The sequence below is a fragment of the Chenopodium album genome, chromosome 26 (assembly GCF_948465745.1).
Source record: "Chenopodium album chromosome 26, dcCheAlbu1.1, whole genome shotgun sequence".
NCBI lineage: Eukaryota > Viridiplantae > Streptophyta > Magnoliopsida > Caryophyllales > Amaranthaceae > Chenopodium > Chenopodium album.
The window spans coordinates 5965276-6172456 of NC_137859.1; the positions used below are offsets into that span (position 1 = coordinate 5965276).

Here is a 207181-nt window from a genome sequence, read left to right on the forward strand (position 1 = left end):
AACGTATTATTATATTAATTGCTTTGATAATCCACTATTACATTGTGGAAATCAAGTCACCCAAGTGCCATGTATATGGAAATCGATGATGTAGTAAATAAATAAATTGTGATAGGTGCTTTGTTCAGAGGTTTACTTCTGTTCCAATAGCATTTTATTGCATATATAGCTACTAGCTAGTACCATGATTTTTGGAAGATTACGTACTTAACATCCAAGCTAAGCTATGCTGATTAGTATTTCATTCCAAGATGATATGGACTAATCAAGCTAGCTCTTTTGTATGATACTACTTATTGGTATATACACGTTACGAGTACTAGCTATATATACTAGTATATATTGTAGAAAATACTTCTTTTTAACTGGAATTAGTTGTCACGTTAATACGTTATCGTAACGGCTCCTATTTAAATTTTTGCTCTAGGCCCTAATAAAATTGTCTGAGACGGCACTACATGTTATTTTAACTTCACATGACCAATTAAGGATATGACATGCATTATGACATATAATCGATTTTATTTTACCAACATATCTTATATGGTAGTTGTGTTTTATCATAATATCATGTACTTTGTCTCTATCATCATTTCTCCATCGCTAATTTCTTTAACTTAGATCACTTGGCAATTACAACTTTGGGAGATCAAAAGTGACAACAAGTATAGATAATCACTATTAACATAACTACGTACATACGGGCGTAGAAAATAGTTTAGGGTGGCATGTTCAGAAAGCTAGTTGTTGTACATGTAGTAAATAATAGCTAGCTGTGTGAGTAGATGTTATATGTAACTAGTAATATTTAGAGAAACAAATACTTTATGGGGTGGTAAATTTGAATAAGGGAAAGTACGCAATTTCAACAAACACAACTCCAATTAGCTTTTGTGAAACATAACTTCAAAAGTTATAGTATCATGCACCTCTACTTTGACATACACTATTACATGAATAAGTAGTGATCTGTATTAATTAAAATACTAAACGGTCTAAACGTTATTCCAAAAGTTGTTGTTAAACATGCCGTTAGAGATGAGGTGTGGCAAAATGGTCTTACATAGACCTAAGCATTGGATATGACTACAACGTCTACAAGTAGTAATAGTGTCGGTAAGGTTGGCTCTATACTTCATAAGCCTAAATGCCTGATTACCCGATTGGAATATATATAAATTATTCGAACAATAATTTATGTTTAGCAAGCTAAGGTGTAATATTCACCTACTACTACTAATATAGGAAATCATTCTATTAATGACTAGAAACGTTTCTACTTATAACAAATAAATCCGTACTACTTTATATTAACAGAAAATAGCCCTTGCTGACCATATTATATATATTCCAAAATTATATCCACAAATAATTCAAGTATGTATGTCAAAACTATAATCCACCAAGAAACTGAAACCAAAAAAATTATAATATATAGTAGAATGAGAATATGATGAATTGGAAGAGCACCTTAATTAGCTTAAATTGTAACTAAATTAGGCATAAAAATTAATTATATAAAGATACTATAGCATTATCTTAAATTTATATATAGTTTGGATAAGAGGAGACTTTAATTAAGAAATTGCTAAGGAATCCATTCATGCAATAAACTAAGCATGACCAAACAATAACTTTAACTTGTAATCAATCTTCTAGCAAATTCGACAATACAAGTATTTTATGTTTAATCTCCAAAGTAGATGCATGCTAGTTAAGTTGACAAGCATACATGATCAATACACGTGCAATACTATTAGTGAGTAGTGACACTATGACAGGTAGTTTTATTGATCTAAGATAATAATTAAGGGCACTAATTAAACAATTAGTATGACATATCTTGGGGTAGATCAGATCAATTGATATTTAAAGAACATAGGGTGGATAGATGTATGCATGAGAGTGGACAAAGAATCCACTTTTAAAGGCTTTTTTAACTTATAAAAATGTATTTGATGTACATTAATACATGGAAGGAAGCAAAATATGTATTGGATATGGTAATTGAACTCTCACATAACCTTTTAAAATTAATCCGAAATATACTCATGTAAGACAGTGGTAGTTATTTCATTAACAATCTATCTGAAACTCGATCTTTTATGAATTTTTTATATAAAATTAATCATATTAAAACTAAGAAGTATGCATAGATCGTAAAACAGTGGTGACATCGGTTGCGTGGATGTGGGCTTGGTTTTAGCCTCCGGTCTATCTGATCTGCTACCTTGTGGACATTGCACGAACCATTTGAAATTCTTGTTGGCTTGCTTGATTTTCGAGATGTCCATATTAATTGTAACTCTCTTAAGAATGCGGAGTATTAACTATGAAATAATATTTAATCTTTGGAGTTTAAATAGTGATACTTAATACTAATATCAACTGAAACTTGTAGAAGATCGAACAAGTAGCTACTAAACTAAACAAAACTACGTGCAAGAAGTACAATAACATTATCATTCTAACTACTTTACTACTTGCTTTATTTGGATAAGAGATCAAGTAGGAGTAATTAATAACAATTGCGATTAACATTGGCTAAACACAACTAAATGACCTAACATTTGAATTTTGTAACAATTTTTGAGCTACTTTTTAGTGTTAAAGAACATGGTTAAGACTTAAGATATTAATGGGATGTGAGCATTACATTTTCTAATGATGTCTAAACCATAAAAGACAAAATATTGGACTAAAAATAATAAGCAAAGTGGTGCATGTATTATGTACTATTGTACTAATTAAAATGAAACTTTCTACGTTGTACGTCATGATTTTGGCTAACTATATACCTCTATCGATGTGTAAAGGGCAATACGTAATATAATTCCTTGAATTACTTATTAAATGTGCCTTTGCTTGCTCATTTTATATGTAAAGGGCAAACTTATTTCCTTTAAGCAAAGGGGAAAGGGAATATTTACGAAGTAGTTCTTGAGTTATTGTTGTTAACTTCTCACCTGTTTATGAGTGAGCACAGCGTCAACAAATTACATTTAAACTCATATATACATGAACGTATGAGTTGTTTTCCAATAATAAAAATAGGTGATTGTAAACTATCGCTTTGTAATATTAAATTATTCTATTCTGAATTGAAATTGACGCTATTGATGTTATGATAATATATTAGATTGAGTACGGGAGAAATTTTAGATATTTGTGTGTGTGTATATATATATATATATATATATATATATATATATATATATATTTTAGTATTTTTTAGAAGGAAGTAATATACTAAAACTAATTTAAATGAATCTTGCTACGTCACAATTTTGATGAAATTTCAACCATTTGTGATAGTCTTGTATGCCATTGATCATAGAGTTTGCAAACTTCAATCTTGTGTATATTACCAGTACTCTTTTGTTTTTCTTTTTTAAGTTTGACTTTTGCCCCTGGCTTCCCAATGGACAAATTTATGACCTTTAAATATCTCTTATTTTGCATAAAAAAAATTATAACAAGTTGATCAATAATTCTAAATTAAAGCATGTATTGAGACGATTTTAGCAAAATCTCACTTGAATATATTGTCATATGTATAAAAAAAAATTATGGTCAAATTGAAAGTGTGTGGTAATGCCATAAATTAAAGTGAATTAACTTAAAGGAAAAAGGGTGGGAGTACTTCATATAGCAATGTCTAGTTTGTGGTAATGGTTGCACATCCAAACATTCATTTTAATATAATATTGATATTGATTATTGAGCTAAAAAAATAGTTAGGAATTAAATATATAAACAAAGATGTATAACTTATTATATTTGTGTAAAAAAAAAAAAAAAAAACCTGGCCGTCTCCTCTCTATTTTTTCTCTATAGGGCTTTTCAAAATAAACGTTTTATAAGTCGAAAATAGCCAAATTTTGACCCTTTTCCTCTAGTTTCTTTATGTTTTTGTTATTAAATTCAATAAAACTACAATATTTGAAGGTAGTAAGTACCTGATAGTGGGTTTGAGTATAGTAAGTGCCCTATGGTGGGCTTTGTTCCAATTTTGTTTTTTGAGTTTAGTATGATACAAGTTGTTTTATGGGTAAAGTTTTGTGCGAGATAAAAAAGAGGTTAATCCTTCAATTACAATCAGATGTATCTGACATAAATTAATCCTTCGAATACAACAGATCGATAGACCCCCTCGTCAAAGAAGGCTGTAAATCACAACGATATAAAAAGAGTAGAACAATGTATGATTTGCAATAATGATCGTAGCTCTGCCGAAAGGATTTTTTTTTTATTTGATTTAATTGTAAAAAAGACATTTAATAAAGAAATTTCATAAATTAATGTGTGATTTATTTTTCAAACTTTATTGTTATAAAAATTATGAAGGGCAAGTAGATTAAGGGCCCGTTCTCTTCAGATTATATTTTCAGTTCAGTTCAGTTCATTTATTAATTGGGAATTTCCTTCTCTCATAAATTATTCAGTTCAGTTCAATCAGAACCGGCACTGAAGGGGTTCAAAACTTCAAAGAGTTCAAACCTCTAAAATCTCTCACTGTCATGAAAACGCTAATTTCTAAATAGATTATAGAGGTTTGGGAGGGTCATGCAGAAAAGGCCCAATAAAATATATAGGCCCATAACACGCACTGAGTAGCAAAAGGCCCATTTTTCTGGAGTTGTCATCCATCTAGCAATCAATCAAAAACCCTAAAACACAAAATTTCACACTTGATTAAAACCCTACCATTTCATTTGGGCGAAATTCATGTTTGAAATGAAATTGGTCAGTTTTGAATTCGCAATTATCTACAATTTGCTTATTACAATCGTTAATTTCTAATTGTTATGTATAATTGTTGATTTTTAATTGCTATCTGTAATCGTTAATTTATGATTGCTGTTTGTAATTTTTGCATTTTGATTTTACTGAAAATTGGGTTTTATTTTAATTCAAATTGTAAAAAATTTGATTAGCAGCTGGCCGAGCTAATTGGCTTAAGAACTGCCAAAATTAGTAAGTTATACAGCTGCTTAAATTGAAATTTGGGGCATAAACCAGCTCTTGCTTGTGATAGTTTCAACTTGACAAGATTGATGTTGCTCTATATTTTTTTTTATTGGAATGATTAATTTAACCCCTTTTTTAAAAAAAACAAATAAAATGAAAATTCCAGTTTAGAATTTCTGATGAATTCTGGGTTTGATGATTAACAGAGTGGGTTATGTGATTTTGAGCTTGAAAACCTGAATTATTACCATTTTTTATGGACTTAATTTGTGCTCGAAAACCCGAGTTTGATCTGGTGATGTTATTGGGTTGGACATGTTTCATGTTTGCTGGATTTGTATTTGTATTTCAGCTGCAAGTATTTTTAAAAGATTGTTCTTGTTTGCTCTGTTGAAACATGAATGTAGCATTGTAGTGGTAATATGATAAGGAGGGAAGGGGAAACTGGGAGAGACTGCATTGCTCGCTCGCACAGTAGTTGTACCGTTGTTTGTCTGGTGTTTAGCTTTGAAGTTTGATTATGGTGCTGTTTTTATGTAATATTGTTATACTGAGCTACTGAGCTGAAAATGTGTTCTGCTTATGTGAGATTGCAGTACCCGACTGCTAGTAGTTTCGAAGTTTTATTATGGTATAGCTTTATGTAATTGTGTTATAATGAACTGTTAATTATGTGATTTGCATTTGCCACTTTAATGATTAAGGTCGAAATTTATTGGAATTAAGAGGTTCCTGGTCTAAAATATGTGCAAATACATTCTTGCTAAACTCTGTTGGAGATGTGAAAAGAATTCATGTTTAGGCAGATACTTTAATGGTCTCTCTTTATTATTCCTTATGTGTTAGTCTTGTTGGAGGCATTTGGCCAATGCTAATGGTGATGATGACAAAGTGTGAATTTCATAATTCTGCTGCACTATTTTTTACTCTTTTGGTTCTGTTATGTTCTCGTCTTAAAGCACCTAGATTTGCAGTTCCAACACATGAACCATGGATATGTGAAAATTTACGTCTTGGTACCTCAGTACTGGGTTTTAGCCTCACACCGAGACGTAATTATGTAAACAAGGTTGTTGCATTTTTTTACCCATGTGAAGTTGCATGCTGAATATGTGTTTTGCTTATACGAGATTGTGGTGCTTGACTGCTTTAGTGAGTTAGTTCTGGTGTTTAATTCTGAAGTTATACTATGGGGTTGTTTTAAGGAGTTATGTTCTATATTTCTACTTGCTGTTTGAAGGATTAAGTTTGCAAAGTGGGATTAAGACATTTCATATCTAGAATTACGTGAAATACCTTCTGAAACCTGTCAGAGATGTGAAAGGAGCCCAAACTTAGGCAGATAAGTTCCAAGTATTAAGGTAGCTACTCTGTGGTTGCGAGGGAAACGAATGCAAACATAGTACATTACACATATTTCCTCATTAAAGGGATTAAGGCAATGACAATGGTAATGGTGGTCAGCTGTGAGTCCCATAGTTCTGCTGAACAATCTTGTGCTCTCTCAATTCGTTCTTGTAGATTTTGAGTCTGCTATTGTTAGGTTCCAAGTCTTGTTGCCTTAGTTTACTCAGGTTCAATCCTCACACCGAAATGTAAATAAGCTAGATGCATGTTATGAGACTTATGACCCCTTGCCAGGCTGCATGCTGTTGGATAGCCTCTTGCTCCGGGCATCTCCTCTGGTTTATCGATCCTCTTGTGACGATGCTTCCAAAACTTTGAATATGCCCTTCTGAATGTTGGTTGGTTTGTATGCAGATTGCAGAACCTTAGTACTACCTTGTTTTGCAGTACTCTGATGAGTCGGAAATTTGAGTCTTTGTGAGTTACTGATGTAGGAATCCGATTTTGTACGATGGGGAAATCTTAGCTGATTAGAGTCAATTAATTTAATATTACTTGTAGCAAATAGAAGGGATGATTAGAGATGCTTCTAACATAAAACATAATGTTCTTGCATGTGGTTTATAGCTGAATCTAGATCTAAGTCTTTTGTTTATATTTTATCTGGTTTATGATTGGCTGGCTGTTGCATTAGAAGATGACAGGAACCATATAGATGATCGGATATTCACATGCATTTTAATGATGTATTTGTGCTTTTAGTTAGTTCTCTCTCCTTCCCTTTGGATTATACCATAACTTTCTTAAATTTTTAGACTTATAGTATGTGTTTTTATATTAATCATTGCTCTGTGGTTTATATTGAATAGCCTTTATTTTAGATAGATTATCTTGTGAATCAATGTTGCTGAAGTGATGCATTCTGAAGATGGGATCGATTTCGAGGAACATGGTTGAATAAGCTATGACTCTGTTTGTATTAGATGACACGGCGGGCGAATTGTATTAGTTAACTTGACTAGCGGGTTGATTTAGATTGTCAACTATTGTTCATTGACTTTGATTTATACTTATAAGAGCTTTTAGCAGGCTTCATGCTGTCTTTTTTCATAGTCAAAGATTATGTGGTTAGTAGTTAATGAATTTGATGTGGAATATTACACTTTTTACAAGATCTAATTCTCGTGCATCTTTAGAGCATCTAGTTATCACTGTCTAGAACATTACTATGAGCTCAAAGTATAGGAGGAATGTTGAATAGTGTGGTTTTATAATTTATACGCATTTCATTTCCTTTTTCTTAATAGCTTAACTATAATACGAGTATTTTTTTTGACATACAGTATAAACTCAGGGAAATTATTCTAGGTTCCCAACTACGGAGTATTAATTTACGAAGTATGTATTATGGTATTTCTGAAACATGATGTACTGCACTCATAATTCGTTTTACACCTTTTTACCTCAAAACATTTGTGTCTGTTATTCTTCTCCTTACAAAAAAGATCTAAGCATCTAATCCATCCCCTTTGCATAAGCTTCAGTTAATTAACACAATGTGTAGTTTGACAAATGGAGACAAGTCTAAGCAACAAAATTCATGCGTTACCCAAAAATATATGATAGGCGTTGATGCTCCACAGCGTGTAAGTTGTATGGTTCAAATTCGATATACGTTGATGTTCTACAAGTTGGTTTTATTTTGAAACAAACATTATTGCGCTCCTTGGAAACAAATTTGCTCCGAACAATACAAAATTCTTTCCGCGCAAACAACTAATCATCATACAGTCATACTATGTACATTGTTTTAGGTCCATATTACAATTGAGATTTGAGAGTATGACGAATTCATGTCACACAACTACACAAGTTTATGTGCCCATTGAACTTGGTTATATTAATTGTATTATTTTTTTTACAATTAATCCCTCCACCTACCCTTTCTGCCCTTTAAAACTAGAAAGCTTAAACTTGGTATACAATGATTAAAAATTTTCCATTAATAAACTAATCTCAATTTTGTTGTAATAAATGTTTTGGCAAGTTTACTAAGTTAATCCTAAAAGTAATTTAGGTTGAATGTAAATCAATTTAATTGTTCAGAAAGTTTGGCCAATGTAATTTTTGACAAGGTTAGTTTGGTAACGGATAAGAAAGATACCGTTTTAAAATACACGTTTGAAAGTAGAAAACTCCTAAATATTGCTATTTGCACCCTCTTTTCATTTGCTGTCACGCTCCCTCAAATTCTCTTTCTTTTAACAGAAAAAAAAAAAAACGAAAAAAATTGAAAAAAAAAATAAAAAAAAATAAAAACTGTAATCCATCGAACAGAAGATGAAAGAAGAGGGAAAGCCAAACATTTATAAAATCAGGTTTTTTTTGTAATTAAATTACAAGTAAATAGTTAAATAAATACTCATTATTAATCTCGAATTTCATCCGAAAATTACGTAATGGGTGAAATTGAATTTGCTAATTCACAGCTGGCCGTCAAATTCCTTGAAATTCACACCTTCTTATAATTTTTATTTTCTTTAAATAATTAAGTGGGCTGATCATGCATTTTGAGGAGAAGAAATTGAGATAATTTGGGAAGGCGGCGATCATTTTTTACATCTTAATCAAGGTATACATAATTTTATGAATAACCCATTTTTTAATTCTTTATTTTATTCTGTAATTATACATTTTTGAATTTTATATTGAAGAAAGGTCAAATTTTGTGTGTTTGTATTTGATTGATGACGTGAATTTTAATTTGTTAGGCAATTATTTGAGAAATATTAAATCAATTATTATTTGCGTGAATGTTTTTTTATTTAATTTTTTTAAAAGTTGGGATTTTTATTTTATGAATTCCGTGTTAAGAAGTGATTGATGACAGATTGGAGTTTTGATTGCATGTTGTAAGTAAGCGTGTTTCTATGAACTTATATTTTCTGGGTATGTGGGTGTTTTTTTTATAAGCTCTAATTTCTGCATGTTTGAGAATTTTAGGGGTTTTGTGTTCAATTTGATTGTGGGTAGTGCTTATTAATGAGTTTGATTATATAGCTGCATTGTTTTAGCATCTGGGTACATATTTGGGAGATTGAGATTGAAAGAGCACAAGAAGAAAAAAGAGATCAAGGATTTGGGGAGTTTTTTTTTTTTTTTTTTTTTTTGATGTGTTAGTAAATTGAAGTTTGGGACTCTAATTGTGTTCACAGGTTGTAGAAGTTTGAACTGATACTGTTAAAGAATCTGCATTCGAGTTTGTTCTGATTCGGGTTTTACTTTGGTTCACGACCTTGGGAGGAGATAACAGTGTTGGCTTGGTGGTGCATTCTAGACCTACTTCTGTAATTGGGATTTTGGCATTTGTGTCTTTCGATAGCATGGTTCGGGCATTGCTTGATGTTGGCATTGTTGCTTGTGTATGGGATGTTTGAATTGTTTCCTGGACTATTTTGTTGTTGGATTAACTAGATTTTAGGCGAATTGGAGTTCATTCCTCCAACCCCACTTGAAGGCGTTGCCCTTTTGATGTGAGGTGACCATTTGGTCATTTTGCATTCAAATGAGCATTGCACAATGAGTGGGGAAGGAGGATTGTCAGTAGATGGAGGAATCAAACAAGAAAGACTTTGATCTATTTGGTATTCTGAAGGCATGGCTCCCGTGGCAGAGCAACTCTGCTAATGTATCGAGGTCCTTTTGGATGCCTGATCATAGCTGTAGGGTATGCTATGATTGTGATGCCCAGTTTACAATATTCAATCGTAGACACCATTGTCGGCTTTGTGGTCGAATCTTTTGTGGAAAATGTACAGAAAATTCAGTTCCAGCTCGTAGTGCTGATCCCAGTAATTTGTTGGGTGAATGGGAGAAGGTTCGGGCGTGCAATTATTGTTTCAGGCAAGAGGAGCAGCGTTTAGCTAATATTGGTCGTGGCCCTCATGGGTCTCACGATATAGATCATTCACTCTCAGCAGCTAGTGATGCCAGTTCAACTTCTAGTGAATCTGCTTATGGTAGCAATGTTTCTATTTGTTCAATGTCAGTTGGTTGTGAACAGTCTTCTGAGTGCTTTTCTCACAGTCCATATCAATCAGCTTTGATGGATCTGTCTGTAGATGTCCTGGGCACTGAGGGATCAGGAAGGAGCACTTTTACTGCCCCCTATGCAGATGATTCATCTGTTAATCAATGTGGATCGGGTACAAACAGGTTCAATCCCTTCTCCTTTCTGGCTGAAGAACTTCCATAATGTTTGCTGTTGATTAGTTTATTCAATTTGTCATCTTGAACCCTTTTTTCTTCGTCTCATTGCTGGTATTGCCTATTAATTTTTTTGTCCACTTTCCTTTTCTCCTTATTGCTCTTTATAAAGGATTGGCTCCTTCTGTAATAGTAGTATCTGTAAGCGCTGCTGTTTTCAGGTTCTACTATGCATGCTGTTTTTTTTTTTTTTTTTTGAGGAAATTGTATTCTGTTATTAGCTTCATTTCTTTCAAGCAACTTTTGCCTGCCTCTATAAGATTGACTTTCCCATTCCCTTCCCCCTCCCCCCCCCCCCCACCCCCCCCAAAAAAAAAAGAAAAAAAAAGATCAATTGCTTACTCATTCTTGCCTGTGATTTGAGATGTCATATATCAGTATTTTAACTTGCTTTTCAGATTTACAGGGCTCTAAATTAATCATTAGGACCTTTAAAAGTATTAATAGAGCTATACTACATACTACTCATTTCTCATTTCTGAAAAGAAACTTGATGTTCTCTCTCTCTCTCTCTCTCTCTCTCTCTCTCATATTTATTTATTCATTTTTATGCTGCTAGTGCTTCTTCCCTATGAATGATGATTTTCTTACTCTGTTGCATTGCTTAACACTATCAACATTATGATGCAAAACCTTGGAGATATAGTGGTTGATGTGTTGATTAATTTGTGGTTAATAGGAGTGATGATGATGATGATGATGTCTTTGGTGTTTATGATATGGATTCCAAATCAACTAGTTGTTCACAGGCTAATGGCTACTATGGTACATTGGAAATCAATGCGATGCAAAATGCTTATGAGTCACATGATCAGGTTCCTGAAATGGGTTATTGTGACACCAAAGGCTTGAGTTGTTCGGCTTTTCAGGGCAGCTATGATGTGCAAGATGATGGTGTACACCAACTTAAAAAGAAAGAAGATAATGATTTTGGTGATGAATGTGAAGCATCTTCATCTCTTTGTGCTGTTGAGGATGTTAATACTGAGCCTGTTGATTTTGAGAACAACGGACTTCTTTGGCTTCCGCCTGAACCTGAGAATGAAGAGGATGATAGAATTGTTGGTTTATTTGATGATGATGATGATGCAGATGCTTCTGGAGGGTGGAGACATCTGCACACGTCTAGCAGTTTCGGTAGTGATGAGTATCATGAAAAGGAAAGCTCTGTTGAAGAGCAGAGTAATGTTATGAAGAATGTAGTTGATGGACATTTTAGGGCTCTGGTATCTCAACTTCTTCAGGTTGAGAACATTCCAGTTACTGATGATGACAACAAAGAGAGTTGGCTAGAAATTATTACTGGTCTTTCCTGGGAGGCTGCTACACTACTGAAACCTGACACGAGCAGAGGTGGGGGGATGGATCCTGGAGGTTATGTAAAGGTGAAATGCATAGCCAGCGGACGTCGCTCAGAGAGGTAAGCACTTTTATCAGCTTAATGAAAGAAGATGCATATCTTTGTGGAATATACCTCCTTAAGATTGTCGCACTTCTGGCATTTTTCTATCCTTCTTTTTCTTGTTGATCACTTCTTGATGCAGAATTTTGGTATTGTTGCTCTTAGTATGGTTGTCAAAGGAATTGTGTGTAAAAAGAATGTTGCACATCGTCGGATGGCAACAAGAATCGAGAAGCCTCGTCTCATGATCCTATGTGGAGCTCTGGAATATCAGCGGGTTTCCAACTTATTCTCAAGTATTGATACTCTTCTGCAGCAGGTTTTGAAAATCTTTTCTACTTCTGTGTCATGGGAACCTGAAATGTGTTACGTAAATGGCAAATGAGATACTTTGATTGCTGATTTTCGCCAACCACCTTTTAATTTTTTTTTTCATCAGGAAATGGATCATTTGAAGATGGCAGTTGCCAAGATTGAAGCTCAGCACATTAACGTCTTGTTGGTAGAGAAGTCAGTTTCTCGACAAGCACAAGAATACATTCTTGAAAAGGACATTTCTCTTGCTCTCAATATTAAGAAACCACTTCTTGAGCGTATAGCACGCTGCACAGGAGCTCAAATTGTTCCCTCAATTGACCATCTTTCTGGACAAAAGATGGGATATTGCGACCTGTTTCATGTAGAGAAGTGTTTTGAAGATTATGGCTCTGCTGGTCAAGCTGGAAAAAAATTGATGAAGACATTGATGTACTTTGAAGATTGTCCAAAGCCACTTGGTTTCACAGTAAGTCCTGATATATGGCTGCTATACTATACCTTTTCACTTATCTCAAGTATGCTGGAATAGCAGCCCAAAACATTTTTTTTGTTAGCATGAAACTTTGAGCCTTGGATTATAGCATTTTCACCTTGGAGTTGTCTTGCTTGCAATGACAAAGGTTTAATTTTTTGTTTGTTGAAAAACTGATGCAATGACCTACCAATTGTTTGGAGACTAGAAAGTCTCTTAAACTCCAATGTATTTTAGTATTCAGTGTGGGTCCAATTGTTGATGGGGGTACAGAACTGTCCAATGAAGGTACACCAGCTTCCTTTTTAATTATATTTATTAGAAATTAGTGAGGACTATAGCTCTGAATTAGATGAATACAGCTAAAAAGGAAGTAGCACTACCATCTTGTTACCCTTTATCATTGTCCGTGAACAAGGAATTTTCTCTTGGGCTACATGTCGATTTTGTAGCTAAACCCACTGACTTTTAGTGTATTTGTTGGTGGTGGCTGTGGTATAACGGTGTCCCTAATCCGATTTCATCTTCATACATGATTTGGACTGAGAGACAGCTAAATTCTCTTATACTATGATTAGTATGGCCTATTCTTCTAAGCCTTCCCATATGATTCTTGAATCAGAGAACCTTTTTATTTAACGTTAATACACTATAGTAGTATTCCATTTGTTAATGTAAAAGCTATGAAAATTTATTCTCTTAATATCTCAAGAAGTCTGTCCCAAGTTTCATTATAGAAGTGTACAGATGGAAATTTTGGTGAACTTGTGCTGTACATGGAACTTTTGCCCTGTTGATCTGTCTGCTTTATGTTGATATGACTATAGGTTGGAAGACATTTTAACTTGCTTGTGGCTAATTTTTTTTACCAATATATTCTTTATTTATTTTCTTTTGCAGAAACCAAAGTAGATGATTTTTGGAATATCATTTACTTAAATATTTTTATTGGTTTATGTTTTAGATTTTACTTAGAGGTGCAAATAGAGATGAACTGAAAAAGGTGAAGCATGTAGTGCAATATGGAGTTTTTGCTGCATATCACTTGGCTCTGGAGACATCTTTTCTTGCAGATGAAGGAGCTTCCTTGCCTGAGCATTTGTTTAACGAATCATTAAATGTAGCACTTCCAAATAAATCCTTAAGTATCGACCGGTCTATCTCAATGGTACCTGGTTTTGCAATTCCTGTACATGAGAAGCAAGAAAACTTTGGAGATCCCCAAATAATGAATGCTATTACCACTGCCTTTCTTGGTGGGACTACCGTGCAAAATACAGAATTGACAAAATCATTGTCTTTACCTTTAAACACCACTGTTCAAAATTCTGGATCCTCTCTTATCTGTGGCAGTGCCACTAATCTCACTTGTAAGCCTTCAATCAATGTCTCGGGCTCAGAGCTTTGGTGTGGTGAGGTTGCTTCTCTATCAGCATCTGTCAAGGAAAAGCATGCAGGAGACTTTATGGATCAAGATGCTTCGGCAGTTAATTGTGGTGAAGTGTCACATGTTCACCCTAAAGAAGTGAATTCTGACTCTCTAGGGTCAAATGAGATTAAATTTGTGGCTGAGGATGCCTGTAATTCGAACAATATGACTGGCTTAAGTGAAACATCAGGTTCCGAGTCTGTCTCTGGCCAACAAGATGCTATAAGTATTTCCCAGACTGAGCCTGGTTCTTTGAAACAGGAGTTCCCTCCGACATCATCTGACGTTCAGAGCATCTTAGTTTCCTTATCATCACGATGTGTGTGGAAGGGAACTGTGTGTGAAAGGTCTCACCTGTTTAGGATCAAATACTATGGTAGTTTCGATAAACCTTTAGGCCGGTTTTTGCAAGATCACTTATTTGATCAGGTAATATTGCATATGTTTGCATGCACATATATCTTTGTTGGTGACTTGATAGGAAATTTGATATTACTTTCTCCTGATTACATCAGAACTACAGGTGCCGCTCCTGTGATATGCCTGCTGATGCACATGTTCATTGTTACACCCATCGGCAAGGCACACTCACAATATCAGTTAAAAAGTTGTCAGAGATTCTTTTGACTGGAGAAGGGGAAGGGAAGATATGGATGTGGCACAGGTGTCTGCGCTGTCCAAGGATTGATGGTTTCCCTCCTGCAACTCGAAGAGTTGTGATGTCAGATGCTGCATGGGGGTTATCCTTTGGGAAATTTTTGGAACTAAGCTTTTCAAATCATGCTGCAGCAAGTAGGGTTGCTAGTTGTGGTCACTCTTTACACAGGGATTGTCTTCGATTTTATGGGTATGTTATTAATGCAACAACTAATAGCTTTCTACTTGTCTCTTTCTTGTATGAGATGCTGCTTATATAGAGTTGTCCATACCAGCTTATTATATGTCATATATATTTGATCATCGTGCTATTGGATTGAAGAGACCTAGCGCATAGGTTAGTCAAATTGGGTGTAGCTGGTGTTAATTTAGTTTGGGTTAGAATGAGTCAATGAACTGTTGATTTGGGTTGGGTTTTGTTCGGCTATTTTTAATCTTCAGATCATATTTTGGTCTATTGCTGAGTAACTTTATGAAGATGCAAATCCAATCACCATAAACCTGATTGATTTTGGTTGACTTAGTTTGGATAGGGCTCATTCAAGTTTGGGTTGTTTGAGGGGTTTTTTTTTTTTTTTTTTTTTTTTTTTTTTTTTTTTTTTTTTTTTGGCATTTGTGTGACTCCTGTCTGGTTCAGGTTTGAAAATTTTTTAATTTCATGGAGGATCATAGCATGATATTGGTTGCATTTTGCCTCCTAGAAACTTAGCTCCAATTTCATGTGTTGCTGAGAATGCGAGGTTAGAAAGCCTGGGCCGGAATGGAAAGAGAGGAGGGTTGGGGGGGAGGGGGGTGGCGGCTGGTTGAACCATGGAATCCCCCATCTGTATTGCCTAGCTATATTCTAAGTCGCCTCCCAGATAAATAGATTAAGGACAACACCTGCCATCTAGTCAGAATGGCAATACTTTGAGTTCCACGTGCAGTCGCGCACACTGGCAGGTCCCAGGATCGAATCCTGGTACCTATCTGTTTATTTTTCCCTCTTATCATCTTTCATTTCAGTAACTGTGAAAATTTATTTGCTTCCCATTCTTTCTTCTAGCAATCTTTCTCATTCTTATTGACATTATGTTCCTTTAGCAAATTAACAATTCAACCTACATTCTTTTATTCTGCGTAGGTGTGGGAAAATGGTTGCTTGTTTCCGTTATGCATCAATTGATGTTTATTCTGTATACGTTCCACCTGCCAAAGTTGATTTTAACTATGAGATTCAGGACTGGATACAGAAAGAAGCAGATGAGGTATGGCTGTTGATGATATTTCAAAGATTCTGTCCCACAATTTCATTTTTCATTGTGCATTGAAGTGTCTTTGCTTTAGGTTCTTGAACAAGCAGATCTCTTGTTTTATGAGGTTCGCAATGCCATTAGGCAAATAGCAGAGAAAACATATGGTGGATTGGGTGCTGGTATAGATTGCTCTGAATCAAGAATTGCAACACTTGAAGGACTTCTGCAAAATGAGATGACCGGATTTGAGGTATTATATCCAGAATTATTTGCCTTTGCTCTTTTTGTGGAATTATTTGCAGATTCCTCTGAAATGTCACCAAAATCGTATGTCAGGCTCTTTTCTGTTATAAAGCTCTCATGTGATTGACAATTAAAGAGTGACAAAGGAAATAATAAAAACTTAATTTAAGGAACCTCATCATCTATTTGTCAACACTCTTTGAGTTTATAATCTTGCATTCATACAATGAGTAGATGAGATATCTTTTGCGTAGACTGCGTGCTTGTGTTTTGCTCTATTGTTACCATCGTATTGTGGTTAATTGTACCACATTAGTATCTAAGGATGTGTTTTGATAATAGCTAAACTCCAATGCGTTTATGTTTATGTGGTGGAATATATAACAATAGTAATAATAATAACAATAGTAATAATAATAACAATAATAATAACAATAACAATAACAATAACAATAACAACTACAATAACAACTACAATAAATAACAATAACAACTAACAATAACAATAAGTCAGATGATTATTTTATTTTTTGCAGGAAATGCATCAGAGATTGTCTAACAGGGAGGTGAAAAAGGGTCATCCTTCTCATGATATCCTGGAAATTAATAGATTAAGGATGCAGCTGCTCTTCCGGTCTTACATATGGGATCAGCGCCTTGTTAATGCTGCCAGTGGTAAAGCCCTTCCTGCAGACCAAAAAGTTATTAGGAGTTCCAATCTGGAAGATGGAACTGTGGATATTGTGAAATCACTGGAGACTGCTTCTCACTCTAAAGCTAGTCCAGATCGTACTCGCGACTTTGTAGAACAAGATGTCCTCTCTGCTAGCTCTGGAAATTTTGAACCGCTTGATCCTTTGGAGTGTGGATCAACTGTTAGAAGGGCAGCATCTGACAGTCAGTTTATAGATACCCTTAACCGGCTTGATGCTGCTTGGACGGGTAAAACTCATCCAGGGGTTGGGATTAAAGAAAACAGCTTGCCATTGATGGGGTCGACTTCGGTGGATTCTTCATTGGCTGTTGTGGCGGAGAGGTTGGCACTGGAGAGTCGAGTTGAAGAGAAGGGTGTTGCCAAGGCAATATCATCTCCTTCACCAGTGGCATCTACGAACTCAAAAGGCTCAGATATTGCGGAAGACACCATAAGCTGGTTGGGAATGCCTTTTCTCAATATTTATCGATCTGTAAATAAGAACTTTCTTGGAAATACTCAAAAGTTAAGTAATTCCATATACATATCATCAGCTCGGGAGTTGGGGCTGCAAGGTGGGGCTAAGTGGCTTCTGCCTGAAGGTTCAAATGACCCTGTTATTCCAATTTATGATGATGAGCCAACCAGCATAATTTCTTATGCATTGATCTCAAAGGATTATCAAACTCAATTATCTGATGATGGGGAAAAACCGAAAGATATTGAGTCTGCAACTTCAATGCCAGCGGCAGAATCAGCCAGCTTTCATCAATCTGTTTCACCTAACGACTCTTTGAACGAATCAAATAGAAGTCTTTCAATAGATGATAGTATCTTATCTACATCGGGTGCACGCAACTCCTTCATGTCAGATCCGCTTTTGTACACAAAGTCATTGCACATAAGAGTTGCTTTTACTGTTGATGGCCCTGCTGATAAAGTGAAATATACTGTTACTTGTTACTATGCAAAGCACTTTGATGCCTTGAGGAAAATTTGCTGTCCATCTGAGCTTGATTATGTTAGATCACTAAGTCGCTGTAAAAAATGGGGGGCCCAGGGTGGTAAAAGCAATGTCTTTTTCGCTAAATCTTTGGATGACAGGTTTATCATCAAACAGGTTACAAAAACAGAGCTTGAATCATTTATCACATTTGCTCCCGAGTACTTTAAGTATCTTATGGAAGCTATAGACACAAAGAGCCCAACATGCCTAGCTAAAATTTTGGGCATCTATCAGGTATTTTTGATTCTTTAAGTTTGCTGATTACATTATATATGTTTGAGCAGACCTTATAGTAGTTGGGAATAATGTATCTAATAGTCTCCTGCATCTGCTCTGATTTGACACTTTTTCTTTCTCTATACAGATTTTTAATTAATATTGATAATTCATAAGATCTTGTTCTTGTTAGATGAAATAGATCAATGATTAGCCTCTGCTTTGGTTGCTTAGTATATTGTTCTAAGTGTAACCGGATTATCTTTTCTAAGCTGTAATGAGCTTGGCATTGTTCGTTTCTGTATGATTCAATTTTTTCCTTTAATACATAGAGGAGGCCCACAATTGTTCTTGTATATTTATTGGCTTATTGCTGTGCGTATGCATGGTTTAAGCTGTAAAGCTACATTGTATGTTACTTATTCATCTGTTGGCTAACTATTGCAGGTTACCACAAAGAATCTTAAAGGAGGTAAGGAATCAAAGATGGATGTTTTGGTCATGGAGAATCTTTTGTATAGAAGAAATGTCACAAAGCTTTATGACCTGAAAGGCTCCTCAAGATCACGATACAATCCAGATTCCAGTGGGAGTAATAAGGTCCTCTTAGATCAAAACCTTATTGAAGCAATGCCTACCTCCCCAATTTTTGTTGGGAACAAGGCAAAGCGCTTATTGGAGAGGGCAGTGTGGAATGATACATCTTTTCTTGCTGTAAGTTAACAGATTTCTTTCTTTAACATAATGTTCTTACAGGCATAACACTTGATTATAGATGCAAAGTTAGTTGATGGCTTCCCATTCAAAGTTCTGATCTTTTAGTGCATTCATATTTTTTAGATAGAACTAATACTACTTACGAGTTAATACTAAGGAGGTTTTAAGTGCAGAGAAAGCTAGGAAATAAGATATGTGCCAAATAATACTGTGAATTTTTTGTTATTATACCTTAAAATTCTCTGCAAACCTGTCCTGTTTTGCTTTAAATAAAAACTTTCCTGTGCTACATTTATACCTTTCTGTCCGTCTTACTTGGATTCCTCATTTTGCACCTTGATTCATTAATGTGATTGGGTATTTGATCCTATATTTGGGTTAAACAATTCAGAGTCGTGTAACACAGGAGTTTGAAACTTGAATGCTCTGGCACTTGTCAAGTCGCAAAGTCACAATAGCTGAATAGCATAATTACAAACTAGGTTTAAGTCTTATTTGTATTGATGAAAAAGAAAGAATTTCAAGCTTCACAAAGGAAGAATATTCTACTATGTTTGAATTTTTTATGATGCATGAAGCTCCCTATGTAACTGAGTTCCTATATAAACCATGGATTTTTTTTTGTGTGTGTGTGTGTGTGTGTGTTGGGGGGGGGGGGGGTGTGGAGGAGAAAGAGTGTGCTAGTGAACGGTTCCTTGTTGACTTGCCCAATGATTAGTTTGTTTGTACTAGTGTGGGATGGTAATCTTTGTCATTGTTACTTCCTTCGGACTTGGTATGTGAACCAAATGAAGGCTACTTTGGTTAATCATTGAAATTTGCATTTACGCAGTATATGTTATTCACTATTTTGTTGCTGCTGATGCAGTCTGTTGACGTAATGGATTATTCCTTGCTGGTTGGAGTTGACAAAGAGAAGCATGAACTAGTTCTTGGGATCATTGATTTCATGAGACAATATACCTGGGATAAACATTTGGAAACATGGGTGAAGGCTTCTGGCATCCTCGGCGGTCCCAAGAATGTATCTCCAACAGTAATTTCGCCCAAGCAGTACAAGAAAAGGTTCCGTAAAGCCATGACTACATATTTTCTCATGGTTCCTGATACTTGGTCCCCTCCAACTATTATACCAAATCATTCGCAAAGCAACCTTTCTGATGAAAATGCTCAAGGTGGGTCGTAAGTCATGACTCGTGAATATATTGAAGTCTGTGAATCGGAATGTTCTAGGTTTAAACAGGTAACTTCAAGGCTAAATGTCTTCCATACCTTTTGGTTTACAATGATCCACCTATTTTTCCGGAGTCTCATTTTTTGGTTAGTGAAATTTGATTAGTCGTCATGGATCTTAGAAAACATGAGATCATATCATTAATGAAAAAAAGATGCATGAAGAAGGCAGGTAAACTGAAGGTTTTGAATGTCTAATGTGGGGGTATATATTTGTAGCTAATCCAATGTCGTGAATGCTGTATATGGTTATTTTTTCGCCCCCTTTTTTCGGGTGCCTTAGCAATACAAGCTGTAATTGAACTGCTACATTTTTTGGTACAGTGTATAGAAGAGTTTCATAAGATCAATTTTTTGAATGTATTCCTGAGTGTATACGCACTTTTATTTGTTGCACATTGTGGCCCACACAGCCTACAAATTGGTCTAAAAGGGATTCTGAAGATGCTTATATTCCATCTTTTTGTGCCATTGATGATTTCTTTTCCAATCCCTTTTGGAAGGGAGTTAGTAGATACAGATAGAATTAACTAAATGCAGAAACCCAAATAATTGAACTACCCGTAAAATTGTCCGACTACTTTCACAAAAACACCTGCCCCTTCTTTTTCAATGAAAGATGGGCTAACTTTGAAATTCGCAACATCAACCTTTCGGAAGGGAGTTCACTGGACCCTAATACAAAATTCTGGATCTTGCGGTCATTCAGGTGGAAGATGAGAATAGTGCCAGTCTTAATACTTGTACATGCTATGTCGGAATATCTAACAAAAGAAACTCACAGGAGGTAAAGTCGAACAATGTTGTTGGGTTGAACTCTAAACATGATATTGAACATAAATAGATAATCCAGATTACCAAATGAAATGGATCATGTAAATGTGATTGATTAGAACTTTCTAAGGTAGAGTGGTAGCAATTAGGGAAGCTTGTATTCTTGGTTCAAGCATACACATGCAGGAACTACAGCTTGTTATAAAGCTCTGAAATGGCAAAGAGGACTGATTCATTACTTCATCAGTATAATGTAGGAAAAAATATAAGGTATCAACTGTCAAAGATACTCTATCTTCTTCAGATCCTTGGTTTGACCATACCCTAGGAAAGTTCTGTTTAGTTTATTTTACCATATTTTATTCCTAAATTAGAAAACAAAGACATACAGAAGTGACAGACCCTGTTGAAGATTGGATCTGGAGATGTCTGAATAATTTCTGATCTGAAAATGTTATTAAAGCAATGATCCATTTTAACGATCACATTTATCGAATTACATGGTGTGGGAGTCTTCATTTACATCCTGTAAAAGTAGGAATTACATGACCAAGTCCTTTCAACTTAACATAAGGTCTAGTAAAAGAGAGAAAACTAACAGGTCTTAATTAAGAAAACATTTATACAAAGTGATCATTTAGTGTTGTTTTGCATTTTTTCAATGCAGTGTATTGAATCCATTGCAAGACTTTTTAAGCATGTCGCTAGAGTTTGCAGTTTCTCCATCCATGATCTGAAGCCATCTCTGCTGAAGACGATCTAAGATACTGTCATCATCCCTGTATAATTTCATCTGTCAGACCAGATAACAAAGCAAACACGAAATTTTCACGGGATTGCTAAGAAAGATGAACTAACCTTACTGGTACAAGTGTTGGAGGATACTGCAAATGTAGACGAGGACCCTCATCGAAACCTTCGCATATAATCTCCCCTCTGTCATCTTTATAGCAAATTATACCTGTTGAATGATCTTCAAAAACCTGTAGTACCAGTCAAATAATGTATCAAATCATTATATGCTATAAACCGTGGATCAAGTAGTGAAAGGAATGAGAGAAGAGAGAGAAATGCAAACCGAACCTGGTCTTTTATGGAGGCTCTGATCTGAAGCTTGGTTGCTTTCTTGACAGGAAGCAGAGATTTCCTAAACCTCACCATTCCAAAAGCAGGCTGTTTAAGAGAAGCAGATTGGTGAATTACGATATGGGGTGAAAAGGAGCCATTTATGACTGCCATTGATTCTTTACTAGATCAGAAAAGAGAAGCACAACAGCAAGATGAAACAGTAGAGGTAGAAGCAGCAGAAATGGAAGTATAAGAATGTTACTCAGAAGTGGGGTCTTTTATATTAGAAAACAAGGAACATTAGAAGTTCTAAGTTGAGGCAAATGCAATTCTTAAACTAATTTAATATAAGGTATAATCTTATATTAAGAACGCATTATGATGAAGGAATCATTAATATAATGTCTAATCATAGTCCATTATGTAGAGTAAGAGGGCCCCACATAGCTTATCTTCTAACTGTTGCTGTTTGTGCAGACGAAGTCATTTCATTAGTTGGAGAAACCACATATTGTCTTTAATCAATTGGCCTAAGCTCCTCTCAAATATGTTTGAAAATAGATGCACTGCTGGTAGCTTTACAGTTTATCTTATCTGATCTGTATATTCTATTCATGTCAACTATTGGACACATCCCTAACTCTCTATAAACAAAAAAACAGAAACCCACAATCATCGTCACAACCACCACCCAAATGAACATCCACCACAAGCAAAGTCAAAGGAGAGGGAAAATTACTACATGGACTCAGGAGTACCTAAACGATGTTCCCATTGGTGCATATCGCGCATGTCATGCACGTGCCTGGCAAGGGGCACTGGATGTGTACAGATTCAACTAATCTCTTATATTAAACTGATCATAGTGTTGTAAAATAATGGAAAAAGAGAAAATAAATATTAAGTTCACCAACTAGTTACAAGATGAAGCTGGAACAACTTGACACATATTAAACATAGCTTATCATCAATAATTGAATGAAATCTCCCCCTTAGCAAATTGGCATCACGATAGTTATGAAAAGTCATTCATCATTTCATCTTAAATTGATAATCAGATTCATAAGTGAATGATCCTGGAAATATGTTAGCTACAACGTGTTACTAATAAATTAGTAGTACGATAAGGTATGTGTTGGGGTTGATGAAACAGCAATCAGATTTAATACCAATATATAATGGTAAACAAGGGAATTCTGGTATCTAATCTTTTGAGACAAAGCCAATAAATGGTTTTGTTTCTTCCCCTAAAAATCAAATTAGTGCGGGGACCATAACAAAGGAAAGGTTTTTGATTGTAAGATATTGATTTCTAGTCTCAGTATGCTTTAATTTTAGGTGTTTAAAATTACTGATTATAGAAATAATAAGATAATATGATTAGTATCGTAACTATCGTTACTAAAATCGTCAACGTATGACATATTATCCCTATCAAAACTAGACACATAGAAAAATAGCATTATTTGAAATTAATATATGGAAAATTATAATTGAACCACATCACAAGATAATTGACAACAAGAAATATCAGTCTTTTAGAGCAAAAATGGTGAAATTCTCTCTTTTTTTGTTTTGTTTGTTTGGGAGAAGGGGAGGGATTGGGATCATGATTTTTGAGGGTTTGATCTTCAGTCTTTGAGTTACCGTTAAATCTAATCAGTAGGATGATGTTGTGTAATAGTACAGCAACAGATTTGACAATTGACAAATGAATCAACTTCAATGTGTGGCATATTTTCATTCAATCTCATTTATTATAACTACGTCAACCATCCAATCCTTATCATTCACTACATCTACAATTACTTTATCTTAGATTTCCTTATCATGCTTATTCAGGACTATATTTGTATAGAATAAGTCTAATATTTTAAAGGAACCAATTATAAAGACTATATGTGTATAAAACTAAGATAGAAATCAAGGTCAAATTTGGCCTCATAAAACTCTTATATAGAATTTAATTTTTTTTTTTTTTTTTTTTTTTGGGGGGGGGGGGGGGGGGGACACAAAATCTTACATAGTTATACATTAATTAGTATAGCACAAAAGCTTATTTGAGACCAGTCTCACAAGTACTAGTCTTGGGTTGCCTTGTTATGGCTGAAGGGTGACTTATTATATCACGTAAGATTGACTTTTTTATGTCGCTGAAAGGATGACAGATTGTTAAGGGACTTTTTTATATTATTGAGGGAGATCTGTTATTTTTATTGAGGGGTGACTTGCTGCGCCCAAGAGGCCATCAAGCCAAGACATCTAATAATAAGGAACAAATATGAGACTTATTTGAGTCACAAGACACAAGTTGATAATCTGGGTGGTCAAAGATGCTGATAAAATAGGTTAGGGCTAGATTTCTTTGTTTTTTAATCACCATTAAGCTGATAAGCAGCAAGTCTAAATATTCAAGGTGAAGAAGAGGAAATAGTAGATTAGCCTATCTAAGTGTCTTTAACAATAAGCTGAAAATCTTAGACAAAATGTGGAGGAGTGCAACACAGAATGACCAGCATTCTCAATTCCTCGTCACCAGACCCAAAAGAGCTACTAGATGATTGGCACATTCATAAAAGCAGGTTAAGGGAGGAGTAGCAAACCCCATCATACTGTAACTGCAATCTCAGTAGACGCATTTGCAAAATCAAGACATAAATCTTCTTTTCTTATAGTTCAGTGCCAATAGTTACCTTGGCTGTCTTTTCTGCTACTAATCCACCAGACCACCAAGTAGTGCCAGACAGATTCAGGGAAACTACAAGCTTCCAAGTCTCCAAGCACCAAGAACTTCCTGCAACAAGCACACTTTTATGAGATCATGGTAAAGTTCAGGGCATCAACCTCTGATTATTCACGACTCCAAAGATGGGTGAAGGTATGGACACCAGACTTCGTGCACAATGGGTCACTACTCATGTAATATTCTAAGTTTAAAATTTCTGAAGGTGTCAAGACTCTCTGCTGTTTTGTTTTTTACCATATTCAGTTGCATTGTTGCATAAATAAACTTTATGCACTACATAAATTTCTTGCAAGTTCCAAAGCAAACAAAGATTCTTCTGGGGGGAAAAAAATGAAAATTTAGTAACCATCAAGGAATAGTGATCTCAGAAAGCAACAATCATTCACAGATACACAACACTGTTCTTAACAGACCATTGCCACCACACACACACACACACACCAAAAAAAAAAAACCCTACTGAAAGACTGCATATTCATATTACATCCACATTTTATTAAATGAAATCCCAGTGACATTAGCTACTCATAATGATTCCTCGTAACAAAGTTAGATGGCAACCTAGCAATCTAGCATGATAGCAGAACACAGTATATAATCTCTGTTCAATGTTACATCAAGGCACATAACAAAATCTGAAAATTTAACCAACATAAAAATGAAAAATTAGAGGAAGAAAAAGAAGGCAAACACCACAATTGGATTAAATTTCCCAAACTGAGATAAGCAATTAGTATGCATTTTGCCAGTTCCAGCCACAGGCCATATTATTAAATCACTATCACAACCAACTGAAGATGAAGTCACACCTTGGAGCTTTCCTCAAGGCTACTGTGTTTGTTCTAGCCAAATCATTTCTCTCCAATGTTCACCTCATCTTGTCGAAACCTGGATGAATCTTTGAAATTCATGAGTGTATCCATATGTATATATCCACAGAAGTAAAAAAACGATGAGATGAACAAGATGGCCACTAGCCAATCGTGATATTTGTTCACCTTCATGTTTATTTGCATACACATACTCTCAAACAAGTATCATCACATGTGCAGAGAATGACAGCGGCAAGAATTTATCTATTACTCCGTAATTAAATTCAGTGAGGTATACACAAGCTTCCAGCATAGTATACCTGCCACTGCTGCTGCTAAGTTACATCAATTTATAGTTAACTAATTCTAACAATCAAATATTTCTATATTCCTGTAAAACATATATATTCGTCCAAAGCTCTAAGATGCCTGTGAAACTAGTCAGTAACTAAGTTGTATCTCAATCAAGGGGTCAATAGAGGCAGTTGATAACACTTACATATGACTTTATTCAGGCACATCACCAACTAATGCCGGGAATCTTTTCAGTGCATCTAGTCCTCATTATATTTCTAACTTTTGTCGATCCATCCCAGTCACCTGAAGTAGCAAATATTCCAGATAATTGCACATAAGCACTTGAATTTTCAGGATCAAGATGAGTCATTAGCTCTGCAACCTCTCTGCCCAGATTCTTGTTACCATGTGCCACACACCCTCTCAGAATTGAAGACAGCATACTAGCATCTGCCTTAAATGGCATTTGTCTAATTAGAGCTGTTGCCTCTTCAAGACAACCGGCTCGAGCCAATAGATCAACCATGCATGTGTAATGCTCATATTCAAGTTCTATGTTATATTCAGATTTCATCAAATAAAACCACTTCCTGGCCTCCTCAATCAATCCACAGTGACTGCAAGCAGATAGAAGTACAGTAAAGGTAACAACATTTGGCTGAACTCCAGCATGTCTCATGGAAGCAAACAAATCTAAAACCTCCATTCCTAGACCATTTGTAGCATACCCCGATAACATTGAATTCCAAGAAGCTTCATCAAATTTGACCATTTCGTCAAATAACTTCCGACCCAAGTTAATGAAACCACACTTGCAATAGAAATCAATGAGTGAGGTACAGACAATCAAGTCAGCTTCTAAGCCAACAACAGTAGCTCTTGCAAAAACCTGCTCACCAAATCTAAGTGAACTGATGCTAGCACAGGAGCTGATCACACTTGCAAAACTGTATTTGTCCATTCGAACTTCAAGCGTATTCATCTTACAGAAAAGATCTAAAGCTGAAAGGGGACAACTATTTTGACTAAAAGCTGCTAACATTGAATTCCAAGAGATCAAAGATTTATCTTGCATACTGTCAAAGATCTGCTTGGCATCTTGCAATCTTCCACAGTTACAGTAGACATTGATCATAGAATTAAGAAGGACAGTATCATAAAGTTCAAGCTCATCAAAGAATTTACAAGCATTACTTGGATTTCCGCACTTGGAATACATATCAATAAGGGAACAAGCAACAACAACATCCGTAGAGACCCCAACTTTGCAAGCATGATTGTGTAATTGTCTACCATATTCATGAGCACCACCAATACTCGAGCAAGCATTCATAACATTAGCAAAAGTAGAGCAGTCTGGCTTATAGTCCTTATTCCTCATCATGTTGAATAAAGCCAAGGCCTCTAAAGGTTGATCATTAGCAACATAACCAGAAATCAACGAATTCCAAACCACTACACAAGGATTAGCTATGCTGTCAAAAGTTCTTCTAGCATCATCCATTTTACCTAGATCTGCATATCCTGTAATTAAAGCAGAAAGTGAAAAGTCATCAGCTTCATTTGTCAACTTGAAGAAATGTTTAGCATTGTCTAATTCCCCACACTTGCTATACAAATTAACAATAGAGCTTCCTAAAACCGTGTCGAATTCCACTCCATCAATAATGATCCTAGCATGAATTTGCTTCCCACAACCAAGAGCCATCATATCAGTACAAGCACCAACCATTGTTGCCAAAACAAAAGGATCTCTCTTCCCTGATTCAGCACCATCAAAGTTCATATCTTTAAACAACCTCAAAGCTTCTGTAGGACACCCACGACGAGCATACCCATGAAGCATCGAATTCCAAGCAATACCATTCTTTCTAGGCATCTCATTAAACACCATCCTAGCTAAACCCAATTCGCCCGATTTCACACACCCAGAAATAACAACATTCCATGAAAAATCATCCCTAAAAGGCATAGAATTGAAAATCTCCAATGATTTATTTATCTCCCCTGACTTCATAAACCCCTCAATAAGTGTATTCCATGAGAAGCAGTTTCTTTGGGGCATTTCATCGAACACCTTAGCTGCATCCCTCATAATTCCACATTTTGCATAAACCTGAATTAGACGATTTCCGATGCTTAAAACGGAATTAAGAATACCCCTTTTGAGGAATAAGAGATGAATCTGCTTAACTTGATTAATGGAGTTTTGGCGGCCATTGTAGGATTGTAATAGCTGTGTATAATAGCGCAGGTCATAGTCCATTATTATGCATCAAAACACTTAAAACCCAGAAAATTCTCTCTCTTTCTTCCTCCCTCTTTCTCTTACTCTGTCAGATTGTTGAGAGTTGATAATGAAGAAAAAGCTTCTTCGATTATTTGGCGCCCATTTTCAACAAGTTCTCTACATTAACAGTAAAGCATCTACAGACTACAGTATAGAAAAAATGAAAATCTTAATGTCGTTAAGAGCTACTACTGGGCCGACCAAGTCCACATGCCGTGTCAGCAGGCCATGCTTGAAACGAGCTATTTGTATCAATCTTCCATATAAAAAGCCCATGATTAACTTATTTTGACTATGCACATTTCACGCCACTAAACTTTAAGATGCATTAAGTCGTATATACTAATATATTTAAAAGCGTTTATTACTGTTATGTCACACACTCAATTCCAGGCTATTCATTAGTTAAAGTATTAAATTATTGCTCTCGAGAATGCTATCTAGTATAGTTGGTTAAAATTTTGAAATCTGGTATCCAAAACCCGAGATTGAATTCGGTCTAATAGTGTTGGAGTGTAAACTTTCTAAATAATACATGTAAGTGTTTCACATTGAAAGAGACTAGAGAGTTGAATACTTTAAAGGTACTCAGACTCGTATTTGACAAATATTGGCCTTGTGACTTCCTTTACACTAAATTACTACCCTCTCCATTTCATAATGTTAGTCCCATTCCCATATACTATTTTGGGCGTTTTAAAAAGAACTACCCATATTGAACATAATTAATTGGTTGTATATTGATGACATGACTCTAAGTAATGAAATTTATACCTTAAATTATGCAATTATAACTTGTGCTTTCCTAATAAAAAATGAAAAAAGTTAAATAAGGTAAACTAATTTATGTAATTGATTGGGACTAACATTATAAAACGGAGGGAGTATTATTCTCTTTCTAATTAAAGCTGAGTCGTATAACACTACTTCATACCTTAAATTTGAACCTTATAATTAAAGCTGAGTCGTATAACACTCCTAATTTTAGTCTCATATTTGATGCAATTAATTTGAGCCAATAGCTACTCTTTTCGCATCCATTTGTTTGTCTTTTATTTATTTTGAATCATCCCTTATAAATACTTCATACCTTATATTATTATATATTTCATAATTACATGTTCTCTTGTAAAAATTTGGTTCAAACCTTAATAATACACCTTTTATCTATAAAGCAAGCAAATAGATAGAGGCAAAGGAAGTAATTTCTCTCAATTAAGTTCAATCCTAGATATGCTTACCTTTGTAAGCATTTTAAATTTCCAAAACATCATTATCTCAATATTTTATCTTAAAAATATTAGTGAGAATCAACAAGGCAAAATGCCAAAAAAAATTATTCGAGACTCGAGATTAATAGGTGCATAAGTGTGAATTGAAAATTTCAGCAATTTACAATGAAACCATCAACCACCTTAAGCAGAGAGTAAACATTGAATCCATCAAAATTTGCCAATCAAATTCCATCCAAATTCACCAAATCACTACTTCCCATTTCTCTAATACCACATAATTCACCAATACACCATGCTCTAAAGGTGTTTGTCAAAATGCCCAAGAGAACATATGCACTGGTAAAGTGGTAAGCCCTAAAAACTTAGTACACGAATCTATATACAGTAGGAGTATTTGTTGAACATGTCACCTACGTCTGTGTAACACTGTAATTTATATTTTGCATTACAAATTCCATAGGAGAAAATACATGTTAATATGCCATATAAACTTTGCGCGTTTATATGGGGGCATATTGGACAATTGACGCTGTTTAGTAAGGGTATGCACGTCAAACTGACCAAATATAGTTAACAGCTAACTAACGACGTCAATTCAGGTGTTTTTCGTCCCGTTCCCCAAATTGTTGTTGACCCCGTTACAATTGATCTTTACCTTTGTTGGGAATTAGAACTGAGGTTTGGCGGCGAACGAACATCAAAGTCGGAGGAACGAACTGAGGTTTGGGTCTGCAATTCTGGGCGACCATAGTTGGTGTCGCGTTGGCGGGTCTTCAATTCTGGGGGAACATATTTCGCGGCGCAACATATTCTCGGCAATTTTAAGATAAGGTATGCATTACTGGATTTAGGGATTGAATTACTCGATTGAATATTTTTTTTGTCCATGTATGTTGCCGATTGCCGATTTTATCTTTGTTCCGTGATTTATGGATATTACATTGCAGTTTATTTGAATTATTTTTTACCTATTATTGGTTATTGATATCTGTTCTAGGGTTTGTAGATTGCAGTTATTTGATTTGGTGCACGCAATCGCGCATCGATTGCGTTGTTTTGTATTGACTTTCCAGTGAACTGCAAACTTAGTAATTGGTATAGATTGAGTGTTGTTGCCATTAGGTTGAGGTTGTTTTATTGAGGTGGTGCTAGAACTTCTGCAATTGCTATGAAGTCAGTTGTGTTGTGATTGTATTTAACTATGGTCTTCTATGTTCAATGGGTATAGTAGTAATTAGTGTTACAGAAATTCGAAGTGTGGATTGGATTTGGTTTGGTTTGGATTAGTACATAACACTATAGTAATTGGGATGATGGTGTACAGGGGTAGGTAATACATTGCACATTGCAGGTGTTTGGCAAGAAGATGGAATCATTTGGGAGTTCGAACCGGAAGCGCAAAATCTCCAGCCATGGAAATGCGTTTGAGGTAATGTATGGTAGAATTAGTCATTATATGTTTACAGTGATTTGTGGAAGTAATAAAATCATTTTCAATATGTCATATAAGGCTGGTGTTGTACCTCCATTGAAGAAGCTGTCTCCGGAGTTATTCAAGGTAATCTGAACATTTATCGAAATTCTTAAATGAGAAATTAAAACAACATAGGGGCTTATGTATTGGAATGAATTAGGATGATTCGTTAAGCGTTGGAGGGGTTGTGAAAAGGAAAGGGGAGGTGTTGCTACGCCATGTGAATGCTAGATGTAGGGTAAGTTTTAATAGTTGAACTATTGATTTATTGTTGTTTTTATAAGACTAATTTGCTATTAATTTGGCTAAGTAAAAGGTAAATGTGTTGGTTAATTTTTATTAATTTTAACTTATGTGGAAAATTTCAGCCAGCGAATACAAGTTGTCGGATAGAGTCATTTGGAAAAATATGCCATACTTTCGATGAGCGACGTAAGAGGTGGGTTGGGGAAATGGGGTTTGGTGGTCTTTTGAAAATTGGATCTTTTTTGAATCTCCCAAGGCAGTTGTCGTACTGGCTTATGACTCGCATCGATCCTTTCAATTGTACGCTTACCTGTCGAGATGGTAGAGTTTTTAGGCTTTCACAAAATTAGGTTCACTGGGTACTTGGAATTCCAAACGGTGGAATTCCTGTTCCCACTTACAATACTTTGGGGAGTGATATGTTGAAGGAGCTAAAAGGGCTAATGGCTAGTTATGGTAAATCATGGAATACGAAGTCCGTGAAAACTGGTAGAGAGTACGTATTTGAGGGTATTCCAGTTAATGGGGAACTCATTGCTCGGGTGGAGGGAAATTGGGAAGAACATCAGGAGGTAGAGTTCAAGACTTTGTTCTTATTGTTGTCGCTACAAATGTTGTTATGCCCTACCCAGTCATCCAGATTGGCTGCGGATATAGTGCCGGCTTTAACTTGTGCTCGGAAAGCTGCTGAATATGATTGGTGTAGCCTTGTTCTGAAGAAGCTCATGGACAGTGTTGCGATGTTTGCAAGGCGGTTTTATTCAACAGGATTTGCTAGTGGGTGTGGTGGCTGTCTTATATTTTTGGTGGTAGGGGAGTCTAATTTTTTACTCATTAATGCGTTTGTTATGAAGCGTGCAATTGAATCAAAAGTGTGTTTTGTGTTATAGGTCATATATTTAGATCGACTAGATAGAAATCCAGTGCAATGGGGCTATTACCCAAGGCTGGAGGTTTGGAACGTGGAGGAGATACGTATGGCTGTTAGAGAAGACCGTATCCCGGGGGGAGACTTTGGTCAACTTGGGGTAAGTACATGTTTTATTGTATTGGTATTATTCTTTGTTTTCCTTGTTTAAATGAATTTGGTTGTTATGTTGTAGATGTTGGATGTGGCTTATGGTGAAAAACATCCTACCGAAGCACGGGACACAAATGGGCCACATGGGTCACAACAGGTTCATAGAACTGGCAGTGTGAGTGTTTGTTATAGGGGCAGGGAAGCACGAAGAAAGACCCCTAAAAATAGGGAAAAAACAACTATGAAGAAAACCAATGTGGTGGATAAATCAAAGGAGTTAACTAGTCAAGGGCTCGTTACTATGCGCAAGAAGTTCAATTTTGAATGCACAGACAATACTCTCTGGATGAACAATGAAGATGTAACATCTTTTAGACTTTGGATGCTGAAGAGGTATCTGAATTGTAGATAGAAATTCCATTATAAGTACTGTAGGAAGTTCGACTATTCCTTTTCTTTTGATGAATAATCTATGGTTTTATTAGGTGGATATCGGCTGAAGCTCTTTTCAAACTACAATCAATAACTGTTGGTGTAAGTATCCCATTGATATGCTTTCTTGATACCTGCATTGTTACAAAACTAAGGGAAATTTGTGTATATGCCATAGGTTTTGACGATGATGCATGGATTGGTTTTGCCGTGTTCAGGAGGTCCATCTATTTGTACTTCACTGCTGGTAAGTGTGGTTTTGTTGTTGTTAAAACCTTATGAAACCTGGTCAATGACAGGTCTTTAATGATACAGGGTGATGTGGTATTATTTGCTGGTGGCTGTGGTTCGGTATCTATGGCAAGAGGTTCTATTAATCGGTTGTTACGTAGTCAGTGTTGTTCTTACTTGGCCATAGTGTCTGAGGTTCACGGACCTTCAGTGTTCGACTCTCCTGTACTGTCATCCGTTTGTGTTGTGGCCAAATCTGGACATGTATCAGAGCTGTGTTTCATTCACGCTGATTCTAGCACGCCAAACGTTAAGGTCATAAAGCGGGTAAGTCGTAAACATTTCTTTTTCCTATACTCTTCCGAAGTAGTTGCCACTAATATGTCATAAAAATGCTTGTTAGTTTATAATATGACTTCCAGTTAGCAGACTTAATGTGTGTCATGAAGTTGTGGCCTGCACTAGGGGACTTAATGTGTTAGTTTATTAATATGTCTTGCATTTTATGTGCGAGATGTAATAAAGCTTTCCTGTTATTTTAGATTGCATTTTATGAAGGAGAAATTCTTAGTTCGAGGCTTAAAGTTATCTGTTTTGGAATAGTATGAGTTGTGCTCACTTTAGAATCCTGTGTTATAGGTTTTCAACGCGGATGAAGTCTACCATGAAATTGAGTTACTATTTGGGTACGGGCTATTGTTCCCTTACAACACGAGGAATGTGTTTATTAATAATGATGTCAAATGCATCAAATGCGATGGAGAAACAGACATCAAAGTTATACCAATTTGATGTTGTGCATTAGAAATAGAATTTGTTGCCTATATCATGTCTTCTTAGAAATTGACTGTGGAATGTAATGGGCCATGTAATAACGACCATGTAAATGGGATTTGTGTGGGCTTTCTGTTTATTGTGCTTTATTATGGGCTCAATACCCATAATGGACTTATAAAATCTGTAATTTGCTTTTCGAAGAAAAAGGGACCACTTTCAATTTGGTCTCCCTGTTAAAAAGGTGTTGGATTAATGTGTTAGTAATGGGCTTTCAATTTCATATTTGAATTAGACAGTAACAATGGGCTTTCAATTTCATATTTGAATTAGACAGTAACAATGGGCTTTCAATTTCATATTTGAATTAGACAGTAACAAAGGACTTTCAATTTCATTAGGCCAACAATACTGCAACAAGATACATATCATAATACTTAAGACTTCTTAACATTTTAGATTATAGGAAAACATCAACTACTAGAAATAGTGTTTGTTACTTCAAACTTGAACATCTATGGCCCAACAATATTCGGTGCTAAAAGAGCTACTCAATTTCATGGAGACTTGACTGGTGAAAGAAAGAATGGCGTAACCACCATCGGACTCTGTTTTGGAAACTCCATACACAACATATGGCTTCAAAAACGCACAAATATGTCGAGCCTTGTGAATGGACACTCTTGACTCGGTTAGGATAACCAAATGAGGCATATGCATTTGTATGGCAGACCTCAGCAACGGCAAGAACGTCTCCCTACCCATATCACGACAATTCCACAGCATGTACCTTAACCCTTTTAAGCTACTCCCACTCCAGCACAATCCGTGTTCATTCGCCACTACTTTCACCTCAACCTCCATTTCTCTCCCATCTAAAGTGGATGAAGACATGGTAGTGCTGCGTATGTATATATTAGACACTAACAACGGATAGTGTGTAGTGAAAAGCTTACAATCATTTCTGTAACTTGGAATTTTCAATTGATGATCCCCTATAGACAACTCACAACACTCGACAATTGTGGGTAAATCGGAAGGTGGATCAACTACATTGATTACAGACTTCGGTATGACATGTTGTAATCCACATCCTTCTTTACCACCTTGGGTAGAGATGACCCATTGGACAAAGAACTTCATGGCTTTTGGCAGTAAGGCCAAATCAGATAAGTCGGGCAAATTGACAAGCCTAACCTTGTTTGTTTGAGTGATTATTACGAGGTCTCCTCCCAACCTCGCATTACCTGCAATTACTTGAGCCAGAGTGTAAGCATCAAGCCTTGAAATTGTTATTTTTCCATCGGAGGACAGCACCGGGCTTTTGATCACACCAAGCACACCTTTCCGGAGCAATTTGTGCGAGGCTAGTTTGGGAATACATGGATTGACAACTTTTAAACCCTTAGTTTTAACAAGGTGTGAACATGGTAGTAGTAAAAAGTCTCTCGTGGATCTCTTTCGGTTGTATGGCTTAACCAACCTTACAGGGATTGAAATTTTTCGCTTTGCCATTGTTTTTCTTTAGGGTTTTGATGAGGGTAGCACCATATATATACCAGGATAAAGTAATGATTGATTTTAGCGGGCTCATTTGGGAGGGTAAGTTGAATGTGTAAAATAAAATTAGGCGGGCTCATTTGGGAGGGTATTCATCCATTTTGGCGGGGTCATTTTAGTGGCGAAAACAAGCCGTCCAATATCCATTGGACAGTAGATATCCTAATAACGACAAAAACGCCTCCTAAATAGTATGGATATTCACGGATCGGATATGATTAGAATATGATTAGAATATGATTAGAATAAGTTAATAAGTTTTAAAAAAAAATTTAACAGAAAAACTAGTAATTGCATAATTTTATTTATAATTCATTATTTTAGGCTTTAGTTTTCGGACTTATTTTAGATTCCGAAATTGTAAAAATTAATATCTGCATCCGACATCCGCTTTTTTACATTTTTAATAGCACTATATTATCTCCACAAGAATACGTGATTTTATAATAATTAAAACTGACTACTAACGATTAAGTGTGCATGAATATATTAACTTTTCTATATTTTAATGTAAGTAGTAATATTTATTACAAAATGATAGTTCATTTAGTGATAAAGAAATTATAATGTGAGTAATTTTGTCCACGTTAATGAACCAAATGATTTGAACTTATGACCAGCGCAATCTGAATTGTAGTAGTGTACAACTACAAACGGAGCACTACTACAAATGATTTCAAATTACTATTTATCTAAGTTGCAATATGACCAGCAAAGGAATTCATGCGCATATATACCAGCATTTTCAATTTATTTTCAACTGAATAAAACAATATGGTGAAGGAGATATAGACTAACATATACCTACCAACGACATTAAGGTAGACAATATAGATTAACATATGTGTTAATTAGTAACTATGTATCACGCATAAACCTACATGATCGTGCTGTCATCAAGTGCACACAACACAAACGCTTCATTAATTAGACATACCAGAGTTCTATTACTAGATAATAGTCATTAAACATCACAAACCATAGTTCCACAACGACACAAGATACATACTAGAGTACTAATACAGATATTGTAATAACTAATAAACCCTTTAACAATCCTCAATACCCTCAGCCACACATCTTAAACCTGCGAACCAACAGCAAATTAACAGCATGGTCAGTGATATACGAATAGCAACCCGAACATAAATTAAATGAACATGGATTGAGTGCAACCTGAACTGCATTGAATGTTCCCATAATACGGTTATCATTATCGTCATCGGCCGCAATTAGCATGGTTGAATCCACCCTTTTAGCATCCCAGAACACGACTGTCCCCCCAAGAATTCCTCCACCTGCATCAAAGCGCCAGGACATGGTAGTTTCTAGTTTAGACAAAATCCTCTCACAATTAATGGCAGTAGCTCCAACTTCTGTCACTATCATAAGAAAGGGGTTATGGGTTGCAACAATTTGTTTAAAGTGGTCCACAAAGGAAGGACGGGTGATCCTACGACCGTTCCAAAGCACAACTGATGCTCCAATGTCGATTTCCCTCTTATGAGGTTCGACTTCCGGTCGTAATGCAACAGATTGGTACCGGCTGGTGAGGTTGTCTTCTATAAATTGATCCCTAAAAACAGAGTAATTGATCTCTGTCATAGGAGATCTCACCTGCACAAACAATTGACCATTGTATGAACGGCAATATTTGTGCATTAATCTTCTTAATCATACAATTACACGATTAAAGGAATTACAAATCACAATTAATGGATTTTACCAAACAAATGAATTTTAAAGCAGGGACATTCGCAACAACATGATATTAATTAATTAACAGGAATTATAGATTGACCTTAATATAATAGAGATTGACCTTAATATAGAGATTGACCTTAATATAATAGAGATTGACCTTAAAAAAGATATCATTCATAATTTATGGTCGCAATTGAACAATAATAAGCACAAACATGATAAGTATAGTAATCTAAACTCAATTGAATAACAGGTCATTAAATTAAGCAAAAATAAAGAAAAAAGGAAACATCCTTCACCTGGAGGAAGATAACATCATCTGTGTAGCTACCAAAGTCGGTGGTGAAGCCGCTCAAGCATAGGGAATATACCGGGCCACTTGTGGGTATAATGGGCTTAGCATCAATCCTATCAGCCAGTAAGGTCGGGATGATTTTGGTTTTCCCCTCATACTTGACAGATTCACCCTTTTCTATCTCAGAAATTGCTGACTGAACTTCCGGTTTGTTAACGACATCAGCCATGTTTGGTAAGTGTGCAGGGAAAATCTGACCTTCTTCATTAACCATCATCATTTTGTCCATCATGTGTTGCTCTTCTTTGGGGTTAGCCACAATCTTCCTTAAAATATCGAACTCAACAACATGAAGGGTCAATTTGCCGTTTTGGCTATGAAAGTAAACGAAATCATTGAAGCTCATCTCTTGTTCTGGATTGTTATTGTATCCAAAACAGTGCTTCACATTCTCAACGGCTTCAGCCGTGTAGAATCCAGGAGGGCATGTGGCTTCTTGGTTAGTTTCCATGGATTGGATTTCAGAAAGTAGTATGGAAAAAATTTGGATGAGGATGGAAGGTTAGAAGCTCAATGTTTGGAGAAGTAGTGTGTGGTACACCTAATTACATAAGTGTAACTGGTACATGGTCAAAAAGCACCATGTCTGATACTGTACAAAGCTCAGCACTTTTGGAATAGATTTTATGTGTATTTGTCGTTTTCAATTCATATAGGGGTAAAAGGAGCAAAGTACTACTCTGAAAAGGTTACAACCTAAGATTTGTTGTTATATAAAATTTTGATTATGATAATGTGATTGTCATGGAATTTTTAATAATATGAAGTAAGGGTTAAATAGTAATAACTTAGTTGAAGTTTGAACTGAAAATAATTTGTAGGAATCCAATAACAAGTAATTACAAACATATGGACTACACCTCCGTCGCAAAATTAAAAATTAAATAATTTTTGTCATGACGGTGGTTCGTATTGTCGCGTTTGTACTTTGTATTGTCTATAAAGACTAAATTGCAATATATATTTTGAGGACCGACGGTAGTATAAATTTAGCCTAAACCCTAAAACCCTATAATACTAAAGCCCAAGCCCTAAACCGTTAACCGTTAACCCTTAACCCTAAACCCTAAAGCCAAAGCCTAAAGCCTAAAGCCTAAACCATTAACCATAAACACCACAACCTCAACCTAAACCCTTAATCAACCGTAAACCCACAACCATTGACCCGTTAATCCTTAATCCTTAATCGTAAACCCTAAACATTAAACCCTTAACCCTTGTAAATTATTTTATTGTTGAAACTATAATATGGAAATGTTACGTTAGACCACCTTTTAGAAGACTTTAATTGAGAGAAACCACGTCATATAAATATATTTTCGCAAAAACACACCTTTTTTTTGCAATCACGTCATATTGGTTATCCATCTCTCCTAAAGTAGCGAAAAACTCTATTTCGTGCTCCATTTCTTTCTAAAGTTAACTTTAGCAATATTATAATTCTTTATACAGTGATGTGATCATGTTTTTTATTTTTTTTGTAATTAACATCGGATTCTCTCTTTTGTAAGATATCGTTTAGTAAATCCATTTCCTCTATATTTTATAACAATTTCCCTTCTATAATTTATTGTTTAAATATCAACTTCTTTTAAAAGATATTAGTAACACAATGGTAAGATTTAATATGGATGGAGAGAGTTAAAGGTAAAAAAAAAAATAGATTATGTGCAACAATTAGACATTTTGACTGAACACGGTTGCCGATGCACTTGTTTGACCGTTAGTTTCTTTTATTATATGATTATATAAGGTACAAAATTTTATATTAATAAACTATACATTAAAATAAACCTAACAACATATTACATGATTACATTTGCTTTTATATAGTTAAAGTCAAAAAGTCAAAAATTTTGTTTAGGTTGCGAGTAATTTGGGACGGAGGGAGTATTTACTACTTCAGTGATTATTAATAAGTTAACTATTACTCGTCAATATATCACTAGCTCGGTCTCACTTATATAGGTATGATAAGTTATTGATAAGTATTCAATCTCAATTTTACATAACTTGATCAAATTCAAAAACTAAAACTTCGCGCTTGTTAATGAACCAATAATTAGGTTAAAACTCAACCATATCTGTAGATTAAAAGTAACCTCTTATGTGGAAATGAATTTGGTCAGCTCTACCAAGATTCAGCCAAACTCATAAAGCAATTGAATTGGAACTGACCATTTAATGATTGTCAACGGATCACCTTTATATTTTTCAAATTGAAATGACCGAACCGTAACCATCCGAACCGAAATTAACCCGACCCAAATTAAATACAATCCGAAATAATTTTGTTGATAAACGTTTTAAACCAGACCCAAATTGATCCGAGCCGAAAGTGAACGAACTGGAGTTCCCCCGACCCTAATCCAACGACCCGGACTCGATATACCTAGATGCGAAACTGTCCCGACCCGAATTTGAACCGATCGGACCCGATCCGATATAAATCATTAATTTTTACCCGAATAGACCCGTCCCGAACAGACCCGACCCAAACTCCTTCCGAATTGACACCTCGGCTTACAACAACTTTTCATCTACAATACCCCACCCCCTAACCAACCATTTCCATTTTGTAATTCCATATTAAGCCAAAATAAATATTCAAATTAATTGTTGTTCAATTTTATTTCAATTATGGTTTTTTTGGTTTTTAATTTTATTTCAAATTAAATAAATATCCATTTGAATTTTGGTTTTTTTTTTTTTTTAATTTCCCTTTTCTTTTTGTTTGGTTTGATGATCAGCACGTGATACCCATTTGCATCGTCGTAGGTCAACCAGATGAGTTGTACATACGTGTACTAGTTTATTTAAAATGGATTACATTTAAGGGAAATTTATGTATTAGTGTTTTTGTTGTTTTGAAACTCTATTTTATTGGCGGAAATTAGTGTTTGTTTGACTAAAAATATGGAGAAGAGCTGTTGGGAATCTGTTTTGTAACTTCTGAGGAAAACCAAATGGGAATTGTATGACTTAATTATGAATTTACTGTGTGATTCAAGTCTAGATGTTATAAGCTAGTACCGTTTGCATCAAACATAATTGTGAAACTTGTTGTTGTAATTAAGTGTGTGTTTGACTTAATTTTAGAATTAGTAACTTAAGTTGAATACCTGCCTATACATTAAATCACGGAAGGAGATATTCTTATGGTGTTACTGAGTTTGATACATATGGCAAGTGTAGATAGTAATCTTCGTAAGAAGCGTGGTCGAAAGCCTTTGATTGAAGGCTGTTCAACAACGATGGTGGAAGCAAATTCTTGGGCAAATACAATTTCCGCAAGATTAGGAGGGCGTAATTTTCAATTTGTATTCTTTGAATCGTATCATTCACAGGGAGTCATAGTATGTTTATTTATGTTGATTTATTAACATCAGAAATATTTATATTTTTCTGGATTATATTTTTGCTTTTGTGTATTATATATTGTTGGTTTTGAATAAACTTTTTTTTTAATAAAATCTTTCTTTTTGGATGTAGAATGTCCCGATAGAGTTTGCCCGAAAGCATTTTCAGAATCTAGCAGAAACGACTAGGGTTCTTCTGCGTCTGTATGATACAAATTTTGAGGCTGAGCTTAAGGTTCATATGTCTGAAAATAAAATTGGGAAGTGTTTCATCAGGAAAGGCGTTGATAAATTGATCGAGAATTATGAAGTGCAAATTGATGAAGGAGCCGTGCTGAAGCTTAGGAAGGGGAAGGTTATTATATTTGATGTTTATCTCCAACTTAATAATGATTCTTGATTTACTTGTTTAAAATAATTAATCCGTGTGTTTCTATAGCTTGTTGTTTGTAGCTCTAGAAACAAATGATTAAGCTTAAGCAATTAATGTATTAGCAACATGATATCATCGAAGTACATTACTTTCTGTCCAAATTTAAATACTACATTTCTTAAAATTTATAATTAAGCAAATGAAACTAATTGACACTAATTGCTAAAAGTTAAAATTAAGCAAATGAAACTAATTGGTAAAAGTTGCAAGATTACACTCGAAATAACAAACCATGAAACGAATTCCACACAAAGAGACTAATATAGCACGTGCCCATATTTTTTTTTACTTAATCTAAGTTGGATAAAACCGTGCTACCTCTAGTATGTTACATTGGACATTTCAAGAACTCCCCAACGTCGATTTCAAGACCTCGTCCAGTTGTCAATTTTGGATGTCCTCATCGTACTCATTGGCAGGATAAAACACTTCTTGAGGGGTAACATCGTCAAAGCGGGTAGGAACAATTGAAGGTCCAGGCTGTAAGCAAATTGGTAAAAACAAACAACATTCAGGAGTAGTGTAGTCTCTCGTGGCGTGTACAAAAAATCTAGTGACATGTGATATCTACATAATGTAAATTACAAAACCTTAAATTGCAAAGGCCCTACATCATATTTAGAGAATAAACAGTATTATCTATATTTTATTCAATTTAAATCTAATTGATAATGCACCTATTTATGATTAATAAATTCAATTTAAATCTAATTGATAATGCACCAATTTATGATTAATAAAGTCTATTTAAATCTAATTGATAGTGCACCAATTTATGATTAACAAAGTCAATTTAAATCTAATTGAGAATGCACCAATTTATGATTAACAAAGTCAATTTAAATCTAATTGAGAATGCACCAATTTATGATTAACAAAGTCAAATTAAATCTAATTGATAATGCACCAATTTATGATTAACAAAGTCAAATTAAATCTAATTGATAATGCACCAATTTATGATTAATAAAGTCAAATTAAATCTAATTGATAATGCACCAATTTATGATTAACAAAGTCAATTTAAATCTAATTGAGAATGCACCAATTTATGATTAACAAAGTCAAATTAAATCTAATTGATAATGCACCAATTTATGATTAATAAAGTCAAATTAAATCTAATTGATAATGCACCAATTTATGATTAATAAAGTCAAATAACTGAAATATGATTCTGTGATTATTAAACTTAAACATTTAACTTTCTTAAATTTAAATGTCTTGTGATAAAATAAGTATGTAAATTACCTCCACTTCGACTCCCATGAGATGTCCAGTCAAGCAGGAGCTCCTTCTGCTGAAGTACGGTTCTGCAAGCTTGTTCCAAAGCAGCATAACACCACCTACAGCGCCATACCCACTAAAGCTTCCCTGATATGGTCCTGGAAGCGATGCAACAAGCTTCCAAAGTATGATGTCATGTGGCCGTGCTTCAGTGATTATGAATAGCATCGGTGTATAGCAATCATAAAGATTGCGGAAATTGTGCATAAACGATGGTCTTGAAATGTCCTTTGCATTCCAGCACATCACAAATTCCCCTACTGGGAAAACAGGCTTATCAACATCGGAAGGCACCTTACCGCAAACAGAAACACGGTGGTAATGAACACCATTTACTTTTGTGACACCACTAAAGACGTTGATTTTTAAGATTGACATTCTATCCTCAATCTTCAGAACGTGGATTGAATTAGTCTTCGCACCAATGAAAACATGCTTCTCAGTAAGTGGAAAAGCAAATGTTATGGTTGACTCGGCGTCGAATGTCGGAACAAGGTCAAATATTGGGACGACATCTCGAGGTACAATCTCCCCTTCCGCAAAGACGTGATGGTTGAAAAGCCATTGCACAAAAACAGGCACACCTCCATGATGAAAGTAACCTTTTAAGTCCAACAGCAGTGGTAGGTATGCAGGCTTAGCTTCGCCACTAGGACCAACCATCATCCTCTGCACGGTTGTGTTAGCAAATCTCTCCACATCATCCATAGCAAGCTCATTCCTAATGATTTGGGGATCAATCTTATTGCCTTTGTCCAGCTCTAGCTGATATTTGTAATAATTAGTGTGATTAAATTGAAGCTCAGGGTGGGGGGTTGGAACGAATTTATCGAAGTACATAATCGGTTCACTAGGAAGAAGGTACGACGTGTCTCGACGTCGTCGACCATAAGTAGTGGCGGCTTTAACCAAAATATACGGTTGTCCAGGGTATTCCATTAGGCAGTGGTTCAATGAAGCTTTGAGGGAGGAGTTGTAAAATGTGGTCACAATCTTGTTATTATGTTATTCTTATTTAATTTTGAAGGACATGTTTTGTAACTGTACTACTAGCAATCAGCTTTAGTGTCAGAAGGTTGTTTTAAAAATTTAAAATATTTAGCTATGAAATAACTGTACCAGGAAAAATGAATTGGAGGAGAGGGTAAAATGCCAAAATTTATTTACCTCATAAAAAAACCCTAGGTATGCAAAATTAAGGAACATATTAATATTAACATATTTTCTTGTGTTGATATACTAAAATTGATCCACTTAGTTAACAATGGTCAAATGACGAAAATTTGACAAATTAAGAAATTCGTAAACAGTTTGACATTTATAAAGATTTAAGCACCTACCTAACAACTTCTAGTCTTTGTTATAAATTGGGATTACAATGGTTACCTAAATCAAACCCTAGATTGATGACTCGGGGCTAATTCCTATTTTAAATACCAATATAGGCAATTAACATTCTAAATACCAATAAAGGCATCTTCTAATCGACATGGATACTATCTTGATAAAAAAATATAAATCCTTAAAGCCTTAAACCCATAAAGCCAAACAATAAATATCGAGTATCCCTAAGACCCATTGTCTTTCTTTTGTTTGGTGTTAATATTTATTAACTACAACTTAATGAACTACCTGATTATTATTTATAAAATATGAATTATAGTACTTATTAGTGTCGGTGAAAATTCAAGGTTATCAATTTGTCAAACTTAATTTGTTTATCAAGTGAATTGAGTGTTTATGGTTAAGATGGGTCATACAAGGCTCGAATTTAGAGTGATGTTCGAGTTAAGTCAATTGCAATGCAGGTTATTATCGGTTTAAGGGTAGGAATTAAGTTGAAAATACATTAGATATAAAATATTACTATATTTATATGGTAAAATCCAAAATACATTTCCGAATTCATCCTTGGTTTGTCTCTGCGGTAAACCTTTACAATTAATTATGCAACAATAAATTAACCGTTAACAATCTATACTTAAAAAATTAACGCCAATAGTAGCATTATAATCTTTCCACAATCCATCCATTTTTTATGAAAGAAAAAAATCACTAAAGTGTAAGAGATAATTAAATTACAAAGGAAACTACTTCCCAAAAAAAAGAAGGAGCAAATTTTGTGATAGGTTGGCAGACTAGTTTCACATTTTCAGCTTGCTGTTTGTTGAAAGCAATTTATGCAGGTATACCACACTTTATGTCTTACAGCTAGCAATTTCTACACAACCAGACAAACTAGCCGTACCTTAAATCCTACTTTTCTAATGTTCGATATGATTCCTTAAGTAATGATAATTAGTAGTTGTTGCTTGTCACCGGTTACTTTTTGTTTTGTAGATAACCGAAGTTAGATAACCGAGATTAAAGTGACCTGCCATGAAGATTTGTTGCAGAGATTCATCCGCAAAATGTGTAAAGTATGGTAGCTTCAGAATAAGAGTGACAACTCACAAACACCCAATGGTTATAGCAAATTATAGCAAATTATACATGTGACTAGCTAAAATATTATTTTATGAGGTACGTTTGTTGTGTTAGACGGCAGTTTGAACCCTGCTGCTGTGACAGGAGTTAGAGTTCTCAGTGAGTTGTTGTCAAGAAATGGACAGGCTTTGATAAGGATTTGATCTGCTTGTTGCTCTATTTCAATCAGATGTCGTGTTTATCCAATGGTAAGGGTGGTCATTCAAATACATTGTACCTTTAGCTATTTCGTAGGAGAAAGTATATGTGTTAATGATCAATTTGTTATGGTGGTGCAGTTTGGAAATATCCGAGATAAATTTTATTTTACAAATATCAAATCTAGTCCGATATGAATTGGTCTCTATCCATTCCGCGAATACAAATACGTGGCTGATTGAGTTGTTATATGATTATAAAAACGTAATTACAATTACCAAATTTATATCAAAATTATATTATACTAAGGAGCATAGATTACTTGGGTACCGTTAACTAAATCAAATCACCTTAAAATTAACGCTAATAGGTTAACTTTGGTTATCTGGAGTCGAACTAACTCAATCCATTCCGGTCCTAAAATATCTCTGATGATTCAATATTAGATTATTCCTTTTTTTTAATTGATATTAGGTTACACCTCATGCTTCGAACAATTTTTAAATATTTATAATCACAAAAAAAGTAATTTAAACTAAATAAGCATAGTGCCCGTAGCATAGTGGCCGTAGGATGCACGATTTATAAATCTAATAATTAATCCCGTAAAAAAAAATTGATACTAATTAAAGAGCTCTTTTACACTAACCGATTAGTTATTATAATTTTACCTAGATACACATTGAACCCTAAACCCTAAACCCTAAAACCCTAACCCTAAACCCTAAACCCTAAACCCTAAACCCTAAAGACTAAATCTTAAACCCTAAACCCTAAAGACTAAAACCCTAACCCCTAAACCCTAAACCCTAAACCCTAAAGACTAAACCCTTAACCCTAAACCCTAAACCCTTAACCCTAAACCCTAAAACCTAAACCCTAAACCCTTTGTTCAATTCTTCTTTCCTTATTGACCAACCCTTGGACCCTTGTTCAAATTGCAACCAAGCAAATGATTTACTAAACCCTGAACCCTATTCACTACTACTTTATACGGGTTTATGCTCAAATCCGAATTTCAATCTTAATCAAATATGAATTAAAATTTGGTTCATCTTACAATACATTATTTACTAAGCAACTAATACGGTAATAAAAGAAAATCTTTTAACGTAAATACTATTCTTAAAGATGTTGATTACATAAAATATTTCAAGATCAACCCTTCAATTTATTATTACAAAGTCTCCGACATTTATTTTATGTAGAACTTAGTATTTGACATAAACCTCGTAAATCATATATAAACCCTGTTAAGGATTCCATTTCGTTTTTAGGATGGAGTGGATCCATTAAAGGTCAATCCAATATTGTCCTGAATTCCGAATATCCTGGAAAAAGTTATCCGATCCGGTCCGAAGTAAAACCTATACTCTTTAAAATTAACATTAAAATCAAATGTATGAGGGAATGAACTTATTAAGGAAAAATTATTTAAATACGCCTTGATATTTTGAAACTATAAGCGCCTTTAATATGTCCGTCTCTGACGAATGCTCCGTCGTGTATATTTTTCTACCTAAATTGTAGACCAGGGTCCATGTTCTTAAAAAAAAGCTATTTCAAATAAGATAAGAGGTATTTTTTACAAAACCGACACAGACCACAATTTTAATAAACTCTAAAACGGAACAATACACATTGGTTGTCTACATGTATCCGGTTAATTTTCTTAACTAAGAAAAAACCATATTAACCTAGGAGCGAATTTTTATTAGTAGTTTGAAAGTATTTTTTGGTGGACTAATTAATTGTATCCTCATAGTCGAACACGCCTTTATTGTGGAAAAATTAAGAATTACACCGAATTATACAATTTATTAGTCGGACGCAATCTTTTATTCACAATTTAATCTCAATTCCAGTAGTCAATCTTGGAAACAAAGTGAGTAAACAATGCAGGACTTTTGAATATAATCAACCCATACAAGGTAAAAACAGATTTTGAATATAATCAACCCATACAGTAATATCAATGCAACCTATGCACCAAGTAAATTGCAGATTTTATGGAATCAATTAGGGAAGGAATTGGTAATGAACAGGGCTATGAAACCTATATATAGTGAGAAAAAATGTGTAGACCGCTTGATTCATGAAATAGGTACACTAGTATCTGAGAAAAGGAATGGGGCTCTCCTTAAATTAAGGGGCATGCGTGACATGCTGTAGAAGATGTCATACGTAAGGAAGAAACAACAACTTGTGCAGTCAAACGATGTTACCCATCCAGTCTAAACACGAAAACAACCCAATATTATTTTTTAATGTACTTATATTTTGTACGAACAACTTCAATAAAAAAAAGATCTTCAATAAAAGTACTTCTGGATTAGTCCTCTGTCGATTTTGGGAACGGTTATTGCCATTTAATTTGCGTATTAAGTTTAAATATGGATATTAAAACCAAACTAATTAATGACCAAACTTATTAATGCAAATTTTGATTACTAATAATGTTGTATTTTATTTTTCCGGTATGTGACTTATTAGCGTGTTCAACATTTAGGTAATGGTAATTTTGATTAGTAATAATGTGATTATTAATAAAGAAACCGAATTCTATAATGTTTAATAATGTGACTTATTACCATTTCACAGTATTTACCAAAAGTTGATAATGGTAATTGATCTTACATTAAGTGAAAAATAGACCTGACATAACGGGTCTTAAATTGAGTAGTATTAGCTTGTCCCTAAACAATCATAAACAACACTTGAAAGTAGTAGTATACGAAGGAGGTTATCAAAATTCTCTTATTTACCCTTATTTGTGTTATGTAATTCTCTTTTCATATAAAGTGAGTAGTATTTATAATAATAATAATAATAATAATAATAATAATAATAATAATAATAATAATAATAATAATAAACGTAATAATTATCTTATTTAGCCTGACCATGTGTTATTTAAATGTTCATTTCATAATGGTAATGATTATAATAATGGTTAATAACAATAATAATAATAACAAAAACAATAACAATAGTAATAATGATAATGATTATAATAATAATAATAATTAAAGAAATAACAATCATGAGTACAAGACCTTGTCTAGTAAAGTTTAGTCAAGCTTTACTCCAAAATACTAACCACATCAGATTAAGGGGACTTTTTCGAAAGGCTAATTTAAAACCTTATTCATTTAGATCATTATTCATTTACATCATTAGGGAAGTCACTTAAATGTACACTACACTTTACAAATACATTTATACGCCTACGTGGAAGATACGGTTGTTACTATAAAAAGGACCTATCACCCTCATTTTCTCATGCAAATAAGCCCTAAACACTTTCACTTTTAAATATGTCAACCTCCAATGGAAGTGGTGTTGGGAATGCTGGTGACGGCGATGATGAAAATGGCCGTCGTCGTAGGCCTGGTATTCCTCAACCCCGTCCCAAAAAACCACTGTCCAAAGGTGATCGTCGAAAAGCCTTCATCGCTAAGCTACTTGCAGACCTGAAATACCCACCCTACCGTCTTGAGCACATAAGACTCGCTTCCTCTAGCTCTACTGCTGCCTCTGAAAACCCTTTACCCAACCATCCACCTGTTGAGCAGCAGCTTCCTACTGTGGCTGACATGATGGTTGCACCTGCTCCTGTTTCGCCGCAGCTACCAACTATGGCTGACATGATGGTTGAGCCACCACCATCACCAGTCACACCTGTGCCTGTTCTCAATCATGGCGACACTCCTGCAGTTTCACCTTCAACCAATTCTTGGGTGAAGGTTGAAAAAGATGTTGTGCAGCAACTTATTGCAACTGGGAACTCTGGTGCTTCTGCCTCGGCTCCACCAGAAAAGGCAAACGTTGAGGGAGGAGATATGGTAGATGTCGATATCGACCTCAATGAAGCAATTCCAGCTGGGAATGGCGCAGCAGTGGTCCTCTCAATCATTCTCCGGGGCTACCAGCTCGGTGATATAGGAGTGATGTACAACATTCGGACAGATGAGACCTTTGAGGCTGTATACAAGGACTATGCGGAGCGCATTGACGTGCAACCAAAGGATATCAAGGTGTTCAATGGAATGACATATGTTCCGTCAACTGCTCTTCCTCTCCAAGTGGGTGTTGAATCGGGGAGTGTGCTGTACGTCCAAGGCTTGGTAACTCCTTTCTACTTGAAGCTTAATACCTTTTGATTCGTTATATTTGCTTGGTTATTGATAATAAGTTTGATTATTAGCTTAATTTTCACATTAGGTAGTATATACTGTTCGAATAAGTTTGATAATAAGTTCGAATAACAATTAAAAACTTCATCGTATTAGTTGCTGGAGTCTTGGTAATTCAATGAATAGTAGAGCTTATATATAAATCGTGATAATTATAAAATTTGGTAATTATACTAACACACTCATGAATAGATTTCTACTATGTAATTGAATATTCGTAGTTAGGTAATTAAGTTAGAGGAAAATTAGCATGTGCGTATCTTCACATGTATTTTTCTCAATTAAGTTAGAGTATGCAGTAGTATGTTGTTACTTATAGTTTTAGTCTGCTTCTAATTGTAAGTCTTGCCCAATTTGTCAAGGCTGGAGTTGTCAACACTGACACTAGGATCAAGAGGTTCTACTTGAAGAACACGGGACACCGGAAGAAGATGAAGCTCCGCGTTCAGGGCAAGCTTGATAGTCCTTTGTGCCGCCTTTTCCACGTGTGGGGCGATAATATGGAGGTGGATCCCAATGACTTGGTGTTCTACCACGAGGATATCACGTTGTGCACTCTGAACACCATAAGAGAAGCTGTTATTAGGAATGGGGACAAGGTGGTCGTCGCGCCAAACATTCTTGAGTGATGTGGATCATGTCTAGGATCACTGCTTTTGGAAGGTCATTTCGTATTGCTATCAAGGATGGGTCATGTAGGGATGTCTAAGGGAATGTCTAGGATCACCTTTTGATCTTAGTTTGTTAAGGATGATATGATGCTACTTATGATGTATGCAGTGTTTCGGTTGGTAAATTGCCACACCTTTTGTTGTAAAAATTGTGGCTTAGGCTGTAAGTAGGTTGTAGTTTAATGAAATGGCCCATGTTAATCTCTTTTGTAAACTTGTTATGTTCGAATTATTGTTTGAATGTAATATATGATGTGGCTTAATTAAGAGTGGCTTAATTATTGTAAACTTGATATGTGGCTTAATTAATGTGAAGGATATTTCCAAATTCAATCCACAATAATGTAGTTGGACTGTTTTACGATCCGAAACAAGAGTGGCCTGGGCTTTTAGTCCAACAAGCTAAGATACTGAGACCCAAATTCAAAAATAGGACTTCTATTTTTATGAATAAAGTTAGCACATAATGTTGGCTGAACCTGAGGATTATATTTGGGCCGTCCAGAAACCTTAGTCATCTGTTGTGGACTAGGGCCCATGTTAATAAGAGGCCAAATCATATGTCCCATGTAGGTTACAGTAAGCAAATCATAGTTGACACGAGTTAAGTTAATAAAAGATTTCATAGTCTAAAACGTATAAAGTCCATGTTATTTGCAAGTTAAACATTTGATCTAATACTCCAAGAACATAGTTGACCACTAAATTGGAATAGGTTGTAAGGTTGAATAAAATTATGAACACCAAACACAACAGATGCAATACAAGAGCTAATACTCCAAGACTAAACATACAATACAAGAGCTACTACTCCAAGACCTGAACAGTAAATACAAAAACAGGAAACAGACCATACACAAGCAGGAAGTGTAATTCATTCCAGAGTAAATCCTTTAAAGCCCAAAATAAACGTGAAATAAGCTAGGTGATCACGTACAGGCAAAATGAATTGCATCAATTCACAAAACAAGCTAGGTTATCTCAGGATGCCAAATATAAACAAAAGGCTCAATGTTTTCCAACTAAGTTTACATGGATGTTTGTTCGGGAAGTGATAAGAGTGCAATACATTCAGGATGTCATAAGAGTGAAGTACTTTCAGAACGTCTCCGAAGGACCAGACCATCCAACTCCATTTCGTTGAAGAATGTCATCGGCCCCCTCTTCAAAATCCTCAACATACTCATAGTAGTCCTCAATCGTGTTTTGATGTTGCACAGGTAGTGTTTTTTTCCTCTTCGTCTGTCAGGATTAAGACAGAGAGAATTCGTAAAATTGATAATAGTAATAAAAAAAAATATGAAAACAAAATTTACAAGTAATATAACACTTACAGGAAGCTTTCCTTGGCTAGGAAGGTCAGAACACATTTCACCTTTCCTTACATAGGTCTTCTTGTATCCCATTTCTGCAAGGCTTTTTGTCCTGGATCCTTTTGGCCTTCCTCGCGGCTTCTTGCGTGAAATTGGATCCTTCACTGCGGGGCAGACAACGGATGGGTTGCCATCTGCTCCCACTGGCTTGGAAACTGAACCAGGGGTATGGCAATGCTGAGGGTAATTGGAACCAATCTCAGAGGGAGGCAGAAGATTCCTTGGCAAGGGTGGCAATGATGGTTGCTTTTCAAGAAACTTGTCTCTGCTTCTCTGCACTTCTAAGCGTAGCGTTTGTAGAGACGAAATTACTAAATCAAATGTTACCTTGTCCTGAACACAGGAGGATGCTACTTCGCAAATTGGCTCAAACTCAGCCATAATTTTGTTAAACATTTGAAAAGCCACGTTATCTGTAGGATCATGGTAGGCAACCTTAACCCGGGTGTGCTTCCTAGGTACATCCTTGCGCCACCTTTGGAGAACATACTTGGAAGGAATATCCTTAACCAGATTCTGATCGTATACTCAGATGATATGCCTACATAGAATACCAAAGGTTTCAAACTTCCTACAATCACAGGACACATCCTTTGTAACAGTGTTAAAAAGAACACTGTAAAAACGCCTCCGATCAGTTATGACTTCTTCACTCTGCCCTTCCGGTATTATCCAAACCCTATCTTCAAGTAGGTACTGAATTATGTTGCCTTCCAGCACCCTCTCTTCCCGACTAGAACAATGGATAAGTCGACAACACTCGATCTGTATCTCTTGGAACTTAATGTCAGTATAAATCTGTTGGAAGAATTTTTCCACGTGGAACCCACTAACAAGATGCCTAACATATTTACCACACCTAGCATCAGCATCCATTTCCGCTGAAACGCGCCGCTCCATTGCCCTAGTGTATTTCTCCGGGAATTCATATAACTTTGTTTTCCGGTTTACAAAACCATCAAAAAAACTGTTGATGCTTTCGACCCTCTGTGTCGTCTTCATCCCGGCCCAGAAGTGATCTTTCATAAAAGCTGGGACCCACATATGTCTTTCCTCAAAAAGATTGCTTAACCACTCATTATCCTCGAGCTCGTACATGGTAATTAGCTCTGACCATCTACGCTCAAATTCAGCAACTGTAAAACTCTCATATATAAGAGTCTTCAGCGGACTCTTAAAATCCCGATAGCTAAACCAAATATATAACATTATGTGGTCATCAGAAATTACGGTTTACAAATAATGGAATATGCTAACAAACTATAGAAATGCTATGTAATAGTATGACCCGACTGATTAATAATGCAGTCATTCAAATCCAAATACCAAATGCAAAAAATGAAGGAAATTGGCAAGAATTGTTAAAGTGCACAGATCATTATCATTATATACATGCAGACTGCAGCATTATATTACTACTGACTGCAGCATTATAGAATCACAACCAAGTACCATGCTCTGATCACACCACATACTCATTTATCTAATCAAACACATCGATTTAACAAACTAGACTGTCCATACGAAATTTCCAACTTCAGTATCACACAGCAAACTAATGATGTACTGATCACAACATAGAATCACTACCAAATATCATTCTCTCATCTCACAAAACATAGCATAGAATCACTACCAAATATCATTCTCTCATCTCACAGAACATAGCATAGAATCACTACCAAATATCATTCTCTCATCTCACAGAACATACTAATTATTCTAATCACACACATCAATATGTCAAACTACACTATCCTTACCAAATTTCCAAGTTCAGTGTCCCACAGCAAACTAAAACAACAGAATATCACAGCAGAATATCAGGAAAATTACCATGTTCTGTAGCTAATGTGTCTGAAACATCATGTGACACATATTCTCATTATTCTGACCAGCTAACAGCAATTATTTGACCAAATTGACCAAATTATCTCAACATAAATCAGAATATATCACATATTCAGAAATTGTCACATAATCAGAATATATCACATAATCAGAATATATCAGAACATGGAACATGATATATATATTAAGAGCAAATTACTTAAACTTAACAAAAACCCTTACTATTCACATTTTCCAAGCTTGTCTGGGATTTTCTTGAGTATGTGCCAAATACACCACCGATGGCGCGCATTCGGCATGACTTGCTCCAACGGCTTGCGCATTGCGGTAGCTTGGTCCGTCAAAATAGCCCCGGGTTCTTTGTTACCCATACAAGAAAGCCATTGCCTAAAAACCCAACCAAACGTGTCTGAATCCTCATGTGACACAAGGGAACAACCCAACAAGATAGATTGCCCATGGTGGTTAACCCCCACAAAGTTGGCAAAGGGAAGCTCGTACGCATTAGTTAGATAAGTGGCATCAAAGCAAACCACATCGCCAAATTCTTCGTAAGCCACCCTACTACGAGCATCCACCCATAGAACATCCTTTAGACGACCCTCTTCATCAAGACGATGTGCGTGGTAAAAATTCTGATTATCCGCTTGCATTCGGTCAAAGTAAGCCATCATTGCAGCTGCATCACCTCCTTCCATCTTCAAGCGCTTTTCCTTTTCCTTCTGCACTTCATGTTCGAGATCCTTAACACTAGGAAGGTTATCCACCCCGGCCTCGGTAGCCATACACCCATGTATTTGCCTTACGCCAACCCCTTCTTCATAGTAGTTGAGCAGTTTCTTCCTAACATTTAATTCTTCATTTGATATTCCTTCACTAGCTTCGCATCGGACGGTTTAGGGCTGTGGTTATCATGTTCTTTTTGCAGTTTCCTTATAACCCACAATCCATCACAGTCAACCCCATCATATAACATGGCACCACATTCACATTTCTTCGAAGTCCTTTTCGCCCGCTGCATTACATCTTCTCCTATTTCCCCATTTACTGTACCACCTGTGCCACATATTTCCATGGCCTTAGCCCTCTTCTTGGCCTCCCTCCTTGCCCTCATATCGGGTGGACCCCAACATTCGCACCTCCATGTTACCCCTCTCCTCTCCTTATCCTTCTTTGAAAAGTTAGATGCAACTCTTGTAACGCCAAAACCTTTTTGCTCAGCATATTCTTTGTAGTAGCATTCTACATCTTCAAAGGTTTTAAAAACCATCCCAAGCTTAGGTGATTCAACATAACAGTACATGCTCACTTGGTTTGTAGATACAATGGTCTCCACGGTTTCAATCGTCTTAATTGGAGACAATGCAGCTAGTCTCTCAGCAGGGGAAGGCATAGCCAATGACATACAGTTCAGAGAGGGGACCTGTGCAGCAGACAATATAACCTCTCCCTCCTGAAGCTCATTGGAGGATTCTCCAACTATCTCCACCATTTTCCTACCACATAAGTCACAATCCACATCCATACTCCCGCTGAAACAACTCAAACAACAAGTATCACATACAGTACAAATCTAATTTACAAATCTAATTTACAAATCCAATCCAACCTACATAACTCAACAATTTAAGGGGGCATAAAAATTAAAACCAGTAATCGCCCTAAACACACTAATCCAAACCAAACTAACTAATTCAAAGTCCATAACTTCACAGTAATCCAGTACGAAACACATTAACCTACCTAAACAACTCAGCAAATATAGCACAATTTTAGAATTTACATTTTCGCTTTTAAACACTTCACAGTAGTCAAAACTTAACAATTACCATTACGAACCTACGCCGAATCGCACATAAATTGGAGCACAATTCACATAATTCATTCCAATCGAAAATTAACAAGGTTAGGGTTAACAAGCTTAAATGACATACCTGCACAGATGAGAACGAACACAGCTGGAGAGCAGTTCACCTGACGCAAATTGGGACTTCAAACATCGGATTTCCTAACGAGCTCTGTCAATTTTGGTTGGAAATGGAGAAGTTTCAGATCGCCTTCTCCAGTAAAACGGGAACAGTAGAACGGGAAAGAGAAAAAAATGACAATAGAAAATTAAACACACAACGACATTCGAGAAAACGGCTATGCCTTTCCTAATGTCCAGGTTAACAGGAGTTAAGCGCCACGTGACCAACAATTCATAAAAACATTAAAATATTGGCATATAAACGTTTTATGTTTATATGCTTTATTAACTGGGGGGAGCTCATTCCATAGTCTATGCAAATGAGCTGAGTTGGGTAATATCACTTATATGTGCCCATATGCTGCAACTCACAATTCATATTGTATATAGTCGTGTAATACTCCTCCGTTTCTTATTATTTGCAAATTAATGTTTTATGTCTCACAAATAATACCTTTTTGTTACAAATAATAAGAAATGGGGGTAGTATAGTTAATTGACCCATGGTAGGGAAATACTCTATATGATACTTTGAAAAAGATTGTCTCGCAATAATTTATTTTAATGTAAGACGATAATGATCGTCTATTTGAGCTATTGTTGTTAGGACATGCTAATTGGGTAGACTGCGTAGACATCTTGGAGTCCTCCTTAGCGCATAGCTCCTATTTGCAAAACTTGCATATAGGAGGGCAGGGTGGTAATTTATGGTGCATTAGTCACCATTAGTCAGCATATGAGTGTTTTTGCTTTTTTTTTTTTACTTGATGACATGTCAATCCCGTTTTGAATTTGAAATGTAACGGGGTGTTGGTTGAGTGAAATGAAAATTCAATTCATTTCATTTCTTCGAGAAAATTAAATTGCTTCTCTCTCTACTTTCCTTCTCTCATTCTCTCTCTGTACTGCATTCGAGTCTTCTTCTGTACTCGTCGTCTTCTTTCCTCGGTGTTTAAGCTTCTCTTCGTCTCCATCTTTTAAGTGGTCGTTTGCTGACGGTAGTGGTGGTGCGGCTGCTTCGTTCGTTCGTTGTTGTTGAGTACAATTGAGTTTAAAGGTAAGGCTTAGTTGTTTAATCAATTTTATTTTGTGTTGTGATGATGAAATGGACTACGGATTCATGATTTGATGTTGCGATTCTGATTTGTTGTTGGTTTATTTCGTTTTTTTGCATGCTGTTAAGTTTGCTAAATTTAGTGAAGTCGCGAATTGGTAACCTTCAAATTGAATTAGGGTTATCGCGTATGGAATTATGTGTTTGGTTTTATGATTTTGAGTTGTTGTTTGCTATGTTGAAGGTAAATTTTGCGGAATTGTTTGAAATTGGGTAATTAGGGTTTGTTTGTGCGGGCAATTGCATGAACAATTCTTAGGAAGTTAGATTGTTGTTTGGTTAAATGACGGCAAAAGAAACCAATAACCAATGAAATGTGGTCCTTTTGTGTGTAGTTTATAGGAAATTGCTGGTTTATTCTGGTTTGGTTGAATTGAATTTGCTGAGTTATTGCTAGAGTAAGAAGGTTATTTGTGTATTTTGGTAGAACTGAATTTGGGGAGTTGCTGTGTAATGTGTGGTTACTAGGTTAGGGGTAATTGTAGTATGACTTAAACTTGCATAATAGACATCCATAGATAGTATTGAGCAGTACATTGATTTATTTGTGTTTTATGTATGATTTTTATTGTTTACTTGGGGGTTAATTTCTAATATGTGATAAAATCGTGAGTAATAGGATTGAGCAGTGAAATAATTGGTTGTTCAGTTGTGGTTTGTTATTTGGTGGTTTGTTTGTGAAGGGAATTAGTTTATATCTATGTTCATTTATCCTATAGATTATCCTACAGAGTAATGAAGAAGAAGAGTTCTGTTAGTGGTAGTGTGAAGAGGGATGTGGTGAATGATGGTGCTAAAAGCAAAGGGAAGAAGAAATTAAAACCTACTGATCCAGTGGTGTTTGAAAGAGAGGAGTTGGAGGACACTAGTCAGGAAACCACTAATGTTTCTGATGAAGACTGTTCAGAGTATGAGGCAAGTGGAAATGAGGAGGATGAGTCAGATCCTGATGTGGAGGAGGATGAGGATGATGACGAGGAGTATGATGAGATAAAAGAAGGGTGGAAGGCACTAGCATTAAAGTTGATGCAGGAGAAGATGACATCTGGGAAGAGGAAGGGAGGTAAACAAGTGAAGAGCAAAGCAAAAAGGGCAAAGGTAATAGCTTGGAATGGGTATTTAGTTATGATTAAGTACTGTATTAATTTGTGACTAGATGATTAACATGGTTTGTACTCTGCAGGTTGGTGTTAAGAAGACACAAAGTGATAGGGTTAGGGAGAGAGGGATTGTTGTAAAGACCCAGTCCAGAACAACTCAAAAGGTAAAGTTGTCAGTGTTGGTGCTGTTGTATCTGATGATTAGCTACTACATTTCGATATTTCAATTAGAAGCTTTCCATGGTTAGATGCATGTGTTTTGGGATTATATTTGATGTTTGATATTTTGGTGTTGTGCAGGCACCAAACATGAATGGTGTGAGGGCGTTTGGTACCTTGGTTCAGAAGTTTGATGATGGCAGGAGAAATTTGGTAGAAGAAATGGGGTTTGGAGGCCTGCTTTTTTCACCACTGTCCTATCTTCCCCGGAAATTTGCTTACTGGATTATGTCTAGGGTGTTAGCTGATGGGTCCATGGTTTTTGGTGATGATTTTGTGCTACCGTTGACTGCTGTCCAGGTGGAGTATGTCCTCGGTATACCCAGGGGGTCGAAGGCAGTGCCATCATCAATACCAGAAGAGAAGCAAGCTGAGTTTAGCAGAATTAAGTCGTTGTTTGCAAAGGGTGATAACATTAACCTGGCAAATGCTGCTGGCTCATTGGTTCGAGCAGATCCAAAAGGAAAGGTGTTGCCTCTTACCACGGAGGCGGAGAAGACTGACTTCAAGATTGGGTTTTTGGTTGTTGCTTTGGGGTACATATTGTGTGCAACAACAAACTCAACTAATCTGGCAGTAGCTTTGAATGGAGCTCTTTTGACGTACGATGATGCTGCCAACTATGACTGGTGCACATTGGTGCACAACTGGATGTGTTCTGCATCAAGGAGGTTCCAAAAGAAATTAGACGATCAAGGGTATGCTGCAGGATCTTGTGGCTGTATTCTGTTTTCTTTGGTAAGTGTATATTTGTATTTTGTGTCGTTGTAAATTTTGGTTGAGGAGTTTGAACCTTTACACGATGCCTATTATTTTATATATGCAGATATTTTATCTTGATCACCTTCATCGTGTGCCTATGTCTTGGGGCTTGACACCGAGGTTGAAGGCATGGTCTCAGGATATAATAAGCAAAGTTGTTGCAGATGATAAATTTGAATCGGGTGACTATGGGCGTACTCCGGTAAGATTAATTTGCGTTTTGTGTTGGGGATAAATGTGTGAATATATTTGGGTGTTGCTTCTTCTGATTATGTTGTGTTGTTCTTTAGTTGTTGAATATCGCCTATGGTGAGGAGCATCCGTTAGGTCCCCGTGATTTAGATCAAATGGGTGGATCAAAGAATGCTGTTGTAGATAAGGTTGTAACAGAAGTGCCTGTTTCAAGGTCTGAGTCTGTGATGGATGATGAAGAAATTATGGATAAGGTAGTGATTTTTTTGTGTTAAAGGTATCGATTTATTTTGATGTATATCTCTGTTAAGGGTTATTTGATATATGTGAACGTTGTTGTTGGTAGGTGGTGGAGAAGGTGGTGGAGCGCGTGACTCCTCAGATTAGTCCTGCACCTGTAGTGGATATCGAGGGAATCATGGAAAAGGTCTGAACTTGACTCTATTTTACAAGTATGATGGTGAGTAGGCATTTGTGTGTCTTTGTCAATTGTTGTTGTAATTGTGTTTACATCTTGTGTAGGTTGTTGAGAAGGTGATGGATCGGGTGAATCCCCGTTTGAATTACCAACCCATTGTAGACGTGGAAGGAATGACTGAGAAGGTAGTACCCTTGTGAAATATAGTAGTCAGGTAGTATTTAAACTTGTATAAATTTTGTCGAGGGTATTGGTATTTATTTCAGTTGTTGTTGTAGGTGGTGCAGTCCGTAATAGATCGGGTTACCCCGCAATTGTTGACTGCTTTGGATAAAAGAACGAACTCTATTTATCTAGGGGTGACTGATTTGTTCGCACAGGGCGTCGCTACGGCGAAAAAAAATAGAGAGTTGGCTGGGAAATCTCTGCAGGAGTCAGCTGTAGTTGATGCATCTACATGTGGCAGCCAGGGTTTAGGTGTGCCTACTCCAACTGAGTCACAGTGTGAGAAGTTGGTTGTGGCTGATCCTACACCAAGTGAGTGTCTGAATCAGTGTGACACCTTGACTCCAGAAAACCCCATCCAGGCGGGGTCGTTGAACGAAGGCGATAGGTTGCAGGCTGGTTTAGATGCTGATGCTTTAGGTGAGAACCCATCAATGACAGTGACTGATTACACGGGGGGTGTGGATGTACTAGGTGACCTGGAGAAGGAGGGTTTGGTTGGTTCTGGGGCTGAGAGGGAGGAAGCAGATGTGAATGCTGCTCAGGATTTAGGTGTTGTGGATGAAGCAGATCGGAGAGGTCCTCAGGAGTTAGGTGCCAGTGGGGATGAGCTGGAGGAAGAGGATGATGAAGCCAGTAGTGGCTTTGTGCTTGGTTTGGTAGGTACCAGGGGCACGACGGTGTACGTTGATAAGGGAGTAAGTGATGATTCCTCTGATGGGGAACAGGAGGAAGGTGAAGAAGGGGTCGGTACCGCTGACAAGCGTGCGGTTAAACCGACTGAGGCCGCGTGCTCCCAGAAAGCGTCTGACACAAGAAGGCATACTACGTTTGAGAGTCGTATGCTACAGTATGTCCGTTCGTGGAAGGAGCTTAATGATCCTTTGTGGTAGACTTCTTATTTCATTTCATGATTTGGTTTTTTCCATGACTCTGTTGTTAATGCTAATTGTGGGTTTTAATGCTCATTGGTGCAGTCCTGGTCTGGTGTTAATATCCTGTGGTGACATGACAGCAACTCAGAGGGATGCTTTTACAATTGTGCACCCAAGAGCAAGGGTTGGAGATCAGTACGTAAGGATGGCTAGCAAGCTTTACACAAAGCTCTGGGCTACCACGGAGTTTTTGGACCGGAGCAAGCGCATTATGTTCGATCCGAGCTTTGCTGTGAGTATTATATTTTCACCCTGTTTAATGTTGTCTGAGTATGCAATGGTGCTTTATGAGTATGACAAGGTACATTGATTTCGCAGAGCCGACTGTTGTTGAAAGAGGACAATGAAGCGCATGTATGCGAGAAGTATGGCCAGTTGTTTCTTAGTTACAGAATGCGTCTTGTGAAAACAGTAAGTGTGGCCTTGGAGTACTGATGATTTAATGGACTGTCTTTATTTCCTGCGCAGCTGATGGTAATCTTTATGAACTTAATGCAGATCTTTGTCCCAGTGCTAATTGTTCCTCGGGAGTCGCCAGATGATGCACATTGGTTTTGCATTGCACTGGATCTGAAGGCCAGAAGGCTGTGGATGATTGACTCAGTTTACCCCGATCCTTTCCAAAAGCATGCACAAGTACTTAGGACTGTGGTATGTGAATTGAATTAGTCAGTACCTTAGAGGCTTTCTTTTTAAATGTTGTTTGTTGTTAACCTATGTAAATCATTCACTTGGTGTCCAGCTCAAAGGGATTGATGTGCTCTTTACTATGAGTGATCAGTCCTGGAAGGATGGGGAGATACATGGCTGGGAAAAGTGTATCGTTGAGCCAAAAGGCCCTAGTGACGCGTGAGTATATTTGTACAAATGTCTATCCTGTTTGAGCCTTGCCATTTATCAACTTTGACTTATTGTGTCCCTGTTATTTGTCTTTAGGTTATACTGTGGGGTGTTCATGCTTGCTGCAATCAAGTTTTGTGCAAGAAGATTCACAACAAAGTTTGGTGTGGTAAGTGTTGCCTTATCTCTGAAGGAGTTTGTTTCTCTTAGTTTGGCATTCAACCATTTTTACATGCTGACCTAACTACTCCGCCTCGATGCAAATGTAGGGCAAGATACACATGGCTAGGGCCAACTTATTTCTGGATGATGCACAGTGCGATGCAAATGATTTGAAGGACAAGCTCGAGGAAATAGTGCCAGCCGGGAGGAAGACTCGACAACATCAATAGCTTTGACCAAAACATTAGTTGGGTGGTTTCTATAAGTTGTGAGAAAACAGTAGTTCTATTATTTTTGCTAGTATTTGTGGTTTGAAACAGTGGTTTCCATGTATATAGTTGGCCTTTTTGCAATGTCTATAGTAAGTGTACATATTGAAACAGGCAGGATGCCTACACTAACGACGCTGCTTAGGTGCATATTAAAATGCAGTGGTACAATTTAACAGCTAATTTTTTTGAATATAAACTAATGGTACATTTGAACAATCACTAGTGTTTTTTTTGGGCATTCCAGAAACAAGCTACTAGTGGTACATTATAACTGCCAAACGTAATAAGTAGGCATGAGTGGCACAATGTAAGTGCCAAACAAATAATTTCGCACCACTATGAATCATGTGGTATAAACTTCATAAAACTGCAATAGCTTGATTGTTCCCAACATTTGATCTTAGTCTTAACAAAAGAAATACATGAGATTAAAATAGATGAACAACACAAGGATTAAGTTAACATATATCTGAAGAAATAAAGATCCTTCCCAATATCACAGAACCAATACAGCAACGAGGCTAAGCATCAAAGGTCCTTCCCGAACTGTTCGTGGTGTGACCCATCAAAAGCCAAGCCCGATGCGAACCAGTGGCTGTTTATGTCAGGCTCCTCGTCTGAGCTGCATGGGTCGTTGTTGAGCTGCGGTTGCTGAGGGGGTGGGATGTAAGTCCATGTAGGAGGTGGGGGCTTCAAATCAATAAAAACTTTTATTAATACACCATAAATCCACCATAAACAAAATGTTTTAAGTAAATGTAAGAAGTGGTGTAATTAATTTCATGTGTGATTAAAAGAACAGGACATACCCGAAAAACGGCATCCAAAAGCAGTCCCTCTGGCCGTGTTGATGTGTAGAAGAAATTAGCAGTAAGTGTCGTTGGCCTCCAAAAAACCAATACTCCCCCCGGGTTGCTGTCTGGACCAGTTGTCTCGACTTCATAGTCACCTGGGAGATCACCCAACAGCCCGTCCTTGTCAAAGTTATTGCCTACATGACCTTCCAAAATGATTAGTAAAATTGGGTTATAATGCTGATGCAGGGTTGTGAAGTTACGCACAAAAGAAGGCCTTGTGCATCCTCTTGCATTCCAACACAAAGCGAAGGCCCCAATCCTTATGGTAGTCTGGTTGCCGCGGCTTGAGGCCTGATACTCCCCTGTGTAACTGACACAGTGGTATCTCTTTCTGATAGGCAGAATGTGGTGAATCTTGGGCTTAATCATGCAAGCCGCTATATTGAGCCTCATGTGGGTATGTCCATCAACAATCTTCAACACATGGAGCGTATCCGTGTATGACCCAACAAATATATGACGCCACATCATAGGGAATGCATAAATTGGAGCCTCGAATATGTCAAGAACGGGCTCCAAATCAATAGCTTCAGCCAATTCAGAGGGTATCGTGCGCATCGAAGAAGAGGAATAAAATGCTTGTAGCAGCCAAAATATCAAAACAACTGCTCCTTCATTGTAGCACCCCACTAAATCCTCTATAAGGGGTAAATGGCCAAGAACAGGACTGCCATCTGCAAGCAGCATAAATTGAGTTGGGGAGGACATTCCTTGTAGAAGACGAGCCCTCAAGTTTTGGATGGGGTGGAAAGAACCAGTTACTAATTGGTTAGTGGACTTGAAAAAATACACAACATTTAAGTTTACCTCATTGTATTCCCGCTCGGATTTCTAGAAGTACATTATAGGCAACGGTGGGTGGGGTACCACACGAACATATGACACGGGTAGTGGATGAAGGTTTTCCATTGTGTTGACGAAAGCTCAAATATGGAAGAAGATTTAGAGCATGGATGATTTTAATGTAGCAATTGGAGGTGATTGAGGGTGAGCTCAGATAATAGCAAAATAGAATACAACTAGTTGGAACTAGCTAGTTGGGAGGGAAAAATTTCACTTTTGAAAATTTTCCATTTACCATGTTACAGTGTTTTACCATCACCTAGATTTTGTAACCTACCCCTACGTTGCAGTGGTTCTTTCAGCTACTATCACTAGCTCACAGAGATGTCCCGTCATAACAAACACAAGTAGATCTGAAAGGTATTTATATGTACCACTAAATAAAATTTAAGTACAACAGTTCTTTTAAAGTGCCACTGAAGGGTATGTAACATTTTACTCATACGTTTAATTTATTTTCTTCTTTACTATCCCAAGAAACTAAATATGACTTACTCCTACGTTAAACAGGAAACCATTCATCACGCTTTAGAGCATCAAAGGTTTGGATCAAGTGGTACGATACATGTTCCATTTAAACGTTTGTATACATCCATGGTATTCCTGATATACCACCGAGGAATCTGTCAAACAGACACAAACACAAAGTAGTTGGGGAGATCATTTATTAGGTGAACCAATACTTGTAGACGTGACAAATCCCTCTTAAATAACTTCATATTGCATTGTGTTCCAATTAAATTAGCCACACCCAAAATTAAAAAAAAAAAAAAAAAAAATGGCAGGCCATAGAAGCAAGAGGGTGATGGCCGGAAAGAGAGTGGTGGATGAAAACAAGGTGGTTAAAAAAAATACTCCTAGGGGAATTATGAAGCGCTTAGAGTTTATGAAGAAAAATGGTTACCATGATGTGAATGGAGTCATTCGAGACTTTTACCTCCCTAAAAGAGGTAGAGAGTTGATGTTCTCGCACCAATCAGCCACAATAGCTCGTGGGGGGGTTGAAAATCCCATAAGCGGGATTGATTTCCACCCCGACTACCCATTCCTTATGCCGTTTAAAATGGGTGGTCCCGGGCACTTTAGGAAAGAGGCATATTGTTTTATGCACTACCTTGTTGATGCTCACAAGATTGCTATTAGTGTTAACCTTCGGGAATTCCGTGAAACAATTATAGATTGTATGCGATCAGGGTGGTATTGTAGGCATTGGTTGCGTTTTTGGGAGCTTTTTATGTGCAACTATGATTTTATCGCAAGTGTGGAATACGTGCTAGAACACCAATGTAAGGATGGTGAGGAATATGCACTTTTGCTACTTGGCCATGATTTCACGTCTGACTATGACAAAGACGTGGTTCATGTGACGGTCGAGTGGATGAATCTCTCTCGAGAAGATCCTTTTGATATGATCCATTCTAGTGAGGAGCAATGCATGTATTTTAAGAGCAAGATGTTGGCGGAAAATGGGTATGACGAGATGCAACACTTGGATCTCATCACCAGGGAGCCGTTTGATTACGACGACTACCCATCATGGTATGTCAATCGCTTGAACGAGGCTAAGCAAAGGTTTGAGGATAAGTGCAATCCAGATTCCGGTGATTTTTGGGATGGGCATGAGCCCAATTATAATGACCCATACGTGGATCCGTGGGCAGGATACCATGATTTCGGTCTGGACGATGACTAAATGTCTTCGTGTATGCTCTAATCTGCTCCATATTGCTCCTACTGATTTATAATTCTGTTTCAGTTATTGATATGCCTATTATGTTTGTAACTATTAATTACTGTTCGTTAAGTAGTAACGTTAGTATTTGTTTAGGTACATAATTGTATGTACCATCCATTATGTGGTGGTACATTGTTGAACCACTCTTTGTTATATTAAGTAATTTTATCATTTTAGTGGGACTTTTTCCCTATTATATTTGTACCATTACAAATAAACCAAAAAACCTACACCAAAAGGTCATATTGGCTATAATCCTGAATATGACCCACAATAAAAACAGAATACATATTTCATAAACTGTACTAATTTGAAATTGAACACAGGGGTACTCGTTGAAGGAGTCATTTCATATATTTAGCAAGAGTTACCTAAAATTTCATAAAAAGGAACACAACAATAACGAAGATTGTAAGCCCAATCTTAACAATGTTCACGTTTTGTTTCTCTAACATGTCTACCCTTTGCACAATGGCGCCGATGTTGTTTGGTGGGCCGTCCTTGACGAGGTCTGATTCCAGTGCCCATTCACAGTACCCGCAATGTCGACATTTATAATACGACCGCTTCGGATTCATTTCGGACATGGAGATTCGAAATTCGACGAGGGTAGAATCATCCCCCAAGCAGTTGCAAATCTTGGCTGATACCAAGAGACATCCGGAGAAACATACGCACGTCGAATTAATCTACTACCAGACGAGGCGGAAGACATAGTTGACATTCCCATAAGATTGGTAAGGTGTTAGTGTTGTATGGAATACTCACTAAACACACCTTGTTAGGGTTATATATAAGGGTGAGAAACATGGTGTCCATGTGTTTGTATGGCGGGAAATTTAGTGCAGTTTACGCGCCACAATTTTCGAAGGGCCCCGTACTTGAGCAACTACATGGTAATAAACCATTTTATAAACAAATGAACCACTACATAATAATACCAACCAGCGGTACTTATAAAATACCACTATACACCAGTGGTACAATTGTTATAAGAAGGTACCACTGAATTTTGGTCACCTAATGACATGTTATAATCTATACTTTGTGGTTAACATGTTCCAATCAATTCAAGAAAATGGTTATCATGGACTAGTAATAAGTTTTATATAGTTACAATGAACCACATACACGTAAGGACATGATTTCACTACCACAACACTGTAGCAAACTCATTGCGACAAATATAAGCAGATGTAGATTGACTTATAAACACTAACACTGCACTCACTAAGTCTGTGTGGGAGAGCACAATTCTACGTTATAGCAATTCTAGCAGTCCATTACTGAATCCGAAAACCGAAATTCCTTTAAGGTACCCTATTTTACTTTTGGGACACCACAACTAGTGAAGATTGTGTAATGGTCCTTGAATACATGTCTCTTTATAGGTCATTATATTGAATATTAGATTATGCACCATAAGGCCTACAGCAGTACATAAAGTGTTATCCGTTTGTACCATCTTAAGTTTAGTGGTACTTATTAACTCAGAACGGTACATATATTGATATGGCAGGATCACTGAAGCTGTGGAGTGGTACCCTACACTAACAGTGGTACCCTAAAATGGTCAATACTAGTGCCGCAAGTTGAAACGTGGTGGATATATTTCAAGCACTTTAATTTGAATCTTGACATAATAACGTTAACATTGACAATAAAATGAAGCACAACTTAGACAAATAGGAATAAAATTAAAGGAAGCTCTTGTCATAAAACCGGTTAGTTTGAAAATAACATACAACTTAGCACAACAGGAATAAAATTAAACATGTAGGTAGCTCTTTCACCATCACGGTGCACCACCATGTGGAAGTCTTTCCTCGTTTTCCGGTGTGTAAACTTGAACATGAAACAGTCCATATCCAGCATAGTACACCTTCAACAGCTCACCAGCAACTATTTCGTTATCCGTTACAAACGTCTCCCACCCCTCATGTAGAGTGACAGTTTGACAATATGGGAGATTATGACCAAGTACGGTTACATTTCAGGTTCGACCGTGATTCCCACGCATTATCCGAACGGTGTCGGCAGTTCGCTTTAGTAACGGCCTCCATTCCGCAGGGAGATGCTGTACAATAACAACGATTAGAATTACCAAAATAATGTTATATTTCGTTTCATTGTTAAAGGAAATAATAGATCGTGAACGAATGACAATATATCTTACCAGATGCGTCCTCATATGGTTTTTGAAAGTAATAGTCGTGCAAACACAATGTTCGTATGCCATCTTCTTCAATTACGAATACTACAGTGTTGTAAGATGAAATAAGCACAACGAGTAAGCGTTAAGATCAATGTCCGAGTAATGTCCAATTTGGGATTTATATAGGCCTATTGTCTATGTTCCTGTGGTTGACTAAGACCCATGCATGCTATTTCCCACACTTGACCTTGATTGGACCCATGACTGATGTTTTTGGGGTCTCCGAAAACACACATCATTATGCTAATTTACCACCTATCTTGCAGTGGTACAATGTATTCTTAATGAATGTACCATCTACAGATTTATTGTTCAAGTTTAGAAGATATTATACCACTGTTGACGATTTGACCACTCCCCTGCACTCCACTCTAACCAAAGTGTGAACAGCGAACAGCGTAGACTAGACTTTTTTGTAGGTTAGAGTAGACCGTTCAATGCGTGTGAACATGTCATTTCAGAAATCAGTGAAACGTTTTCCCAAAAAAAAAAATTAAATAACAGGAGTCATACAAAAGGTCAAAGTACTGAAAAAGATAATGTACCGTTCAATGCATGGGAATCCTATTAAGCTATGCAATGTATTGTTCTGCACTATTATTCTTAGTAGTACAAATAAGGCAAGTAACATATACTATTGAGCTTCTAGTGGTACATTTGTGTACGTAGTTGTACATTTATTCGGAATTGCGGGTTACCAATGACTTTGGAAATCATGGTCAAACCTAGGTGTGTGCGAACAGTGTATTCCAAAAAATTATGATGCACCTTTAGAACTTCCACTGGAAACAGAACAGCATTCAGTGGTACAATATTTGACCCAATTAATGCAGACGAGACTTTGACCCACCCTTACCCTACTATAAATACACATCAAGTAGGGAGTGAACATTCACAAACTTAGAACGTATCAACAAAGAGAAACCAAACAAAAGAAAAACAAGTATCCTTTCATCCCTTCCTTTCCAAAAAAAAAAAATCAAAAAATGTCGACCTCAAGTGACTCATCTGTGTACAGCGACTCCGAGCTCGAGGAGTGCTCGGAGAAACCATACATTTCTCTTGTCCACGGCACCACCAAGCTGCATAACACCTTGGCGGGGTTCAGGTGCCCTTTCTGCTTGGGCAAGAAGATCAGGTACTACTCGTACGTGTCTCTTCTCCAACATGCACACGGCATTGCTTACGGCTCTGATAAGCGGCCAGTGAAGGTGAGGGCTGCACACTTGGCCCTGGAGAAGTTTTTGCAGGTCAACGAGAGCACCTTCAACCCCCCTCCCCCCTCTGTTTAGTGTATGGGGTGGTGTTGTTGGATGTCGTCCTTGCAGCAGTTGTTATTGGGGCCTTTTTTTTTATTAGTTTGGTTTTTTTTTTTAATTTTTTTTTTAAGTAATGTAATGGTCCTTTATGATGTTTAAATTAATAAAAATTATCGTATTATTACTCTATTATTACTGATGTTCTTATTCAAACACATTCATTCTTCAATACTTCTCAACCATGTCATCTTCACCTAGACACCACAGATGGAGAAGAAATATGGTGGAAGTTCTCTATAATACGTACCCTAGGCCCATAGAAAGATGTACCACTTAATCTTAATCCCTTCCTTTAAAAAAAAAATCAAAAAATGTCGAGCTCAAGTGACTTAATCTTAATCAGTACCATAACAACTTTGTGGTACCCTAATTTGTTAGTAATTTCCTCTACTGGTACCCTACAATAGTAATAAATTGCGCAGTGGTACCCTAGAGTATATCCAAAGCAGTGGTACGTTAGTTAATAAAGTAATATCCCATTAGATAATTAGTGGTACTTTATTTGGGAAATTAAATACCAAAGAGCCCGTTCATCAATTTCACAAGTTAGACTTTGATCAATTGCAAGTTAAGTACTTGTAGATGAGTTTTTAAGCACAAAGTTGACATGGAGTACATCCCTATAAGAAAACATCTCAATCGACATTGCGGATTAGTAATGAATCATTGCGCGCTTTACGTCTATGATGTACGACAAACGGATGAACGATATATGAGTGACTTACGCTTGTCCTTGGGGGAAGTTATTTGATTGGGTTATTATGTCATGGTCCTTTTTTTTTATTATTTTGTAAATATTTTTCTTTTTTCCCATACTGTAACAGGGTATCTTAAAATGATGTACAAAAACAACATGTAACACATAGTAATAGGGACACTTAATATGTGATTATTTTGGAAAATCAACCGTCCATTTGATGAACCACGTGAACAATGTATGTAGCCTATTTTTTTAAAAAGATTGTAGTGGTACTTAACTTACGAAATAATGTGCCATCTTGAAATTGGGTACATTAATGGTACGTATTTAATTGCCTCACATCAAATGGCGCGAAGACAGACATAGGGAAAACTGACAAAAGGAAGTTGAAGAGTCTATGACATCATCCAATAACTTCCTCATCCCACTCTATTTATAACTTCCAATTTCCCATTTCAACAATCTATTTCCCATTAGTTTTCTCTGTGTTCTTTGTCTGTCTCCCTCCTCTTCTTCAAAGGTCTTTCAAATTTCTTCTCTTCGTCTGTCAACATTTTTTTTTTAAGTGTCAAAACACTTTCTTTTCTTCTCAACAATGGTTAAGAATAACAAAGGCAAAGAACCAATGGTAGAGTCTGATCCCCCAAAATACACAGAGTTGCAATTCCTCCAACTTAAGGAGAAGTTGCTAACAGACCAATTAAACGATCATCAGTTCATATGTAGTGCATTGCAGGCTCAGTTGAACGATGTTACCACGGCCATTGCTAGCATTGAGAAGGCGAAGGCAGAGATCCCCGTCGCACAGACCGGAAGCGTCAACAAAAGCCCTCTCAGGTTGGGGGGAACAAAAAGACCCACCCAGGTTGTTAAGACAGCAGCGACAAAGAGGGTGTCTCAGCGTGGTGGTGCAGCAGGCCGTGGAAGAGGTGCAGGCCGTGGAAGAGGTGCTGGACGAGGGGCTACGGTTGTCGGACAGGGACCCACAGAGGCTGGTGGTGCAACTGGCAGAGGAGTGCAGCCACCGGTGGAGGACGTGCCACCAAACAGGCCGAGGCCAAGACAATGGCAAGTTCGCCAGAGGAGCCCCGACAGCCCCAAAGACGTCCTACCCTATGCTCCTTATCATGTGCGTGATCGTTGGTCGCCAGAGGTATCTGCCCAAGGATCTGGTGATTACGGTCACTCAACTTCCACCATAGAAAAATTCGACTGATAATCCTTAATCATCTAGTGTATATGCCTTTTGATTTATGTTGTGTTTGTTGGTAACAAGTTTGAACATTCTATTAGTTTCAGTATGGTACTGTTGAACAAGTTGTTTATGTTTTAACTCTGATGTAATCTACTCAAATTAAGTGATATTTTGATTGTTGTCAATTAATCCCATTACTCATTTTTGTTTTCTTTATTATTGGGTTTTAAATTAAATTGATACCATTCATATGGAGTAGTACAATATTGATATACATAAAGTACCACTACATACCATTCAAACTAGTATACTTGGTACTACGTATCAAAAACATTTGTGCCATTTGAGGATGAGTGGTACAATATTGATATACATAAAGTACCACTACATACCATTCAAACTAGTATACTTGGTTTTACGTATCAAAAACAATTGTGCCATTTGAGGGTGAGTGGTACAATATTGATATACATAAAGTACCACTACGTACCCCCCTTTTCTAGCAATCCCTTCAAACAACATATTAAGAAAGAGTAAATTACAAATCCTCATTCCTTATATCAGCAAAAATAGATATATCTAAATAACAGAATTCTGGGGTTCAATTACCCTGAAAAAATACGTAATCCAGTCATTATTTGAGACACAACTACAAGAGGGGATGGGAACTTGGGGTAGCCATACTGTTGTAAGGAGGACTTACTCCAAGCAGACTAGCAAAAACCCCACCAGAGTTACCACTCCTACTAGTGAAGTACCCTAATGACCCATCAACATCCCTCATTTGAATTCCTCCGGCCGATCTAATGTATTCATTTCGTGACAAAGACACAGGTGTTTGGGCAGCTGCAACAGCTGACGCCTTCTTTGCTCTTGCCCTTGCTGCATTTTTTTCTCTGGTTGCAGCCTTTTCTTTTCCCTTTTTCTCTGTGCAAGAGGGATACCTTACAGTCGTGGTTCGATGTGACTTCTTTTTCGACAAGGGTGGGTCTTTAATCACACCCGGGGGCTGAACCTTCACAGCTGCCTACATAAGCACTATCAGGTGTGCTAGTGTTTGGCAATACTGAACCTTGTACCCCTGGTCTGTGTGAGCCCTCACCTCTACTATTTTGTCCAACTGATGAGGGTGTGCGGTCAGTAGCAGCTGCTGTTTCAGTTTCAGCAGCATTAGCACTCTCCCTTGCTGCTTTTGCTGCTTCTTCACGCTTTTTGGCTACCATTGCTAAAACCTCATCAACTCTGACATCCATCAATTGCAAAAGCTCTGCCACAGCCTCAACACCTTCCTTACAAGTGGAAGCCTTGGAGCAAATGGGTTCATAAGTACCCATAAGTTTGTGATACTGTCTCACTTCATCTGTCTTCAATGGATCGTGGTATGCCACTTTAACTCGTGTGTGCTTCCGTTGCACGTCCTTCCGCCAACGACGCAAAATGTACTTCTCAGGAACAATGGTCACTCCACTTAGGTCATACACTAGGATCATGTGCCTACAAATTATCCCACGACACTCGAAGTGTTTACAATCACATACAGCTTCATATGTGATCCTGTCAAAACACACCCTATAGCATCTCCGTGCTTTCGTCACTTCCTCTTTCCTTGCATACTTAGGCTTGATCCAAATACGATCCTCAATAACAAACTCAACCATAGTAGTCCCTATTTCGATTTGATCCAAGCAACGCAAATACAAAATCTTAGTGCACTCCCGTTGCACTTCTTTGAATTTGGCGTCCGTATAACACTTTTGGAACAATAACTCCGCTGGGAAATCAGTGATTACTGGCCTGACATAACGCAGTGTGTTTGAGTCGGCTATTCTTTCAGCTTCCGCTCTAATCGACATAGCATCACAGTACCGAACAACAAACTCAGACAAGGTCGTGTGACTGTCAACATATCCTTTAAAAAAATGGTTGAAACTCTCGGATCGTTGCGTTGTTTTCATTCCTTCCCAAAAGAAATGCTTCAAGTACGCAGGGATCCACATGTGCCTCTCCTCATACAGCCCTGTTGTCACAGACAATGGTGTATCCGAGTATCAATCACATACAATCTCAAGTGGTGAATCTGACTGTGACTATGTGTGTGAGTGAGACTATGATAACGTATTATCACACAAGCTGAAACAATAACATGTAGCATACAATTTGCACCACATACCTTCAAGCCACTCATTGTCTTCCAACTCGTAGTACAAAATTGCTTCCTCCCAACGATCAACAAACTCATCAACTTCCAAACTCCCATAGATTATATTTTCCAACTCATCCTTTATTGCATCATAATCCTCAACCTTCCCTAGGTACTTCCCAAACTTGTGAAGAATGTTCCATATGCACCACCTGTGGCACGTATCAGGCATTGTCGCGCGTAAGGCTTTTCGAATAGCAGGATCCTGATCGGTAAGGATAGCCAAAGGAGCTTTACCCCCCATGCAGTGCAACCATGTTCTGAAAACCCACGCATACGTCTCTGCAGTCTCCCGAGAGATTAAGGCACACCCAAACAATATACTTTGCCCATGGTGGTTGACCCCAAGGAATACCGCAAAAGGAAGATGAAATTTATTAGTCAAGTAGGTGCTATCAAAACACACTACATCGCAAAACTCCTCATATGCTGCCCTGCTACGCGAATCTACCCATACAACATCCTGCAACGCACCATCCTTCCCAAATCTACAAAGATGAAAAAAAATTTGATTGTCTGAACTCATTTTGTTAAAGTACTCAATCATCCCATTAGCATCGCCCTCCGTAAGCTGAAGTTTCTTCTTCTCCGCCACTGCATTCTCCAAGTCCTTCTGAGTAAAACCCATCTCCTCCACTCCATTGCGTTCACGTGCAAAAGAACTATACATCTGGGATGTTTTAACCCTAGACTTGTTCGCATTTTGAACCTGCTTCACCAAGTGATTGTTCTTCTCCAGCAACTCACGCTTCCGAAACATCGATACATCCTTCGCTTTTCTAGGTGTAACAATATGACCATCATGCTCCAAATTCTGCTTTCTAATTACCCAGTTCCCATCCTCATTCACACTAGCATATATCTCAACTGGACAACCACATTTTTTGGATTTCCGCTTCACAGCTGTTTCCTCGTCATGTGCCAAACCTTCCTTTAACATATCTACTTTACGCTTCCTTGAAGGTTTCCCGTAGCACTCACATGTCCACTTTGCATTCTTTTTTTGCTTACAACACCTTCCTTCTCCCAATTCCTTCTTCACCTTCCCCCACCCAGCTGCTGCCCTAACAATACCAAACCCCCTCTGTCTACCATATCTCCAAAAATAGGTATCTACCTCTTCCCAACTTCCAAATACCATGCCCACCGCAGGGGGTGGTATTTCCTCCTCCTCCTCCCCAAAAACAGTCTGAACCATCCCCGTCCTTTTGGGAGTTGTAAACCCTAATCCACTTGCACCTACATCCCCTACAACCTCTTCTGCTTCTTCAAACTCGTCGTGGTCTAATCCCTGAGCATCTCCCTCGCTCTCAACCTCATCTACATACTCAAATACTCCTTCACCTTCTTCATCACTACTGCTCAATTCCCGCTCAACTCCTATACCAACAACACCTTCTTCTTCATAATCTTCAAAGTCAAGTCCAACACATACACCCTACATATCAATAAACCAAACTATACATAAATACACATTGACAAATCGACCACACTGATCACATATTATTGCACATACCACCATTAACAAACAAAATCACAAAATCAATTCTACAGTCTTTGATATTAAGCATATGAATCAGATTGAAACTATAACATACCAGATCATGAACCAATTCTACTGTGTTTGATATTTCAAGCCCCTATAAATACACAGAAGCAGCTCCCATATCCAATATTGACATCAAAACCAATAACTTTCAAATTACCATTATTAATCATACAAATTCATCATATTAACAGCAATTTGTTACATTAATACAGCTATATTCAACACACAATGACCACAATTATACACCCATTACTCTTTAACAACAAATCCACCAACAATATGAACACACGACAAACCCTAACGACAAATTCGTTCATTCAATTGATAAATAACAGCATATGACAAAGATAGTCAATAGCAATTACAAATACTCACATTTTCAGTATCAAACCGTAGCTCCCTCGCGCAGCCCTGACCACCTTCTTCATGCATGGCTTCAGCTAAATCGACACCCAATATATCCACTAAACGATTTCGCATCTTCTCAATTAGAGTATAAAATTAATTGATCGCCGCAAACTCAACTTCAACTTCACCAAAGAGCGAATTCAATACTCTTCCTCAATTGACTCCACCCCCTTTTCTGAATTATTCGAACAAAACCAGAAAAAAAAAAAAAAAAAAAAGAAAAAAAAAGAAAAAACACACTGAGGAAATTATTTCTTGCCTATTGTTTTTCCCGCTCAATATTTCGTTTCCCGTTCTAAGAATAGCTCCGTTATACATGTAAGCATACATGTTGGCAATATTGGGCCCACTACTTTACACCAACTTCACAATAATCACAGCATTGCCATCCTATATGTTTCTAAACATATAGGAGCTATGCGACAAGGGTTAACCCAGTAGGAGTATTTCTCAAGGGCCAAGGCTATGTAATGTGTCTGACTTGTTTACTCCTATTATTGTCCCTTAATGTTTGTCCCAATTTTCTTTTACAGTTTGTTCAATTAAGTTTGCTTCATATCCGAATAATCACTTACATATACTCCGTAAAAGATTACTCCGTACAACATATTATCACACCCACCACATTCAGTCTCACCATTTGTTGTTTCTCATATACTCCTCTCAATTAAAACTTAGAAATGTAAGAAGTAATTGCAATCTAATGGGTCAAACAAAAGAAAACAGGAAGATATGACAATGTGCTAGAGAAGGGAAAGAGGATATAGGTCATGCTAAAAGGAGAAGGCTACAACAAAAGAAAACAGACCTAGGATTTATGGCATGGTCCAACCTTACTCATGACAAGTAGATCTTGTATAGTTTCGGCCTGCTCTTGTGATGAAGTTTTATTTGTCATTTGTGTGATTAATTTTCAACCATAAAATGAAGGTGAATTTTTGCTAGATTTCTTACATAGCATTACAACCTAAGAGGTTAAGAGTTAAGACGGTATAGATCGAGGTAATTATAATTCCCAAGAGCTAATATATAAAGTACGAAGTATTCTGTATATTTTCGGAAGTGCATTTTCGAGGACATATGGAGTAGTTTAGAAGCATAAAAGAACATTTTGGGCAGATGGGAAAATGGAGAGTCCACTTTCTTGCAAAACTCTGTGCTTTTTTCACTTATGTATGATGTGTCTTCTTCTAAGGTACTCCATAGTAGAAGCAAAATTAGAGATTACAATTACATTAGTACAATCAATCATCATTCAAAATTAATACCACAGTACAAGTATAAACAATGTTCCCTCAAAAGAGTAAACAAATCATTTATACAATATAAAATCATTTACTAAGTACAATTTCAAGAAGTACACCTCTTTTCTTCATCCTTTGTCATTACTCATGGGTTACTTTTCCCTCTTTCCAAAGTACCCTATTCTTTTCACAAAACACATTTATGATATGATTAACAAGTACCTAAACTATATTTGTCTATATCTCCTAATCTTCCTTACTTTTCTCTCTCTATTGACTGTCATGCACAAACCAAAGGACTAATATTTCACTGTTACATTGTTTTGGGCAAGAGAGGCCAGAAAGAAAGAGGTGGTCCAATTATCACTACAATTGGAAAGATAAAAGCCCCATTTTATAAGAAGAAACACATCATTCTACTGCATCACTGAACTACTCTCATCAGTATTTCTTTGGGTGGTCAAATACCTCTCCCTAGTCCCCACAACAAGGACCTAGTCCGCTAAGTTGGGCCGGGTTGTTCCGTGAAAGGTTTTAATCAATCCCGTAAGACATTTCTCCTTAAGTACTCCGTAGCGAGTATAATACAAGTCCAAGAGTATTTTTCATTTGTTACTACTATTTTCATCTCCAAAGAATCACAACAAAAAAAATGGATCTCACAACACCAAAATACTATCAGCCCACACCTATATTTGCACCATCCCATATGGTAAGAAAATTCAACTTAAACTCAAATGTTTGTTCTTTTCTGGTTTACCTCATTTTTTACTATTTCTTTCAAAAATCATTTGTTTTTCACTCATGATTTTACTCAAGTTAGTCTGAAAAAGTTCAAATTTTTTCAATGCAGGAATCAGAAGGAAAAACAAAGACAAACCCATTTGCAGAAGCATTATTAAACAGTAATAGTAATGCAGTAGACCCAATTTGCAAGCTTAATCTGAAAGAAACATCAGATTTTGTAAAGTCATTACCAATGAATACTAGCAATGGGACTCAATCAGCTCAAAGAAGAAGAGATTATATTATTGGAAATTCAATGCCAAGAAAAATGGAAGCACCTTCAACACCAGGAAGACCTGTTTTTAGTTTCAGTGTTGCAAGAAAAAGTGTTCCTTCTAAGTGGGATGATGCTGAAAAATGGCTTTTCAATGGTGGTAGTGGAGGTGGTTCTTGCCATGAATCCCCTGCTCATCATGCTTTCAATCCTCATAATCATAATCATAATAATAATCATGGAAATAGTATGATTATGAAGCAAAATGAGGTGGGTTCAAATTCAAAGGCAATATTAAATGAAATAATTGCAGAAAAATTCAGGGTAATTGAGGAAGAAAAGATTACAAAAGAGACAGTGCCAAAGTTTATTAATTGTTCTGCTTCTGCTGCTGCTACTTCTATGGAGGACCACCATTATTATCAGAAGCAACAACAACAACAACAGCAGCAATTGAGTTCAGCTATCACTTTCAATGGGGTCATAATTCCTGCTGATTTGCCTCTAAAAGGTATGCCATTTTTCTTTAGTTTGGGCTTTTTGGCTACTTTTAAACTATCATGATTTCCCTCCCTATTTTTTATTTCATTTTTTGGGTTACATTATACTGAAACACCCATTTTCCAGAATTCAGAGAATTAAAAGAAATTTTTGTAGAATTGGATGATTCTGCTCAATTTCTGATGGATTGTGTTATTAATCTTGTTATTTGTTCTTGTTTTCATTCTAAGAACACAAATTTGGATAAAATGTTGTCATGAAACTGAACATGCAATTAATTTACATGAGATGAAGTTATTAATCCCAATTTTTATTGTTCATAATCCAAAAAGGTAAAAGAAAGAAGGATTTTTCTTGTAATTTGAACATTAATCTGCAATATAATTATGATTTTGTCAATATTTTAATCCTCATTTCTGATACATTGATTTTGTTGTTGGTTTTTCAATCTATTTGTTGATAATTTTGACAGCAAAAGTGTTGTAAAAAATGCAGATAAATTTACAGATGAAATGAGTCCTTATATCACCAATTTCAAATACTCAGAGCCTACACAAGAGGCATTTTTGTTCAAAAGTCACAAACTTGACAATAATAAGGCTATGACAGATGCATGTACAGAAGTGATCCCATATCAAGAGGTGAAACACAGAGATTTTGGCACTGAAATGACTCCTTTAGGCAGCTCCACAACCTCAAGGTGCCCCACACCCTTCAAGAGCACCTCGCCCATCCGGCACAATACTCCGGCTAGCCGTTCCGGTCCACTAGCATTGATGGACCAACCCACCAGCACAATTAATATGGCTCAACTACAAGAGTGTCACTTTGCCAAGCTCCAAATTGGGTCAACCCAATTCGATTCAGTTACGACTAATTGGAGTACCAAAGAAGAAGAGGAAGAGGAGATATCCAAGAGCTTAAGGCATTTTGAAATTGGGAGGAGGAGTGTTTCTGTTTCTGAATCCAGGGCATGTGCTTGGGAAGAAGAGGAAAAGACTAAATTTTGTCTTAGGTGAGTTAAACTAATTAAATTAAGGAGTAACAAGTTTTGATTTTAAATTGATTTATTACTATTGCTTATTGAAATTGGATGAATTGGGTTTTGTTAGGTACCAAAGAGAAGAGGCCAAAATTCAAGCATGGTTAAATCTTCAAAATGCCAAAGCAGAAGCTCAATCGAGGAAATTAGAGGTACTAATACTACTAATCTTAATCTTTTGTCCCTTAATCTGTGGCATTGGTTTTGTTTTAAGCTGAAACTTGAAAGGGTCCTTCTTGTACCAATAGATATTCCTATAACGCTCTTATAGCACCCCGGAATTACTAGAAGTTCGATATTTGTTGTTATGCATCTGTTATCCATAAATTAGGAAATGTGGTTATGAACCAAGGTCTTAAATAATACGGAATACAAAGTACTTTACTTTCAGTTAGTGCATATAAAAGTCTGTAAGCAGATTATCGATATGCATTCGTGCATTTTGTTAGGAGACAGGTTTATGCCTGTTACTGGAGTAATTTTCTGAAAGAAGTCGCACAGGTGACTAAAATGCGGCCGTTTAGAGTTTTTAACAAACAAATACCCATGTGAATTACAATTGCAATGCCCGGTCCTAAGTCATGGGATCGGGGAAAGAATGACAGATTATCAATAAAGCAATGGCTTGTCATCTTGTCTATTGCTTTGAGTTTGTTGTTTAGTGCCATGAATTAGGTCTTAAAACTAGCAGATTATTTAAAATACTGTAATTTTAAGTATAGCTTTGTGTGAGTGCTAATAAACAAACACCAAATCCCAAGTATTAGTTAAGTTGCTGTATTATTTTGACTGTGATTTAGTTTGAAGACTGTGTATTAAGGTGTTTTCTTTTTTTAATTTTATCGAGCATGCATTATCCATCTCGAGCCAAGCACAGCATGCAAACAATATCCTTCCTCAAAAAAAAATTCTCACTTTTTAAAACTGGTTTCTTACCTGCTTTTTCTTCCTAAGTACCTTCCAAAATCCAACTATACTTTACATTAAATTGGTCCTTCAAAAACATACTTTAAGTTTAAGCAATAGAAGAAGTCATGCAACTATGAATACTTTAACTTGAGACCTTCCATGGAAAGAGTCTTAACACAGCTGTTTTTATATTGTAAGTTGTGTACTCCCATGTGAGGTAGTTCTTATATCGATTGAATATAAATACTACTACGTGTAAGGAGGATTCTGTAATCGAAAAAAAAAAGCTCGAATTATTAAACACAAGTGTTTAAAAATAGAAATTTAGAAGACATGTTTTGACCATTTTTACTAATCTAGGAGACTAGGAGTGAAAAAGAACCTATATAACCTGCTTGTAAATCATTTGAGTTTGGCTTGATCTAAACTTGACTTTCACTCGACTAAAAAACTTGTTATTAGACTCATATGTGCAGTGACTTCAATAAAGAAAATAATTTACGACTTGTGACTTGACTATAAAATTTGAAAATACTCGTGATGAGACTCTCAAAACATTAGCCAGTGTTAGAAATCGGAATATGGTAACTTGAAAGTTTTTCTATTGATCAGAGCACATTATTTTATCTTAATTTGCTTGAGCTCAAGTTGAACTTAGCTTTATGTTTTTGTGCTCAACAAGCTTGAGTACAAGTCTAGGTTGCTTAGAGCCGAGCTGAGCTACCCCATACTTGAGCTCCTTGGCTCGCTATCACGAGTTCACGACTACTATGAATTATCTGGCCAAAACCTTATTGATTGTTTTCTAGTCAATAGTCATTCTATCCCAAAATATACTCACTTCATTACATGACAACACCTTAGTAAATTAATATTCTTTCTCTTAGCTTATGCCTGGTATTAATTCTGCTTTTACTCCTTAATTGTCTACTTTATATTCAAGTAATTGATGAAACATGTTTGAATGGCAACAAATAAACAGGTGAAAATACAGAAGATGAGGTCAGATTTAGAAGAGAAATTGATGAGAAGAATGGCAATAGTTCATCGAAAAGCCGAGGAATGGAGAGTAGCTGCCCAGGTTGAGCACTCTGAGCAAACAAGGAAAGCTAGTGAACGAGCTCAGAAGCTGCTATTGAGCCACCAGCACCATAACTCCCATCTCTCCCCTCACATTGTATCATGTGGCTGCTTCCCTTGTACTTCTAATTAATAATCATAATAATAATAACCAACATTCATGAAAAAATATGAAATTAATTAGTATATTTACATTATTAATTTGCTCCAACACTGATTCGTAATACTCCGTAGGTGTCTTTTCCTACGAGTACAAAATTTTATTTTTTTTCCTATGGTAAAGAAGATTTTAACAAGGTTACAAGGTAAATTTCTCACCAATAATACCAAACTTGACATGGTTTTTCCTACGACTAACAATTGTCACATTATTGCGAAAATCTACTCCATATATCGAAGAAAGTCAGTATTGATTAATTTTATTAATAATAGCAAATTCAGCTATTCAAGTTAGTTGATCATACTGGTAGGATTTTTGTATTTGACAAAAATAGCCAAAGTAGTAAATAAACTACTCCGTATTTTTCTAGACTTGAATAAATTAGTAATTGTCACAAATCATTTTAACATAATATCAGGTTCAAAAATTCACAACATGATTCTTACCAATTCCTAGCTTCTAGCTACTGTTTGGGGGATCTGCGAGAACCTACTTTTAGTAGTCTGATATTAAATTTTTGGGATAATATAATAGTCAAAGTTACATCAGTATTACAGACTTTGTTAGCCTAAAAATCAGCTGATATAGTACGTTACTGTTTCAGATGTCACGGAATCTAAAGAATGATCAATGTTCTTTGGAACAATTTAATTTAAGGAGTAATATGTCATGAAAAGATAGAAAAAAATGTGAAAATTGATTCATTTAAGAGATCATACGCCAAGACACGTAGATGTATTATGTTCTCGAAAGAACATACTTTACGATTTTTAAAAGTAAGAGAAGAACATAGAGAGATTTTCATTCCAAACTTTTCAAATCTTACTCGTACTAATTTCGGACTAACTAAACTAATTGACATCTATATATTACTCGTAGACGAATATCTTATCTTACCGAGTTACATTCATTTACTCAAGAAAAGAACAAGTATATACTCCAATATCAATAATTGTAGGTATAGACATGATGTGCTATAAAGGCATAGACTACATCGTTGCACAAAGGTTATTGTGAACATTGGGAATTGCAATGTCAATGAAAAGAGAAATAAGAAAGCGATGTTACAAGCAAAGTGAAAGTAGTACAACATTCAAGACTAATTTACAGAATTCACCCCATATAAATCTCAAATCTTAAAACAAGAGGTCAATATTTTATGAACCTTTTGTTGTTAAAATGAGACAATATGCAAACAATCCTATAAACCTCATCTGCTTTTCACTCGATAACTTCATCTAATTTGACTTTTACATTATTCACATACGATTTCTTACCCTTTTTTCCTATACAAATATACACGAGGAAAAACAAATTCAAATGATCATAATGGATATTGTCATTGTAATCTTATCTCATACAAGTATTGTACATAGTAATCGAAGATATTGATAATAAAATTACATTGACAAACGTGATAAGATGGAAGTAAATAAAGAACGGAGAAAATAACAAGGTAAATTGCACGGGTAAGAAAGAAATAAAGGGATTTCATAGGTCAGGTGGTGTAAGACTGTAAGATATGTGTTGCATATGCAAGAAACATAAGCAGGGAACCCAAACCAAAACAAAATAATAAGTCCAAAATACACTGACATTGATTTGATTTCTACATTGAAGAGACCTAGAGATAGTAAACTTTAAAGAGGATACATAAAAGCTAATTAAGGAAAATCATCATGTTTATATAATTACTTTCTCTCTTTATAATTACTCTATTTAGGTTGGCATGTTTAAACTTTTTACCAAGGAATCAAAACACTGAAGAAGTGAAGAGCTACTAGATTGCTAGAATCCTCCTATTCTTGTTGTCTTCTATGTAGATGGTAGACCTCATGTGCATTATTGTAATGCAACTACTATGCCTAGCTATAACTTGTCAAGTTTCTGCATAATTTATTACTTGTCTCGTGTTAGTTGCCTAACTATAACGCATTAATTTTTTTCCCGGTTCTAATTATCAAATAACACTCCGTAGGTTTATATTTTAGTAGATAAAAAGAAGATTCTACCAAAGGAAAAATATCCGTATGTTAACCTGATCCAAGTTGAGGGAGGAGAAAAGAAAAGGTAACAAATGTCAACCACAAAAGAGCAGTAGAGCACCCTAATTAAGTTTAATCCGATCACAATTTCAAAGTTATGAGATGTAAACCTTTATATAGATTAACAGGCAAAGTCTTTTCGAATATTTTTAGCTATGTAGGTACATGCAACTCCATACCAAATTTGAGAAAAGGTTTCTTACCAATTTGATTTAGGAGCATGGGGCCCATTTATAGATAACACCTGATCCTTGTGTTGTGTCACATCACATACATGATACATTTGGCTTAGAGCTCAAACAAGAAAATGTATGAGCGCCAATTATTGCCTTAAAAATTACTACTCTATATTCATCCCTAAGATAAAGGCCACATTTGAGTTTGTGGTCAAATTACATTAACTTTAACCACATTATTATACTGTAGTAATATAAGTTTTTAATACGAAGTACTTCGTATAAGAGAAACATTTCCTACAATATACGGAAGTAACTGTTTAGAATAAATCGCGAGGAAAGTAAAAGTGTGGAAATGGTAATCTCATTCTACGATTAGGATCATATAGAAAATTTATGTTGTCTCTCTAATTACGAAGGAGTGAAGCAATGATAGTTTCCCACCTGAGGATATAAAATTTGGGGCCATTGCGAATTGGTTCTGAAGTCCTGATCAATGTAAAATTTAATCTTGCAAACCTATTTGATGTCCAGCAGGCTGCTACAAGCCGATTCAGTCCTTATTAGCACTGTTACAAGAGAGTAATGGATACATCAAACCTCAAAGTCCAGAGAGTTCAAGCCTTAATACCCAAATCAGGATTCAGAGCAGAGGTTTTCTTCACCCACCTTGTCATCCTGCTGAGCACATCAGTACTGTTATACAAAGTAAAAAAGAACGATAGAAGGAAGTAAAGAGCAGCAAGAAACATGATTTATTCAAGGGAACTTTTGCTGATGATGCTCGTAAATACCTTTTCCTTACCCAACAAAGTTTATTCGAGCATGATGCTCTATTATCGTAATAGCTAACCATGATGCTAAATGTTGCTAAGGTAACCTAAAAAATAGCTTTGACTGCACAAATGCAGAATTTTTGTATGAGTAAAATCGAACTCACTATAGTTCCCAAAACAATGGTACATAAAAGTATAAAACTACATCCATGTGAGTTCACCAAACTTTTGGGTCAGGAATGACTAACAGAACAGGTTTGTTAGATATTCTCAATCACGGTACTCATCCATGAACTTCTTGTGGAACGCAGTTAAACGCTCAACAATGGCTGGAATTTTATCCTCCTGGGGAAGAATTGTGCACCTGATATGCCAAGTGCCCGGAACCTTCAAAACAAAGCACAATACAAGGTCAGCCTATCAGCCATAACCAATAAACAGAAATAAAATAAACAGGGGAGAGAATTAAGCCATCTTTCAAAGAATTATCTCCAAGTTAAATATTTTATCACCAAGTCATTCCAATTTTTTCTTTCAAAGTTGCCACACTGCATTAAGAATGACTTGTCTACCCTCTGCCAGATTACATGAGATAGTTTGGTAATTCAAAGTTTCCAACATTAGTAGAACAAAACCTTAAATGCTCACTCATAAACTAACCTGTCCAAATCCAGATCCTGGAACAACAACAATGCCAGTCTCTTCCAACAGGTGACGAGCATAGAATGCATCGGCGGCAGTGTGCTCTGCTTCAGCTGCCTTTATCGCCTTCTCGGGAAGCTGAAGGCGAGGGAATAGGTACATGGCTCCCTCAGCTTTGTTGCACGTCACGCCTTCTAAACTGTTGAATGCATCCTCAAGCGTCTGTCGATAAAATAATACTTGAGTTCATGAAAAATACAATGAAATATCAGTATTGCTAAAAGTAAGCATCTGAATTACCTTTGCACGCCTGGCCAAGGATGAAAGGATTCCCTCTTTCTCGGCAGAATAGGCTACATAAGATTCATCTCCAACCTAGATCACAGGGAATGTATATATATATTAGTATATACAAGAAAAGATGTACATCCTTGTACAAGTTACAGATTTGCATGAAAAGCATTTTCTAGAGACCAAGAAGACTGCACTAAAAGATATTAACTTTGATTTCAAAGCTAAACATAATGTTGGCATTACAGCCCTTCAAATGTCACCAAAATAGTAGTAATTAATATAGTATACTAGTAGTGTAGCTTGTATCTACTCTTCGCCCAAGTGAAAGAAAAATAAACAGAAAGACACGGAATGAGCATTATGAATAGATTGATTACCAAAGGGAACCAAAATACAAGAATAGATACCGCAAAAACCAAAGGAAAATAAATTACCTTAGGTGGGCTCATGACAAGGCTGGCGAGGATCTGACCAGTTATATTTGAGCACAGATTGACTGAAGCAACTTTGTAGATTTGTTCCCTTACATCCGCACTGAAACCTGTGACTTCCATGTAACCTCCTCTTTTCCCACACTCTCCATAATATCCTACAGCCACAATAGAAAGAGAGACAAACTAGTTTAATACAAATACAAACTAGACAATCAATCTTATTAATATGACAATAGGCACAAGAGCAAGGCACCTTTGGAAACTGACTGAAATGAAACCAAGGAAATATCCTTCTCCTCATGTCCCATAGAACGCGCAATCTTCTTAAACGAGTGAAATTCTTTGTCAGGAGCATACACATTTTCCTGGTAAACCTGTTTAAGACATCATAGCCCAATCAATGGCTAATTGGTTAGTAAATTAAACTCAAATGATATTCATCCAGCTCTATCTATTGCAGCATGATGTAATACTTGTGGCAAGAATTCCAGAAATACTTTCTAAACCTATATAGACTAAATGATGACAGATAGCAATAATTAGCTATATCACCTCATCTGCCAGAAGCACAAGACCTTCTTTCTTGCAAAAGTCAACAATTTGCTTCTGGTTTTCCTCAGCAAGAACCTGAAGGCAATTTTCAATATGTCACAAAGCTCCAGCAATTAAGTAAACCTCCTAAGTTTACCCACAAGAGGAAGATAAACTATGTTAATGTCAAATCTTTTTAAATAAAAACTTCAATTCACCTGTCCAGTTGGGTTGCCAGGGTTTATCACAACCAACGCTCGAACTGTTACACCTTTTGACCTGGCAGTTTCTAATTGACTCTTAAGGTTTGAAATTTCCAAACCCCATCCAGTTGCCTCATCAAGATAGTATGGAACCTGTTAATGCCGCAATAGATTACTTCCCATGAAACAAATTTAAACAATATGACAGCTTTAAAGTTGTGAGACTGGCGGATAGTTGATTTTGATTGTTATCATAAAAGATAGCAAAATGTAGTTAGTAATCTGAACAGAGAAACCATATAAAATGACTTCAATTGCTGGATATTTTTAGTATTAAGGTAAACATACCAAAGTTCCACCATGGAGAGCTATTGAAGCAGAGTACAAAGGATATTGTGGAATAGGACAAAGAATTCCATCTTGCTCTGACCTCAGCAACAATTGCATCATCATATGCACCTAGAGGTTTAAAAAAAGGAATTCACCATTATACTTAATAACATGGAGACACAAGTCTGAACATAGCCTATGACTCAATAAAGGCACCTTACCCCAGGGCTTGCTCCATCAGTCAAGAAAATGTCATTTGGATTGGCTGGGAAACCATCACGTGCTTCAATTCCAGCAGCAATTGTTTCACGCAATCCCTTAATACCCTATTGCATGATCAAGCCAGACAAAAATTCACTAAAGAATGGTACACAAAACTTTATTCATCTATAAAACTTCAAAACTGTGTTCCCCATAAGGGCAATGAGGCCAAAAAAATTCGGGTGGGGGTGGGTATTAAGAATCAAGAAACTACAAGCAACCAATTGGTCCATTTAATTGGGGAGAGTAATATTCTATAATTCTAGCACATTTCCCTCCATCCATCATTCAATCCTTGCTTTTCTCTGGTTTACTTTCCTTTTCTTTAACTATGAACCAATAATCACCTGACTGTGACTGTATGCACCAGTTGCTCTTCCAGGGATTTGATCCAGGATCTGCCAAGCTCTCTCTATTGAGTCAGCACTGCATTAAATGAAAGGAACAAAGAGTATAAATAATAAAGTCACAAGTTAAATTGCAATACACTTGTATAATTGTATTGATTAATTGAAGACAACTACTCAATTAGTCTACAGCAAGGCAGCAAAATTGAGCATTTGGTCTGTTAATATCAGCAACTAACCATTATAGAAAAAGCAAATTTGGATTAGGAAAAAAAAAAAAAAAGCATCAAGCAACATGTGTTCCACATTATATGCCTTGACAGTTTTGAACTAAAAAAAATGGACTACCAAGAAATTACCTGAAGAGTCCTTGTGTTTCACTTTTATCCAGAATGGTTGGATGATCACACAATGCTAGGACCTAATCCAAATCAAAATAAACATTTAGTATGATACTTAATACAGCAGTTAGTGACACTCCCAATCTTAAAGACTAACCTCTCGGAAAAATGTGATCGGCTGCTGCCCAAGAGATTGAGGATTCCCTATATTACAGAAAAGTATCTGCACAAATAAAAATATGTTGAGGCTATAATCTTGAAACAACATATATATCATTGTGAGCTTCTATTTGAAAGAAAATGCGGGAGTCAGCACAATGACATGCTTCGTCATAAAAATGGTTTGCATTTCATGTAAGTGCTGATCTATAACACAGGTTGCATTGAAAAGATCAGAGGTGAAAAAGATTCGCATAAGCACAACATAGTTTGATAAACCCTAGTAGCAAAATAATAATAGCATGATTGCTCTTATTAGTCTTATGTAGTTATATAAATCAGACATTTGCTAATATCAATGTTCTGTAAGTTTTGTCAGATCTTTATTTTTGAAAGGGAGAGAGGGTAACAAATATACCTCATCAAAAGGGAGAGTGCCAGGTTCCTTCTTCAATTGTTCATTCAATTTCTGCAAGAAGAAATATAACAGCACTATCAAAATTGAAATTGTATTGCAAAAGACACACCACCCTCTTATTCATTAATTTAATCACAATCCCTCTTTTTTCAGAACATTTAGAACAAGAGTTGTTCAAAGTTATTTAACATACATTAAGAGAATTATTGGAATCTAACATTACTAAGAAACCCCCCATGTATAGAATTCAATTAGAATATCATGCACGGAAGTTAATGATCATATTTTACATTGTAACTGTAAGACAATCCTTTCGAAACAAGAATCAGTTTTGCTTATATCGACACTTCACTAATGTGAACCAGAGGGTCAGAGAGCTACACAAGGCATTTGAAGCTGAATACAAGCAAAAACAGTATTGAATCATCTTCACAAGGACAGTAATCAATTCATTTCTTTTCTTACCTCGGCCTGGGTAACAATCGCTCCACGAACAGCATATTCACATTTCAAGACCTAGCAAGATCAATACATCATCATAAGTTAACAACCCAATCAATTACAATAAAGCTTTGACCAGTAATAAACATTATAGAGCAATAGACTAAAGGCAGCCAACAAAGATATTCTCCCAATGAAACAGTTGTCTCAATCACTCAAACAGAACAAGGCAAAGATATTTACAGTGGATTTGGAGGTGTATCATACTCTCATAAGTCTCATTACAACACAAAATCATCTTTTTCTTATACTTCCATCATACAAACAGCACAATAATATACAATTAATTAGTATATAACATTGGACCCACAGTTAAAACTAATCATAGAGTGAGATCATTTTCCACAAATTACATTAAACCCCAGATGGAAAAAACATAAAAGCCAGAACACCCATCAACAAAATGAAGCTAAAACAATGAAAAAACATAAACCCAGATTCAAATACAAAAAATCAGCAACACCCATCAACGCAAATGAATCAAATAACAAAACCCAGATGCCAAATCAATCAATTTAATCAATTAAATCATCAAAACCAAAGAAGAGGGATTAAAAATCAAACCTTGGGATTAATGTTTTGAAGAGTAACTCCAGAAGAAGACTCCATTGAAGAAGGATCAACAATTGTTGAAGAACTTGAAGAAGAAGAAAAGAAAGAAGACTGAGATGCGAGAAAACTGTGATTATTAGAAGAACTTAAAAAGTTTTTCTTGATGAGATGTTTTGTTCTCTCTGCTACGAGTCTCCGCATTACCGCTAAATTGCCAGAAAACCGACCAAAATATTTATATTAATTTACAAATAAATTCTGAAAAGAAAGAAAGAAATTTGGAAACTGTGGGTTTAATTTTGCTTAGAAAAATCAGACACGAAATCTCAGGAATTTGGGGTATTGGACAAGGTGTAGCTTTCTGAGCCGCCCACAGGAAATTACTCTAAAATAGAAGAATTTTGGTTGAATGTGTTTGTGTGTATTTCACTTTCATGCCGTTTCATGTTAAGAATAATTTGGTAAAAGGAAATCGAATGTGTGAATATTGAATTTATGCTATAATAATGTCAATCATCATCAATTATGTCACACAAGATTTTTTATGTAAGTCCCTTTTAGATAACTTTTCTTTTTGTCCAAGATATTGTATATTTGCATTATTGGGATTTTATATGCTACTTTTAAATGAAAACAAAAATAAGTGATGAATTTTTCGCTATAATTTGTAGGAAATACCGGAAATTTCCTTACAATATTTTGTTTTATAAGATATCATATTATCATCGTATATGTTATAAACTTATAACTATATTATTTGGCAAGTTATCGTTAATCAAAAACAAAAATTTGGCAAATTATCAAAAATTAGATGTTACACGAGAGTGCATAATGTATTAATGTGTCTTAGGCTTGTAACAACATTCCATTCATAATAAAGGAGTGTGAAGTTAAAGTATGAAGGACGTAGGGCCTGTTCATATTTACTTAATTTCAGTTCAGTTCAGTTCAGCTCCAATCAGTTCAGTTCAGCTCCAATCAGTTCAGTTCAGTTCAGTTCAGCTCTTAATTTCCCTCTCACATAAAATATTCATTTCAGCTCAATTCAGTTCAGTTCAGTTCAGTTCCAATCAGTTCAGTTCAGCTCCAATCAGTTCAGTTCAGTTCAGTTCAGTTCAGCTTAGTTCAGTAAATGTGAACAGTCCCGTAATCATGTTTTATGTTCTTTTAACAAAATTTAAGTTCATAAAAAAAAAAAAACATAATGCGCATCATGCTCTCGAGTGTATAATTTAAGCATTGGTAAAAATTTATATACGAGTAGTATTCAGTTAAAATGTCCCCAACATTTCTTTTTTAATTTTCTTTTTGTGATTTTCTCCTTCTCCCACTTACAAATGGTTATTCTAAATTAATGCTCGTATAGATTATCAATTTCTATAAATTATATGTATAGATTTTAACAAGTAATCATGTGATGTGACACATTCTAATAAGCATATACTCCGTACTCAATAAATTAAGAACTTTAGAAGATGAATTAAATGCTTATATACATCCAATGTCTGTATATATCATTAGTCTTAATTTAATTTCATTGTGTAGACACAAGTATTATTTTAATACTAATTGTTTTGGGCCGAACCAATCATGAGCTTAGCTTACAAGTCAAATATGCAAGATTTTGAGTTCGAATCATTTAACAATTGAACTATTTTTTGAGATCAAACTCGGCTTCTCGATCCAATATCCTGAAATATTAGCTAATGGCTCATGTCCGTCACTAGATACATGCATACACCAATTACACATGTTACAGCTAGTTCTGAAATTTATACTAGTGATCATTTAAAGTATCTTCCAACATAAGAGGTTTGTTAAAATTTTCAATCATGGAACTCATCCATGAACTTCTTGTGGAATTCCGACATATGCTTTACAATGGCCGGGATCTTAGTCTCCTGGAGCAGAATTGTGCACCTGATGTGCCAAGTGCCTGGAACCTTTGAAACACAGCACAATACATACAAAGTCAGCCATTAGACTGTAACTCAGAACATTGGAAGAAAAGTGAAGGGGGGAAAAACAAGACCATATTATTAGCCAAGTTATGATTTTCTGGCCTCTTAGATAAAAGGTTTCCAGATGAAAAGAACAAAACTCATAAACCTCGCCTTAAAACTAACCTGCCCAAAACCAGATCCTGGAATGACGACATTCCCAGTATCTTCCAGTAGGCGAAGAGCATAGAATGCATCAGGAGCAATGTGCTTTGCTTCAGCTGCTTTTATTGCCTTTTGGGGTAGATGAAGGCGAGGGAATAAGTACATGGCTCCCTCTACTTTGTTGCATGTCACACCTTCTAAGCTATTGAATGCATCCTCTAGTGTCTATCAATTCAAGAAAAATAGAGTTACCAAAAACACAATGATAATTTTGATGTATCTGAAATCAAGAATTTGAATATACCTGTGCACGCCTAGCCAAGGATGAAAGGATTCCCTCTTTCTCAGCAGAATACACCTCATAAGATTCATCTCCAACCTAGACAAGATGACCACATTACATATTAAAAAAATTAGAAATTGAAGAAAACAAGATGTCCCTTCCATAGCGGAAACTATTTTGGCATCATCAAGCATGGTTAGCATGCACAAGAAGTTATCAACTTCAACTACCAAACAAAGTTTCAAAAAAGGTCTATTACTAACATACATTGTTGGAACTTGGAAATTGACATCACGGAACACTTTGAATGCCATCATAAGAAAAGCATACTGATAACTGAGTTACATTATCAGATCATTGCCAAGCTTCTCAGAATAAAAATAAAAAATTAAAAAAAAAAAAAAAAAAAACGAAGAATGATGCCAATGCAGGTTTCATAAGGGGCAGATATTTTATGCTGTTAATACCAGCCCCTTATGTGTTTGCCAACCGGAAAAGATTAGGAACCATTTCAACTCGTGTCCCTGTACTACAAAGTGTTGCACTGATTGATTTCTTGGTTACAAAAGCCATGCATTATAATTTGGCCAGATGCAATGAATAACTAATTCTCGAAGTAGATTGAGAGTAGTGTAAGGAAAATGCTATCCAAACTGATGCAAGCGTGTATGTTATGGTCCGAGTGTTTGACACTTGACTGTGCAGTGCACACTTGGCTTCCTTTGTGCAAGTCTAATGCAGATGGAGCTTGTACACTTGTACCAAGCTTAAGCTATGTTGTAGTACTAAGAATAGAGTTCAAGTTTCAGGGGCTTGGGACTTGGGAGTGCTTAGCTAGACAAGCGGGGCAGAAAGACGAGAATGAGCATTTTGAGAGCATCAAGAACGTAGGGTAAAGGGGTGATCAACAAAAGGACAATATCAAAAAATTAATTATGTGCCGCTGAGGAAAGAATCTTTGGTTATCATTTTTCAATCATTGCTACAAATTGAGGATTAGAGGGATATATCACTAAAACAAGCAGTAACATCATGATGGAATCTAAAGCCTAGAAAACCTTAATTAAGAAAAGTACAAGAAACTAAGAAAGCATGAAAATAAAGAAAGTAAACGCAAAAGGGAGATGGATTCTAACACTATGACTTGCTCAAAATATAATATTTGACAGTAGATTAAGGGTCATTTAAACAAGTTTGCAATAGAGTTGTGGCTAATTTGCCAAAGAAAACAAGTTTGTAAATGATAGCAATAGGCTTGACAAATTAAAGTAGGCACTGAGGCGGCTTTCATAGACCAGAAGCCTTACCATAGGGATGGTTGTATGATGTACAAGGCTAAATACTTCCCAACAGATAGAAAGAATTACCTTTGGTGGGCTCATGACAAGGCTGGTGAGAATCTGACCAGTTATATTGGAATTACATGAATTGATAGAAGCAACTTTATAGATTTGTTCAGCTATGTCGGCACTAAATCCTGTAACTTCCATGTATCCACCTCTTTTCCCACATTCTCCATAATATCCTAGAGCCACAATAGAAAGAAAGGCCAAAACTTGTTTAATACTTAAGCTTGATTAATCTTTGGTTTTATTTAAATATAACATAACAGGACAGGAGCAACTGAGCAAGGCACCTTCAGAAACTGCCTGAAATGAAACCAAGGAGATATCCTTCTCCTGATACCCCATAGAACGTGCAATTTTCTTAAACGATTGAAATTTCTTGTTGGGAACATACACATTTTCCTGGTAAACCTGTTTTGGACATCATAGCACTAAAAGTGATTAGTAATTTAACTTAAATGAGATTTATCTAATCTATTAGAGCACAAAATGATGCAGAACTTTGTCACAAGGATGAGTCTTATATTCATTTTAGAAATCTTTTCTGAGCCAATATAAGCAAAATTGTGAGAGATAACTTTGAGCTAACCTCGTCTGCCAGAAGCACAATACCTTCTTTCTTGCAGAACTCAACAATTTGCTGTTGGTTTTCCTCAGAAAAAACCTGAAGGAAATTTTCAGCCAATATGTCACTAAACTCAAACATGCAAGGAATCCGCCTAAGATTTACCAGAGAGGAAGATACACATATTATATCCTAAAACCTTAACAAAAGAGGTAAAAAAATCACCAGAATCAGCCCACCTGTCCAGTTGGGTTTCCAGGGTTTATCACAACCAAGGCTCGAACTGTTACACCCTTTGACCTGGCAGCTTCTAATTGACTCTTTATCTCCGATATGTCCAAACCCCATCCAGTTGCTTCATCAAGGTAGTAAGGAACCTGGCAATGTCGCAACACACTTCTCCCCATTAAATAAATTCAGACATTACATCAGCTTCAAAATTGTTGTATGGAGACATAAAATTGCATTCAGATTAGTATCATAAACAGCTACATAAAAACAGGGCAACAGATGGAAATGGCATCGCGTTGCTGATTATATTTACATAAAATGCTAACATACAAGAGTTCCACCATGGAGAGCTATTGCAGCAGAATACAAAGGATAATGCGGAATGGGGCAAAGGATTCCATCGAGCTCGGACCTCAGCAGTAATTGCATCATAATATGCACCTATACATAAAGACAAAACATAAATCCACCATTCTAATTTCCAAGCATATATAAAATAGAGTTACCAGATAAATTTAAGCTATGACTCAATAAAAGCACCTAACCCCAGGGCTTGCACCATCAGTCAAGTAGATATCATTGGCATTGGATGGGAATCCATCACGTGCTTCAATTCCATCAGCAATTGTTTCACGAAGTTCCTTAATACCCTGTCAGATGATCCAGCCAAACAAAAAACTCGTTACAAAGTGATCCACGTATATCTATTCATCTTTTTTCCTTGTTAGAGGACAATGAGACTAAAAAAAGTTAAAAAGGCCTAATATTGAGTGAAATTGAAAATTTGTTCTAGTTGGATGAATGAAGGGAAATCAAGTTAAGAAATACAAAGTAAGAAAAGTAAATAAGCAGTAGACAAGGAATAAGAATTCTAGAAAAAATTCATTTGATGGAAGAGAGTAATATTTCCTCCATCCGTCTATTACATTAAACAAGGGAAACAACTAAAGTCTTCTCCCTCAAATTTACTTTCCTTTTTACTTCAACAACAAATCAGTGATCACCTGAGTGTGACTATATCCACCAGTTGTTCTTCCAGGTAATTGATCCAGGATCTGCCTAGCTCTCTCAATTGAATCAGCACTGCATATAATATAAAAAAATAACGAAAATGTAAATACTACAGCTAGTACAACCCCTTACTAGATTGATAATGAAAAGAGCTCCTTGTTTATTAAAATCAACAACTAACTATACAATATACTCCGTAGATACATAATAGCAAATTCCTGGCTTATGTTAAAAAAAGTGGCACATGTTTCGGTTTTTTTATCTGCCTTGATAAAGCTAAGAAATGAATATAAATGCACATGGACAGCCAAATCAAGTCAGAAAGAGAATACCTGAAGAGTTTCAGTGCTTCGCTTTTATCAAAAATACTTGGAATACCACACAGTGCAAGAACCTGATACACATGGAGAAAAAATATATCTACTAAGTATAAGGTATGATAGATATATAGTATAACTGATAGTGACACTCCTTACTTTGGCAACTAACCTCTCGGAAAAATGTAATTGGCTGCTGCCCAAGAGATTGAGGATTTCCCATATCACAGATAACTATCTGCACAGGTAATAAGAAGCTCATACCGCAAGCTTGAGACAAGACACGGAGTGCTGCAATCCTCTAATTAGTCTAAAATTACAAAAGAAATGTGGTATTCAAGCTTTGACCATAAAGGTGAAATACTCTCGTGATAATCGTTGATATTATTGCAATGCAAGATACATCTAGAACACAAGTGGCATTGAAGGGAAGATACAATAACATAGTTTAATGAACTCCCATAATAAAACAACAGCAACAAAGCTACTATCTGCATTAGCAGATTAACTACAGTAGAGGAGCAAGGAGACTAGATTATACCTCATCAAAGGGGAGAGAAGCAGGATTCTGCTTCAGTTGTTCTTTCAACCTCTACAAGAAGCAATGCAATAGCACAATCAGAAAAGCAACAACATTGTAACAGACACATCTACCAAAAGAGAAATGATCTAACTCAGTTCAAATAATCATATTCCCTCCTTTTCAGAATAAGTGTAGCTCTAAAATATTGAGCATAGATTAAGGAAGTGGGTTGAAGCCATCTCACATGTCCTCATTTGTTTAGTTTTAATATAATGAGATATCATACAAAATAATAGTGTAATCTTATTGTATAGTGTGTTTTTATAATAAGTTTTGATCAAATGTGTTGGACCTTGTAAGAAAGCTTGTCAACATTTTGCATTGTAATTGTAAAGTTAAAGTTATTTTGAAATCTAAAACCTTTTTCTCTGCTTCACTATATATTGAAGATTATGATTTGGTTTAATTGCCAGCTTGAATGCCAGCTCAGCTGTCTTCATAACAAACTTTTATTCTCATAACAAACTTTTCTTCTAGAAGTTTTGTTTTATTATTAATGCTTACAGTTGGTTGTTGTAAATATATTCTACTATTCATTTTTCCAGAAATGAAATTCTCTCTCTCTTTTCCTCTCTAAATTTCCTCTTCATTTTTCTGGGTTTTAGGTTGATGAACTCAGTTCATCAGATTTTATCATGGTATCAGAGCATTTCGATTCTGATTTTTGATTCTCTTCCGCTTTGTTTCTTCTCTGTTCTTGTTGATTGCTTGTTGATTTTGTTGAGCGATTGATTGTTCGTTTTTCGATTGCGATTTTCTGATTAGATTGAGTTTTTTGGCTCGATTTCTCGTTTTCTATACATTTTTCTGCTGATTGAAGCTTAAATCCTCTTTAATGGCGGCTCTTACTCAAGATCCTAGTAGTGTCTATTATTTGCATCCTTCGGAGAATCCTGCTTTACCTATTGTTTCAGAAAAATTTTCTGGCGAATGCTATAATGAATGGAGGCGTAGCATGATGATTGCGCTAGCTGCGAAGAACAAATTGGCGTTTATTGATGGATCTCTGCCTAAACCTCTTGCTACTGATTCCACTTTTCATGCTTGGGAGAGGTGTAATGCGATGATTATCTCTTATATTCTTCGTTCTTTGGATTCTAATTTGGCTAGAAGTGTGATCTATTTCACTACAGCTAGAGAAGTCTGGAAGGATCTCGAGGATCGTTATTCACAGAGTTCTGGACCTCAATTGTTCACATTACAGCAGTCATTACATGACTTATCTCAAGGATCGAGCAGTATTGCTGAGTTTTTTACTCGAATCAAAGGTATTTGGGATGAAATCAATGGTGTTAATCCTTTACCTGTTTGTTCATGCAGTGGTTGTACTTGTCAACTTACTCAGAAGTTGCTTAAACAACAGCAGGAAGAGCGTTTAGTTCAATTGCTTATGAAATTGGACAACAAATATGTTAATGTTAGAACTAACATTCTGATGATGCAACCCTTGCCTAGTGTTTCTATGGCTTATAAACTTCTTATTCAGGATGAGAAGCAAAGAGAGGCTTCTATCACTGATTCTATGGCTTTTTCTGCTGAGCATAGATCTATTCAGGCTAGAGCTCCTGCTTACAGGCCTCCTGTTCCTGGTTCATGGACTAGACCTTCTCAGACTAGTACCACTGGTGGTTATTCTGGTAATTTTGGTGCAGGAAGGACAGGTTCTGCTCCTGTCAGAAGGAATTCAGCTTTCTTTTGTGATCACTGTAAAATTCCAGGTCATTCAATTGATAGATGTTTCAAATTACATGGCTATCCATCTTCTCAAGGTGTTTTCAAAGGGAGAGGCAAGAAGATTGCTGCAATAGTTTACAGTGATGATCCTATTGATGAAGATCAAGAGTATGAGACTGCTCATATTTCTTCTACTGATTACAGCAAGATGATGCAGATTATGCATAATCAGGACAATCAATCTGTTCATCCTGAGTCTGTGGATACACAGAATCTTGTGTATCCAACTAACAGCTCAGCCAATGTTGCAGGTACTTGTTTGGTATCTTGTTTGAATTCTAAATGGATTGTGGATAGTGGAGCAACAGATCACATTTGTTCCAATCTACATTTGTTTCATTCTTATGAAAAATATACAAATATGCCTAATACCATAACTGTGGCTGATGGTAAGCATGTGAAGGTAGAAAATGTTGGTGTGGTCAAATTTGACAATGGCATAGAACTGAGAAATGTGTTGCATGTTCCTGGGTTGTCTTTTAACTTGATAAGCACACATAAACTCTGTAAGGATCTAAATTGTGATGTTACATTCACTCATGACACATGTTTGATCCAGGATCATTCTCAGGGGGATTCCCTAGTTCTTGGTAAATTGGAATCAGGATTGTATGCTGTTGGAGATGACAGTAGCAGGATACAGAGAAGTGTTGTTGCTGATAAGTCAGTTCTTGTGTCAAATTCTGAGGATGTCAAGCTATGGCATCTGAGATTAGGGCATTTGCCATTTAATAAGATACATCATGTTAGGGGTAGTGTGTCTTCTACTCTTCATAATGATTTCTTATGTCAAATTTGTCCACAAGCAAGACAAACTAGGATTTCTTTCCCTTTAAGTACTTCTGTCACTTCTCATATTTTTAAGCTAGTTCATATAGATACTTGGGGACCTTATAAGGTGCATACTCATGATGGTTGTAATATGTTTTTAACCATAGTTGATGATTTTTCAAGGCACACCTGGATTTTTCTCATGAAACATAAAAATGATGCTGTTTCAATCATTGAACATTTTTTTGTCATGGTTAAAACTCAGTTCTCATCTCAGATTAAGTGTATAAGATCTGACAATGCAAAGGAACTATGTGAGGGTCCCATGTTGCAATTTTTTCTGAAAAATGGGATTGTACACCAAAAGAGTTGTCCTGACACACCTCAACAAAATGGTTGAGAGAAAACATAGGCATCTCTTGGAAACAGCTAGGGCTCTTTATTTTCAGTCAAATGTTCCTATTTCTCTCTGGGGTGAGTGTTTATTGACAGCAACTCATCTAATAAACAGAATGCCACTTAGCTCTATCAATTTTTGCACACCATTTGAGAAACTCCATGGACATAAACCTTGTTTGGATTATCTCAGAGTTTTTGGGTGCCTTTGTTATGTCTCTACTTTAAAAAGTCATAGAGGCAAATTTGATCCTAGGGCTACTCAGTGTGTTTTCTTGGGTTATCCACCTGATCAGAAAGCATATAAGGTGATGGATCTTTCTACAAGGAGAATTTTTGTGTCAAGAGATGTGCAATTCTTTGAGAAACATCTTCCTTTTCTTAATCCATCTACCATTACTACACCTAAGCCTATTTTTCTTCCCCTTAATACCTCACTTGATTTTCATACATTTCCTGATTTACCTGAGCCTTTTGTTCTGCATCACATTCCTGATCCTAACCCTCATCTTAGTCCCACCTCTCAAATACAATCACCACCTCAAACACAGCCATCTTCTCAAACACAGTCACCTGTTCATACTCAAATACAATCACCACCTCAAACACCTTCCCAAACACACTCCTCTTCATCAAACACACAACCCATTTCTGCTGTCAGAAATTTTTCTAGGCCACACAAACAACCTTATTGGATGAAGGATTTTGTCACTAAGCATTGGTGTAATGTGATTATTTTCAGTGACATTCCCAGTACTTTACAGTCCTTAATTGCTTGCACTGTCAAGGTTACAGAACCTAAGAGTTACTTTGAAGCTTCACAAGATCAGGGTTGGCTTAATGCTATGCAAGCAGAAATTGCAGCATTAGAGAAGAATAATACTTGGGATTTGGTTCCTTTACCTAAGGGCAAAAAGGCTATTGGGTGCAAATGGGTTTTCAAAGTTAAACTCAAAGCAGATGGTTCTTTGGAAAGATTAAAAGCCAGGCTTGTTGCTAAGGGCTATACTCAGATTTTTGGGGTGGACTATGCTGAGACTTTTTCTCCGGTGATTAAGATGGCCACTGTAAGATGTTTACTTGCTTTAGCTGCTGGTTTTGGCTGGGAATTGTTTCAGTTAGACATTAATAATGCTTTCCTCCATGGTGAGTTGACAGAGGAGGTTTATATGAAAATGCCTGAAGGTATTCCTAATCCTAATAATCTGGTGTGTAAACTAAAGAGATCTTTGTATGGATTAAAGCAGGCATCAAGGCAATGGTTTGCCAGACTTACTGCTGAACTACAGAAGAAAAATTTTGTGCAAGCTGAGACTGATCCTTCTCTTTTCATTTTTAGGGATCAAGCTATTTTACTCATAGCTGTTGTTTATGTGGATGATATCATCCTAACTGGAACTGATATCTCTCTTATTAATGATCTGAAAACTCATTTACATAATGTGTTTAGTATCAAGGATCTTGGTCACTTGAATTACTTTCTTGGCATGGAAGTTTCACACTCTTCTTCTGGGATTATTCTCACTCAAAAGAAGTTCTCTAAGGAACTGCTTCAGGAATGTGGTATGGATCTGTCTAAGGCTGCTAAGACTCCCCTTCCTATTCATTTGAAATTAACTTCAGATCAAGGTGATCATTATCATGATCCTGTTCTTTACAGAAGTCTTGTGGGAAAATTGAATTTCCTTACTCATACAAGACCAGATCTAGCTTATTCTGTCCAAACCCTTAGTCAATTCATGAGTGAGCCTAGAATTCCTCATTTTCAGGCTTTGCATCATGTTCTAAGGTACTTAGCTGGAACTCTTGGTCAAGGCATACTTTTACAAGGGTCATCTCAGCTAACTTTACAAGGCTACTCAGATTCTGATTGGGGGTCATGTGTAGAAACCAGGAGATCTGTTTCTGGATATGTGATGTTTCTAGGCAATTCTCCTATCTCTTGGAAGTCGAAGAAACAAGGAACAGTTTCAAAATCTTCCTCTGAAGCCGAATACAGAGCTATGGCAGCAGCTTCGTCAGAGATTACTTGGCTAGTGAGGTTATTACAGGAACTTGATGTATGTATTTTGAAGCCTGTGAAGCTATGTTGTGATAATCTTTCTGCAATTCAGATTGGGAAGAATCCTGTAATGCACGAAAGAACGAAGCACATAGAAATTGACTGCCACTTCACAAGGGAAAAGGTCTTGGAAGGTTTAATCGAGCTTACTTACACTCCTTCTCAAGAGCAGCTTGCTGATCTTTTCACTAAAGCTCTGTCATTCCCTCAACATTCTTACCTGTGTTCCAAGCTAGGATTGATTGACTCTCAATCCATGCCTAGCTTGCGGGGGGGTATTGAAGATTATGATTTGGTTTAATTGCCAGCTTGAATGCCAGCTCAGCTGTCTTCATAACAAACTTTTATTCTCATAACAAACTTTTCTTCTAGAAGTTTTGTTTTATTATTAATGCTTACAGTTGGTTGTTGTAAATATATTCTACTATTCATTTTTCCAGAAATGAAATTCTCTCTCTCATTTCCTCTCTAAATTTCCTCTTCATTTTTCTGGGTTTTAGGTTGATGAACTCAGTTCATCAGATTTTATCACTATAGATGGCTTGTTTAGTTTAGGCATGTTTATCAATGCATTATTCTAACTGTTAATACATTAAATTATATATCAGGTAAGAATATACAAGGTTGATATTTCGAAAAATACATTGAGACAAATTTAATAAGATCCCACATGGTTTTGTTGTTTTTCTAGATAAATCAACAAAGATGGTCAAAAAAATTATGTAGATAGCGTAAAAAATCAAACGGGCCAACTAAAAGAAAGAGCTTTTACTCCTTACAAATATCTATGTTACTGGGACTCTTCATTTCACCTCGCATACCCGTGTCGGACCCTTGACACTCGGACATGGGTATGACACCCGGAGACTTAACTTTTAGTTCAAAATCATTGAATTTTTTCACAAAATAGCCGAGTCGGATGCTTGGAGACGTATCCGTGCTGGACAAGAGTACCCGAGTCCAAGTAACAAAGCTTACAATCACTCTAGGTTATAGTTGTATCGACATTATAAACCAAACTCAAGTACAAATTGTTATTCTCCGGTACACCAAAGCTTTTTATGAGTTATTACTTATTAGACTCAATGCCTAGCCTTAGGTCTACTCAAGATCATAATAGACATCTAATAACAAGACTAACAATAATCAAATTTATTTAAGAAAAAAAAAAAAAAAAAATGAAATTACCATAGCATGGGTAACAATCGCTCCACGAACAGCAAATTCACATTTCAAGACCTAAGAGTAAAAATGTAAAATTATCATAACTTAGAAGCATATCATATGAAAATGCACTAAATAAAACAGCATAAATAAATGAATAAAATTAAATAAAAACCCATGAACCAATTATAAATTCAAACAAAGATTAAGAAAATAATCAAACCCATAGTATGGAGATTAAAGATGAAACCTTTGGATTAATGGTTTGAAGGGTAACTTGAGGAAATAACCCAGGAGAAGATTCCAATGAAGAAGAAGAACAACTTCTTGTAATGAATTGCAAATACTTAGAATTTTTAGCAACGAATCTCCTCATTATTGTTGTGTTGCAAATTAATGTTGCAGAAATGTGTCCCTTGAATGTTTTGTTAAGTAGAGTAGCGGGGTTTATTTGTTTGAGCAAAGTCAATGGGGCCACAAACGTACTTACCCCAAGTACCAGACTACCAGGTGCTGAGTGAGCTTTCCGATGAATCGATGATTGTTGAAGTTGATGTTTTAGTCCCGTCCAAATAAAGTTTGATACCACTTATGATTTAAAATTTGAGACATAAGGTGGTACGTACACTGATACTCTCCATGTTATGAACAAGTTGCATACATTGTATACGGGTTCTTAGTAATAGAGTTATGATAAAAAGAATGTTGCAAAGCTTAGATTGGATAAGAAAAAACTTAAATCATATACAACAAAGGATGCAACTACTTATATCGATACAAAATAATCATTGTAATACAATCTTTATGATTTACTATAGGAAATTTTGACAATTACCACCTTCTGTTATGTCCATTTTAGCAATTACCACCTTCTATTTTTCTTTTTGAAAATTACCACCTTCTATTTTCAAAAACATCAAAAGTTACCACCTTCTTGCCTCCCAACTACCACGTGACATCATTTTGGGCTCATTTTTTCCCTTTCCTCCCTATTTCTCTCCCATTTCTCTTCCATAACTCGATTCTTACCTTCTCATTCACTTATTTTCCCCTAAAAATTCGAAAACTCTTCAATTCACTCCTCTAAATCAAAATTGACGGAAAATTATTGGTGGTTTGGGGGGAAAAAAGTGAAAGGGGAGATGAGAATCCAAATAGGAATGTAAAATGTGAGGGAAATAGGGAGGGAAGGGAAAGAATTGGCCTAAAATGACGTCACGTGCTAGTTAGGAGGCAAGAAGGTGGTAACTTTTGATATTTTTGAAAATAGAAGGTGGTAATTTTCAAAAAAAAAAAATAGAAGGTGGTAATTGCTAAAATGGACATAACAGAAGGTGGTAATTGTCAAAATTTCCTTTACTATATGATATACAAGAATCAATTAATATAATTAGTGATTACAATAATAATATTAGATATGATTGTAATCAAGATACAGTATTAAGAGATATTATTAATTCTTAAATAGTTGTTGCAAGTTGTATTATTGACCCTTCATTTAACTTCAAGAGTTCAAGTACTCAACAATCAACACTCCAACACTTCGTTTTGGACTATTATCATGACAAAATTTCACAATTTTGTCAATATTGACACTTGAACATATACTTGTGCCAACACTAGCCTAATTTCATATGACACACTTGACGTTTGCACTTGAAGTTGGTGAGCTTCATGTTTCATATTCATTCCTTGTAAACTTTCATGAATTTTCTGAATAGTGCTATGACTGTTATCCAACTACATATTTAGACATATATACTCATTTTTACACCAAGATTAAGCATAATAAATAAAAAGAAAGATAATGGCATGTTTACAATGTTGTCTCAAAGGCCACATCAGTGCTTGTTAACCAAGAACTCCCATCAATGAAGTTGCCCACTGTAAACTTTGAGGCCTCATCTGCTGTAATATCGGGCTTAAACCCGGCCCATTTTACTCTCTTGCTAATATCAGCTCCAGGCCCAGTGTTTTGGTACTCAGCATAATATATCGTCGAAGGTGGATCAACTCCATTGACCCATCCTATCCAGCCCAATGGGCTTAAAACAGGCCCAATAACAGATTGCATGACCAAAGTAGTGGAGTATTGCTGCCAAGGCCGGCCCAAGTAAGTTGGGGCTGTCACCTGACCCAAACCCGAGATGGTGCATTTTTGGATCGAGATCCCGGTGTTTTGGTTTACGTCCTTCTTACCTTGGGCCGTTATGGTGTTGAATTGTTTGGCCATTGGTTGCCTAGGCTGGATCTTACAATTTTGAAATACTACAGCCGCGTTACCAAATATGAAATCGATGGTTCCTGTGATGGTGCATTCTCTATAGAATTGGCGATAGGAGTGTGTATAGAGGGTGTCTTGGTATCCATCAAACAAGCAACGGTAGAAGATAGATTGGTCCGACTGAGACCGTAAGGCCACTGCTTGGTGCTTCTCAGCTCCCGCCGTATTCTTGAAGGCCATATCCTTGGCAATAAATCCTTTTCCGGCAGTAGCTATACATTAACATTAACAAAGAAAGTACTCCGTATTAGTGTTATACTAGGGGCCTAGCCGTGTTTTTGGTACATGGCAAAAAACATTACACGTAAAATATAAAATGAAAGATATAAATGAAAATTGCATTTAATTGATAATTAGTTAGCGTCCAATCAATTTATTAATTTTAAATCCGCCTCAACGTAACTTATAAAATATCCCACCAATATGGGTATTATATACTAGAGGAGGTGTCAATGACATACCCTGTTGCCGAGGCTAGTGTAAATTGAGTAATTGACGTGCTACATGTTTGGGCCACGGCCATAAATACAGAAGACATTCTGATTGCAATTGCATAATAATGTCCCAATTTTTTTTTTTTTTTTATTATTTTTTTTTTTGGTGCACTTAATGTCCAAAATTTTGACATAATGTATGCTAACCCAAACCACATGACACTCACTAATCGCCTTTAATTGCGGCCAACTTAACGTAACACTATTTGCTTTTCAACTTTCTTCTAATTTATTGAATTCAACCATAACTTGATCCAAAATTATGGTCAATTAAGTTGATAGTTTGAACTAGAGCTGTCAAAAGCTGACCCAACCCGAAATACCGATCCTAACCCGACCCTAACCCTAACCCGTCTGAACCCGAAAAAAATAGTGACCCGAACCCGACCTGAAACCAACCCTAGACCCGAGTTGACCCGGGTATTTGAGACCCAAACCCGACCATGAACTGACCTAGAGAGGACCCGAACCGAATGTGACCCGTAAATTATTGACCTAAACCGAACCCGACTCAAACCCGAGAATGACCCAAACCCGATTTAACCCGTCAAAACCCGAATTCAACCCGACCTGTTACTAACCCGACCCGAGGTCAACCCGACCCGTTCCTAACCCGACTCGAATTTAAACCCGACCTGTTACAAACCCGACCCGAAATCAACCCGACTTGTTATTGACCCGACCCAAATTCAACCCGACTTGTTATTGACTCGACCCGAATTTAAACTCGACCTATTATTAACCCGAATTTTAGGATTTAGGAGTTTTAAGGATAAAAAGAGTACTCCGTATTGACTATTAAGTTTCAGGCTTTTTTTCAATTTATTAACATGGATTCCTTGCATATGAGCTTCGTGGTGTATTGCTTGCAAGTGAATTATTGGTCTTTGCCTCTTTGGAGATTATAGTCATTATCATGCATACTCATGTCCAACTATATTTTTCTCTTTAAGTTGCTGGTTTCTCGAACTTATTGCATGTGAATTATTGGTCTTAGGAAATTATTGTCATTTTCATGCATATTCGTGTCCATATCTTTCCCTAAGCAGTAGTGATAGAAGACTTGAACAAAAATTGCAGCAAAAGATAATAACACAGAGTAATCGGACCAATATTTATCAAACTTGGAACGCATAAGATCTGCCATTTCTTTGAGTTTTGGAACATCCCCTTTAGAAGCAGCCACTAATAGTGACTCAATTCTACAAGTGCCATTTCTTGAACCGAACCCGAGAATGACCCGACTTAATTATAACCCGCAAAATATTGACTTGAATCGAACCCGACTCAAACCCGATAATGACCCAACCTGATTATAACCCGCAAATTATTGACTTGAACCGAACCCGACTCGAACCCGATAATGACCCGACCTGATTATAACCCGAAAATAATTGACTTGAACCGAACCCGACTCGAACCCGAACATGACCCTAACTCATTTAAACCCGTAAAAACCCGAATTTAACCCGACTTGTTTTTCACCCGACCCGAATGTAACCCGACCTTTTATTGACCCGACCTAAACCCGACCCGAACCCGAAAAGATGTATGACCCGACGTGACCCGACTCATGCATGACCCAACCCGAACCCGACCCACATAGGTCCTGACATTAACCTGTATTGACCCGACCTGAGATGACCCGACCCGCACAAACCCGACTCAAACCCGACCCATTTACCCGAATTGACAGCTCTAGTTTGAACCAATGAAGTAGGTTAAATTAAGGTCCTTAACTAAGTATATGGAGTCTACTACCAAAATCAACATATATAATCAAACGCAACATATTTTAAACATCTACAAAAGTACAAAGTACTCAATTATATCTACTTAAAGTTTACACAGTACAAAGTAATATTGTTGTGAGGTTTGAATTTTTATTACACATAATTCTATAATGTATGGTTGGTACACCCGGGTGTACCATGCGCATGGTGCACCCGGTTAAAAAAAAAAGGCGGAAAGAACATTAGGTGTACGAAAAAGAATATTTAGTTTCTTGAAAAAGAACATGTTTGTTTTTAACAAAGAACATGCATTACTAAAGAACATGATAAAAACTTTATTAAATTTCATGAAAAATAACACATTAATGTAAAAATTCACTACCAAAGATTTCAGTTTCCCAAAAATAGTTTTTTCTCTCTCCAAATATTTTTCTCCCTCTAAATTATTTTCAACTAAAAATAATTCAAGATTTCATTTTAAAATTACATTTCAAATTTCAAAATTTAAAATAACATAAAAGAACATAAGTTAATTTAAAGAACATACGTTAAAGAACATACGTTAAAGAATTCATTACCTTAAAAGAACATACGAGCCATCTTTTCAAAAAAAAAAAAAAAAAAAAATATGAGCCAAATTCAAAGAACATACGAACCAAAAAGAACATATTTTGTATTATTGAAAAACATGTTATCAAATACATATACTACGTATGTATGTTTGTCAAACACAAACATGTTCTTTTGCCAAACACAAGATGTTCTTTTTCAAACACTAATATGCATGCATGTTCTTTTTCAAACACTAGCATGTTCTTTTTCCAATGCTAGTATGTTCTTTTTTATTCACATGTTCTTTAAAATATACCTAATGTTCTTTCTGGGTGCACCATACTATTTTCATAATTCTAATATAAATCTTAAGTATCTAGAAAATGTATGGTACGGTACAAGTGATATTTATTAACCTCATATTGCCGATTTAATCTCCCAACTATAACTAGCTAGATTTAATATTGATTACAATTGACGTTTGACATAACAAAAATGAAATTTCAAAACCAAAATCTGAAAATTGGTAACAATAATAATGCTAATTGAATATGCAACTAGGTGATGATGTATCATTTATGTAAATGCAATCAATATTAAGAAGTTCAAAAATAGAGTTGGATCTTACATACCAAATGTAGCAGTTGAGAAGGTTGGAGTGCCATCAATGAAATTCAAATGACCAGAAACAACACTCTTATCCATTCCATCACCATACATCATCACATTCCAAACATGTTTACCCAGCACAACATTCTCCTCATACACTCCTTCCTTCACATATATCACATACCTCTTCACACTCTTCAACGGCACCGCCTTTATCGCCTCCGTTATCGTCTTATACTGCCCACTCCCGTCCTTAGCCACCACCGCGACCACTCCCCCTTTCTCCTCACCCTCTCCTAATAACAATCGTCTCTCGACGGACCCCACCCACACAGGAAACATTTGATTATTCCCATCACTTCGGAGAAGTTTCCTTAAATGGAAAGGAACCTTTATATTGGAATTATCCTTAAACTTACCCAAAATAGATCCAACTTTACTCACAATAGCCAAACTATTACTCACCAGTTCAGTAGCGTTCTTCATCTTTAACCGTAAATCCTCCATCAACGACGTCGTTCCATTGATCTCGGACACGCCTTCGACACAAGTATCAAGATCAGTCAAAACAGCACTAAGCCACGTCCTAAGATCATTCCCTCTCTTACTCGACAACGTCAACTCGGACGATTCTCGGAGTTGATCCTCAGCATCCTCAAACAACTCACCACAATCCTTCAACGCCTTAGCCAAAACGGTGTCGTTCGGGTGCTTCGGAAGGATCAAACGAAGCTCCGAAACCGAGTGTTTAGCCACTTGAAGAGAAAGATTGAAGAGTCTAGTTGGACTACTAAAAGTGGAGTTGGAGATAAGAGGTGATAAAGAGGTGAAGCAAGTGTCAGGGTACTGAGTTACGGCGCATACTGATTTTAGCGACTGAGAAGGAGAAGGGGATGATGACTTATCGCCGTCGTCCGTGCCGCCTCGGCGGGTTAGTAAGACTCCTAATACGGTGGCGATGACGATGGCGAGGAGGATGATGGCGGAGATGGAGATGATTATGATTCGTTTTTTTAGTTTTTTTTGGAATAATGCTTCTTCTGCTTCATCTACCTTGCCATATCCTTTAAAGGATTTTATGCTATCCATATTCGTTTTGATTTGTCGTTGTTTAATGAATCAGATTACTAATATATACTACCAATAATGCAATAATGTTTGGATGTGTTTTTGCTATTTTTGGCGGGTAGATACAAAGATAACAGCTAGAAGATATAGGCCCATTAAACAGATATACAGTTGCCGAGTGGAGAATTGGATGGGTAGTGATTAGTGAAGTGCATTTACGCGGAAACAAATTGGGGGTTGTCCATACTAGTGTTTGTATGTGGCCTAGCCTACTATTAGACGTGTTATATATTATTTATAAGTGCGCGTATAATTGTACAAGTAATTTAATAATCTCAAAGCTATACTTGTAGCTATGATAGTAAGCATTTCATGTTATTATCAGGCTAGATGTTGACGAACATGTCACTCTTAATATTAATTGTGTTATATGTATATGCGTATGAGTGTATGACTGTACAAGTAATTATATAATCTCAAAGCTATAATTATGGTTAAATTAATAAAATACGATGGTAAGAATTTCATGCTTTTACCAACTCATGTTAGATGTCAATGAAGACGTGAATGGTAATCCTCTTATATATCCATTGTCCCTCTCCCCCTCTCCTCTCATATTAAGGGATTAAGTATTACAACATTGGATAAAGTTTGAACAACTAATAAGACCCAATAATCAATGGTTTTACACGTAAACAATGCAAATTATATAAGATCCAATCCAATAATTCAATCAATGGTTTTACACATTGTAACAAATAATTGTAAACAAGTCATAACACAGTTCTCTTGAAGTCTTGATTGATCGAACAAACATTACTATTACATCAATAGTTTAATACATCATTTGATATGATAAACTCCTTTGACAAGTAAAAACAAAACATGCATACTCTATTTATTCCCTTAGCTTAGGCGCTTAGCCCTTGCATTCAACCAACAACACAACAACGCACAAATATGGAGTACGAGTTTCTGCTAATCAAATCAACGCGAATTCAATGGTAAAATAGCTAATTAGAGACCAAGAGAGAAGGGGAAAGAAGTGGAGGCTAACCAACTTCCTCCTGCAATGAAATTCCCCGGAGTGTATTGTTGAGCCTCGGCGACATCAGTAAGTTCTCTGACTCCCCTCCATTGTACACGTTTCGAAGTGTCGGCCCCTGGACCGGAGTTTTTATACTCTCCATAATGCAAAGTTTGAAGTGCAAAGTCACCTTCCCATTCATGCCACCCTGCTGAATGAACCACATCACTAATAGATGATTGCATGATTATTGTCCTAGAGTATTCTTTCCATGGTCTACCAAGATACGTCGGAAAGCTATTTTTCGTGGCTAGTAGGTCCGAAGTGGCTCCAATTCTACATTTTTGGATCACAATCCCGGTGTTTTGGTTAGGGTCTGTCCTTGATTGAGCCGTGATCATGTTCTTTTGGTTCGGGTTAGGTTTACGTGCGTGAATGTCACAGTCTTGGAACACAACTGCCGCGTTACCAAATATAAAGTCTACCGTGCCTGCAATTAGACACTTGACGTAGAATTGTCTACTTTTGTGGACGTATAATGTGTCTTGGTATGCTAAGATGTCACATTGGTAGAATGCTGCAAGGTCTGCTCCTACACGAAGTGCTACGGCTTGGTGCTTTGATGGACCGGCGGTGTTTTGGAAGGTCAAGTCTCGAGCCAAGAAACCTTCTCCATTAACAGCTGCAATGCAATTCAATCAAGTTAATTACTAGAGAGTCTAGATTGATAGGGACAATTATTCCATAATGTTATTTGCTTCTTTTTCAATTTGCAACTTTATTTATGGTACCAATTGATAAATTTAATTAGCATCATCAACTAGCTTATTATTAAAGTAGCGAAAAGGACTAATAATACATGAAAATCAATTAGAATCATCAATCAATCAATCAATCAATCAATCAAAGCCTTAATCCCAAAAGTGGGGTCGGCTAACATGAACCAAATTTGATTATTCCGTGTAGTCATCAACATAAATCTTTCTCCTCCATCCCTTACGATCCAAAACTTCATCCTCACGTAAATCCATGCACTTCATATCCTTCCTCACTCCTTCCAACCAAGTCATCTTTGGTCTCCCTCTTCCTCGTTTAATCCCTCCATGGTCCCACTCTTCCACTCTTCGCACCGGTGCACCCTCGGGTCTCCGTCTTACATGTCCAAACCAACGCAGACGATTTTCCCTTAATTTATCTACAATGCCCGCCACACCTACTTTCTTGCGAATAACCTCATTTCTGATTCTATCTCTTAAAGTGTTTCCACACATCCACCTTAACATGCGCATTTCCGTAACCTCCATCTTTTTAATATGCTCTTTCTTAGAAGCCCAACATTCTGTACCATAGAGCAACACTGGTCTTATGGCAGTCCTGTAGAATCATCACTTTGAAATAAATTAAATGGAGTATTACTTTTGAGATTCTCTTTTTGAAGCTAGGGTGGTAATTAACTTTTATTTCTTCATAAAATAGTAGTACAAATGATTTTTCAAGGATAATTTTACTAATTTTCTTGGTGTTTAGATTATTATAGACACAGAGATAAGAAAATTATACCATATGCATTATTATTATGATGAGATTTGTGACTTTTTTTTTTTTTTTGAAAGGATGTGATTTGTGACTTTGTGAGTTGTGATACGTACTAATTTCAACAATAATAGATGCCAAAATTCGTGATTGTACAAACACTATATTGAATAAATGTTTAGTCCATTTATATACTATTAACCGAAAATTGATTATAAGAAAGAGAGAGAAAATGAAAAGTCAAGATGTGGAAATAAATTACAATTAAAAATTAACACATGCATGTGTCATATTCACGCTAAATGGATTGAAATAACCAATTCAAAATATCGTTTATCATAAAATTGGCAATAAAGCCATTAATAGCGCACGATAATGACTCATTACTCTAGTGATTCAACCGGCCTGTACCAAACTATCAAAGTGTTTCCTTCTTTATTTTTTATTGCAATAATATACTCCACATTAATAATCTTATTGTAAAAATTATATATAAAAAAAAATGTCATGTGTCAAAGTATCAAAATGATTCTAATAAAATTTTAATAAGTGATATTTCTATTTAATATGAAAATAATGTAAAGGTGAGTACATACATTCATAGTAATATAAATATAATTGATAATAATTGAATATTGTAAAGGTTCAAATATATCTTACGATAAAATCAAATTAAATACCAATAATCAATCCCGGCCTCCATTTCATTTTAGTTGTCAAGCTAATATGTTTTCTTTCTAAAATGTCATAAAACAACCATCTATAGTTTTCTTCTAAATAATTATCTACTTCGTACTAGATTATTTGTATATGTAGAATGTGCCACCAATCTAAATGAGTTATCTAAAGTAAATGGCATTTCATTTATTTCTTTAGGGACATTATTATATTCTTCTTTAATAAAAAAAAGAAAAAGTAAGAAAAAGAAAAAACATTATATATATTCTTCTTTTTGCCATGCAAATTGCAAAATATAACATGGGAACGATGTATCATGTATAGAGTACTATATAGTTTTATGTGCTTACCAACTGTAGCAGAATCGTACGTAGTGCTGCCATCAACTACATTCTTCTTTCCAGTAATTATAGTATTAGTTCTTCCTTCTCCAATAAACATAAGATTTGTCTTCTTCTTACCAACATCCACAATTTCATGATACACTCCCGCTTTGATCCTAATCACATACCTCTTCTTGCTCTTAACCGGGGCAGCCGCCACGGCCTCGGCTATTGTCCGGTGATCACCACTCCCATCAGCCGCCACCACGGCATCCGCCTTTGTAGGACCCTCTTGGAGGATCCTTTTATCCACACTAGACATCCAATGTGGCCAACCGAACTCTTCATGACCAAGATCGCCGTTAGCATAAAGCTGCCTCGAGTTCTTCTTAGTGGTTGTCGCGGCAGCAGCCATATCGGTGTCGGTCATGTTCTTGATCATGGCTAAGGAGTTGCTACACATTTTTTCTACGTGGACTTGCCCGCTTTGGAGCGTGTCCCTCACGTGCCTATCCGCGTCATTATGGGAGAATCCGTCTAGGCACGTCTCTTGATCTGTGATGGCGGATGATATGAGTGTCTTCATATCATCCGCGTAGCCCTTTAAGGACTTACCACGTTTATTATTGTTATTGTTGTTGTTATTGTTATTATGCTGGTAGCTCAGGAGGTCCTGTAAGGTCATCCTGAGCTCATCCAGGGTTTCATCAATAGAAACCAGACAGTCGTGTAGGGCATTCCTCTCACGAATCGTAAGATTTTTACGTGTCTTGATGAGGTTTTCGACTGTGAAGTAGTTATGCTCCACGGCCCGTGTGGTGAGGTTTAAGGAGGCAGCAATGACATCCTTTTGAGTAGAGATTTTGGTAGTGGTGGTGGAAGGAGCAGAAGCTATGGCCGAGTAACAAAGGTCAGGGTATCGAGTACTACTACATGAGGATCTAAGAACCAAATGTGTTTCGGGGGAGAGTCTAGGGTTGTTATTGTCTCTTTGGTGAGATGATCTTACTCCAATGCCAACACCGACAGTGGTGGCTATGAGTAAGAGGGAAGAAAGAAGGCCTATCAAGAGTATTTTCTTGTGTTTTTTAGATAATTGTTTCATGATTATGAGTTTATGACTTTTCTCTAGCTTGAATGTTTGATGAGAAAAGGAAAAGAATGTGTGGTTGTTTTGATGGGCAAGAGTATAGATGGTGAGATATATATATTGGAGTGTTATGATCGTTTAAAGTACTTTTCAAAAGTAATATTGACATAAGATACTCAATATATATATTTGGATCGATAATTGAGTGTAATTAGATTCTCCATCCATAATATGATAACTAAATTAATATACTACATTACCTCCATTTCTTATTATTTACAACAAAAGAATTTTGTAATGGTCCCTTAAACTTTAATAATATATAAAAAAGAAAAACTACTCCGTATTACAGAATCTTATGAATGAAACAATTTCGCTTAGGACCTCCAATGAAATAATTAAAGTTACATGAAGTACAAATTATGTTATTAATTCTAATATTACTCATACTTGGTTTTATAGCCGTAATAACTAATAATAATATATCTTGCTACAATCTTAATTCTAATCCATATTCGACATGTTAATGCATGCCTGCATGGTGCCATATGGTTGACAATTTAATTAGTAGCGTTGGTAAATACTTTTATATATACATGCATGTTTAATGTTAAACTAATAAACTATAAGGATAATCCAACAAAATCTCTTGTGGACAACCAATAACGAGTCTTTTTGCTTTACCTCCTCCACTAATTCACTAAAAACTTATTTTAGTCGAAAAAGCATTTATCTTACAAATTATTAGAGTAAAAAGTTGGGAACCGACAACCTAAAGAAACTTAAATAAAACAAATCACGTTTTTAAGAATCAAAGCTTGCCCTTTTCTTTTCCTAAAGCGTCAATTTCGGAATAATAACTCAATAAAATTAGAAAGACATGGAAAATTTAAGGTTGTGTTCTTTTTATGTATGTGAAGTTTTTTGAGCTTCATATATACATAGAGCCTGTTCACATTTATTGAACTGAGCTGAACTGATTGGAAATGAAATGAACTGAACTGAGCTGAGCTGAAATGAATATTTTATGAGAAAAAGAAATTAGGAGTTGAACTGAACTAAACTGATTGGAGCTGAAACGAACGAACTGAAATTAAGCTGAAGTGAACAGGCCCGTCATACTTCATTTGATCTCCATCCCTTCTACGCCTTTGGAAATCATTTTTTTTTACTCATCAACAAAGTCTTCGAATAATTACTCACGTCATATTAACTAACCCAACGTTACCTATTCAAATAATTATCACAAACTTTTAAATAAAACGGAAACATCCGTTATAAAGTGACAATAAAATGTGCAAAAGTTACACTAAAACGCATAAAAGTTACCGTGACATATGTAAGAGTTGTTTATGCTTTATTGATAAATTTGACAAAAGTGATACTAAATTTGACAAAAGTGACACTAAATCTGACAAAAGTGTACCCGATGTACAGTAAATTACTGAAAATCGGGTGTATACAAAAGTTTTCCAATAATTATTAACACAAAGGTAGTTCAACAATATTTACACCCAGTAGAGTTCTTAATTTTTTTTCTTATTGTATACTTCCTTCATTGCAAATTACATGATACGTTCTGGCTTTTGACACTATTCACAAACTCTTTGATTAGTCTTTGTGATTTATAGATAAAATAGAAAATAGTTATGAGAAATTTTGTTGGAATAATCCTCTTACATCTATATGTGTATTTTATTTTTACTTATTGACAATTAGAGATATTTAGGGTTAATTTTTTTTAATAATTTAATTATTTTGAAACCTATGGCTGAATTTATACATTGACAAAAGCGATAAAAGAAACATGTCATTTAATTTGGAATGGAGGAAGTAATATAATCGGTGTTGAGTATAATTTGTTATATACATCCGGGTGTTCAATGAGTGAATTTCACTGGGTTTTGGTTCGGGTTGGGCTGGGCTACGGGAAGCTTATTTTTTTGTGGGCTGACGCGCACTTATGAACATAAATTCTACAATAAAATTTTCGTAAACCAAGTCCATTTCCCCCTTTGAAGCATTTCACTTGCGCTGCACTTGTCTCTTTTTTCCACTGAAACGTACTCTGAATTCGCCATTGAAGCGGCCTCTGAGCTCTTTCTCCTCCATTAAAGCAGCTTCTTAGGTATGATGTTTATTCCTCCTTTCAATCATCGAATATTAATTTCTCAATATATTGTTTAATTTTTAATTGTCAGTCTAGTCAATTTAGGGCTAAGATTTTATTATTATTACTGTAATTGTTAATTAAATTGCTAGAACGTTGTTATGTGTATTTTACGTTCAAACGAGAAGGAATTTATGTGATATTTTGGGTCTAATTTGTAAATTGAGTCAAATTTTGGTTGCTAATGTGTTGCATTTTCGAGCCTAATTGAGTACATGAGCCGAGCCGAATGCTTATTGTCTCGCCGAAATGCTCAAATGATTAAGAAATATGGTTCTGTGTGCAATTGATAACAAGAGTTAAGTTAACTAACTTAATTTATGTGCCGAAACCGGGGTTATTGACCTTATAGTATTGTTGAACACTTCTTATGGTTGTCAATTTGATAAAGTGCTTGTTGTTGATTATAGTTTTGTGGCAGCTTTGGGTTCGTATGGTTGCTGTTGGTTCGAAAGCTTTACCTCTTAGAAGGACGAAGGATCATACTGTTGCTGAGACTTGTCGATTATTTGGAGAAGACGTTGGCGGTGTTAGGCAGGGAAGAAGTAGAATTATGCGGAGAAAGGCAGATGGGAAACGAGGAAATTCTGATGGGAGTTACCAGTCTAAAGGTTCCCATGGAAGTGAAGCTGATGGGGCTTTTAAAGATAAGAAATATCAAAAGAAGCAGGATTTTTCGGAGGATGCTGAGACTTCATATATCAGGTGTCTGTTCTGTATACTTTTTCACCTTTTAACTGATGATAATATGTGTGGTACAGTATCTAGTTGTTGCCAATTTTCCATTTTGTTTGGTGTTTGAGTGATTACTTATATGCTGACATGAGTCTAATATACACATAGGCAGCAAATAGATGCTGAAACGGTGAAATACTTCTCTGAGATTGCGAATGTACTAGAAAGTGGTGAAGTAGAGTTGGAGGAGCGTCCTGTCGTATGTGGTAATGCTTTGGAGGAAAGCAGAGGGAAAGAAATGGAACTCGTGACTGACCATATTATCAGTCACACAATGCAAACATTGTTGGATGGCTGTGACGCGGACCACCTTTGTGGTTTTCTTCGTAGTTGTGCGAAGGATTTTGGTCGGATTGCTATAGATAGGTGTGGCTCTCATGTAGCAGAAACGGCTCTCAATTCTTTATCTAGTCATCTCCAAGATGAAGACTTTCACAATCTAATCAAAGATACTTTAACCTTGCTATGCCAGGTAGTCTTTTATTTCTTTTATTCTTCTCCTTTTATTTCTACTCTTATGCTGAACAAAAGAGAATTTCTAGTTTTTTCGTTTGCTATTATTTTTTTTATTGCCTTTTCTTAATGATACTTCTTTCTTAGGGATGTCAGTGGGGCGAGTCAAGTAGGAGACTGGGGCGGGGATGGGTCTCGGTTTGGCGGGTGGTGGGGCGGGGATGGGGATTAAAACCATACCCGCCATGGGTGATGGGGCGGGGGTGGATTTTAAGTTATACCCGCCCCATCCCCACCTCATACCCACATGGGCCACATCTATATATCTTTTAAAGTAAAATTACATACTTTTGTAGTATTTATAAAATAATTACGTAAAATACAATATTAATTATAATACTTTGTACGACACTTATATTATAACACAAAAATGTGCGTAGAACGTTTATCTTATAATTCGTATTAATTATGTAGAATTGTGTATTTTGAGATACGGAGATTAGGTGGATCTTGGGTGGGGATTAGGTGGGTCTTTGGTGGGGATTAGGTGGGGATGGATATCCAAGTGGGGGGTGGGGCGGGGATGGTTTTGGAGTTGTACCCGGTGGGGCGGGGATGGGGATGAAAATTAGACCCGCCGCGGGGATGGGGATGGGGATGAAAATATTAGGTGGGGATGGGGATGGGAAGGCCAACATCCGCCCCGCCCCGCCCCGCCCCGCCCCATTGACATCCCTATTCTTTCTCTTGCTGATATGCTCTCTTGACTTGTTATGGTGTGAGTTAACATGGTTGCTATCGATGCAAAGTAGATCTTGTAGTGCATAGTTAATTGTTCCTAGGTTGTAGCATAAATACTTGTCTTGGAACTTTTTTAGTTAGCATTTATTTCTCTGTTGACTGACAGGCATCATTCTACTTATTACTTGCCAGGAAATAGTTCGAAAACCTGTAGTTGTTATGTGCAACTGTCATGGATCTCATGTGATCAGAAGTCTTCTATGTTTATGCAAAGGAGTACCATTGGATTCAGAGTTCCATTCTGCAAAATCGTCTACGGTTTTATCTCGAAGGTTGAATCTTCATTCTGATAAAGAGCACAAGAATGAGACCCTGATTGTCCATCAAGGGTTTCCAGATTTACTTGAGTTTGTTGTGTCCGAAATGTTAAAGTGTAACGCAACGGATATTGCAGCCCTACAAGTGGACCAGTATAGCAGTTTGGTTCTGCAGGTATGTTCCAAGAGCCTTATAGGCATCATAATCTGAAGTACTTGTTATTCTATATTTTGTCATATCTCTTGGCCTCTTGCTCTTGTAATCTTGTTATCCAATCATCCCATTCTGTAGTGATTAAGATGGCCAGGTAGCCTGAATAAAACTGACTCTTCCATGCAAAAGGCTGGAAATCTTATACAGCTTCAATTGTTGGCTGCTTGTCACCTGTCTGTGCAAATTTGTATAGCCAGGGATTCTGTGAGAGTTATCTAGTTCAACTCTATAACTTGAATACTTGTCTACTTTCCATAATTCTGTGGATTTTGTACCGTGCAGACAGCTCTGAAGTTGTTAGCAGGACAAGAGCAAGAGCTCCTCCGTATTATTCCTGTTATTATGGGTTGCAATGTGGAGAATGCAGAACAAAGTTACTTCATAGAGACAACTGAGGTTCAGACCATCAGAGATTTGGTAAAAGAAAGTGCATTTAGCCATTTGATGGAGGTAGGATCTTTGTATATGAAATTTATTTGATTTTTGTTCATGAACAGTAATTTCTGCTACAAAATACCCTGTGATTAATTTGATTTTAATAGGATCCAGATTGAAACTGTGGTGTATTGTAGGTGGTAGATGGGAAGGATTTACGCATATTATTTCTAGGTGTATTTTTTATTTCTCCCTGCATTCTTTTCCTTTTTTTTTTTTTAATGAAATTAGCTGTCATACTTTTCAGGTCATATTGGAAGTGGCCCCAGATACTCTATATGATGAGATATTCATGAAAATCTTCAAGGGTTCGTTGTATGATATTTCATGCCATCACTATGCCAACTTTGCTGTGCAAGCCTTAATATCTTATGCAAGAAACCAAGATCAAGTATGTCACTTTCTATTGCACATGGAATCTTGGTTACAAATCTCACAATAATGCTGCATAAAATGCTTGTGCATCAATGTTAAAATCTCATCCTCTACTTTTTGACGATAACTATATCTTGTCATTTTGTGTCTTGAGTCACTCAAACATATGCCAAGTCGTGTAGCAATTCTTGTTGTATACCTTGCGTAATCCATTTATGTTATCCTCTAGGTAGGTGCAATATGTGAGGAGCTTGGACCCAGAATGAGGGATCTCCTGAAAATGGGAAGAGCAGGTGTTGTTGCATCTTTGATTGCAGCAAGTCAGAAACACCATGCTTGTGAGCACAAGGTACAAACTTCACATAGCACCTCTTGTATATCTTTACACTTACAGTAAATTTGATTATGGTTATTTTTTTGTTTTGACTGACAGTGCTCTAAGGAGCTTGCAGCTGCTGTAATTATAGCTAACGAGGATCCGAATTGCATTGTGCCTCGATTACTATTACTTGATAATTACTTATTCTCCAAGGATAAAGCAAACTGGAGCTGGACAAGTGGCTGTAGAGTACATGTTATGGGCTCTCTAATTCTGCAATCACTATTTAAGTATCCAAGTGTATGTAGCCTCGTGCTTTTTTTTTTTTTCCCCCTTAATACAATCATTTATGTATCTGAAGAAAAATAAACAGGGCATGTTAAAATGCTTCTCTCATGCTATGCATTATATGTACTTTGTATTTCTGTTCAGAAAGATTCAAGAATCTCATGCAATGTTTCCTAGACAAGAAAAACATCAGCTGCAGCACAGTATTAAGCTTAAAGCTAGGGAAAGTACGACTCGGGAGGTCTAGATACATAGTCATTATCTCTATAATGTATATATATTAGTGAGGCTATGTGCAAAAAGCCTATGAGATCCCCCTCCTGTCCCGGTTTAATTATGACAAGCATAAATTGAGTAGTAATATAACAAAGTAATGATTATCGTTAACTTCACCTTTTTATTTCTATTAACCTTTGGATTTTAATATATTATCATGCTTGTTTATTGCAGGACTATATACAACCTTACATCACAAGCATCACATCAATGGAAAGCTCTCATGTCCTGGAAGCTTTGAAAGATTCTGCAGGAGCACGTGTTATTGAAGCATTTCTGGGTTCAAAAGCTCCTGAAAAACAGAAGAAGAAGTTGATTAGCAAGTACACTCTCAGCCCTATTTCTGTTGAACTAATGTTTTGTTTTCCACTTGTTCCCTGACGTTGCATTCTATAATCAATAAACTTTGATAAAGAAGCTCTCTATTTGTCTCTATCTATTTCTATGCTGTGACAAAAGAGAAACTATAGTAGACTAAGTAATAAAGTGTATAGGAGAGTTAGCTTTTTGTTTTTTTCAGTCAGCCAGTTTTCTAATTAGCACATCATTTCTGTATATGTGATGAAGGTTGAAGGGTCATTTTGGAGAGCTTGCATTGCATCCATCGGGCTCTTTCACTGTTGAAAAGTGCTTCAATGCTAGTGATGTTCCATTAAGAGAAGTGATAGTCTCTGATATGCTCGGTGTACAGAAAGAACTTTCTAAGACAAGGCAGGGTCCTCTTCTCCTGAGGAATCTTGATGTCGATGGGTAAGCTTGCTTAGCTCTCCTCTCATTCTTTGAGAAGTATTATGTTAGGTTTATCAAGGAGCATAATTATGAAAAAAAGGTTTAAATATGTGGCAGTGGAAAGTCAGTTGCTGCAATTTATATGATCAGCTTAAGTTTCTTCATTCAAAATTGGATATGTCAATATGTAGCTTGTTGTGATCCTCATCGTTGACTTGCATAGCAATTTTGATTAAGCATGCTTGATTGCTGGACCATCTGGTTTAGAAATTTTGAATTTAAGATTAAGCTTTAACTCAAGCACTTAATAGACTCTTTTAAGACCAATGCATTTCTACCTATTTTTGATTTTTTTTTTAATTATCATCTCCTGTCCAGTTTCTCAAGACACCCCGAACAATGGAGATCTAGACAGAAGTCTAAACTCACTGTTTACAAGGACTTTTTAGCTGAATTTGTTGAGGAAGAAAGTGTCTCCTGGGAAAAAAAGAATCCTCCTACTACTGATCTTTCTAAGAAAGCAACCCAGCAAACGAATATAAAGAAGATGAGGCAAGAGATTGACACTGTCTTGGCATCATTCACTAGCTCCGATTCTTCAAAGAAGCATAAAAAACAGAAAAAATCTGGTAAAGAACAGGGTGATAATGATGTTGAACAGAAACCGTCTGCTGACAAGAAAAAGCGTAAGCATCGCCTGAAAGATGACCTGTCAAAGTCTTCTCAGAAGAAGCTCAAATCCTGAACTTGCAGATGCTGCAACAGCTATATCTGCTTACAATTTTGGAGCTCTGTATTGTAATTGTTTTAGTAGAAAATTATCTTTGTAACAATTCCCTTTTTCTGTGTAACAATAATATCTAGGAAATTTTGACATTGGAAAGTTTTATGAATTAAATTAGTTGATCTTGGCTTTGAGAATTCTAACAGCATATTCTACAATGCATGCACTCTTATCCTAGTAACTTTCTTCTGTAAAACTGGAACTCATACCCACATTTACTTTCTACAATTTTTTTTGCCTTAGTATTTGCATCATGAAGCATTTGTTAATGTACAATTGAGATGAAGACTTGGAGAGATGTATAATTTAACATCATCAGAAAATGATATCAACAGCATAAGAGATTTGAGACAGCAAAATTGTGGTATTTCACTATATTATATCAGAAAAGCTTATCATATACACAGTAAGCTAAAAGCTGTCCATTACAAACCAAAAAAAATACTACTCTACAAAACTATAGACTATGGATTGGAAACCTTCATCCTTCATCCATGAAGTGTAGGCTTCAACCTAGCAAAAAAAAAAAAAAAAAAAAAAAACAGAACAAGAAACACACTGTCTGAGACAACTAAGAAGTATGCAACTGTTCTTTCTGAAGACCTGATCAGAATTAATTAAAACCAGACTTTACTTGTTTTGAGTAGGATTCGATCTACTCGGTGGTATCCTTCGAAAACTCGAGTCTACCTTCTTGAAGGGCTTCTTCATATCGGATCGAAGATGTTTCAATGTTTGAGAGGAGACACCAAGTAACCTTGCTTGCGCCCCACTCGACCACGACAGCAACACCAGTGCAAAAACAAGAACAAGAACAAAGGTCTTACATTGGACTTTCATGTTTTTAGTAATAAGTTTGTTGAACAAAGATACACTCTCAAATCATATGAAGTGATTAGAGGTTTAGTTAAATACCAATAGTAGAATCTTAGTATACTCTCGGGGATCTGAAGAAGGTGGGATCATGTGCTACTTTGTTTGACTATATGCATGTTTGTAGTCTGACCATTGGATTAACTACTAACTAAATACTATAATCTGATTAATCTCAGAGGTAGTCATGTGATCTATCACGTGATAATGTTAGTTTAATTTTCTTGAAATTATAAAAGGGTGATAAATTAATGCATGCTTCTTTTCTTTTCTGATAATCTTAGGTTATTTTATTTTGCTAAGTTATCAGAAATCAGAATCAGAATACTGCATACATATTGCTCCTTGTACTTCTCAATCATACAGCTGTTTTAACGAACGATGTTAGCATTTTTGTCAAAGACACTTTTTTGTTGTCTCACTTCTTTAACTTGCATTTGTTAATTAGTGCCTCATCTAGTCATCTACTATAGTTTATTGTTAATGAGGGCCTTAATAAAATGATTTTCAATTCTTTTAAAAATTTAACAAAAGTGTACTTTGTGGATTGTTTTTTAAGTTTAGTGGTGTGTTGTTAATTGTTATATCTATGTATATCTGATATATAGTATGCGTGTTTGTATACAACAAGTTTAGTCGACTCAAATTACATAAGTATTGTCTTTATGCTTATAGATTACTAGTGTTATATTTGTGAGATTTGGGGTAACTAACCCTTTTGTAATTATACACGTTTACAAGTCGGATACAAGATTTTGCACTTGTCTCTTGATACTTCTTTTCTTATGTTTATATGTTAGCTTTATACATACATGATGCGTGCTTCAAATTTCTACAATATACATACACCATTATCTACCAAACATAGCTTGGTCTAGTGGTCTAGTTTGCATCCTCACAATCAAGAGGTTGTGGGATCAAACATTACTAGAGACATTTTGGGCGTGGGGATTCCCTTACCCTTCCCTCCACTTTCAAAGTGTCTAGCCCGCTAATCCGAGTCGAAAAGACTTGTGAGAGGTTCTGGCTCAATAGAGCCCTTCTCCCTTCTAAAATTAAAAAAATAATACTCTGTAATAATAAATAAAAATTACATAGAATATTAACATGCGAGAGACACCAATATATTATAATAACTTCTTTTTACCTAAAAATTAAACATCATTCCTTGTACTTAGTCTAGTGGTATTGTACTATTGTGCTAATTTGTATTGTACTCACAATCTTGTGTTTGTATTGTTTTCTTTTATTTGAGTTTCTAACTAAAACTCTTACTACAATTCAAAAAAAAAAAAAAAAAATAACTTTAACTACTAATGATATATTTACTTTTTTTTTTACTTTTTTTTTTTTTGAGGGGGACTTTTTTTTTTTTACTTTAAAATAAGGTATTTGTTTCAAATCACAATTCTCTTCAAAAACAATTTTTTTTTTTTTTTTGAGGGAACGATTGTATGTATTCTCTTCAAAAACAATTTCTTCAAAATATATAGGATTGTACGAGAATGTAATTTTTTTTATTTTTTTTTGAGGGAACGATTGTATGTATTTAATGATTTATACGTATTTATTATTTAATCTTTTGATATTTTTTATGAAATCTTTAAAACTATTCCATTTTTTTTTAAAGAAAACTATTCCATTTTTTTTTTAAAGAAAACTATTCCATTTCTCTATTTAACTAACTTTCTTCTTTTTTTTTTTTTCCCACACATCTCTATTTAACTAATTTATTTTTTATTTAACGGTCTAATATGGTATAGACTATAGACTATAGACTATAGACTATAGAGATATAAGTTAGGCGATTAAACCTCAAATTTGATAAAAATCTACTCGCAGCTAGTATAATGAAATAAAGATATTGTTATTTGTTACTCGTATAAACTAGTCATTATAATAAAGATATTGAAAACCAAAAGAGGCCCTTTTCCCAGCCACCCCCAAGAAATACTTACCAAAAAGGGGGAAGAAATAAACAGCAGCACATGAATTTCCATTTTTACGAGATTACGAGATACGATTTTTGAACTGCGATCTCTTCTTTCATTTCGCTATCTTCGTAATTAAGGTATTTTATCTTCAATATGATCCCCAATTTCTTTTTTCATTGATTCTGTAATATTCGATTTGATTCCGTAATTTTTAGGGTTTTCGATGATTTTATTCTTTTTTATTCACAAATTGTGATCCAGTTGTCGTAATTTTGTTCTTGTTGATTTGTAGACGTTCATCTGCTACTAGTTAGGGTTTTTTGTGGTTTCTGATTGGTTGGAATCGAATTTCTTGGTGAATTGATTGATAAGGTGATATTTCTTTCTTACTGTACTTTTGTTTCAATTGCAATTCTGGAAATTGTAATTGTGTATGTTTATTTGCAAATTTAGTGGAGCAAAAAAAAAAAAAAATTTAAATTTTTTTTTTTTTTAAAACAAAAAAAAAGATAAGAATTTTAGAGAAGAAAAGTGTGGAATGAAGAGTTTTACTGTAAGTTATCAGGCTCTTGTTGCAGGTTTGTATGTTTGTGAGGGTTTGGCGTAGGCACTTTTATGATTAAAATTACACTCTTTGTATTTCAGGATCTATGTGTTTGTTAATAGCAATAGAAATTGCTATGATCATTGAATCTATGTTCTCTACTTGGCATACGCGAAAACGTCAGTTTATTTATCTTGTTGGTCTAGAACACCATTTTTCTTGAGGATTCAGGGGCTTAGCAACTACTCTGACCTTTCTTTACTATTGAGGCTGTCGCTGCGCAGGGAGGGGGTAGGCTCATTGCCTGATCCCTTAGGGGCAGCAAAATTTGATTGATGTTGTGCTTGGAGATTGAGGTAGAGAGGAAGGAGAGAAGAAAGACGGAAATTGGCTGAGAGGTTTGGGAGTGAGAAATTAAAATAAAATAAAATTGAGTGAGGTGAAAATTGTTAATAACTAAATACGTGGAATAAGGTATGGGGTTTTAGGTGTATGTCCTTCTAAACCTAGGTTTGATACTGAAACACATAGTTGATATCTTTGGTTGAACCAAAGTACCAAACCGCCCCTTAAACACCTTTAGACCATTTGGATTATCATCATTCAAATCCACCTTTAGGTCCATTATTTTCTAAGCTACCACCATAATTTTGTCTCATACAGACTTGAAAAGTTACATCAAACCTATCCAACTTGCCGTAGAAAGCTCAAATTGGAAATAATGAGTTCCTTATCATAAATTGGTTACACCACAATGCAAATTGCCAATTTTAGTAATAACTTCATGAGTTTGGAATCATTAGAATATCCCGAGCATCACACACTGGAAGGCTTGGATGCTTGCCACTCAAAAGTCAAAAGTCTATCATCACAGACCTTGTTTGGGTATGAGTTGAAACCATTTATTTGTTTGGTAGAATGGTGGACCATTTCATGACATGACATCATATACATGTACTCAACTGGCTATTGACCTCGAAAGCTTATATAGATGTTTTTGGAGCATACAATGCGTCAATGTGGCCGTCAACTTCTTGTTATGGCTTGGGATTATTATTCATGGCCTTAAATGTAGTTACATGAGGCAATCCACGATTTGGGCCACTAGGAGCAAGGATTTTTTTGAGAGTTAACATGTTTACGTGGTTTAGGAAACAGATTCAAGAGAGAGGATCAGAGGAGTGAGATTAAAAAAAAAAAAATAGATATCTGACGGAGCAAGATAACTAAATGGAGCAAGGATTTTCTAGACTAGTAAACATTTTTTATTGTGTTTGGGACAAGATACAAGGGATAGGACAGAGGAGTGATTAAAAAGGTAGGAAGTTGGGTATAAATTAGGGTTTGGACGAATTATCTCCTTTAATTTCAGAAGCTAGTTGCCCGTTGAACTAATAAATGTTTTGATTAGGCGTGTTGTTATTGTTTCTAATCAATATAGCCGTTCTACTATTCTATCTACTGATATTTTTTCTATAAGGATAAATAGGTTTGTCGTACTAAAAAATAGCATGAGGCTTTAAGTTTGTGGTACAGTGGTAGTATAAAAAGGGAGCTTGAGTTGAGTTGAGTTTGGATGCATTAACTCTTTAGCAGTGATTTTTTAGAACAAGATGAATTTGGACTATTTATTAGGTGTTCTACCACATGTTATCAATTTTCATCCTTTAGCCGACGTTAATGTTAATTAGAAGTAATGACTCAATGTAAATCATAGCCAGAAATATATTTATCACAAAGAATTAAGATTGGGGTTTGAAGTTAACCTTTAATGAAATTGATATTGTTGGACTTTCAAGTTTGACAAATGGAGACTAGACTATCTCAGCTATGTGTTGTTTTAGTTATGTTTTTGGTGTCACACACGTAGACAAAAATGTCCTGTTTTGTTTTGTAACTCTTGTGTTCAGACTGCTACTCAGAACCATATTCCTTGGTGAAAATTATGATTATAAGATATTTTGGGTTGGTCTTGTGTGCAAAAGCTGGTTATATTCTCATTTTGCATGTTTGTTTCAACCTTCTTTCTATAACTTCCATGGTCCCTTTACATCTTATCTACTCCTAGTCTACTGCTAGGCACTAGCTCTAATGATGCCTTTCTGCTATAACTTGTATTCCCATTGTTTGTTGTCCCAAGAATTGATTACTGAAATGTTTCCCTCTCTTTCTTCACTTTTGGTGTTTAAGGGCAAGGTTGACTTTTGATTAGTTGTTTATCAGTGTTGCTAGCATAAATTGATTGGATTTAACACTTTTTTTTTCCCCCAAGATGTTGCATTTGATTGGGTTGTCTTGACTCTTTAACTTTGGATTTTTGTTAATGTTCTAGTTGTGGAATCAGTTTGTTCTGTAAATCCTAATTGTAATTATTTCTATGATTTTTTTACAGTTTTGTTCTGAAGTTCAAGTTAGGAGTTGCATTTGAAGATTATAGATGGCTGAAAAAGCTTGTGTCAAACGTCTTCAAAAGGAGTTTAGAGCGCTCTGTAAAGTACGTTTGATCTTTTTTTCACTCCTTTTGCTCACCAGCTGGTTTCTTACTTTCTTTTGAACTGTATTCTATATTTGATGTGTATGATGTTTTACTGGTGGATTTGTTGTATATAGCCTTATTTTCATCTCATTTGTGGATTTCCTGCAAACTGCTTTCTCTCTTCTCTCCCAAACACTTAACTGTACCATGTTTTCACCCACTTACCCTAAAATCAATAAGCTATTCCCAGTACTTTCTTTTTTTCTTTTCTTTTCTTTTCTTTTTCTTTTTCTTTTTTTTAATTTTTTGTAATTTTAATTTTATTAAATTTACTGTAAACAATAGAACCCCACTACATTCCCTCTCCTAAATTATTGTGCCCAAGTCAAATGGAGCTTTTTTAAGGGTCGGAGGAAGTATCTTTTGATTAAGTTGCTAGGCTTTTTTGAGGGGACAGAGTTTACATGCAGATGAAAGAAGAGTTTCTCATAGAAGAAAGTTAATGTTTAAGCATCCTATTGTTGTGAATTCTTTCCTCTCTATATTTCAATGAAGAATATTAGAGAATTAAATTTTTTTGCATATGACAGAGCAAGCTTACCCCTCAATTCTCTAGGAGTTATATAATCTGAGAACTCAGCTTTCTCAAATTAGGCCTTTTTTATTTTATCTGAAATAAATATTTTGGAAAAGAATGTTTTGGAAAAATATGTCATCACTCTTAAGACCCCCTCTAGGATGGATACTTTCTTTAATACTTTTGGCTTGTGTTCCTACATTATTTCTTCATCTATCAAAATACTAATTGCACTTTTTGAATTTGCAGGAGCCTGTATCTCATGTTGTTGCTCGCCCCTCTCCAAATAACATTCTTGAATGGTGTAAGTTTTATTTTAGCAGTCCTTCCCTTACTGATGACTTGAACTAATGCCCTAATTCATTTGTGAAAATATTGGAACTTTAGTGTATTTCTAGCTGTTGTATGCCATTTGGTGGAATATGGAAACTTTGACAACTTAGGTTATGCCTTAACCTGGTAAGTCCAACCCTTCCAAAGATTGTTTGCAAGATGAATAATCAAGTGACTGAATACATGGCATACCTATTCATCTAGACTTAGCTTTTATTTAACTGGACCGTAGTCTCTGTAGATCATTTTTCTCCAAATTTTTCATTGTGGGTTTGCTGGTTTGGAGTATAATTAAATTAAGAGTCTCCACAATTGCCACTAAAATAGCATGTTCAAGTTTTGGGACATTGCTTAAATGATGGGGATTATTGTTATTAAATTGTTTTAGCTTTTATAAGACATGTTCAAAATTATATGTCGTGTTAGTCTTTTTATTTGGTATGCATCCCTCTTTCTTATTTTTCTTTTGTTTTCCAATTTCAGATTATGTACTTGAGGGAAGTGAAGGAACACCTTTTGCAGGTTTGTCCTTCCTGCTGTTATTCTTTTCCCTGCATCTATTAGGCTCGAGTTTTGAACTCTTGTGGCTCAGTCATTGCTCGTGTCACTTTCAATTATGTGAGTTGATTTTCTGATTTTTACATCTTATCTTATGAAGGTGGATATTATTATGGGAGGATCACGTTTCCATCTGAATATCCATTTAAGCCACCATCAATCAGGTACCCCATTTGTTTTTTTTTGTTTTTTCTTTATTTTTGTTTGGCTAGTAATCTTCTCCCTTGAAATCATAAAAAAAATAAAAATCCTTGTGGCTTTGGCATTTTAATGTCTCCTTTTTCATAGGATGACGACTCCCAATGGGCGGTTTATGACTGATACCAAGATATGCTTGTCTATGAGTGATTGTAAGTTTTGTGCTTCATTGATGCTCTTTATCTTTTTTGTCATTGGTTATGATTTAGTCTCATAATGATTGTCTATTTTATTTATTTGCAGTTCATCCTGAAAGTTGGAATCCAATGTGGTCAGTATCCAGGTAAGATAAAGTGTGCTAACAGGTGTTATTCTCAATGCATGACTTCATAGCATGTCCCTGAATTGAGGGAAAAATGGGGTAGAATGGAATATTCTTATGAGTCATTTTAAACATTTATGGGAAAGCAAGTATCGTCTGTCATTGACTCAATGATATGGAGCAGCTTTTTCAATTTTACTTAAAAACTTATGTAATATTATTGAAGAAGTAGAGTTCTCATTGATCTTGATAACTAAAATACAGTATGTACCATCTTAAGTTGCTGTTGCTGTTGCTGGAAGAAAGCACATTCTTTTTGTGTAGTTACTTTATTGCATGTTATTGACTACTCTTTGTTTTAAAATGCAGTATTCTTACGGGTCTACTCTCATTCATGGTAAGTTCATGCCTGTGATTTTATATATATGCTTCTCCATTAGCAATGTCTGACCTATGTGCCTGAAACTTCTGTGTGTTATATACTAGTATTACTTAGCTGGTAAGATTATGCAATTCGTTTCAATTGATAAATTTGGTTTCTTGTGTCCTGCAGATGGACAAAAGCCCTACTACAGGAAGTGTTTCAACATCTGTTGAGGAAAAACAATGTTTAGCCAAGTCTTCACTTGCTTATAATTGTAAAATGTAAGCGAGTGGCAGTGTATTACTGGTGTAGTGGTCTCTCTTTTGTTTTTTCTCTGTTGTCTGACATTGCCTACTGATGAGTATTGCATGCAAAAACCCATTTTGATATTGCTCTTTAAAGCTTGGGCATATGATTCATAGATGTCTAACATTGGTTTTTCAGTTGACTGAAATTAAGGTTTTTAATTGATATTTTGCTCTTTTCACAGTCACTTAAGTTGATGTTATCTGTTTTTGGGTTTTTCGTCTGGCATTTCTGTATGAGTCATGTTTTTCTAAGATATGTCTCATACTGAAATAAAATTCATCCATAATTTTCTCAGATAACCCATATTCTCATAATGCGAATTGGAACATGAACAAATATTGTTTTCCCATGTTTTTCTCTCAGTTGCATCATATTGTCAGATGATAGTCATGATACCCATGCCAATTTTGAAATTATCCTGAAATTCAAGGAAGGTTATTTTGTGGAATTAGTCAGTTGATTTTTCTTTGAAAATAATCTGTCAGTTATTTTTGTCTATTTTGGGTTTTGAAACTTTGCTTTTAGTTCTACTTTCAGGAAATTGTTTCCCGAATACGTTGAGAAGTACAACCAGCAGCTTGCTGAGCAAGCTCGGAAAGAGGCATTGTCAGTGCCCGCACAAGAAGAATCTTCACTTCTCAATTCTGAGACAGTTAATAATAGCATGCAAGATAATGCAGCAAAAGCAGAAGATGGGAACAGAAGAAATAATCGTAAGCAATCTGTGCCGACCTGGATGCTGTTGTTGCTCTTCTCAATATTTGGTTTAGTTATGTCTTTGCCTCTTCTTGAACACTGATGTCACTCCCTAATTAGGCTCGACCTAAATGGGTAAATCTTCAAACTTAAGATTATATAGATATGCATGTGAGCTGGTCAAATTTTTCACATCCATAATTTACCTTTTGTGGTGTTTCACTGTCTTGTAATGTTACGGAGTACTACACTAACTTGTACAGTCTATGGGATGCTATCTTCTTTCAATTAAATTCTTCTAGTCTGAAAATTTTGTGGAAGTGTTTTGTCATATCATCTCAAATGAGCCTATGAGCTTTAATGGTCGAGGTTCATGTTTACAAACTTGAGAAAAAAAGGGCTTCTTTGAATAAGGTGGTGTAGGGGTGATATCAATGGAAGAATTCTTCAAAAAGATTTGTGCCTATGCGTTATACAAAGTGCGTTGCGTTTAAAATCTATGTAATGACCCGAAAACAAGACCTGTGACAAAAACTCAGTTTAACTTATCAACAGCAAAGGCGTATGGTTCTAGTATGTGTGTTTTGCTTGCAAGAAGCTCAAAGATCTTAAACGTGAGGAACAAACATTGATTCGTTCAATTTTTTCATGACCTTGCTACATTTGTAAACGGTGCTATGGTTTTTGATTCAAAGGAAAGTATACGATGGGAAACAAGAACAAGGTTTAGCTACATCTAATGTTCTAGCAATATAGTTTGTATTGTTTTCTTGTCTTAAGAACCATTAACATGTGCGATCTTTGCAATTTTTATAGGTACATATGATTAGGAACTGGGGAGCATGCAAATTTTACTTAAGTGAATTTGAAGGATCATTTTAGTTAAACACTACTGTCATATTATAGATACGGAGTAGGGTACTCAAATTTTTATCCTTTGTTTCCCGTTGCCCTACATTGATTTGATTTTGTAGAGCGAAAACATCACTTAGGGGCTGTTCTCATACGTTGAAATTCAGTTCAGCTCACTTCAGCTGAGTTCAGTCAATGAGAATAGGCCCTTAGTCGTCCTCTAAGACCGAGAGAAACCCTGTTCTATGCATTCTTGTGCTACTCGTACTTTTTATGTATTACCTCCGTTACATATTATTTGCAACGATTTGACAAAAAATAGAGAGAAAAACTGTCTAATCGTTGCAAATAATATGTAAATGATGTAATAATTGGAATTAAAGGTCATATGGAAAAGAGAGTCAATAATTATTTGAAAATCGATACTCTAGATTACGATTACATGGAAGGTAGTCTTTATGAACTAAGGACATGAAAGTGCCGGGAGAGGGGAAGGAATCCAATCCTTTTTTTTTTTTTTTGAGGGGAGATTAAAATTCATTAATAATAAGTCATACGACACTTACATAAGAAATCGTAATCGAACAATACAAAGACAATTGAACCAATTACAAGTTCGAAATAAAATAAACTACAATTACACGCGCAAATTGACTTCTTGAAATGTCACAATCTAATATATCTAATATATAAAGTGGAGTTTTTTTTATATAAAGTGGAGTTTTTTCTCGAGATTTTAAAGCACCACGTAGGATTTTTATTTTTAAAAAATTGTTAGAGCGCCACATAGGATTAATATTTTTAAAACGCTACAATAGGATTATGCCACCTAATATAAGATTAGTTAACGTGCCACGTAGGATTATAAATTATAATTATATCTAATAAATAATTCAAGTGCCACATAAGCATAATTGACCTATGAGATTTTGATGGTTACATTAATTAAATACGAAATATTATCTTATGAGATAAGGAATTTTATCAAATATTTTAAAACAAATACGGAGAAAATAATATATTACGTACAACTAATAAAATAACAAATGTAATCATATAAATATGAAAAATATTTTTTTTAATAACAGTGCCTTTTTGGTGCAGCAGGCTACATGGTGTGGCCTACTGCCAAGTCAGCAAAAATAATGGGAGTTACTGGTATTGTCAAGGTTACTTGTATTTTTCGGGTGTTACTTGTATTTTTTTTTTCAGGAGTTACTTGTATGATTACTTATTTAGGGGTTACTTATAATTTTTTTTTTCAAGAGTTATTTGTATGGATTACTTATTCAGGGGTTACTTGTTTTATTTTTTTCAGGAGTTACTGATTACTTGTATTTTTTAGGGGTTACTTGTTTTTTTTTAAGGGGTTACTTGTATGGATTACTTATTCAGGGGTTATCTGTATGAGTTAATTCAAGAGTTACTTGTATGATTAATTATTCAAGGGTTACTTATATGAGTTACTAGCTTATTTAAGGGTTACTTGTATGCATGGGTTACTTGTATGAGTTACTTATTCAAGGTTACTTGTACAAGGGTTGCTTGTACGTATGCCCTATACCAAACCAGTAACACCCTACAAGTAACCCCGACCAAAATTAGTAACACCCTACAAGTAACCCCTCACCAAAACCAGTAACATCGTACAAGTAACTCTTGAAAAAAAAAAATTGTATTCTGGGTTACTTGTTTCAATTCTGGAGTTACTTGTATTATGGGGTTACTTGTATGGAACACTTGAATGGGTTGAGTAACCTCATATCAAAATCTCGTACCAAACCAATAACACCCTACAAGTAACCCCTGACCAAAACTAGTAACACGTATACAAGTAACCCCATAATACAAGTAATACCTACAAGTAACCCCTGACCAAAACCAGTAACACCCATACAAGTAACCCCAAAATACAGGTAACACCTACAAGTAACCCCTGACAAAACCAGTAACACCCATACAAGTAACCCCAGAAACAAGTAACACCTATAGTAACACCATACAAGTAACCCCTGCCGCACCATGTGGCCAGCCATATACAAAAATTTGTGTTTTAATAAATATGAAAAATATTTTTTTAAAAAAATATAGATCGAACCGTGGATCGCACGGGCTTCATCTAGTACCATTAAACATTTATACCGGAAAAAGAAAAAAAAAGAAAAGGAAAAGGAAATTACCGCGTGAAATTAACGGAAAGAAATCATAGTACCGGAAAAAGAAAAAAAAAATAAAAAATAATACTGCGTGAAATTAACGGGAAGAAAATACCGCGTGGAAAAAAATAAAAGTAAAAATAAAAATTACAGACTGAATAAGGCCCTGTTCTTTTGAGCTTCTAGGCAAAGCAGAGCAGATTTCAGCAAAGCAGAGCAGAGCAGAGCAGATTTCAGCAAAGCAGAGCAGAGCAGAGCAGATTGAAGCAGAGTCGAGCAGATTTCATTATTATTATTATTATTATTATTTTTATTATCATTATTATTATTATTACTAATATTGTTATTATTACTATTATTATTATTATTATTATTCCAATTATTATTACTACTACTACTAATACTATAATAATAATTGTAATGCTTTATTATTGTTATTAAATATTAAATATTATTATTATTATTATTATTATTATTATTATTATTACTACTACTACTACAACTACTACTACTACTACTATTATTACTATTATTATAATCATTAAATTTTATTATTAAAAATTAATTATTATTAATAATATTAATATTATTAAATATTAATTATATTATTATTAATATATTATTATTAAATATTAATTATATTATTATTAATATTATTATTATTAAATATTAATTATATTATTATTATTATTAATATTATTATTATTAAATATTAATTATATTATTATTATTATTAATATTATTATTATTAAATATTAATTATATTATTATAAAATATTAATTATATTATTATAAAATATTAATTATTATTATTATTATTAAATATTAATTATATTATTATTATTAAATATTAATTATATACTTCCTCCGTTTTCTTTTACTTGCAACACACCTTTTAAGCACGCAGTTTTAGGAGATGATTAGTGAGGGTAAACGAGCCATTTTATCAATATAATTTTTACACGAAAATTAGAATAGAGTTAAGTATCATTTGTAAAAATTATAATGAAAAATTTGTCCATTTACATTACATAAACCAGAGCTCAAAACACGTGCCACAAGACTGTGTTGCAAGTAAAAGAAAACGGAGGAAGTATTATTATTAATAAATATTATTTATTTATTTATTATTATTAAATATTAATTATTATTATCATTAAGTATTAATTATTTATTATTATTTTTATTAAATATACATTATTATTATAATAATTCAATATTAAGTATTAATTTTAAGCAGAGTAGAGTAGAGCAGGGCAGAGCAGAGCAAATTTCAGCAGAACACAGCAGAGCAGAGCAAAACAGAGCAGATTTCAGCAGAGCAAAGCAGAGCAGAGCAGCTCTAAAGAACGGGGCCTAAGTGAATAATCCCACAAAACCTAACACCGAAAACGCGTGTGCCGTGAAATATCACCGCCATATGAAAAATAAAAACGTTCTTACCGGTAATAATTCTATTCACTCTCATTTTTCTCAATTTTGTTTCTCTTCTCATTCTCCCCTTTCTGAAAGAAGCAACATTTTCCGATCAAAAACCCAAACCCTAGATTATGTTTTTCCATTCTTCTAGATTTTTCCTCCAATTACGTGAAATCGTTGATCAAATTTCTTCAATTTGGGGAATAATTTCAGTTTATTAAGCTGTTTTTGGCAATGAATGACTGTTAATTTCGAGGCGTAATGTACCTGATTCGCCTCCTACGAAACCCTCATTTTGGGGAGAAATTCTGAAATTGGCATGTTTGAGGAAGCGGAAATATGTCAATTCGGTTTTTGTTACGAAAATGTTAGGGTTTCATCGGAGGCAAATTTGGTACGGTTATCCGATTTTTGTGGAGCAGATGATGACGAAGAAGTAGAAGTTCGATGAATTCACTAAAGGTAATTGAAGTTGATTTTTTTTTTTTTTGGTACGTTGCTGTTTAATTGATTTAATTGCGAATTCCAGAATTTTAGTTATTAGTTATTATTTGTGTTATTATGTTGTGGAATAGGCAGCTAGCTGCCTAGCTATGAAGTATCTGTATTTTTAGTGTACAATTAAATTTACTCTTTGTTATGGTAGCGATTTTTGGTACTTCTGGGTGTAATTGGGAGAGTTGTTGATTTGAGGGTGTACAATTAAGTTGCTACATTTGCACTTTTTATTGGTTTATAGCCTGCCAAATATTTGTTGTCTTTGGTGAATGAGTAATGTTGATTATTTTTTCTGTTAAGTATATAAGTAAAGGTTTTGAGGGAGTAGTTAAGTTTGAGAGCAAGGTATTTTAAGGCAAATAATATGAGTACAGTCCTTACGAAAATTAAAACTCAATTTTGACGGAAGTTCGGGTTTTAGCAGAAGCCTTTGCTTACATTTTTTTGGGTGTATAGATTTTGTGGTTATTTATGTAATGAGAGTGGATGGGGCTTTTGAGGCTCTAGTGGGCTTTACCTTGTTGATTTTTGGGTTTCTTTGATACTAAGAGGTTTCGGTTTGAGAGGAATGTGATGTTATGTTGCTTTTGAGTTTATTTATGGTGTAATAGTAGATTGGTCCTATGAGGTTCTAGTAGCTATTTTTGAATGGTTTCTTTGATTTAGAGGTTTCGGTTTGAGAGGAATGTGGTGTTATGTTGCTTTTGAGTTTATTTATGGTGTAATAGTAGATTAGTTCTTGGAGGTTCTAGTGGCTATTTTTTTATGTGTGGTTTGTGACAAATGTATTTTAGAAGCATCCTTGGAGTAATTTTGTGAAGAAATTTATAGTGGGAACATTTGAAAGGAACTGGGGTAGCCAAGTGCATAATATTTTAATGGTTATTGTGTTTTTATTTGAGAGTCTGAATGATGGCATGTGTTTACTTAAGGAGGTAATGGTATGTTGAAGTGAATTTTAACTGGGGAGTTACTGATACCTAATCAGGTTAGTTGTGAGGTCCTTTGAACCAAAAGCTCGAAATGAGTGACTATTAATTGTCAATATAGTTGCACATGTTTGAAGTTGTTTAGTTGATTGATGAGTTAATTCTGGAAGGATTTACTGGTATTAAGTGTTTTTTATAGTGTATAACATACTTTCTGTGTTTAGTATACTTATATAAGGGATTAGTGCTAACAATTTGTTGCACATCAGTGAAGTTTTGAAGGGAATTCAGGCTGCTGAGTATGTGTTGTTGAAAGTGGGGGTTGTGTTGGATCTTTTGGTTTATTCGATGAAGGGGTTTCCTTTTGAATGACGCTTGATGATATGATATAGCAAATAGCCAACTAATACTTAGTAACTGTGGAGAGCTGAATGTTTTTGTAACAAAATGTGTGGGGCTACTTGTTTTAAAGTACTTATTAGGCTCTTTCCATCATTTGCTTTACTTTGGATTATAATTCTTGTGGGAATGTGAGATGTTGAAGGCTTGTAAGTTTTAAAGAAGGCTGTATATGCCTGTTTAGTTTAATTGATTTTAGTATTGCTTGGTGGACAATAGAGTAAGAGAAGTTTTCATAATTAGATATAATATAGTTATAGTCATATATGAAGGTTTCAAATTATATATAGTGATATGTATTTCCAATTTTTCCTATAGTCTGTGGCTGTTATGTATAGAATTGTTGTCCTAATGTTCGATTAAAGCATATTGCAATGAGAAAGATTCCAAGGGTTAATGTGGGCAGGAAAGGGTTTTGTACCCTTAAGGATTAAGGATAATGATAGTAATTTTTTCTTCCATACTAGTTTAAATCTTATTATCTATGGTGAGTATTGTGCATATTAGAATGGAATGTTGTTACTTTCAAGGATTTCTTATTGTGGTGGGCAGTGGCTTTATAATCTTTGGGTTTATCTGACCAGCGGTTCTGGTTTAGAGAGCAAAATGAGATGATTTATGCGTTTGAGTTTTCAATATTGGTGTAAACGTGGATTGGACTTATGAGGTTCTTGTTGCTATTTTTATTATGTGGTTTATGAAAATTTTAGGAAAAATCCATATATTGGGGAACCTTTGAGATGAACATGGATCCTAGTCTGTTATGTTTGATGATTGCTATTATGTGCGATTTCTAAGTATGTATGAGTGGATTGAGCTTTTGGGGACCTGTTGATTATTAGCTTTCTTGTTTAATGCAAAGTTATATATAAAAATTGTACTTGTGGAGTAACCATTTGAAGAAACTTTTATTTTGGGACACATTATAGAGGACTCTTGGGAAGCCGAGTCAGTTATGTTTTGATGTTTGTTATTGTGTGTCTAAATGTTGAGCTGTGTTGACTTATGGAGGGACTGATATGTTGATTTTTGCTGACTTATGGATGAGTTGATAGGTTGAGAACAAGATTGTATTATGGAGTTTGTGAATACTTTGAAAATTTTGTGGGGAATTTTATTTCTTGAATAGTTAGGTTTTGAAAGTATACTTGGAGTAATCATGTGAGAAAAATCTTTGTATTGGGAAACCTAAGAAGACTTTTGGGATGCCAAGTTTGTTTTGTTTTTGCTTGTGGTTTTTTGAGTTTAATTGTGTTGTGCTGATTTAAGGAGAGTGACTTTTATGTTTAGTTGTGTTGACATAAGGATGGCTGATATGCCAAGTATAATTATGGAGTCTGTGAATTTGTGATACCTTAACTGCGCTTTTGATAGTTTAGCGATGGTTTATTTTTTGATTAATTGGAAGTCATATATTGGAAGTATACTTGGAGTCATGAAGAAACCTGTATATTGGGCTGTAATGTTTTGATGCTTGTTATTGTGTATTTGTGTACTTATGTGGAGTTTTGTTGATTGAAGAGGAGGGATTGATATGTTTAGCTGTGTTATTTAGGGGTGGATTGAGTTTGTAAATATTGGGATTTCTTGATTGAGTGTTGGACATTGGATTCTGAGCTGTGTAGTTTTGGTGCTCTTAGGCGGTGGATGGTAGTTTTGTGAGGATTTCTGTTTTTCTTTGATGTTTGAGATAAATGTTCTTATTTATATCTTCGTAGGCTTTTTTATTTTTATTTTTTTTATGTTGCACTTATGAGAGTAGATTGTGATTTTGAAGTTTTATTGATCTCTTTATTTATTTTGAAGTTTTAATTTCTGTATATATTTTTTGGTTTGAGGAAAGACTTATATTGTTAGCATACTTGGTAATCTTAAGAAGAACTCTTTCACTTTATTGGGTAACATATAAAGGGGACTCAAGAAGTTAAGTTTGTTATCTTTTGATGATAATTGAAAAGTGTTAAGGAGTGAATGGTATGTTGACTGTTGAGAACTAGAGCCCTTTTAATGGTAAGTGAAAAGTGTTGACTTTAAGGAGTAAATTATATGTTGAGAACTAAAGAGCTTTGATGATAAACGAAAAGTGTTGACTTTAAGGAGTATATGATATATGTTGAGAACTAAAGAGCACTTGGAGTGTTTTGCGATACCTCAATTAGGTAATTTGTGAGATCATTTGATGAAATGAGTAACTCTTATAAATAGATGCTCTAGTTGGAAGTTGTATAGTCAATTGAGTGTTTTATTTTGGAAGATTTCTTATTTGTGTTACTAAATGTGTATATCATGTTATTTACACAAAGTATTTTGCGAATTTTAAGTTATGAGTGCAAATAGATTGTTTTAATTATGAAACATCCAGGTTGTTGAGTTTCGCGAGATCTAAAACCGGAGGTTGTGTTGATGTGATCTGTTAGTGTATTTGTTTTAGGGATTTGTTGCGAAGAGGAATGTAATGCATGATCTTTGTAGAAATGTTGTCATGCTGTCTGATTATTATTTAGGTAAAGCTTATTGCAATGAGAAAAGATTTAAGAGTGTCGCACATTGGAAGTACTTCTAAAATTGTTAATGACTGGTTATTTCTTCTGTGGGCTGGAGAGAATTTTGATCTTCTTAAGGTTTAGGGTGTTGAGAGTATTTTTAATTTTTGTTATATTTTACACCATGTGATTTATGTCAAGTAGTGTGCATATTGCAATGAGGAAGATGCCAAAGGTTAATGTGGGCAAGAAAGGGTTTTGTACCTTTAAGGATTAAGGATAATGAAAGTAATTTTTTCTTCCATAATAGTTTAAATCTTATCATCTATGGCGAGTATTGTGCATATTAGAATGGAATGTTGTTACTTTCAAGGATTTCATTGTGGTGGGCAGTGGCTTTATAATCATTGGGTTTATCTGACTAGCTGTTTTGGTTTTGAGAGCAATATGATGATATATGCGATTGAGTTTATAATAATGGTGTGAGAGTGGATTGGTTTTTGAAAATTTTAGGAAAAATTCATATATGAGATGAACATGGATCCTAGTCTGTTATGTTTGATGACTGCTTTTATATATGATTTTTAAGTATGTATGAGTGGATTGAGCTTTTGAGGATCTATTGGCTATTAGCTTTCTTGTTTAATGGAAAGTTATATATTATAATTGTACTTGTGGAGTAACCATATGAAGAAACCTGTATTTTGGGATACATTAAAAAGATCTCTTGGTAAGCCAAGTCAGTTATGTTTTGATGTTTGTTATTGTATGTGTCTAATGCTGATTGGGGTGGATATCCGGATACCAAGTTGAGTTGTGTTGACTTATGGAGGGACTGATATGTTAATTTTTGCTGACATATGGATGAGGTGATATGTTGAGAACAGAATTGTAGCTATGGAGTTTGGAATACTTTGGCACCTTAGTTTGGTTTTTGAGAATCTAGTGGGGAATTTTATTTCTTGAACAGTTATGTTTTGAAAATATACTTGGAGAAATCACGTGATAAAATCTTTGTACTGGAAAACCTAAGAAGACTTTTGGGATGCCAAGTTTGTGTAATAAACTAATATTACTCGATGTAATAACAGTACAACGAAGGAGAAAAACTCAGAAATTTGATTAGACAAATTAATGGTTTTACAACGATAGTAGTAGGTTTAGCCTACAAAGCTCCAATAGTGACTTTAGGTCACAACTCTCCTAAGAAACTACTCCAAAATTCTGCCTACCTCTTCTTTCTCTCCTTTCCCTATTTATACTAAGGCTAACAACACTAACCTAATAATACTAGACTTCCCATATTGCCCATATTACATTTGATAATTACTAACATACTAAACTACCCATAATACCCTCCCCTAGTTAGTTCATTACAGTTTGTTATGTTTTTTTGCTTGAGTTTTTTTTAGTTCAAGTGTTGTGCTGATTTAAGGAGTGACTTTATGTTTAGTTGTGCTGACATAAGGGTGGACTGATATACCAAGTATAATTATGGAGTTTGTGAATATCGTGAATTTGTAATACCTCAATTGGGCTTTTGATAATCTAGTGGTTGTTTATTTTTTGGTTCATTGGAAGTAATATATATTGAAAGTCTTGAAGTCATATGAATTAACCTGTATATTGGGCTGTAATGTTTTGGTGATTGTTATTATATGTGTACCTTTTTTTTTTTGAAACCTATTATATGTGTACCTAAATGTGGAGTTTAGTTGATTGAAGGAGGGACTAATATTTAGTTGTGTTATTTAAGGGTGGATGTATGAGTTGAGAACTAAAGTGTAAATCTGAGTTTGTTAATATTGGAATTTCTTGATTGAGCGTTCTGTCTATTGGATAGATTGGAATCTGAGCGGTTTAGTTTTGAGGATCTCTGTTTTTTTATGATGTTTAAGATAAATATTATGATATATAGCTTCTTAGGCTTTGGACTTATGAGAGTAGATTGTGCTTCTAAAGATTTATTAATTTCTGTATTTATTTTAAAGTTCTAATTTCTGTATATATTTTTTTGGTTTGAGGAAAGACTTATATTGTCAGCATACATGGTAATCTCAAGACGAACTTTTGATGGTAAATGAAAAGTGTTAAGGAGTAAATGATATGTTGAGAACATATGTTGGAGGTTTAGGACTAAAGAGCTTTTGATGGAAAACGAAAAGTGTTGACTTTAAGGAGTAAATGATATGTTGAGAACTAAAGAGCACTTGGAGAGTTTTGCGATACCTTAATTAGGTAATTAGGTAATTTGTGAGATCATTTGATGACATGAGCAACTCTTAGAAATAGATATTATTGATGCACTAGTTGGAAGTTGTATAGTCAATTGGGCGTTTTATTTTGGAAGATTTATTAGTTCTTACTTGTGCAACTTAATGTGTATATCATGTTATTTATGCCAATAATTTGCGAATTTTAAGTTATGAGTGCAAATAGCTTGTTTCAGATTATTTAACTTATGAAATATCCAGGTTGTTGAGTTTTGTGTGATCTGAAACTGAAGTTGTGTTGATGTGATCTGTTAGATTATTTGTTTATGGGATTTGTTGCGAGAGGAATGTAATGATATGCATGATCTTTGTAGAAATGTTGTCATGCTGTCTGATTACTATTTAGGAAAAGCTTATTGCAACTAGGAAAGATTTAAGAGTGTTCATGTTGGAAGTGCTCCTTAAATTGCTAGCTGGTTATATCTTCTGTGGGCTGGAGAGAATTTTGATCTTCATAAGGTTTGGGATGTTGAAAGTGAAATAATTTTGTTATATATTACACCATGTGATATTTGTCAAATAGTGTGCATATTAGAATTGAATGAGTTAAGATTTGTGAGCTTTTAAGGCTGTTAATGTGATGATTTTTGGGTTTTTTTTTATTGGAGATTTTGGTTTGAAGGACGATGTTGTATTGCTTTTGAGATTGTGTTATTGTTGTGCGAGTAGATTTGGGTTTGATGTTTAGTGAAATTGAATGAGTTGTTTAGATTTGTGAGCTCTTATGGCTGTTGACTTAATGTGATGATTTTTGGGGTTTTTTACTGGAGATTTTGGTTTGAAGGACGATGTTGTATTGCTTGTGAGGTTGTATTATTGTTGTGAGAGTAGATTGGGATTTGATGTTTAGTGACTTTGTTATTCGGTTCATGAAAAAGTTATCATTTTGTTTTGCTAGTTGTTATAGTGTGTAAATTTTGGATCAAAATGTTGAGATGCGTTGATATTGGGAGGGTAAGATATATTGTGATCAAAAGTATCTATATATGGAGAATGTGATATGTTGAATGGGTAATCTGTGAGTGAGATCATTTGAACTGATTGATAATTATTGTGTTTTATGCAAGGGTCTGATGGTGGCATGGGTTGACTTAAGGAGATAATGATTTGTTGAGGAAAAAATGTTAATTAGGGAGTTTCTGATACCTTAATCGGGTTATCTGTGAGATCGTTTGAATAGAACGATTGAAATGAGTTGAATAGAGGTGCACAAGCGGAAGTTGTATAGTTGATTGAAAATTTACTTTTGATAGAATGTATTGTTTTTTAAGTATGGAGAATTTCTTATAGTGCATATTATGTTGGCTTTGCCAAGTAATGTGCTGTTTATGGTATGAGTGCAAATATTTGTCGTAATTTATCTGACATTTGAAGGGAATATAGGATACTGAGCTTGGGTGTTCTGAAAGTGAGGGTCTGTTAAGGGGATTTGTTTTGATAGTAATATTATTTTTGATTCAATTTGTGTGTGGGGTTTGGGTCTGTTGATGTGTTGATTAATTTGATGAGGGGTTTATTTTGATAATAATATTATTTTTAAAAATATGTGTGTCTTAAAGGAGGGCGTTTGTTTAATTGATGGCAGGTGTATTTTAGGTGTAGTTTGGTGGATAGAAGAGAAAGTTCTGCTATTAGAATAGTTATAGTTGTAATGAAGGATTTAGATTATAAATGTTGACATGTATTTTTAACTTTTTGGTTATCCTTTGCTGGTTGGTATAGAAATTTTCCATGATGTTTACTATAGATCATAACTATTTTTTTCAATGAGGAAAGATTTCAGTCCATCCCATATACAAAGTACTCTCATAATTGCCGATGATTGTTTATTTTATTCTTCTATAAGGGCAGGAAAGGATTCTGATAATTTTAAGGTTTAGAATATTCTTCTATATGTATTATATGTTTTTTTGAAGTGTGTGTGTTTGGGGTGGGTTGGGGGGGGGGGGGGGGTGGTCAAGTAGTAAGCTTATCTGAAGTAATGTGCGTTTTTAACGTTTTGGGTGGTCTGATGGTGCTGATATTAGCTATAATCTTTGGGTTTCTTTGGATTTAGAGTGTTTGCTTTGAGAGGAATACAATGACATTTAGATTTTGAAGTTATTTTTATGATATGAGACTATGAGAGTAGATTAGTTATAGTGGTTATGTTTATCATTGATGATTGGAATTTTATTTTGAAAGCAGACTTGGGACTAATATTGTGAAAAAATCTGTATGTTGTGGGAAATTTGATATGAACTTGTATTGCTAGGTCTATTATGTTTTGATGGTTATTGTGTGCGATTTGTGTGCCCTACACATTGGGTTTTTGAGGCTTTAGTGGGTGTTTATTATGTGGTTTGGACATCTTTATTTTTGAGAGCACATACTTGGAGATTTGGAGTGGTCTTGTGAAGAAATCTATATGTTGGGAAACGAATTAGGCGAACTAGGGAAGCCAAGTCTTATGTTAATATCCAAATGCCAAGTTGTCCTTTTGATGATTTGTATGGGGTTTTTGGGTCTAAAGGATGAGATATATAATTAAAAGAGGGAATGATATGTTGAGAACGCAACTATGGTTTTCTAGTTGGCGAAATTGAACAATTTTATCAGTCACTCGATTTAATTGATGATGTAGGTTTGCAAGTTGGAAGTTGTGTAGTTAATTGACTACTTTATTCTAGAATTATGTATTGGTATTGTGTTACATTTAGCACATGGCATGTATTTTGTGCCGAGTAATGTGGTATTTTCAGTTATGAGTGCACAAAGTTTGTAGATTCTCTAGGTTATAAAGATAGTATAGGTTGCTCTGTTTTCACCTGAGAATGGAGGTTTTATGATGAATCTATTTGTTATCTGATGAGGGGTTTTTCTTTGTGAGAGGAATATGTTACTATCTCTTAATCATAGAGCTGAATGTATTTGAAACACATTGCGAGGGGAATTGCTCTTGCCCATAGAATTACTTGCTGGGAATTGTCCAGCTTTTGCTGACTAATCAATTTTTGTGGGAATGTTGACGTTGGGAGTCTTATGTTGATTTTCAATTAGACTGTATATTTCTCCGGACAAAAGTATAAGTTTCCCTTATTAGATATAATTGTTGATGAAGGGTTCAATAGAATTGAGATCATGTGAGTACCTAGCTGAATAATAGGAATTAGGAACTAATCTCGGCCATTGATCGCACTCGTCGCTATTTTAAAACTTTTTTCCAGTTTTTTTAACTTTTAAGGCACTTTCATTTACTTTAAGACTGATTTCATTTACTTTTACTAAATTTTTATTTACTTTTGAGAAATAAAACTGGAAACTACTTTATAAAGTTAAAATATTACAAAAATGCCATTAATGACACGGGAAGCATGTGAGTCATCCGATTAACATGATCTAAGGGCCTAGATTAGTTCCTAGTTCTTATTTTAGCCTTGGCTCTCATTATAACTTGGTCCGGGTTCAATAATAGTTACTGCTATTTATTTCCAAATTATTGTTATTTTATTAAGCTATTTTATTTTTTATTTTTTGAAGAACTAAGGAAATGTTTAATCGCATCCCATATAGGAAATGTTTTTTTTATAACTGATGGCTATTCTTTTAATTATTATATATGGGCAGGAAAGGAGAAATACTTTTTTTTTTTTCTCTTTCTATTAAGGTTTAGGATACAACAACAAAGCCTCAAGTCTTTTAAGGTTTAGGATGTTGAAAGATATTTTTATACAATGCTATTAATGTCAAGAAGTGCATTTTTAGGAATTGAATACGAGTTGTTAAGTTTAGTGTGGTATGGAGGTGGACAGTAGCTGTGTAATTATCTTTGGGTTTGTTTTATTAGAGGTTTTGTTTTGAGAGAAATATAAAAATGTAGTGTTTTTCAGGGAGGATCTAGGCCTTCTAGCTGTTGTGTTTATATGGTTAAGAAATTTTTTACTATAAAATTATACTTGGAATAATCCTGTTTAGAAATCTATGTATTGGGAAACATTTGAGAGGGATATGGGAAGCCAAGTTCATTTTGTTTTTATGGTAATTGTGGGTTTAAGACCATCTCCAATGGTAAGACTCAAGTTTGAGTATTGAAATACAAAATGAGTTGATTTTTACCTCCACTGGTGAGACTCGAGCTTGAATATTGAAATACAAAATGAGTTGATTTTTACCTCCAATGATGATACCATACCTACTTCTCAATTTAACAACTCGTATGAAGTCTAATTTGTTAATGGTGAGACTCTCTAAAATATACAAATGTCACTTTTAATTTATGACCCATCAATTATTATAAGAAAAAAGGTAAAACTTAAATAAATTACAAAATATATTAGAATATTGACAAGGGCCCACACTTTTTGTCAAATGAGACTCAAAGTTGAGTATCTAAACTTAGCAACTCTAAAAGATAGATGGTCTAAGGGTCTAATTGATGATATTTGGTGACTTGAAAGAGGGAATGATATATTGAAGGAGGGAATGATATACGTTAGATGTTATTGTAGTTTTTCTCCCAGGGAATGAAAGGATTTTTATCTTTTTAAGATTAAGGATGTTGAAAATATGTACTAGTATTTTTTTCGCTATATATCGAACAATGTCAAGTAGTGTGATTATCAGAGTGGGGTGTGAGTAATTCAAGTTTGTGTTTGGTAATATTGTGATAATTGTTGGGTTTCTTTGATTGGAGCTTCTGATTGAGAATAATACTATTATATACTACTTTTTGAGGCTATAATGACGTTGTGAGAGTAGAATTTGTAGTGTGGGTTTTGAGGGCTGTGATTATTATGTGGTTTATGAAAAGTTGTATTTTGAAAGCATCCTTGGAGATTGGAGAATCTTTTGAAATAAAATTTTTGTTGGGAAACTTTTAAGAGGTTATTTGGAATTCAAGTGCATTTATTTTATTTTATTTTATTTTATTTTTTTACAGTTGTTTTACTTTGCGACTTTTATGTCATTATGATGAGAGTTGTTTAAGGAGTGAATAATATGTTGAGAACAAAGGGTAATGGGGGATTAGTGATTACTAGTTTGCGACTTTTATGTCAGTATGATTGTGATAAGTGACTACTAGTTTGATGATATATATAGATGCACAAGTTGGAAATAGTATAGTTAATTGACGGTTTTATCTTGGAAGGATTCATTGGTATTAAGTGTGACATATAGTGTATAGTATGTTATATATGCTGCTACTTTAAGTTATGAGTGCAAACAGCTGGTGTTGTAGATTATCTACTTATTTTTGGTAAGTTTTAGTATTTTATGTTCTACGAAGGTGAAATTTGGTTCAGTCTAATATGTTAATTTATTTGATGAAGGCTTATGTTTTTGGAGGGAAATGGTGAAATGTAAGAGTAAGTAATACAGTCTTAGTGTTCTTGAAACAAAATACTCATATATATTGGTGCACGTGTTGGAATTTTTATTGTTAGTTGATTATTATATTTTGGAAGAATTTATAGGTATTAATTCTTATTGTGATAGGGTGTGAAATACTTATGCCAAATGATGTGCTACTTTGAAATTATGACACTTGAAGAGTGGAAAAAGCTTGTAGATTAGCTTACTTTTGCTGGGAATTAGGTTGCTGAATATCGTGTGTTCTGAAGGTGGCTTTGTTGGTTTATATGTGGAGGGGTCTCATTTTAGAGGAATAAGATGGGCAAGTTATACGAATCAGGAAGCTGAATATTGAAATTGCCAAATTTTTGGAGTATTGAGGATTGTAGAATTACTTTCAGGGCCTTTGTCCAAGTTAAGATTATTAAGTTTTTTTTTTGTTTTTCGAGGAAAAGTTAAGATTATTAAGTTGAACTGGAAAGTCTTGCTGATAACTAAAATGAGTTTGTGGAAATATATTTATATTTTTTGCAGTTAAGTGGCTTGTTGCCTTCTTTCATATGCTTAGTATTAAGGTTGTATTTAGTGAGTGATTTCAATTGATGATAAGTTTGTACAAATTATTTCATATCTGACCCTACAGTGTACTAAATAATGGGTGGGGGGACTTATCTTATAGATGGTGCAGTGGTATATGCCCTCTGAAGTCTCTTATTCCCTTATTCATTCCCCCTAATTTCCTCTACCACCCCACTCCCCGCAAAATGTGGACTAGAGAATTTGTATACATCTCTGAACGACTGTCTTGTTGTGTGTATACATTGTATACCAAGATAGACGGTTTTTCTACACGATAGTCCATCCATTCCAGAATGATGTTTTTAATTATGTTAATCGATGTAAGTTATTGCAAATATTTGACCGCACATATTTAAGAGGAAGCCCGAGTTTCTCAATTGAGAAACGGTGGCTGTTTCTCAAATGGCAATATTGAAATTATTTAGACATTATAGTGGACCCCTTTGCTGATTGTATGTGAGAAAGTAGATGTAATTTATGCACAATTTACTAACTCCGTTAGCTTGTTGTCTCCTTCCTCTCTTCCTTCTTCCTTCCTCAACAAACAACAATGGTGGATGCTGCTAAACACCACAACAAGCACCATCTTCACCAAAACCAACAAAACCCCAATCCCAACAACACCATTTTGAAGCCGCCGATTGTAACGAAAAACCCTAAAAAAATTATACAAATTAATGGTATGGTGAACCCCAAAAGGTAGGTGTTTTATCGTTTGCTTGTTAGTACCATTGATTAGGTAAAGCTCGAACTTGGAGGAATTTGGGTAGCTTCAGACTTCAACAGAGTTAATACCATTGAGTTAACGCCATCAAAAAACATTGCAATTCAACGTTTCCATCTAGAAATCTTGATGGACAAAAATACCCCATTCTTTTCCACGCAAAATGACGCTCGTGCCCTTTTGAGAAACATACAAGTTTCTCATGTTGAGAAACTTGTATTTTCTCCATATTTAATCTCATACGAACAAAAATCGTAAAAGTTGGATATTAATTATGTACTCACCAAGATAATCAAACTAGACCTCATATGAATATATTTGTTCTTATAGATTGAGAATCTTTTTTATTTTTAAAAGTCAAAAGATTTCAAATAGGAATAATATTGTGGAACGTGTAATAGATACCAAGTATTCCCTCTATATTTAAAATAGTGACATTTTAACTTTTTGCACTGTCCATCTTATTCATTTTAATTAATGTGTGATTTATACGTAATAATAATAAATATAGCTTTATGGGTTCTTGTTGGAATCGGCACAATGAATAGTTTATTATTATTCAATTGTTATATTTTTAGTTATCGATAATTAAATATGTTATCGGTTAAAGTTTTGCATTGACGTAAGTGTACAAGAAAAATATTTCACTTGTTTAAATATGGAGGGAGTATTGACTTCTTAAATATTTAGTACTTACATAGGTTCACTCCTACAAGTTGTGGAAAAAGAATTGAATAAATCTTTGTATCCTAAGTTAGTATTTAGGTTTTTGACCTCACTAAATCCAAATACATTAACCTAAATATGTAATAATGACACTCTTCTAATCGTATTATATACTTTAGTTATTTAATTATCAAAAAATGCATGTAATAATCTAGTTAAAGGTTTGTTCTAGAGTTCTAAAGCCTCTTTTGGTGGATTAACCCTTAGCGCATAGCTCCTAGCCTCTTACTCCCTCCGTTTTTAAATACTTGCTCCACTTTTCTTTTCCGGCTGTTTTTAAATACTTGCTCCACTTTTCTTTTCCGGCTGTTTTTAAATACTTGTTCCATTTCCTTTTTTGAAAAGCTTTTACAATATTTAATTTATTTATCACACTTAGTAGACCCAACATAATACTCTCTATTCTACTATTCTTCCAGTACTTTTGTTTTATACAATCTTTTATTTACTCAACTACCCCACTACCTTCATATTTTATTTTTCTCTCCAATTTCTCCTAAAATATCGCGCATGGAGAAATGGAGCAAGTATTTAAAAACGGAGGGAGTATATGTCGTAGGAATATACAAATGAGACAAAATTATTAAATGGACCAAAAAAGTTTATCCCTCTTTTTGTGTATGACTACAAAATTATTCTACTGTAGTTTAATAAATGCGGTAGGAACCTTCCTCCATGGTGACTAGCACACTGGTAGAAGCCCTCTGAAGTTCCCTTATTGATGCCCCCAATTTTTGTGGCACTTCTCCCCATTCCCCACAAAAATATATTTGTACATATCTACCTCTGAACGACTGTATTATTGTCTGTATACATTGTATATGTATACCAAGACAGAGGGTTTTCTACATGATAATAAATTCGAATTTATCAGACTTGTAAATTAGTAGAATTCCCCTCGTATTGAATACAGCACACAAGTAAAGATGTCACTCCTTAATAACAAAATATATGTACCTACAATCCGGCATGCATAAAAAGTGCTAGTGTTAAAAAACAAAGGGAGTATTTAATTTAACCGTGTTTATCCGAAATACTTAAGTAGGACAACTCCTACAAATTGTGGAAAAAGAATTAAATAAATCCTTGTATCCCAAGGAAGTTTTTAGGTTTATGACCTTACTAAATCCATATACATTAACCCAAATATGTAATAATTAATTAATGACACTAGACTAATCATATTATATGCTTGTAGTTATTTAATGATTAAAAAAATACATATAGTAAATATACTTAAAGGCCTGTTCTAGCTACTTCTAAAGGCTCTTTTGGTGTAGGAATATACAAATGAGACAAAACTATTAAATCGACCAAGAGTACTCTAGTACATCCATCTCTATGCGTATCCGAATATAAAATAGAGATATTGGTACAAGTTAGTTTCGTTTATAATTATTTTAATAGAATAAACATGCTATACAACAATACAATAAACTGGTATCTAATCGTCTTGGCTGCGTTGTTCACTTCCCAAGTCCTATCTTTTTGATCCATTAATAATATTATACTCCACTAAATCACTAATCTACATTAAACTATTCTACTACAAATAATTTAATTAGTTTAGGTACATAAATGTTATTTTATGTTCAAGGGGAATGCACGTACGAAGTAATAAGTACTCGTAATTATGTATGCGGTTGTTGCTCTAATTTTGTAGTGGTCAACTCTGTCAACGGTTTTTTTTTTTTTCATTAGATGCTCTGTAAAACTCACTAGGTTATATTGCTAGTGAAGTACAGTCATAATCTTCATGACCGGTTTTTAAAATTTTCTATTAGTCTTACATTATATAGAGGTTTATCGAATAGCCGATTGGATAGCTAAATAAAGTAACTATGTGTACGACTATACGGAGTGCTTGTATATTTATATTTGCTAAGATAATCAATACTCGTATTGTCTTTCCTCATATTATCGTATATATTACACATTATTGAGGATGACAAATCATGCAATTAATTCTGACTAGAAAAAGGGTTACCCTGCTACATTTTTATTAACAAAGTACACCCATTACTAATAATGGATGCTCTGTATTTAGCTTGTTGGAATTATACTAAAGTACAAGATTGAGCTACTCGTAAACAGAAACGTATAGTAAAAAATGGCTCGCTATTCAAGTTCAAAACTTCAGTTGATTTTGCAATGTTTAACTTTTGCCATAATTAGCTTACAAGCTACTCCTTATATACAAATGTATTAGTTCATCTACAACTTCACCGAAAGAATTAACAGACAAGCTAACCAAACCTAGTATCGAGTCAAGTCGAGTCTAGTCATAAAAATCGACAATTATTGTCATTAACATACATTGGCCTACCCATACCTACATAATTATTTATATGGCTCCTTAATAATGAAGCAAAAACGCGTAAAATTTAAAGAGTAAGTGCATAAATAGTAGTAGTACCTTTGTTAATAGTATAGCAAGACAGTGTGAGTGGGAGGTTACATATCTTACTACCTTCCTCACGTGGATACTGATTACTAAACAACCGACCAATTTTTTTTTTAATTTTTGCAATTTAATTCCCTCATTTTTTGCACTCCGTGTTTACAATTGGTTCCAGCTGTTACTTTTATTATTTATCCTGCCCATCAACTTAAATTATTTATGTCATAAACTTTATAGTTAAATTTTATCTATATATACCCCTTTTTTGTTACACACTACACTTACATCCAAACCAAAAATTCATACTATTATATACTAGTTTGCTAAAGAAAATTTAACAAAGAAAAAAAAAATGAAGAAGTTTTCAATTCCAACTTTGGTTATAATTTCTCTTGTTATAACTTGTGTTTTCATTGAGATTGCTGATGCTGTTTCAGCTTCTCCTATATCTTCTCCTACTACTTCTCCAACTCAAGCCCCTCCTGGAGGTACTTCTAATACTAACTTTACCTTGTTTTGAGTTTTAAGTCGTGTTTACTTTAATGTCGTTTTAAATAGAGTTGATCATGGATCGGCTGACTTGAAAAGTCTGCTCATTTCGAGTCTAGGCGGGATAACTGGATAAGGTTTGGAATTAATAGTTTAAGACCTATATGGTGGTAACACTACTACAAAAATGGCCAAAGATCTGAAACCATTTAACTTCATCTTTACTTGTATATGTTTAGTCAACGTAATCACCACTTTGACTAAAATTCTTTATTTTTTAAATTGCAATTAATCATTAGTGTAAACTAATCTTAGAGTATACTTAAGTACAAACTAGTCATGATAGGTCAAGAAAACAATTTCAAAGAGTAGTCCACTTTGACTAGTTGACTCTAAACTTCAATATAAGTACACTTCATAAGCCTATGCCGCTTAATGGTTACTTTTAGAAAAATTGTTCTTTGTCTGTTCAAATTTAGTTGTCACATTAACTAACTTAGGATAAACGTATTTGCCTTTTACAGTGCCAGGATTCTGTGTAGACAAATGTGCATACAGATGCTCAAGGAATCCAAGGAACTTATGCAAGAAATTATGCATGCATTGTTGTAAAAAATGCCAATGTGTTCCCAATGGTCCTTTCGCCGACAAAAGCCAGTGCCCTTGCTACAGAGACCTCAAGAACAACGAAGGCGAATCTAAGTGCCCTTAAATTTCAATTTAGACCTACAAATCTTATGTGTCTATGCTTAATTTCTTAATTAATCCATCATTATAATCCTTTGTAATGGTTATTAGTAAGAAATAATGATAATTATATATACAGGGATTGTCATCTGCCCATAAATTATTATAGATTTAGGCCAATGTTATCATATGGTCTCATCGTCTTGTATCTGTTATTTTGATTTATTGGTTTGATGATTATCATATTGTATGTTCATTTTATAGCTATGAGAGTGTGGATGTAATTTGATGTTAATAAAGTTCGGTTATGGCTTTATATGCCTTATTCATGTTAAATTTTGAGTATTTGGTTGGATAAATTTTGTGTAACCTAGAAGTTTTGATTGTTATCATATTGTATGTTCATCTTATTGCTTTACATGTTTTAGTAGTGTGACAATAACTTTGTAATATCAAGTAATCAAAGAACGGTCAACTACGAGATTTAACTTGACATGAAATGCTCCCAAAAAATTGGACATGAGAAACCCACGAGATATATGATCGATCTGTATCACTGTATGTACGAGTTAAATAAACACATCGATTTGTGTATGTACACCCGTTTTATAGCACATCGTAATAATTTGAACATTAAAAATTAAAAAATACTCCCTCCGTCCTCTTTTATAGTCCCTTATGGGCAAATTTTAGTCCCAAAATGTTCACCCCATATGTTTTTTCCAACAACCATTAATATTAATTTTTTACCAAAATTTCCTCCAATTTGCAACAATACTTGTGCAAATTTAAATTTCTCATACAAATGTTGTTTACCCATGCACTTTTATTACTTTCTCTCTCTTCTTTTTTGCATACTCAATGTCAATTTATTTTTTCAATGTACTTTAACTATTCTTATTTGTGTTTATTAATTCCCGTGAAAAATGCCCATAAGGGACTATCAAAAGGGGACGGAAGTAGTAATTTTTAGTCAATTTTGACATTTCTTTTAACTTTACTGAGATAACATTAAAGATTTAAAGCTAATCTTGATACGATGATAAAAATAGGCAAATGAATAAGATTAAAGAAAAGTATTTTAGTTATTTACACATACTAAGATTTGATTTTGACTCAAAAAGTATTTTAACTATTTTTATTATTAAGTAAAGCAATTATAAATTTTGATGTAACCATTGATCATTTTATTAAGACAACTATACAACGAATGTTATAAATAATTTTAAAATGTGTTTTAAACCAAATCTCAAGTTCTCAACCCATCTCGTCAATTTTTATTTATTTATTTATTTATTTTTAAAAAAGAAGATCTTTAGCTACGGATTTATAGTTCCTCACTTCCTTCTCGATTTGGATAACATCAAAATTAGTACACATCTATCTTTAGTAAAAATCCAAAATGTACACGATTGGCATACATGCATAATTCTAAGGCTCACCGCTTATGACAGCCGTAACAAGTAAAGAAAATGTTAAGCTTATCTGTTTTTATATAAACCCTTTATTCAAATCACGCCAAAGAAAATTAAAGTATAAAATAACAAATTAACATTTTTAATCCCACAAAATAATTGAATCCAGGAAAAATGAATAAGTTTTCAATTCCCTCTTTACTTCTCATTTCCCTCGTCCTAACTTCTTTGGCCTTTGACATTGTTGATGCTACATCATCCCCTGCAGGTAATTTAATTATATTGTCAATCTCTTTGATTAATATACAGTACATTTTTTAATCATATCATTTGATTTGGGTAGCTAATTATAAACCTAGGGTGAAATGATCGTACGTAACATTTAAGTCGTGTTTTGTCACACGCACGCGTCATCTTAAATAATATGGAGTAATAAATAAAACCCATCATGTATGTCCCCCTGTATTTAAAAAAACATTGTCTAAAATTCGAGAATGAATAATTATTCTATGTAAGACGGAAGACATATTACATGTAAATATTGCTTATTTGTCTAGGGTATCAAGGAAAAAAAATTACCTGGGCCCTTAGCTTTAGGCACGTCTGAGCGTTCTCAAGTGCACCTAAGAATATGTAACAATATTTGGTTCGAGTAATATCAATTTATGAATAAAAAATTTACGTCTTTGTTCATGTGTTGATCCAGGGAATTATACAGCTCCGGAATTATGTCCTAGCAAATGTGCGTGGAGATGCTTTAGGAATCCAAGGAACTTGTGTAAGAAATTGTGTGTAATGTGTTGCTCAAAGTGCAAGTGTGTACCTTCAGGTCCATTAGCCGATAAAGCTGAGTGCCCTTGTTATAGAGACTGGAAGAACAAGAAGGGCACCGATAAATGCCCTTAAATTTACAATTTGGCTCACTGCTTATGTTTCTTTAATCTTGTGTGTGTAATTTTTATTTGAATGTTTAATTGTTGATTTTATACTTTTGATATAGATTTTGCATAAACAAATGTACGAATGAATAAATATTTAATGAAAGTATATTTGTGGAAACAATTAAATTGTCATTGTTTAAATTGAAGCTTACATTGTAATAATATCTTGATTTTTACACTTGTCATTTGCCAAGGTACAACTTAGTCTAAATAACACTTGAAAGTATTGGTTTAATAATATTTTTTTAAAAAGATCATAAAAGTTAATCTGATACATCTAAGTAATTGATCAGTATGTTATGAACAAAAATTTTTGTTCAACGAGAAATTTTTTTCGAGTAATTAACTCCTAATCCGATCTTGTATATTTGGCTAGATTTTTTTGTATTTAGAGAGTCATAAGAGCGGGTGATGAGAATCGATCCCAAGATCTCATGAAATCGAGAGGGGAGCTCCGATCTAACCTGTATATTTGGCTAGATGGATAGCCAAGAAATAAAATGCACACTTGAACATGCGCATTGGGCCTACAAGGCGTACCATGTATAAGCCCAAAATGTTCCTAAGTGCTTAATGTTGCTACTTAAACCATGTGATGTGCTTCAAACCTTCAAGGCATAAGATCTTCATCTGATCTACTGCTACACGTCTCGTCCCAGAGTTGTAACTCCGAGTAGGCGTGTAGCTAGTATTGGTTTCACTGTAGGACAACAGATAAATACATACTATTAGTCGAGTCGAGTAGTGCTTATAAATATTGAAGTGTTGCAATTATTTTAAAACTGGACGTTGATAACTATCTAAACTCTTGAAATATTTGTGAAGCTCTTGGAAGTTTCATTAAATTTCTCTATCTAGCCAGCTCTCAAATGGTAAGATGACAAGTTGTTTACTTACGTTGAAAGCACATGCACCCATAAAAGATGTATGATAAAATTGCTAATTACAATAACAAAATGACAAATCATACAAGCATAGCTTAATTATATAGTACACCTCTATCTTGCATCTATGCATGAGTACACTATAGAGTATTGAGTTATTGACTAATTTGGACTAAAGACCACCGACTATTTATTATGGTTACCAACTTTTCATCCTTGAAAAGTTGAAATTATTCATACTTCATAAAGTTGAACAACTTCACGCGTTTTGGTCCTATTTTTGTGTCCAAAAAAACAAAAATTGTCCCATTTTTAAATTTTTTCTTAAGAAAAACCATTTAATAGGAAACTCAATTACTACATTCATTTTATATTATTTGTAACGATTTAATATAAATTTTGGTGGCTAATCGTTGTAAATAAAAATACACTATATTATTTGATCTAATTTGATTATTTTTAAAACACTTTCTCCATCTTAAACTGAGGAATTTTAAAGGGAAGAAAGTTAGGCATTTGTAAATGCATAACGTTGATTAAAATATTTTTAAAACACATGATAGAGAGAGAAAAGAGGAGAGAGATAGGAAGGGAGAGGTATGTAGGTGGACCCCACCTATTTTTTGGTCGGATTGTATCACGTGATGGGGGACCACATGTTGATTGTTCCACTGAAAGTTTATATGGTACCATTGAATCATTAATGGTACTATTTATGCATAAATTCTGTACAACTGAATGCATATATAATACCATTATGTGCATATATAGTATCACTGTATATTCAGTGGTAAAATTTGATTATCCAATGATACCAGAATATGCATTTGTTTATACATATGTATAATTACATGTATACCCCTTATTATGCATTTGTAAATGCCTAACTTTCCTCCATTTCTAGTTCCTCATCCTAAATTAGTTGCAATATTGACAGGCACACAATTTTAGATACTTTGGTTGGCTTTATATTTTATTAGGTGGTAATTGATTGACACATAATTGTAGAGCAGGAATCCAAGTTGGCTTCCATATATAATAAAGAAAGAAAAATAGAAAAAGACTTCAATTTGCCTCATCAATAAGGAGTATATATATATGTATGTGCACTATGGCATGGACCTTCAAACTTACTATAACTTCTATTATAGCTAAAAATTCAAGTATCTTAAACTTCATCTAAGTTAAGCTTAGTTTCTATCCATCCTCTCAAAATATATAAAGATGAAGCTCTCAAATGCAGCTATTCTTGTAATTACCCTAATCCTATGCTCTACCTTGCTTGATATCACTAATGCTGATCTCTCACCTCAGCCATCTGCTGAAACACCTACTTCCTTAGCCACTGCTCCAGGTAACTTCTCCATCTAATTCAAAACTTTTAGTTTTACATTTTTATTATTTTATTTATATTTTTGCGCTCTAGTACATCAATGTGTCAATATTAAATAGTATCTCCGTTTCAAATTATTTACAACAATTTAACGTAAAGTGTGAACAGAAATGTTTAATACTAGTAAGTAAAATGAATTTGTGGAACAAAGTAGTTTTGTGACAAACTAACAATTATATTTGTATAAAAAAATCACCACCACATAGATAGTAAGTTATTGTAAGTCCGTCTCATATAAAATTTTACCATTTGCCGTATTCAACATGTCTCTATTATAAAATTGTGCATGTAGGATTTTGCAACAACAAATGTGGAGTAAGGTGCGCACTAAAGGGGATAAACTCAAGGTGTATGAAATATTGCTTGATGTGTTGTGGGAAGTGCAGCTGTGTTCCTTCTGGGACTTCTGGTCATTTGGATGAATGCCCTTGTTATAGGGACTGGAAGGCCCCAAATGGCAGGCCCAAATGCCCTTAATTTTTATGTCATTTTCCTTTAATTTAATAATTTTGCCACCTGTTATAAGCAATTTTCTCTGTATTATCTAATATATTTTCCATCTTGTGTTCCAACTTTTTTCAAGTTGAGTATTTAATCGTTATTGTTGCTATAAATGAAAATGATATGTAATACTTCTATGTATCATCTGAATAGTTGGTTCTACATTATGTTAGAAATTAAAATTTTATTTTTCACAATAATTAAAAATACGATTTATAAGTACTATCCCTATTGAAATTCGAGATTTTTACGTATGATTGTATGATAATTGTGTCCATTCAATTCAAACCACTCTTTTTGATTTAACTAAATGGCTCTATTGTTCTATAACTTCACTTTGGTAACACTAATATACATGTGTAAACATTTTTTGAACATTATAAACTATTAAGATGTGGCTATTAACTCAAGTGACAAATATACTTTTGGCAAAAGAGCACCACTACATTTGATGTCATATTTAGAATGATGGTTAATCTAGTTTCCAAAAAATCTATCTTCATAGTTTTTTTCAGATTACAATCTCCCTAGTGTAATATTGGGCCTTGTACCGGCCCAATTCATATTGGCCCAAAAAGTAACACTTGTAATAATTTATTACTTTTTTTAAATCATTAATCGATGATGTCATATTAAAATGCTAGTTAATCTAGTTTTTTTATAAGAAAGATCAATTGTTCAATACTTAGCATAGTTAGCAACAACAATGTTAGATATTGAAATTGTTTAAATGGGGTCCCTTTTATTGTAAACACAATATTATAATTATAGAGTTTTAGTTGAAGCTAAGGTTGAGATAGTGAATAATGGCATCACCCATTTTTTTTTAAAAAAAATTTGTTTAAATTTTTAAATTTTTAAATTTTTTTTTTTTAATGTTTCTGAGGTTTAGGAAGCAAACTTCATGAAATTTAAATTAAGAGATTTCATTATCTCACCCCTCAAATGTCCCTTTGATATCTATATAACAAATCTAGAGTTCTAGTCAAATAAGTTTACGAATGTTTTATAATAGAAAAACATCACAATATCCGAAAATTTGGATCGGAATTTACCATGGAAACGGACTCCAATTTGATGATATTATACCAATTTGCTACAAAATTGAGCACTATCATTTTCAAATACAGGTTTTTAATGTGACATGACTAGAGGTGGTTATTGGACAGGGTAGCCCAATGATAATAGGGTCGGGGCCAAGTTTATAGGGCTTTTAATGGACAGGGCTATTAATGGACAGGGCCCTTATTGGGTAGGGTCCATATAGGGCCAACATGTTTTTCCAATTTAGTTGATAAAGAAAATACATGATGTAAAAATAATTATATAGATTAATTTATATTCATATGTATTTAATAATGGCTTTGTCCAATATTTATTTTAATTGATATTTTGTAGGCCCGCCCATTATTGACCCGCGACCCGCATTGGCCCGACCCTATATTGACCCTATAAAATGTGACCCTCTTTGACCCTGACCCGCAACTGACCCGCACCGACCCTGACCCGACCCGCCCAATAACCAGGTCTAGACATGACATAGACCTTTTAATTTGGTCGAAAATTTTGTCTTGGATTCTCCCTAATTTAGAAACAAAGTAAAATGTACTCCATATAATATGACATACAAACAAAGCAGAAGTGTAGAAGTAGTACGAGTACCAATTTCGATCTTAGGAGTATAAAATAGTTTTCGTTTACGTAGTAATTGCTACTTCCTCCGTTTTCTTTTAGATGCAACACACACTTTTTCACGGTATTTAAGAAATATGGGGTTCACATGATATAGTACACTTTAAAATGGGATGAGTGGTTGTTAGGAGTGTAATTTAGTGGGCTATGTGCTTTAAATAAGTGAAATAGTATAGTTTTTTCCTAAAGTAACTTTCCTTTTATAGTGTGTTGCAAGTATTGTGACATTTTCTTTTTAGGGAAGTGTTGCAAGTAAAAAAAAAACGGAGGAAGTATTTGCTAATGGTACTTAGTTAACTTAGAACAAATTAGTACAATCATTGACAGAATTATAATGGACTAAGGGCAATTTTAATGGACTACGACTAATTAATATGTTAGCTATATGGTGTTTTCCAAATTATAGACCAATATTATGTAATGATTCAATTTTCTTACTTGAGTTATGAAACACCATGAAATCTTAGAATAATAACATGCAAACATTTTTAACGTTAACAATAGCTTAAGTTTATCAAACAATCGTACATTCCAATTTTATGATAATTGCTAACGACCTATCAATCCTCGTGTATTGAAAATGAAAATTCCTATTACATCAAAAATTCAAAACGACTACAATTTATATCAATGTGATTTTATGGTTGAGATTAAAGAAGTGCCATTTTCAATTATCCGCAAATTATATGTCTCAATGTCAAAGGAATTTCATGTGGCCGAATGATAAAGGAGGGGACTAGTGGTTGAAAAGGGATGAGACATTAGGTTAACAAATTCTCTCATTGTCATGATAAACCCTTTCTATTTTTGTGATCCATGTACAATTGACCTTATCTGATTTGATAGTATATCTTGAATATAAAAGAAAATTTTTCTAAGTTGCGGTAAATATGCAATGAATATATTTATTTTGTGTCTCGAGAATGAGGGATATCTCAAGTAATTAGAGTTTTATTCCCGGTTTCAGAGATCTTGGGATCTATTCTCATCATTTGCCCTTATGGCTCTTTAAATATCAAAAAATATAAAATAAAAAATGTTGTGCCTCAATTATGAAAACCGAGAGCTCCAAACTTTGGGCCTAATATACAACATTGGGCTTGTTCACTAATAAATGCCGTGTGAACACGTTTATATCTTTTCATTTTTTTTTATTTTGAGGAATGTTTATATCTTTCCATAATATAGTGATACGATCGTATCTCTATTAATGGTACAAATATCTGTCGTATCGTTAATATCTTAAGTTTCCTAAATTATACCTTTCTCTCTACTCAACAAAGACTGAGTTGTCTGGCCACAATAATTTGCCTAATATGTTGGATTCCTTAAAATGTGGGGTTAATTTGCCAATTGCTACACTCTTCACCTTCCCAAATAACCTTTAACAGTCCTTATAATTAAGTGGTACATAGCTGTTATCAAAAAATTAAAATAAAAAATTAAAAAAAATCTACCAATTTGAACAAACAAAATAAAACTTGGTAGAAAATCATCTTTCTATCTCTTTACATGGAAATATAGATTTGCTTCTGTTTTTATAATTTCTCAACTCTATTTATTGACTTTTTTTAACTCTAAGTTAAGTACATTGAGTTACACCTCAAGAAAAACAAAGAGGTTCATCAAAGGTTAGTCCTTTTACTCTATACACATCTCATTTTCTTGGTAAACTTCTTGAAATCAAACTAATCTTGCTTCTTAACCTTTTTTTTAGGCAGAGACAATGAAGGATTCCTCTGTTTTCCCTGGTTTCGAGTCTACCAACCGCGCGATCAATGCCAGGCACAGCAGTGAATATAATGCTAAAGATGATTTCAAAGAGGTCAGGAAGATTAACAATTCAATTCTCCTATGTTTGATTGATCCCGTGCATTAGCACATGATACATTCTTTGCATGATGAATAAAAATCATGACATCAATTGTGAAAGTTGTTTATTATTTAATTCGTGTTTTATATTTTATATTGAAATGCATAAAATTGTGACAAAAGTGACTCCTTTGTTTATATTTCATCGTATAAGCAATATATACATACGTACGTACACAAGGGCGAGGCTAGGATTTTCAAGTCCTAGGTGTCGGACTTGTTGATTTTATTTGCAAAAGATTTAATTTTGTTTTGTGTTAATCTGAGCAGATTTTGGAAGAGGCTAAGAAATATGCTAAAGAGAAGAACAAGAAGCAAGCAAAAGAAGAAAAGAGTGGCAAGAAACAAGCGAGTTCAAGTGGATTGAAAAAGGGTGGCAAGAAGTCATGGAAAACTGCCTTCCTTTCATTTTGGAAATCATCATCATCCAAGAAGGCTAAGAAGCAGGCTAAGGAGACTCCTAAGAACCATGGCAATGTATCGGGCCCCATTCATGGCGGCGTTGGAGGAGCTGCAACCGCGGTTGGTGCCGGGTACTGGCCCCGGCTTGCGTTCTCGGGGCCGCTCACCAACATGTTTCATCAGAGGACGAGGGAGGATGACATACCATATGTTAACCTAGAGAGGCTTAATGAGCCTGAAAATGATCCCAAAACTTATGGTCCTGTTTACTCTGTTCCTTAACTAACTTTTGGTATGTAGCAAGTGTATGGCTTGCTTGGTTGGTTAGGATAGATTTGTCCTAGGAAAATCAATAGTCAATGGACCATCTTGTCAATTTTGATATTCCGGATCAGTTACGGAGTATTATTGATGTAAGGCTTTGATTTTTATTTCGAATAAATGGTTGAGAACTTTAGAATGATTATTTTGCAATGACAGTCAATTTTTTTAAAAAAAAATTATTATTGTAGGCTTTTTCAAATTGTTTAGAGAAAATACGAGTTTATCTCCGTAATAAACGAAACGGAGATTAACTAGATGACCTCACTTTCTTATACTTTTATATGCCCTTCATAATCTATGCTTGTTAGAGGCCTTGTCATTAGTTTGTTGTTTAATCACTATACTATATGCTAATCTACACTCCCTATACCAATTTAATTTACTTTTTTTTTTTTTTACATAATTGCAAATTAAACAAGCTTCAAGCTTTCTTCCAATAATGATTGTGAGTTTTGTTACTAGTTTGACTAAGGACCAAAGCATTTATTTTGTGTGGTTTAAAAGGAGTACTTCTATAACTACTTACTAGTACTACTAATGCAATAATGCTATGGCACATTGGCACATGGTTTTTATTTTTCTTGTAAGACAATAAAAAAAAGTTACAATCGATATGAATACTGTGCTTGTCAATAAAAATTAGTTGTATATTGGCTAAGACTTGCTCTCAGACATTCCTCTAATTCTAAATACATAGTCAACATGAGAATATGAGATGTTGAACATACAATTAATTGTAGAAATTAAATGTCTAATAATATGAGACGTTTTGAACGTACAATTAATTGAAGTAATTATATGTCTAATAATATGAGACGTTTTGAACATACAATTAATTGACGTAATTATATTTCTAATAAAATGAGACGGTTTGAACATACAATTAATTAAAGTAATTAAATGTCAAATAATATGTACGAAATATCTTTTCCTAGTATCTTTTAGATAAGTAGACATGAATCGATCTCTAAGCTATGTTAGATTACTCGTATTGTAGTATTTGAGTAGAAGGCAACATAGGCGTATGCCCATTTAGAAGAGGTTGAAGGAATTATTATGAGGTGAAGGATAACTAAAAGAAGAGATGTTTATTAAAGGCAAAACGCAGAGTTAAGATTAAAATAGTAATAAGCCCGGTTTAACTATATATGCGGACATGAGTCAACCAAATAAGGTTACACGTAGTATTCGAAAGAGCAAATTTTACTTTATTTTATTTTTTCACAATTGTATTTTATTGAGAGTGAGATGGTAATTCAATTACACAGATATTTTGCTATAGAGCAGCCTTTTGACATTGATAGTCAAGTTATAAATTCAAGTAAAATACACATTCTTGACGTTGATAGTCAAGTTGGACCAAATTATTGGATACAAAATTTGAAAAAAGAAAGTCTAAACTCTTTACAAAAGTGTTGACCAGCTAAATTAAGTGAGACTAAAGTCACAAGATTGGCAAGAGCCATTCCTAAATGATACGAGTACTTATTATCCAACTACAACGATTTCTAAGAGGTAAAAATGAACTTTTTCAGAACATGAAACAGAGTTTGTAGCAAATTTGCCCTCTATAAAATAAACTAATTTTTATTTTCTTTATATTAATAATCAAGTTTTATGTTTAAATTTTACTTTTTATTTTTTATTTTTTTAATTTTTATTTCTTGGCTTTTAGCATGAACTTTACAAAATAAAATCACCATTTAAAAGTACTTCTTGCAATCATTTTCACAGTTGATGTGGATCATTATCCCCAAATTTTCATTCATTAGTCAAACCAATTCCTAATTACGAGAGATGTTACGAGACTTGCAACAAAAGAACAATGACGTCCCCTTAATTATAATTATTTTCTTATGTAAAGCAATTAAGTACTTAATTAATACATCATTATAAACTTTATAATTAGCACAACAAAAGTGACATGACTTCTCTAATTCAAATTGGATAAATATTATTAATGCATGTATTATGTATGTGCTGATGAAAGAACTATACTCCCACAAGCAAAAGCAACTAATTTTAGTTTAAGATAAAGTGTTCTTTCTCCTTTCTTGTTCGATAAGAGTAGGTCCAAAAATATGGGAGGATACTTTAGGCTTGTACTATTAAGACTCATAATAATTATTTTGAGTTAGAAAATTTCGATCTTATCAATATCATGCTAAACTAAGATAAAATATAATATGAGGTAAGGAACTTTGTGCGCTTGATTATCTTGCACATGCCTAAAATCATCCTTGAGTTTGCTCCAATTCATCCCTAGCAATACCAAAATTAAACTTTCCAAGTTGATGGAATAGAATCTATGTACTACGTATTAATTTGAATTTGATTTTTTTATTTGATTTTTTTATTTTAATACAAAAAAAGATTCTTCCTATATATATAGCCATATAGCTTGAACATGGTAAAAAACAGTCCAATAAATTAATTCGCATTGATACATTGTTTTAAAATTAAGAATGTATATGTGCGGCTTCATAAGAAATGCACGAACTATATAGTTACAATATTGAATATGAGAAGAAGATAATCGTAATTCTCAAGAGACCGAATTATGACTCTTGCATGAAGTACACAATGTATTTCTACAAACATTATAACATCTAGCTTGTAAACTAAAGTTGTACTACATTCAACAAAAGAATAAATCATTGTAAGAAACTAATTAAGAACCCTATGAGGCTATGAGGGTGCGGGGTTTTTCATCTTTTATTTAAGAAAACCACCAATCACCCATCTTATATACTAAGTAATTAAATTTGTTAAAATTGGTAATGAAAATCTATACATGATCAAATTGCAATCAACAAACTTGAATATTTTTGGTTTAAGCTTGCTGATCAACTTCACAATTAGAGGGAGCCACCTTATTCCCCTGTCCCATACTTAACAACCTCCTCAACGATCTCAACCTCGTCATCACCGGAGTTTTCGCCTCCTCCACTCGTGGTGGCGACGACAAGCAATCCTCACAAAACTCGCGACTTGGTATATCAATCACCATCTCATCTAATCTTGGCCTAGCACTAACACCAGAAGAAGATGCTGACGAAGAGGCAGCAGCATTTGCACCTTGCCCAAAGGCGCTAACTCGAGTTTCATCACCCCAAAACAGAACATTTGTAGGAAAATTAGGTGCATCTGCTGCCCTTGGAGTACCATAAGACCCATCATCAGAATCTGAATTTGAATCTGACGAATACGAACCATTATCATCTTGCACCTCAAGATCATTACTAGCATCATCATACGACGAATTACTAGTACTAGAGATCACAGGATTCCTACAAAGTGGACATGTTGAATGAGAATGAAACCACATATCAATACACTCAACATGAAACCCATGATTACACTTTGGCAAAAGCCTAGCCTTCTCCCCTTCTGACACTTCACTTAAACAAACAGCACATTCTAATCCATCCTTAAAATCCTTGGGGTTGTACACCAGAACAGGCAAAGATCGTAGCGCGGCAGGGTCTAATCCTCGGCGATGCGGAGCGACGGCTGCAGCACGGCGCTGACCGGCTAATTGGCGGCGCCATGACACAATATTAGGGTCCTCAGTGTTATTACGTGCCCAAAAACATTTGACATACATATGAAGGAAGAAACATAAGGCTACTACAAAGAAGAGGACTATTACAGTTGCAATCATAATTTGTGTTGATATTGAAGCTACATGTACAGTTGCATCATCCATTGAAGAAGGTGACATTCCATCCATATCCCCCATTTTTAACACTTTTTAGCTTGAAATAACAAATTTATAATCAATCAATCCTAGTAAAATACGCAAAATTTACGTAAAATAAGATTGACCCAGATGAGATTTTTGAGAGAAGAACAAAACCCAGAAAGGAATTGTTGAATTTTATAAAATCCAAAGCACAACCCAGATTGAAAAAATTGTGAGAATTCCAGCAAAACCCATATAAAAAATTGCTTGAACTCAAATTAAGTACAAAATAAAGTAATAATAAGGGGGTTTTATATGTGTTGAAATTTGACAAAAGTTTGGAGAGCAGGAAAATAAAAATGAAAAAACAGAGAAGGTTCCCAGCAATAATTTGCAAAATTATTCCAAGAAAAAGGAAAGTGAGAAGTAATTTAATCAGGCTTAGTTTGGAAATTGGGAACTTATATCATGTATGATGTATAAATACGTTTATGTGAAAGGGTCAAATTAACTGAATTTGGGTGGACAAAGTGGAAACTATATATGGCCAAATAGGCCAACTTTGAAATTAAAGATTGAATTAGTCTTGTATTTTGACTAGAAACATAGAGGAGAAATTAATTGTCATTTTGATGAATATAGAATGGTAAATTTAGTGGAACAAAATTAGAAGGTGCAATAAATTGAAAAGTCAACTAGAATAATCAAATTTCAATAAACAAGTTGAGAATGAGTTAAACAAGTACTATAGTATTATACGGAGCTTCTTTAGCCATCATTGATCATTGGATACATAGGCCGCCAATTTGATTAGTTGTGTTTTGTATTTTTTAGTACGTTTCTAGATTATCTTTCATACTTTTTAGTGTTTATAAATATCCTAGATTAACCTAATTACTTGAATTAATTACTCCTTAGTTGCTAACAATGAGGGCCTATTATGTAAGCGTACTAATTTAATATGAAATTATTACTTGTATAGTTAGTTGTATTTGATTGCGCCCGCACTTGCAATAGTAGCTTGAGTTACAACAACATTGTGTGTTGTAACTTTGACAAGATAAACTTAAACTGTGACCAAAATTCGATGATTAGAAATTGTCCCAACCTAAGCTACACCACCAATATTGGATAATTAAAAACTGACCCAACATAACCTGTACTCAAAATTAATACAACTTTTCTCCGAATAATTCTTAAGCAACTTGCAACTTTTCTTATCAAGATATAATCTAATTGAATGGATCCAATTAACCTATTTGTCACCTCTAGTCCTCGGGGAAATGGGGAATCCCCCACACTAATATCATAAGATAGATATTTAAAATATTGTTTGCTGATGAGCTCGATGTATTTTCATTGATAATATTGATGCACATTCTTAATTATTGGAGAACCAACCATGTAACCATTAGTACCAATTTGGTAAAAGTATAAATTAAAGCACTCACATATGGACTAGCTACTTGGTTTATATAATGCACATTGTGTTAGGCTGTTAGCCTTCACAGATCAGTTCACACCTTTATGAACCAAAATGATGAAAAGAGCATTTTATTTCTTATGGAGTTTGGAGAAACTTGACACAAATTTACAATTTCTTGTTAAGCATGTCATCTTCTTATGCATGCATGCCAAACATAGATAAGTCAAAGAAACCTACATATTCTAGAATGGAAAAAGATATTTTTTTTTAAAAAAAAAAAAATTAAATGAAATTTTTATTTAAAAAAAAAAAGAAAAAGAAAAAAGAAGTTGAACTATTTGGTAGGGGAAGACTTGGGGTGTTGATCTTGACCAGAACGGCTAAGGTGTGAGTCAACAGTTTCCTCAACTTCTTTCCGCTTCTTCTCTTTATCCTTTTTACCTTTGTTGATCTCCTTCTCCACTTCCACCTACAACGAACATTAGGGATTAATAGTTACATATACTACTCTATCAATCTGTATATTCTTATTCAAATACTGTACATATAAATTTAACTCATGACTAGTTTTTCTTATATGTCACTACTTACAATAATAAAGGACTGATAATACAAAGTATATATGAATTGGATCATACAACTTTCGTTGCCAAATAATCCTCTATCCCGCTTTTTATATATAGAAATTAAATCAGGATAGAAGAAAGTACGGAGTAATAGATTAAGGAGGTAATAACATACATTATTAATGTCATCTGTAGCAGGCAGATGAGTGCCATGGACCCCGGACCGATTGCTAGCTCTTCCCACCATCAATCTATGTTGTTGTTGTTGTTGTTGTTGAGTCCTATTTTTCACAATATCATAGCTAATCATAGTATTGTTAGTTGGTCTTTTCTCCCTTAACATAAGAGCCAACATCATTGGTGACACAACCTTCATTTTTCTTAATTTGTTCCAAGCTTTCAAAAACTAGTATATTTTTTGAGAGTTGTTGAGAGTTCAACTTAAACTAATGTGGAGTAAATAGGGATGAGGAAATAAGGTATAGATGTAAGACATGCATATAGCCATATACTATACGTGTCTTCTTTTCTTGATTATGATGTGGCTGTTTTTCCCGGCTCTCTTCTTCACCTAGTGTTAAACTACGAAGTAGTAGCACCATCTATCAGAAAATAATAGTCACGTACACTATTTCGAAAAACAACTATTGTACATTCGTATTACTATAGTGTTAGCAGCCGCAGGGAGAGCTGAGAAACCTAATATAAAACGACATAGTTATAAAAGTAATACTAGACTCTTCATCCCATTAAGATTGTCATATTTAACCCTTTTTAGTAAGAACTTTTTGACATTAAATGGGTTAATCTTAGTAAAATTAAATATAATGACAAAGTAAACATAATGCCAATTTCTTCGTGATCATAAGTTGTCGATTTGAGGTCATGTATCTAAATCTATTGACATTTTTTTTTTTTTTTTTTTTTGTTGGTGATAGGTTGTTTTTCTTTTACTTTCTTAAGTTTCAACACAACAAGTTTCACATCGAAATCCAAATCAATTTTAAAGTTAGAATACAATTGAAATCTAATTCAATCTCAAATAACCGATATCATTTCACAAAATCTAAACCATGTATCGTCTATCCATTCATGTAACAATCAATACCCAAAGTTAGAATACTTAAATCGAACATTTGATCAAAATTTAAACATTAAAGATTGATTAGCTCGTCAAGTGATATGCCGTGATTTCTTAATCTCACTAAACTTCAAAAATTGTGGTTAGCTAGATTTGTATTATTTTTTTTTTTAACTTTTCTAATATGAATTTCACAATTACTTTTAATACAAATATATAATAATCCGAATATATAATCAGATCAGACTAAATCAGATCATTTCTACAAAACTCCCTAACATAACCAAAAGCTTAGGGTTCGTTTGGCATTATTTGCAGTTTTCAGTTTTTTGTTTTTTCAAAACTGAAAACTGGTTTCAGTTTTTAATTCTTTGTTTTTAAAAACTGTTTTCATTTCTGAGTTTTGAGTTCACAATAACTCTCATACTACCAAATCATTTATAGCTTTAATCAATCTTATAAACAATCTTTTAGTTTTCGGGATGTAAACACCGTTATGGTTATCAAAGCCCCTCCTCATCAGTCTAAAGTTTTTTTTTTCTTTTTTTTTTTTTTTTTTTTTGGGTATTGAGCAGGCCATCCATCGAGTAACCTTTTGATTAAGTCTGCATGCATATGTGTTTCTCCTACCTAATAGTCGAGTTGAGGACGAGATAAGGATTGTTTAAATATAGATCCCTTTGAATATAGGAGGAACTCCCCGCCTTAGACGGGTACGAATAAAATCTCAAATATCTTTAATGATTATAATCTTCTTTGGAGAATTAAACTCTTCCTAAATGGAAGTCCTTTCTGTGAAAAGTCTCTAATGAAAGTAAATCAGTTTAGTTAGCATCGGAGAAAGATTGTTTTTTAAAATTGTGACCATTTTGGTGAGGAAGAAAAAACAATGGATCATACTATTCAGTTTTTGTAATTTGGCTAAACATGCTTGGAGTCATAGGGATTGGGGTATTCACCCATAAATAAAGACCAACTTTTCAAGGAGTGACGTACTTTAATTATATCAAACTTTTCTATAGTATTTATAGTAGGTTGTACTATTTATAGTCTCACTCTGGGAGTAATAGATGGCTAGAGACACGATTTTAAGGAAGAAACCTCTACATCGAAGATAATACATTTTAGAATTACATTTGCTCTACAACAACATTTGACCTGATCTCATATTCTGCCCACAAATTCAAGTAATTCAATTTGCAACATGATATAATTATTCAATTTATACTAACAATAAATCAACATACACTCATATTATTTTAGAAAAAAGCCCCAATTATAAACCCCAAAATAAATTATACACAAATAGACTAAAAACGATTAAAATTCAGAAAAATAAAGAACAAAGATAACCAATTTTGATGAAAGAAATTAAATACAGCCAAATTTAATAACAACAAAAACATCAATAACTTTACAAATTAACAAAGTAGAAAGAAAAACGAGGAGAAACGTGGCGATTAAATGAATTTAAAAGAAAAGAGATCAAAGAGGAGATGCTCCATACCTGTAATTGCTTGCTCCTTCAATCTTGACAATGATTAAGGTTTGAGGAAGAAAGATGAAATATCGAATTTGAAGGAGAAACCATTGATGAAACAAGCGTAGCTTTGATAGGGTTTATTTTTTAAAAAAAAACAAAAAACAAAACCCCAAAAACTGCTTTGAGGTGTTTTAGGTTTACTGTTGTAGTTTTTACAAAATAGATGTAAAGTTGTTTTTTTAAACTATTTTACCAAACACTGTTTTGTTTTATTTTAGAGGTAAAAAACAAAAAAAAAACCAAAAACAGCAATGATGCCAAACACACCCTTAGAAGCCGTACAATAATACAATGATACAGAAGTTTGTGAATATTTTGTTGAATGGGCCAGGCGCCCAGGCTGCAAGCTATCGTTAAGAAGTGTAGATTAACTGTCACCTTCTTCCTTTTGTTCCACCACCGACGAATTTCCACATGATTAATCGATTATGCTTCTTTCTTAATTCTTCAGTCCAACCAAACCAAATCAAGCTTAACCACCACACTCTCTCTCTCTTCTCTATCTGTCGAGCAGATCTTTCACTCTAAATATTACTTCCCACCTTAAATTCAATCTTAATCAATAGTTCAAAACCCGCCTTCTAATCTCCTGTATTTTCCAATTTACATTGTATTCAATCAAAAATTAAAACACCCAGAAACAATTTTTGATTCCTTGAGCTAATTCTGCAACTGGGTATGTTTAAATTTGTGAAATTTCGTTGAATTTTTGTTGGGAATTTGTTAAAAATCAATGATGAAAGAGCTTGAGAGAGAAGGTGATTCTTCAGGTGATGAGGAAGAGGATCGCCGGAACTTGATCCCTCAAAACGACGCCGTCAAACCCACCTCAAATTCACACTCATTTTCCCCTTTTCACGTTGAAGATGCTGGTTTCGTGTCGTCGATACGACGGCGTTTTAAGATGAACAAGAAGAGGTATCTTCTGGTGATTTTCATTCTTTTTTTGGTTGTGTTTCTATTTTTTTCGTTAGGTTTACATAATTCAAGTGTTTGGGATGTTAATTTGATTAAATCTCCTTCTGATCGAATGAGGGAATCGGAATTAAGGGCTTTGTATCTTTTGAAAGAGCAGCAATTAGGTTTAATTTCTTTGTTGAATAGTACATTGGGAACTTCATTAGGGTTTGGATTGAATTATAGTTCTAGTAATCATAATAATGCTTCTGGGTATTTGAATTTGAGTGAGATGCCTGTTGAGAAGTCTGTTTTTGAGGACTTGAAATCTAAAATTTTTGATGGGATTATGTTGAATAAGGAAATTCAAAAGGTGTTGTTGTCAACTCACAAAAATGGGAATGTTTCCGAATATCGTGTCGAAAATGATGATATGGTAGAGAGAGGTGTTAATATTTGTGGCAAGGTGGATCAGAAGTTGTCTGAGAGGAAAACCATTGAGTGGAATCCGAGGTCGGATAAGTACTTGTTTGCTATTTGTTTGTCGGGGCAAATGTCGAATCATTTGATTTGCCTGGAGAAGCATATGTTTTTTGCAGCGCTTTTGGATCGAATTTTGGTTGTTCCGAGTCATAAGGTGGATTATGAGTTTAATCGGGTGTTGGATATTGAGCATATAAACAAGTGTCTTGGTAAGAAGGCTGTTGTCACGTATGAAGAGTTTTTGGAGGCAAAGAAGAAGGAATTACGTATTGATAGGTTCATTTGCTACTTCTCGCAGCCTCAAAAGTGTTATGTTGATGAAGAGCATGTGAAAAAGTTGAAATCTCTGGGGTTATCCGTTCCCAAACTCGAGTCACCTTGGGAGGAAGATGTAAAGAAACCAAAGAAAAGAACAGTTGAAGACGTCAAAGCCAAATTTTCTTCTGATGAAGGGGTTATTGCAATTGGAGATGTGTTCTTTGCGGATGTGGAAAAAGACTGGGTGATGCAGCCAGGAGGTCCGATTGCCCATAATTGCAAAACTTTGATTGAACCCAGCCGACTTATAATGATCACTGCCCAGCGCTTTGTCCAAACCTTTTTAGGGAAGGACTTTGTTGCCCTTCATTTCCGGAGGCATGGCTGGTTAAAGTTTTGGTATGTTTTGTACCTTTTACTTATTAACTTTGTTTTCATCATATGTAGAAGGCAGAGGTTTTATACGTAAATTTATATGCCTCATTTTTAATCAGAGTATGCTTAGATGATAAGTGGTTACGTATTGTGTTATCTCTAAATCTTGTTGGATATGGATTAGTGTACCTGTTACCCCCTCCTTCCATTGCCAATCACCCCTTAAAAAAGTAAAACGCTTACTGTTATGAACTTGAAGCTTTGAAATTTAAGTAGCAAACTAATTCCTGTACCCTTTTCTGGTTCCAGAATCCAGGCTATACCCGACTTGGATACTTTTATTAGCTTGATTCTTACTTTCCTGCTCTGGGTTGTTTCCTTAGTGGCTGAATGACAGGCTCACTTGTTTTACCTTTATGACCAGAGATTGTTTTTATAACATTGTGCTGCATATCTTTGATTTAGAGAGTACAACTGCTTGAACATGTATGAATTGTTTTTAATTTGTCCGTGTAAGCAATAACAGTAAAAAATTGGTTGTAACAGAGGTTTTGTGGTGAAGTGCCACTGTTCATGTTGTTCTTTATCATGCAAACATGAATAAACACTAAAAGTAACACCCTTGAAAAGCCGTGGCTGATGCTTGTTGGGTTTTATTTTAACTTGTGATGGCATGCTTGGATAGATAGATAGTAACGAATTAAGGGTGTAATAAGAGATAATTATGAGCAGAAAAGAGAGTGGAACTGGTGGTATTTGAGGTAGGATCAAGGCAGTGATAAATTTATTTCTTCAATTAAGATAATAGCTCCCACCACTCCCTATTAATGCACCCATTCCTCCTGCTTCAACCACCATAACTGTCCACTTAAGTTTTTTTTTTTTTTTCTTTCTCCCTTTGAAGTTATGTACTCAATTCTAAACACTTGAAGGCAAGTCGATTATCTTAAATGTCATCAGGTTAAGAGAGCACCGCAAGTGTTGAGAAATGATTGCTGAAGGCCAACAGGTCTGAAATAAAGCTCTTGTGGGATTGAAGGGATCTTTGTCTAAATGCACTCATATTTGATTTTCTATATAGAACTCACTCATTGATGGCCATTAGCCTTTGGTACTTTGGTTTTGCATGCAATATACTTGATTATATTGTCTTTACTACATCTGATCTACTATTGCAACATGTGTGAACTTTTGGGTCTAGTATGTCTGGTTCTATCCAATTTCTGATAATGTACAGCCAGTATTCGGCATCGCTCAGCCTCTAACCTAATGTTTACTTGGGTTTTCAGCAATGCTAAGAATCCAAGCTGTTTTTTTTCTATTCCTCAAGCTGCAAGCTGTGTTGCACGGGTGGTAGCAAGGGCCAATACACCAGTCATATATCTTTCCACAGATGCGGCAGATAGTGAAACAGGATTGCTTCAATCTCTGGTTGTGATTGATGGTAAGCCTGTACCTCTTGTTCAGCGGCCAGCTCGTAATTCAGCGGAAAAATGGGATGCCTTGCTGTACAGACACGGTCTTGCGGATGATTCCCAGGTGAGTTTATTTGTTCTGACCTGATTGTTATATTAAGGAATCCATATGGTATCTTTAACCTGCTAATATCCTTATCATTAGTTAAGTGTATTTTTTTTCCCCCTGTAATTAAACCAGTGTTTAAGGGCTTATAGGCATTTTCAAGTTTTGGGGATTTACATGTTGGCTGTGTCTAATTGCCTATTTTCATCTGCTACCATTTTTGTGGTAAATTAACAAAGTTCTGACTTCTGAGTAAGGGGAGAAAATGGAATTAAAATGTGTGTGCTCAACTAAGGTTCTGCAAGTTTTCAGTGCTGTCAACTTGTTTCTGCTACCACCCATGCTTTGATCCTTTTTCCCATTCAATTGGGTGTGTATATATATATATATAGGTAATGCATTCTGTGAGTTTACCCATTTCTGCTACCAACTTTTGCATTTTTTGGACTATGAAGGTGGAAGCCATGCTGGATAAAACGATATGTGCAATGTCTAGTGTTTTCATTGGATCATCGGGATCTACATTCACTGAAGATATACTGCGGCTAAGAAAGGGTTGGGGGACGTTGTCGGTTTGTGATGAGTACATCTGCCAAGGTGAAGCTCCAAACTTCATAGCAGAGGATGAATGAAACTGGAAGCAGGGTGCCCATTAGTTACTAGATAATAGGATTGTGATGTTGGTTTTGAGTCTTTTGACAAGCCATTGAAATGTAAGTGGTGTATGATAAAATAATGTAATTTGCTCGTCTCTTTATTCATTGATTCTATTTGTTCCACATTCTCTTACATTTAATATTTTTCCTTTTTCTATTTCAAAATGTTACATATAAGCCTGTATATTCAGAATCGAAGCTCATAATTTGTAGCAACATATCTTCTACTTCCTTTGTTTATTTACTGCACCATATACTCATACAGGTTGAGTAATAATTTTTCAGTGGGAAAAAGGAATATAGAGAAAGGTAAAATACAAAATTGCTCATGTGATGTTTTCATTGTGAATAGAGATGTTTTTTTGTTCTAAGATGAATTTTCATGACTAATTGCTAGGGACAACTTTGATTAACAGACGATATTCTATATTTTAAAATAGTGCATTATTTGTAAGACTTCTCTAAGAGGCAAGTTGTACAATATTAAAAGAACGAAGGAAGTATAACATGACAAGGAACTATATTTCCAAGTTACTCCATTGTCTCCCCTCTCTTCTCTCTAAAAAAACCCTAACTTCCATTATTAAATTTTGAAGGGGCTTTCATCGGTTTTTACTGGTGAAAATCCCCCGAACTTTTTTTTGGTGTACCTTTCTCTTTCTTTTGTTTGTTCGATCTAGGTTTGTGAAAAGGGCTTTTCTTCATCTCATAAGTGTCGCTTTTTTCATCCCTACACAACATAGGCGAGAGAAACACGACAAAAAGAGCACAGCAAAACCATGAAATTAGTGGATTAGAAGTAGTGAGGCATATATATTAGTGAAAAGCTGGGAGAAAAGGGGGGATATTAAAGTTTTTGAACTCAAATGATCCATAGGTAAAGGGAGGGGACTTGATTGACATAAACGTCACTTAAATTAGTTCATTTGGATTAATTCTAATTTAGTTAAAATAAATTAGGTTGATTACATAATTACAGAGTAATTGACATAATCTATATCTATACTTCTATACTATATATTAAAAGGCGTTCCTTTTAAAGGAACGGTGCCACATGGCACTCTTCACAGTAGAAATCTACCAATTACATTGGTTTTGGGTAGTAATTGACAACTTTTTTTTTAACAGGTAGTAATTTTCAAATGTCCCTATTATAAAGTTGTAAATGACAAATGTTCCTAAGTGATTTTAAAAATCAGGTAACAAAGTAGCAAACTTATTTGTATACTAGAATAAATTTTAGTAATATACGGTACTTTATTTAATAGCGGCTTGATTATTGGGATTTAAGCTTTTCAATGTTATTGTTGTTACTGCAGATGATACAAGAGGTAATCTTAAAAAGCAAGAAGACAAGAAAATACGATTTAAAGGATTGCACGTGTGACAAAATCGTAGATTCATGGATTATATGACTGTTGAATGCAAAGCTGCTGACCTAAAAAAAGTATCGAGGAATTTGATAATTGATTTGGCTTCTAATGTTACTATTGACCTACTTTACAAACGGGTCGGAGATAAACTTAACCAACTTTACAAACGAGCCAGAGACAAACTCAATCAACATTACAAACGAGCCGGAGACAAACTCAAGTTGAAAAGTTTTGAATTACAGTTTCATAACATGTCTTCTGCACCCCATAATATATGTATAATATATGTCCTTTTAAATTTTTATTTATTTATTCATACTTGCTTATACAAAGTAATTTTATTTAATTTTATTTATTATGAAGATGCTAATTGATATTTTACTGTGAAAATATTTTAACACATGTCTTTATCCTTCACCTTCTCATGCTTTATTTATATGAAGTATGTATTAGTAATTTAGTATTTTTCTTTCATTAAACACTTTTCGTCTTGTAATCCATGTTTTCCTATTTTGATATCCACTCAATTACTCAATTTCACTTCTGCACCACATAAGAATTCCATCGTCCTTTTTGAAGTTTTGCTCGTTAATGTTTAACTGATACGCAATATTCCATAAATATAATATATCTCGAACAATTTTTTTATTCAGATTTTAGAATATGATTTGATTTTATATATAATTCATACATAAAGGATTACTTAACTCTTTTTAATCTTGGTGTTAAAATTATTTTGATATAAGAAGAAAAGCCATTGAAATGAATGAGGTTGTTAAAAACACTTTAGATATAAAAAATAAAAAATAAATAAAAAAAAAAGTATAAAAGAGAATTTAAATACTACTTGTACGTTGATAAACAAATATGAAGAGAACAAGAGATTATAAAGAGAGTGAGAAAGGAGGAATTGAAATTTAAATTAATTCATTGAGCCGACAACAAAGTTTCTTGAGGAGCACCCTTAAAACTGAACAGATGTGGCCGGCCGATTTCGGCCATTTGCAGTCGTTTTGGAGAATGAGGGTTTGGGTTTGGTGGTTTTTGGGGCGAAACGGTTGCAGGAAAGGGAGGGGAGGGTTTATGATCCTTCGTTAAACCCTTCTTTCTTCCTAAATCTTGAAACATTAATCTTCAATAAAAACAATGATGAGAGCTAGATTGGTAGTGTTCCAATAAAAGAGAGGAATTGGTGTTTCCGTAGATCAATGGATTCCTTAATTTCCGGCGATACGTCAAAGTTATCGTCTACTCCTACAACTGTCAGAGGTCTCTAGAAGTTTCTCTCATCCTCTTCTCAGCTTGCTGCTGCTAATGCCGAGCTTCTTGTGGATTTTGTCTGGTTTTGTCTCACATAATGCTTCAAAAAAAATCAATCACATAATTCAGGCTTAATAATCTTTTTGTAAAGACTTTGTGTTCTTTGTCTAGAGGTGATCAAAGTTAGACCAACCCGCCCCGATTTGGACGGGTTTCGTGCAGAATTTTTTCGCCCCCAAATCGGGTCGGACCCGGTCCATAAATTTAATTTTTTAGGCGAGTTTGGGAATGCGTTTTTATGCATTTTAGTTGATTTTTTTGACTTGACCCAAAAAGCCCGCACGGATGGACCAATTTGGGTAGGTTTGGACACAAAAACTTCGGCCAAAACTTGGCCTGACCCGAAAAGTGAGCTGAATTTTTAACCTTGACCCGGCCCGCCCAATATTCACCTCTATCTTTGTCAAATACAAACATGTTCTTTGTCAAATATATACTATTTTTAAATGGATTTTTTTGACTTTTGCTACCTGTGAAACCTGTCAATTTCAATTTTGCTACCTATCAAAACTTTTATTTTAGTTTACTACCTAACATATGCCCTGTTTTTAAATTTTGCTACCAGTTAACGGAATCCGTTAGGGTTCCGTTAAATTTATTTTAAAAATAAATAATAATAAAATTAAAATTAAAAAAATTAAAAAAAACAAAAAAACCAAATGCCCAGCCCTCCCGTCAGCCACTCAGCACCCTCCCCCCTCCCCCCCGCCGGCGACCAACACCCAAAGCTGCGGCCGGCGCCGACGACCCTCTTCCACACCCTTCCCCACCAACGCAACCCAGCCCCCTCCCTTTTCCCCTTCTTGTTGCCCCGACACCAACCACCACACCGAAACCACAATCGCCACACACCAATCTCTCTCCTCTGTCCTCTCGGCGTTTCTCCGGCGAACCCACAATCGCCACTGCAGTTTCGAGCTCGGTTCTTCAGTCAACATCATCATCATTCGCAGTAGAAGGAGCTTCTTCTTCAACCTCAGAGCTTAATCAACTGAATATCCTAAAAATTCTTCAAAGTATTTCCAACCCATTTCATAATATCAACCCCACCTCCATTTTTAGCCATCTTCTTGCTTGAAATCGCTTGTTGCAGCAGATTAATCGGCTTACAGATGAACTTAAAGATAGAATTCTTGAAAAAAATTCTTCAACCCAGTTGATTATTTTGCAGATTCTTCACTGGGTTTCTTCGATTTCGGCTAATTATTACTTCCATTACTATGATTATTACTCATTTGGATTGAATCAACCTCAGAAACGCACAATCGCAATCGCAAACCCAGAATTCATGATTGAATTGATTGATTGAAGAAGAAAACCTAGATTGAGAAGGAGGCAAAGCATTTCGTTGTTTGGCGATTGTGGTTTCGGTGTGGTGGCTGGGGTCGATCGGGGCAGCAAGAAGGGGAAAAGGGAGGGGGATGGGCTGCGTTGGTAAGGGAAAGGGAGTGAGATGGGGTCGCCGGCGCCGGCCGCCGGCTGGGGAGAGGGGGCTGGGTGGCTAACGGGACTATGGGAGGGCTGGGCTTGGTGGCTAGTTTTTTTTTAAATTTTTTTTTTTTTTTTTTATAATTTTGGTGGCTGACGGGGAGACATTTAGGGTGACTAAGGAGATAGTGGTGGTCGGAAGGTGCTAATGAGGGTGGCTGAATCTCATTAACGGAATTATTAACTGAAAACGTTAACTGGTAGCAAAATTTAAAAACAGGGCATATGTTAGGTAGTAAAATAAAATAAAAGTTTTGATAGGTAGCAAAATTGAAATTGACCGGTTTCACACGTAGCAAAAGTCAAAAAATCCTTTTTAAATTTCATAAAATGAATCTCAACAAATCTCAATTCGTTTGGACTTTTAACAAAGCAACCCACTTGACTCATTAATTCATCAAAATCCCGCCGTTTTCTCTCTTTCACTCTTTGTCATTCCTTTTCATTTTCTCTCACCTGAAAAATCCCAAATTCCATAATTTTGTATTTCTAGGGTTTATGATCCTTCATTAAAGCTTCCTTCTTCCTAAATCTTTAAACATTAATCTTCAATAAAACAACAATGATGAGAGCTAGATTGGTAGTATTTCCAGTCAAAGGGAGGAATTGGTGTTTTAGCAGATCAATGGATTCCTTAATTTCCGGCAATACGTCAAAGTTATCGTCTACTCCTACTACTATTCGAGATCTCTGGAAGTCTCTCTCATCCTCTTCTCAGCCTGCTACTGCTAATGCCGAGCTCCTTGTCGATTTTGTCTCACATAAGGTCTTTCTCTCTCCTCCCTCTTTTACATTACTACTGTTTTGTGGGTGTGATATGGGGGTGATTAAGTCTGTTGTATATGATACACCCGTTGTATAAGAGTTTTCGCGTTCTTGGTTTGATTATTATTGGCTGACATTATAATCTTGAAATGGGGTTGTTGATGTTTGGTAACAATGATGTGGGGGTGCAAGTTTGTTGTTGTAATGTTGGTAATTTCTGAATGTGGGTAATTTCTTGGGAGCTTAAGTTTATAATATGATTAATCTGGGCTATTTAACATATTTTGATAGTTGTATGCTGGTATATATTGCCAATTTTGGTGTTTTGGGTAGTCATTTTCTAATTGGAGTAATGATCAATTGTCATGATGGGGTGTTTGCTGCAAAGATTAGTTACCGCTTGCTCGATCGCTGAATGCCGTCATAATACGTTATTATGAAGCAATAGTGTGAACCTTTTTTCACATTGTGTGGGTATCTTGTGATGAACTTAGGATTAGATACTACTTCCCCATTTGTCATTTGTAGTTCTTAAGCTGCTATCTTTTCATATTGAAGCAGCAATTATTTTAGTTTGGTTTTGTTTATGAAGCCTGAATTAGCCAGTATTGAGTTTCTAGTGGGTTGGTGCATGCCACTCATGCCCGATTCAATTGAACAGGCACAAACTAATAACAACCAATTTGATACTTAGATCTTGCATTTTCATTCGTTAAGATTTTGAGAAGTTGAATAAAAATGAGGCAAATTTGGGTACTATGGTCAGAATTTTGTGCCACCTGTTTGATATGTTACATTGTTACCCATTTGATGTTCTCCATCTGTTTTCCCTTTCGATTTCTCTTATTTTTGTTTGTGTGCGCAGAAATGTATGAGTGCAGAGCTAATTGCATGTCCCTTATTTTGATGTATTCCGTTCAATTAGTTAAACATCTTTATCATTTTTTTCTAAAGATGAATACAGCTTGGACGGGTTTGGAGAAGGCGCCGCAAGGGTCTTTCAAAAACAAGATTTATGGGTACTCTTAGATGTAAATTTTCTCTTTGCCTGCTGTGATTTACTGGACTTCCTATCATATTCCTTATTTTAAGCAAAAACTTTTATGCAGTGTCGGGTTATGGTTGCTTTCTCGGGTCAAGCCAAGCGAGCTCTTCTTGAAGTCTATATCTAAGGAAGTCACTGGAGTTGAAGTTACATATCCAACAAGGTTCCCTCTTTGCTTTCATGTTTGGACTTCTGTATTTGGCATTCCCTCATTTTCATACGTTGTTATGAGACGTATTCAGTGTTGTTCTTAACTAGCTAACATAAGAGTGCTGTTTATTAGTCAGCGTGCTGCCGTGCTCATATACCTGCTATTCAACACTAATAACATAGACCATATTTTTTACTCTTAAATTTTATCACATTGCACTCAGTTCCCATCTCTAATCAATTGAAATACTAAATATCAGTTATTTTCTATTTAGATTTTAATTTGTAGAATTACACCTGCTGTAAATTCTGAGTTTCCAATTATTATTTGTTTCTGGTGATGCAGTTTAAATGCTAGACTTGTACGTCGAAGATTACGGCACATTGCTATGAGGTATTGAATATCTGCTCGGTGTGGTTTTTTTTTTTTTTTTTTTTTTTTTTTTGGATCCTTTGGCATTATATACCTAGAGAATAGTTTATATTTTTGCATTGTGAAACTAAGTGTGCATAGCTAGTTAATACGAAGTATATGAGAAGATAAGTAGGCTGTTTTGACTTTTTGTGACTTTGTGAGTGCACCAGTTTTTTTATAATATTTTAAGTCAGCCTTATAATGCTGAAATAAGTGGTTAGCAGGTGGCCTCTCTCCTTTGCAAACATCCATTGATAAAGTATTTGCTTCTTGGAAGCGCATCATTCTCAAACAATGTTATGTCTGCCTATGTTGAGTGTGGGTATATGATCCTAATTCCAATCAATGCTTTATAAGAGTGGTAATTATTACAGAATGTTGATGGATTTCAATATTGTGTATTTGAATGCCCCTTCCTTAGTTCTTTTCCCTAGCTAGGTCTATATTTTCAAGGCAGTGAGTAATTTATTTATTGATGATACATTGGTATTTTTTTTTTTTTCCCCAGTGGATCAATAATTCACAAAAAGTATTTGTATGGCTCTGCAGCATTGCTTCCAGTATCTTCTGTCTTCATGGTAATGATCTTGCCCATGAAATGTTGTTTTTTTCATGACTTTTGGCAGTAGCCAAAACTGATAATATCTGGTCCTTGATGATCAGGTTCTACCTTTGCCCAACATCCCATTCTTTTGGCTGCTGTATCGCACATATTCCCACTGGCGTGCCTGGCAGGTGTGTGCTGTATTTTATTTATTTTTTAGAGTTCGGGTCATGTTTTGTATCTTAATGGGTGATAGGAGTCTTGTAAACCTCTGTATGAATTTTTTTAAGGATGAAAGTCTTAAGTTTTTGTTAAAAATCACATTACCTTTTTCTTTAAAATGGTCAAATTGATGGTTGTTGGTCATTGATCATTCTGGTTTGCTCAAAAATTGGGTTGAGTGGTCTACTTTTTGTGCTTTCCAATTCCAACATGTGTTTCGAACAACATTATAAATGCATAATGCTGCTACGTCTTAGCTAGTATTGAAATATAAGATCTCCATGTTATTGGAGGAATTTAGTTGTTAAAATTGTTAGGTTCCTGCAGAGCTTAATTGCAATTAATAAAATTTTACTTCAAATTACTAAATTTTTTGGAAAGAACTCAAGTTACAATACTCCAGATTTTACACCAACCTTTACAGAGATATTCTTCCCTCTCATTGCTTTATTGAATTGCAACCACCTTGAGATTGAGCAAGAAGTTTTCATATATTACACTGCTTCACCTGTATCATGTTTGTGTTTCTGCTACAATACTAGTGATTTAAGCCACTCCCCCCACCCCCCTGTAGATTTGATATACACTGGTTCTAGGGCCATACTCCACTTAATTCTGTTTATTTATGATTTAACTTTTTATTTTTTATTTTGAAGATTTAACTTAGTAATGCTGGTCAAAATCTTATAGGGCAGTGAAAAGCTTCTTCAGCTTGTCTCAGATGGTTCAGATGGTCGGTGCAGTAACAAGAAAGAAAATAAAAGTCATAATAACTCCCATGATGAAGCGACTGGGTTACGTTTGGTAAGAAACCTTTGTTTTTGGTTTTTTTTCCCCTTATTAGTTGTTGAGTTTTTGCTGGGTGTAGCCTGCTGATAAACAGTCACCACTGCCACTTAAAATGTGTATGCTGGAATATGTATATTGAATAAGCCGTAAAGTTCAATTTGTAAATTAAGCCGGGGGGGGGGGGGGGATTGTTGGTTTTAACTTTTAACAATTAGAGAAGCTAATAAAGTAGTTCAGAGTTTGATCATAACTTCCTCAAATTTGATAAGATAATAGTATAAATTAAAACCACGAAAGTTTTGTCCTGTCGTGCAAGTTGGCCGATAAAGAACCTTATTTTTGCAATTTATTTGCTATTACCCACTGAGGATGATTCTTCATATTTGGGTAGGTCTTGGAACCATCGAAGCGACTGGAAGAACTTGTTCGCCGTGGAAATCCAGGTGATGGCCTTAGCAGATGTGTCATGATAGATATTTGCAAGACTTTTGAGCTGAATCCGCAAGAGGTTCTCAGGTACCAGGAGTTGTAGCTGAACTGTTGGTTAGGATTAGGAGCATATCTGAAGCACTTTTCTTTACAGTGATTAGATTTGCAATTTTGTAAGAAGATTCGTACCACATACAGATTGAGAATTTGTAGAAACTTGTTTTCGGTGTTTCAATTGATAGAACTAATGATCCGTGGGTTTCAAGTGTATACCAGATTACCAGTTATATAATTCTATGAATAGTTCTCTGCTAAAGGTTTAGGCATATTTACTTATTGCCTCTGTATTTCGCTTTCTCCTGCCCACTGATATATTCACAGCTTTGTCGAAATAGAAATTTTGCTCAGTGAGGGGTGTGTGTCCGTAGCAGACTCCCCTGCTTTGCCTATTTATTTTCCCCGAACTGAATAAAAAGATTTGTTTTTTTCTCCAAAAATACAGATAAGCTTTGTACTTGACTTTAGGCCTGGTTAATACGTTGGCTTTCATATGCAATGTGTAGTTATGAGGTTGAATTTCGAATAACAAATGCTTGTATATTGCATAAATTCTGGCTGCTACTCCTGCATTCTGAAGTTAATTTGATCGGCTGCACGCTGTAAGACCATCTTTCTGAATATTATGTGGGTTATGAAGATTTTAGTATTCAATTGATAATTGTTGTTTTATGAAATATTGGAAAAAATTGCAGAGCCTTGTGTAACCAAGGAGAGAAATTAGCTAGTTTGTGAAATGAAAGTTAAGCGGCTGTTGTAAATACCAATTTACAGTATTTTGTTAACGTTTACTTAATATCTTTTCCCCAGTACTGTGGTCTGTGGCCTAATTGAGCCAAGGTAAATATTGTTCGTTTTGACGCATCAAACAAGTTAACCTTGTTTTGATTCATCTAATCCTATTTTAGGGATTTCCATTCTTCCCAGCTTCAGTTTAAGGAAAAAGGCCAGTATGATTTTCATGCAACCTTTGCAGAAAGTGTCTTTTTGGATTTAATCTGATTTGTAAATTTTTCATATCATTTCAATTACTACCTCTGTTACATATTAGTTGCAACTTTGGAATATTTTATCCCTCACAAATATTGCCCAAAGTTGCAACTAATATGTAACGGAGGTAGTACATTTTTTGCATAATTCCCTTCTTGTTATCAATTAACTATGAGCATTTTTGCTCGGATTAAAGAATGAAATGATTGAGTTGCAAGTACGAACTGTACAACAAGCAAAAGTACTGATAAATATTAAAAATTCAAATCTATGAAGTTTTTTTTTTTCTTCATTTGTGACAAAAAGGCTTTGCAGTGATGCTGGCATTTGCTGCGTTCTTATTATTGTGAGAGAGGTCTTAGATAACTTTCCAGTGAATTGTGCCTGAATAGGGGTATCTTCATTCATCGCTTCTTGCTGTAATAGAGGGTCCTCCGATGACGATATGCTTGAACTGCAAGAACAGAAGGAAATATTATGGAGAAACCAGTTAGAAATCCTTCAACAAGAAATGTCTTCTTGCTTTTATCAGCTGTATCCTGATGTTGTGCGTCTTGAACAGGTTGAGCTGAACAAGGACTCTGCAGAACTCGACCACATAGCCCTGGATTACCAATATAGCTACTTTCGGTGAAAGTGTCAAACTGACCTCCTTCAGGTATTGGTCCCTCAAGATGGTTGTGTGAAACATTAAATCTTGATAAGAAATTTAGACTACGTAGTGATATTGGAATTCTGTTGGTCAAATTATTCTGAGAAAGATCAAGCATTTCTAGATTTGTGAGATTCGAAAAATTTGGTGGGATGCTGCCTGAGAAGCAGTTTTCACTGAGATCCAGTACATGAAGATTCTGTAGTTGAGTTATTTCAACTGGTATTCTGCCACTTAGGTAATTACCGCTGAGGTCTATTGCTGGAGGCAGGTGCGCGAGCTGGTTATATTGACGACTAGTAACATTGTTGGGGGAAACAAACACTGGGAGCTGAAGAAAACTTGGGCTTAGTTTTCGAGCAACCCTCTCTGAAATTAATGCTGGAAGCCTTGAGAGTTGCAGTGGAATTTCCCCTCTGAGATGATTCATAGACAAGTCCAAGTAGAAGAGGCTTGACAGCTTGCCTATTGAATCCGGGATTTTGCCTGTAATTCGATTGTATGACAAGTCCAAAGCCACTAGACTGTTGATATAGATCAGCCACTCTGGAACTTTCCCCTTGAAGTTACATCCTCCCAAGGCGAGAACTTGTAGGTTTTCAAATCCCTCTGGTCCTATAAAATTCTTTTTGCCTAGTATAGCTTCATTATAGAAGTTTTTTGACAGGATGAGAGTGACGAGACTCTTGCAACCTGCAAAAATCTTGATTGCATTCAACACATTGGTGAAGCTATTATTAGAGAGAGATAGGAATGTTAAAGATGTTAATGCCACTATATTGGGAGGAATTGATCCTCTTAAGTTGTTGGAGGCTACTCGAACTGCAGTTAGTGATTTGCACGAAAATAAACTCTCTGGTAAATTTCCTGTGAAGTTATTGTTACCAAGGTCTAGTGTTTGCAGATGGTTAAGCCTCGAAAAATCAAGCTTAGAGATGTTACCTTCCAGGGAATTCACTCTAAGAATGAGTTTTACAAGATTTGTGCAGTTCATCAATGATGCTGGTATAGAACCATTGAGATTGTTGATGTGAAGATGCAATTGCTCCAGTTTAGATAGCTTCCCGATTTCTTGGGGGATCGTACCAGCAAAGTTGTTTGAGTACAGCTTGATGATCCTAAGATTTGCAAGTTTTAAAATTCCACTTCCAATGGTTCCACCAATGTTATTTACAGGCAGTGATAACTCGACAAGTGACTAGCCTGTAAATGTCATCAGGAAGTAATCCAGAGAGAAAATTGAAACCTGTTCGGAGTACTCTGAGTTTCAAGCATCCCCCTAGTCCAACAGGAAGCTCACCGCTAAAACTGTTGTTGGAGAAATCAAGTGTCCTAAGCAAAGGACAAGTGATACAAATAGCTAAAGGAATGTGGCCTGTGAAGCCGTTGTTACTGGCACTGAAACTCGACAAATTTGAACCGTGGAAGAACCAATATGGCTCAATTCCTCCATGGAAAATATTGCTTGAAATATCTATAACTTGAATGGTGGAAGAAAAACTACCGTCTGAGAAAAAAGATGCCGAGAGATTACCATACAGAGAATTTGAGTGTATATCAAAGATCTCAAGGCTATTCAATGAGCTGAAAAGTCTTTCTGGGAGATACCCAGTAAGATGATTATAGGATAGATTGAGCTTAGATAGGCTTCTAAGGCTTCCAAGCGAAGCGGAGATGCTTCCTTCTAATCCTCTCAAGGGTAGCCACAACAAAGTTACCCTGTCCTCTTCATCACTTTGATACTAATTAACTGTTTACTTTTGGTTAAGGGTGGACTTGGTCTGTTGGTCAAGACGTTTACTTTGCTATTTTAGTAGAATTCTATTATAAACAATTGATGCTCTTTGTAGTTCATTCTTAAGGAAACTTTAAAACTTAAGAATACTGTATGTAGTTTATTATAATGAAACTCTTGTACTTAGTATAAGACTCCATTATTTTGGAAACTACTTTTATATATAGGAGATCAAAGATAAAGATATATAGTTCTGGCAATGATACTTCAGAGTTTGAGTAGAAGATATGAGGATAAGAAATTTTCTTTATTACAAAATTACATTGAAGAAACACAAACAAAAACTTAGTGGCTTTCGTCACAGAACTACAATGAAGAAAACACGAACGAATACTTAATTACAGGCTTAAATCTTATACAACGTTTACATATATTCTAGTTGAGGTTGAGGTGGTTAATAGATCACTCACAGTAAAATCCATATCATAACAAAATAATTTAGTAAGAGTAATATAGTTCTAGAATGGTAATTTCTATACAATCATTATAATGTTTCATTATCTATCCTTGGTTTTTGGCATTTGTTCCTCCTGAAATAATCAGTGTTTCTGAACTTCTGATTAAGTATCCTGTATAAATGACTCGGGTTAAAATATAACAAGTATTTTCAAAAAAAAAAACCATTGTAGAATGTAGACTAATAGACAAGAGTGTCCCATTCATTGCCTGTTTCTGTAAAAAAGGATCCTTCTATGGCGGTAAGCTTGAATTGCAAGTACGGAAGGAAAAATTGTGGAGAAACCAGTTATCGATCCTTTAATAAAAGATGTCTTCTTATTTGTATCAGGTGTTTCTTGATGACTTGCTCCTGGAACAGATTGAGGTGAACATGGATTATGTACCAGGATTCCACCACATAGCCCTGGATTCCCTAAATAACTACATTCTGAGAATGAAAATTGACCTCCTGTAGGTATTGGTCCCTCGAGGTTGTTGTAGGAAACATTGAACTTAGAGATAAGAAATTTAGGCTTTGCAGTGATGCTGGAATCCCCCCACTCAAATTGTTGTGAGAAAGTTCGAGCACTTCTAGGTTTCTGAGGTTCCCAAGTTCTGAAGGGATGTTGCCTGAATAATGATTTTGACTCAGATCAAGTATTTGAAGATTCTGTAATCGACTTATCTCAACTGGGATATTACCACTGAGGTTGTTTCCGTTGAGGTATATTGCTGGTGGAAGGACTGAGAGCTCATTGTATTGCTGTCTTGTGGTGTTGTTGGCAGCAATAAATACTGGGAGCTTGAGGTTACTTTGGCTCAATTTTTGAGCAGATCCCTCTGATATTAATGCTGGAAAACTGTGGAGTGGCAGTGCAAATTCTCCTGAAAGACGATTCACTGACAAGTCCAAGTAGAAGAGGCTTGGCAAAGTACCAAACCAATCTGGAATACTGCCTGTTATTTGATTGTATGACAGGTCCAGAACTCCTAGGCTGTTGATATGCAACAGCCATTCTGGAAATCGCCCTCTGAAGTTGCATCCTCCGAGAGCAAGAACTTGCAGGTTAGTGAATTCAGCTGGCCCTATGAAGCTCTTTTCAGCAGGTAAAGTTTCATTGTAGTAATTATTTGATAGGATTGAGGTCTCAAGATTTTTACAACCTGCCAGAATTCTGATTGTATTAAAAACGTTGATGAAGTTGTTGCCCGAGAGACAGAGGAAAGAAAGAGATTTCAAATCCGCTATGTTGGGAGAAATTTCACCACTTAACCTGTTACTTGCTACACCTATTGCAGTTAGTGACTTGCAAGAGAATAAGCTCTGTGGTAAATTTCCAGTGAAGTTATTGTGCCCGATGTCAAGTATTTGGAGCTGGACAAGTCTTGAGAAATCAAGTGTAGAGATGTTACCTTGTAGATTATTTCCTCGTAAAGTAAGCTTTATGAGTTGTGTACAGTTCATCAAGGATGCTGGTATTGAACCACTAAAGTTGTTGAGGTCAAGAAGCAGTTGCTCCAATTTAGGGAGCTTCGCGATATCCTGAGGAATTTCCCCAGTAAAGTAATTCCCATACAACTCAATAATCCTGAGGTTAGTGAGGCTCAGTATGCCTTCTATGGTTCCACTTAAATTGTTTGCAGCCAATGACAGTACCACAAGTGACTGCAAGCTGTAAATATCACCAGGGAGTTCTCCAGACAGATAATTACAGTCCGCTCGGAAAACTTCAAGGTTGGAGCATCTGCCTAAGCCATCAGGAATTTCTCCATTGAAAAAGTTGCGAGAAAAATCAAGAGTTTTAAGTAAAGGTGAAGTTTTACATATGGATGAAGGAAAATGACCAGTTAACTCATTGTTGCTGGCATTAAAACTTGTCAGATTCGATCCCAAGGGTAAGGAAGCTAAGAGATTACCTCTCAAATGATTTGAGCTTATGTCAACGATGTCAAGGCTACTTAATGAACTAAAAACTCCTGCAGGGAGAACCCCATTAAGGAAATTATAAGAAATGTTCAGCTGAGAGAGACTTGTAAGGTTCCCTAGCGAAGATGATATATAGCCTGATAATTCTCTACCAGGAATCCACAAACGCGTGATCCTGCCATTGTCATCACAACCAATTCCTTCCCAAGAGGAGCAGCAATCAGAGGAAGTGCTCCAATTTAGTGGACCCAAAGGAGAGGTAAGAGGTTCAGAAAAGGCGAGAAGTGATTGTTGGTCATGCAGATTGCAAGCTTCGGTGTTCTGATAACCAAAAAAGAAGGAATACAAAAGTAATATGAAGATAAGATGTCTGTTGTTTTGAGATATCTGCATTGTTTGTGATTGTGGGTGTTTTTTATTTTTTTGTATCTGTTCTTTCATTGGATGCCTTGATGATGGAAGTTCAGATTATATGCTTCCTTAGTTACATTTGGTCAAAGGGCGGACTTGAATTGGTTTTCTGGTCAAGTACTCAAGATAAACCTCTGAATTGATAGTAAAATAGTACTGAGATCATTGAATTTGACGAAAGGGACTATAAAACTTATGGAATTATTCTGTAATTGACCATAACAATATTTTTTAAGTAAAGAACTTCTGAAGTTTCTGTTATATTTCGTCTGAAAATACTATTACTTTCATAAACATTAGACTTGTTCCTGCTCTGTGTTACTGTATTGTTATTAGTAGCGTAGTTGCATTTTTCGAGTATCTACTCTTTGCAGTTTGCAGGGAGTAATAAGATCACCTGAGAGATCTTAATCTCAGCGAAGCTAACGTATTATGGATGCTTGTCACCTCTGTTGTTTAAATATACGTACAGCTTATGAGGATGAGCAATCTAAAGTTCTAAACAACTGAAGACTCAATTCTCTTTACAACTACAATTGTTTGAATAGGCCACAATCTGACTACGAGTTCATGTATAACATGTGAACTTTTCAAGAGCCATAGAGAGTACCATGTAGGCACACCGTATCAAAAAAATTGGCTACTATGTAATATACTACGAAGTATGTATTAACGTGTATACCATTGAAAAGAGTATTATATTTTTGACTAAAAAAAGCATTATTTACACCAAATCAATATGATTATAACCTTGAGAATCTTACAAAAATAATTCAATTCAATACAACTCGGACAACGCACGGACTTAACAACTACTATAATTAAAAAATTTCCATAAAATGATAAAATTGAAAGGTTTGGGCTAACAAACACTTTATAAATGGGCTTAAATAACCACAACTTAACCCAATGTAACTCCTGTTTCATCCGATTCCAAACGTAAGACGAACTATTATGTTTTTCGGTCTTTATTTTCCTATAAATTAAAATTCTGCAATTATTTTCTTTTAATTCCTTATTTAGAACTCACCTCACTTGTTCTTCAAGAAAACTTTGCAATTACTTATACAAAGCGGAGGAGAGAGAAAATCCCTCAACTCAACAATGGCGATTGACCACGAAGATGATCTCAAGGACGAGAAGAATCCCCGTCCTTTAGATGAAGATGATATCGCTCTTCTCAAAACCTATGTAATTCTTAACCTTAATTTACTTTCTTTTTCTTGCTAATTTTCTTGCTAGTATTACCTTCGATTTGTTGGTATTGAAATTATTAGGGTTTGTTTTTTTGTTTAATTGGAGTGCTTATGGAATTCAAAATATGATTTTGATGCTGAATTTTACGGAATTTGAATGATAGGGTTTATGTCGATTGAAATCTGCGAGTGTGAGATTGTGTGTGAATTGAAATTTTATTTCTGCGATCTTTTGCGATTGTATGATTTGCGATTTTGGGTAAATATGTGATGTTAAATGTTTTTATTTAGCAATTGATTTCATACTGAAGGTAGTGGATAGTGAAAGATGCAATTTTTAAGTTAGTGCTAGGGTTGAAGTATAAGATTGATACTTTAAGTTTACTGGAACTAAATTTTAAGCTTTTTGTTAAGTAATTTATGTTCGCATTGGGGTTGTAGTCTGTATCGAATTCGCGTTTCAATTTATTCTTTCTTTGTTTGTTTAAAATCGATGCCTTTCGTTTTGAATTTATTGGAGAACACATTGCTCAGAGGACCTAGGCACCTTGCTGAAAACAGTCTCTTTTCTAGTGCTTTCTGTCATATTGTTTTAGGAGCGGTTGTGTTTTCCTTCTTACGGGGTGTTAAAGGATAGAAGATCCTATCTTTCATTGAATATGTATGGGGATTATGTGTTAATTTTAAGACATGATATGTTCCGGTGAAGTTTGAAAGATTTTATGTGTGTATCGTCATTCTCTTGGGGTTAATTTGATCATTTATGCAGGGATTGGGACCTTACTCAGCTAGCATCAAGAAGGCGGAGAAGGAGATTAAGGATATGGCAAAAAAAGTCAATGACTTAATTGGTATGTATGATTATATATATTGATTTACAAGACTCTTTTTTGGTTTTCTGTGTTATCATTGTTTGAAGCTCATCCCCTCTAATCTAATCAACTTAGAAAAGATTATCTTTTGTATCAGTCTTTGGGAGTAAGATACTAGTATTATTTCAATTCCTTAACATTGAGACAGCTTATAACTATACGACAATGTCTCAGTTAGGTTATCGTCTCCCTTATATTGATTGCATTTTGCTAGATTGCTAGTCTTTCTCATTTGAAGTAATGTTCTTCATTTTACAATAGGTATCAAGGAATCTGATACTGGATTGGCAGCTCCTAGCCAGTGGGATCTCGTCTCTGACAAGCAAATGATGCAGGAGGAGCAACCACTCCAGGTACTGTCTATGTGTAGTTTGTCTACAATTTGTTATGTTTTTTGCCACATTTAAGTTCTGAATAGTTATGGTAAATCTCTTGATTGGCGAGTAGGTTGCAAGATGCACCAAGATAATCAATCCGAACACTGAAGATGCGAAGTATGTGATTAATGTGAAGCAAATTGCAAAGGTACTCAAGCAAACCATTTTCCCTAATTTCTTTACCTTCTTTTTTTTTTCTTTTTTTCTCTCTCTTCTCTTTAACCTTGTTTCATTGTTACTGTTTTGTAAAACTTATGTTATGTTGTGATTCTCTTTTTAATCATAGACTTGCAGTAATTGTCTGTGTTATATTCCATCTTGTCTGCCTTTGGTGTCGGGCTTCTGGTATTCTTTGTAGAATATTCTGAAGATATGTATTGTTGCTTGCTAGAGTTTTGGTCCATATTCTTTTTTTTTTTTAGAAATAGTTTTCTTTCCGTGTGTGGGTTTTACACTACTCGTACACATAGAAATCTATGTGCATGGTTACTTCGTTTGTGTAATTATGAATTTCTTTCTAATATGTGTTTTAATTTCAAAATTTCAGTTTGTTGTTGGACTGGGCGATAAAGTTTCTCCAACAGATATTGAAGAAGGCATGCGTGTTGGGTATGTTGCTTTTATCAATTCTTGTAGTAATACTATGAGCATCATCTCTAAATTTGTTTTCTACGTGATGCAATCTTATGAAAGTGAATCTGATTTAGTATTAATTTCACAGTATACCTGGGGAATTCGATTGCTATACGGTCAATGTTTTATATATGTTTATATAGATGTGAGTGGGAATTTTATTTTAATTTCTGTATGTGATGGAGCCTAAAGTTAGGTAACTGATATCCCAGCTATTCAGAACTTCTGCAGATGAATTTAGGAGGATGTTTCCTAATTCTTGTTTGATATAACTGTGCCTATGTAAGTCACTATCTGCCCGTAAAAAAAAAAAGGTTCACTATGTGGGCAGAAAGGCTTGTTTGGCCTTTTGGCTATTAGTCGTTGTTCTTCACTGCTTAAGTTAGCCATATGATTTATGTGTGTTAACTGTGGATGCAGTTTTAAAATTTGTAAGGAATGTATTTCTTGAATTGATTCTAAATTGATTATTCCTATTTGTTGGAGATGTGATTAGGTATAACCCCGCACTATATTCTATGATCAATTGTACTTACATATGAATTTGACATATCTTACGCAGCATTTTTGCTTTTAAACTCGAGATTAGTTCTTGTTCTGTGATAGTGTGATGTCTCTTTTGTAGTTACCGGTTTACCCTTGGTTGCTTGTTTACTATTTCTTCTTTCCCCGGATTTGATACTATTTATGTTTACTCTGATCCTTTTGCTTACATTATTTTTTATCTTATATCATGCTTGTTACAGTGTTGATAGAAACAAGTACCAGATCCAGATTCCTTTGCCACCAAAGATTGATCCCAGTGTGACTATGATGACTGTAGAGGAGAAGCCAGATGTGACATATAACGATGTTGGTGGATGCAAGGAGCAAATTGAAAAGATGCGAGAAGTAAGTTTGTTTTGCTATCTTTTTAAGTTGCTGCATAATATAATATTTGTTGTAAAACAAGATGAGTCTCGCCTTGTTTTTGAATTCAGGTATCTCGCTACTATATGAATTTGTTGTTTTGAGATGTTTTATGTTTTGGTTGTAGGTTGTTGAATTACCCATGCTTCACCCAGAGAAATTTGTTAAGCTTGGAATAGATCCTCCTAAGGGTGTATTATGCTATGGTCCCCCTGGTACTGGAAAAACACTTTTGGCCAGAGCTGTTGCTAATCGAACTGATGCATGCTTCATTCGTGTTATTGGGAGTGAGCTTGTCCAAAAGTATGTCGGTGAGGGCGCCCGAATGGTTCGTGAGCTATTTCAGGTATGTTTCACAGAGGTTCTAGTGTCGACTGCTCTGTTATTTTTGAGTGCTTCCTTTCCTGTGCTTAGTATATATGATTCTTGTGATCAGATGGCAAGATCAAAGAAGGCATGTATTGTATTCTTTGATGAAGTTGATGCTATTGGAGGTGCACGTTTTGATGATGGTGTGGGAGGAGACAACGAGGTTCAACGTACTATGCTTGAAATCGTAAATCAACTTGATGGGTTTGATGCTCGTGGAAACATCAAGGTTCTTATGGCGACAAACAGGTAAACTTTGTTCTTGTAAGGCAATATGGAATCTCTTTATCATCCTTTCTTTTTGAGTGATAATTCTCATAAAGCTATCTTGTCCCAGACCCGACACTCTTGACCCAGCTCTATTGCGTCCTGGTCGATTAGACAGGAAGGTTGAGTTTGGCCTTCCAGATCTGGAGGGTAGGACACAAATATTCAAGATCCATACCAGGACCATGAACTGTGAAAGAGATATCCGATTTGAGCTTCTTGCCCGACTTTGCCCAAACTCTACAGGTGACAATCTAAACCTATATGTGCAAATCTCTTTTTGTTTAATGCTGTTAAGTTCCTGAAGGAATTAAAAACCCTAACTCATATGAAGTTGATTTTTTTTCCTGGAAAGAAGAGTTGTCTTGTGTATCATGTCAAGGAAAATTTCAATCTAACAAAAATTGTTACAGGTGCTGACATAAGGAGTGTGTGCACTGAAGCTGGAATGTATGCAATTCGAGCTCGGAGGAAGACAGTGACAGAGAAAGATTTCCTTGATGCTGTGAACAAGGTCATTAAGGGTTACCAAAAGTTCAGTGCAACCCCCAAGTATATGGTCTACAACTAAAGAGCTGTTGTTGCTGGAAGAACAAAGCTGCAAAGTCTGAAATCAATGCTTTGGTTGACCATGTCTTGTGCTATCGACCGGACATTCACACTAACTGGCTACCTATGCAACTCAATGGCAGATCTTTCTCAAAGACATCTGAATTATAGTTTTGGTCAGGAAGTCACATTTATTTATAAAGCTTTAAAACAAAATTTAGATTTGGCAGACGGTTTTGTAGTTGAATTGAGACTTCTATTGCCAGACTGGTATTCAAGTTTGCTAAAGATGTATTGTATGGGATATCTTAATGACCAGTCTTTTGTGTCAATTAGAAATGGATTTCAACTGAAATGCTTGGATCTTGTATTGTTATTCTAAGAATTTATTTCTTATTTATTGGTCACTTTGGTGCATGTTATCAGTCATTTCTGTTGCATTTGTGCTCGTAAACTCAATTGAAGTAGTCCGTTTTTGAACTATAATGGAGACATATTGACAGGATTAAGTTGCAGAAAGTGAGCTTGTTGTATGCAGTATGCCCCATTTGGAGTATTAATTCCCAAGCTTTCAATATAAGATATTGGATTAAGTAGCCCCATTTGGAGTATTAAATCCCAAGCTTTCAATGTAAGGTATTGGATTAAGTAGCTTCAACAAAATAAAATTATAAACTATAGATTTATGCTTTGACTGTTAGTCATTCAGGACAGATGAAATGATGCTTTGATAGCAAAGACTACAAAGCGAGTTTGGGACAGCTTGTAGGCATTAGAAAACTGGAAACCATCAGCAGAAGTGCAGAACTGCAGAAGTAGAACTGTTGCTACTTGCTAGGATTTTAAGTCTGATTTTGGAAGTATCCTAAATAAGAATATGTCAAAGGATTGACCCTTGAAATTAGTACTCTGTAATAACATTAATCCAAGATTGTTGCTCCAGGTTCCTTGAAACATAAGCCTCATCAATTGACAATGTAAATCCCAATTTAAAGATTATACTCTGTAACTCAAATGAATGAGGGCCTTTCAATAGTTCTCGACATGCTGTGGTTTCAACTTCCAAATGTCTGCGGAAACAGTGACTTGGTACAATAAATGATGTATTTGTATGCGGAAACAGTGAATTGGTACAATAAATTTCTAAGTACAAATTGATTGATATCATAAATGATGAATATGTATCTGACAGAGCTCAAATCCTGATTCTCAATTGAGTAGAGGATGTGAACCATAGGAATTTTACAAGTTGAAAGCATAACTGTAGCAGCAATATAGTTATGCATCTGATACACTGAAGTTAATAGATGGCTTTCATCTTGGTCCATCCTTTGTTGAGGTATCTGTCACCCCTGGTCCTGGGGTGCTGCATGATTTGCAATTACTTTGCCACTGAAGAGCTATTCAGAACAATTGATCCTTAGATTCCTCACCGCAATTTGTGTCGTGAGCAATTTAATACTTCATATCTGAATATGTTCAAGTAAACAAAGCACAGTACAGCAGATTACAATTCTCTTTGATTAATGCAATTTTCCGTTATCTTCTTTGAAAAATATCTCATGTCTTGAAAGTGAAGAGGTTCATTTCCCCAAGATGTCCATCCAGCCATCATTTCTCTGGCAAACAGCTCAATGCAACGAGCAGGTCTGGGTCCTGGCACATACTCCAGGAGCAAATCTGACAATGGCAAGAACAAACTAAATCAACATTCCTTAACAAGTCATCCATATATTATCAAGACAATGAAGAGCCAGAATGGGGTGATAGATGATTTTATTTGTTATGGGGAAGCTAATTTGTGTCAAAGCAGTGCATCTGATATTTCTAAAAAAAGGTTTAGCAGAGAGTTTTTAGCTAAGAAACTATTGAGGGGATAGAAATGCACGACGAGCAGCAAACTCAAAAGTCAACTTTTCAAGGAGCACTGAAACCATTTAATATACATTTAAATATTTAATTGCATAGATTATGCTTTCAACCAATAAAACGTTGCTGAGAAGATTCTCTGTACTAGCTGCAAAGAGGAGGATGGATATACCTCCTACTGGGGGTTTTCTTGAGTAGTCCCCTGGAATGGTCATCACTACTTGATCTTTTAAAGACTTTGCAATGGCTGGTAGCTCAGAATCTGTTACCTGCAATACATTCTTTAGATAATTCATATACCAAATCAATATAAAGTTGAAGTTACAGAAATACCTACATGTTTGCCAGTGTATCCAAGAAGAAGGCATTCATAAGGCCGGTGATGAAAGAGGTCTAGGTCACAAATCAAAGACGCATCAGCTTTTACCTGCAAAATCAGACACATTTTACATGCAAATGATTTCTAGCATGAAGTAGCATCTATAAGACTTCCCAGTTCTTAATAACCAAGTAGTGTAAATCTAGAAATTAGCCTCCCTATCAACCCTTTCATTCTTTTTCCTTTTACTGTTATGGAGTACAAATGGAAAAACCAAAAGTAGTGTGACATACTTTTAACCAATATAATGTAGCTGCATATCTGACTCCCCATGCAGGAAACAGTTCGTTCTCAACAAATTTCCGCAATTTTTCCCTGTTTGTCACCCATAAAGCGACAAGTGCTCCACTTGTATGGGTAAGTTGCTTAATCGGAAGTGACAAAAAGTGCCGGTTTGGCAAAGTAGGGTACCTAATAAAGAGCCATAATAATCCACTTAGCTGAGGATAATATATGGGAACGAGGGGTTTCAGTTTTGAGACTTCAAATCATAGTAATTGTATTCACTGATATCAAAAACAATAGTCAACTCATTGATCACCATAAAGTTGTCTTAGATTCTTTCAACAAGCATTCGGAGAATAGTGCAGTAGTGAAAAATAAAATAATATTATTAGCAGTACATACTTTGACTTCTGATATGCACTTCTGTTTTCCCATGGTGGATCAACCATTATAAAATTAAACCCACCTTCCGAGTTAGCTGCAATGATAAGAAAAAAAATCTCAGTCCAAAATTTTAGACTAGCAGACAGAGACTGTCTAACCACCATCTACATCAATGATGAAGAATAAGGCACAGATACAAACAAGTATGATAAACTTAGAGATTAAGTGATAAGCTTTTAGGTATGACATACAAATTGCATCATTAACTCTGCTTACTAAATGAGAAAAGCACAGACTTGTTTTTGAAAATAGCTTAATGAAGGATCCTAATTCCTAATGAACCATCAATGTTTGACAGCCTAGAACTAAATGCATGAAGGAGCAATGTGCTGAGAAAAAAATATTATAACGACCATTACCAGGAACTAAGGTGTGAATCTGCTCCAGTTCAGACTATGACATGGACATAAGAAGATAAAAAAAAAACAAAAGGTTGCGTAAGAAATAAGAAAAATGATTGAGATGCTTAAGGTAAAGTCCAGTGAAAGATAAGTTGCATGTATGATAGTGATTACTAAAGAGCTAAGAAATAACAAAAACCAATAAGCAAAGGCAAACAATATACCATGTAGAAGCAGCTGTCTTTTGGTAAAATGTACCGACTTGTCTGAAATTCTGCCACCATATCATAGTTTGTCCCATTTGAGACTAAGTTATTGAATAACGGGAGTAACCCTTGATCAACAAGCTGAGTGTCCAGGGAACCTGTGTAACCAACAAAGCATGGAATTATGGAAGCCTAAGAATCATCATAATTATTGTATACATTGATGCATGTTCACTAGGAAACTCCTTAATAAGAGATAGGAGCATAGTGACAAACGGAAATGAAAGGAAATGTATTGGGTGTCCTTAAATCATAATATTCGACAAGGGAACAAATGGATGGTAACATTATTATAAAAAAAAATAGTACACAGTGAAACAATGTTGAGGTTAACATGACTAATGGCAAGGAACTTATTTTCCTATACTTTCAGATGTTAATGAGGACTAGATGATAACTTCATGTATAAACATACTAGAAAAGGCACATTTGCAGTAAATATATATATCCAAAAATTTTACTCAACTCAACTACAAGCCAATTCATCAAAACTCGAAAGCACGACAACGAAATGCATTAGGGAACCCCTCAAAGCAATCATATCTTCATTTGCAACAAATTCTTTCCACCTCTAAATAGACAACAAAACAACAACAATCCTACACAAAAGAGAAATCTTCAAATCCAAACAATTGAAAGCTTGAAACCAATAACAACACAACAAACAAACCCAAACGAATTATATAACGCGAAATTAACAAAAACTAACCTCCATTTACTTGGACCTGTTTGTTAGATTGAGTATAATCAACAGCAATTTCATACAAGGGAGCTTGCCAAACTTTACCAAGCTCAATAAACGAAACTTCTTCTTCATTAATTCCACCAGAAATCAAATTAACACAACGTTCCCAACCTTCAATTTCACAATTAAGTTCACAAATTACATCTAACAGCTCCTTAGCTCTTAGCAATTCTTCATGTGCCTTCACTAATAAAGGCCTAATTTCCTTCAAACAAATCAACCCCAGAAAAAAAAAAATCAAAAATTGCACAAAATTACTAACAAATTAAGTAAAACATAAACCCTAAAAAATTAAATTGAAATTGAAATTATACCTGGTGTCGTTGATCAGCTAGTAATTCCTTCTCATTAAGAGAATTACATTGCTGAATTTTCTTCTTCTTTAGGTTTCGTTTTCTCTTTCCACAACTTGCAGAAACCCTAAAATTCTCTTCATTTTCTGGTATGTGTTCTTGGTTTGGTAGTTCATCAATGGCGAAATTGGTAGTGAAGAAGCGAGAGTAATAGGAAGAAGGGGAAACCCTAAATTGAGTGTAGTTACGATTGAGTATTCGAACAGGATCAACGAAGAAAGTGAGTGAATTAGGGATTCTATAAATGCCAGATTCATGGAGCTCTGTTAAAAGCTGCTTCTTCTCAGAGTCCGCCATTGTTGCTCTGCTGCTCGTCTTTGCTCATTTATGTACTAGTAGTACTTGTGTTTTGTGTTCATAGTTTTGTCTTGAAGTTCACTTCATTTTTGGGTTTATCTAACTTACTAAAATTATCGGAACTTATACTTGTTGAAAATAAAATTTAAATTTACCTAGTATTACGTGAAATAAACTCATTTTATCTTATACTTCCTCCGTTTTCTTTTACTTGCAACACAGTCTTGTGGCACGTGTTTTGAGGTCGGGTTCATGTAATGTAAACGGACAAATTTTTCATAATAATTTTTACAAATGATACTTAACCCTATTCTAATTTTCGTGTAAAAATTATATTGATAAAATTGCTCGTTTACCCTCACTAATCATCTCCTAAAACTGCGTGCTTAAAAGGTGTGTTGCAAGTAAAAGAAAACGGAGGAAGTATGAAATTTGATTAAGGGTCTGTTCACTTACGTTGAAGTTCAGTTCAGTTCAGCTTAGCTCAGTTCAGTTCAGTTCAGCTCAGTTCAGCTGAGTTTAGTTCAGTTCAGTTCAGCTGAGTTTAATTCAGTTCAGTTCAGCTGAGTTCAGTCAATGAGAACATGCCCTAAATATGTCATGTAGTGTTGAATAAGCATCATTTAGGAGAAAGGTTTTTCTCATATTCAACTACTCCCTCCGTCCCTTTTTGGTATTCTAAAATTACATTCCTCCTTTCTATTTTTGGTAAGTTTTTCTAGTAAATCAACTCTCTTTTTCTGTTTTATATTTAATGCTTTCTCACTCATTTTTACATAATCTCACTTATAATCCTTGTGCCAAATTATAATGAATATGATAAGTTAAAAATTTTCAATTAAGAGCATGTGAATGGTTTTGCAAAGGATTGATGACATGTCATGAGTAATAACTAATCTATCTTTGTATTTCCCATTGCATTATCTAATTATTGTTATTTGTCTTATTCTTCCCTCCTTACTTCTCGTGTAAATTTCCAAACAGGAATGTAATTTAGGGACAGAGGGAGTACATAGGATGATCCCGTCAAAAAAAAAAAAAAAAAAAAAAAGAAAAAAAAAAAAAAGAAAAAAAAAGAGAGAAATTGAAGATTCAAGTAACATACGAGGATGTCATTGTAAGTTTTTGGGAGCTTTTAAAATGAGTAACAAACATTAAACAATGATGCCTTTATATGTTTTTTGGCATTTTTGAATTAGTGTCGATTAGAGAGCATTGGAGGTGGCAAGGGTCATATTTGAGACTTTTTGATTAGCTGATTGATGATTAGCTTAGGTCAGTTTGTTTCTTAAATTTATTCAAGTCATTATTCGGTCGAGTATTATAAGTACAGTTCAATAATCGTAATGAGGTACAATCGGAATTGGGTCAGTTTTGTCAAGTAAGTGTCTCAGAATTATAAGATGCTGACTAGCCAAAGTTGGATCCTTTAATGAAGATTGTTCTTAGTTGCAACATTTCTGAACTTGTTTGACAAAATTTGAGAATTTTCAACTCTCAATATGATATACTAGGTACAATTTTTTCCCCTACCATCCCAGGGGAACTAGGGAAGGAACCAGAATACAAGTCCATGCGATGGATGCACCACATGAAAACATGAAGTATTAATCTTTTTTCACCTTCAATACATTATATCATACAATAAGGTGATACCGAAAATGAACATATATAAAAGGAAAAGAAAAGAATAAATGACAGCATTCATACCCTGAACTGAAACTTTTGTGAATGCAGAAGAAACCAGGTCGTGGAGGAGAAAAATTATGAGGTGAAGGAGAAATAAATAACTTTACTTTGGTCAGGCGGGGGATCAAATGAACAAAATTATTATACAGCCATTTAATTAACACTATCATTTGTGTCTGTGCTTTCTGATTGTCGACCAGCATTTCCAACAGTTCTCTTGCTCATATTTGCTCGCTGAACCAATCGAACCAAAGCTTGCACCACCTCTGACATTGGTGGTCGGAACTCGGGCTCAGGCTGTTCACAAAAGCATGTTTCAGTATGTTTAAGACACAAACCTAGCAGAACCTAGATATGTATAGAATACTACGCAGAACAAACAAGTATCTAAATGGAAACCTACATCTCATGTTTAAGAAAGTAAAAGCTTACAACACTCCAAAATTCATAGGTGAGTGAAGGCTCTAAGGATCTAATGGATAACTGGACGACTTGATGCAAGATCATAAGCTGGAGGTTACAACACTGGGTTTGGAAATCTTACATGCAACATACCATATTTCCATGTAGACACTTACTGCAAGTCTATAACGCACCTACACTGCTACACAAGTACGCACAGTAACAAGGCATGCATTTTTGTTCTTTGACCTTTATTACCACTGATCACCACCTCTAGAGATGCGAATGAGCGGTACTGATCACTGAGTTAAAGAAGGAAATCATATACTTGGAGGTGGAGATACATCTCCCAAGACATCCACTTGGAAATTGTGTGTAAACATACACAATAGTAATTTACCAAAAGGGTTGTGACATTCTTCTATACTAATCTGATAGACCTGGTTGTGGTGATTCAATAATTAGCTAGTATTATGAGATTCTCTTGTTCATCTATATGATATCTTCAGTGCACAAGACCACACATACAACGAAACAATATATGAGGTGCTAGGTCATTAATTCACTCCACAAAGTTTCGGGTTTTTGCAGGGATCAGTATATAAGTTCTAGCATCTGAAGTAACAGCATGTAATTCTGCACCTGCCAAGTAAAGCAAAACCAAGAAAAGGCAGTCAACAATACCTGAACACAAAGGGCAATGACATCAGCAAATCGCGACAAAGATTTCACAGGGTAGAGGCCTTCTAGAGCAGGATCCACCATTTTAGTCAAAGCATCAATGTCATGAAGCTGAGGTGTAGCCCACCGAACCAACGATTGCTCAGCCCTCGGCAACGAGCTGAATACAAAATAGATTTATTCAGAAAATCACCTTATTAAATCCTGGCTGTGTCCTCATTCTGTACTGATGACACAACATTACCTATCAAATGGTTTTCGTCCACTGAGAAGCTCTAACATAACCACGCCAAAACTGTAGACATCACTCTTCAAAGTATACTGACCAGAATCAGCAACTTCAGGAGCACAAGCATTATGGTTAATCGTCTGCATAAACAGCAAGAGGACATCAAAAGAGAGGGCGTTAATCTTTGAGCATGTTATGAGACATAGTTGTCAGCAATGAACTATTTGCAAGAAAATCAGGATCATTATCAGAAAATAAATAAATAAATAAATAAAAACACCTTAGAAACACAAAGCATCAATGACTGAAAATTTCTCAATTTACAATCACCAAAAAGGAAAAAAAAAATATGAAGGGGATACGAAATGTTAAGATAATTTCTTAAACAGTGATAAGAAATAAAAATAAAGTATAAAGTTTGATCAAATGTTTAGATAATTTCTTAAACAGTGATCACTTAGTGCTTTTCTCCTTTTATGGTGTTACAGAGTGGACCTTTCAGTCTACTCAAACTCAAAGATACTATGATGCATGTCCAACAAAAGACATTGTCATATGAGTACCATAAATGTAGGACATGCCTCATTCAAGCACAAGAACTTAGAGTATATATTGAAAGTTTACCTGGTTTGCGTTTGGAAGGAGGTTTGCCAACCCACAATCAGAAAGATGAGGATTTAGCTCCACGTCAAGTAATATGTTCTCTGATTTAAAGTTTTGATGAACAACAGATGGAGAGCAAACTTCATGTAGGTACCTGGCACGATTGGGGAATATATGTTAAAATGAATAGAGTTGAGTAAACAAATGAAAATTACACATAAAGAGTCACAAAGCTGACTTACTCAAGAGCACGTGCACTCCCTAAAGCAATTTTGACACGAGTATTCCATGTCAATGGTTTACTGTACTCATCATCAAGATGTAAGAAGTCGTTCAATGAGCCATTCTTGTGGAATTCATAAATTAGCAAGTGTTGGCCATGTTCAGAACAATAGCCAACAAGCTCAGTTACATTTGGATGATGTAATTTGGATATACTCGCAACAATTTCGGTGAAATCTTCAGGATGGTTAGCTAGAACAGATGAGTCAATCTTTTTCACAGCGAGAACCTATCAAAACAACATATTATCAGCAATGAGCAACTTTAATCATCATAAAAGCTTCAAACTAGCACACAATGACTTGTCACCAACTAACAGCAGTTCAATGACACTGAATGTGGAGGTTGCCAAACAACATAGGTACAATTCACAAGTAAAAAATGATGAAATATTCCAAATGTATGCCCCTTTCACCTGTCCAAGCATTAGGCCAGTCATTTCATGAAATCTTTCTCTAAATTAAAAATTAACGTTTTTCCTTCTAGTGCACCAGACCAAATTTTTGTCAATAAATTTACAGCAGTATCTTATATACAAGGGCTGAAACACAAACACGCCACTCAAATCAGGAAAATCAATAGTAGAATTTCTTCCATTGGCAGACTTCCCATCATTTGAGGAACAAAAAGTGGAGAATAAAAAATAAAAATTAGAAGTATTCAAGGGCACACACCTTTCCATCATCAAATTGAGCACGATATACACGTCCAATAGACCCCTCTCCAATAAGATTTTCGACACTGAAACTTCCGGTAGCCATCTGCAGGTCTGCTATAGAATATGATTTTACATTCTCGGGCACAGGTGTAGGAATTTTGGTGACTATTGGGCGAACAGGTTTATTTGATAAGTCTTCATCATCAAATGATTTGTTGCGATCCAATGGAGGTGGTTTTAGAACAACTGCGGGAACTGTGTCAAGCGTGGTTGTATTGATTGAGGATGAAGAATGAACTGACTTCAATTCCATATATTCAGGTTTACCTGATGAATTAGCATTCAAATTTCAAAACAGCTTGAGAGTAAGATTTAGGAAATTAAGGAGCATAAGGCAAGTTGATACAGCAAATAAGCAATCTCAAAACACAAAGCAGACATGCTTGGATCATATAACAAGTGCAATAATTTCATTTTCATTGATTAACTTCAGTTTAGCCTTTAGGGAAAATTTCAAGCATTGCAAATGACTCCATATCTGATCTTCATCAAATTCATTCCGCTCGAGAAGCGCCACCAGTCAATGAAGCCTCCATGTGCTATACTGACACTTGGAGATTGGGCTTATAAATGTGGATTATGTTTAGAGCTCTTATGTGTATAACCTGGACTTTTGAGACTTGCTGTTTCCAGGTCATTTTAGGTTTATGTGCTCAAGCCAGGTGAGATAAATTTACATATAAGATTTATAATGCTAGCTAAGAGACGCCGATGTACAAAGCCTAGACCACACACTGGCAAAAGACTGGTTTTTTAGGTTCAGTTATCTTCATTCCTATGGTTGGGGTCTTGAGGTTTCAACTCATAATGAACTTATGTGCAAGGATAGTGCCATATGCTAGAAGGGGTGGATATGCCATATAAACATCCTCAATATCTGTAAAGGTTATCGAGTACTTTTTTTTGGCAAGAAATTACATAGTTCCAGATGATAAAAGAACCTAAAATTATATATGCTTCTCTCACTGAAGCAAGGTCCATTAAGAGAGGAAAAAGAACCACAATAAGAGTGAATTACCTTCCACGTCATTCGAAGCAGGAGCAACAAAAGGCTTATGAATGTCTACCTTCTCTACGTCCGGGGATGGCCTCCGTATTCTTCTCTTAAATAATATAAATCCTACTACTGCTACAACTACAACAATAGCCAAAATAATTCCAACTATAGCACCAGCACCGATACCAGATTTTCCATCCCCAGAACTCGAACTATCTGACGATTTTCCGTGATTCCCAGATTTGTGATGATTGGCATGCGATCCAGGTGGAGCTGGGGGTGCTGGCCCTGAGCTCCATGAGTTACCATCTTTCCTGTGAGGGAATAAAACTCCACTTAGTTTAAAAGAACCACAAAAGTTCCACTTAGTTTAAAAAAACCACAAACACAGATGAGGTATCCATCAACTCTTACTGTATATTAATATTTTGTAACTGCCTTGGAACCCAGCCAGTGAAATGGTTATTCGCAATATTCCTATAAAACGAGAAATAAAATATCAAGATATATGTATTGGTAATTCTACTACAATTTTCTTTCATATACAAGTATACTAACAAATTCTCCAGAGGTAGATCTCCTAGGACATCAATTGTGCCTGTGAACTGGTTATTTTGCACATTCCTGCATTACAGTAGCAAGTTAATCACTCATATTACATATAAAGAACACGTGTGTACTGTGTAGCACTGTTCACAAAGGCAAGTAAATTGAGAAGTAATACTGAAAGGCAGAAAGTTAAATAGAAGAGGCACTAACAAGGTTTTCAAACTGGTCAAGGAGCTCATTGTTTGTGGAAGATCACCAGTCAGAGCATTGTTCGCGAGATTTCTGAAATAGAAAATTATAATTATTTAGTGAGCTATCATCTACAAAGTAACTGTGTTTCAACAAGATTAGTCATTAGTAACAGCCGAAGTATTCAAGTAGTTTCAACGAGCAGATTAGATCAGCTTTGATGTTTGATCTTCGGAAATACAAAAGAATAGAAATTATCATTTATAAAGCTAACTGAAACTACTTGAACTCCGGAAAGTAATAGATCATGCAAGTAAAAGAAGTCAATTAACAATATTGAATACTATTTCACAATGTAAATTATCTTTTCAGCCCATATATACAATTAAATGTATTGCAAATATATATAGTTAACAAAAGGATAGAGAGGATTACTCACATATTGGAGAGCGAAGTAAGCTGTGAAAAGTCGACATTCAGCTGTCCATTAAATTGATTTTGGCTGAGGTCTCTATTCTCATTCACAAAAATGAACCTTAGTTAGGTCTGTCGTAGAATATGACATCAAGTAGAAATATTGGTCAAAGGGCAAGCAACTTACAGATGCACCAAAGGTTTCATAGTTGAAATTGAATAAGGTACTACACCATTGAAATTGCAACCAGCAAGGTTTCTGCACAAAAAACAATAGCCTAAGAACCATCTGGAACACCAGTAAGCAAGAAAGCCAAAAATCGAGATAGGAGATAGGAAAACAACTGCAGTTTCTGTAGCAACATTCACTTCTCAAAAGAGTTGAAACAATGGAAGGCAAAAGTCAAAAGCAAAATAGCTTACAGTCGTTGCAAATTTGGAGGAAGGTTATAAGGTACCGCGCCTCCAAAATTATTATGGCTTATATCACTGCAAACATTATCACAAAATCATGAGACGATGTACAAAAGATACAGGAGATATTAGAATAAACCTGCAAAAAAATATAACTGTATTACAAGTCAGTCAAAGATGTCAAACTCGTAAGCTGAAAACCTATTGACCCAGTAATTCCAAGATTTGGTATTTTTCTGCACAAAGAATTGTATTATACCAGAATTAGAACACACAAGCTTTTACAGATGATTAAACATCGCAATAACACCAATAAAATGCATAAAACTGACTCTTACATTTGTGTTACCCTTGAGCCTGAGCAAGTAACACCCTTCCATGACTGGCCACATGGATCACCACCACTAGCAGTCCATCCTGTAAGCTGTGAAGGCGAATTCATGCTGCTAAACATGACATTAAGAGCAGAAGCTGCAAATTGAAGAGAGAGAACCAACATCACATTTATGTCTTAATCAAAAGAATTGGCAAAAATTCCCCAGTTGGTTTTTTATTTAATCCATCATATTGATGTTTATCACATTGATCAACTTTCAGCAATTTTAGTCAGACTTAGTCAAACAGAAAATGCAATAACTTTTATCTCTGAAATCAATAACACCGTCAAGATCGTCCTAACAACCGTCGTTATTCTAATTATCCTTATTTGCAGAAGCTCAGAACAATGCCTCTAAACAAGCCAGTTGTGATGAAGTAAGGAAAAAATAGCTGCATTCATAACCACCATATGGCCCGTTTCGTAGGTGGTAATACACAACGACAACATAGATGATTTCATGGGTTAATAGCATATGAACTATAACTTTACTAGCACACATACAAAATTATTCTCATAATCACCGACAAAATGAACCATACATGTACTAGAATGCTGCACTAGGCAAATTGGCACAAAAGATCTATGAGAAACTCAATTGTCCAAACCCCATAAAACCCCATTGATTTTAGCAAGAATATCATCATGATCATCAGCATATGAACACCCTTGACCAATAATTTCAGTAACCAAATACAGAAAATTCCTAATTTTTTTATTTTTTAAAAAAGAACCCAAATTCATTGTAAAATAGCTTGCCAGCTTGGATAAGCTAGATCAATACACTCATTGTAGCAATCAGTTGCATCAATCATCAGCATTCCATCAAAATTCCCCCCTCAAAAAAATTAAATAAATAAAAATAAACCCAGAAAAACCAATACAAAAATCAAGCCAATAGTTACATGACAAACATCAGCAAGCATAAACCACATCTTTAATCAAAAACCCCCCAAAAAAAAGATTAAAAGAATCAATCTTTACAATTAAATCCCACTAAAAAAAATTAAAAAGTGCAAAAAAATTAAATGCCATCAGCTAAAATCGATTAAAATTTCAAAACCCAGAAACCAATTCAATCTAAAAATCAAAATTAACAGAAACCCAGATGAACAAAACAAGTAAAAAAGAGGATAAAATCAAAATTAACTTAAAAACAAAAAAGAACTAACCATCAGATTGATCTGTGTCACCATTAATGAAGCTTGGACTAAACACCAAAATGCTGATAATCAGGAGCCTCCAAAGCTCCATCATCATCTCTAAATTATTTTCTCTCCCTAACTTTCTCTCTCTAAATTTTCTCTCTCAAAAATTCTCTCTCTATCCACCTCTTTCTTCCCTTCCAGTGAAGACTAAACAGACAGACAGTGATGGCCTGCTCTATTATTTTTTATGTTTATTTTTTTTAATAAATCTAATTTCTTGGGTATAATTTCATAATTTGTTTACTAATTAAAAATTGGAGTAATTTTCGTTGTAATTTCTGACCGACGAATTGAACAGTAAACAAGAAGAGAACAGTTCTCTAAAATTTGCCCGTGTTTATGTAAAGCTGGCAGGCACGATAGACTAGAAGAATCCCAAGCCACAGAAAGTACCCACATTTTTATTCATTTTTTATTTTTTGGTTTTATTTATATGGAATTTTGTCAAAATTACCTAGAAATTAAAATAAATAAAATTACTGTATTTTTTGTTTCTTTCAATTTTTTCATTGTTCTGTTCTAGGGGTTGGATTTTAGTAAATTTTGTTTGTTTC

At 35.2% G+C, this 207181-nt stretch overlaps 18 protein-coding genes and 4 pseudogenes across 23 annotated transcripts; 10 read left to right on the top strand and 12 right to left on the bottom strand.

Moving 5' to 3' along the window:
* The first annotated feature begins 8562 nt into the window (after nucleotides 1-8562).
* Nucleotides 8563-20602, top strand: LOC145616092 (1-phosphatidylinositol-3-phosphate 5-kinase FAB1B-like). The gene is made up of 12 exons (XM_081670800.1): nucleotides 8563-8950; nucleotides 9534-10533; nucleotides 11264-12004; nucleotides 12152-12305; nucleotides 12426-12770; nucleotides 13741-14634; nucleotides 14721-15052; nucleotides 15986-16109; nucleotides 16189-16347; nucleotides 16877-18274; nucleotides 18704-18970; nucleotides 19842-20602. Exons 2-12 carry the CDS (start codon nucleotides 9926-9928, stop codon nucleotides 20157-20159), a joined length of 5340 nt encoding a protein of 1779 aa, XP_081526926.1. The 5' UTR covers nucleotides 8563-8950; nucleotides 9534-9925; the 3' UTR covers nucleotides 20160-20602.
* An 812-nt stretch (nucleotides 20603-21414) lies between these two features.
* LOC145618635 (uncharacterized) lies at nucleotides 21415-22482 on the bottom strand. The gene is made up of 3 exons (XM_081673407.1): nucleotides 22064-22482; nucleotides 21839-21963; nucleotides 21415-21759 (listed from the first exon to the last, which is right to left on the bottom strand). The coding sequence occupies exons 1-3, from the start codon at nucleotides 22217-22219 to the stop codon at nucleotides 21639-21641; spliced, it is 402 nt and encodes a 133-aa protein (XP_081529533.1). The 5' UTR covers nucleotides 22220-22482; the 3' UTR covers nucleotides 21415-21638.
* Nucleotides 22483-24741: 2259 nt separating this feature from the next.
* LOC145618493 (putative pentatricopeptide repeat-containing protein At1g77010, mitochondrial pseudogene) lies at nucleotides 24742-28169 on the bottom strand (annotated as a pseudogene). Its single transcript, XR_014107922.1, has 3 exons — nucleotides 26106-28169; nucleotides 25604-25682; nucleotides 24742-24842 (listed from the first exon to the last, which is right to left on the bottom strand). The product of XR_014107922.1 is annotated as a putative pentatricopeptide repeat-containing protein At1g77010, mitochondrial pseudogene (transcript).
* Nucleotides 28170-50894: 22725 nt separating this feature from the next.
* On the bottom strand, nucleotides 50895-53805 carry LOC145616701 (protein FAR-RED IMPAIRED RESPONSE 1-like). The gene is made up of 4 exons (XM_081671452.1): nucleotides 53243-53805; nucleotides 51770-52358; nucleotides 51131-51685; nucleotides 50895-51038 (listed from the first exon to the last, which is right to left on the bottom strand). Exons 1-4 carry the CDS (start codon nucleotides 53803-53805, stop codon nucleotides 50895-50897), a joined length of 1851 nt encoding a protein of 616 aa, XP_081527578.1.
* Nucleotides 53806-76340: 22535 nt separating this feature from the next.
* LOC145616702 (uncharacterized) lies at nucleotides 76341-80158 on the top strand. The gene is made up of 4 exons (XM_081671453.1): nucleotides 76341-77004; nucleotides 77490-78009; nucleotides 78107-78188; nucleotides 79928-80158. Exons 1-4 carry the CDS (start codon nucleotides 76341-76343, stop codon nucleotides 80156-80158), a joined length of 1497 nt encoding a protein of 498 aa, XP_081527579.1.
* Nucleotides 80159-82712: 2554 nt separating this feature from the next.
* On the bottom strand, nucleotides 82713-88635 carry LOC145618009 (alanine aminotransferase 2-like). Its single transcript, XM_081672784.1, has 16 exons — nucleotides 88208-88635; nucleotides 87608-87658; nucleotides 87143-87193; nucleotides 86723-86788; nucleotides 86584-86645; nucleotides 86225-86303; nucleotides 85838-85942; nucleotides 85635-85745; nucleotides 85302-85439; nucleotides 85105-85179; nucleotides 84806-84926; nucleotides 84553-84707; nucleotides 84125-84199; nucleotides 83843-84046; nucleotides 83076-83569; nucleotides 82713-82975 (listed from the first exon to the last, which is right to left on the bottom strand). Exons 1-15 carry the CDS (start codon nucleotides 88394-88396, stop codon nucleotides 83453-83455), a joined length of 1599 nt encoding a protein of 532 aa, XP_081528910.1. The 5' UTR covers nucleotides 88397-88635; the 3' UTR covers nucleotides 82713-82975; nucleotides 83076-83452.
* A 1386-nt stretch (nucleotides 88636-90021) lies between these two features.
* Nucleotides 90022-101139, bottom strand: LOC145616703 (alanine aminotransferase 2-like). The gene is made up of 15 exons (XM_081671454.1): nucleotides 101014-101139; nucleotides 100788-100838; nucleotides 94595-94645; nucleotides 94226-94291; nucleotides 94069-94130; nucleotides 93730-93808; nucleotides 93271-93375; nucleotides 93056-93166; nucleotides 92734-92871; nucleotides 92519-92593; nucleotides 92220-92340; nucleotides 91951-92108; nucleotides 90605-90679; nucleotides 90322-90525; nucleotides 90022-90138 (listed from the first exon to the last, which is right to left on the bottom strand). The coding sequence occupies exons 1-15, from the start codon at nucleotides 101137-101139 to the stop codon at nucleotides 90022-90024; spliced, it is 1539 nt and encodes a 512-aa protein (XP_081527580.1).
* Nucleotides 101140-102334: 1195 nt separating this feature from the next.
* On the bottom strand, nucleotides 102335-107803 carry LOC145617542 (pectinesterase 3-like). The gene is made up of 2 exons (XM_081672253.1): nucleotides 106459-107803; nucleotides 102335-103259 (listed from the first exon to the last, which is right to left on the bottom strand). The coding sequence occupies exons 1-2, from the start codon at nucleotides 107522-107524 to the stop codon at nucleotides 102580-102582; spliced, it is 1746 nt and encodes a 581-aa protein (XP_081528379.1). The 5' UTR covers nucleotides 107525-107803; the 3' UTR covers nucleotides 102335-102579.
* A 408-nt stretch (nucleotides 107804-108211) lies between these two features.
* On the bottom strand, nucleotides 108212-112281 carry LOC145617563 (pectinesterase-like). The gene is made up of 2 exons (XM_081672280.1): nucleotides 111092-112281; nucleotides 108212-109212 (listed from the first exon to the last, which is right to left on the bottom strand). Exons 1-2 carry the CDS (start codon nucleotides 112167-112169, stop codon nucleotides 108521-108523), a joined length of 1770 nt encoding a protein of 589 aa, XP_081528406.1. The 5' UTR covers nucleotides 112170-112281; the 3' UTR covers nucleotides 108212-108520.
* A 1883-nt stretch (nucleotides 112282-114164) lies between these two features.
* Nucleotides 114165-120142, top strand: LOC145617810 (pumilio homolog 23-like). 2 transcript variants are annotated; one of them, XM_081672560.1, is made up of 11 exons: nucleotides 114165-114282; nucleotides 114735-115029; nucleotides 115168-115531; nucleotides 116446-116745; nucleotides 117067-117234; nucleotides 117467-117610; nucleotides 117824-117943; nucleotides 118028-118213; nucleotides 118652-118800; nucleotides 119045-119227; nucleotides 119585-120142. In XM_081672560.1, exons 2-11 carry the CDS (start codon nucleotides 114758-114760, stop codon nucleotides 119949-119951), a joined length of 2253 nt encoding a protein of 750 aa, XP_081528686.1. In that variant the 5' UTR covers nucleotides 114165-114282; nucleotides 114735-114757; the 3' UTR covers nucleotides 119952-120142. The 2 variants fall into 2 exon arrangements, with proteins under 2 accessions (XP_081528686.1, XP_081528688.1); XM_081672562.1 differs by having other exon boundaries at nucleotides 114168-114282; nucleotides 114746-115029.
* A 2628-nt stretch (nucleotides 120143-122770) lies between these two features.
* On the top strand, nucleotides 122771-129434 carry LOC145616387 (ubiquitin-conjugating enzyme E2 34-like). 2 transcript variants are annotated; one of them, XM_081671097.1, is made up of 11 exons: nucleotides 122771-122934; nucleotides 123090-123169; nucleotides 125734-125835; nucleotides 126644-126698; nucleotides 127211-127249; nucleotides 127386-127449; nucleotides 127574-127635; nucleotides 127727-127766; nucleotides 128115-128142; nucleotides 128299-128390; nucleotides 128944-129434. In XM_081671097.1, exons 3-11 carry the CDS (start codon nucleotides 125779-125781, stop codon nucleotides 129215-129217), a joined length of 711 nt encoding a protein of 236 aa, XP_081527223.1. In that variant the 5' UTR covers nucleotides 122771-122934; nucleotides 123090-123169; nucleotides 125734-125778; the 3' UTR covers nucleotides 129218-129434. The 2 variants fall into 2 exon arrangements, with proteins under 2 accessions (XP_081527223.1, XP_081527225.1); XM_081671099.1 differs by lacking the exon at nucleotides 123090-123169.
* A 4172-nt stretch (nucleotides 129435-133606) lies between these two features.
* LOC145617686 (O-fucosyltransferase 36-like) lies at nucleotides 133607-173086 on the top strand. 2 transcript variants are annotated; one of them, XM_081672423.1, is made up of 4 exons: nucleotides 133607-134003; nucleotides 169556-170822; nucleotides 172088-172337; nucleotides 172775-173086. In XM_081672423.1, exons 2-4 carry the CDS (start codon nucleotides 169690-169692, stop codon nucleotides 172949-172951), a joined length of 1560 nt encoding a protein of 519 aa, XP_081528549.1. In that variant the 5' UTR covers nucleotides 133607-134003; nucleotides 169556-169689; the 3' UTR covers nucleotides 172952-173086. The 2 variants fall into 2 exon arrangements, with proteins under 2 accessions (XP_081528549.1, XP_081528548.1); XM_081672422.1 differs by lacking the exon at nucleotides 133607-134003 and having other exon boundaries at nucleotides 169284-170822.
* LOC145618418 (uncharacterized) lies at nucleotides 150213-151396 on the top strand. The gene is made up of 2 exons (XM_081673187.1): nucleotides 150213-150372; nucleotides 150898-151396. The coding sequence occupies exons 1-2, from the start codon at nucleotides 150237-150239 to the stop codon at nucleotides 151083-151085; spliced, it is 324 nt and encodes a 107-aa protein (XP_081529313.1). The 5' UTR covers nucleotides 150213-150236; the 3' UTR covers nucleotides 151086-151396.
* On the top strand, nucleotides 152650-153397 carry LOC145616704 (peamaclein pseudogene; annotated as a pseudogene).
* Nucleotides 155487-156288, top strand: LOC145618116 (peamaclein-like). Its single transcript, XM_081672905.1, has 2 exons — nucleotides 155487-155654; nucleotides 155986-156288. Exons 1-2 carry the CDS (start codon nucleotides 155525-155527, stop codon nucleotides 156168-156170), a joined length of 315 nt encoding a protein of 104 aa, XP_081529031.1. The 5' UTR covers nucleotides 155487-155524; the 3' UTR covers nucleotides 156171-156288.
* On the bottom strand, nucleotides 163018-164395 carry LOC145618522 (RING-H2 finger protein ATL60-like). The gene has a single exon (XM_081673290.1). The coding sequence runs from the start codon at nucleotides 164224-164226 to the stop codon at nucleotides 163318-163320; it is 909 nt and encodes a 302-aa protein (XP_081529416.1). The 5' UTR covers nucleotides 164227-164395; the 3' UTR covers nucleotides 163018-163317.
* A 4483-nt stretch (nucleotides 173087-177569) lies between the features above and the next one.
* Nucleotides 177570-181841, top strand: LOC145618238 (uncharacterized). Its single transcript, XM_081673011.1, has 8 exons — nucleotides 177570-177922; nucleotides 178876-178940; nucleotides 179031-179129; nucleotides 179463-179510; nucleotides 180040-180109; nucleotides 180195-180266; nucleotides 180988-181101; nucleotides 181478-181841. The coding sequence occupies exons 1-8, from the start codon at nucleotides 177719-177721 to the stop codon at nucleotides 181616-181618; spliced, it is 813 nt and encodes a 270-aa protein (XP_081529137.1). The 5' UTR covers nucleotides 177570-177718; the 3' UTR covers nucleotides 181619-181841.
* A 1125-nt stretch (nucleotides 181842-182966) lies between these two features.
* LOC145616705 (receptor-like protein 2 pseudogene) lies at nucleotides 182967-185431 on the bottom strand (annotated as a pseudogene).
* A 237-nt stretch (nucleotides 185432-185668) lies between these two features.
* On the bottom strand, nucleotides 185669-187767 carry LOC145616707 (tyrosine-sulfated glycopeptide receptor 1 pseudogene; annotated as a pseudogene).
* A 1021-nt stretch (nucleotides 187768-188788) lies between these two features.
* On the top strand, nucleotides 188789-193364 carry LOC145618610 (26S proteasome regulatory subunit 7). Its single transcript, XM_081673385.1, has 10 exons — nucleotides 188789-188976; nucleotides 189751-189832; nucleotides 190115-190206; nucleotides 190301-190378; nucleotides 190778-190839; nucleotides 191610-191754; nucleotides 191900-192118; nucleotides 192209-192390; nucleotides 192479-192654; nucleotides 192822-193364. The coding sequence occupies exons 1-10, from the start codon at nucleotides 188890-188892 to the stop codon at nucleotides 192977-192979; spliced, it is 1281 nt and encodes a 426-aa protein (XP_081529511.1). The 5' UTR covers nucleotides 188789-188889; the 3' UTR covers nucleotides 192980-193364.
* A 733-nt stretch (nucleotides 193365-194097) lies between these two features.
* LOC145617519 (methyltransferase-like protein 2) lies at nucleotides 194098-197952 on the bottom strand. Of its 2 annotated transcripts, none has more exons than XM_081672228.1 (9): nucleotides 197541-197952; nucleotides 197191-197431; nucleotides 196440-196579; nucleotides 196234-196267; nucleotides 195833-195908; nucleotides 195439-195616; nucleotides 195164-195253; nucleotides 194999-195095; nucleotides 194098-194637 (listed from the first exon to the last, which is right to left on the bottom strand). In XM_081672228.1, the coding sequence occupies exons 1-9, from the start codon at nucleotides 197874-197876 to the stop codon at nucleotides 194465-194467; spliced, it is 1365 nt and encodes a 454-aa protein (XP_081528354.1). In that variant the 5' UTR covers nucleotides 197877-197952; the 3' UTR covers nucleotides 194098-194464. The 2 variants fall into 2 exon arrangements, 1 of the variants encoding a protein (XP_081528354.1); XR_014107751.1 differs by having other exon boundaries at nucleotides 194499-194637; nucleotides 194999-195088.
* Nucleotides 197953-199440: 1488 nt separating this feature from the next.
* Nucleotides 199441-206939, bottom strand: LOC145618567 (protein STRUBBELIG-RECEPTOR FAMILY 6-like). Its single transcript, XM_081673339.1, has 16 exons — nucleotides 206592-206939; nucleotides 205382-205514; nucleotides 205208-205279; nucleotides 205053-205118; nucleotides 204817-204888; nucleotides 204655-204726; nucleotides 204237-204308; nucleotides 204036-204101; nucleotides 203892-203954; nucleotides 203499-203791; nucleotides 202437-202747; nucleotides 201723-201991; nucleotides 201502-201634; nucleotides 200893-201017; nucleotides 200652-200808; nucleotides 199441-199862 (listed from the first exon to the last, which is right to left on the bottom strand). The coding sequence occupies exons 1-16, from the start codon at nucleotides 206677-206679 to the stop codon at nucleotides 199719-199721; spliced, it is 2136 nt and encodes a 711-aa protein (XP_081529465.1). The 5' UTR covers nucleotides 206680-206939; the 3' UTR covers nucleotides 199441-199718.
* Nucleotides 206940-207181: the final 242 nt, after the last annotated feature.

Excerpts from the sequence above, each read along its gene's own strand:
- LOC145618522 (XM_081673290.1), bottom strand. The coding sequence starts at position 164,226 with ATGGGGGATATGGATGGAATGTCACCTTCTTCAATGGATGATGCAACT.
- LOC145618635 (XM_081673407.1), bottom strand. The coding sequence starts at position 22,219 with ATGGCAGTCATAAATGGCTCCTTTTCACCCCATATCGTAATTCACCAA. Across the intron at positions 21,964-22,063 it reads GAGCCTCCATAAAAGACCAG|GTTTTTGAAGATCATTCAAC; the intron begins GTTCGGTTTGCA and ends CTGGTACTACAG. Across the intron at positions 21,760-21,838 it reads CCAACACTTGTACCAGTAAG|GGATGATGACAGTATCTTAG; the intron begins GTTAGTTCATCT and ends GAAATTATACAG.
- LOC145618238 (XM_081673011.1), top strand. The coding sequence starts at position 177,719 with ATGATGAGAGCTAGATTGGTAGTATTTCCAGTCAAAGGGAGGAATTGG. Across the intron at positions 179,511-180,039 it reads TTACGGCACATTGCTATGAG|TGGATCAATAATTCACAAAA; the intron begins GTATTGAATATC and ends TTTTTTCCCCAG. Across the intron at positions 180,267-180,987 it reads CCCACTGGCGTGCCTGGCAG|GGCAGTGAAAAGCTTCTTCA; the intron begins GTGTGTGCTGTA and ends AAAATCTTATAG.
- LOC145617519 (XM_081672228.1), bottom strand. The coding sequence starts at position 197,876 with ATGGCGGACTCTGAGAAGAAGCAGCTTTTAACAGAGCTCCATGAATCT. Across the intron at positions 197,432-197,540 it reads TAGCTGATCAACGACACCAG|GAAATTAGGCCTTTATTAGT; the intron begins GTATAATTTCAA and ends ATTTGTTTGAAG. Across the intron at positions 195,096-195,163 it reads TTGGATACACTGGCAAACAT|GTAACAGATTCTGAGCTACC; the intron begins GTAGGTATTTCT and ends AATGTATTGCAG.
- LOC145617563 (XM_081672280.1), bottom strand. The coding sequence starts at position 112,169 with ATGAAACAATTATCTAAAAAACACAAGAAAATACTCTTGATAGGCCTT. Across the intron at positions 109,213-111,091 it reads GTACGATTCTGCTACAGTTG|CTGTTAATGGAGAAGGTTTC; the intron begins GTAAGCACATAA and ends ATTGCATTGCAG.
- LOC145617542 (XM_081672253.1), bottom strand. The coding sequence starts at position 107,524 with ATGGATAGCATAAAATCCTTTAAAGGATATGGCAAGGTAGATGAAGCA. Across the intron at positions 103,260-106,458 it reads CTTCTCAACTGCTACATTTG|CTACTGCCGGAAAAGGATTT; the intron begins GTATGTAAGATC and ends GTTAATGTATAG.
- LOC145616387 (XM_081671097.1), top strand. The coding sequence starts at position 125,779 with ATGGCTGAAAAAGCTTGTGTCAAACGTCTTCAAAAGGAGTTTAGAGCG. Across the intron at positions 125,836-126,643 it reads AGTTTAGAGCGCTCTGTAAA|GAGCCTGTATCTCATGTTGT; the intron begins GTACGTTTGATC and ends TTGAATTTGCAG. Across the intron at positions 127,450-127,573 it reads TTTAAGCCACCATCAATCAG|GATGACGACTCCCAATGGGC; the intron begins GTACCCCATTTG and ends CCTTTTTCATAG.
- LOC145618116 (XM_081672905.1), top strand. The coding sequence starts at position 155,525 with ATGAAGCTCTCAAATGCAGCTATTCTTGTAATTACCCTAATCCTATGC. Across the intron at positions 155,655-155,985 it reads TTCCTTAGCCACTGCTCCAG|GATTTTGCAACAACAAATGT; the intron begins GTAACTTCTCCA and ends TTGTGCATGTAG.
- LOC145618418 (XM_081673187.1), top strand. The coding sequence starts at position 150,237 with ATGAAGAAGTTTTCAATTCCAACTTTGGTTATAATTTCTCTTGTTATA. Across the intron at positions 150,373-150,897 it reads AACTCAAGCCCCTCCTGGAG|TGCCAGGATTCTGTGTAGAC; the intron begins GTACTTCTAATA and ends TGCCTTTTACAG.
- LOC145618567 (XM_081673339.1), bottom strand. The coding sequence starts at position 206,679 with ATGATGATGGAGCTTTGGAGGCTCCTGATTATCAGCATTTTGGTGTTT. Across the intron at positions 205,119-205,207 it reads TTGACATCTTTGACTGACTT|TGATATAAGCCATAATAATT; the intron begins GTAATACAGTTA and ends TAATGTTTGCAG. Across the intron at positions 199,863-200,651 it reads TCATTGCCCTTTGTGTTCAG|CCTGAGCCCGAGTTCCGACC; the intron begins GTATTGTTGACT and ends TTTTGTGAACAG.
- LOC145618610 (XM_081673385.1), top strand. The coding sequence starts at position 188,890 with ATGGCGATTGACCACGAAGATGATCTCAAGGACGAGAAGAATCCCCGT. Across the intron at positions 191,755-191,899 it reads AAATTGAAAAGATGCGAGAA|GTTGTTGAATTACCCATGCT; the intron begins GTAAGTTTGTTT and ends TTTTGGTTGTAG. Across the intron at positions 192,655-192,821 it reads ACTTTGCCCAAACTCTACAG|GTGCTGACATAAGGAGTGTG; the intron begins GTGACAATCTAA and ends AAATTGTTACAG.
- LOC145618009 (XM_081672784.1), bottom strand. The coding sequence starts at position 88,396 with ATGCGGAGACTCGTAGCAGAGAGAACAAAACATCTCATCAAGAAAAAC. Across the intron at positions 85,180-85,301 it reads CTGGCAACCCAACTGGACAG|GTTCTTGCTGAGGAAAACCA; the intron begins GTGAATTGAAGT and ends AATTGCCTTCAG. Across the intron at positions 84,200-84,552 it reads TTGTCATGAGCCCACCTAAG|GTTGGAGATGAATCTTATGT; the intron begins GTAATTTATTTT and ends CCTGTGATCTAG.
- LOC145616703 (XM_081671454.1), bottom strand. The coding sequence starts at position 101,139 with ATGAGGAGATTCGTTGCTAAAAATTCTAAGTATTTGCAATTCATTACA. Across the intron at positions 94,646-100,787 it reads CGATTGTTACCCATGCTATG|AGGTTGAAAGAACAACTGAA; the intron begins GTAATTTCATTT and ends TGCTTCTTGTAG. Across the intron at positions 93,167-93,270 it reads CTGATGGTGCAAGCCCTGGG|GTGCATATTATGATGCAATT; the intron begins GTTAGGTGCTTT and ends CTTTATGTATAG.
- LOC145617810 (XM_081672560.1), top strand. The coding sequence starts at position 114,758 with ATGGTTGCTGTTGGTTCGAAAGCTTTACCTCTTAGAAGGACGAAGGAT. Across the intron at positions 118,214-118,651 it reads CACTATTTAAGTATCCAAGT|GACTATATACAACCTTACAT; the intron begins GTATGTAGCCTC and ends TGTTTATTGCAG. Across the intron at positions 118,801-119,044 it reads AAGAAGAAGTTGATTAGCAA|GTTGAAGGGTCATTTTGGAG; the intron begins GTACACTCTCAG and ends TATGTGATGAAG.
- LOC145617686 (XM_081672422.1), top strand. The coding sequence starts at position 169,519 with ATGATGAAAGAGCTTGAGAGAGAAGGTGATTCTTCAGGTGATGAGGAA. Across the intron at positions 170,823-172,087 it reads CATGGCTGGTTAAAGTTTTG|CAATGCTAAGAATCCAAGCT; the intron begins GTATGTTTTGTA and ends TTGGGTTTTCAG. Across the intron at positions 172,338-172,774 it reads GTCTTGCGGATGATTCCCAG|GTGGAAGCCATGCTGGATAA; the intron begins GTGAGTTTATTT and ends TGGACTATGAAG.
- LOC145616092 (XM_081670800.1), top strand. The coding sequence starts at position 9,926 with ATGGAGGAATCAAACAAGAAAGACTTTGATCTATTTGGTATTCTGAAG. Across the intron at positions 15,053-15,985 it reads GATTGTCTTCGATTTTATGG|GTGTGGGAAAATGGTTGCTT; the intron begins GTATGTTATTAA and ends TATTCTGCGTAG. Across the intron at positions 18,275-18,703 it reads AAATTTTGGGCATCTATCAG|GTTACCACAAAGAATCTTAA; the intron begins GTATTTTTGATT and ends TAACTATTGCAG.
- LOC145616701 (XM_081671452.1), bottom strand. The coding sequence starts at position 53,805 with ATGGCTACCGAGGCCGGGGTGGATAACCTTCCTAGTGTTAAGGATCTC. Across the intron at positions 51,686-51,769 it reads ACAGTGTTCTTTTTAACACT|AATCTGGTTAAGGATATTCC; the intron begins GTTACAAAGGAT and ends GTATACGATCAG. Across the intron at positions 51,039-51,130 it reads CTAGCCAAGGAAAGCTTCCT|ACGAAGAGGAAAAAAACACT; the intron begins GTAAGTGTTATA and ends TAATCCTGACAG.
- LOC145616702 (XM_081671453.1), top strand. The coding sequence starts at position 76,341 with ATGCAGGAATCAGAAGGAAAAACAAAGACAAACCCATTTGCAGAAGCA. Across the intron at positions 78,010-78,106 it reads AAGACTAAATTTTGTCTTAG|GTACCAAAGAGAAGAGGCCA; the intron begins GTGAGTTAAACT and ends GGGTTTTGTTAG. Across the intron at positions 78,189-79,927 it reads CTCAATCGAGGAAATTAGAG|GTGAAAATACAGAAGATGAG; the intron begins GTACTAATACTA and ends ACAAATAAACAG.